The 288,358-nt window shown below is 45.2% G+C and overlaps 1 protein-coding gene across 3 annotated transcripts; it reads right to left on the bottom strand.

The window, feature by feature from the left end:
- Window positions 1-108,342: 108,342 nt before the first annotated feature.
- LRRK1 (leucine rich repeat kinase 1) lies at window positions 108,343-253,805 on the bottom strand. 3 transcript variants are annotated; one of them, XM_069766321.1, is made up of 34 exons: window positions 253,673-253,805; window positions 224,458-224,601; window positions 200,812-200,975; window positions 198,849-199,020; window positions 196,203-196,382; window positions 183,978-184,123; window positions 180,460-180,686; window positions 179,673-179,797; window positions 162,049-162,212; window positions 161,778-161,915; window positions 158,548-158,660; window positions 158,341-158,417; window positions 158,137-158,266; window positions 157,881-157,993; window positions 157,586-157,800; window positions 155,012-155,176; window positions 154,692-154,864; window positions 154,147-154,267; window positions 153,673-153,832; window positions 153,305-153,581; window positions 148,346-148,517; window positions 145,626-145,789; window positions 145,359-145,498; window positions 144,901-145,147; window positions 144,597-144,763; window positions 144,197-144,394; window positions 130,804-131,078; window positions 126,892-127,086; window positions 126,002-126,153; window positions 124,217-124,334; window positions 123,857-123,970; window positions 121,124-121,971; window positions 114,454-114,555; window positions 108,343-110,922 (listed from the first exon to the last, which is right to left on the bottom strand). In XM_069766321.1, exons 2-34 carry the CDS (start codon window positions 224,522-224,524, stop codon window positions 110,745-110,747), a joined length of 5,997 nt encoding a protein of 1,998 aa, XP_069622422.1. In that variant the 5' UTR covers window positions 224,525-224,601; window positions 253,673-253,805; the 3' UTR covers window positions 108,343-110,744. The 3 variants fall into 3 exon arrangements, with proteins under 3 accessions (XP_069622422.1, XP_069622423.1, XP_069622424.1); XM_069766322.1 differs by having other exon boundaries at window positions 183,987-184,123; XM_069766323.1 differs by having other exon boundaries at window positions 180,460-180,611; window positions 183,987-184,123.
- Window positions 253,806-288,358: the final 34,553 nt, after the last annotated feature.

Here is a 288,358-nt window from a genome sequence, read left to right as displayed (position 1 = left end):
GATTGATTTATTGATTTTTTCAGGTAGAATTCAGAACCCAAATAAAGCAAAAAAAAAAATAGGCTTTCTATGGCCCACTGAGTGAGTGATGATGCACACAGGAGTCAGGAGTGGCACACAAGCCCTGAGGCCAATATTTTTCTCCCACTGATTGATGTAGTGATTTTTTCAGGTAGATTTTGGAACCCGAATCAAGCAAAAAAATAAATAGGCTTTCTATGGCCCACTGACTGAGAGATGGCACACACAGGAGTCAGGAGTGGCACACAAGCCCTGAGGCCAATATTTTTCTCCCACTGATTGATGTAGTGATTTTTTCAGGTAGATTTTAGAACCCAAATCAAGCAAAAAAATAAATAGGCTTTCTATGGCCCACTGAGTGAGAGATGGCACAGACAGGGATGGCACTCTAGCAGAAATGCCAATCTTAATCTCCCACAAAAAAAAAAAAAGGAACCGTCCTTCAATTACTATCTCCCTGCAGTAATCTCAGCCAGGTATGGCAGGCAGCAATAAGGAGTGGACTGATGCACAAATTAAATAAAAAGTGTGGACAAACAAACAAGATAGCTGTGCAGAAAGGAGAAACAGGATTTTTGCTTTTAAAAAAGCAGTTGGTTTGCACAGCGGTGTACACACAGCAATGCAGCTATCAGGGAGCCTTCTAGGGCAGCCCAATGAGCTACAGCGCTGAGGAAAAAAAAAAAATGTAGCTTCCACTGTCCCTGCACACCGAAGGTGGTGTTGGACAGTGCAAATCGCTACAGCACAAGCGGTTTGGTGGTTAATGGACCCTGCCTAACGCTATCCCTGCTTCTGACGAAGCGGCAGCAACCTCTCCCTAAGCTCAGATCAGCAGCAGTAACATGGCGGTCGGCGGGAACGCCCCTTTATAGCCCCTGTGACGCCGCAGACAGCAAGCCAATCACTGCAATGCCCTTCTCTAAGATGGTGGGGACCAGGACCTATGTCATCACGCTGCCCACACTCTGTGTTTACCTTCATTGGCTGAGAAATGGCGCTTTTCGCGTCATTGAAACGCGACTTTGGCGCGAAAGTCGCGTACCGCATGGCCGACCCCGCACAGGGGTCGGATCGGGTTTAACATACATAGTAACATAGTTAGTAAGGCCGAAAAAAGACATTTGTCCATCCAGTTCAGCCTATATTCCATCATAATAAATCCCCAGATCTACGTCCTTCTACAGAACCTAATTGTATGATACAATATTGTTCTGCTCCAGGAAGACATCCAGGCCTCTCTTGAACCCCTCGACTGAGTTCGCCATCACCACCTCCTCAGGCAAGCAATTCCAGATTCTCACTGCCCTAACAGTAAAGAATCCTCTTCTATGTTGGTGGAAAAACCTTCTCTCCTCCAGACGCAAAGAATGCCCCCTTGTGCCCGTCACCTTCCTTGGTATAAACAGATCCTCAGCGAGATATTTGTATTGTCCCCTTATATACTTATACATGGTTATAAAATATACTTATAAAATGGTTATATATACTTATACATGGGTTTCATGAAACCCGACTTTGCCAAAAGTCGGCGACTTTTGAAAATGAACGACCCGTTTAGCTCAACCCTACTTACAAATACTCGGAGCGTGCTCGGGAAATCTCGAGTAACGAGTATATTCCCTCATCACTATTGCCTACCTAAGAATGAGATACACCAATATTCCTCTTATCTTTTTTATTAATAAAGCGGTTTCCAGCTGGCACATTAATAACAGATTTCTACGCCTCTAAAAAAAATCATGTCAGCGACCGATATTTCAATAGCAGGATGGGTAAATACACATCTCTATAATAAACATACAAAAGGTAGTATATATAATCAGGTCATCTTAGTAAAGTGGAACTTTCTGACCCACTTTTCGGGTGTGAGAATAGGTCCACATTATTACTCTAAAGACTCTGTAAAGGAAGCCTCCTCAGTAATTCCCATCAGTCATCCAGGAGGAAAAAACATAATGTCACCCTTCTCCCAACGCATTTTCTCTTATTGATTGATCAGGGGAAATCACTGGTGACAACAGTGGTTTCTCCTACCACTGCTTCAGCTATGTGCTCCTATAACACATTATGGTTAGGGAGTCCCTCCATGCTGCCCTATGCCTCAAGTGACTCCTCCATTTGGTGTGTGCTGTGCTGCATCTCATGGTAGCATCACGTACGGTGATTCCGACGTCCCATCCGGGTGGTGAAACACATGCCCCCGGCCGTGAGCAGCACGTGTCACTTCAGGAATACCTGCCTCCCAGCTCAAGATTCCCCTACTTGCAGAATCAGAATATGTTAATTTAAGGGGCATTAACTAACTAAGGAACGTATTTTCAAGCCCTGCCTTCTGTGGGACACTGGAGGCCTGAACAGTAATAATATAGACCTTAGTCCCTAAAAGGTCTCATACTCTACCTGCATAATCCTTCCTACAAACAAAGTGGTCCTCTTATCACAGTCCCCTCCTTTCGGCGGAACCTCAATCAGATCTATTCCCATGAACCCAATTACTGTGCTACAGCCTTCATGTTGGGAATTGGTGTGCCTAGCTATTGGTGTATCTGTTGTGGCAATGCCGAGCAGATGTTCCCCCACCCTCCTCATGTCTGTTTTAAGTAAAGGTCTCTCTTTTGTACCAACCACAGAATATTATCTTTTTGAACTTATAAAGGATCTACATCTGTTTGTACACTTTATAAGAGATGATAAAAAACATGTTCAGATCTAGGGATCCCCAGCGATTTATTACAAGATATAACATTGTTATATAATCTTAATGACCAAAATCCAAATGATAAAGGTGAGGATCCTCTTACAGATCTTAAAATAAAAGCCTCAAAATGCTACCACAACAAGGCAATTTGTGTTCCCTTGATGTCTTATTGAATCGGATCTCGAAGGACCTTATGGATCTGTGAAACACCAATAGGAGAACGGTACACAAGTTATTCAAAACAGAAATCAAATGCCTATGTAACCATGAGAATGACCACCAGATTACTATCAAACCATCCGGCAAATGTGGTAATGTGGTAGTCATGGATACTGCTGACTACCACCGCATGTGCTATACTGTTTTGGACGAAAAGACACTTATCAAATACTTCCCTCAAATCCAAAGGAATATTAGTCCAGTTTAAAAGCACTTGTTTATGAAGGTTTTGAATTACGAGATGTTGGTAAAAATGAACTGGCTTTCTTGCTACCACAGTATCATGTTATGACAATGTTTTATTGTTTACAGAAGATCCACAAGAGACTGGATCCACTTAAGGGAAGACCCTCTATGGGGTGGATAGCTTAACTCAAAACTTAAGGATATATGTTGACAAGGTATTGAGACCATTTATGATCTCCCTAAAGTTTTATGTGTGTGATTCAACTAATTAAGTAAAATTGAAGGGATAACATTGGATGATGACATGTTGCTTGCCATTGAGGCCTTGTATTCCTCCATTTCACATGATAAGGGCTTAAAAGCCATTGCATATTTCAACAAGAGTGGGAGTTGTCAATTTAATAGACACAATCATTTTGTAGTAAAAAAAAGCTTGAATTTTGTCTCACAAAGAATGTATTCCTATTCAACAGGAAGTACTTTAACCAGCTCAAGGGTGCCACAATTGTGAGCCCCTGTACTTCCACATATACTAGTCTACACCTTGGCTTGTGGGAAGAAACCCTGGTTTTTGGGGACACCCCTATTCCTGGTAGCGATAGGATTGCTTTGCGGATTTGCTACATAAACTAAATTTTCGTTCTATGCAAGGGTGATGTGACATGATATACTGAATGTTGAGTAGACTAAATGGTAATAACCTGGGCCTTCACTGAGTGTGCACATCATCTTTCCTTGCTGTCCTTTTTCCCATTTTCTACTCAATTTACATGTAAGGTGGTGTAATAATAATCTATAATAATCTTTATTTTTTATATAGCGCTAACATAATCCGCAGCGCTTTACAGGTTACACACATTATCTCTCCATTTATACTTACTTTTTCCGTGCCCACTCTCTCACTAATAACCTGGGCCTTCACTTCACATGCTAAACTGGTCCTGACATTTTACCAAATGTGGAACGGTATAAACGCCTCCCCCAAAAGAAATTCATGAATAGCTGGTTTTTGGTCATTCTGACTCACAAAAATCGGAATAAAAAGCGATCAAAAAATGTCATGTGCCCGAAAATGTCACCAATAAAAATGTCAACTTGTCCCGCAAAAAACAAGACCTCACAGGACTCTGTGGACTCAAATATGGAAAAATTATAGCTCTCAAAATGGGGTAACGCAAAACATATTTTTTGCAATAAAAAGCGTCTTTCAGTGTTTGACGGCTGCCAATCATAAAAATCCACTAAAAAAACCCGCTATAAAAGTAAATCAAACCCCCTTCATCACCCCCTTAGTTAGGGAAAAATTTAAAAAATGTATTTATTTCCATTTTCCCATTAGGGTTAGGGTTAGGGCTAGGGCTAGGGTTAGGGTTAGGGTTAGGGCTAGCGTTAGGGTTAGGGCTAGGGCTAGGGTTAAGGTTAGGGTTAGGGCTAGGGTTAGGGCTAGGGTTAGGGTTGGGGCTAGGGTTAAGGCTACAGTTAGGGTTGAGGCTAAAGGTAGGGTTAGGGTTGGGGCTAAAGTTAGGGTTAGGGTTTGGATTACATTTACGGTTGGGAATAGGGTTGGGATTAGCGTTAGGGGTGTGTCAGGGTTAGAGGTGTGGTTAGGGTTACCATTGGGATTAGGGTTAGGAGTGTGTTTGGATTGGGGTTTCAGTTATAATTGGGGGGTTTCCACTGTTTAGGCACATCAGGGGCTCTCCAAACGCGACATGGCGTCCGATCTCAATTCCAGCCAATTCTGCGTTGAAAAAGTAAAACAGTGCTCCTTCCCTTCCGAGCTCTCCCGTGTGACCAAACAGCGGTTTACCCCAACATATGGGGTATCAGCGTACTGAGGACAAATTGGACAACTTTTGGGGTCCAATTTCAACCAGTTACTCTTGGGAAAATACAAAACTGGGGGCTAAAAAATAATTTTGGGGGGAAATTTTTTTTTAATTTTCACTGTAGTGAAACACTTGGGGGTTCAAAGTTCTCACAACACATCTAGATAAGTTCCTTGGGTGGTCTAGTTTCCAATATGGGGTCACTTGTGGGGGGTTTCTACTGTTTAGGTACATTAGGGGCTCTGCAAACGCAATGTGATGCCTGCAGACCATTCCATCTAAGTCTGCATTCCAAATGGCGCTCCTTCCCTTCCGAGCCCTCCCATGCACCCAAACGGTGGTTCCCCCCCACATATGGGGTATCAGCGTACTCAGGACAAATTGGACATCTTTGGGGGTCCAATTCCTCCTGTTACCCTCGGGAAAATACAAAACTGGGGGCTAAAAAATAATTTTTGAGGGAAAATATTTTTGTTTTATTTTCAAGGCTCTGCGTTATAAAATGTAGTGAAACACTTGGGGGCTCAAAGTTCTCACAACACATCTAGATAAGTTCCTTGGGGGGGTCTAGTTTCCAATATGGGGTCACTTGTGGGGGGTTTCTACTGTTTAGGTACATTAGGGGCTCTGCAAACGCAATGTGACGCCTGCAGACAAATCCATCTAAGTCTGCATTCCAAATGATGCTCCTTCCCTTCCGAGCTCTGCCATGCGCTAAAACGGGGGTGCCTCCCCATATATCGGGTATCAGCGTACTCAGGACAAATTGGACAACAATATTTAGGGTCCAATTTCTCCTGTTACCCTTGGAAAAATACAAAACTGGGGGCTAAAAAATAATTTTTGTGGAAAAAAAATATTTTTTATTTGCACGGCTCTGCGTTATAAACTGTAGTGAAACACTTGGGGGTTCAAAGCTCTCACAACACATCTAGACGAGTTCCTTAGTGGGTCTACTTTCCAAAATGGTGTCACTTGTGGGGGGTTTCTACTGTTTAGGTACATTAGGGGCTCTGCAAACGCAATGTGACGCCTGCAGACCATTCCATTTAAGTCTGCATTCCAAATGGCGCTCCTTCCCTTCCGAGCCCTCCCATACGCTCAAACGGTGGTTTCCCCCCACATATGGGGTATCAGTGCACTCAGGACAAATTGGACAACATCTTTTGCGGTCCAATTTCTCCTGTTACCCTCGTGAAAATACAAAACTGGGGGCTAAAAAATAATTTTTGTTGTAAAAAATGTTGTTTTATTTTTACGGCTCTGCATTATAAACTTCTGTGAAGCCCTTGGTGGGTCAAAGTGCTCACCACACCTCTAGATAAGTTCCTTAGGGGGTCTAATTTCCAAAATGGTGTCACTTGTGGGAGGTTTCAATGTTTAGGCACATCAGTGGCTCTCCAAATGCAACATGGCGTCCCATCTCAATTAATGTCAATTTTGCATTGAAAAGTCAAACGGCGCTCCTTCCCTTCCGAGCTCTCCCATGCGTCCAAACAGTGGTTTACCCCCACATATGGGGTATCAGCGTACTCAGGACAAATAGTAGAACGAGTTTTGGAGTCCAATTTCTTCTCTTACCCTTGGGAAAATAAAAAATTGGGGGTGAAAATATAATTTTTGTGAAAAAAAATGATTTTTTATTTTTACAGTTCTGCATTATAAACTTCTGTGAAGCACTTGGTGGGTCAAAGTGCTCACCACACCTCTAGATAAGTTCCTTTGGGGGTCTACTTTCCAAAATGGTGTCACTTGTGGGGGGCTTCTGTTAGCAGCGGGTTAATCAGCGTGATGTCCACAACGAGCAACAGAGAATGTTCATTTATTAAGAACTAAGAATATCCAGCTTAAAACATGAGAACAGGATCAATCTGGTTTCTGAGAGAGAGAGAGATCTGCTGTGAGTCCTTCTGCTTCAGCTCCACACAAGAAATATGCTCACAGGGAAGGGGGAGGAGGAACATCCTGTCTGTAAATGAGGACTCCCTTTTTTTTTTTTTTTAACTTTGCTGACATGTGAACAATATGCATGCAGATATATAAATCCCATCATATTAAACAAACAATAGTTGTTGCAATACATACAGATCAATATGCATTAGGCCAACAGTTTCAATGTTTAGGCACATCAGTGGCTCTCCAAATGCAACATGGCGTCCCATCTCAATTAATGTCAATTTTGCATTGAAAAGTCAAACGGCGCTCCTTCCCTTCCGAGCTCTCCCATGCGCCCAAAGAGTGGTTTACCCCCACATATGGGGTATCAGCGTACTCAGGACAAATAGTACAACAACTTTTGGGGTCCAATTTCTTCTTTTACCCTTGGGAAAATAAAAAATTGGGGGCGAAAATATAATTTTTGTGAAAAATTATTTTTTATTTTTACGGTTCTGCATTATAAACTTCTGTGAAGCACTTGGTGGGTCAAAGTGCTCACCACACCTCTAGATAAGTTCCTTTGAGGGTCTACTTTGCAAAATGGTGTCACTTGTGGGGGGTTTCAATGTTTAGGCACATCAGTGGCTCTCCAAATGCAACATGGCGTCCTATCTCAATTCCTGTCAATTTTGCATTGAAAAGTCAAACGGCGCTCCTTCCCTTCCGAGCTCTCCCATGCGCCCAAACTGTGGTTAACCCCCACATATGGGGTATCGGCGTACTCAGGACAAATTGTACAACAACTTTTGGGGTCCATTTTCTCCTGTTACCCTTGGTAAAATAAAACAAATTGGAGCTGAGGTAAATTTTTTGTGAAAAAAAGTTAAATGTTCATTTTTATTTAAACATTCCAAAAATTCCTGTGAAACACCTGAAGGGTTAATAAACTTCTTGAATGTAGCTTTGAGCACCTTGAGAGGTGCAGTTTTTAGAATGGTGTCACACTTGGGTATTTTCTATCATATAGAACCCTCAAAGTGACTTCAAATGAGATGTGGTCCCTAAAAAAAATGGTGTAAAAATGAGAAATTGCTGGTCAACTTTTAACCCTTATAACTCCCTAACAAAAAAAAATTTGGTTCCAAAATTGTGCTGATGTAAAGTAGAAATGTGGGAAATGTTACTTATTAAGTATTTTGTGTGACATATCTCTGTGATTTAATTGCATAAAAATTCAAAGTTGAAAAATTGCGAAATTTTCAAACTTTTCGCCAAATTTCCGTTTTTATTCACAAATAAACACGGGTAATATCAAAGAAATGTTACCACTATCATGAAGTACGATATGTCACGAGAAAACAATGTCAGAGTCACCGGGATCCGTTGAAGCGTTCCAGAGTTATAACCTCATAAAGGGACAGTGGTCAGAATTGTAAAAATTGGCCAGGTCCATAACGTGCAAACCACCCTTGGGGGTAAAGGGGTTAAAATTTACAAAAATGAAAAAAAAAAATAAAGATTTTTTTTTGCCTAAAATACAAAGGAAATGTGCCATATTTATCCTTAGGTCTTTCAGAGATCATGTAAAGAGAATCTCTCAGCAGATTTTGCCGCTATAAGATGCGGCCACTGCCTTTCAGCGCTTATCTACATCATTCTATAATGCTGTAGAAAAGTTATATTATACTCAACCGGGGGGCAGTCCTGTGCAATCCAGTCCAATGTGTGTCGCAGGTCCGGGTCCGGCGCCTCCCATCTTCTTGCGACGACGCCCTCCTGCTTCTTCTTCGCTCCCCGCCATCGGCGCATCTGCGCAGGCGTTCTTCTCTGCCCTGTTGAGGGCAGAGTAAAGTACTGCTGTGTGCAGGCACTGGGAAAGGTCAGAGAGGCGCAGCGCCGGCGCACTGCTGTTCTTTACTCTGCCCTCAACAGGGCAGAGAAGTACGCAGGAGCGCCGATGCCAGGTAACAAAGAAGAAGCAGGAGGGCGGCGTTGCAAGAAGATGGGAGGCGCCGGACCTGCGACACCCACCAAACTGAAACGCCCCTTCCCCGGGTGAGTATAATATAACTAATCTTTCTTCACTTGCAGGTCGGACCGGGGGCTTATCTACAGCATTATAGAATACTGTAGATGAGCCCTGAAAGGCAGTGATCGCATCTTATAGCGGCAAAATCTGCTGACAGGTTCTTTAATTTGCATAACTGTTCACAATAACAGTAATTTTGACCAGGGGTGCCAAAACTTTTACATGCCACTGTGTAGAAGCTAAGAGGAATACTGGTGTATCTCAGTAATTTAGGTAGGCAACCTTGGTATCAATATTTGTAGGTATTTCATACCTGGTTGTGCATGGGCTGGTATGTTTTTGTGTCATTGTATGTGTCATCTGTGTTATGTTCATGTCCTTAATTGGACTATAGTTTTAATAATAAATCTCTTAAAATGAGTTTTTATATTTAATTGTCCCACTAATTGCTATATCATGTTTTGAGTGGGCGATTTCTTTATTGATTTATACCTGGCTAATTTCAGCTAATTAACAATGCCACCATTATATAAGGTAAGATGTATGAATCATTAACCGCCTTAGTCTTGTAGATAGTGAAGTTTGGAAATCATGGCTCTTGGCAAGTGAGCAATCAGTTTTACTATTCCATTTCATCAGTCCGACTGATATGGCAACCTCAAAGGTGACCAACACAGATTTATCTTTGAACATAACATGGAATGATATAGTGTAAACGATAACGACTTTATTTTAACCCCTTAAGGACCAGGGGTATTTTCGTTTTTGCGTTTCCATTTTTTGCTCCCCTTCTTCCCATGGCCATAACTTTTTTATTTTTCCGTCAATATGGCCATGTGAGGGCTTATTGTTTGCAGAACGAGTTGTCATTTCTAATGGTACCAGTGATTTTACCATATCATGTACTGAAAAACAGGAAAAAATCCAAATGCGGTGAAATTGCAAAAAATGTGCAATTTCACAATTGTTTTTTTGGAATGTTTTTATCATGTTCACTAAATGCTAAAACTGACCATGATTCTCCAGATCATTAGTTCACAGACACCAAACATGTTGTTAGGTGTAGAGTTCCCGCCTCTGCACAGGGGGAATCTCGAACCTTCTCTGCTGTGGTCTCCCATTCTTCTCCAGCTGCAGTGGAGTCTGCTCAGCGGAGACGTCGGTCCCAGCGTCTTGCTCAGTCTCACTCTGTGCATAGGGTTACTGCTGCTTTTCCAGCTTCTGCCATTGAGGCCAGTGCTGGGCAGCGGCGAGTAGACGCTTTTGGGACTAAGTCCTGCTTTTTCCCTTCTGAGCATGCCCGGAGTGAGATCTCCCGTTGGAGATCGAGGGTCACATGCTCAGATGCTGCAGCGGTTCCCATTTGTCCTCCAGGAAGGTCTTGAAGGTGCTAAACTTCTGTGGCAGCTTCCCATTGGTCCTTTATTGGAAGGTCCTGAACGTGCTGCAGCTATATAAGCTGTGCATGACCGCACGGCCATGCGCTAGTGTACATTTGTAAACGTGTGTGTGTTGTGAGTGAAAGTCGCTCTATAAAAAACCCTCCCTATTGGATGACTGTTCGCGGAAGGTGGATGATTGCTGTCTAGCGCCCGACTTACCCAACAGCACATTACACACCAATACAGCGTCTAGTTGCTGTGTCCGCCAGTGCGGCGCCGTGCGCTTTCACAGCGCTTTCCTGACCCAAACCTGGATGGTTAGTGGCGTCTGCCAGTGCGGCACCGCACACACTCTCGTGCATACTTTAGTTATTATTTTGGTTACGCTGACACCTCAGTTGCGGTGTCGACCGCAAGTTGTCTACACAGACTCAGATCCCAAGTCTTAGGACTGAGCTTGGAGACTCCTTGCTTGTGCACTTGTGTGCGGTACCGCGGCCCTGTGACTTAACAGGGTTCGCTTCCTTCACACAGGGTGAAATTAAAGGGACACTGTCACCTGAATTTGGAGGGAACAATCTTCAGCCATGGAGGCGGGGTTTTGGGGTTTTTGATTCACCCTTTCCTTACCCGCTGGCTGCAATATTGGATTGAAGTTCATTCTCTGTCCTCCATAGTACACGCCTGCGCTGTGCAAGATTGCCTTGTGCAGGCATATACTACGGAGGACAGAGAATGAACTTCAATCCAATATTGCAGCCAGCATGCAGCCAGCGGGTATGGAAAGGGTGAATCAAAAACCTCAAAACCCCGCCTCCATGGCTGAAGATTGTTCCCTCCAAATCCAGGTGACAGTGTCCCTTTAACCCGTGTGTGTATTCACATTGTACCGCCATATAGTCCGTCATTACTTGGCAGCAGGTTCCATCTCTGCACGGTGGACCCCGGGCTGCGAATGCACCTTATTCTACCTATCTTATTATTTGGTGCGTTTTGCTAGCCCTAACATATGTCTAGGTTCTTTTTTATTTAAGTGGTGAAAAAAAATTCCAAACTTTGTAAAAAAAAAAAAAAATGCTGTCATTTTCCGAGTCCTGTAGCATCTCCATTTTTCAGGATCTGGGGCAGGGTGGGGACTTATTTATTGCGCGCCGATCTGACGTTTTTAATGATACCATTTTGGTGTGTATACAATCTTTTGATCGATCGCCTGTTAGGCTATGTTCACACTATGCGGTTTTTACCGCGGAACCGCCGCGATTTTGCCGCTGCGGGTCCGCAGCAGTTTTCCATGCAGGGTACAGTACAATGTTACCCTATGGAAAACAAAAACCGCTGTGCCCACATTGCGGAAAATCCCGGAAAAAAACGCACGGAATTGCTGCGGAAAAAAAGAAGGAGCATGTCACTTCTTTGTGCGGAACTGCAGCGGTTCTGCACCCATAGACCTCATTGTGAGGGTCAAGCCCACAGTAAAACCCGCAGATGCAAAAATATCTGCGGGTTTTCTGCGGTTTTGGGTGTAGAAACCGCTGCAGCCGGAAGTGCGGGGAAGCGGGCGGAAGTGCGTGGGCGGAAGTGCGTGGGCAGAGTGTGGCTGTCACCATGGAGATGTGTATGTATATGTGTGTGTGTGCGTCTGTCTGTGTGTGTACGTCTGTCTGTGTGTGTCTGTGTGTGTGTCGATAGTGCCACCCAATTGTGCTAAGTCGCCATATGGGACTACTACTCCCATCCGGTATTAGGATGGGAGAGTTGTCCCTGTGTCCGGCGACTAAGCACAATAGTAAGTAACACAAAACACCTACACATACAATTCACGTAACATACATGATACACAGTACATATAACATAGAGTATATACTCACCAACAGCACATACTGGTACGTGAAGCTCTCGGTCCCCTAGGGAAAAATAAAAAAAAAATAAACCAAATCCATACTCCCTGTCTGCAGAATCCAATACAGAGTGTCCCACGCCGATCGCCTGTTCTCCGGCGATACACTGCCAGGAGCTAAGCTCCTAGCAGTATATCGCATACTATTCCGGAGTTAAATGGCGCCGGCTTCTCGGTTTACGGCAGTACAGCTGCGTGTGAACTTTCCCATGCAGCACTGCCGTACAGCGAGAGTACCGGGGTCAATGAACGCCGGTAAACTCGCTCGCGCATGCGCAGTAACACACCGACAGGAGCCGGAGCTCCTGTCAGTGTGTTGCTGAAGCCATGGAGAGCAGACACATCTCCGGATGTGTCTGTTCTCCATGGCAGATCGTCGTGGGACCCTCGTTGTGGGATTTCTGCGGACAGGGCCAGGGAGTATGAATTTGGTTTGTTTTTTTCTTTCTTTTGCAGGTCGAGGGTCTTCAGGATGGATTGAGCGTATAATAAAGGCTTTGTCAAAAAGTGTGTGTCATTATTTCATTAAAATATTTTTTCCTAGTGTCTGTGTTTTTTTTTTAACCCTGACGCCTCTCCATTATTAATGTGTGCGGCTGGCTATTGGGGGACATGTGTGCGGCTGGCTAGTGGGGGACATGTGTGTGGCAGGCTATTGTGGAACATGTGGGCGGTTGGCTATTGTGGGACATGTGTGTGGCAGGCTATTGTGGGACATGTGGGCGGCTGGCTATTGTGGGACATGTGTGCGGCTGGCTATTGTGGGACATGTGGGCGGCTGGTTATTGGGGGACGTGTGTGGGGCTGGCTATTGGGGGACATGTGTGCGGCTGGATATTGAGAGACGTGTGGGGCTGGCTATTGTAGGACATGTGTGGGGCTGGCTCTTGGGGGACATGTGTGCGGATGGCTATTGGGGGACGTGTGCAGCTGGCTATTGGGAGACATGTGTGCATTATTAACCGGGCTTAATGCCACCTTTTACAATAGCAAGGTGGCATTAACCCCTCATTACCATCCATCTGCAGAGAAAACTGCATTAAAAACCGTATTAAAAACCGCACTAAAAACCGCATCCAAAAACGCACCAAAAACCGCACCTGCGTTTTCTGCCAAGAGCTGCGGTTTTTAGTGCAGAAAAATCCGCAGAGAAATCTGCAACATGTGAACATGGCCTTATTATATTTTTTTACAATGTTGCAACAACCAAAAAAACTTAATTCTGGCATCTTTAGTTTTTTTTCATTACGTTGTTTACCGATTGTATTAAAGGGACTCTGTCACCTGAATTTGGGGGGAACAATCTTCAGCCATGGAGACGGGGTTTTCGGGTGTTTGATTCACCCTTTCCTTACCCGCTGGCTGCATGCTGGCTGCAATATTGGATTGAAGTTCATTCTCTGTCCTCCGTAGTATATGCCTGCACAAGGCAATCTTGCACAGCGCAGGCGTGTACTATGGAGGACAGAGAATGAACTTCAATCCAATATTGCAGCCAGCATGCAGCCAGCGGGTAAGGAAAGGGTGAATCAAAAACCCCAAAACCCCGCCTCCATGGCTGAAGATTGTTCCCTCCAAATTCAGGTGACAGTGTCCCTTTAATTCTTTTTCATATTGACCGATCGGGTGATTCTGAATGCGGCAATACCAAATATATGTATATTTGATTTTTTTTATAGTTTTATTTTGGGGGTGATTTGAACTTTTATATTTTTTATATTTTAAAAACATTTTTTTTTAACTTTTGGCATACTTCAGTAGTCTCCATGGGAGACTAGAAGCTGCCACTACCTGATCGCCTCTGCTACTTGCAGACGACGATCAGATCGCCTGCATGTAGCAGAATACCTCACTTGCTATGAGCGCCAACCACTGTGCAGTGCTCATAGCTATCTGGCTATGACAACTACAGGGGTCTCCTACTGACCCCGTGTTGTCATGCCAACCCATCGGCAACCCGCAATCATGTGACACGGGCGCCGATGGGAGGAAGTAATGATGCACTTCCTGCGCGTGCATGTTAAATTACGCTTTCAGAGTTTAACAGCGGCATTTAATGTTAACAGCCGAGGGTGAATCGCGATTCCACCCGCAGCTGTTCTGGGCACATGTCAACTGATCAGATCAGCTGTCATGTGCCGGAAAAGGTGCAAGCTCATCGTCGGAGCCCGAACCAAACGGGGGGAGGTGTCCACTGAGAAGTGTTCTGGCCATGGAAAAGGAGTACGGGCGTTCAGTGGGCTAAGCCCTGCTCCACGTGGGAGGGTCAATTTGCAACTAATTCACATGAATTTATATAAAAAGAGCATGTCAAAGAGGTAGAGCAAAGTTGGTCAGAGGTTCACGAATCTGAAATATGGTATCTAAAAATTGGAAATTTTTTATGTTCTGCAATGTAAAATTGCAAAGAATTTGAATATCCCACCATCTACAGCACATATCATCAAAAGATTCACAGATTCTGGAAATCAATGTGCACAAATAATAAGGCCGACTGTCAATATTGGATGCTCGTGATCTTCGTGGCCTCAGGCGGCAGTGTATTAAAAACAGGCATGATTTGATGCAAATCACTGCATGCATTCAGATACAGGAAAGATACAGTATATGTCTTGGTACCGTGTTATGGACATAACTGTTCATCACTCACATAATGGTAATTCTGCTTCACGTCACCTGTGTTATCTATGGCATTTTTCTGTGCTATGTTGTGCATAAATATGTGATTCTTCAGAATTCCTATTAGTCTATGCCTGATGAAGGGACCAGAGTAGTCTCGAAAGTTTGCAATTTGTTACCATCTTTTCAGTTAGCCATTAAAAGGTATCAACCACTGAGGACTCTCAATTCTAAATATTTTGCATGCATTCAGGAATACTTCCAGAGATCACTGTCTGTGAACATATTTTGTTTTGCAATCCACAAATGCAAATTAAAGCTCTATCGTGCAAAGAAGAAGCCACATATCAACACAATCCAGAAACGCTGCCGTCTTCTCTGGGCCAATGCTTATTTAAAATAATTTAAATTTTTCTAATGGCTAATATGACATTTTTTTCACAACAAACTAAGGTCAATTTTTTCCTGAGTGTGCCAATACCCGACATGTAATCAGGAAATATTTTTCAGGCCCAGTGCAAAGCTCAGAAGGCAAGAAGCGCCAGATTTTACTGTTACGGTTTGCAGATGCCATTACATAAAAACTGGGAGAGCCTATGTAAGGTGCTAGCAGGAACGTGGGATGCAGTGACGAGCAGGAGACAGAGCAAGAGTTAATGGGTTTTTTATATTTGGTTAACACAACAGTAATACTCCACACAGGGAGTATGAAGGTGAAAGTATGTTGAAAACACAAAAATGTTAATGATAACAGGGTAATAACGAAGTGTCAAATAACGAGTTAACTTATCAGTCTCTGGTTCCTGGACATAGAGGCTGGAAAATCCCACAATGGCACCGTAGGTAACATGAGAAGTCTCTGAGCCGGTCCTGAAGATAAGCAAACCACTGTCTCTGCATGGCTGCAAAGTATCCTGGCCTTCCTACACGTGGTCACGTGGTCTCTTGTTCCTGAAACGAGGTGCTGCCCACAGAGAGGTCTGAAGCACAGCAGGTGGTGTACAAAGTTCTGGAGTGTAGACCGCAGTAATACTACTACAAATCAGCATGCACCATAGGATCGGTACTGCTTTGCGTGTGTGGAGTTGCCAGCGGTACAGACTGGTTAGTACTATTGAGGTCTGAGGGTAGCGTGGAAATGTCCCCTTGTGGTGCACAGTCTGTATGAGCGGGGACCAGACTAAAATCAAGTGGCCCTGTCAGTTGGCATCGGTCAGGGGAGAGGGAGTCAACCTTCTCTTGTCGCACTCGCTGAGTACCCACCAAAAGCCTCGTTCTCGCACGCTCAGTCCCTTTTATGTCAGAACCACCCCCAACAGTCAGGTGCAAAGGTCTCCTCCGGTCAGAAAGTCTTTCCCCCAGAAACAATGGTGACAGCCCCGACAGTTGCGGCCCAGACACGCAAGAGAGACCACTAGCGCGGTCCATCTTCCTACATTCCCCCAGTCCTTTTGCTCACCATTCCACGCCCGAGAATTCTTGTGAAACGTGTGGCCGTCTGCCATTCTTTCGTACATTTTGCTGCCAAATGAAGTGTTCTTGATTGTAGCGATTGGGGGGTTTGCCATCTGTTGTTCATTCGGAGCGTCGTAAGTTGGAAGGAGTAGTGCAGTCCTCTTGAGTGACAGAATCCAGTTGTATGGGATGAAGCAATGATGTGTCTGTACTCTCTGGATCAGATCCTTTGGGGACCCCAGGTCTTTGGTCATCACTCTCCTCATCATCTTTTTCGACTAGTGTGGGAACTGGCTCGAGAGTCTCCGGTACCTCTTTTATTTGTACAGGATCTTTCGATAGGCAAGGCCGGAGTATATTCCGGTGAAATGTCCGAGTAGGAGTGTTCTCTTCTCCTTCAGGTTGAATCTCATACACAGGCCCTTCAGAGCTGACTCTTCACTTTACCCGGTACGGGTCCTTTTCCCACCGATTTCCAGTTTGTCTCAAAGATGCCTTTCTCAAACCAAGACACGGTCTCCGACCTGAAGATCTGTTGCCCGCAGCAAAGTTCTCTCAGCATGCTCTAACTCCCGAGGCCTGGTCTGTACCAACCGATGTAAAGTCTGCATGCGATGACGATGTTCACGAACCCAGGACACCTCCCGTCTGTGGGTAGTCCTCTTCTGGGTCCAATTCTAACTCAGTGATTCCCTTTCCAGCCCGGCCGAATGAGAGGGAATAGGGGGTATGACCCATGGTTTGGTGTACTCGATTGTTGTATATCCACATCAACTCTGATACATATTCAGGCCACCGGGCTTTCCTATCTTCTTCCAAAGTTCTCAACATCTGTATTAATGTCCAGTTGAACCATTAACAGGTGCCATTTCCCGAGGGTGGTACGGTGTAGTGCAGGGTTTGTCAATCCGGTACATAAGATGTAACTCTTCCCAAGAAATAGGCTCCCTGGTCAGAATGGATCTATTTCAGGCAGCAATAAAGTTGAATTCAATTTTTACAGATGGCATGGGCAGCGGACTCCGCAGTCTGATCCTGGGTTGGAGTCACAAGGGCAAATTTTGTGAAGTGATCTACCATCATTAAGCAATGTTCATAACCCTTATGGGCCGGCCCGATAGTCAGATAATTTATCATCAACAGTCCCAGGGGGGAAGACGTCACAATGGGCTGTATGGGGGTTCTCTGCACCGCCGGTTTAGCCAATTCACATGTCAGCATGTCCTACAAGTCTCCTCCACTACTGCCTTCAGTTGAGGATGGTAAATGAACCACTGTAACCACTGAAAAGTCTTCTCCTGACCAAAGTGTACTCCTTTTTCATGTGCTTCGATGGCAATTTCAGACAACAACATTGCTGGAACTTGCCAGGTAACACCTAACTCCGTCTGAAGTTACACTTTCCAATACAGCAATCTATTCTTCATCTGAAGTCGTTCCCACTGTCAAAGAATCCGCGGACTCTCTGTATTCCTCTCCGCCAAGCTGGGAAGTCTCTTTGATGTCACACACCATCTCAGCAGAGCAAGCTCACTATCTTCTTGCTGTAACTGGACCCACACATCCCAGGATCGGTCCAAGATGCCCCCCCTGGGTCAGAGTCTTCACCTAGTCCTGCAACGCCACAACCGTGCTGATGGGTCCCAGGAATCTGGGGATCTACTCAACTCACAGCTCTTCATCCCTATCTCGCTTGGGTTTAGTATGTCTTATCCTGGACAGGGCATCAGCACAAGTGTTCTCCGCTCCCCTTTTGTAAGCAATTTTGTACCGAAACTTCACCATTCTGGCCACTCATCATTGTTCCAAAGCTCCCAGCCTCGTATTTTCTAGGTGGGCCAACGGATTGTTGTCGGTGTGTACAAGTACTTCAGATACGGACAAATATTCTGTGAACCTCTCCGTCATAGCCCACACCAATGCCAGCAGCTCCAACTTAAAGGAGCTGTAATTGTCTGGATTACATTCGGAATTGTGAAGGCACCAACTTTCATAAGCGATCACCTTCTCTCTTCCATCCTGTATCTGTGACAACACAGCCCCAAGTCCCAGCAAACTCTCATCGGTGTGGAGAATAAATGGCTGAGAAAAGTCTGCATAGGCCAACACAGGAGTTTCCGTCAATCCCTTCTTCAAATCTTGAAAGGCTTCCTCCTGGTGTTCCTTTCAACAAATGTTCCAGTTCTTTGCACCTGAGGGCACTCCTTTCAATAGCTCCAGTAGCAGCCTAGCCCGGCGGGCAAAATTCTTCACAAAACGGTGGTGATACCCGGTCAGTCCCAGGAATGCTTGGACGTCCTTCACCGTCTCTTGAGTGGGCCAATCCTATATCACAGCGATCTTCTCTCTGGATGGTTTCACCTCTTCAGCAGAAACAACATGGCTCAAGAACTCAATCCGAGGTCTGAGCAAATGACATTTTTGAGGTTTCACCTTTAGACCATGCATCTGAAAGTGACTCAACACCTGCTCCAGTCGTCGTAGATGTTCCTCAAATGAAACAGCGTAGACTATAATGTCGTCTAAATAGATAAGCGTGGCTTTGAAGTTCAAATCATCCAAACACCTTTCCATGAGACGTTGAAAAGTTCCGGGGGCACTGACCAAGCCGAACGGCATTCGGTTGAATTCAAACAGGCCCATGGGTAAAATAAAGGCGGTCTTTGCTCAATCTTGTTCTGACATCAGCACCTGCCAATAGCTGTTGGTGGGGTCCCACGTAGAAAAAAAATTGGCTTTTCCTAGCGTGGACAGATACACCTCAATCCTGGGTAATGGGTAGGAACCTTTCACGGTTTAGACATTGAGTTTCCGGTAATCCACACAAAAACACGGAGTCCCGTCTTTCTTCCGCACAAGAACTATTGGAGCAGCCCATGGATTCTGGCTCTTTCTGATGACACCTTTCTGCAACATCTGACCTAACATATTCTTCACCTCTTGGTACAGCTGTGGTGGGATTTGCTGATAGGCTAGCATTCTCTTATGGGCGCTGTATTTTCAGTGGGTCTTTCGTGTGTGATGGCCATGGTGAAGCCAAAATCATCTTCATGATGAGCAAATACGTCCCTAATAGAGCTTCCACCTGCTGCACCTGTGCCTGAGTGAGATTGGTCAATTCGGACTGCATTTGCTCCAGAACAAGTTATCCATCCTCAATATGCTGGGGCTCTGGCATCGAAGAGGAGTTCACCATCACAGTCCAGGGGCTTCCTTGCTGTATCTTCACCTGCACAGCCTGAGCTGGTCTAATCTCTTCAGGCATGCCCACAATCCGGGCTACTTCACTTTTGGGAATGATTGTGATATCCTGGTCCTCTAAATTGACACAGCATATAGGAACAGTTCCATCACACACTATGGCTAGCATACGTGCCACCAAGAATCCTGAGGGAAGTTGTTCTGAAAAAGAAGGCTCAATTTGGATCTCAACTCCTTCCAATGGGATGTGTGCTCGGACGGGCAAAGTGAGTACTGTTTGTCCGGGTGGTAGAGTGAGTTTGGAACGATCACTTTTCCTAACACTTCCCCGTCACGGCAAGACTGCTGAGCCTGAGCTACACGAACTAACTGTTGGAATACTGTTGGGCAGCACGGTGGCGCAGTGGTTAGCACTGCAGCCTTTCAGCACTGGAGTCCTGGGTTCTAATCCCACCCAGGACAACATCTGCAAAGAGTTTGTATGTTCTCTCCGTGCTTGCGTGGGTTTCCTCCGGGTACTCCGGTTTCCTCCCACATTCCAAAGACATACTGATAGGATATTTAGATTGTGAGCCCCATCGGGGACAGTGATGATAATGTGTGCAAACTGTAAAGCGTTGCAGAATACGTTAGCGCTATATAAAAATAAAGATTATTATTAATACTCTTCTCTGAGGGGTACGTGGACTCCACTGCTTCAGAGTTTCGTTAGAGGGTTCATTGATGAGGAGAATTCCAAACTCCTTTAAAGGGACACTGTCACCTGAATTTGGAGGGAACAATCTTCAGCCAAGGAGGCGGGGTTTTTGGGTGTTTGATTCACCCTTTCCTTACCTGCTGGCTGCATGTTCATTGTCTGTCCTCCATAGTACATGCCTGCACAAGGCAAGATTGCTTTGTGCAGGCATGTACTACGGAGGACAGCGAATTAATTTCAATCCAATATTGCAGCCAGCATGCAGCCAGCGGGTAAGGAAAGGGTGAATCAAACACCCAAAAACCCCGCCTCCATGGCTGAAGATTGTTCCCTCCAAATTCAGGTGACAGTGTCCCTTTAAGACGTTCATTCCCAGGGTGACTGTGTGTCCACTACTCGCTTCTCCCTGGGTTAGCATCACACCTCTTCATCCCAGATCCTTTCCACAGATGGAAATCTGCATCAATACCACCCCAGCGACTGGGATGGGAAGTTGGTTGGCAGCCATCAACTTTATCACTGGGCCCCACTCGGGCCATCTAGCTGCAGGAAAATGTCACCGGAAGTACGTTTCTGGCATCGTTGTCACCTGAGAGCACATGTCCACCAGGCAATGCACTGCCAGACCATTAAATTCAGCCCAGACCAGAGGGCATGTCAACACTAGATTTGTGGGGCTTCCACTATTCCTCTGCATCTGGTCTGGCTCCGGGCGGCGTCCCCCTGGCTCGGAGTCTTCTAGTTTAACGGGCGACAGGGTGGTATTCTTCCCCAATGTGCACACTCCTGTGCTGTGTGTCCATTTTCACCACAATTAAAGCAAATGAGGGGTCTCTGTCGATGTAGCACTCTAGTATCACGGCGGGACTCTGGGCCTTCCCTGTCCCCTGGTGGTTTTGCGGCAACCTCGGTATTCTTTTTAAAGTCAGCCAATTCTCCCTTAATATTCAGAAGTTCTCTCCTCACCTCCCTGCTCCGTACCTTCCCCACCGGGACTGTCACCCCCTGCTCCTGTTCACGCGTGCGCGCTTCACTTCCTATCTCTGAAAAAGTCATACAAGGGTTTACCTGCACATGCTCCGGCAAAGCCTGTTTTGTCAGTGCGTCCTGCAAGCCCATCACTAAAAGATCTCGCAGCATTATGTCCGTAGGGCCTATACCAATGCCATCTTTCCTGACAATCTGTGTGTAACTCCTGTAGTGCGTTCATGTACTGAGTCACAGTCTCCCCCTCCCTCTGCATATGGCTAAAGAGACGTGTCCTCAGTTCCCCTACGTCTGTGGGATCTCCATGGGTCTCTTCTAAATTAAAGGTGACTCGCACCCTGGGTGTCCATAACATTACCGAGTCCCTGGCTTCTCCATCTAATGCCATGATAGCCACCTCAGCTTCCAATGCAGGGGTCATGGGATGCATTCTCACCATACCCCTTATGTGTTCAGTCCAGCTCCACAACATGGTGTTAGTAAACTTTGGTAAATTGTTCAACAATGCCCCCAGTGAGAAACTGGACTGAGGGCCACCCTCAACTGCTTGGTTTGCCGCCTCCATGCTGTTGGACTGCATCCTGCCTTCTACACCAAATGTAAGGTGCTAGCAGGAACTCAGGATGCAGTGACAAGCAGGAGACAGAACAAGAGTTAATGGGTTTTTTATATTTGGTTAACACAACAGTAATACTCCACGCAGGGAGTATGAAGGTGAAAGTATGTTGAAAATACAAAAATGTTAATAATAACCGGGTAATAACAAAGGGTTAAATAACGAGTTAACTTATCAGTCTCTGCTTCCTGGACGATGGAGGCTGGAAAATCCCACAATGGCACCGTAGGTGACGCGAGAAGTCTCTGAGCTGGTCCTGAAGATAAGTAATGCACTGTCTCTGCACGGAGGCAAATTATCCTGGCCTTCCTACACGTGGTGTCTTGGTCCTGGAATGAGGTGCTGCCCGCAGAGAGGTCTTAAGCACAGCAGGTGGTGTACAAAATCCGGAGTGTAGACCGCAGTATCACTACTACAATTAGCATGCACCGCAGGATTGGTACTGCGTTGCGTGTCTGGAGTTGTCAGCTGTACAAACCGGTTAATACTGTTGAAGTCTGAGGGTAGCATGGAAATGTCCCCTTGCGGTGCACAGTCTGTATGAGCAAGGACCGGACTCTAAACAAGCGGCCCTGTCAGTTGTCGTCGATCAGCGGAGAGGGAGTCAATCTTCTCTTGTAGCACATGCTGGGCACCCGCCAAAAGCCCCGTTATCGTGTGCTCAGTCCCTTTTATGTCAGAACCGCACCCAACAGTCAGGTGCAAAGGTCTCCTCCGGTCAGAAAGTCTTTCCCCCGGCAACAATGGTGACAGCCCCGACAGTTCTGGCCCAGACATGCAAGAGAGACCACTAGCTCGGTCCATCTTCCTACACCTATGAGGTGCTAGAACAAAAAAAAACCTCATAAGTGACCCCATTTTATGAACTATAGCTCTCAATGAATTCATCGAGGGGTGCAGTGATCATATTACCATCCACCTCTCGTGTCTCCCCTTTTCCTCATAGTCTGTAAGCTTGCGAGCAGGGCCCTCATTCCTCCTGGTATCTGTTTTGAACTGTATTTCTGTTATGCTGTAATGTCTATTGTCTGTACAAGTCCCCTCTATAATTTGTAAAGCGCTGCGGAATATGTTGGCGCTATATAAATAAAAAATATTATTATTATATTATTATTATTAACCCCCTATTGATCTAGGGGAGCAGTGATCCCATCAGCCTACCCCTGCTGCCACTAATAAGTGACAGCAGGAGAGGCTGATGGGGGTATTCATCAGCCACCACCTGCGCTATAAATAAATAAATGAAAAAAACGACATGGGTTCCCCTGTATTTTGTATAACCAGCCAGGCAAAACTCACAGCTGGGGGCTACAACCCTCAGCTGTCAATTTCAGCAAGGTTGGTTATCAAGAATAGAGGGGTCCCTACGCTGTTTTTTAAAATTATTTAAATAAATAATTTTAAAAAACAGCATGGGGGTCCCTCCCATTTTTGACAACCAGCCTTGCTAAAGCTCACAGCTGGGGGCTCATATTCTCAGGCTGGTAAGGCCATGGATATTGACCCCCCAGCCTAAAAAAAAGCAGCTCACAGCCGCCCAGAAAAGACACATCTATTAGATGCGCCAATTCTGTCGCTTTGCTCAGCTCTTCTTACCTGCCCTGTAGCGGTGGCAAGTGGGGTTCATATTTGTGGGGATGATGTCACCTTTGTATTGTCAGGTGACATCAAGCCCACGGCTTAGTAATGGAGAGACATCTAAAACACACCTATCCATTACTAATCCTATAGTTGTATTGTAAATAAATTTACAGCCAGAATAAAGTCTTTTATTAGAAATAAAACAAAACACATTTTTACTTTTGTATTTAAAAATAACAAACAGTTAGACTCACCTAACGCCTATTACACCGAAGCCCTCGTTCTCCTGTAATAAACTAAAAATAAAAACAAAAATATCCCTCACCTCTCCATCATTCTATCCTATGCCGTAATCTATGTCTGGGGGAAAAAACAGTTTTCAACCTGGATGGTGCCAAGATGCGAACGTGCTAGCGGAGATCTCACCGCATCTCACCGCAGCTCAGCCCCCGGCTGGGAACAGAGCCTCAGTGACAGGAGGTAACGTCACCACTGGTCACTGATGTTGTCCTCACAGCATCTCATTCACCAGTGGCTCTCAACCTGGAAAGCATCTTGGCACTGTCCAGGTTAAAAACAGTTTGGGATATTGTTGTTTTTTATTTTTGGTTTATAGGATAAACTTTAGGATTAGTAATGGATAGGTGTCTTATAGAAGCCTCTCCATTACTAAACCGTAGGCTTGATGTCACCTGACAATACAAAGGTGACTTCAACCCCACAAATATGAACCCCACTTGCCACCGCTACAGGGCAAGTGGGATGAGCCTGGCAAAGCATCAGAATTTGGCGCATCTAATAGATGTGCCTTTTCTGGGCGGCTGCTATTTTTAGGCTGGGGGGGATCAATATCCATGGCCCCTTACCAGCCTGAGTAGCTGTGAGTTTTAGCAAGGCTGCTTGTCAAAAATGGGGGGGGGGACGCCACGCTGTTTTTTTTAAATTATTTATTTTAATAATTTACAAAAACAGCATGGGGACCCCTCAATTCTTGATAACCAACCTTGCTGAAGCTGACAACTGAGGGTTGAAGCCCCCAGCTGTGAATTTTGCAAGGCTGGTTGTAGAAAATACAGGGGAACCCACGCTGTTTTTTTCATTTATTTATTTATAGCGCAGGCGGCGGCTGATGAATACTCACATCGGCCGCTCCTGCTGTCACTATTAGCAGTAGCAGGGGTAGGCTGACGGGAGTAATAGTCCCATCAGCCACCGCCTGCTGTCCCTTTTATATCTTAACACCGTAGTGATGGAGCCAAATTTTTAAAATCTGACCAGTGTCACTTTATGTGGTAACTCAACAACTCTTCCACAAAGATGTTATTTTATTTTGTTAGCATTTTATGAGGTTTAAAAATGTAGCAGCATTTTTTCAAGGAAATTTACAACATTTATTTTTTTAAGGAACTATCCATGTTTGAAGTGACTTTAGGGGTCTCATATATTGGGAAACCCCCAAACATAATACCATTTTAAAAACAGCACCCTTGACATATTGAAAAATGCTGTCAGGTAGTTTGTTAACCCTTCAGGTACTTTACAGGAATTAATGCAAAATGGTATGACAAATGAAAATGTGTATTTTTACCACCTAAATGTCGGTAACTTCTGAACAGGTTACAACAGCCGTCAGACTCTAAGGCCGCTATTTGGTCGTGAATTGCCATCGCAAACATCAGGACCACACAATCATGATCTCAGGGCACCAATTGGGATAACGAGGGAGCCCCCACACTCTGTTAACCATTTATAATGATGTAGTCACTATTGACAGCAGCACTAAGGGGTTAAACAGCTATGGATGGTGCAAACACTGATCGTGGCTGATACAGCAAAAATCAGCTATAATGTACAGCTGACAGCTGCTGGATTGTCACCTGTATGGGGAGGCTATTCTCTTATATCTCAGGTCAGCTAAAATACGTATTGGCTGTCATTTAATAAAACTCTCATCATTCTCCCCTGTTCGTACAGATCGCCGACAGAGCTGGGGAGAATGATGAGAGCCGTGTTCAGCACCCGGCGCCAGGGAACCGTGCTTACTGTAACGCTTCTTTCCTGGCGCCCGTCCGTGTGGTACTGATGCAGCACACGCATGCCAAACGTGTGCTGCAAGTATTACACACACACTGACATCTTCGGAAATATCAGGACGTGTGGAAGAGGCCTTATAGCAGGTTTTTATGTTTGGCTGCTGTCACACTAAAAGACGCTTTTTATTGCAAAAAATAGTTTTTGCATCACCACATTTTGAGAGCTATAATTTTTCCATACTTTGGCCCACAGAGTCAAGTGAGGTCTTGTTTTTTGTGGAACGAGTTGACGTTTTTATCGGTACCATTTTCAGGCATATGACATTTTTTTGATTGCTTTCTATTCAGATTTTTGGGAGGCAGAATGAACAAAACCAGCAGCCCCTGGAAGAAGCCCATGTGAAAACGCGAATTTAGGCAGCTTGTGTAGCACCACAGGGCAGCGATGGGTAAGAGCAATCATGAAGTGTGATTTTAGTGCTATCTTGGTCAGTGCTACATTTTTGTGTACTATAACTTCATTCTAAAATCACTATGTCTGAGCTGACTAAGTTGCACTGGTCTCCATGATACACTATTGTACTGTCAATTTACTCTATTTATGTGGACTATTGACCTCTAACCTAACATGTTACACCTGTGGTGTTACACCTGATATGTTCTCTTGTTGCACCTGTTTCACTGTTATTGAAGCTCTGTCATTGATAAGGGTATTATTGTTGTGAAATGCCTTTTATATATTGAACTAAATGAAAATACTTGTCTTTATCCCTTTGGTGGATTGTTTACTCCATTTTCGCATGGTTACAACAGGAGCTCTGTATATAGTGTAAGTGTACAGATAATACAGTAATCACCAGTGACATACACAGGAGCTCTGTATATAATGTCAGTGTGCACATAATACAGTGATCACTAATGACATTATACACAAGAGCTCTGTATATCGTATACAGTATATAGCGTACAGGTAATACAATGATCACCGGTGTATTAAACACAGGAGCTCTGTATATAGTGTCACTGAACAGATAAAATAGGGATCTCCAGTGACATTATACACAGGAGCTCTGTATATAGTGTCAGTGTACAGGTAATATAGGGATCACCGGTGACATTATGCACAGGAGCTCTGCATATAGTGTATAGTGTACAGGGCTCTCTGGTGACATTATGCGCAGGAGCTCTGTATATAGTGTCAGTGTACAGGTAATACAGTGATCACCGGTGAAATATTATACAGGAAGTTATCACCTAGTCTTTAGTAATAGTCATATTTCATGTTAGTCTAGCCCAATGTTATGCTCCAAGCATATTTCTTTCAGATGCACTCTTATCTGGTATTGCAGCTTAGAGCCATTTAAGTAAAATCCAAATGTTAGACTGCTTTATCTGATCCATTTACTTTTTTTCTTGATACAGAACGTACTGCCTTTGTGACTATGTGGGGATTTTAGAGGTACATTTATTTATTTATTTTAACATACAGTATACATATATATGACATATATCGCACCATTAATTCCACAGCGCTTTACAGACATCATCGTCACTGTCCCCGATGGGGCTCACAATCTAAATTCCCTATTAGTATATCTTTGGAGTGTGGAGGAAACCGGAGAACCCGAAGAAAACCAACGTAAACACAGGGAGAACATACAAACTCCTTGCAAACGTTGTCCTTGGTGGGATAGGGACCCAGGACCCCAGCGCTGCAAAGTAACAGTGCCAACTACTGAGTCACAGTGCTGCCCGTGGGGGTTAAAGTTTTCACTTGTGTGTGTAAGCGGTTGAAATGAATTTTTTTGTATGTGATTTGTGTGCTTACTTCCTTAGATCTTGTATGTGTATTTGGTTACTCCTTCATTCCCAGTACATATGACAAAGAGATCTTATCAGGTAATACATTTTTACATAAAACCTTCTAGTGAGAGTGGTGACCTCTTCTTTGTCCTGCCCAGCCCTGCCCTACCCTATAGACTTCAATTCATTCCACCTGTCATGATATTATGTGTCCGGGGTCCACTGCTTAATCTGCAAACCTGCAGATCCTCATTCTTGTACAGAACCCTTGTCATTGTGGTCATATCGAATCCTGTGCATTGCAAGGTGCTCCTGAGCAAAGTACACAGGACATTAGTAATAAAGAGTGATACATTGTCACCTATATCTACAGTTAGCAGGTTTGTCATAATTGCAGGTTTTATGGCTCTTGATTAGCTAAATCACATGATAGGGAGCCATGGGAATCAATGTAAATATTTCACACAGGTATAAGAAAGGATTAAAGCTACAGAATAAGTGTCAAAACTTCAACCTTTTTGATATTTGCCTTAGAAAGGATCGCCCCAGCAGGAAACATTTCCCCTGAATAGACTTCAATCAATGCAGCTGCTCTCATGTAAGGCACAACTAGGTTTACTCATCAAATAGACCTTCTATTGTAGGCAGGACCAAATTGTGTTCAGTATATATGTTTACTACACCACCCAGCCTCACACTATAATGATCAGTATTTATGGAAGTTAACACTGGGCGATAAAGAAGTAAAACTAGATAAATATTGATGTCGTTGAACTTTACTGTTATGAGAGTTTCTGCTTTCAAGTTAAAGGGTTTGTGCCAACCATGGAAATTATCCCCCAACGATCCTGAAACCGCATCTGAATGACGAAGAGTCAGATAGACAAATGGATGGCTGTCTGTGCACACTGACTCGGGACGGAGTACTATTTATAGGCATTGTGAGAATGACTTGTAGCCTAAAGTTTATGTGACTGCAGACTTGTGACTCCTCACATCGCACGCACTGCACACTGTGAGGATTCACCGGCGCTGATGCCAGGAGCAGGCATGCAATTTGCATAATTCCGGTCACATTCTGACTAGACTGTGTTCAGCTTTGCTTAATACACTTGCATTGAGTGAGGTTGCGTCTATTTAGTCGTCATGTGACCGGATGTATGAAAATCATATAATTGTGGTCAAGTGCCAGCATCTAAAAATCCTCACAATGTCGCATAGGGTAACCGCAGACTTGTAGCCTAAGGCCGGACTGCCTCTTTAACCTCTGCTCATGTTTTAATTTGTGTGTTTCATAAATCGGTCAAAACGTAGCTGTGATATACTTTGTGGATTTCTTACTGAGTGGGATTCCTTGGTTTTTGGACTTTTCATCCTGGTGATGGAGTGCTGCTGACCACTCCGGCTACCATCGAATAGTAGAGGTCTAGGACGGATGGAGATTGCATAGCTCGACCTCCACTCGGTTCACACATGGGATTTACAGAGTCGATTCTCGGGTACGGTGGGGGCCAAAAGCAATTAGGAATTTATCTCAAATCTTACAGATAGGAGATAAAGGATTTGTACCAAGTGTGAAAGTTATTAATGCTGTATGACTATATGAACTACTGTCTATTGTGTTTCAACTCCTACATAGCTAGTAATTTAGGGGATTATATACTAGACGATTACAATTTTATGTCTAACACACGCATCATGGTTGCCTGAATGAGACATAATAGACATTCTGGAGAAATACTCTTGATAGTGTTGAAAGTTGCAAGACTCTAGAATAATCAATTTCAGTTTTTCAAACACTGATGTCGTAATGCATGATTCATCCTTGGCAATTTCTTAATTAGAGGGTAATTAAGAAGGTTTTCTAACAATTATCATAGGATCGGTGAAAAATTGTTACCCACTTGGACCTCCATCAATTACTAGAACAAGGGTATTGAGCCCTGCACGGCCACAGTAAAGAGGAGTATGAATAGAGATGTGGTAAAGCATGCATCATGTTTACTGAATCATCTCTATAGGACTATTGGATCAGATGATCAGTATACACAATGCACTGTTCTCTGCTGTCCTGCGCTTACCGTATTTTTCGGACTATATGACACACTGGACCATAAGACGCACCCCAAATTTTCAGAAGGAAAATAGGGGAAAAAAAATTGTGTGTCAAATGGGGGTCCGTCTTACAGTCTAAATTCAGCTTACCAGGGAAGGGATCGGCACAGGTAGAGGAGTGGTCATAGGGGTCGTTTGGTGGTCCAGGCTGATGCGGTGGCCTTCAGGAAATCCCATCCCAGGCTGGTGCGTTGGCAGTGCTCTGTGTTGCAACGGTGCTGTACGGTGGTGGTGCTGTGTGGTAGCACTGCTCTGTCGGGCGACGGGGCTCTGTGCGGTGGCAGTGCAGTGCTCTATGCGGTGCTCTGTGCGGTGGCTATGCTCTATGGGGTGGCTGTGCTGTGGGGTGGTTGTGCTGTGCTCTGTGGGGCGGCAGGGCTTTGTGGGGCGGTGGGGCTGTGCTCTGTGGGGCAGTGGTGTTGGGGCTCTGTGCTGGGGCAGCAGCAGCTCTGTGCTGCGTGTGGGCTCTGCTGGCATTTTGCCAAAGCCCAGAAGCCCCCGCAGCTCCGTTGCTGCGATACGGAGGCCTCCAGAAAGATGGCTGCCAGTGGCCTCCGGAAAGATGGCCGCTGGGGGCGGTGCATGCTCAGATTCAGATCTCAGCAACGAGATCTCATCCCGAGATCTTGGGAGATGAGATCTCGTTGCCGAGATTTGAATATGAGCATGCATTGCCCTCGACAGCCATCTTTCCGGAGGCCACCACGTTGCAGCAATGGAGCTGCGGGGGCTTCAACGAAATGCTGGCGGAACCCCCATGCAGCACAGAGTCCCACTGCCACCATACCACAGAGCCCCGACACCACCGCACCACAGAGCACAGCTACAGCTGCACCAGCCTGGGAATGGAGGCTGCATCGGGACCGCCACCTCATTTGTAAGTATATTGCGACCATAAGACGCACCCCCATTTCCCCCCCAAATTTTTTGGGGAAAAAGTGCGTCTTATGGTCTGAAAAATACATTAACTCCAACTTCAAGAGATAATATTTAAGGCAGCAAGTGGCAGTATACACCTCTGATGGTGCAATTAAATCACTGCAGCCTTGAAAGGATTGTTTAGAAAAGGCCATTCAAAAATTTGGGGGAGATTCACAAGGAGTGGATTGCTGCTGGAGTCATTGCTTCAAGAGCCGCCACACACAGACATATCCAGGACATGAGCTACAAGTGTCGCATTCCTGGTGTCAAGCCACTCATGACCAATAGACAACACCAAAAGCGTCTTACCTGGGTCAAGGAGAAAAAGAACTGGACTGTTGCTCAGTGGTCCAAGGTGTTGCTTTCAGATGAAAGTAAATTTTGCATTTTTTTGGAAATCAAGGTCCTAGAGTCTGGAGAGGTACACAATCTAAGCTGCTTGAGGTCTAGTGTGATGTTTCCACAATCAGTGATGGTTTTGGGAGCCATGTCATCTGCCCGTGTAGGTCCACTGTGTTTTATCAAAACCAAAGTCAGCGCAGCCGTCTACCAGGAAATTTTAGAGCACTTCATGCTTCCCTCTGCCAACAAGCTTTTTGGAGATTGAAATTTCATTCTCCAGCAGGACTTGGCACCTGTCCACACTGCCAAAAGCACCAATACCAGGTTTAATAACAACTGTATCACTGTGCTTGATTAGCCAAACTCACCTGACCTTAACCCCATAGATAATCTATTGGGTATTGTTGAGATGAAGATGAAAAACACCAGACCCAACAATGTAGATGAACTGAAGGCTGCTATCAGAGCAACCGGGCCTCCATAACACCTCAGCTATGCCACAGGCTGATCGCCTCCATGCCATGCTGCATTGAGGCAGTAATTGATGCAATAAGGAACCTCAACCAAGTATAGAGTGCAGTTACTGAGCAAACATTTCAATTTCACTAGGCCAAGATTTCGGATTTTAAAATAATTTTTCAAGCTGGTGTTATAAAGTATTCTAATTTGCTGAGATAATGACTTTTGGGTTTTCATTGGCTGTAAGCCATAATTATCAACATTAACAGAAATAAACACTTGAAATCGATCACTCTGTTTGGAATGACTCTATATAATATCAGAGTTTCACTTTTTGTATTGAACAACTGAAATAAACTAACTTTTTGATGATATTCTAATTTTGTGAGAAACACCTGTATATATGTGCCACTGCGCTAACTGGATACACACTGATATACAGTCATCATCTCGCGAGACCGCAATGCACTCTTGGGACCGGAGCATCGCGGTAAACTCCTCGGCTGGATCCAGGGGGCCAACAGAGGGTGATTATATAACTATTTTTTTTATTTTAATTCTTTTTTTAACAGGGATATGGTGCCCACATTGCTATATACTACGTGGGCTGTGTTAGATACTGCGTGGGCTGTGTTATATACTACATCTCTGTGCTATATACTATGTGGGCTGTGCTATATACTACTTGGCTGTGGTATATATTATGTGGCTGGGTAATATACTACATCGCTGTGCTCTATACTACGTGGCCTATGCTCTATACTACATGGCCTGTGTTATATACTACGTCTCTGTGCTATATACTAAGTGGCTGTGCTATATATTACATGGCTGTGCAATATAATACGTGGCTGTGCAATATACTACGTGGCTGGGCAATATGCTACATCGCTGGGCAATATGCTACATCGCTGGGCAACATACTATGTGGCTGGGCAATATACTATGTGGCTGGGCAATATACTACGTGGCTGGGCAATATGCTACGTCGCTGGGCAATATACTACGTCGCTGGGCAATATACTACGTGTCTGTGGTATTTACTATGTGGGCTGTGTTATATACTGCATCTCTGTGTTATATACGTCTCTGTGCTATATACTACATGGCTGGGCAATATACTACGTGGCTGGGCAATATACTACATGTCTGTGGCGTCTGTGCTATATACTATGTGGCTGGGCAATATACAACGTGGCTGGGCAATATACTACGTGGCTGGGCAATATACTACATGGCTGGGCAACATACTACGTGGCTGTGCAATATACTACGTGGCTGTGCAATATACTACGTGGGCTGTGTTATATAATGCGTGGGCTGTGTTATATACTAAGTGGGCTGTGCTACTGTATATACTAAGTGGGCTGTGCTATATACGTCGTGGCTAGGCAATATACTACGTGGGCTGTGTTATACGCTACTTGGCTGTGCTATATTTCTCTGCTGTATCTGTGCATCATGAATCGTGGTATGTGTTAAAGAGGGGGGCCCACTGAGACTCTTTCACCCGGGGCCCTCAAAAACCTGGAGCCGACCCTGGCTTCACTGATTCGTCACGCCCGGCCGCGAACAATCAGCGACAGGCGCAGTCCGCCTGCGAATTGGTGCGGAATTTGAACCACGCTTCAAATTGGTCATGCCCGGTCGAATCCTGTGTATAAATTACATTATTCTGAAAACTTCATAAATAAACTACATACATATTCCAGAATACCTGATGCGTTAGAATCGGGCCACCATTTAGTGTATAAATATATGTGTGGTCAGTACAAAACACTGGCACATAACTTATGCCTTCCAAAGACCATACTAAGGACCAGTAGGCACCCTTTACGGGTGGAAGACAGGTGATTCCGGCAGCTAAATAGAAAAGGGTTCTTAACAGTTAGAGCCGTTAGAATGTGGAATGCCCTACCACAAACGGTAGTATTGGCAGACACTATAACAGTTTTAAAAAAAGGTCTGGATGATTTCCTCAATACACATAACATTGCGGGTTATAGCTAATTTAGAAAGGTTGAACTTGATGGGCCTAGGGCTTTTTTCAATCTGTGTAACTAAGTTAAAAGGGTTAAAAGTTGACCAGCAAGTTTTCATTTTTCCAACAAAATTTACAAAACCATTTTTTTAGGGACCACATCACGTCTGAAGTCACTTTGAGGGGACTATATGAGAGAAAATACCACAAATTTACATCATTCTAAAAACTGCACCCCTCAAGTTGCTCAAAACCACATTCAAGAAGTTTATGAACCCTTCATATGCTTCACAGCAATTAAAGTAATATGAAAGTGAACATTAAACCTTTCTTCATTAAAATGTCACTTTATACACCATTTTTTTAATTTTCACAAAGGCAACAGGATAAATTGGACCCCCAAAATGGTTGTGCAATTTCTTTGGAGTATGCTGATACCCCATATGTTGGAGAAAACCATTGTTTGGGTGCACAGCAGGGCTTGGGAGGGAAGGAGCACAGTTTGACTTTTTCAACGCTAAACTCGCTGGAGTTGAGAGCGGACACCATGTGTCGTTTGGAGAGCCTAAGCAGTGGAAACCCCCCCACAAGTGATCACATTTTGGAAACTAGACCCCTTAAGAAACTTATCTAGATGTGTGGTGAGCACCCCCAAGTTTTTCTCAAAAGTTTATAACAGAGCCATGAAAATAAAAATCAATTTTTTTCCACAAAAATTATCTTTTAGCCTAACACCTTGGCCTTTCTCAAAGCATTGTACGGCTAGAGGAATTGATCAGAGATGTTTTTGTTGTACCCCAATACACAGTCTGGTCTGGTGACCTATGTAGAGGTACCTTGTACAGTGCTTACAAATGTTTGACTAATCAATTTGCATAGTTTTTACTCCTCTGTTTTGCAAGTCAACAAGCTAGCTGGCCTGGACAATGTTTAATCAACATATCAGAAAACATCATTGTCCAATTATCCTGCATCTCTGTCATCCAGGATAACAGCACAATATGTTACAATAAACGTCAACTTAAAAGTCAATATTACAGGCTTATACAAACAAAAGATTGTGTTTTCTTAACAAACCAAATAAAAAATGCATATATCCAAAAGTCAACATATAGATAATCAATGACTCATGGCTTACTGAAAACAGGTAAATTTAGATAAAATTTACTGGTAAATTTAGATAAAATGCTGTTTTGTCACACCACCCTTCTCAGGGCAATAACAGTATTAGTGCTCAGTATGATGGCGCACACAAGCTGATCATGTATGCGGATGAATGGCACAATTACAAAAACAATGTACATGAATAAAGGCAACTGTTTGGAATCCACTCACTAGCAGTTATAGTGCACATAAATGAAACCATATGTCCATGGCATACTTCAGTGCACATACGGTGGTCCTGTGATGTGTGTATTGAACTAGATAGGATAGCTCAGGTGTAGATTGCGGTAAAAGCATTCAGGGAGTCCCGGACGGTGACTCACCTGCAGCTATGCAACACCACGTGCGGGAGCAGACGGCATGTGATGTCACACTGGTTCTCATGTATGGAGACCTAAAGGGGCCGTCCTTCGCCTTATGCGTTTCGAAGATAGACTAGTCTCCTTCGTCAGACTCTCTGCTGCCCAATGCACAAAGAGTATGTATCAGGCACTAACTTTATTGTTTTCAGCCAGGTATGTTTGACTCTGAAACTGTAGCAAGTAACTGCAGTGCTGCATCCTGATGGTGTCCTGTTCCAGGAGGGATGAAAGATGATGCAGGAAAGTGAGTGAAGCTCCAGCCTCCTGTGACATCTTGTTTGAGGATCCTCTCAAATGAAACGTCACAGTAAGTAAAGTAAAAAAAAAAAACATATTTAGTGATTAGCTAGATAGGGAGAAGTGTAGGGTATTATATAATAATGTCAATTCACAAAGTGGTAAGGGTATAAAGGTAGATTGTTAGAAAGGACATTTTAGATACCAGACCACCCCTTTAAAGGGACTATGTCAGCACAGAATAACTGTGGAAACCAGGTACAGATGCTCAGTTCATCCTTGGCATCGCCAAACATTGAAATACTTCTTCTCACTGCTTCTTTACCATCAAGGTCCAACCCCATTGATAGCTCTGGCTTAACCCCTTCCCGACAAGTGCCGTACATATACTGCTCTGCGGAAGGTGTGTTCCCGCAAAGAGCAGTTTATCTACAGCAGCACAATCGCGCGGCCTCACACTGAGACGAGACGAGCTGTGACGGCTGACACCCCGCAGCAATGCCCATGATCGGTTCTAGCAACGATCATGGACATTTAACCCCTCTGATTCTGCTGTTAGTAGTGACAGCAGCATAGAGAAGCATCGTGTAGGAGGGGGCTCCCTGCACGCTTCCATCAGGCCAACGTGATCGCATGATGGTCTCCATGGAGACCCCCGGCACCAAGATGGCCATGGGGTCCTTCTGGGTCATAGAGGGAAGGTGGCTTGCGAGGCCCTCCTGGGAGCAGGCGCCGGCATGCCTCCTTCCCTGCCTGTCAGATCCTGATCTGATACTCTGCAGTGCAGTGTCAGATCAGTGATCTGACATTATATAGTGATGTCCCATACAATGTAAAAAAGCTAAAGAAATAAATTACAAAGTGTAAATATATTTTTTTTAAATCACTAAATAAAGAAAAAAATATATATTTCCAATAAGTACATTTCTGTAAATTAAAAAAACAAACAAAAGTACACATATTTGGTATTGCCGCGTCCGTAACAACCTGCTCTATAAAACTGTCTCACTAGTTAACCCAATCAGTGCATACCGTAAAAAAAAAAAAAAAAAAAAAAAAAAAAAAGAGGCGAAAAACAATGCTTTAGGGCCCCTTTCCACTTGTGTGAGAAAAAAACGGTCCGATTTACGGACCGAAAAAACGGATGTAACGTCTGCGAGTGCCATGCGAGTGCCATGCGAGTGTCATGCGATTTTTTTATCGCAACATCCGTATGACATCCGTATTGCTGTCCGATTTTTACGCACGGGTCTCCTTTGAAAAGCCGGTAATTCAGCGCAGAGTACAGTAAAATCACAGTGACAGGTTAGATTAGAGTAGATATATACACATAGAATAGGTATATATACATATATATATGTCAGGGAGACACCTATATATATATATTTATATTTAATGCAGCGCTAGATAGCTTTAAAGCTGGTAATTCAATTACCGGCTTTTGCTTTCTCCTTCACAAACCCGACATGATATGAGACATGGTTTACATACAGTAAACCATCTCATATCACCATTTTTTTTGCATATTCCACACTACTAATGTTAGTAGTGTGTATATGCAAAATTTGGGCGTTCTAGCTATTATATTTAAGGGTTAAATGGCGGAAAAAATTGGCGTGGGCTCCCGCGCAATTTTCTCCGCCAGAGTAGTAAAGCCAATGACTGAGGGCAGATATTAATAGCCTGGAGAGGGTCCACGGTTATTGGCCCCCCCCCGGCTAAAAACACCTGCCCCCAGCCACCCCAGAAAAGGCACATCTGGAAGATGCGCCTATTCTGGCACTTGGCCACTCTCTTCCCATTCCCGTGTAGCGGTGGGATATGGGGTAATGAAGGGTTAATGCCACCTTGCAATTGTAAGGTGACATTAAGCCTAATTAATAATGGAGAGGCGTCAATTATGACACCTATCCATTATTAATCCAATTGAAAGAAAGGGTTAAATCCTTCTGAAGGGGTTAAAACATTTTGCAGCCAGGAGCTTTGCTAATGCAATGCTACTCCTCGCTGCAAAACCCCGGGGAATGAGTCTAAATATAGATCAATGAGCTATATTTAGCTTCATTTGCGGTGAGGCGCCCTCTGCTGGCTGTTCATAGATCGTGGGAACTTTCCTAGAAAGCCTGGGAGCTTTCAAGGAAAGTTCCCACGATCTATGAACAGCCAGCAGGATTTACATCGTTGGACTTTACAGATCTGTGGAAGGTAAGTATATTGTTGGTTTATTTTTTTTTTTTTGTCACAGAACGAGGGTCTTCACTGAGTGGATTGGGCGTTAAATAAAAAATTACAACAACCTTTATTTTTATTTCATTAAAATAATTTTTAATAATGTGTGTGTGTATTTTTTTAACCCTTTCTTTCAATTGGATTAATAATGGATAGGTGTCATAATTGACGCCTCTCCATTATTAATTAGGCTTAATGTCACCTTACAATTGCAAGGTGGCATTAACCCTTCATTGCCCCATATCCCACCGCTACACGGGAATGGGAAGAGAGTGCCCAAGTGCCAGAATAGGCGCATCTTCCAGATGTGCCATTTCTGGGGTGGCTGGGGGCAGGTGTTTTTAGCCAGGGGGGGGGCCAATAACCATGGACCCTCTCCAGGCTATTAATATCTGCCCTCAGTCACTGGCTTTACTACTCTGGCGGAGAAAATTGTGCGGGAGCCCACGCCAATTTTTTCCGCCATTTAACCCTTAAATATAATAGCTAGAACGCCCAAATTTTGCATATACACACTACTAACATTAGTAGTGTGGAATATGCAAAAAAAATGGTGATATGAGATGGTTTACTGTATGTAAACCATGTCTCATATCATGTCGGGTTTGTGAAGGAGAAAGCAAAAGCCGGTAATTGAATTACCAGCTTTAAAGCTACCTCACGCTGCATTAAATATAAATATATATATATAGGTGTCTCCCTGACATATATATATGTATATATACCTATTCTATGTGTATATATCTACTCTCATCTAACCTGTCAGTGTGATTTTACTGTACTCTGCGCTGAATTGCCGGCTTTTCTAAGGACACGGGTGCGTAAAAATCGGACAGCACTCGCATGGTGCGAGTGCTGTGCGTTTTTTTTCTCGCACCCATTGACTTGCATTGGCGAGTCTCGTCCGAGAATCTCAGCAATACGCAGCATGCTGCGATTTTTTTCTCAGCCGACACAGATTTTTCTCAGTCCGATTTCGGCTGGGAAAAAAATCGCAAATGGAGTGTCACATATTGATTAACATTGGTCCGAGTGCAATCCGATTTTTTATCGGATTGCACTCGTCCGTTTTCCTCACAAATGGAAAGGGGCCCTTATAGTGATGAGAGAATATACTCGTTACTCGAGATTTCTCGAGCACGCTCGGGGGTCCTCCGAGTATTTTTTAGTGCTCGGAGATTTAGTTTTTCTTGCCGCAGCTGAAAGATTTACATCTGCTAGCCAGCATAGTACATGTGGGGATTCCCTAGCAACCAGGCAACCCTCACTCGAGTAACGAGTATATTCGCTCATCACTAATGCTTTATCATCCCACCGAACAAAAAGTGCGGATCAAAAAGTGCGGATCATACCGCCGAACAAAAAAAGTGATAAAAAAGATGGATGTAAATAAAAATGGCACAGCTGAAAACGCCATCTTGTCCCGCAAAAAACAAACTGCCATACAGCTCCATCATCAGAAAAATAAAAAAAGTTATAGTTCTCAGAATAAAACGATGCAAAAATAATTATTTTTTTGTATAAAACAGTTTTTATTGTGTAAAAGTATCAAAACATACAAAAAAATTAAATGAGGTATCGCTGTAATTGTACTGACCCAAAGAATAAAGCTGTCTTACCAATTTTACTACACGTGGAATGGTATAAAAAAAAAGGAAAAAAAGCAATTCCTGAATTGTTGTTTTTTTGTTCATTCTGTCTCCCAAAAATCAGAATAGAAAGCGATCAAAAAATGTCATGTGCCCAAAAATGGTAGCCATAAAAACAGCAGCTCGTCCCGCAAAAAACAAGCCCTCACATGACTCGGTCAGTCGAAATAGAAAAATATTATAGCTCTCAAAGTATGGTGATGCACAAAAACTAGTTTTCGCAATATAAAGCGTCTCTTAGTGTGTGACAGCAGCCAAAAATAAAAACCCGATGTAAATCTGGTATCGCTGTAATCGCACCGACCCGAAGAGTAAATTCACCTAATCACTTATACCGCACGAGAAATGGCGTAAAAAATAAATAAAGCCAATTCTTCATCTGCTGTTGATTTTTTCATTCTGCCTCCCAAAGATTGCAGTAAGGCTTGGTGCACATTTATCCTGCGCTCTGCCCTGAGGGTTTACACCAGGGTGTCCTCGTCTCCGAAAATCTCTGAAATTTGTGATTTAGACAGAACCCATGGCAGAAAATTCCCTATAATGAGGCAGATGGAGTCACTGTGGACGTCATATGATCCATGATCCGGCGGTGTCCACCTTTTTAGGATTGCACAGTTTTGTGCACTTCTGAGGAGGACACTGCTGAACAGAGGCCAGACGGAGTCCAAAATAAATCTGCTGCCTCATTATAGTGAATGGATCCATCAGGGGTTTCATGTGTCATGTCACTCTGAGATTTAGATGGAAACGCAAAAGTAAGTGATTAGTGTAGAGTGCCAGATAAATGTGATCCCAAACGTTATGCAAAATGTTCCCAATAAAAGCTTCAACTCAATCCACAAAAAAAGCAAGTCCCCACTCAGGTCTGTTATGTCTTAACACAAATATAGTGGGCTTCCATGTTACTGGTAGCACAAAGGCTCTGGAAAAGCGAAATGGCTCCTTGCCCCCCCACCCCCAAAATTCAGCAAATTCTGCGCTCCCAAATCCCTCTACTCCTTTCTGAGCCTCTCATTGTGCCTAAACAACATTTAGCTCCCACATGTTTGGCATTTCTGTAATGATGAGAGCCGACTAATTTACAGGTTCGTGTCACCAGAAGCATGAGCTGGGAAAATGTACTGGTCACTACAACGGCAGTTTGCAATTTTTACTCAACAACATCCACTGCTACTTGTTTCTGGAAAACTCCCATGGAGTCAAAATCGTCACTACGTCTGTAGATATATTCCCAAAGGGTTATAATTTCCAAAATGGGGTCACTTGAGGGGGGTTTCCACTGTTTAGGCACATCAGGGGCTCTGCAAACGCGACATGGCAACCGCTAATTATGCCAGTAAATTTTTCATTCAAAAAGTCAAATGGCGCTCCTTCCCTTCCCAAACAGTAGTATTCCCCCACATATCAGGTATCTGTGTACTCAGGAGAAATTGCACAACAAATTGTATGGAGAAATTTCACCTGTTACCCTTATAAAAATGCAAAATATGAAGCTAAAAAAATATTTATTTTGGAAATTTTTTTTTTTTTTTAGATTCATGGCTTAACGTTAGAAACTTCTGCGATGCACTTGGGGGTTCAAGGTACTCAAAACACATCTAGATAAGTTTCCTGAGGGGTCTAGTTTACAAAATGGTGTCACTTGTTGGTGGTTTCCACTGTTTAGGCACATCGGGGGCTCTCCAAACGTAACATGGCAACCGCTAATTATTCCAGCACAATTTACATTAAAAAAGTGAAAAGGTGCTCCTTCCCTTCCGGGCCCAAACAGTAGATTTCCCCCACATCTGGGGTATTAGAATGCTCAGGAGAAATTGCACAACAAAATCTATGGCCCATTTTCTTTGTTACCCGTGCGAAAGTAAAATAAAAATACGTCTAAAGGGAAATTTTTGTGGAAGAAAACTAAATGTTTATTTTTTTCTTCCACGTTGCAAAAATTCCTGTGAAGCACCTGAAGGGTTAATAAACTTCTTGAATGTGGTTTTGAGTATCTTGAGGGGTGTAGTTTTTCGAATTGTGTCATTTTTGGGTATTTTGCGTCATATAGGCCCCTCAAAGTGACTTCAAATGTGATGTGGTCCCTGATTTTGTTGTAAAAATGAGAAATCGCTGGTCACCTTTTAACCCTTAGAACTTCCTAACAAAAAAAATATATATTTTTCCAAAATTGTGCTGATGTAAAGTAGACATGTGGGAAATGTTATTTATTCACTATTTTGTGCGATATGACTCTCTGATTTAAGGGCATACAAATTAAAAGTTTGAAAACTGCGAAATTTTCAACATTTTTGCCAAATTTCCTTTTTGTTAACAAATAAATGCAAGTCATATCAAAGAAATTGTACCGCTATCATAAAGTACAATATGTCACGAGAGAACATTCTCAGAATCACGAGGATCCTTTGAAGCGTTCTAGAGTTATGACCTCAAAGTGAAAGTGGTCAGAGTTGTAAAAATTGGCCCGGTCAGGAAGATAACAACAGGCTTCGGGGTGAATAGAGCCAAAGAAATGCGGAGATAGATGGAAACCAAGGAGATTGGAAGGTGTATTTAAATGTTTGGCCCCGCCATGATGCACCAAGCGCCTGTTCTTGGTTTGAACAGTCTTTCTGTGCTGACAGAGTCCCTTTAATTGTAAAAAAAAATGGCTCTCTGCAGCCACCACAAGGAAGAGCTCACTACATATAGATTGATACAGCTACCATTGAGCATTAGGTGCTGTATCCATCTTTAAACGTATAGAGTGGGCAGCTGCAGTTAAATTATGTGACTGCACAGAAGCAGTTATTATTATTATTATTATTATTATTATTATAGCCCCATTTATTCTATGGCGCTTTACATGTGAGGAGGGGTATACATAATTCAGTTCAGTTATTATAGCAATTGATTGATCTGCCTGTACGCAAGGTACAACACAAATCATGCAAATATGCCATAAGAACGTGTACAAATACCTTGTAAATGTTTTGTGTTCTCTTCTTCTGGTGGAATAAGGTAAAGCAATTTTCGGCTGACCATTACGGTGAATATATCGTCCCCGATAAGCATGCCATTGGTTTCCTGAAGGCCAGATTTAGCGTTTAGTAACTCCCTGTATTACTTATTGAAGGGCTATGATATAAAAATATGACTTCCATTAAATTAGTTGAGAAATATACGGTCAACTAGAAATGTAAGAATAAAGTTATGTAAATATTCCAATCTTTGATTGAAAAAGAAAACCCCGTCCCCCCGATCAGGTCATTTTGTTTAAGATCTCAGAAAATGATACCGTGGGTGCTCGGTCCTGATTTCTTGGCATCTGTTGGGTGCTCCATTTTCCAGAATAACGAAGTACATCTGGAATGACGGAAGGCATTTTACTGAAGATTGAATTACAGGTCTGAAACCAGTTGGTTTGTCCTCATAAAGCCTCCGGCAAAAAATCTTCCGTCTGACTCATATGTCGTATTGTATTAGGAGGTACTACATAGCACAGAAAAATCTGAAGACTGCGTGGACTTTTTGTCTAGGTTGTAACCTTTGTTTAAAACATTTTCATATATTTCTTGGTGGAATTTCTTGTAAAAACTAGTATGGCCACAGTACATGAATGAGAGTCATCGTACTGATACGGGCATGTGCATTGCCTAATGTGACCCCTCCGGTGGTAGTTCCCCGCCTCGGCATCAGCGGTAATGAATGTCATGTTACACTCCTTACTTTGAGGACCGGAGATTAATCGAATAAATTCACACATTTCTCTATAAAGAATATATACGGCAAAGATATTGATTATTGACTCCTATAATGTTTTAGTTAAGACAGCTGCGTTTCGAGAAAACATGGCTGAAATCTCGCAGCCAGGCTCAGATTAATGCTACCTATGGTCCGAAAAGTATAAATCTAACGGCACATGAGAACCTGTCAATCAGATTAACCCCTCTGACGTATTAGGAGAACGGTATCAGCCTCCATAGTGATGCATATAGGAAAACTACAAGGGGCATTTGCACTGCGCAACTATCGGGAACCAGTGGACTTTAGAACGCTTATTGCCTGATAATCAGGCGTGGTTAACAGGCTGCCGATCACACGAAGAATGAGCAAACGCTTGTTTATCAGGTGAACTGATACTTTGACATGGATAAAAGATCATCCTTTTCATCCCGTGTAAACACTATGTGTGATGCCAAGAAGAAGGACAGCCTATGTGCACAGAATGCTTTATTTCAGGGGTGTCAAACTGCATTCCTCGAGGGCTGCAAACAGGTCATGTTTTCAGGATTTCCTTGCACTGCACAGGTGATAATTTAATCACCTACACAAATAATGAGTTCGTGATTAAATTATCACCTGTGCAGTACAAGGAAATCCTGAAAACATGACCTGTTTGCAGCCCTCGAGGAATGCAGTTTGACACCCCTGCTTTATTTCATTGTTCATTCTGTGCACACCTGACCTGATTTGGGGTCCTGCCCTTCTAAATAGGCAATTAGATGACCGCCAAACTGCAAACATGTTGCCAATTGACAGTCGTTGAACATCACCGGTCGGCTGGTGTGAACTCCGATAAACTGCTGCTGCAATCTATGAAAAACGGTTTAATCACAAAGTGCCTGTACGTGGACAAGTCTGGGGGCACCGTCACTTAACCCACTTGTATATGGCCTCCAGCGGCATAACTGACACTTACTGTATAATGAATTGCAGATGGCAAAGTGAAAGGACAAAAGGACGGAGATATACTGAACTCTGGAGAGGGGAGAGAGGACAGTACAAAGACTGATAATGAATTGGTGATACAGAGAGAGGACCCAGCACATGGTCTTAAAATGAACTGAAGGGTGGGTGACAGTACACAGGACAGGGACTTCTAATGAATTGGGGAGGGAGATGAGAGGACACTATACAGGGACTTGTAATGAATTGGGGGTTAGACATAGGACATGGCTTTCTATCGAATTTTGGGGGTAGGGGAGTGTCATAGTGGCTAATTAATAATTTATTGGGCAGTGGAAAAGTAGTTAATTACAGTTCTAGTTAATGATGTGATCCATATCTGTATGCACAGACGCAGATGATTCTTTATTTACGAGAGAAATGTATATACATTCAGTGTAAGTGGCCAGCACAAGTTCGGTAGCAGCAGGTATAGTTTGATCCTTCGCTACACACAGACTTGTAGACAGATTTGAGCAGTTTTTGAAAGAGAATGATTGGGCTGGAAACAATAAAAATGACATAACTGCTGAGAGAGGCAATTCTCTGACATAGGTTTTTCTTTTATCCACATTTGTATTTTAATTTTAAAAAGTTTCCTTTTGAGGTGTAAGCTTGTTGGAAAAAATGTACTTTAATTTTAGAAATATCATGATATAAACTTACTGAAATCTATTCTTTTGGAAGTGGGAATGATCCAGCAACACAGATCTAAAGGTACATTACAAAGTTTTAAACCTCTTGCTAAAATTAGCAGAATCATAGAGACTTCGGAAATAAAATGGGTCATCGTTTATATTATTCCTGTCCGCCCAGCCGGGAGCAGACCTCAGAATACAGAGAGGACATGATGAGAAACCTTCTGTTTGAGCTGAAACTGTAGACGCACTGAAAAAGGACAGAAAACCCATTCATAGCAGAAATGATAAATGAGCATTGCCCTCTAGTGGTCAGTCACAGAGATTGATGGTCATTATTTTCTCATTGGTGATAAGCCAGCAGCCCTATGGCCAGTAAATGATGTCAAAGCCTGTGGTAAAGTGATGTCTGCTGACTGCAGTCCAAGCAAAGTTTCTGTTCCGTATTAACTATACTTCATCGGAAAATTGCCAAGTGACTGCTAAGCATCGGATTATCAGGCAGGCAATACAAGGATGCACGAAAGTTAGATACAAGACCGCTGCCTGCCTGTGGAGGCGACACTTAGCTGGAATTATGAAAAACCTCTACACAGAGCTGACATATCCTGCCTCCAATCCTGGGGGCATAAACATTACATCCCCACCCGGGCACCATAACCCCAGCGTCGGTCACACACTAAAGGTCAAACTGCATATTGTATCATTATACGACACAGGGGAACCGTACTTTTAAAGCCTCAGGATCCGGCAAACAGTCATTGTATCCGGTCAGTCCCACAGCAACATACTAGACATAACACTGGGGTAATCATAAAGGTAATTCAATATATCCAATGTGGGGGGGGCGAAAAAACACAAGGAAGAAATCAGCTACGTGTGGAGCCGCCACAGATACCTACTAGGTTTTCATTAAAGGTCGCCCGAATAACTCTCCTCGTAATCTGGCTTGGTTTAAGCAGCACCTCCAGCTAATATAGTAGAAAATAGAGCTATAAGCAGAGTGCCAAAAAATGGCACTGACATTCAAGGGAATGATGCTCTGAATTGAGGTGTACAAACCCGCTTCTTCCCCTGCCTTCTATAGATTTTTATTGCAACCTGCTGTTACTTTAAAATTGGTCTGTCACCAATATTCACAACACAAACTGTATATGTTATTAAATAGACATATTTCACCTGACGAGGCTGGTGTATTTACTTTGAATGTTCATCTCCGAAGAGCTGTATAATCCTGAAATGATATATAATATAGTTGAGCATTTTAGGAGTACAGCTACAGAATGAAACAGCTCAGTGTATCTAATATTCCCTCACCCCCAGCCAGACTGGCAGCTGAAGCTTGTACAGAGCAGTGTGAGATCTCAACGGGGAGGAAGGACACTGAGGAGCTCTCAATCAGGCCAGACATTTAGATTAAAGTTTCATAAAGGATTCAGATATGGATTTCTAAAGTAAAAATGGCAATTACTTTGTTATTTTCTTATCAGGTCAGAGATGTCGATTTAGAAATATATGCAGTTTATACCATGATATTTAGTGACAGATTCCCTTAGTATAAAATGCACTACATGCATAGCACTGAGGTTTTGAGCATTTTTGCAGTCAGTGTATTTTTTTCTGAAATAGCAGCATGTTATGGTATGACCTTTTCCTGTCTTCTATTCAGGACTAGAACATACGGGAAAAAGGCAGGAGCAATTGACACAAATTAAAAACACCATAAAAAAAGCCTGTCTTTTATCTCATATTTCTCATATAGAGGCCCTGTATACGGCCGGTTTCACACGTCAGTGGCTCCGGTACGTGAGGTGACAGTTTCCTCACGTACCGGAGCCACTGACACACGTAGACACATTCAAATCAATGCACCTGTGCAGATGTCATTGATTTTTTGCGGACCGTGTCTCCGTGTGCCAAACACGGAGACATTTCAGTGTTCGTGGGAGCGCACGGATTACATGGACCCATTAAAATCAATGAGTCCGTGTAAATCACGTACCGCACACGGACGTTGTCCATGTGCAGTCCGTGTGCCGTGCAGGAGACAGCGCTACAGTAAGCGCTGTCCCCCTCACATGGTGCTGAAGCCGCAGCGTTTGCTGCAGAGAAGATATGAATAATCCTGTTTTTTTGTTTCTCATGTTTAACATAAAGATCCTGGCTGCACCTTCTACTGTATGAGCGGTCACGTGGGGCCGCTCATTTACAGTAATGAATATGCGGCTCCACCCCTATGGGAGGTGGAGCCGCATATTCATGATTGTAATCAGCGGCCCCACGTGACCGCTCATACAGTAGAAGGTGCAGCCAGGACAGGAAGCAGCGCCAGCGAGGGAGCCGGCCGGGTGAGTATTTTAATAACAGCGGGCGGGCGCACAGGGGGTGTGAGGGGGGTGGGGACATGGATCTTTATGTTAAACATGAGAAACCCCCCAAAAAAAGGATTATTCATATCTTCTCTGCAGCAAACGCTGCTGCAGAGAAGATATGAATCGCGGCTTCAGCACCACGTGGGGGGGACAGCGCTTATCTCTAGCGCTGTCTCCTGCACGGTGTGTGTGGTACCCAGTCGGCACACGGGCGGCACACGTGTGCCGCTCGTGTGCCACACTGATGTGCCACAGAAATGCACGGCACACGGACACGGATAATTCCGGTACCGATTTTTCCGGTACCGGAATTATCTGGACATGTGGTACTGCCCTACAACCCAGTATTTTTTCATTTTCCTGTGACCAAACATGCAGCCATAACCACTGGTGTATGGCATGGAGAGATTTTAAGGCTTAGGCTGCTTGACACCCTGAAGTCACATGTAAACCACAGTATGGCTACATTCACATGACCATATCTTCGGTATGACCGTTGCCCATGAAGAAAGCTGACAGCATTCGGTCGGACCAGTGTGGTTCAATTAAGCTGTTCATTGTATTGTCCATGTGAAAAAATAAATCGCATCGTACACTAGTCCTCTCCTTATTTCGGATAAGATTCGTCTATTCTAATCTCTGGATGTGCAAAAAAAAAAAAAATTGGATTCTCATCAGGATTAACTGCATATAATCCAATTTCACAGACACATTTCTATTATTAGGCTAGGAAACTGTTTTTGGTGCTCTTAGCGTCACTTTATTGCAAGCAATCTGCAAAAATTTGAAGACTGAAATGGGAGGGAACAGTAAAAAAGTTCTGCCACGAACCACAAATTTTCCTACTCAGCATTAGGCTCGGGTCACAACAGCGTGGATTCTCCCATATAAGAGAATTGGGACGATTATACAAATCACACTCTTATCAGGGTGTGAGCACAGTGTGTTCCAGTTTTCTCAGAAGAGGAGAAGATGGGAAAAAAAAAATGTCGACATCTTCTCCATTCGGTCAGTCTGTGTAGCACACTCAGATGTCATCCCACTGCAGTCTGATGTTTTTCACAGACTCATTGACTTACATGGCAGAGTGCAATCCGAATATTGGATCAAACTTGGACATGGCTCAGTCCAAGGAAAAAAATCTGACATGTGCATTGTCCCTCAGCATAACATTGGTCAGAGTGCGATCTGAAGTTTTGTCAGATCGCACTCGGACCGAAAATAGGGTCATTTGCGCAAGACCTTAGTCTAGATGTTGTTGTCCAAAACATGACTACATTTTATTGCCAAGTGCATTCAACGTGGACATATGCCAAAAGAACACACTTTTTGCCAATGTATACAAGCTTAGACTGGCCCACAGGAGAACAGGAGAATCCTCCGGTGGGCCCCTCTGCACCAGCCTCGTATATGAGCACAATATAATTGAATCACTATGTGCAGGCAAAGGTGGCATCTTGTTCATGTAACAATCTACCCAGTTCATTGTTATATAAATTTGTGATAAAGGATAATGTCACATTTGCACGTAGCTGAAAAATGGGGCCCTGGAGTTGGTTACTGGTGGGCCCTTGGCTCCAAAGTCCAATACTGAGTGTACACCTTGGTAGAGCTCGATAGTGATGTGAACCGAAACTAAATTATCTGCAGTTATTCAAACCAAAATATTTAAAAACTGTATGAAACATTGTAAATGATGCCGCTAAAATAGTAAAATAAACAAAGAGCTAGCACTCGACTGTGAATGGGATGTGGACGGTGCAAGTGAAAGGAGTCGGGTGACCCCCAATGCTAGAAGGAAACGAATCACTGCACACGTCAAAATTAGTCAATTTTTGCTGAGGTGAAAGTTTATTCAGGTGCAACGAAAATGAAGGACGTAATAAGGCAACAATTCAAAGTTTCTGACGTTTCGGCCACGCAGTGGCCTTGATCACAGAGTGGTGCCTCGGTAGTAGTCCCAAATGAATAATATGGAGTATCGAGATCAATAAAGAATGCGGCCTGAGGTTCCCCAGATGGATGCCAGCAGGTGATAAAATAAATAGGTTTTGTGTGGTACAATGGTCCAGTGTAGATTTCAACTAGGATCCCAGGTTCAATAGAACTATATGGAGGGACGGTAGATGGCAGTGGCATTCAGCATAGATCTGTCCGTGTGGGAACAACCCACAGAATTAAATGGTACTTGTGCATACAAGGTGCCGTCTGCCCAGGGTCCCAGCCCAGCCGGTGTAATTTGTAAAAAGATGTCCGGATATTGGCCCTAAGAATGAACACTGGAATAATGTGGGTTCACATCCATTGGTGGTGCAGGGGTCCCGTCCGCCTGGAAGTACAGGTTAACGATGCCGACACGCAGTGTCCTGGCAGGGAGGCGGATGTCTGGCCTCCCTGCCAGGACACTGCGTGTCGGCATCCTTAACCTGTACTTCCAGGCGGACGGGACCCCTGCACCACCAATGGATGTGAACCCACATTATTCCAGTGTTCATTCTTAGGGCCAATATCCGGACATCTTTTTACAAATTACACCGGCTGGGCTGGGACCCTGGGCAGACGGCACCTTGTATGCACAAGTACCATTTAATTCTATGGGTTGTTCCCACACGGACAGATCTATGCTGAATGCCACTGCCATCTACCGTCCCTCCATATAGTTCTATTGAACCTGGGATCCTAGTTGAAATCTACACTGGACCATTGTACCACACAAAACCTATTTATTTTATCACCTGCTGGCATCCATCTGGGGAACCTCAGGCCGCATTCTTTATTGATCTCGATACTCCATATTATTCATTTGGGACTACTATCGAGGCACCACTCTGTGATCAAGGCCACTGTGTGGCCGAAACGTCAGAAACTTTGAATTGTTGCCTTATTACGTCCTTCATTTTCGTTGCACCTGAATAAACTTTCACCTCAGCAAAAATTGACTGATTTTGACGTGTGCAGTGATTCGTTTCCTTCTATGCCGCTAAAATAGGTCAATAATTTTTCATTGCCCCTTCTAAACATAATATTTGTTTGATTATTGCATTCTAACATCAGGTCCGGCCATACCTGCTGGTACCGAGTCTGTGGCATTAAATACAGCAAGAAGATGCACTTTTTTCAATAAATTTCTCATTTGCTTTTTCATCTAAATCGTAAAATTTTTATTAAAAAAATGAAATTTGGGTATTCACAGAATATTTGTAACTAATGTATACGCATTTCCTTTTCGTAGGTAGCCTGTTTTCTTTTTTGCAGGCTCCAGAATCCCTCGGGAATATTCTTAGGACTATTATCTTGGAAAGGGATTTTTCCCGTGTTCCAGGAAAGGATTAAAGAAAGTAACTTTTTCTAGGAAATGATTCATCGGCCTCAGTCCAGGGCTACAGTGGGAGGTGTGTGCAGGGACTGGCAATTACAGAATCAATGGGCCTTTGATGATGCAGGCCGGCAAGCAAACACTGCACAAAGTTATATGGAGTAAACTGTTACTGGGAGAATTGCTTACAGATTGCCTCCTGATTGGGGGCTGGTCTTCAGAGAAGATTAAAGCTCTTGGCATGGAGAAGGGACACTGAAGAAGTGGCGCCTGGAGTCATCCTCTGCAACACATGAAAGTGAAAATCACTGAGGGAAAAGTAACAAAGGATTCCCATGTCACAGGGTTGTGGGAGGATCTAGATCGTTAGGAGGAGATTTCAACATCTCACATTACCAATTTCATTTTTTTTTCCACTTCGGGTTTCCAAACTTAAAAACAAATTGTCCCTAGAATCCTAGAATACGTTTTAGCATAAAACTATTTATAAACATAAAAGCAAAAGTTTAGAAAATATGATAAAAATAAAACTCCGGAATCCTTCCCTTAATACGCTTTTTTTTTTTAATGATCTTACTCTTAGGGTATGTTCACACGTTCCCGATTTCCCTCCTTTTTTTTTTCAGGACTGAAACCGCAGCTCTTTGCAGAAAACGCAGGTCCTTTTTTTGGTGCTTTTTTGGTGTGTTTTTTGATGCGTTTTTTAATGCAGTTTTCTATGCAGAGTCTGTGTGTTTTCTAGGAAGTTTTTTAGGGTTAAAATGGCTGAAAATACCCTAACCCTACCCCTAACCTTATCCCTAACCCTACCCCTAACCCTACCCCTAACCCCAACCCTACCCCTAACCCTACCCCTAACCCTAACCTTAGTGGGAAAAAAAAATTCTTAATTTTTTTATTGTCCCTACCTATGGGGGTGACAAAGGGGGGGGGTGTCATTTACTATTTTTTTTATTTTGATCACTGAGATATAACCTATCTCAGTGATCAAAATGCACTTTGGAACGAATCTGCCGGCCGGCAGATTCGGCGGGCGCACTGCGCATGCGCCCGCCATTTTGCAAGATGGCGGCACCCAGGGAGAAGACGGCTGGACGGATACCGGGAGGCCGGGTAAGTATAAGGGGGGGGAGATTAGGGCACGGGGGGGCATCGGAGCACGGGGGGGGGCATCGGAGCACGGGGGAGGGGCATCGGAGCACGGGGGGGCATCGGAGCATAGGGGGGTGGGATCGGGGCAGCCACACTCCGCCCACGCACTTCCGCCCGCTTCCCCGCACTTCCTGCTGCAGCGGTTCGGCACCACAAACCGCAATAAAACCCGCAGATATATTTTTGATCTGCGGGTTTTACTGCGGGTTTGACCTCACAATGGAGGTCTATGGGTGCAGAACCGCTGCGGCTCCGAAAAAAGAAGTAACATGGTACTTCTTTTTTACCGCGGCTATTCAGCGCGGCTTTTTTTCCCGATTCCCGCATCATGTGCACAGTGGTTCCTGTTTTCCATAGGGTACATTGTACTGTACCCTGCATGGAAAACAGCTGCGGAACCGCAGCGGCAAAAACGCTGCGGTTCCGCAGGAAAAAACGCACTGTGTGAACATGGCCTAATAAAGAATTCTTCTAGAAGGGTGTTGTTAACCCATTCACCACCAGGCCAGTTTCGGTTTTAGTTTTTTGCTCCCCTTTTTCACCCAGAGCCATAACTTCTTTATTTTCCATCAATATGGCCATGTGAGGGCTTGTTTTTACGAGTACAAGTTGTACTTTTGAAGGGCTCCATTTATTTTACCATATAGCGTACTGTAAAGAAAATTCCAAGGGCGGTAAAATTGCCAAAAAAGTGTAATTCCACAATTTTGTTTTCTTTACCATGTTCGCTAGATACCAAACATGTATAGGTTTTTTTTTTTTTTAAATAATTTAAGTGGTGAAAAAAGAATCCAACGTTTGCTTTAAAAAAAAAAAGCGGCGCCATTTTCTAAGACTCGTATTTTTCTTGATCTGGGGCTGGGTGGGTGAGGGCTTACTTTTTGCACGCCGAGCTGACGTTTTTACTATTTTGTGGTAGATACGCCTGTTATTGCAATGTTGGGTCGACCACAAGTCTGTAAGTCTTGTGTTTTAAATTTTTTTCTTGTTACACCATTTACCAATCGGACTAATTCTTTTTATATTTTGATAGACCGGTAGTTTCTGAAAGCAGCAATACTAAATGTCTATTTTCTTTGTTTTATTTTGAATGCGGCAAAAGGGAGGTGATTTGAACTGTTATATTTTTTTTTACATTTTTAAAAACTTTTTTTTCTCCTTTTTATTTGTTTCAATAGTCTCCTTAGGATTCTTGAAGCTGCGATCTACTGATTGCTTATCCTACACATAGCAGGGCTACAGCCTCATACAGCCCTATGTGTAGCCAAAATGCTCATCTGCTATGAATGCCGGCCACGGGGTGATGCTCATAGCAGATAGGCGGTCTTCTGCAGAGCCCCACCATCATGTGACAGGGGCGCCGATGGGTGGGGTTTTTGACACGCAGAGTGCAGCATTCAGAGAACTGGTAGATCTCCAGCAGATAAAACAGATTTTTATCAAAACTGTATCAAGCAGCCCAGTGACACATCGCTGAAATCAGGATCTCTGCTCCTCCATCATGCTGCTTTTGGATTACATAGAATAATGCTGTTGACATATTCGCTTTATTTATTTTAATAGGATAGTTCTAAGTGAATCTAAGAAGCACTTGTGCCCTGTGGGCCGCAGATGAGACACCTATGTTTGAAACCCCTGATCCAGATGATAACCTGACATAACATGACCAAATTGGTTAGCACTGTTGCTTTGCAGCACTGGGGTCCTGGGTTCAAATCCCATCAAGGACAACATCTGCATGGAGTTTATATGTTCCCTCCGTGTTTGCGTGGGTTTCCTCCGGGTTCTCCGATTTCCTCCCTATACTCCAAAGACATACTGATAGGGAATCTAGATTGAGATCTAGATGATGTATGTAAAGTATATGATGGCGCTATATAAGCAACGCATAATAAATGAGAAATAAAGGCAAACACTGGAAACAAAGTAACGGCAAACTAAAACCAAAGGAAACATATTAAGAAATGAACTTAACAACTCTTTGACCTTCTTTTAATTGACTCAATTACAAACTCTCCAGCCAGAGAGTACAAACAGGATGGTTCAATCTGCCATGGTAGATGGTATTGTGAACAGAGTATGGCTACAGATGGGATGCATACGACCCGGGAGGCAGATTGTAAATCAAATAAGCAGGAGGAAGTGATTGACTAAACAAATTACATTCAGCACAGACTTGTGGAATCAAAGCAATCGTGCAGGTTACACAAGAAGGGTAAATTCACACGCAGCAGACGTGATGCAGAAATTCCTTACACAATCTGTTTTGTATGTGACTGTAAAGACTGGTACGCCGGTCGTTATTTGAAAATGGGATATGGCGCTGCTATGAATGACTATGACCACGATATGATACCAAACCAAATTCTCTTCATAAATTTGTGAAAAAAATAACAAGATTTTTACTTTTCAACAAAATATGGGCCACAACAGCCACAAAATACAAATTATGCAGCCTAAGAAATCCCAAGTGCCAGCTTCAAGGACAGGAGCAGGACTACCCCAAGGCTATGCCACTCCCTCCCTTATCCAGTACAGGGCCTATCCGGGGTCCTCTCAGGTATATAATCTCACACCCGCCTCCCGGACTTGTTATTCTGACATCTGGACACTAGATTTAATCAGCTTCCTAGGTCACCAAATTCTCTGATACAGGTGCAGGTGAAGATTCGGATCAGTCCAGTAGTATTTCATGGAGCTCTCCTATGGCATTCACGTTTATTAGAGTCTCGCTATACAGGAGCTCACACAGTCTCCATCAGTCTATCTGTAGTCTCAGTAACCGGAATGTTCTTTGAGATGCTGCGAATCCCATCTCACTCTCCCTAACTAACTAAACAGTTGGTGACTGGTCATACATCCCAGTTTACTCATGGAAGCCGCTCCCTCTGGTTCACACCGTCCAATTCGGATCACTTCAGGTTTTCAATCCTTCTGTGTCTCTCAGGCAGGATTTCTCCAAATTTTACCTCACGAGTTTCAGTCTCTACTCCTTCCTGTTTTCAGCGCTTTCTTCTCTTGTTCAATGGTGACCTCTATAGGCCGAACTACGCTATTGCAGCATCATTTGTTATAACAGAAAACATTAACATGCTACATGACCATACCCTGGTTAGGATAAGACTACCCATTAGGTGAGGTGGCTGTGCCTGTGCCAGCTCTCCCTATTCATTGCTGTGGGGGTAGAGAGTACAGATGAGAGTATTTGCTTGTTTATATTTAGAACTCATACAACAATGAATAGAGAGAAATTACGCCACTAACTCTTCACCGCCAAGCTGATCAGACAAGATCCAGTTTCTTAATATCATAAGTAGCTTTGGATAACTCTTTATCCGAATAGATATAAAAATTAAACAGCACAATATCCATCCACGGGTGCCCAGGCCTCCACAGCAATCTGTCTAGTTTGCCAACATCCAGCAAAATGAAAAAAAGAAAGAAGGCAGCACTCCTCAAGTAAAGTGAAAAAGTTTAGACCCACACGGCAGGCGATGTTTCGGCTCCTTATCCGAATAGCTATCGCACTTATCAAATAGCTGCCTTTGGAACCTGAATATCTGGAGAGCTCCCGATAATCAGCTGTTCGGCTCCGCAGCTGCATGTGTCGCGGCTGTGTGACAGTCACAACAAACAGGGTCTCCACACAGCCGTGATACATGCAGCTGTGGCGCCGAACACCTGATCAGCCGGCACGCTCCATGTATTCAGGTTAGCTATTCGGATAAGGAGTTATCCAAAGCTATTCGCTCATCATTACTTATGATATTAAAAAAGCTTGATCTTCGGATAAAACATGTGGCGCTATATAAATAAAATTATTATTAAAACATAAGACTTGTTTGATCAGCCATTATCCACAAACGGCAAAAACATAGAACAGTGGTGAACCTTCCCAGGAGTGGCCGGCTGATCAAAATTACCCCAAGAGCACAGCAAGAACTCATCCAAGAGGTCACAAAGGCCCTACAAAAACATCCAAAGAACTGCTAGCCTTTGGGAGAATACTCTTGACGGACGAGGCAAAAGTTGAACTTTTTGGAAGGCATATGTCTCATTACATCTGCCGTAGAAGTAACACAGAATTTCAGAAAAGAATCGTCATACCAACAGTAAAATATGGTAGTGGCAGTGTGATGGTCTGGGGCTGTTTTGCTGCTTCAGGACCTGGAAGACTTGCTGTGGTAAATGGAACCATGAATTCTGCTATCTTCCAAAAAATCCTGAAGGAGAATGTCCGGCCATCTGTTCGTGAAGCGCATTTGGGTTATGCAGCAGTACAGTGATCCAAAACACACCAGCAAGTCCACCTCTAAATTGCTTAACAACAAAAACAATTAAGACTTTGGAGTGGCCTATTCAAAGTCCTGACCTTAATCTGATTGAGAGCTGTGGCATGACCTTAAAAAGGCGGTTCATGCTCAGAAACCCTCCAATGTGGCTGAATTATAACAATTCTGCAAAGATGAGAGGGTCAAAATTCCTCCAGAGCGAGGAACTCATTGCCAGTTATTGCAAATGCTTGATTGCAGTTGTTGCTGCGAATCATGGCTCAACCAGTTATTAGGTTTAGGTAGCAATCACCTTTTCACACAGGGTACTGTAGGTTTGGATTTCCTTTTCACTTAATAATAAAGACCTTCATTTAAAAACAGCATTTTGTGTTTCCTTGCCTAACGCCATAGCATGCAAACATGAAATATATGAAATTTGAATTGCATTACTGCTCTAGAAAAATAGGAAAAAACGAAGATACTTAGTGCATAAATTGGTCAATTTATGTATGGCCAGCAGCCAACTACAAAGTGATCTGGGAACTTATCCTAATGTGTTTACTCTCTTGTGCTGATAGCCTACATTTATATGGGTAATCAGCCCAAGAGAGGAAACACATCAGGATAGGTTCCCAGCAAAGAATATCGCCTAGTAATTGGCTGCCTGGTAACACGAATTGGCCAATTTATGCGCTAAGTAGTTTCTAGTGATGAGCGAATATACTCGTTACTCGAGATTTCCCAAGCATGCTCGGGTGTCTTCCGAGTATTTTTTAGTGCTCGGAGATTTAGTTTTTCTTGCCGCAGCTGAATGATTTACATCTGTTAGCCAGCATAAGTGCATGTGGGGGTTGCTTCGTTGCTAGGGAATCCAGGGAAGCATCGCGCAGGGAGGGGGCTCCCTGCGTGCTTCCCTGAGACCCCCGCAGCAACGCGATGTGATCGCGTTGCTCCGGGGGTCTCTTACCTCCTCCCTGCAGCAAGTCCCGGATCCAAGATGGCCGCGGATCCGGGTCCTGCAGGGAGGGAGGTGGCTTACCAAGTGCCTGCTCAGAGCAGGCACTTGGTAACGCTGCAGCGCTGTTTGACAGATCGGTGATCTGTCAGAGTGATGTGCAAACTGGCAGATCACCGATCTGTATTGTCCCCCCCTGGGACAAAGTAAAAAAGTAAAAAAAAAATTTTGCAAGTGTGTAAAAAAAAAAAAAATCCTAAATAATGAAAAAAATATATATATATTATTCCCATAAATACATTTCTTTATCTAAATAAAAAAAAAAACAATAAAAGTACATATATTTAGTATCGCCGCGTCCGTAACGAACGACCCGACCTATAAAACTGGCCCACTAGTTAACCCCTTCAGTAAACACCGTAAGGAAAAAAAAAAAAAAAACGAGGCAAAAAACAACGCTTTATTATCATACCGCCGAACAAAGAGTGGAATAACACGCGATCAAAAAGACAGATATAAATAACCATGGTACCGCTGAAAGCGTCATCTTGTCCCGCAAAAAACGAGCCGCCATACAGCAACATCAGCAAAAAAATAAAAAGTTATAGTCCTGAGAATAAAGCGATGCAAAAATAATTATTTTTTCTATAAAATAGTTTTTATCGTATAAAAGCGCCAAAACATAAAAAAAATGATATAAATGAGATGTCGCTGTAATCGTACTGACCCGAAGAATAAAACTGCTTTATCAATTTTTCCAAACGCGGAACGGTATAAACGCCTCCCCCAAAAGAAATTCATGAATAGCTGGTTTTTGCTAATTCTGCCTCACAAAAATCGGAATAAAAAGCGATCAAAAAATGTCACGTGCCCTAAAGTGTTACCAATAAAAACGTCAACTCGTCCCGCAAAAAACAAGACCTCACATGACTCTGTGGACTCAAATATGGAAAAATTATAGCTCTCAAAATGTGGTAACGCAAAAAATATTTTTTGCAATAAAAAGCGTCTTTCAGTGAGTGACGGTTGCCAATCATAAAAATCCGCTAAAAAACCCGCCATAAAAGTAAATCAAACCCCCTTAGTTAGGGAAAAATAAAAAAAAATTTAAAAAATGTATTTATTTCCATTTTCCCATTAGGGTTAGGGCTAGGGCTAGGGTTAGGGCTAGGGTTAGGGTTAGGGCTAGGGTTAGGGCTAGGGTTAGGGCTAGGGTTATGGTTAGAGCTAGGGTTAGGGCTAGGGTTAAGGCTACAGTTAGGGTTAAGGCTACAGTTAGGGTTGGGGCTAAAGTTAGGGTTAGGGTTTGGATTACATTTGCGGTTGGGAATAGGGTTGGGATTAGGGTTAGGGGTGTGTCTGGGTTAGAGGTGTGGTTAGGGTTACCGTTGGAATTAGGGTTAGGGGTGTGTTTGGATTAGGGTTTCAGTTATATTTGGGGGGTTTCCACTGTTTAGACACATCAGGGGCTCTCCAAATGCGACATGGCATCCGATCTCAATTCCAGCCAATTCTGCGTTGAAAAAGTAAAACAGTGCTCCTTCCCTTCCGAGCTCTCCCGTGTGCCCGAACAGGAGTTTACCCCAACATATGGGGTATCAGCGTACTCAGGACATATTGGACAACAACTTTTGGGGTGCAATTTCTCCTGTTACCCTTGGGAAAATACAAAACTGGGGGCTAAAAAATAAGTTTTGTGGGAAAAAAAAGATTTTTTCATTTTCACGGCTCTGCGTTATAAACTGTAGTGAAACACTTGGGGGCTCAAAGTTCTCACAACACATCTAGATAAGTTCGTGGGGGGGGTCTAGTTTCCAATATGGGGTCACTTGTGGGGGGTTTCTACTGTTTAGGTACATTAGGGGCTCTGCAAACGCAATGTGACGCCTGCAGACCATTCCATCTAAGTCTGTATTTCAAATGGCGCTCCTTCCCTTCCGAGCCCTCCCATGCGCCCAAACGGTGGTTCCCCCCCACATATGGGGCATCAGCGCACTCAGGACAAATTGGACAACAAATTTTGGGGTCCAATTTCTCCTGTTACCCTCGAGAAAATACAAAACTGGGGGCTAAAAAATAATATTTGTGGGAAAAAATTTTTGTTTTATTTTTACGGCTCTGCGTTATAAACTTCTGTGAAGCTCTTGGTGGGTCAAAGTGCTCACCACACATCTAGATAAGTTCCTTAGGGGGTCTACTTTCCAAAATGGTGTCACTTGTGGGGGGTTTCAATATTTAGGCACATCAGTGGCTCTCCAAACGCAACATGGCGTCTCATCTCAATTCCTGTGAATTTTGCATTGAAAAGTCAAACGGCGCTCCTTCCCTTCTGAGCTCTCCCATGCACCCAAACAGTGGTTTACCCCCACATATGGGGTATCAGCGTACTCAGGACAAATTTTACAACAACTTTTTGGTTCCAATTTCTTCTCTTACCATTGGGAAAATAAAAAATTGGGGGCGAAAAGATCATTTTTTTTTCACAGAAATGGCGTCCCATCTCAATTCCAGTCAATTTTGCATTAAAAAGTCAAATGGCGCTCCTTCCCTTCCGAGCTCTGTCATGCGCCCAAACTGTGGTTTACCTCCACTTATGGGGTATCGGCGTACTCAGGACAAATTGTACAACAAGGTTTGGGGTCCATTTTCTCCTCTAACTCTTGGCAAAATAAAACAAATTGGAGCTGAAGTAAATTTTTTGTGAAAAAAAGTTAAATGTTAATTTTTATTTAAACATTCCAAAAATTCCTGTGAAACACCTGAAGGGTTAATAAACTTCTTTAATGTGGTTTTGAGAACCTTGAGGGGAGCAGTTTTTAGAATGGTGTCACACTTGGGTATTTTCTATCATATAGACCCCTCAAAATGACTTCAAATGAGATGTGGTCCCTAAAATAAAATGGTGTTGTAAAAATGAGAAATTGCTGGTCAACTTTTAACCCTTATAACTCCCTAACAAAAAAAAATGTTGGTTCCAAAATTGTGCTAATGTAAAGTAGACATGTGGGAAATGTTACTTATTAAGTATTTTGTGTGACATATCTCTGTGATTTAATTGCATAAAAATTCAAAGTTGGAAAATTGCGAAATTTTCAAAATTTTCGCCATGTTTCCGTTTTTTTCACAAATAAACGCAGGTAATATCAAAGAAATTTTACCACTATCATGAAGTACAATATGTCATGAGAAAACAATGTCAGAATCACCGGGATCCGTTGAAGCGTTCCAGAGTTATAACCTCATAAAGGGACAGTGGTCAGAATTGTAAAAATTGGCCCGGTCCATAACGTGCAAACCACCCTTGGGGGTAAAGGGGTTAAAGGGGATGTCTCATGAGAAGCTTTCTTTGCATAGTTATAGGAGATGTCATAAATGTCTGAATGCACTTTAGAAAAGGAGTGTCGGTGTGCTGCTGGGAAGAACGGTCAGCATTCAGATGCGTTTCCAGGGTGAACCGACCTCTTTCTCTGGAGAACCGCAATATAAAATTGTCTGAATGTAAATGTTTTATTTGGAGCCAATATTTTTTTTCAATTGGACTAGGGAAGATAAAACTTCCTACAAGTCTGCTGGGAGCCATATTTAGTTATTTATAAGTCAGCCCGCAAAGTGTGCATTTATGCAATTTTAATTTTTCATTGTCTAATTTTCCTACCCTACCCCTGGCATACATAAAAATATGACTGACAGTTTTGAAATCTAAAAGGAAAGATAATGTATGAATCTTGTGTAGATATTGCATTTGTCAGAAACAAATCCGTGGCTCCAAATTAAAGTTATAAATGGAGTTTACTGGACTGATAAATCAAGAAAACAGAAAGGTGCCTATGTGTGTCTGAATTCTCATGAGTAGTGTTGAGCATTCCGATACCGCAAGTATCGGGTATCGGCCGATATTTGCGGTATCGGAATTCCGATACCGAATTCCGATACTTCCCGCGTATCGGATACCGGAATCGGAAGTTCCCAGAATTCAAACTGAACGCAGCAGCCAATGAGGAATGAATGGAAGTGTGGGCACATCCTGTTTAGCATGGTGGGCATGTAAGTACTGGCAAGGCTGTGATTGGCTGCTGAAATGATGTCACTCTGCACTATAAAAAACGCTGCCGCCATTTTGCGCTCACTCTGCTGTGATTTCAGTTAGGGACAGGACGCTGTGTTCTAACTGAGGGCCAGTTGAGATAGCTAATTGCTTTATTTTCCTTTCCCAAGGCTAATTTAGCAAAACGCTGTGTGTTCTTCACTGTTCACCTTGCTCTTGCCTTGCAGCGCTGTTTTAACAGCGTTCTGCAAGGTCTCTGTGTGTGTGTGTGTGTGTGTGCAGCTCACTCTGTAGTCTGTGTGCAGCCATATACCCGGTTGTATTCAGCTCAGGGGGGGTTCACACTGCCTCACACAGTTGTCCTTTTTTGCTCATAGTGCAGCCTGCTGCACATTTTTTCTCAAATTTCCTATTAGTGTCTTTCCACCCGTCTCCAGCTAAATTGTGGAAAAACACTACATAGGATAACCTAGAGGGGGGTTTTTGGGCCTTGCAGCGCCGTTTACGGCTGTCTGCACGGTCTCCGTGTGAGCCCAGCTCGCCCTGTAGTCTGTGTGCAGCCATAGCCGGTTGGATTCAGCTCAGGGTTCGTTACTGCCTCATACCTTGAAAAAAATTTCCCTTTTTTTCAAATAGTGCAGCCTGTTTAAATTTAAAAAAAAAAATTTCCTATTAGTGTTTTTCCACCCGTCTACAGCTAAATTGTGGAAAAACACTACATAGGATAACCTAGAGGGGTTTTTTTGGGCCTTGCAGCGCCGTTTACGGCTGTCTGCACGGTCTCTGTGTGAGCGCAGCTCGCCCTGTAGTCTGTGTGCAGCCATAGCCGGTTGGATTCAGCTCAGGGTGCGTTACTGCCTCATACCTTGAAAAAAAATTTCCTTTTTTTCAAATAGTGCAGCCTGTTTAAAATTTTTTAAAAAAAATTCCTATTAGTGTTTTTCCACCCGTCTCCAGCTAAATTGTGGAAAAACACTACATAGGATAACCTAGAGGGTTTTTTTTGGGCCTTGCAGCGCCGTTTACGGCTGTCTGCACGGTCCCCGTGTGAGTTAAACTTGCTCTGTAGTCCGATCTGCAGAAAAAAAAAAAAAAGGAAAGTTCACCAAACAAAACTTAACACTTGTGTAGGTCACATTTGAAAAATAATAAAGTTTAGTCCACACTTTACAACATTAGTGTTTCTTACACCTGTTAGGAGGAGCATTTCAGGAATAAGCACACTAAGGCCTTAGTACTTTTCTGCTTATCTTTATCTGTCAACCAAGATGAAGAGGGCAGGGAGTAAGGCACGTGGGCGTGGGCGCGGAGCAGGGAGAGGAGCAGGGAGAGGACGTGGTGATTCTGTGCCTGCTGCGGGCGCCGGTGACTCGTCGTCACTCAGTTTCAGCAGGGAACAGTCCTTCATGCGCAGCTTTGTCGGAGAGCGCCGTGCACCGCTGCTGCGTGAAGACCAAATTGAAGCCGTTGTCGGGTGGATGGCAGCTAACGCCTCGGCATCGACTTCAGTTAGTGCCACATCCTCTCAGGCACAGAGCACTGGAGAGCAGCCATCTGTCTCTTCACCACCTTCCAAATTGGCCAGGCAGTCAGAGAGCCCAGGACAGGAGCCGTCTCTACTTCTGTTCTCTGAATCTCTTGGCTTGGAAACAGGGGGCCAGCCAAGCAGCATTGGAGAAATGGAAAAAGAGGCAGTGTGCAGTGATGCCCAACAGCTTTGTCTCTCTGACTCTGAAGAGGCGGGTGGGCCAGTGCCTCCGGTGACCACAGCGCAGTACGCATCTGATGATGAAACTCAGGTGCCGCTTTCTGGTGCGTACTGTGCTGCCGAGACTACCCAGGAGGAGCAGTTGGTGGCAGAGGGTAGTGGAGATGATGAGGTCGTTGACCCATTGTGGCGTGAGGAACAGGAAGGTGGTGGGAGCAGCTCTGAGGAAGAGATTCCCCTTACGGGTCAAAGAGGGAGAGGGAGGGGGAAGACTGCGGAGCCTGTAGCCTCCACTTTGGCACCCGTTAGGAGCCTGTCTCTTTCCAAAGCCAAAAAGGGCGCTCCCAAGACTTGCAGTGCCTGGTCCTTTTTTGACACAGTTGCAGATGACATTTGTTTTGTCAAATGCAAGCTGTGTCATCAGAAAGTAAAAAGAGGGAAAAATGTCAGCAACCTCAATACCACAAATATGTGGAAACATGTGCGGACCAGGCACGCGGTGGAGTTACAGAAACACACTGAAGATGTAGGCCAACCAACAGCGGCAGCTACCACCTCTTCAGCTCGTGTTGCCTCTTCCTCCAGCTCACGCACAGCTGGTTTGGCTTCCTCCCAGGATCGCCATGGAAGAACCTCTGGCACTGTTGTCCAGAGACCTTGTGTAATTCCACCCACAGCACCACCTTCCCAGTCATCCTCACACTCCCAGTCTACTCTACAGCCATCGGTAGTAGAGGCATGGGAGAAAAGGCGGGCATTCTCGGCCAACCACCCCCGAGCACAGGCTCTGAATGCAGGCATTGCCAAACTGTTGTCCCTGGAAATGCTCTCATTCAGGCTGGTGGAGACTGACAGCTTCCGTGACTTGATGGCATTGGCAGTCCCACAGTACAAGGTGCCCAGCCGCTTTTACTTCAGCAGGCAAGCTGTCCCTGCCCTGCACAGGCATGTTGAGGGAAACATAAAACATGCGCTACCGAACGCCGTCAGTAGCAAGGTCCACCTCACCACCGATGCGTGGACCAGTCAGCATGGACAGGGGCGATACGTTTCCCTCACTGCCCATTGGGTTAATGTTGTTGAGCCAGGTACAGATCGTGCGAGTGGCGCAGGACGTGTCCTGCCCACTCCAAGGATTGCAGGAATCCAGTCTGTATGCATTGACTCCTCCTCTTACACAAGTTCCTCAGAATCATCTCTGCAGGATCCGTCACAGTCCACCTCCACATGGACCCGTGAACGTTTACCTATGACCAACATGAGCACAGCCATGGCCAAACGTCAGCAGGCCGTCTTGAAACTAGTTTCATTGGGGAATCGAAGCCACACAGCGCAGGAGCTCTGGAATGCCATCAAGCAGGAGAGCGATGTGTGGTTACTGCCAGCGAATCTCCAGCCAGGCATGGTAGTGTGTGACAATGGCCGAAATCTGGTGGCAGCTTTGGCCCTTGGCAACCTCACTCACATCCCATGTCTGGCACATGTGCTCAATTTGGTTGTGCAGAGTTTTCTGAGGGACTATCCGGATCTTGATGCCCTGCTGCACAAGGTCCGCCTAGAGTGTGCTCACTTGCGGCGTTCCAGCTTGGCAAGATCCCGCATTGCTGCTCTGCAGCGCCGATTCCGCCTTCCGGAACACCGCATCATATGTGACCTACCTACCCGGTGGAATTCCACGTTACATATGTTGGAGCGGTTGTGGGAGCAGCAGCAAGCAGTTATGGAGTACCAGCTGCATCAGGCGCAAAGAAGTCGCAGTCAGCGCCGATCAGACTTCACAACCACAGAGTGGGCCACTATGAAGGACGTCTGCCAGGTTTTGCGTCCTTTTGATTATTCCACGCGGATGGCAAGTGCAGATGATGCACTAGTCAGCATGACTGTCCCCCTTATCTGCCTGCTTCAGCAAACTTTGCAAGGGTTAAGGGATGATGTTGTGGAAGAGGTGGAGGATGAGGAGTCACCTTTTCCATCAGCTTCTGGAGAGTCAGCGCCACGTGGTTCCTCACAAAGGGGTACGCAGGGGCCACTTTGTGAGGAGGATGAGGAGGAGTCAATGGAGGAGGAAGAGCTCCGTCCAGAGGAGGGAGCGACAATTGTCCAGTGGTCAGTGTGTACAGCGAGGGTGGGGTGATGACGAGCGGGCAGAGATCATGTCTCAAGCAGGGGACAGCGTTTCTGGGCCAGTTGGCAGTCTGCAGCACATGGTGGATTTCATGCTGCAGTGCCTGAGAAACCACCGCCGCATCGACCACATTCTCAACATGCCTGATTATTGGGTGTTCACCCTCCTCGATCCTCGCTACCGGGACACGTCCAAAACCTCATCCCAGCATTGACCCGGGAGCGTAAATTGCGGGAGTACCACGACACACTGGTGAATTCCATCATCTTCTCCAGTCCAACTGAGAGGAGTGCTGCTAGTGCTTTACAAAGCAGCTCAGTGCGTCGAGGCAGTGGGGGAGGCTCTTCCCAAAGAGGGAGCAGAAGCAGTGCCTCTGCCCAAGGCAAGCCCAGTATGGCACAACTCTGGCACACTTTTGTGTGCCCGCCCCAAATGTCTACACCATCACCGGCGGCTCCAGTCAGCAGGAGGCAACGGTTCCGTCAGATGGTGACAGACTACATGGCTTGCCCTCTTACTGTACTCCCAGACGGCTCTTCCCTGTTCAAGTTTTGGGTCTCTAAGCTGGATACATGGCCAGAGCTAAGCCAGTATGCATTGGAGGTGCTGGCTTGCCCTGCGGCTAGTGTCTTATCGGAACGTGTCTTTAGTGCCGCAGGTGGTGTACTAACAGACCATCGCATGCGACTATCCTCCGATAACGTTGACCGGCTTACTTTCCTGAAAATGAACCAGGCCTGGATCTCGCAGGAATTTGCCACTCCTCTGCCTGATTAAGTAATTGGGTGTCATCCAGGTCTCCTGATGTGTTCATCTTTCTACCACCTGAACTGCTATTCCTGGGCTCCAACACCGCCAGTTGCGGCTCAGAAGTGCAGGCTGCACAGTAAAAACATACGACCCAGTGTTATTGGGTTTCAGTAACATCTGCTGATCCCCAGCTGTGTAGCAGGCAATGTGTCCTGCGACCGCCACGCTGGCACAACAACCTAAATGTAAGGGAACCTGTCCCCCCCGGCGTTTGTTACTGAAAGAGCCATCTTGTGCAGCAGTAATGCTGCACAAGGAAAAGGTAGCTCTTTTATTTTAGCTCCTTGCACACGCAGAACTTAACACTTATAAAATGTGTTCACTGATACCGTTATACCGTCCCGGAGCTGGGACTTTCCTTCGTAATGTGACGCAGCACAGCCGTCATTCCTACCCCCTTGGTGCCATGCGCTGCCTCCTCAACGTTGTTTTAAGCTGTCACGGAGCCTGCGCTGTTCTGTTATCCCTTGGCCATGCCCTATTTGCGCTGCCTGTCTTCTGACATAATTTGGTGTCAGGCTGGCTGCGCCTGTGCGGCCGCGCTGCCCGAGATCCCGCCTCGCAGTGTCTTCTGATTGAATCACACTGCGGGCCTTGGATCCATGGGCATGCGCAGTGCATATCTTCCCCTCGGGCTCTCGCTCATCTCCCTCCGCCTTCTTTAGACTGTGCGCCATCAGCTGATCCCTAATAGCATGCCACGGCCGTGACACCGCACAGTCTGAAGAAGAGGGAAGGAGGGGAGTGAGAGTCGAGGATATGCACTGTGCATGCCCATGGATCCAAGGCCCGCAGTGGGATTACGTTAGACGACACTGCGAGGTGGGATCTGGAGCAGCGTGGACACACAGGCACTGACAGCTTGACACCAAATTATGTCAGAAGACAGGCAGCGCTAATTGGGCATGGCCAAGGGATAACAGAACAGCGCAGGCTCCGTGACAGCTTAAAACAACACTGAGGAGGCAGCGCACGGCACCAAGGGGATAGGAATGACAGCTGTGCTGTGTCCTATTACGAAGGAAATTCGCACCTCCGTGACGGTTTTACGGTATAAGGGGACACATTTTTAGTGTTTACTTCTGTGTTTGCAAGGAGCATAATTAAAAGAGCAACCTTTTCCTTTTGCATCCTTAGTGCTGCACAAGATGGCTTTTTCAGCTACAAACGTCTTGGGGGGGGGGGTTAAAGGTTCCCTTTCAACTTGCTCCAATCAGGCTTCGGCCTACACTCTGTTCCTCTGCTCCTCCTGCTGTCCCTGGGCTCTAACACCGCCAGTTGGTGCCTGGAAGTGCTGTCTGCACAGTCAACAGTCGCTCCTCTGTTATTGGGGTTCAGTAACGTCAGCTGATCCCCAGCTGTGTGTGCGGCAATACCTCCAATCTGCTCCTCCTGCTGTCCCTGGGCTCTAACACCGCCAGTTGGTGCCTGGAAGTGCTGTCTGCACAGTCAACAGTCGCTCCTCTGTTATTGGGGTTCAGTAACGTCAGCTGATCCCCAGCTGTGTATCCGGCAACGTGTCATGCGACCGCCACGCTGGCACAACTAAAATGTAAGGGGACCTGTCCCCCCCCCCCTAGGCGTTTGTTACTGAAAGAGCCACCTTGTGCAGCACTAATACTGCACAAGGAAAAGGTCGCTCTTGAAATTATGCTCCTTGCAAACGCTGAACTACACACTCATGTAATGTGTCCCCTCACACCGTCAAACTGTCCCTGAGGTGTGACTTTCCTTTCTAATGTGACGCAGCACAGCCGTCATTGCTACCCCCTTGGCACCATGCGCTGCCTCCTTAGCGTTGTTTGATTCCGTCCTGGACCCTGCGCTGTTATGTTATCCCTTGGCCATGCACAGTTTGCGCTGCCCGTCCTCTGACATCATTTGTTGTCGTCCTGGCTGCGCCTGTGCGTCCACGCTGCCCGAAATCCCACCTCGCAGTGTCGTCTAATGTGATCCCACAGTGGGCCTGGTATCCATGGCCATGCGCAGTGCATATACTAGCCTCTCACTCCCCTTCTTCACGCTTCTTCAGACTAGGCGGCGTCAGCTGATCCCTAATAGCATGCCACGGCCGTGACGCCGCACAGTCTGAAGAAGCAGGAAGGAGGTGAGTGAGAGGCGACGATATGCACTGCGCATGCCCATGGATCCCTGGCCCGCAGTGGGATTACATTAGATGACACTGCGAGGTTGGATCTCGGGCAGCTTGGACGCACAGGCACTGCCAGCCTGACACCTAAATGATGTCAGAAGACGGGCACCGCTAACTGTGCATGGCCAAGGGATAACATTACAGTGCGGGCTCCGTGACAGAACCAAACAACGTTGAGGAGGTGGCGCACGGCACCAAGGGGGTTGGAATGACGGCTGTGCTGTGTCACATTACAAAGGAAAGTCCCACTTCCGGGACAGTTTGACGGTGTGAGGGGACACATTATATGAGTGTGTACTTCAGCGTTTGCAAGGAGCATAATTTTCGGAGCCACCATTTTCCATGTGCAGTATTACTGCTGTACAAGATGGCTCTTTCAGCAACAAATGCCTGGGGGGGTGGGGGGTGTTAAAGGTTCCCTTTCAACTTGCTCCACTGCAGGCTTCGGCCTACACTCTGCTCCTCTTTGATTCCCTGGGTTTCAACACTGTCAGTTGCCACCTGGAAGTGTTGTCTACACAGAAAAAACACTAGCTGATGTGTCAGTGGGGTTCAGCACCGCCAGCTGTTCCCCTGCTGTGTAGTCGGCAACGTGTCCAGCACAAGCCACGCTGACACAACAGACCAAAAGCTGACACCAGTGCAGGCTTCGGCCTACACTCTGCTCCTCTCCTCCTCCTGCTGCCCCTGGGCTCAAACACCGCTAGTTTTTGCCCGGAAGTGCTAGCTGCACAGAGAAAAACACCAGCCAATGTGTTAGTGGGGTTCAGCACCGCCAGCTGTTCCCCTGCTGTGTAGCCGGCAACGTGACCTGCAAACGCCACGCAGGCACATGAACTGAAATTAAAGGGACCCTGCCACCCACCCCAAGGTGTTTCTATGTATAACAGCTACCTTGTACAGCAGTACTGCTGTATTTGTACAAGGTGGCTGACTTTTTCTCATTGCCAACGTGGAACTTAACACGTACAAAATGTGTCTCATTGAGACCATTCCACTGTCCCTGAGGTGTGACTTTCCTTTCTAATGGTACGCAGCACCACTCTTGGTAGCGCTGCCCATCTTCTGACATCATTGGTTGGCTGACTGTGCCTGTGCGTCCGCCCTGCCCGACACAACCCCCCTCGTTGTCTCATATATTTTGGCTGCGAGGGTGTGATTGATGGGCATGTGCAGTGCATATGTTCGCCTGTCTTAACTCATCTCCTTCCGCCTTCTTCAGACTGTGCGGCCTCATGGCCGTGGTAGGCGATAAGGGATCAGATGAGGCCGCCCAGTCTGAAGCAGGTGTAAGGACATGTGTGAGTGGCAAACATATTTACTGCACAAGGGCACGAATCCCAGCCACGCAGTGTGGTTTTTTGAAAACACACTGCGGGTCTGGGATTCATGGCCATTGCTAACCGCACCGGCCAACATGAAATGAGGTGAGAAGACAGGCAGCGCTCACAGCGCATGGCCAAGGGATCACAATAGCGCAGACTCCTGTACAGCAAATAACAACGCTCAGGAGGCTGCGCCCAGCACCAAGGCATTATTTATGTGCACCTGTGCTGCGTCTCCTTAAAAAGACAAGTCACGCCTCCAATACAGTTCTACTGTTCAATGGGCTAAATTGTGTACGTCTTTCATTCTGCGTGTGCAATGAGCAAAACTTAAAGAGCAACCTTTAACTTGTGTAGTTTTACTGCTGCACAAGGTGTGGCTCTTCAACATTGTAACACCTGAGGGTGGGTTAAAGGTTACCTTTGAAATTGGTTCAATTAGGCTTCGGCCTACACTCTGCTCCTCCTGCAGACCCTGGGCTCTAACTACGCCAGTTGGGGCCCGGAAGTGCTGGCTGCACAGAGAAAAACACCCACCATTGTGTCAGTGGGGTTCAGCACCGCCAGCTGTTCCCCTGCTGTGTAGCCGGCATCGTGTCCAGCACAAGCCACGCTGGCACAACCGACCAAAAGCTGCCACCAGTGCAGGCTTCGGCCTACACTCTGCTCCTCTCCTCCTCCTGCTGACCCTGGGCTCTAACACCGCCAGTTTTTGCCCGGACATGCTAGCTGCACAGAGAAAAACACCAGTCAGTGTGTCAGTGGGGTTCAGCACCGCCAGCTGTTCCCCTGCTGTGTAGCTGGCAACGTGTTCTGCAAACGCCATGCAGGCACCTGAACTGAAATTAAAGGGAACCAGCCCCCACCCCCAGGTGTTTCTATGTATAACAGCCACCTTGTACAGCAGTACTGCTGCATTTGTACAAGGTGGCTGACTTTTTCTCCTTGCCCACGTTTAAATAAACACGTACTAAATGTGTCTCATTGAGACCATTCCACTGTCCCTGAGGTGTGACTTTCCTTTCTAATGATACGCAGCACCACCCTTGGTAGCGCTGCCCGTCTTTTGACATCATTGGTTAGCTGGCTGCGCCTGTGCGTCTGCCCTGCTCGAAACAACGCCCCTCGGTGTCTTATTTTTTAGGACAGCGAGGGTGTGATTGATGGGCATGTGCAGTGCATATGTTTGCCTGTGTTCACTCATCTCCTTCCGCCTTCTTCAGACTGGTTGGCCTCATGGCCGCGGCATGCGATAACGGATCAGATGAGGCCGCCCAGTCTGAAGCAGGTGTAAGGACATGTGTGAGCGGCAAACATATTTACTGCACAAGGCCACGAATCCCAGCCACGCAGTGTGATTTTTAGAAAACACACTGTGGGTCTGGGATTCATGTCCATCGCTAACCACAACGGCCGACATGAAATGAGGTCAGAAGACAGGAAGCGCTCACAGCGCATGGCCAAGGGATAACAAGAGCGCAGACTCCTGTACAGCAAATAACAACGCTCAGGAAGCTGCGCCCAGCACCTAGGTGTAAATTTTGACACCTGTGCTGCGTCTCCTTAAAAAGACAAGTCACGCCTCCACTACTGTTTTACAGTATAATGGGCTAAATAGTGTACGTGTTTTATTCAGCGTGTGCAAGGAGCAAAAGTAATAGAGCAACCTTTTACTTGTGCAGCATATATGCTGCACAAGGTGTGGCTCTTGTACCTTGCAACACCTGAGGGGGGGTTAAAGGTTACCTTTGAAATTGGTTCAACTAGGCTTCGGCCTACACTCTGCTCCTCTCCTCCTCCTGCTGACCCTGGGCTATAACACCGCCAGTTGTAGCCTGGAAGTGCTAGCTGCACAGAGAAAAACACCCGTCAATGTGTTAGTTGGGTTCAGCACCGCCAGCTGTTCCCCTGCTGTGTAGCCGGCATCGTGTCCAGCACAAGCCACGCTGGCACAACTGACCAAAAGCTGACACCAGTGCAGGCTTCGGCCTACACTCTGCTCCTCTCCTCCTCCTGCTGCCCCTGGGCTCAAACACCGCTAGTTTTTGCCCGGAAGTGCTAGCTGCACAGAGAAAAACACCAGCCAATGTGTTAGTGGGGTTCAGCACCGCCAGCTGTTCCCCTGCTGCGTAGCCGGCAACGTGACCTGCAAACGCCACACAGGCACATGAACTGAAATTGAAGGGAGCCTGCCCCCCACCCCCAGGTGTTTCTATGTATAACAGTCACCTTGTACAGCAGTAATGCTGCATTTGTACAAGGTGGCTGACTTTTTCTACTTGCCCACGTGGAACTCAACACGTACAAAATGTGTCTCATTGAGACCATTCCACTGTCCCTGAGGTGTGACTTTCCTTTCTAATGATACGCAGCACCCCCCTTGGTAGCGCTTCCCATCTTTTGACATCATTGGTTGGCTTGTTGCGCCTGTGCGTCCGCCCTGCCTGAAACAATGCTCCTCGTTGTCTTACTTATTTTGACTGCGAGGGTGTGATTGATGGGCACGAGCAGTGCATATGTTCGCCTGTCTTAACTCATCTCCTTCCGCCTTCTTCAGACTGTCCGGCCTCATGGCCGCGGCAAGCGAGAAGGGATCAGCTGAGGCCGCCCAGTCTGATGCAGGTGTAAGGACATGAGTGACAGGCGAAAAAATTTACTGCGCAAGGCCACGAATCCCAGCCCCGTAGTGTGACTTAAAGAAAAGACACTGCGGGTCTGGGTTTCATGGCCATCGCTAACCGCACCGGCCAACATGAAATGAGGTCAGAAGACAGGCAGCGCTCACAGCGCATGGCCAAGGGATAACAAGAGCGCAGACTCCTGTACAGCAAATAACAACGCTCAGGAAGCTGCGCCCATGCACCAAGGTGTTATTTTGGACACCTGTGCTGCGTCTCCTTAAAAAGACAAGTCACGCCTCCACTACTGTTTGACAGTATAATGGGCTAAATAGTGTATGTGTTTTATTCAGCGTGTGCAAGGAGCAAAATAAATAGAGCAACCTTTTACTTGTGCAGCATTAATGCTGCACAAGGTGTGGCTCTTGTACCTTGCAACACCTGAGGGGGGGTTAAAGGTTACCTTTGAAATTGGTTCAACTAGGCTTCGGCCTACACTCTGCTCCTCTCCTCCTCCTGCTGACCCTGGGCTCTAACACCGCTAGTTTTTGCCCGGAAATGCGCGCTGCACAGAGAAAAACACCTGCCAATGTGTTAGTGGGGTTCAGCACCGCCAACTGTTCCCCTGCTGTGTATCCGGCATCGTGTCCAGCACAAGCCACGCTGGCACAACCGACCAAAAGCTGCCACCAGTGCAGGCTTCGGCCTACACTCTGCTCCTCTCCTCCTCCTGCTGCCCCTGGGCTCAAACACCGCTAGTTTTTGCCCGGAAATGCGCGCTGCACAGAGAAAAACACCAGAAAAAGTGTTAGTGGGGTTCAGCACCGCCAGCTGTTCCCCTGCTGTGTAGCCGGCAACGTATCCTGCAAACGCCACGCAGGCACATGAACTGAAATTGAAAGGAGCCTGCCCCCCACCCCCAGGTGTTTCTATGTATAACAGCCACCTTGTACAGCAGTACTGCTGCATTTGTACAAGGTGAAATATCCAAGGAGAACCAAGAGTCAAATACACTGCCGAGAATAATATGACCAATTAGAATAATATTTATTGAAAATTATACAAAATATATTAAAATTTGTACCACATATGTAATAACAAGTGATAAATCCGTGAGTACATAAATACAACAGATCCCAGATCGGACCACCATCAAAAATACAACATACAACCAATGTGCTTTGCTAATAAATGTAGCTCTGCTGACAGGCCATGGCATTTAGACTGCCCATTTGTAGTTCATATGTAAAGTACCAGTGGTATGTAACAGCCATCACAATGCCAAGCCGGTCAGACATAAATCAATAGTAATACACAATAGAGTAAGGTCCAAGGTTTTATTTACCCATAGTTGGTGTGGCAAGTCCCGTCCTGGTCTGCTGTGAGTTACCCCAACGCGCGTTTCGCGTCTGGTGATTACCGCTTCCTCAGGGGGCGTGGCCTAATTCGGATCTCCATCCGGTTTATATACAGGTCGTCGCCAATCAGGCGACGATAATGCCGTTTCTAGTGCGCATGCGTGAACCGCATCCCTGCGTTCCAGCCCTCATGCTCCGTCGGCTCCCCACTATCACGTGAGCGGGCTAGCGCTACGCCCACATCACGTGACAAGCAGTCGCCTTTGAACACGGGGCTGAAGATCAGGTGCGTATAAAGTGACTAGTGCCAATAAAAAGTGACAAGTGCTATCGTTCTCAGTGGTCGACCAAATAAGATAGCCGGCTACCACAATATAATAGGTCAAATTTTCTACTGGGGATACAGTCCGCCTAACCCCATGGGCTGAAGTCCCCTCCAAAATAGAAAAATGATACGGTTCACGTGCCATAAGGCACAGTGAATTATAGTGCCAGAACAGCCTAAATATGAAACAAAAAGTGAATGTGACATTATATAGTGAGCCATTACATAATGTGGAATTACATAACCTATATTAAAATCATCAATCCTATTGTCTATTCCGAAATACAGGGGCAACCCATGAATAGGAACAAGATAAATGTTTATATATCAGTAAATCACCCATATCTACTTATAACCACACCAACTGATTAGCTTATGTATCAGAACACACCAACAGAATCACTGTGTGTGCTCTGTGACACGTAACAAATATATCCTTTCATGACACTTTGTAGTCCTCAGTGTGTTCTATTTGAGAAGTTCATGTGGTTTCTTCAGGCATGGATAACCTCCTGTGCCACATCCATGTAGACGTCCCCAATCACGGAAGGCAATCGGAAAGAATCAGACTCACAATATTCTAAAATAAAACAATGACAGAGAAACAAATTAAAATCGATGGCTAATGGCAAAGGACAGAAAAGCATACCCGACATAATCTATAGGAAGGATGAAAAACCCTGGGTTTCATTAAGACCCATGGGAGCCATGGTGCCCAATAGGGTAATCCAACGGCACTCTCGCTGTGCCAGTACACGCTTAACATCACCTCCTCTTATGCCACAGACGATGTGATCTATACCTCGTGCTTGAAATGTTTTGGGACAACACCCATGAAATTGTCTAAAATGACGTGATATCGTCTTTAAAAGCGACACATCCGTCACTGTTTTTGCGGCCATAATGTCGCGTACGTGCTCACGTATGCGAGTTCCTAAACGTCGAGATGTTAAGCCCACATAAACTTTTGGACAACCGCACACCGCATAATAGACTACTTGAGTTGTATTGCAGTTGATATGATGGTTAATAGTATAAGTTCTATTACCGTCCACTGAATCAAAAGTAGTGGTCCGGCAGATATTTGGGCACGTAATGCAGTTTCCACACGGGAAACACCCTTTGGGTGGTCCCCCCGAGCCAAAGTCGTACATAGTTGTTTTTTTAGGGGCATAGTGGCTGGAGACCAGCAGATCTCTCAAATTTTTACTTTTTCTGGCAGTCAGCGTTAGAACAGTTACGCAAATACGATGACCTAGTGATCAAACCAGCAGACAAGGGGGGAAATGTGGTCCTGTGGCCCAACTCACTCTATGAAAAAGAGGCATTTAAACATCTCAGGGATAAAGAAACGTATAAAAAATTGGATTCCAATCCAACCAACACATTCTTCCATGAACATTCTTCCTGGGATACTGGGAGAGGGAGATTTTTGGCGGAGGGGGGCCGCAGGCCGTGGACCATGTGCAGTGCTGGCTGCGTTACATTGATGACCTGCTCATCATATGGCAGGGACCTGATGACGCGTTGCATGAATTTATGCAAGAATTAAACAATAATGCATATAACATCAAGCTGACGTATCAGACAAGCAGGACTGAGGTGGACTTTCTGGACATTAAAATTGAGGTTGATGAAAATCTGTATTTACAGACAGATGTCTTCAGAAAGTCCACCTCTGTAAATTCACTGCTACATGCGGACTCGGGGCACCCATATAGCACCATTAGGGCCATCCCTATTGGTCAGCACCTAAGAGTGAGGCGGATATGCTCTTCTACTGCTAAATTTGAAGCACAGGCAGCTGACCTCAGAAGTAGATTTCAAGCAAGGGGGTACAGTAATAGAAGTATTAGAAAGGGATATTTGAGAGCTAGACATGCACCACGGGATGAATTATTATGCTCAGGAGGAAGAAAACAAAAAAGGAATGAACAACATGATGTTATACGGTATATCACAACTTACAACAGTGAATGGTCTACAATGAGGGGCTGTCTCCAAAAACATTGGGATATCCTTAGGAGTGACCCAACGCTCTCTAAATGCCTTACTGATTACCCTGCAATGACTGCCAGAAAAAGTAAAAATTTGAGAGATCTGCTGGTCTCCAGCCACTATGCCCCTAAAAAAACAACTATGTACGACTTTGGCTCGGGGGGACCACCCAAAGGGTGTTTCCCGTGTGGAAACTGCATTACGTGCCCAAATATCTGCCGGACCACTACTTTTGATTCAGTGGACGGTAATAGAACTTATACTATTAACCATCATATCAACTGCAATACAACTCAAGTAGTCTATTATGCGGTGTGCGGTTGTCCAAAAGTTTATGTGGGCTTAACATCTCGACGTTTAGGAACTCGCATACGTGAGCACGTACGCGACATTATGGCCGCAAAAACAGTGACGGATGTGTCGCTTTTAAAGACGATACCACGTCATTTTAGACAATTTCATGGGTGTTGTCCCAAAACATTTCAAGCACGAGGTATAGATCACATCGTCTGTGGCATAAGAGGAGGTGATGTTAAGCGTGTACTGGCACAGCGAGAGTGCCGTTGGATTACCCTATTGGGCACCATGGCTCCCATGGGTCTTAATGAAACCCAGGGTTTTTCATCCTTCCTATAGATTATGTCGGGTATGCTTTTCTGTCCTTTGCCATTAGCCATCGATTTTAATTTGTTTCTCTGTCATTGTTTTATTTTAGAATATTGTGAGTCTGATTCTTTCCGATTGCCTTCCGTGATTGGGGACGTCTACATGGATGTGGCACAGGAGGTTATCCATGCCTGAAGAAACCACATGAACTTCTCAAATAGAACACACTGAGGACTACAAAGTGTCATGAAAGGATATATTTGTTACGTGTCACAGAGCACACACAGTGATTCTGTTGGTGTGTTCTGATACATAAGCTAATCAGTTGGTGTGGTTATAAGTAGATATGGGTGATTTACTGATATATAAACATTTATCTTGTTCCTATTCATGGGTTGCCCCTGTATTTCGGAATAGACAATAGGATTGATGATTTTAATATAGGTTATGTAATTCCACATTATGTAATGGCTCACTATATAATGTCACATTCACTTTTTGTTTCATATTTAGGCTGTTCTGGCACTATAATTCACTGTGCCTTATGGCACGTGAACCGTATCATTTTTCTATTTTGGAGGGGACTTCAGCCCATGGGGTTAGGCGGACTGTATCCCCAGTAGAAAATTTGACCTATTATATTGTGGTAGCCGGCTATCTTATTTGGTCGACCACTGAGAACGATAGCACTTGTCACTTTTTATTGGCACTAGTCACTTTATACGCACCTGATCTTCAGCCCCGTGTTCAAAGGCGACTGCTTGTCACGTGATGTGGGCGTAGCGCTAGCCCGCTCACGTGATAGTGGGGAGCCGACGGAGCATGAGGGCTGGAACGCAGGGATGCGGTTCACGCATGCGCACTAGAAACGGCATTATCGTCGCCTGATTGGCGACGACCTGTATATAAACCGGATGGAGATCCGAATTAGGCCACGCCCCCTGAGGAAGCGGTAATCACCAGACGCGAAACGCGCGTTGGGGTAACTCACAGCAGACCAGGACGGGACTTGCCACACCAACTATGGGTAAATAAAACCTTGGACCTTACTCTATTGTGCATTACTATTGATTTATGTCTGACCGGCTTGGCATTGTAACGGCTGTTACATACCACTGGTACTTTACATATGAACTACAAATGGGCAGTCTAAATGCCATGGCCTGTCAGCAGAGCTACATTTATTAGCAAAGCACATTGGTTGTATGTTGTATTTTTGATGGTGGTCCGATCTGGGATCTGTTGTATTTATGTACTCACGGATTTATCACTTGTTATTACATATGTGGTACAAATTTTAATATATTTTGTATAATTTTCAATAAATATTATTCTAATTGGTCATATTATTCTCGGCAGTGTATTTGACTCTTGGTTCTCCTTGGATATTTGATTATGATTTGAGTCGCCATCATTTATTTGGATAGATAATTTTTACTGATGTTCTGTTTATATATTTGTACAAGGTGGCTGACTTTTTCTCCTTGCCCACGTGGAACTCAACACGTACAAAATGTGTCTCATTAGAGACCATTACAATGTCCCTGAGGTGTGACTTTCCTTTTTAATGACACGCAGCCCCCCCATTGTTAGCGCTGCCCGTCTTCTGACACCATTGGTTGGCTGGCTGTGCCTGTGCGTCCGCCCTGCCCGACACAACGCCCCTCGTTGTCTCATATATTTTGACTGCGAGGGTGTGATTGATGGGCACGAGCAGTGCATATGTTCGCCTGTCTTCACTCCCTCCTTCCGCCTTCTTCAGACTGTGCGGCCTCATGGCCGTGGCAGGCGATAAGGGATCAGCTGAGGCCGCCCAGTCTGAAGCAGGTGTAAGGACATGTGTGAGCGGCGAACATATTTACTGCACAAGGCCACGAATCCCAGCACCGCAGTGTGACTTTATGAAAAGGCACTGTGGGTCTGGGATTTATGGCCATCGTTAACCGCACCGGCCAACATGAAATGAGGTCATAAGACGGCCTGCACTAACAGGGTATTGCCAAGGGATAACACAAGAGCGCAGTCTCCTGTACTGCAAATAACAACGGTAAGGAATCTGCGCCCAGCACCTAGGTGTAAATTTTGACACCTGTGCTGCGTCTTCTTCAAAAGAAAAGTCACGCCTCCACTACTGTTTGACAGTATAATGGGCTAAATAGTGTACGTGTTTTATTCAGCGTGTGCAAGGAGCAAAATTAAGAGAGCAACCTTTGACTTGTGCAGCATTAATGCTGCACAAGGTGTGGCTCTTGTACCTTGCAACACCTGAGGGGGGGTTAAAGGTTACCTTTGAAATTGGTTCAACTAGGCTTCGGCCTACACTCTGCTCCTCTCCTCCTCCTGCTGACCCTGGGCTCTAACACCGCTAGTTTTTGCCCTGAAGTGCTAGCTGCACAGAGAAAAACACCAGCCAATGTGTTAGTGGGGTTCAGCACCGCCAGCTGTTCCCCTGCTGTGTAGCCGGCATCGTGTCCAGCACAAGCCACGCTGGCACAACCGACCAAAAGCTGCCACCAGTGCAGGCTTCGGCCTACACTCTGCTCCTCTCCTCCTCCTGCTGCCCCTGGGCTCAAACACCGCTAGTTTTTGCCCTGAAGTGCTAGCTGCACAGAGAAAAACACCAGCCAATGTGTTAGTGGGGTTCAGCACCGCCAGCTGTTCCCCTGCTGTGTAGCCGGCATCGTGTCCAGCACAAGCCACGCTGGCACAACCGACCAAAAGCTGGCACCAGTGCAGGCTTCGGCCTACACTCTGCTCCTCTCCTCCTGCTGCTGCCCCTGGGCTCAAACACCGCTAGTTTTGGCCCGGAAGTGCTAGCTGCACAGAGAAAAACACCAGCCAATGTGTTAGTGGGGTTCAACAACGCCAGCTGTTCCCCTGCTGTGTAGTCGGCAACGTGACCTGCAAACGCCACGCAGGCACATTAACTGAAATTGAAGGAAGCCTGCCCCCCACCCCCAGGTGTTTCTATGTATAACAGCCACCTTGTACAGCAGTACTGCTGCATTTGTACAAGGTGGCTGACTTTTTCTACTTGCCCACGTGGAACTCAACACGTACAAAATGTGTCTCATTGAGACCATTCCACTGTCCCTGAGGTGTGACTTTCCTTTTTAATGATACGCAGCACCACCCTTGGTAGCGCTTCCCGTCTTTTGGCATCATTGGTTAGCTGGCTGCGCCTGTGCGTCCGCCCTGCTCCAAACAACGCCCCTCGGTTTCTTATTTATTTTGTCAGCGAGGGTGTGGTTTATGGGCACGAGCAGTGCATATGTTCGCCTGTCGTCACTCATCTCCTTCCGCCTTCTTCAGAATGTGCAGCCTCATGGCCGCGGCATGCGAGAAGGGATCAGCAGAGGCCGCCCAGTCTGAAGCAGGTGTAAGGACGTGTGTGAGCGGCCAAAATATTTACTGCTCAAGGCCACGAATCCCAGCACCGCAGTGTGACTTTATGAAAAGGCACTGTGGGTCTGGGATTTATGGCCATCGTTAACCGCATCGGCCAACATGAAATGAGGTCATAAGACGGGCAGCGCTAACAGGGCATTGCCAAGGGATAACAAGAGCGCAGACTCCTGTACAGCAAATAACGCTCAGGAAGCTGCGCCAAGCACCAAGGCGTTATTTGGGACACCTGTGCTGCGTCTCCTTAAAAAGCCAAGTCACGCATCCACTGCAGTTTGACTGTAGAATGGGCTAAATTGTGTACGTCTTTCATTCAGCGTGTGCAAGTAGACAAATTAATAGAGCAACCTTTCACTTGTGCAGCATTAATACTGCACAAGGTGTGTCTCTTGTACTTTGTAACACCTGAGGGGGGGTTAAAGGTTTCCTTTGAAATTGGTTCAACTAGGCTTCGGCCTACACTCTGCTCCTCTCCTCCTCCTCCATGCTTCACCACGGGCTCTAACATCGCTAGTTTTTGCCCGCAAGTGCTAGCTGCACAGAGAAAAACACCCGCCATTGTGTTAGTGGGGTTCAGCAACGCCAGCTGTTCCCCCACTGTGTAGCCGGCAAAGTGTCCTGCAAACGCAACGCAGACACAAAGCTGCCTCCAGTGCAGGCTTCGGCCTACACTCTGCTCCCCCTGCTTACCCTTTGCTCCAGCACCGCTAGTTGGGGCTCTAGGAAGACAATCTTTAATAGGCAACGCATCTGGGTTCCAGCACCGCCAGCTGGTTCTCGGCAGTGTTTTTGTCACGGGTACTCCCTCGTGCCCAGCCTGGTTCCAGCACCGTCAGCTGTTTCTGGGTTGTGTCAAGTTCACTGAGACGCCTATGCTTGCCCCGTCGTGTTGCGGTCGGGTTAGCCAACTCCAGGGTGCCTCCAGTTTAGGAGCTTCCTATGTGGGCTGCATGAATTGGTAGTAAAGGCTGGTTCTGTAGTGCCAGTAGGCCCAGCTCCCCCTGTAGGACTGTTGGGGTTCGGTAACTGCGGCTGCCTCGCGGCCTAGCTGTTCTCTCCTCTCCTGTGGGCCTTCGGGTCCACCACCTGGTTCCAGCACCGTCAGCTGGTTCCGGGCCGAGCCTTTGGCTTAGGTGCCTCCTCCTGGGTATCCGAGTTCCACCAACGCCTGGCGGTCCTCGGTAGTGCTTTTAAGCGCGGGCACCTACAGCTTAGTAACCGGGTTCCAGCACCGCCAGCTGGTTCTCGGCAGTGTTTTTGTCACAGGTACTCCCTCGTGCCAAACCTGGTTTCAGCACCGTCAGCTGTTTCCGGGTTGTGTCAAACTCGCTGAGACGCCTATGCTTGCCCGGTCGTGTTGCGGTCGGGTTAGCCAACTCCAGGGTGCCTCCAGTTTAGGAGCTTCCTATGTGGGCTGCATGAATTGGTAGTCAAGGCTGGTTCTGTAGTGCCAGTAGGCCCAGCTCCCTCTGTAGGACTGTTGGGGTTCGGTAACTGCGGCTGCCTCGCGGCCTAGCTGTTCTCTCCTCTCCTGTGGGCCTTCGGGTCCACCACCTGGTTCCAGCACCGTCAGCTGGTTCCGGGCCGAGCCTTTGGCTTAGGTGCCTCCTCCTGGGTATCCGAGTTCCGCCAATGCCTGGCGGTCCTCGGTAGTGCTTTTAACCCCTTTACCCCCAAGGGTGGTTTGCACGTTAATGACCGGGCCAATTTTTACAATTCTGACCACTGTCCCTTTATGAGGTTATAACTCTGGAACGCTTCAATGGATCCTGGTGATTCTGACATTGTTTTCTCATGACATATTGTACTTCATGACAATGGTAAAAATTATTTGATAGTACCTGCGTTTATTTGTGAAAAAAACGGAAATTTGGCGAAAATTATGAAAATTTTGCAATTTTCCAACTTTGAATTTTTATGCAATTAAATCACAGAGATATGTCACACAAAATACTTAATAAGTAACATTTCCCACATGTCTACTTTACATCAGCACAATTTTGGAACCAAAATTTTTTTTTGTTAGGGAGTTATAAGGGTTAAAAGTTGACCAGCAATTTCTCATTTCTACAACACCATTTTATTTTAGGGACCACATCTCATTTGAAGTCATTTTGAGGGGTCTATATGATAGAAAATACCCAAGTGTGACACCATTCTAAAAACTACACCCCTCAAGGTGCTCAAAACCATATTCAAGAAGTTTATTAACCCTTCTGGTGCTTCACAGGAATTTTTTGAATGTTTAAATAAAAATGAACATTTAACTTTTTTTCACAAAAAATTTAATTCAGTTCCAATTTGTTTTATTTTACCAAGGGTAACAGGAGAAAATGGACCCCAAACATTGTTGTACAATTTGTCCTGATTATGCCAATACCCCACATGTGGGGGTAAACCACTGTTTGGGCGCATGGCAGAGCTCAGAAGCGAAGGAGTGCCATTTGACTTTTCAATGCAAAATTGACTGGAATTGAGATGGGACGCCATGTTTCGTTTGGAGAGCCCCTGATGTGGCTAAACATTGAAACCCCCCACAAGTGACACCATTTTGGAAAGTAGACCCCCTAAGGAGCTTATCTAGAGGTGTGGTGAGCACTTTGACCCAACAAGTGCTTCACAGAAGTTTATAATGTAGAACCGTAAAAATAAAAAATCATATTTTTTCACAAAAATTATCTTTTCGCCCCCAATTTTTTATTTTCCCAAGGGTAAGAGAAGAAATTGGACCCCAAAAGTTGTTGTACAATTTGTCCTGAGTACGCTGATAGCCCATATGTGGGGGTAAACCACTGTTTGGGCGGATGGGAGAGCTCGGAAGGGAAGGAGCGCCGTTTGACTTTTCAATGCAAAATTGACAGGAATTGAGATGGGACGTCATGTTGCGTTTGAAGAGCCACTGATGTGCCTAAACATTGAAACCCCCCACAAGTGACACCATTTTGGAAAGTAGACCCCCTAAGGAACTTATCTAGAGGTGTGGTGAGCACTTTGACCCACCAAGTGCTTCACAGAAGTTTATAATGTAGAACCGTAAAAATAAAAAATCATATTTTTTCACAAAAATTATCTTTTTGCCCCCAATTTTTTATTTTCCCAAGGGTAAGAGAAGAAATTGGACCCCAAAAGTTGTTGTACAATTTGTCCTGAGTACGCTGATAGCCCATATGTGGGGGTAAACCACTGTTTGGGCGGATGGGAGAGCTCAGAAGGGAAGGAGCGCCGTTTGACTTTTCAATGCAAAATTGACAGGAATTGAGATGGGACGTCATGTTGCGTTTGAAGAGCCACTGATGTGCCTAAACATTGAAACCCCCCACAAGTGACACCATTTTGGAAAGTAGACCCCCTAAGGAACTTATCTAGAGGTGTGGTGAGCACTTTGACCCACCAAGTGCTTCACAGAAGTTTATAATGCAGAGCCGTAAAAATAAAAAAAAATTTTTCCCACAAAAATTATTTTTTTAGCCCCCAATTTTGTATTTTCCTGAGGGTAACAGGAGAAATTGGACCCCAAAATTTGTTGCCCAATTTGTCCTGAGTGCGATGATACACCATATGTGGGGGGAACCACTGTTTGGGCACATGGGAGGGCTCAGAAGGGAAGGAGTGCCATTTGAATGCAGACTTAGATGGAATGGTCTGCAGGTGTCACATTGCGTTTGCAGAGCCCCTAATGTACCTAAACAGTAGAAACCCCCCACAAGTGACACCATTTTGGAAAGTAGACCCCCTTAGGAACTTATCTAGATGTGTGCTGAGCGCTTTGACCCACCAAGGGCTTCACAGAAGTTTATAATGGAGAGCCGTAAAAATAAAACAAAAATTTTTTCCCACAAAAATTATTTTTTAGCCCCCAGTTTTGTATTTTCCCGAGGGTAACAGGAGAAATTCGACCCCACAATTTGTTGTCCAATTTGTCCTGAGTGCGCTGATACCCCATATGTGGGGGGAACCACTGTTTGGGCGCATGGGAGGGCTCGGAAGGGAAGGAGCTCCATTTGGAATGAGGACTTAGATGGAATGGTCTGCAGGTGTCACATTGCATTTGCAGAGCCCCTAATGTACCTAAACAGTAGAAACCTCCCACAAGTGACACCATTTTGGAAACTAGACCCCCTAAGGAACTCATCTGGATGTGTTGTGATAGCTTTGAACCCCCAAGTGTTTCACTACAGTTTGTAACGCAGAGCCGTGAAAATTAAAAAAAAAAATCTTTCCCCCCAAAATTATTTTTTAGCCCCCAGTTTTGTATTTTCCCGAGGGTAAGAGGAGAAATTCGACCCCAAAAGTTGTTGTCCAATTTGTCCTGAGTACGCTGATACCCCGTATGTTGGGGGAAACCACCGTTTGAGCGCATGGCAGAGCTCGGAAGGGAAGGAGCGCCATTTGGAATGCAGACTTAGATGGAATGGTCTGCAGACGTCACATTGCGTTTGCAGAACCCCTAATGTACCTAAACAGTAGAAACCCCCCACAAGTGACCCCATATTGGAAACTAGACCCCCCAGGGAACTAATCTAGATGTGTTGTGAGAACTTTGAACCCCCAAGTGTTTCACTACAGTTTATAACGCAGAGCCGTGAAAATAATAAATCTTTTTTTTTCCCACAAAAAATATGTTTTAGCCCCGAGTTTTGTATTTTCCCAAGGGTAGCAGGAGAAATTGGACCCCAAAAGTTGTTGTCCTATTTGTCCTGAGTACGCTGATACCCCATATGTTGGGGTAAACCCCTGTTTGGGCACACGGGAGAGCTCGGAAGGGAAGAAGCACAGTTTTACTTTTTCAACGCAGAATTGGCTGGAATTGAGATCGGACTCCATGTCGCGTTTGGAGAGCCCCTGATGTGCCTAAACAGTGGAAACCCCCCAATTATAACTGAAACCCTAATCCAAACACATCCCTAACCCTAATCCCAACAGTAACCCTAACCACACCTCTAACCCTGACACACCCCTAACCCTAATCCCAACCCTATTCCCAACCGTAAATGTAATCTAAACCCTAACTGTAACTTTAGCCCCAACCCAAAATGTAGCCCTAGCCCTAACCCTAGCCCTAACCCTAATCCTAACCCTAGCCCTAACCCTATCCCTAGCCCTAGCCCTAACCCTAGCCCTAACCCTAGCCCTAACCCTAACCCTAGCCCTAACCCTAGCCCTAACCCTAACCCTAGCCCTAGCCCTAACCCTAGCCCTAACTCTTACCCTAGCCCTAATGGGAAAATGGAAATAAATACATTTTTTAATTTTTCCCTAACTAAGGGGGTGATGAAGGGGGGTTTGATTTACTTTTATAGCGGGTTTTTTAGCGGATTTTTATGATTGGCAGCCATCACACACTGAAAGACGCTTTTTATTGCAAAAAATATTTTTTGCGTTACCACATTTTGAGAGCTATAATTTTTCTATATTTTGGTCCACAGAGTCATGTGAGGTCTTGTTTTTTGCGGGACGAGTTGATGTTTTTATTGGTAACATTTTCGGGCACGTGACATTTTTTGATCGCTTTTTATTCCGATTTTTGTGAGGCAGAATGACCAAAAACCAGCTATTCATGAATTTCTTTTGGGGGAGGCGTTTATACCGTTCCGCGTTTGGTAAAATTGATGAAGCAGTTTTATTCTTCGGGTCAGTACGATTACAGCGACACCTCATTTATATCATTTTTTTATGTTTTGGCGCTTTTATACGATAAAAACTATTTTATAGAAAAAATAATTATTTTTGCATCGCTTTATTCTCAGGACTATAACTTTTTTATTTTTTTGCTGATGATGCTGTATGGCGGCTAGTTTTTTGCGGGACAATATGACGCTTTCAGCGGTACCATGGTTAGTTATATCTGTCTTTTTGATCGCGTGTTATTCCACTTTTTGTTCGGCGGTATGATAATAAAGCGTTGTTTTTTGCCTCGTTTTTTTTTTTTTTTTCTTACGGTGTTTACTGAAGGGGTTAACTAGTGGGCCAGTTTTATAGGTCGGGCCGTTACAGACGCGGCGATACTAAATATGTGTACTTTTATTGTTTTTTTTTTTTTATTTAGATAAAGAAATGTATTTATGGGAATAATATTTTTTTTTTTTTTCATTATTTTGGAATATTTTTTTTTATTTTTTTTTACACATTTGAAATTTTTTTTTTTTACTTTTTTACTTTGTCCCAGGGGGGGACATCACAGATCAGTGATCTGACAGTTTGCACAGCACTCTGTCAGATCACTGATCTGACATGCAGCGCTGCAGCCTTCACAGTGCCTGCTCTGAGCAGGCTCTGCGAAGCCACCTCCCTCCCTGCAGGACCCGGATCCGCGGCCATCTTGGATCCGGGGCTGGAGGGAGCAGGGAGGGAGGTGAGACCCTCGCAGCAACGCGATCACATCGCGTTGCTGCGGGGGGCTCAGGGAAGCCCGCAGGGAGCCCCCTCCCTGCGCGGTGCTTCCCTGTACCGCCGGCACATCGCGATCATCTTTGATCCCGGTGTGCCGGGGGTTAATGTGCCGGGGGCGGTCCGTGACCGCTCCTGGCACATAGTGCCGGATGTCAGCTGCGATAAACAGCTGACACCCGGCCGCGATCGGCGGCGCTCCCCCCGTGAGCGCTGCCGATCGCATATGACGTACTATTGCGTCCTTGGGAAGTAAAGCCCACCCCACATGGACGCAATAGTACGTCTAATGGCAGAAAGGGGTTAAGCACGGGCACCTACAGCTTAGTAACCGGGTTCCAGCACCGTCAGCTGGTCCTCGGTCGTGCCATTGGCTCTTGCACACTGGGGCAACGCATCCGGGTTCCAGCACCGCCAGCTGGTTCTCGGCAGTGTTTTTGTCACAGGTACTCCCTCGTGCCAAACCTGGTTTCAGCACCGTCAGCTGTTTCCGGGTTGTGTCAAACTCGCTGAGACGCCTATGCTTGCCCGGTCGTGTTGCGGTCGGGTTAGCCAACTCCAGGGTGCCTCCAGTTTAGGAGCTTCCTATGTGGGCTGCATGAATTGGTAGTAAAGGCTGGTTCTGTAGTGCCAGTAGGCCCAGCTCCCCCTGTAGGACTGTTGGGGTTCGGTAACTGCGGCTGCCTCGCGGCCTAGCTGTTCTCTCCTCTCCTGTGGGCCTTCGGGTCCACCACCTGGTTCCAGCACCGTCAGCTGGTTCCGGGCCGAGCCTTTGGCTTAGGTGCCTCCTCCTGGGTATCCGAGTTCCGCCAACGCCTGGCGGTCCTCGGTAGTGCTTTTAAGCGCGGGCACCTACAGCTTAGTAACCGGGTTCCAGCACTGTCAGCTGGTCCTAGGTCGTGCCATTGGCTCTTGCACACTGGGGCAACGCATCCGGGTTCCAGCACCGCCAGCTGGTTCTCGGCAGTGTTTTTGTCACAGGTACTCCCTCGTGCCAAACCTGGTTTCAGCACCGTCAGCTGTTTCCGGGTTGTGTCAAACTCGCTGAGACGCCTATGCTTGCCCCGTCGTGTTGCAGTCGGGTTAGCCAACTCCAGGGTGCCTCCAGTTTAGGAGCTTCCTATGTGGGCTGCATGAATTGGTAGTAAAGGCTGGTTCTGTAGTGCCAGTAGGCCCAGCTCCCCCTGTAAGACTGTTGGGGTTCGGTAACTGCGGCTGCCTCGCGGCCTAGCTGTTCTCTCCTCTCCTGTGGGCCTTCGGGTCCACCACCTGGTTCCAGCACCGTCAGCTGGTTCCGGGCCGAGCCTTTGGCTTAGGTGCCTCCTCCTGGGTATCCGAGTTCCGCCAACGCCTGGCGGTCCTCGGTAGTGCTTTTAAGCGCGGGCACCTACAGCTTAGCAACCGGGTTCCAGCACCGTCAGCTGGTCCTCGGTCGTGCCATTGGCTCTTGCACACTGGGGCAACGCATCCGGGTTCCAGCACCGCCAGCTGGTTCTCGGCAGTGTTTTTGTCACAGGTACTCCCTCGTGCCAAACCTGGTTTCAGCACCGTCAGCTGTTTCCGGGTTGTGTCAAACTCGCTGAGAAGCCTATGCTTGCCCGGTCGTGTTGCGGTCGGGTTAGCCAACTCCAGGGTGCCTCCAGTTTAGGAGCTTCCTATGTGGGCTGCATGAATTGGTAGTAAAGGCTGGTTCTGTAGTGCCAGTATGCCCAGCTCCCCCTGTAGGACTGTTGGGGTTCGGTAACTGCGGCTGCCTCGCGGCCTAGCTGTTCTCTCCTCTCCTGTGGGCCTTCGGGTCCACCACCTGGTTCCAGCACCGTCAGCTGGTTCCGGGCCGAGCCTTTGGCTTAGGTGCCTCCTCCTGGGTATCCGAGTTCCGCCAACGCCTGGCGGTCCTCGGTAGTGCTTTTAAGCGCGGGCACCTACAGCTTAGTAACCGGGTTCCAGCACTGTCAGCTGGTCCTAGGTCGTGCCATTGGCTCTTGCACACTGGGGCAACGCATCCGGGTTCCAGCACCGCCAGCTGGCTCTCGGCAGTGTTTTTGTCACAGGTACTCCCTCGTGCCAAACCTGGTTTCAGCACCGTCAGCTGTTTCCGGGTTGTGTCAAACTCGCTGAGACGCCTATGCTTGCCCCGTCGTGTTGCAGTCGGGTTAGCCAACTCCAGGGTGCCTCCAGTTTAGGAGCTTCCTATGTGGGCTGCATGAATTGGTAGTAAAGGCTGGTTCTGTAGTGCCAGTAGGCCCAGCTCCCCCTGTAAGACTGTTGGGGTTCGGTAACTGCGGCTGCCTCACGGCCTAGCTGTTCTCTCCTCTCCTGTGGGCCTTCGGGTCCACCACCTGGTTCCAGCACCGTCAGCTGGTTCCGGGCCGAGCCTTTGGCTTAGGTGCCTCCTCCTGGGTATCCGAGTTCCGCCAACGCCTGGCGGTCCTCGGTAGTGCTTTTAAGCGCGGGCACCTACAGCTTAGCAACCGGGTTCCAGCACCGTCAGCTGGTCCTCAGTCGTGCCATTGGCTCTTGCACACTGGGGCAACGCATCCGGGTTCCAGCACCGCCAGCTGGTTCTCGGCAGTGTTTTTGTCACAGGTACTCCCTCGTGCCAAACCTGGTTTCAGCACCGTCAGCTGTTTCCGGGTTGTGTCAAACTCGCTGAGACGCCTATGCTTGCCCGGTCGTGTTGCGGTCGGGTTAGCCAACTCCAGGGTGCCTCCAGTTTAGGAGCTTCCTATGTGGGCTGCATGAATTGGTAGTAAAGGCTGGTTCTGTAGTGCCAGTATGCCCAGCTCCCCCTGTAGGACTGTTGGGGTTCGGTAACTGCGGCTGCCTCGCGGCCTAGCTGTTCTCTCCTCTCCTGTGGGCCTTCGGGTCCACCACCTGGTTCCAGCACCGTCAGCTGGTTCCGGGTCGAGCCTTTGGCTTAGGTGCCTCCTCCTGGGTATCCGAGTTCCGCCAACGCCTGGCGGTCCTCGGTAGTGCTTTTAAGCGCGGGCACCTACAGCTTAGTAACTGGGTTCCAGCACCGTCAGCTGGTCCTCGGTCGTGCCATTGGCTCTTGCACACTGGGGCAACGCATCCGGGTTCCAGCACCGCCAGCTGGTTCTCGGCAGTGTTTTTGTCACAGGTACTCCCTCGTGCCAAACCTGGTTTCAGCACCGTCAGCTGTTTCCGGGTTGTGTCAAACTCGCTGAGACTCCTATGCTTGCCCCGTCGTGTTGCGGTCGGGTTAGCCAACTCCAGGGTGCCTCCAGTTTAGGAGCTTCCTATGTGGGCTGCATGAATTGGTAGTCAAGGCTGGTTCTGTAGTGCCAGTAGGCCCAGCTCCCCCTGTAGGACTGTTGGGGTTCGGTAACTGCGGCTGCCTCGCGGCCTAGCTGTTCTCTCCTCTCCTGTGGGCCTTCGGGTCCACCACCTGGTTCCAGCACCGTCAGCTGGTTCTCGGCAGTGTCTTTTGCTCTTGTACCTTCTGCTCCCCATCCTGGTTCCAATACCGTCAGCTGGTTCCGGGCAGAGCCTTTGGCTTAGGTGCCTCCTTCTGGGTATCCAAGTTCCACCAACGTCAGGTGGTCCTTGGTAGTGCTTTCAGGCACGGGTACCTCCTGCTTAGTAACCGGGTTCCAGTAACGTCAGCTGGTCCTCGGTAGTTCCATTGGCTCTTGGACCTTCGGCTACCCATCCGGGTTCCAGTACCGTCAGCTGGTTCTCGGCAGTGTCTTTTGCTCTTGTACCTTCTGCTCCCCATCCTGGTTCCAGTACCGTCAGCTGGTTCCGGGCAGAGCCTTTGGCTTAGGTGCCTCCTTCTGTGTATCCGAGTTCCGCCAACGTCAGGCGGTCCTTGGTAGTGCTTTTTAGCACGGGTACCTCCTGCTTAGTAACCGGGTTCCAGTAACGTCAGCTGGTCCTCGGTAGTTCCATAGGCTCTTGAACCTTCGGGTAGCCATCCGAGTTCCAGTTCCATCAGCTGGTTCTTGGCATTTTCTCAGCCTTCTTGTACCTTCTGCTACATTTCCAAGTTGAAGACCCTAACGTCGACGACCAGAAAGACCACCCCGATGACGACGACGACGACGGCGGAGACGACGACACTGGAGACGACGACCCTGGAGACGACGACATGGAAGACCGAGAAGCAGAAGAACAAGAGGCTGCAGAACAAAGAGCAGAAGAACATTAAGCATAACACTTAATATCAGAGCAAAAGATATTATCTAAATTATATGCAGAAGAAGACTAAGCAGTGTATGGGGGTGAGTCCGTTCCTCCTCGTGGTGCCCCTGGATAAAGCCTGATGCTGCAGGCCAAACTGAACGCGAACAAATGTAACTTTTGTGACTGGCAGAACGGAAGGTGTAATCTTCCAACTTTTATAGATAACTACGGGAACGCCTGTCACAAATGAGAATATGATAAAGAAGTAGAATAGGAAGAATAATAACAGTTGAATAAAATGAATATGTAGAATAGGAAGAATAATAATAGTTGAATAAAATGAATATGAAGAATGTAATAATAAAAAAAAAAGGTAAAGGACGAAGAAGAAGATGAATAAGGTGAAGAAGAAGTTGATGTCAAAGATGCTGATGATGATGAAGATGAAAGTGTGGGAAAAGTAAAAAAAAAAAAGAAGGGGAAGGGCGTGGAATAGTGAAACATCAATATCTGACAGAATTAAAAAAAAATTTACATAGTCAATATCTTTGTCACTCCGAACGTCTTTAAGAAAAAAAAAAAACATGATATTCTATTTGATTGGGCTAAACCTCTATGACTTTAATGTCTCCGCCACCTCCCCAAATACATCCTGCATTATTCTTAGTTGTTTTCCTTCAAGTAGAATGAACCTACAAGGAAAGAAAGGGTTTATTTTAATTCCGATATTTTGGTCCCATTGACTTGCATTGGGATCGGGTATCGGTATCGGCGATATCCGATATTTTTTGAATATCGGCCGATCCTATCCGATACCGATACTTTCCGATATCGGAAGGTATCGCTCAACACTACTCATAAGACGTTGTCATCGCAGGTCAGAAGTGGTTGCTTTCCATTATCTTGCCCACCTCTGCAGCACAGTTATTATGCTGCCGATGTTTGCTGTGGGATTAGCAATGTTCCATGATTCCTCCCCCATCAGAGACATTGCCCCTATTCACAGCTGCCTGTGTGCCCCTATACTACAGTGCTGGAATTACTCATAGTTTCTACTGCTAACACACCGAGGCATAGATATGCTTAGACTGCATGTAATTCTGATTAATGAAGACATCTCAGCTACATTAGTGATTATAATCAACCTGCATTTAACCCCTACTGACCACCAATACGTATTTTTACTGACCCAAGATATAAGAGGATCCCGTCCCTCAATGGGCGAAAATACAGCAGCTGATGGCTTTAGACTATAGCGGACACCCTGTTGCATCAGCCACGATCGGTGTTGGCTCCGTCCATGGCCGCTTAACCCCTTAGCTGCTGCTGTCAACAATGACTATGGCATCTAGATGGTTAACAGAGGGTGGGGGTCCCTCTTTTACTCCATCGGCACCATGAGATCATGATTGTACTGTCCTGATAGTTACCACTGCAATTCACGGTAAAATAACGCCCTTAAGAGTCTGCCAGCAACATTTTACTGTCCTGCTAGTTTGCATTAATTCCTGAAATACACATGAAGAGTTAATAAACTATGTGACAGACTTTTTTTTAATATGAGCTGCACCGTTTGTTTTTTTTTTGTTTGTTTTTTTACAATAGACTCATTTTTAGGGGGGAGTTTCTAATGTACAAGTCCCCTAAAGTCACTTCAAACCTGAAAAAGTCCCTAAAACAAATACATTTTGTAAATTTCCTTGCGTTACATTATAGAGTGTCAGGAAAAAAAAAAATGGCGCCGGAAGGCGCAGGGGGTCGGGAGCAGGGGGACACCGTGCACATATTTGCACCCTGATTATGCTGTGGCACTTCATGCCACAGCAATTTGTTACTTATGCCATTCCTTTCCGCCCATTTTCTTCTTCGTCCTCCTGCTGCCGGAATCGGCGCCTGCGCAGTCCGCGCTTTCCGGCGCCATTTTCTTGAAGACACACTTCAGGTGTGTCTTCAAGAAAATGGCTCCGGAAAGCGCGGACTGCGCAGGCGCCGATTCCGGCAGCAGGAGGACGAAGAAAATGGGCGGAAAGGAATGGCGTAAGTAACAAATTGCTGTGGCATGAAGCTGTGGCACTTCATGCCACAGCAATTTGTTACTTACGCCACCTGATTCCTTTCCGCCGCCATTTTCTTGGTCCTGCTGCCGGAATTGGCACCTGCGCAGTCCGCGCTTTCCGGCGCCATTTTCTTGAAGACTGCAGTGTGTCTTCAAGAAAATGGCGCCGGAAAGCGCGGACTGCGCAGGCGCCGATTCCGTCAGCAGGAGGACCAAGAAAATGGCAGTGGAAAGGAATCAGGTGGCGCAAGTAACAAATTGCTGTGGCATGAGGCTGTGCCACAGCTATTTGTTACTTACGCCACCTGATACGGGGCATATACTATGGAGCATCTTATGGAGCAGCGTATGGAGCATATGGATGGGAGCAGCAAATTAAAGAACGGTGGAGCAGGATGGGAGCAGCACATGACAGAACGGGGGCGCAGGATGGGAGCAGCACATGACAGAATAGGGCAGCACATGACAGAACGGGGGTGCAGGATGGCAGCAGCATATGACAGAATGGGGGTGCAGGATGGAAGCAGCACATGACAGAACGGGGGCGCAGGATGGGAGCAGCACATGACAGAACGGGGGAGCAGCATATGACAGAACGGGGGCGCAGGATGGGAGCAGCACATGACAGAATGGGGTCGCAGGATGGGAGCAGCAAATGACAGAATGGAGGCGCAGGATGGGAGCAGCACATGACAGAACGGGGGCGCAGGATGGGAACAGCACATGACAGAATGGGGGCGCAGGATGGGAGCAGCACGTCAGAATGGGGGCACAGAATGGGTGCAGCACATGTCAGAATGGGGGCGAAGGATGGAAGCAGCACATGACAGAATGGGGGCGCAGGATGGGAACAGCACATGACAGAATGGAGGCACAGGATGGAGCAGCACATGTCAGAATGGGGGCGCAGGATGGGAACAGCACATGACAGAATGGGGGCGCAGGATGGGAGCAGCACATGACAGAATGGGGGCGCAGGATGGGTGCAGCACATGTCAGAATGGGGGCGCAGGATGGAAGCAGCACATGACAGAATGGGGGCGCAGGATGGGAACAGCACATGACAGAATGGAGGCACAGGATGGAGCAGCACATGTCAGAATGGGGGCGCAGGATGGGAACAGCACATGACAGAATGGGGCGCAGGATGGCAGCAGCACATGACAGAATGGGGGCGCAGGATGGGTGCAGCACATGTCAGAATGGGGGCGCAGGATGGAAGCAGCACATGACAGAATGGGGGCGCAGGATGGGAACAGCACATGACAGAATGGAGGCACAGGATGGAGCAGCACATGTCAGAATGGGGGCGCAGGATGGGTGCAGCACATGACAGGATGGGGGCGCAGGATGGAGCAGCACATGTCAGAATGGAGGCGCAGGATGGGTGCAGCACATGTCAGAATGGAGGCGCAGGATGGAGCAGCACATGTCAGAATGGAGGCGCAGGATGGGGGCAGCACATGACAGGATGGGGACGCAGGATGGAGCAGCACATGACAGGATGGGGACGCAGGATGGAGCAGCACATACAGTTAGGTCCATATATATTTGGACAAAGACAACATTTTTCTAATTTTGGTTATAGACATTACCACAATGAATTTTAAACAAAACAATTCAGATGCAGTTGAAGTTCAGACTTTCAGCTTTCATTTGAGAGTAGCCACATTAAAATTGTATGAAGGGTTAAGGAGTTTCAGCTCCATAACATGTGCCACCCTGTTTTTAAAGAGACCAAAAGTAATTGGACAATTGACTCCAAGGCTATTTCATGGACAGGTGTGGGCAATCCCTTCGTTATGTCATTCTCAATTAAGCAGATAAAAGGCCTGGAGTTGATTTTAGGTGTGGTTCTTGCATTTGGAAGGTTTTGCTGTGAAGTAAACATGCGGTCAAAGGGGCTCTCCATGCAGGTGAAACAAGCCATCCTTAAGCTGCAAAAACAGAAAAAAAAACATCCGAGAAATTGCTACAATATTAGGAGTGGCAAAATCTACAGTTTGGTACATCCTGAGAAAGAAAGAAAGCACTGGTGAACTCATTAATGCAAAAAGACCTGGGCGCCCACGGAAGACAACAGTGGTGGATGATCGCAGAATAATCTCCATAGTGAAGAGAAACCCCTTCACAACAGCCAACCAAGTGAACAACACTCTCCAGGAGGTAGGCGTATAAATATCCCAATCTACCATAAAGAGAAGACTGCATGACAGTAAATACAGAGGGTTCACTGCACGGTGCAAGCCACTCATAAGCATCAAGAATAGAAAGGCTAGACTGGACTTTGCTAAAAAACATCTAAAAATGCCAGCACAGTTCTGGAAGAATATTCTTTGGACAGATGAAACCAAGATCAACCTCTACCAGAATGATGGAAAGAGAAAAGTATGGCGAAGGCGTGGTACAGCTCTTGATCCAAAGCATACCACTTCATCTGTAAAACACAGCGTTGGCAGTGTGATGGCTTGGGCATGCATGGCTGCCAGTGGCACTGGGTCACTTGTGTTTATTGATGATGTGACACAGGACAGAAGCAGCCGAATGAATCCTGAGGTATTCAGAGCCATACTGCGTGCTCAGATCCAGCCAAATGCAGCCAAACTGATTGGTCGTCATTTCATACTACAGATGGACAATGACCCAAAACATAAAGCCAAAGCAACCCAGGAGTTTGTTAAAGCAAAGAAGTGGAATATTCTTGAATGGCCAAGTCAGTCACCTGATCTCAACCCAATTGAGCATGAATTTCACTTGTTAAAGACTAAACTTCAGACAGAAAGGCCCACAAACAAACAGCAACTGAAAACCACAGTAGTGAAGGCCTGGCAGAGCATCAAAAAGGAGGAAACACAGCGTCTGGTGATGTCCATGAGTTCAAGACTTCAGGCAGTCATTGCCAACAAAGGGTTTTCAACCAAGTACAAAAAATGAACATTTTAGTTAAAATTATTGAATCTGTCCAATTACTTTTGGTCCCTTTAAAAACAGGGTGGCACATGTTAAGGAGCTGAAACTCCTAAACCCTTCATCCAATTTTAATGTGGATACCCTCAAATGAAAGCTGAAAGACTGAACTTCAACTGTATCTGAATTGTTTTGTCTAAAATTCATTGTGGTAATATCTATAACCAAAATTAGAAAAATGTTGTCTCTGTCCAAATATATATGGACCTAACTGTACCAGGATGGAGACCATATACCAAGATAAATGCTCGCCACCCGGGCGTAGAACGGGTTCAATAGCTAGTACAGATATAAAGGAGTTTGCTTTATTCTCGGCTGTAGCACCCCTCCCGTCTATGGCTGGTGTTTGGTATAGTAGCTCAGCCCCATTCTCATAAATAGCTGTACCTGTTAGTTAATCTCATAAAACCCCTATAATCTAACAGTGGGATTAGTGCATCTCTAATACGTATGGCAGGATCTCTTGACTCCATCGGGTTAATAGGATGAAGAGACAGAAAAGTCTCACAGTAAGGCTGCCATCACACTGGCAGTATTTGGTCAGTATTTTACATCAGTGTTTGTAAGCCAAAACCAGGAGTGGAACAAATAGAGGAAAAGTATAATAGAAACATATGCACCACTTCTGCATTTATCTCCCATTCCTGGTTTTGGCTTACACATACCGATGTAAAATACTGACCAAATACTGCTAGTGTGACAGCAGCCTAAATATCCATACAGACAGGGCGCAGTGACCTACAGTCCTTCTGTTTATACAGATACTTTACACATCCGGGAAATCTCAGTCCAGAAGAAATTAATCAGCGAGCTGAGATAAGGCGGCAGTGGAAAGTTTGCGCTGCACGCCACGATACGCACTAATAGCAGAGGGCTCTTCTGAAGGGGTTTTTATAACAACATTGCAACTTTTAACATAATCCAGCAGTCTCAATTAAGAAGCCGTTCTCCCTCCCACGTTTCTTCTGGTTACATTAAAACAAAGGTCCAGACAGCTCTGATCACCCATCAGATCATCGAAACACGTCACAGCAGACAGCGAGCGCTTGCCAGAGATTCTTCATAGCTTGGGAATAAAATGACTCGACACAATATGAAATGATTCGATGCATAAATGCACAAAAAAAACGGAAACTACACAATGGTGGGATAGAGCTTTCCCCTCTTGCTCCACCAAGAGGACTTCATGTGTTGATGTGGAGACAGATAAGTTTCGGCTCAGACAACATGTAGAGGTTCCCATACACCTTACCTTAGACTTGTCTCAGTCTAAAGAGTGCTCAGCTGACAGGTATCTCTTCCATACCCCGATAAATGCATGCACGCTTGGTTCTGCTGAGCATGCATGTGTTTTCAGTGGGGAGTAAGGCTACTTTCACACTAGCGTTATCTGCAATCCGTCACAATGCGTCGTTTTGCAGAAAAAACGCATCCTGCAAAAGTGCTTGCAGGATGCGTTTTTTCCCCATAGACTTGTATTGACGACGCATTGCGACGGATTGCCACACGTCGGATCCGTCGTGCGATGGATGCGTCGTGCTTTGGCGGACCGTCGGGAGCAAAAAACGCTACATGTAACGTTTTTTGCTCCTGACGGACCACTTTTTCCGACCGCGCATGCGCGGCCAGAACTCCGCCCCCACCTCCCCGCACCTCACAATGGGGCAGCGGATGCGCCGGAGAAGTGCATCCGCTGCCTCCGTTGTGCAGTGTGTTAAACGCTAGCGTCGGAATCTCTGCCCGATGCATTGCGACGGGGAGATTCCGACGCTAGTGTGAAAGTAGCCTAAGACACCACAGGCAACAATTTAGTATCAGGAAAAACAATAGGATCCACAACACCTTTGGATCCTCGTTTCAAAAGTTGAAATTCACACATTTACATAAGATGGTTGCACGGTCCCCCCAAAATCGGAAGATTCGTCTGAGATTCTATTACAGAATCTGGATGGCTACTATCAAATATTGTAAGGAATGACATAATTCTCCACTGCTTTGCCGGCGAACAGAGGAGAATGAGGAGCGTTATATTACAGTCCAAACGACAGCAGGTGCAGACAAACCCCACAAATGTTACCCCACTTTCCACCGCTACAGGGCAAGTGGGAAGAGCCTGGCAAAGCACCAGAAAAGGCGCATCTAAGGCTACGTTCACATTAGCGTTGTGCGGTGAGTCGGGCGCAGCCGCGGCGACGCATGCGTCATGCGCCCCTATATTTAACATGGGGGGCGCATGGACATGCGTTGTCTTGCGTTTTGTGACGCATGCGTCATTTTGGCGCAACTGTCAGGGCGCAGAGGACGCTGCATGATGTAGTTTTTTCTGCGCCAAAAATCATGCAAAAAATGAACGCATGCGTCACAAAACGCTGTGTTGTACATGCGTTTTGCGTTGCCGACGCTGCGCCGCACAATGCAAATGTGAACGTAGCCTAATAGATGCGCCTTTTCTGGGCAGCTGCGGTCTGCTGTTTTTAGGCTGGGAGGCCTATATCAATGACCCCTTACCATTCTGAGAATAGCAGCCCCCAGCTGTGAGCTTTAGCAAGGCTGGCTGTCAAAAATGGGGGGGACCCCATGCCGTTTTTTAAAATTATTTATTTAAATAATTTAAAGAAAGCGTGGGGATTCCTCTATTCTTGACAACCAGTCTTGCAGAAGCTGACAGCTGGGGGTTGCAGTCCCCAGCTGTGAGTTTTACCTTGTTGGTTCAATAAAATAGGGGGGAACCCATGCTGGGGTTTTTATTAATTCCCGAACGCTTGCAGCACCTCCGCACCTACTGTCACTGTTTTTAGCGACAGCAGGTGTCGGATGATGGGGGTAACAGTCCCAAAAGCCACCACCTGCTGTCATTCGGACTTTAATATAACGCTCATCATTCTCCTCCCCTTGCCGAGCAAGTCGACTCTCCGGGATAGAAGTACCTTCCTGGGTCATGTCCATCAAAGCGCTGTATCAACTTCTTTCCGGCCACATGGGAGCGATCAGTATCGTCGTGACCTGATCTGACTGTATCTTCTGTATTGTCCTTGCTAGAATTGGGATCGGTGGAAAGGCATAGGCCAGGTTGAACCTCGAAGGGTGAGAAAAAGCGTGTATTCCTTGTGCTTTGTCCACGGGACTGAGGGAAAAGAACATCCTTACCTTCAAGTTCTGGCCATTGGCAAATAGATCCACATCCGGAATCCCCCATCTTGTCACTAGGGAAAGAAAGACTGCTTGGTCCAGGCACCACTCCACCGGATGGACGTCCCTTCTGCTGAGGAAGTCGGCCAATTGGCGGACCCCTTTAGATGAACTGCTGTGATGGACAAAAGATGTTTCTCTGCCCAGGAAAAAATTCTTGCAGCGATTGATTTCAAACTGGCGTATTTCGTGCCTCCCTGGTGTCGGAGGTAGGCCACTGTGGTCATATTGTCGGAATAGACACGTACATAACCTTGGACAAGGGTAAATGCGGCTTTAAACGCCTCCTCGACTGCCTTCAGTTATCTGAGGTTTGAGGAACTGGATCTGATGTCTGGGGCCCATAACCCCTGGAAGTGGGTTTTCTCTATCACAGCGCCCCAGGCTCTCTGACTGGCATCTGAAGTGAGTATCTTCAGGGGAAGCTGATCCCAGCTGACTCCCCACTGGAGGTTCTGGTAGTTTATCCACCATGAAAGAGAAGACTTCACATGACCGGGAAGTGTTGTGAATTCTGTGGCCAAGCTCCCTCCTGTGGTCGAGAGTGGTACTTCGGCTGGTTCTGTCTATGAGCTTCCTTTGGTGGATGAGAGTGGTACTGCGGCTTCTGAGTTTCCTTCCTCAGGTGATGAGGTTAAGTCGTTAGGTGCTGCTCTATTTAACTCCACCTGGTGCTTTGATCCTGGCCTCCAGTCAATGTTCTAGTATTGGTCTTGCTTCCTCCTGGATCGTTCCTGTGGCCTGTCTCTCCTGCATAAGCTAAGTTCTGCTTGTGTTACTTTTGTTTGCTATATTTTCTGTCCAGCTTGCTATATTGGTTTTTCTTGCTTGCTGGAAGCTCTGAGACGCAGAGGGAGCACCTCCGTACCGTTAGTCGGTGCAGAGGGTCTTTTTGCCCCTCTGCGTGGTTGTTTGTAGGTTTTTGTGTTGACCGCAAAGCTATCTTTCCTATCCTCGGTCTATTCAGTAAGTCGGGCCTCACTTTGCTAAATCTATTTCATCTCTGTGTTTGTATTTCATCTTTACTCACAGTCATTATATGTGGGGGGCTGCCTTTTCCTTTGGGGAATTTCTCTGAGGCAAGGTAGGCTTATTTTTCTATCTTCAGGGCTAGTTAGTTTCTCAGGCTGTGCCGAGTTGCATAGGGAACGTTAGGCGCAATCCACGGCTACCTCTAGTGTGGTGTGATAGGATTAGGGATTGCGGTCAGCAGAGTTCCCACGTCTCAGAGCTCGTCCTATGTTTTTGGAAATTGTCAGGTCACTTTGTGTGCTCTGAACTTCAAGGTCCATTGTGGTTCTGAATTACCTGTTCATAACAGTACTGGAGGCCCAAAGTACTAATGCTTCTCAATAGAGGGAAAAGAGAAGTTCTGAGACCATTTTTTTTTCTTTGCACTGTGTTCTGTCTTTCTTTTCCCCTTTACATCAGGGTGGTTCAGAACACAGGTGTGGACATGGACATTCTGGGTCTGTCCTCTTTGATGGATAATCTCACTATAAGTGTACAGAACATTCAAGATTTAGTGGTTCAGAATCCTATGTTAGAACCTAAAATTCCTATTCCTGAGTTGTTTTCTGGAGATAGAGCTAAGTTTTTGAATTTTAAAAATAATTGTAAACTATTTCTGGCTTTGAAACCCCGCTCCTCTGGTGACCCAGTTCAACAAGTTAGGATCATTATTTCTTTATTACGTGGTGACCCTCAAGACTGGGCATTTTCCCTTGCGCCAGGAGATCCTGCATTATGTAATATTGATGCGTTTTTTCTGGCGCTCGGATTGCTGTACGACGAACCTAATTCAGTGGATCAGGCAGAGAAAAATTTGCTGGCTCTGTGTCAGGGTCAGGATGAGATAGAGATTTATTGTCAGAAGTTTAGAAAGTGGTCCGTGCTCACTCAATGGAATGAATGTGCGCTGGCAGCTATTTTCAGAAAGGGTCTCTCTGAAGCCCTTAAGGATGTCATGGTGGGATTTCCTATGCCTGCTGGTCTGAATGAGTCTATGTCTTTGGCCATTCAGATCGGTCGACGCTTGCGTGAGCGTAAATCTGTGCACCATTTGGCGGTATTATCTGAGCATAAACCTGAGCCTATGCAGTGCGATAGGACTTTGACCAGAGCTGAAAGGCAAGAACACAGACGTCAGAATGGGCTGTGTTTCTCCTGTGGTGATTCCACTCATGCTATCTCCGATTGTCCTAAGCGCACTAAGCGGTTCGCTAGGTCCGCCACCATTGGTACGGTACAGTCGAAATTTCTTTTGTCCGTTACTTTGATCTGCTCTTTGTCTTCCTATTCTGTCATGGCATTTGTGGATTCAGGCGCTGCCCTGAATTTGATGGACTTGGAGTTTGCTAGGCGCTGTAGGTTTGTCTTGGAGCCCTTCCAGTGTCCTATTCCATTGAGAGGAATTGATGCTACGCCTTTGGCCAAGAATAAGCCTCAGTATTGGACCCAACTGACCATGTGCATGGCTCCTGCGCACCAGGAGGATATTCGCTTTCTGGTGTTGCATAATCTGCATGATGTGGTCGTGTTGGGGTTGCCATGGCTACAAGTCCATAACCCAGTATTAGATTGGAAATCTATGTCTGTGTCCAGCTGGGGTTGTCAGGGGGTACATGGTGATGTTCCATTTCTGTCTATCTCATCATCCACCCCTTCTGAGGTCCCAGAGTTCTTGTCTGATTACCGGGATGTATTCGATGAGCCCAAGTCCAATGCCCTACCTCCGCATAGGGATTGTGATTGTGCTATAGATTTGATTCCTGGTAGTAAGTTTCCTAAGGGTCGACTGTTTAATTTATCTGTACCTGAGCACGCCGCTATGCGGAGTTATGTGAAGGAGTCTTTGGAGAAGGGTCATATTCGCCAGTCATCATCGCCATTGGGAGCGGGGTTCTTTTTTGTGGCCAAGAAGGATGGTTCGCTGAGACCTTGTATTGATTACCGCCTTCTAAATAAAATTACGGTCAAATTTCAGTACCCCTTGCCGCTGCTGTCTGATTTGTTTGCTCGGATTAAGGGGGCTAGTTGGTTCACCAAGATAGATCTTCGTGGTGCGTATAATCTTGTGCGTATTAAACGGGGCGATGAATGGAAAACAGCATTTAATACGCCCGAAGGCCATTTTGAGTACCTGGTTATGCCATTCGGGCTTTCTAATGCTCCATCAGTGTTTCAGTCCTTTATGCATGACATCTTCCGAGAGTACCTGGATAAATTCCTGATTGTATACTTGGATGATATTTTGGTCTTCTCGGATGATTGGGAATCTCATGTGAAGCAGGTCAGAATGGTGTTCCAGGTCCTGCGTGCTAATTCTTTGTTTGTGAAGGGGTCAAAGTGTCTCTTTGGTGTTCAGAAGGTTTCATTTTTGGGGTTCATTTTTTCTCCTTCTACTATTGAGATGGACCCTGTTAAAGTTCAGGCCATTTATGATTGGACTCAGCCTACATCTCTGAAGAGTCTGCAGAAGTTCCTGGGCTTTGCAAATTTTTATCGTCACTTCATCGCTAATTTTTCTAGTATTGCTAAACCGTTGACTGATTTAACCAAGAAGGGTGCTGATGTGGTCAATTGGTCTTCTGCTGCTGTGGAAGCTTTTCAGGAGTTGAAGCGTCATTTTTCTTCTGCCCCTGTGTTGTGCCAACCAGATGTTTCGCTTCCGTTCCAGGTCGAGGTTGATGCTTCCGAAACTGGAGCAGGGGCTGTTTTGTCGCAGAGAAGTTCTGATTGCTCGGTGATGAAACCATGTGCCTTCTTTTCCAGGAAATTTTCGCCTGCTGAGCGAAATTATGATGTTGGCAATCGAGAGTTGCTAGCCATGAAGTGGGCATTCGAGGAGTGGCGTCATTGGCTTGAAGGAGCTAAGCATCGCGTGGTGGTCTTGACTGATCACAAGAACTTGACTTATCTCGAGTCTGCCAAACGGTTGAATCCTAGACAGGCTCGTTGGTCGCTGTTTTTCTCCCGTTTTGACTTTGTGGTTTCGTACCTTCCGGGCTCTAAAAATGTGAAGGCGGATGCCCTGCTAGGAGTTTTGTGCCCGATTCTCTGGGTTTGCCTGAGCCGGCGGGTATCCTCAAGGAAGGAGTAATTGTGTCTGCCATCTCCCCTGATTTGCGGCGGGTGCTGCAAAAATTTCAGGCTAATAAACCAGACCGTTGCCCAGCGGAGAAACTGTTTGTCCCTGATAGGTGGACGAGTAGAGTTATCTCTGAGGTTCTTTGTTCGGTGTTGGCTGGTCATCCTGGAATCTTTGGTACCAGAGATTTGGTGCCTAGATCCTTTTGGTGGCCGTCTCTGTCGCGGGATGTGCGTTCTTTTGTGCAGTCCTGTGGGATTTGTGCTCGGGCTAAGCCCTGCTGTTCTCGTGCCAGTGGGTTGCTTTTGCCCTTGCCGGTCCCGAAGAGGCCTTGGACACATATCTCTATGGATTTTATTTCGGATCTCCCAGTCTCTCAAAGAATGTCGGTCATTTGGGTGGTTTGTGATCGCTTCTCTAAGATGGTCCATTTGGTGCCCTTGTCTAAATTGCCTTCCTTCTCTGATTTGGTGCCATTGTTTTTCCAGCATGTGGTTCGTTTACATGGCATTCCAGAGAACATCGTTTCTGACAGAGGTTCCCAGTTTGTTTCGAGGTTTTGGCGAGCCTTTTGTGCTAGGATGGGCATTGATTTGTCTTTTTCCTCGGCTTTCCATCCTCAGACAAATGGCCAGACTGAACGAACCAATCAGACCTTGGAAACATATCTGAGATGTTTTGTTTCTGCTGATCATTATGATTGGGTGTCCTTTTTGCCTTTGGCTGAGTTCGCCCTTAATAAATCGGGCCAGCTCGGCTACTTTGGTTTCGCCGTTTTTCTGCAATTCTGGGTTCCACCCTCGTTTCTCTTCAGGGCAGGTTGAGTCTTCGGACTGTCCTGGTGTGGATACTGTGGTGGATAGGTTGCAGCAGATTTGGATTCATGTAGTGGACAATTTAACTTTTTCCCAGGAGAAGGCTCAACGTTTCGCTAACCGCAGGCGCTGTGTGGGTCCTCGACTTCGTGTTGGGGATTTGGTTTGGTTGTCATCTCGTTATATTCCTATGAAGGTTTCCTCTCCTAAATTTAAGCCTCGTTTCATTGGTCCATATAGGATTTCTGAGGTTCTTAATCCTATGTCTTTTCGTTTGACTCTTCCAGCTTCTTTTTCCATCCATAACGTGTTCCATAGGTCATTGTTGCGGAGATACGTGGCACCTGTGGTTCCATCTATTGATCCTCCTGCTCCGGTTTTGGTTGAAGGGGAATTGGAGTATATAGTGGAGAAGATTTTGGATTCTCGTGTTTCGAGACGGAAACTCCAGTATCTGGTTAAGTGGAAAGGTTATGGTCAGGAAGATAATTCCTGGGTCTTTGCCTCTGATGTCCATGCTGCCGATCTGGTTCGTGCCTTTCATGTGGCTCATCCTGGTCGGCCTGGGGGCTCTGGTGAGGGTTTGGTGACCCCTCATCAAGGTGGGGGGGGTACTGTTGTGAATTCTGTGGCCAAGCTCCCTCCTGTGGTCGAGAGTGGTACTTCGGCTGGTTCTGTCTATGAGCTTCCTTTGGTGGATGAGAGTGGTACTGCGACTTCTGAGTTTCCTTCCTCAGGTGATGAGGTTAAGTCGTTAGGTGCTGCTCTATTTAACTCCACCTGGTGCTTTGATCCTGGCCTCCAGTCAATGTTCTAGTATTGGTCTTGCTTCCTCCTGGATCGTTCCTGTGGCCTGTCTCTCCTGCATAAGCTAAGTTCTGCTTGTGTTACTTTTGTTTGCTATATTTTCTGTCCAGCTTGCTATATTGGTTTTTCTTGCTTGCTGGAAGCTCTGAGACGCAGAGGGAGCACCTCCGTACCGTTAGTCGGTGCGGAGGGTCTTTTTGCCCCTCTGCGTGGTTGTTTGTAGGTTTTTGTGTTGACCGCAAAGCTATCTTTCCTATCCTCGGTCTATTCAGTAAGTCGGGCCTCACTTTGCTAAATCTATTTCATCTCTGTGTTTGTATTTCATCTTTACTCACAGTTATTATATGTGGGGGGCTGCCTTTTCCTTTGGGGAATTTCTCTGAAGCAAGGTAGGCTTATTTTTCTATCTTCAGGGCTAGTTAGTTTCTCAGGCTGTGCCGAGTTGCATAGGGAGCGTTAGGCGCAATCCACGGCTACCTCTAGTGTGGTGTGTTAGGATTAGGGATTGCGGTCAGCAGAGTTCCCACGTCTCAGAGCTCGTCCTATGTTTTTGGAAATTGTCAGGTCACTTTGTGTGCTCTGTACTTCAAGGTCCATTGTGATTCTGAATTACCTGTTCATAACAGGGAAGGGGAACTCTCCTTGCCAGAGAATCTTGATGCTTTTTCCAAGACAAAAGAACATGGGTCTGGAGGACTCGTGTATGGGCTTGAGCCCAGGAAACTGCCTGGATACATGATGTCAGTGATCCCAGGATAGACATGGAGTCCCTCAGGGTAGGAGTCCTCTGAACTTGGAGATCCTCTGAAAAGATAGAGTTGACGATCTTTGGGTAAGAAGGATGCTCTTTTCCCTGAATCCAAGAGAATTCCCAGGAATTTCTTCCTTGATGAAGGATGAAGATCCAACTTCTCCAAATTTGGGAACCAGTCCAGGGATTCCAGGATCTCCAAGGATTTTGCCACATCTAGATTTAGACGAGGGATAGATGGTGCGACGACGAGAAAGTCATCTAGATATGGAATGATGCAAATCCCGATGACGAATGAAGATTACTGCTTCTGCCATAATCTTGGTAAATACCTACGGCGCTGATGAAATGCCGAACTGGAGGACATTGAATTGATAATGTCTGACCTGATGACCATAGGAAACTGCAAATCTGAGGAACTTCCAGTGATCTGGGTGGATTGGCACATGGCAATAGGCATCCTTCAGATCTATTGTAGCCATTACCCATTAATCCTGTCCAATGAGTGGGATTGCTGATTTGATCAACTCCATCTTGAATCGTCTGTATGTGATCACTTGATTCAGGGGTTTCAGATTGATGATGACTGTGCTTCCCTGAGGGTTTCTCAACTAGGAATAGGCGAGAATAGTTCCCTCTGCCTATCTCCTGTAAGGGTAAGCTCCAATGGCCCGATTTGCCTTTCCCTTTCCCTTTGAATTCCTTCTGGGAAGACTAATCTTGGGACAAAAAAAAACATTTTTTTTTAGGGTTTCTCTGCTCAGGGAGCGATTTCTTTTTATCCGTAGGTTTTTCTAAAATCTCATCGAGAGCTGGACCGAAAACATAGTGTCCCTGAAATGGAATAACGCAAAGCTTAGCCTTAGAGGTTACATCGCCACTCTCCATGACTTCAGCCACAGAGCTCTCCTAGCTGAGCTGGAGAGGACTGCGGACTTTGCTGCTACACGTACAGATTCCGCAGAAGCATCAGCCAGGAACCCTGTTGCTTTCTGAAGGAGGGGAAGAGAGTCAAGTATTTCCCTCCCTAGAAGTTCCTTGAATAAGGTGGTTTTCTAATGTACGGAGCCAGCGAAATGGAGATCTGGCAACACAGGTGGAAGCCACATTTGTCTTTAGCAAATTAGTGGAGTTGTCCCAGGATTTTCTTAGTAAGCTTTCGTTTTTACGATCCATGGGATCTTTGAGCTGAGACGAGTTCTCGAAAGGAAGAGACGTTTTCTTAGCCACTCTGGACACCTGCACATCCACTTTGGGAATTTCCTATAAGGAGCAATCTCTGTCTAGGGGGAAACGATTTTTTTTTAAAAATCTGATGGGACTCTAAGCCCTTTCTCAGGGAGGTACCATTCCTGAAGGATAAGGCTTTGGATGTTCTCGTGTATGGGAAAACCTGTTTAGGTTTCTCCCCCCCCCCCTCCAAAACATCTCATCCTGCACCGAGCATCTCACTTCCTTCTCCTCAACCCCCATTGTGCTTCTCACCATACTAATCAATTCCTCCATATCTTCAGAGGAAAAATAATATTTTTTTATTGTCAGACTTGGGGGTGTAAGTGGAACCCTAATTCTCCCAAATATCCTCCGAACCAGAGGTACGGACTTTGCCTGAGTCTGAATCAGATTCCACAGGTGCCATCTTCCTTTTTTTAGAAGGAAGGGGTTGTGGTACCAGGGCCTGGGAAAAGGTGAACATAGATTGAACCTCTTGCTTGATGAGGGATCTGATGCTGTCCAACAGGGAGGGCTGTTCGGCATGCAACACATCGTCAGTGCAGGGCTGGCAAAGCTTCTTATATGCTGAGGGTAGCCTGGTAGCACATGCACCATACTTGCGGCTGGGCACTCTATCCTTCTAAAGGTACCGTCACACTGAACGATATCGCTAGCGATCCGTGACGTTGCAGCGTCCTGGACAGCGATATCGTTGAGTTTGACAGGCAGCAGCGATCAGGATCCTGCTGTGCCATCGTTGGTCGGAGCAGAAAGTCCAGAACTTTATTTCGTCGCTGGATCTCCCGCAGACATCGCTGAATCGGCGTGTGTGACGCCGATTCAGCGATGTCTTCACTGGTAACCAGGGTAAACATCGGGTTACTAAGCGCAGGGCCGCGCTTAGTAACCCGATGTTTACCCTGGTTACCAGCGTAAACGTAAAAAAAACCAAACACTACATACTTACATTCCGGTGTCTGTCCCCTGGCGCTGTGCTTCTCTGCACGGTGTAAGCGCCGGCCGGAAAGCACAGCACAGCGGTGACGTCACCGCCGTGCTTTCCGGCTGGCGCTCACAGTCAGTGCAGAGAAGCACAGTGCCGGGGGACAGACACCGGAATGTAAGTATGTAGTGTTTTTTTTTTTTTTACGTTTACGCTGGTAACTAGGGTAAACATCGGGTTACTAAGCGCGGCCCTGCGCTTAGTAACCCGATGTTTACCCTGGTTACCCGGGGACTTCGGCATCGTTGGTCGCTGGAGAGCTGTCTGTGTGACAGCTCTCCAACGACCACACAACGACGCTGCAGCGATCGGGATCGTTGTCTAGATCGCTGCAGCGTCGCTAAATGTGACGGTACCTTTAGGGGCAGGGACATTGTCTCCCTAAGAGAGAGAAAGGTGGACTAAGTCACCCATAAGGCCATAGCTCGGATACCAAGGGACCTTCATCCACCCTTACAGTAGGAGGGTGGACGCTGGGTTCTGCAGAGGCAGAAAGGGAGGGTTTGTCGCCATCCATGGTCAGTATGTCAGTAGTCACAGAAGGACACAGACAATGGGCCTTACCTGGAGGCATCCTCCGACAAGGATTTATATACCCGAGGTCCCAGCGTTTGGTGTTTGTGCTCCTCCTCCCCCAGGTTAACAGGGGGGGACCCCGAAGGGAATGCCAGCAGCTCCAGAGTACACTGGGAGCGCATGGATTCCACTATGGAACGCACCAGGAAGTGAACCGGAAGCTCGGCTTAACGTCACTTCCAGTACGTGTGGACTCCGGAACCGGCCGACATGTGGAGTGCAGGACACCGGGGAGCTGCAAGAGGACCCCGGCTGCACATCACCGCCCCGCTTTACCCGCGAGGAGGTGCAGGAGAGGTCCCGAGTCGCATGGAGATCAAGGAGATGGGAGCAGCCCACGGAGGAGAGACCGGTGCCCCCAACCTCGGCTGCCTGGCATTGAGTAGGTAAGCTTAGGGCACTCCAGATCGCCGGCCACGGCAGCACCGTCAGAGAACCTGTTTATGCCCCAGCGGGGACAGGAAAAACACTGGTGGTTGCAGGAAAGGGAGGGGTATTTAACCTCTTTGTGCTTCCAGTCCCCCATAAGGACGGGGAGACCACCTCCGATGCTGCTGTCGTGGAAGGTGACTATAGAAAATGCATGTCAATTAGTTAGTTTTTCTCTGCTATCTTGCAAGTACCTTCTAGGAGAGGCGGCTATCCTGCAGGTCAATGTCTGACCCATTTATGAGCCAAGTGCACAGCAGAGTTTGGCAGTCTGAGAGAGACACCCTTGAGGAAACGTGGAGGACGTATTAATGCTCATAAAGAGGCCACGATGTCTCCTGGGGGTCAGACTTAAGGTACCGTCACACTAAGCGACGCTGCAGCGATACCGACAACGATCCGGATCGCTGCAGCGTCGCTGTTTGGTCGCTGGAGAGCTGTCACACAGACAGCTCTCCAGCGACCAACGATCCCGAGGTCCCCGGTAACCAGGGTAAACATCGGGTTACTAAGCGCAGGGCCGCGCTTAGTAACCCGATGTTTACCCTGGTTACCAGCGTTAAAGTAAAAAAAAAAACAACCGCTACATACTTACCTACTGCTGTCTGTCCTCGGCGCTCTGCTTCTCTGGTCTGGCTGTGAGCGCCGGGCAGCCGGAAAGCAGAGCGGTGACGTCACCGCTCTGCTTTCCGGCCGCTGTGCTCACAGCCAGACCAGAGAAGCAGAGCGCCGAGGACAGACAGCGGTAGGTAAGTATGTAGCGGTTGTTTTTTTTACTTTAACGCTGGTAACCAGGGTAAACATCGGGTTACTAAGCGCGGCCCTGCGCTTAGTAACCCAATGTTTACCCTGGTTACCAGCGAAGACATCGCTGAATCGGTGTCACACACGCCGATTCAGCGATGTCTGCGGTGAGTCCAGCGACGAAACAAAGTTCTGGACTTTCTTCCCCGACCAGCGACAGCACAGCAGGGGCCTGATCGCTGCTGCCTGTCACACTGGACGATATCGCTAGCGAGGACGCTGCAACGTCACGGATCGCTAGCGATATCGTCTAGTGTGACGGTACCTTTAGACAATTTGCTCTACACTGATGAGGGGCAAACACCGTGAAACAGGTCGTCTGCAGATGAGTTTCTGGCTTGCCATTCATCTTGTGTCATGTTGCAAGGCTCGTTAAATTGTCATTGTCATATAAGCTATTTACCTGCGAGATCATTTCTTTCGCTTTCTGACAGACCTAATTTTACACCCCTAAAAATATAAATCGGAAAGCTGAGAGATCAAATTCAAATGATGGTCTCCCCGATTTAATAATTTGGGATAATGAAGTGACTGCTCCTCTTTAAAAACAGTAGGTTTATCTTTTGCTGTAACAGACAAGTATCTCATCAGTGATGTTTCTTAAAAATGATACGGTAGCCATGTGTTGTCTTTTAGTTTTTAATATACATTAATATTTGTACAAAAAGGTTTAATGTAGTTACAAAACATCCTGTCCGTAAAAGAAACAATGGTGCATGATGTACTAGATGGCAGCGAGGCTCCGGGAATATCCTACGGGCTTCGGTCATATCCACCTGGATGGAATTCCTCTGCACCAGAAGTTTAGTGCACAAACATGGCCCTGGTCCAAGTGTTACCGTCTCCCACAAGACGAAAGAAAACTATAAGAAACAGCTGGATACAGCTGCACATTGCGCTACCCTGGGATCCCGCCGACCTTCTTGCCGAAAGTGCAGCGCTATCGTCACCAGGAGCTGCAGGTCTCCCACACATGACGAGGACGGAGTGAGGGCTGCTCACGTTTCTTGGGACGATGTTACTATATTGCACAAAATAAGGCAATGTGCTGTAATATACATGCAGTACATTTACACATGGCAAATCCAGTCTCTCCGATGTACAGACTTGCAATCCAGCTCAGCTAGTGCAAATAATAAATTACCGTCTTCAAAGCAGATCTGTCACTAGATTTAATGCATTCATTACATAGAAGTCTTAGACCTGATGAGACTGGTGTAATAACTTTGAAAACACAGAGAATGGCTGTTAAACAGGTAGTATCTGTGTGACTGCAGACTTATGAATTCCCCCAGGGCATGCACTGCGGGGATTAGCCGGTGACCACGCTCCATACACTTGCACTAGACGGGGCGCGGCCACGATCCATACACTTGCACTAGACGGGGAGCAGCCATGTTCCACACACTTGCACTAGACGGGGAGCGGCCATGTTCCACACACTTGCATTAGACGGGGCATGGCCAAGTTCCATACACTTGCACTAGACGGGGCGTGACCACGATCCATACACTTGCACTAGACGGGGCACGGCCAAGTTCCATACACTTGCACTAGACGGGGAGCGGCCATGTTTCACACACTTGCATTAGACGGGGCATGGCCAAGTTCCATACACTTGCACTAGACGGGGCGTGACCACGATCCATACACTTGCACTAGACGGGGCATGGCCAAGTTCCATACACTTGCACTAGACGGGGCGTGACCACGCTCCATACACTTGCACTAGAAGGGGCGTGACCACGATCCATACACTTGCACTAGAAGGGGCGCAGCCATGTTCCATACAAGTGTATGAAGCGATGCCGCGCCTACTGGCTGTGAGTATGGTCCTGGCTTAGAAACCAACGAATCCCCGCAGCGCACAATGTGCCCAATGGGGGGATTCATAAGTCTGCAGTCACACAGAGTGACTGCAGACTTATCAATTTGGACCAATAACACGTTTAAGTCCTGTTTGAAAGGTTTGCTGCCTAATATCAGGATAAGTGCACATAGTCTTTTTTTCAAGCCGATTTAGGCCATAATCACCTTGACAAAGCGCCACAAAAGCGTCCTCTAAAAGGACCATAATGCACAGCTATGTGAAAACGACATTGCTGTGCACATGTTCCGTCCTATGTCCCTTCTTTTAACCACTTCAGGGTTCGGAAACTGCCCGCTATCTACACTCCACATTATAGAGTAGAAAATGCCGGATCATAAGAATAACTGCACAACCAGCAGAAATGTGGTTTCAGCAAAACTTTTATCCTAGGTTCTGTCTGCTAAATGGCCACTGTGTGAATGTGCACCTACACACTGTCCTTATGCCAACATGTGTTCCAGGTCATTTCTTTGGTTTTGTTTCAGGAAAATGACCGCTGGGTTTTCCCTGAAATGGCTTCGCCTGGGAAAACTTGGCAGCTTCATCTGTGTCTGAAAACTGCCATGTGCACATAATCAAGGGGTTGGATTATAAAGCCATTCTGACTAGGAAATCCAAAGTAAGTACACCAGCCTCATCAGACCTTAAAGATCTTATTTATTAATGTTCGAAGTTCTTTTGTGAAATCAGGAGACAGATCTGCCTTAAGTCTACAAGACAGCATTAGTAAAGGCCATTGCAGTAAAGGCAAATTGTCCCAAAACTACTGAGACTTAGACTACCGGTCAGCCCATAATCGAGTGCTTTTCTTTCTACCTGAGATACAAGCGTCTCATGTCCAGGTCTGTATAGAGGACATTTTAGTGTTATCACTAAAAATAGCTGAGATGGTGAAATCTTTGGATGCTCGAATATCTGCAGCCACAGAGTGGTTTGACCACAGCTCTTCCCTGTGAACGGCCCTTGTTCTTTGCTTCACTCCCAGCAGGGCCAGGACACGTCCCTTGCATGCACCCCACGATCTGCAGGACATTTCGTTACCATGCTTCCTCTCTCCACAATGCACAGACTTCATTGAATATATCCTGATGGACGCAGGGAAGCTGCAGTGGGGCGCAAGGCTTGTGGGCAAAACAGAGTCTAATTTTTGGGTTCTGCTACCTCCTCTTCCTCATGCAGGTCTCCAGTCTCCTCAGTTCATCAGCTGAATGATAGAAAATGTCAAACTCTGCAGCCCCCCATCCCCTCCAGACAGACAGGATCCAGCCAAGAGCGTCACTCTGCAGGCAACAAACCACCGAGTCCTTGGATACAGCGGCGGCCTCCACACAGACCCTGAGAAGAGAACAACAGATGGATTACGGTGCAAAGTAACTAGCAAGGCTGCAAATCCATCAGCACACGGCAGACAAGATCCACTCAAGATGGACATATTCCACTGTGGATTCCACCGCAAAAGTATAGCAAATTCCACAGCAATATCTGCATGCGATGCACTCTTCCTACAGCTACACTGGAAAAGCCATGGAAAACATCTGCAACAAAACGAGCACAATGCAAACATGATGAACCACCAGATGACACATTTTCCCATGGAAAAAGTCTGCAGCGTGTGGGAGAAGTTTGTAAAAATGTCATCCATTTGCCACCTAATCTGAAAGCAGCATAATATAGAGACAGAGATCCTGATTCCGGCGATGTGTTACTTACTGGGCTGCTTGCTGTAGTTTTAATAAAATCACTGTTTTATCAGCGGGAGATTATCACTAGAGAACTTGTAAATCTGCTGCCATGTAGTATTCCATATTCATGAGCTCTGTGTAACCCCTCCTCCACCACTAATTGGTAGCTTTCTGCCTATGCACAGTGTACATAGAAAGCGGCCATTTTCTTGAAGCCGAGATGCAAACTCGGCTTTGGGAAAATGGCCGCTGCGATCTCCATCTGCGCACGCGCGGCATCCCGCGGCCATTTTCCTGAAGCCCTGTGCAGCAGAGCACTCCATCTGCGCACGCGCGGCCTCAGGAAGATGGCCGCCCCCACCGATGACAAGGGTAATAGCGCAGATTGCACGCTTTTTCTTCACCTGCGCGCAGTGGATTCGGCACTTGGACATGCGCACACCACTACGTCACCAACGGAAAGCTGGGGAAGAAACAGCGATGTCACCACGCCCACCTGACCTGACCAGCCTGATTGACAGGCGAAAACGGCAACTTTGGTAATGTATTTCGCAGCATAGGTGGGGAATCAGGGTACACTACATACACTATTGTAACGCACAGCGCAGGCCCTATTTAACAGTATTTTTATCTCAATCTGAAAAAACGGGGTGACAGGTTCCCTTTAAAGGAAGTAGACTCATGAAAACTATGGTACTGAATTACAATGAATCATATCCATGAAAACATATAATAAAATAAATCATCTATCAAAGCAGAAGAATACTCCCACATAGTGTGATGGTACTTCCTTTTAATTTGCCATTATTCCAAAGTGTTTCCTCCCTGGAATTGTTAAGGTTCATCAGTGGATTATGAAGGTAGCACTCTCTCACACGTTTAAGAGTTGTGATGGAGCACAATGCTGCTGACTCCGTCACTTAACCCAGCAGGCCACAGGTATCATTAGAAATAATGGTCTTGCAGAAAATCTTCCTTTCCTCCATCCAGGGTAATATTTATATATCCCATCTGGTTCATGGGGACGAGGACAACATGGGCCTGTGTGATTTCAAATGCCAGGGATGAATTTCAGCCCCAGTCCGTACCTGCTGGCAACACACTAGTAGATTCCACTGGAGTAGCAGAACGGCGTGTAATTGATCTTTGAGCAATGAATTGGGACTGATTAACCTTATAGGAGTTTGTAGCGCCTCACCTGATGATACAGTTACCTATCGGTTACGGGCAGTGTAAGGCTATGTGCACACGTTGCGGATAGGGGTGCAGAATTTTCCGCACAAAATCCGCATCTCCTGGCAGAAAACGCAGGTGCGGATTTGCCGCGGATTTTGTGCATTTTTTATGCGGATTTTCTGCGGGTTTTTACCCCTGCGGATTTCTATTATGGAAGGGGTCGGAAAAGCTGCAGTTCCGCACAAAAGAAGTAGCATGCTACTTTTGATCAGCAGCGGATTTCATGCGGATTTTTTCGTACCATATGCACAGCCTTTTTTTTTTCCAGTTGATTTACATTGTACTGTAAATCACAGTGTGGAACTGCAGCGTTTCTGCACAGAAAAATCCGCTGCGGATCTGCACTAAATCTGCAGCGTGTGCACAGCGCCTAAGGGCTCACTGTAAGACATCTTTTTCCATTTAGACTATAAATCGATCTGCATGCATCGATTTGTATTACTTTCCTGCTGCAATTAAATCTCTAGACTACTGTTTTAAAGCTACACCTTTCTAGGTGTTTGGTCACTAATTACCAGTCTTAGGACTCAATAGGGTTAGCCATCATTGAGCAGGGGAGCGACATTGTTTGCAATAGGGGCCAATCTCTATGGACAGATAGTGATACACCTAGGATTCCCTAAGGACAGACAGATCTAGTGCCACCTATTATCCCTCTGAGTCCCTGTGGCTTTTTTATCTTATTCTTGCGTTTTGGTCTAAAGGTACCTTCACACTCAGCGACGCTGCAGCGATACCGACAACGATGTCGATCGCTGCAGCGTTGCTGTTTGGTCGCAGAAAGCACAGCCTTCCGGCTGGCCGGCGCTCACAGCCAGTGCAGAGAAGCACAGCGCCGGGGACAGACAGCGGAAGGTAAGTATGTAGTGTTTTTTTTTTTTTACTTTTACGCTGGTAACCAGGGTAAACATCGGGTTACTAAGCGCGGCCCTGCGCTTAGTAACCCGATGTTTACCCTGGTTACCAGTGAAGACATCGCTGAATCGGCGTCACACACGTCGATCCAGCGATGTCTGCAGGGAGCCCAGCGACGAAATAAAGTGCTGGACTTTCTGCAGCGACCAACGACATCACAGCAGGATCCTGATCGCTGCTGCCTGTCAAACTGAACGATATCGCTAGCCAGGACGCTGCAACGTCACAGATCGCTAGCGATATCGTTCATTGTGACGGTACCTTAAGTGAAGATTTTAATGTACATCCAATAAGGGGATTTTTTCTTAGTTTTTTGTTATTCCTCTGTTTTGTACTCCATTCTTGATGATGAGTGAGCTTGAGTAAGATGCACCAAATTCTTCAAGAGTCTGGCGCATCACTGAGCTGCTGTACGATCTGCTGCTTTTGTGGCACAAGTTACGATTAATTTGTTGGCTGCGGTCACCCACGTCTTCTCTGGCCTATGATCCGCTCACTTCTCAAAAAGTTATCAAAAAGTTTCTGCCAAAAACTGTTTGATGAATGACGGCCATGATCTTTTTGGAAGCCTACAAGTTAGAGCTTTCTCTGTTCTTTGAAGATAAGGCAGCTAAGACTCTAAAAGAATCAATGATTACTTTTGTACCTGCGGGAAGAAAAAACTGGCTTATGTTAAACTGAACCCCTAATAATAGACCATCCGTCATGTCTGATTGTTTATCACGTTATCGGTCAAGTTAAAATAGAAACTAAAAGAAAAACTTATAGGGACAAAGCTGATCCCCAGATCGAGCGTCAGGAAGCGGCCTTGAAAGCAAGTTACTACTTTTCTTTAAATGGGAATGCATCACTTAGATTTTTTTTTTTTTAATCCTTGATCGTAATCCTGCCTGTGATCAGATGACTGCCCTTCCAAGAAGGACATTTTTATACAACAGGAAATTTAAAAAGATTGGTTTACAAAAAAAAACAACATAAAAAAACAAGTAGTAAACCATGGGATCCTTTTCTGCATACATGATAAGAAACGTACCCATCTTTTGTCAGTTCTCCAGATTGTAATACTGCGATGACGCGGCCTCTCTGTCCACCATGCTCCTTCTCCAGTCCTATAATGATAATGTCGCCTCCAAGTCTGAAAGAATGCAGAGCTAAACTTGTAGTAATTCTCAATATATATCAGTATATAAAACACATGAATACAAAAAGGCTCTTATCCCCAACACTAGAGAGACAGGTTCATATTTATAGGGAATCTGGCAGTGGGTTTTTGCTATGTAATCTAAAGACCGCAGGAGATAGGGGTTAAAACACAGATTTCAGCCATCTATTATCAAGCTCCCAATCATTGTTTTAGCACCAGGACCTTATCCTTGCTATAACTAGCTGGTGTGTGAGCCCTGGTCCTACACACACCCTTCCTGTGATAGGTAGCCTACTGTCTATAGACATTTGTACATACAGAGCCCGGAGGAGGGCGGGGCTAGCTTTCTCAGCTCTGCTTCATGCTAAATCTAAAAGCTCTGATTGTGCGAGAACGGCTGCACCCAGTAATCTTAGAGATACATCTTTGGATTCAGTTTCTCTTTGACTACATTATGCCGCTTTCAGATGAGGTAGCAAAAACCAGATGACTGATTCCCTTTAAGAGAGGCCATTCTGGTGAAACTTTAACCCTATAAACGAAAGATGTAGTAGACAGGACTGGATTTATACGCAGGCACAATAGGGGTAAGAGTAAAGGTAACCCTGGAGGAAATCAATTTGTTTGCACTTGCATGTCAAATATCAAAGCAACATGACTTAGGATGTAGCTTATTCTATGGGCCAAGTATAAGGTGGCAGACAATCTGTGCCTAGGTGAGTGGGCAAAGTCTAAAGAAGCAAAAGATCTGAGCCTCTGTGACAAGAGCTGAGGCGAACGTGGCAGAAAATCCATGTCGCTTTCCTATGAAAAGGTATTGCCTGTGGACTACTCTGAATGACTTTACCAATCTCGTAATTTGTGATGGAAGCATAATGTCAGGTGGCAAAATATCTGTGCCTATGTGAGGGAGCAGAATCTAAGGGTACCGTCACACAGTGGCACTTTTGTCGCTACGACGGTACGATTCGTGACGTTCCAGCGATATCCATACGATATCGCTGTGTCTGACACGCAGCAGCGATCAGGGATCCTGCTGAGAATCGTACGTCGTAGCAGATCGTTTGGAACATTCTTTCGTCGCTGAATCTCCCGCTGTGATCGCTAGATCGGTGTGTGTGACACCGATCTAGCGATGCGTTCGCTTGTAACCAGGGTAAACATTGGGTTACTAAGCGCAGCGCCGCGCTTAGTAACCCGATGTTTACCCTGGTTACCAGCGTAAATGTAAAAAAAAAAAAACACTACATACTTACATTCCGGTGTCCGTCAGGTCCCTTGCCGTCTGCTTCCCGCACTCACTGACTGCCGGCCGTAAAGTGAAAGCAGAGCACAGCGGTGACGTCACCGCTGTGCTTGCACTTTACGGCCGGCAGTCAGTGAGTGCGGGAAGCAGACGGCAAGGGACAGACACCGGAATGTAAGTATGTACTGTTTGTTTTTTTTTACGCTGGTAACCAGGGTAAACATCGGGTTACTAAGCGCGGTCCTGCGCTTAGTAACCCGATGTTTACCCTGGTTACCCGGGGACCTCGGCATCGTTGGTCGCTGGAGAGCTGTCTGTGTGACAGCTCTCCAGCGACCACACTACGACTTACCAACGATCACGGCCAGGTCGTATCGCTGGTCGTGATCGTTGGTAAATCGTATAGTGTGACGGTACCCTAAGAGTCAGAAAATTAGCACCTAAGTGATGGGAGTCGAATTTGAGGTGCCAGACAATTCGTACCTTTAGGCTTCTAATTTATAAATCCAGGACTGATCAAAGACTTTTCAGAAACAGTTTGTTATTTTGATCAATCTACATTTGAGAATGCCCAAAAATGGTTGCAATCATAAAGCTCTTGATTTTTTTCCTACCAACATACAGTACTCTTGAGCCACAGCAGGATGAGACACCCACTGAATCTGCAATCTCCTGTGCTAGACTCAAATTATGGCCATACATGGCAACTGGACTACATCATAAGGTTTCCGTCCTTCAACGCTCTTTTTGGGTTATTGTTGGTCTGTGGTTTAGATTAGTCATACGGGTCAAGATGTGTCACGACCTTGTTATAGGATTTTCTGTTTATGTTGGGAGGTTTGCTAGTGTAAGTGTGCGTCTGGGTATATGAATGCGTAATTTAGATTCCATCAGACTGAATAAAAGAATTGATGCCATTGTGAATATGGAAAAATTTGGCAGGAGAGATCGTACGAAAGCTGGTTATTGTCTTTATCATAACCTACAAAAATAAAACACAGTCAAGCAAATCTAAGTGCAGAATTGTGCTAGTGACGCCAACATTAAAAGCTGGTCAAATATCGAGACTTTCAAATGGACTGTTTCTGAATGACTTTCCATTGATGGTCAGACTTTGTCATTGACATTGTGGAAAAACCTTAAATCAGGACAAAGTGAGAAATAGATCTTTGCCACAATCTGCAGCCTCTTGTAGGCTTCCACTGATGAGATCCAGATCAGTCATTTTGCATGAATTACTGATCAACTACAGCTTCCGACAATGGACAAAAAAATTCTAATAATGTGTTACACTCGTTTGTCGTCATGAAATCGTGCCAAAAGAGGGATAAAATTGAAATAAATAGGTTTTTTTTGGCTGTCCAAATTCACTAGTGTAAGACAACTTTAATCTACACTTTCCGGAGGTCATTAATTTGCCAAGAAAAGACATGTTTTATTTCCAAATTGCTAGATAAAAGGCTAACCGATCACCCCATTCATATAAGAGGGCTCAGAGAAGGAGCTGAAGAGTTGTGCTTAAAGTCCATGGAGGGTACAAGCCCAACAGAGTAAAACGCACCATTTGGTCATGGATCAGGGTCCTGGATCATAGATAGGGTTCCAAGGAGGGAGACCACCCTCTATGACGGTCTCATATCTTTCAATTAATTCACTCGTATACATACGGTCACAAGTGTGTCATGTCAACCTGGGAGATTTGGGGGTAGAAGATCACTGCATATTGTGAATTGCAGATCTTGCATTTAGCCTGTGTATTTGGATCCCATATTAAATTAATTTGGATCCCATATTAAATTAATTTGGTTTCCTTTGGTGCTGGTCAGAAACATGCAGCTCCATTTCAGCTGCTTCTGATCTGGTCATTAACTCTTCCTATAATACCTGGCCAGACCTTCTCTGTCCTGCTGGTGAAATCTCCGCTTCCTTGCTCTTAGGAGACGCTGTGCTGAATAGGAGTTTGTTGCTGCTATTGGAGATTCGTCTTCCTGTGCTGTGTGCTAAAGCTAAGTAGTTGAAGTTTGTAGTGGTGGTGTTCTGTTGCAGTTGTACATGTGTGTTTATCTCCTGGTCCCATTTAGTTTATTCCTCTATCACTATCCTCCTCCTTATTGTTGGACAGTGCTTTTGTATGATAGAGGTTTTCTGTTATCCCTGTTTTGTCTGTGTCTGGTTTACCTTTCATTTCTGTCCCTTGCCTCATGGAGTGTGGGAGGGGAAAAAATAGGGTTTTTACAGGAGCATAGTAAGGTCGGAGACTCGGGCCTCTCTACCTTTAAGAGTACCCCGATGACAGGGATAGTTAGGGTCCCAGCTCCAGGGACAGTTTGAAGCCCCTCTTCCTTACTTTAGACCGTCACAATATGACACATGCATACATACACAGTGGAATGTAAAAGTTAGAGATGACACATTTCCTTTGTATTTTAGGCAGAAAAAAATATATAAATATATATTTTAATCTTTTACATTTAAAAAAATACAAAAAGGAAAAAGGTACAATGCAAAAGTTTGGGTACCCTGCATGGTTAAAGCTTAGTAGCAACCCATTTTGCAAGTATCACAGCTTAAATACTTTTTGTAGCCAGAAAAGAGTCTTTCAATTCTTGTTTGAGAGATTTTCATCCATTCTTCCTTGGAAAATTCTTCCAGTTCTGTGAAATTTCTGTGTCGTGTTGAATGCACTGCTATCTTGAGGTCTAGCGACACATTTTCAATGATGATCAGATCAGGGGACTGTTAGGGCCATTGTAAAACCTTCAGCTTGCGCCTTTTCAGGTAATCTATTGTGTTTTTGATCATTATCCATTTATAGAAGCCATCCTCTTTTCAAATTCAGCTTTTTACAGATGGTGTTAGGTTTGCGTAAAGAATTTGTTGAAACTTCATTGAATCCATTCTTCCCTCTACCCGTGAAATGTTGCCCGTGTCATTGGCTGCAACACAACTCCAAAGCACGATTGATACACCCCCATACTTAAGGGCTGGCAAGATGTTTTCTCCACACATACCTTTGATCATTGTGGCTAAAGAGTACTATTTTAACCTCATATCTCCACATGACTTGTTTCTAAAATGCAGAAGGCTTGTTTAAATGTTCTTTTGCATACTTCTGACTAAGAATTTTATGATGAGGACGCAGGAGAGGTTTTCTTCTGATGACTCTTCCATGAAGGCCATATTTGTGCAAGTGTCTCTGAAAGGTAGAACAATGTTACACAACTCCAGAGTCTGCTAAATATTTCTGAAGATCCTTTGCAGTCAAGCAGGGGCTCCAATTTGCCTCTCTAGCAATCCTACCAGAAGCTCGAACTGAAATGTTGCTTGGTCTTCCAGACCTTGACCTCCACTGTACCTGTTAACTGCCATTTCTTAATTACATTTCGAACTGAGGAAAAAGCAACTTGAAAACTCTTATCTTCTTACAGACTTCTCCTGCTTTGTGGAACTCCACCATTTTAATTTTCAGAGTGCTAGGCAATTGCTTAGAAGAACCCATGGCTGTTGTTTTTTGGCACAAGGTTAAAGGGGGCTGGATTTTTATAAAGATGGGCAAATTTGCATTATCTTTCGTAATGATGATTGTGAACAAGCCATATCCCTAACAGGCTAATTAAGGTCTGAAACCTTGGTCAACGTTATCTGAGCACACAAATCTCCAAGGGTGCCCAAACTTTTGCACTGGCAAATTTTCCCTTTTGTAATTTAAAAAAAAAAAAAAAAAAAAAAAAAAATGACAATACAAAGAAAATGTGTCACCTTTTAACTTTAGCTCTGTTAGAGATCATTTCATCTTCAACTTGCTTAGCTGTTCACAATAACAGTAATTTTGACCACCAAACCTTTACATGCCACTATAACACTAATCCAAGTACTGGGACATTTTTGTGCCAATTATGATGACTTGCCCCCATGGTGAAATATTATTTAAGCTGGCGGTGCATTTTACTTGAAATGTATTCCATTCCAGAATATCTCTAATCCTGAAAATTCTATAATCTAGTATTAGCCCAATTCTAAAATTATTGGATTAGACTCATATAACATGTAGCAAGGTGTGATTGACGGACAATGCTATTAGCTGGAGATTTTACTAAATTACTTCAGCTGGTATGAAGCCAAATGATGGCTCGATACCCTGTGCGTTAATAGTAAAATAGCTGGGATCGCTAACAAGGTCTGTGGTAAGCTTGTCACTGGGTTAAAAAAAAAAATAAAATGCAAGTTCAATTCCTTGACAACCTGTATTATATTCCAGAGCAAAAATCATGGTACTGCTGAGTAACTGGTGCAGAGAATCAGTTTTTCCCCACATCAGACTGCTGAAAACAGCCTGGTATAAAAGGTGACACTTCCCATATACTGCTCCAGCAGGGAGATTTCATCTCTGAAGCTAACAAAATAGTGAATACAGCTCTGGATTACTATGCAACGTATTTGCAACGATTTATGAAGATTTAAAGGGAATCTGTCAGTAGGATTAAGCCTCCTAAGCCGTCAACATGGGCTTATAGGTCATAGAAAGTTGAATAAAATGATAGCTTATTCTACAGATATCCACTTTTTCTTAATATGTAAATTAACTATTGAGACATACATAACAGACATAGATCTCCATGAAAATCTGCCTCCAGAGATTATTTTAGATGAAAGGAGGCGTTACCTGTATGGAAGATTCTGATCCACAATGGAAGATCAGAATGTGGCATGCATTGAGTTTAACAGAATGGACACAAGGGTCAGTGAAAAAAAATTGGTTTGAATAGTTGCATTAAATTGACTGATCAATATGAGCAATTTGATTCTCCCTGCCCTAGTTTAGTGTCCAGCCGAATCCTCCATGGCACCCTGTCGTCACTTCTGCGCCTAACATATTCAGTCCGGTATCCTTGGTGCCTATGGTGCTTACCAAGCCCTGCGGCATCACAATGGTACATGAGGCTTGGCCAAAAGGATTCATGTGATGACTTGCGGTCTAGTAAGAAGAAAACCGACCTAGAATGTTGGGCCGAGGATGCCAGAGGAAGACTGGCTGTCAAGGAAGACCAGACTGGAAACTGAACCAGGGCAGCTCAAATTGATTTTCTTACCTCTAGTCACTGACAATACTGCTGTGTAAATATACCCCAAGTCATAATTTCTATGAAATTCTATGAGGAGGACAGCAGCCCATGGTAAGCAATCAGGCTTTCATTTTCAATAATTTCTCTGAAAAATTAGAGCTTTATTCTGATGTAGATGGCGAACTGCTCCACTTTTCCTTTGCACTACCCTTGATCTATCTGTTATACAGTAATTACACTGCCACCTCACCTTGGGATCCAAAGCAAGTCTTTAACGGCAAGGATCCGCACTGCCTGGAAGCGTAGTTTCTCCTCTTCGGATGGAGGGGCTTTGCTTCCCCAGCTCTCACTAGGCATTCTGGGCCTTTGTTCACGAGCCAGCTCGGATTCCTCACTGTCGGTGGAGAACAAGACACTACTGTAGCTGACCGGTGTACTGGGAAGGCTGGAGGAAGACTTTGCTGCTCCTTGAGGCACGGAGGAAGAAGAAACTGATGATACTGAGCAATAGTCTGTTAGAGAGTCCTGGTGATTGATGAGCTGTGTCCCCCTATCTTGGCTGTAGAGAATACCCATATTTGCCTGGCACTGACTGTCACGATTCTCCCCTGGTAAGGCGATGGGGGCTAGCTCAGAAATCACCTTTACTGTGAACATATCTCTTAAAGGACTGCAGTCACCACAGAAGTATCGGGCACAGAACTGGTAACTAGCAGCATGATACATAACTAATGTGTTTGTCCTGTTGTCCAAGCACCAAACAGTCTCCTCTCCATTGCAGTCTGAACTAGATACCATGGATATAACAGATGACGGAGCAGCATAAGGTTCAAGCCGTTTAGTGATTTCCAACGACGTGCAATCCACTATTAGGATACCAGGCCCGTTGCTGTACCAGACCTCAGATCCTCCATTGGAGACCTCCATGGCTACTACTGGGTATGGATTTTGTCTGAGATCTTCATCTCCTATTTTGAACATGGTACGATTGGCTGTGCGAGAACAGATGTATGAGCAATCAGAGCTGGGAATCCCACCAGATACTGGAAATACGCAGATCAGGCTGTCTGCCAGGCCGGCAAATACTAAGGGGGAGCTCTGTCAAAGAAGAAAAAAAGATGTACAATAAACTGTGCTAAAACTGGCTACACGATGGATTGTTCAGATATATTCATGCTACAACCTGCCTGGCGTATTGTTCAGCCCATAGCTGTCTGTTTAGCCTTTGCTGGTTATTATTAGCATTTTTTGGGTGGTCCCCCATTTTAATAACCAGGAAAGGCCAAGTATACAGCTGTGAACTGATATTATTAGCCTGGGAATCTCCATCGGCATTACCCTCTTCCCACGCTATAAACATTAGCCCCCAGTCGTCGGCTGTCCCTCTGCTGGTTATGAAAATTACGCGGCAGCCCACGCCTTTTCAAAAAAAAAAATCATTAATTACATACATGTACAGTAAGTTGCACACACACTGTACTAATTATACATGTGACTGGCATCTTTCTATCTATTCTATGTGTATATATCTATTCTATTCTGACAGGTCACACTGATTTTACGGTACGTGTCAGATGAAATGCCGGGTTTTCAAGGACATTGGTGTGTACAAATTGGATGAAACTTGCATGGTCAGAATGCTGTGCGATTTTTTTTCCTGCACCCATTGACTTGCATTGGCGAGTCTCATCCGATATACGAGGATAATTATACTCTACAATATTTTTCTCAGTCCAAATTCAGCTGAGAAAAAAAAAAAGAAAATTGCAGATGAGCTGTGACTCAGATTAACATTGGTCAGAGTACAATCCGATTTTTTATCAGATTGCTCTCATCCGTTTTTCTCGCAGATGAGTATGAGGCCTAATAATCCCACATGTGTCACTACCGTCAGGTATCACGGTGAAAGCAGAGTTCTGACAGTTTGGTTACAGCCTATGTAGGTTCATTCTGTGAACGCAACTGCATAGGCTGCTGATAACGTGGGACATCGCTTTCACCCTTGGATTACCCTCTGACCTGGGGTGAGTGTATTGGGTTACCGTAATTTAAATGATTAAAAAAAAATGTGTGTTTTATTTCAAATAAAGTGTTTTATTGCTGTGTGTGTTTAACTCTTTACATATGGGTTTAGTAATGAGAGTGTCTGGCTGACACCTCTTCATTACTAAACCTAGGGCTTGGTGTCAGCCATAGCTGCTGACAACAACCCCTAATCTCAATACCAAGATGCGAGTTCACCAGGGCCTGGGCTAAGTGCCAGAATTGGCATGTCAAATATGAAGAACCATTTCTGGGGCAGCTGAGGGCTGATAATTTTTCATGTTAGAACAAGGAAATTATACCACAAAACTTTTTTTTTCTTCCTTTTTTCAAACATCTTTATTCAGCTCCTAAAAGTATTCATTGCTGTACAAAAACGCATAAGAACCGCATCAAACACATTGCATTTTTGCTGCCAACAAATTCCTAGAGATGCAGAAATGTTGCAGTAATTTCTGCATTCAAATATTCAACGTGTGCACATACCCCAAGGCTAAAAGTGTTATTTTTCCAAAGATATTTATGGCACCGGACATTTATAGCATTTTCATAGGATAAGTCAAAAAGTTCTGGTAGGGGTTCCCACATTTGGGACCGTCACCTGTCGGGATTAAAGGGGTCCACTTATCAGCTGCCATCAATTACACACAGAAATGTCACGGAAAGGTGGTTGTACAGGCTCTTGGATCTCTTTAGTCAAATCTCTAGGTCAGGAAAACATCAATGGCAGGATCTCATAGTCTCTCTATAGATGGGGGATCTCCACCTAGAAAACACTTATGGCATATCCTGTGAACATGCTACCAATGCCTTTAATGTGCAAATGACCTTAGAGAAGACCCAGTTTCTTCCTTTGCACCTGTTCCTCTCCAGTCTTTTCTGTATTGACATGGTAATCAATTTTATAACATGGTGCTAATATATTTGTTCAGGCACCTACTTTTACCACGGAAAGTGTCAGGAAGCAAGTCACAATCGCTGGGGTGTCAACTTCTTTCAAGGGAGCACTTAGAGGACACATGCCCTGAAGACTGTAAATTGATATTTTTTGGTCCTGCAAAATAATAAAATAAATAAATGGAAATTTAGAACATTTTCCAAGACTGGCAGCATAAAAATAGATTTGCTTGTTTTGTAGGAGTCAACAAAAACAAACTGATATTCCCTTTAGCCAATTCAAAATGGTTTTGTGTTTAATGAGACATTTTTCAAAAAATGTGTTTAACAAAAATTTGGGAACTGGTCATATGATATCTGCGTTGCGGAGCCAGTCTGCACTTTTTTGTTTTTTTCCCCTCACCTCAGTAGAAATCCACAAAGTATTCTGGATTTTCAGCTGACTGCACATCCTCAGGCCGGGGCAGCTCAGCCCCCGAACTTCCACCTGACCCTTCCCGATATCAACGACGGTGTAGTTCCTGCAGAAAAGAAGAGACAGTTTTGCGCCTTAATGAGAAATATCGAGAAGCAGCACAAGAACTATCGTATTAAAAGAATTTTAGCGTAGACGCTTGTAGCACAATGAAGCCTGATGCTTGGCCAAACTTTCTCATCTCCTATGATTTAAATTATTACCTATTTTCAGATCTCTGTTTGCTTAAGACAGAGGCCGCACAACAATCAACAGGTGGTTGACTCACCAATCATGAATTTTTATGGTGTTTAGCCATGTAATCTGTAACCTTTGCTATTCTGTCCTTTTCCCTCTTTGTTTGCGGTCACGGAATAGAAAGAAACATTCTTCAGGGCATGTTCAGAGAGCGAAAATCTAGCCAACCAAGACCTAAAATTGGCCAAACACTGTTGTCCTAAAGTTCTCTCCCAACATACCCCATACTCCGCTGAGAATGCCCGTGTTCTCGGTGAGAAAGAAACAGCCAGACTCAGTATCTTGCAAAAATTTTGTATGTCAGGATCGGTTTTCTTTATATTATCAATATATTTTTTATTTGATTTTCTTATATTTTTTGCAATGACAGAAAAATTATTGTGACTTGAGTGACCAATATGTAGTAATCAACGGTATATATATATATATATATATATATATATATATATATATATATATATACACACACATATACACACACACAATTGTCTAAGGGGTACTTCCATCTGTCTGTCCTTCTGTCACGGTTATTCATTCGCTGATTGGTCTCGGCAGCAGCCTGTCATGGCTGCCGCGACCAATCAGCGACGGCCACAGTCTGATTACTCACTCCCCTACTGCCCTGCACTCACTGCCCGGGACCGCTCCATTGCAAGCGGCAGCTTCCGTCCCATCCCAGGGCTGGTGTGCGACAAGGACCTGCCGTGACGTCACGGTCATGTGACCGCAACGTCATCATAGGTCCTGCTCACACCAGCCCTGGGACCGCAAGCTGACGCTTGCAATGGAGCGATCCCAGGAGCGTGGCGAGGAGTGGGAAAGGCGGCGGATGTTAAGTACAGCAGGACTTCAACGAGCTTTAGGTGAGTATATGTTTATTTTTTTTTTAAGTCTCTATACTACGTGGTTCTGTGCTGGGCAATATACTACGTGACTGGGCAATTTACTACTTGTGCAATATACTACGTGACTGGGCAATATACCGTACTACGTGGGCTGTGCTATATACTACGTGGCTGGGCAATATACTACGTGGACATGCATATTCTAGAATACCCGATGCGTTAGAATCGGGCCACCATCTGGTGTGTGTGTGTGTGTGTGTGTGTGTGTGTGTGTGTGTGTGTGTGTGTGTGTGTATGTATGTATGTATGTATATATATATATATAATTGTGTTTTGCTTGTTTCACATTAAAATTGCAACACCAAGAAGGAAAGGTTTGGAAAACTTCCATTTTTATCTTTTGCATACATGTGATTAGCATACATTTCCCAACTTCTTCTTGGTGTTGCAATCTCAATGTTGTGAAATGTGATGTGGTATGATGTATATGCACATACACACGCGTGCATGTTGCATATACATATGCACACATGCATATAATGGATACACAAATACACACATATTCCCTCAGCTCATTCAAGCTTTGAAGCGTAAGAATGGAGATATTTTAGGAGTTGTCTGTGTGTGGTACCTGGCTTGCCCGCTTCCTGCCCACAACACGATGGTATTGTCTTGCTCTCTGGATGCACAGAACGTCTCCTGCATTCCACACAACACATGATACTTGAACACTGAGAAACTCGGATCATTCATCCGTCGCACCACTGATGCAGCAAGAGGACGCTAGAAACAGGAAACATCCAGGTCAGGTATAGAATTATTATTTTATTATTATTATTATAGACGCAATGGTAAATATAAAAATACCTAGTTAGGTCTGGGCGTGAGATTAGCATTAAATTGTGCAGGATTAGAAGAAGACTATAGACATAGAATCATTAAACTAGCTACACATGTGGCATATAAATACTGAAATAGATGTGCAAAAAAATGACACAGCCAAACTACAGTTGTGGTCGCTTGGTCCTTTTTTTTTTACATATTGTCAATGGTCAATATGTTAGTTTGCCTGGTGGTGACTTATACTGTTCTTATAAAGTACAGATGAAATTACCAAAGGCTTGAAGGTGCCCATACACCTTATACAGGGGTCAGCCAAACACTTGTGCAGCTGGCATACATCTCTTCTGGCCGTGTGTGGGTATGGTGGGCTAATCTCCAGCAGATGGTGGCAACCCAAAGTGCAATAGTAGGTGAATACTAACATACTAGAAGCTGTGCTATTAGACATCACACATTACAATCCTTTCTAGGCTCATTACCCCAGAATTCAGAAAATAAGGCTTACAATATTGTCACTACACACATCTGAGGGAAGAGATCAATCTCAGCTTCTGTTAGCCTCGCATGATGTATAAGCTTAGATACACCAGCTACATTTATTTCCCAGTATTTAAAGGAGCTTTTGCACTGCCACGTCTGATACTGGCATTCAGATATACAAATGACATTTCCTCTCACCTTCTCTGGTTTTGTGTCCCAGCACTCCATCATCAGCTCTTGCAGCCTCGAGAACTGAACTTCCTCTGGGCGCCCCAAGACAGGACGGATGCCCTTAGATAACTTTTTGGAAATCTGGAGTTGATGCTGACCCAAAGAAGGTCGCTGGCCAGAGAGCAGCTCATACAGAACCATCCCATAGGAGAACATGTCCACCTTAACATAAGAATAAAAGTGAAAAAATAATATATGCACCATATATAAAGCACTAAAAATACAGCATTCAGTAATCCACAATACAAGCTATTAAACGGAGTGTGCACATGACGTCTTCTCGCATCGTTTTAGAAGCAGAAGACTTCAGGAGACCACCGGTGGTGGTTTTCCTGAAGCTTCCTTATGAACACCTTTATGGACATCTTTTGTGTTGGTAATTTTTTTTTCTGTGTCACTTCAAACATAAAATAGTGGCGGCTTCTAAGTGGAAGTTGACAGAAGAATAGTCAGGTGACGTCTTCTATCCGCTTCATGGCTTTCAAAGCCTAGAATGGTTACAAAAAAACAGAACATATGAACAGCAAGTGGGGTGTACGTTGCTGTGGATATGTTCATTCTTTTTAAGGGGTGTTTAGCGCTTTTTCAGTAGGGTTCCAGGCGGAATCAGCCTAAATAAGACGTTGTGTGCACATACCCTAAGGCTGGGGTTTATAATCAGAAGATTGGTCTATCTGTGGCCCCAGCTCAGGTGGCATCAATTCTAACCAATATTCCATCTTATCGTGCACTCACTTCTTACACAATGTTTAACTTTATCCAATGGGTAAAGCAATATATCGTCCTCCAGGGAGAAAACAAATGATTAGTTTAACATTTATTCGTTCATTACAAATCCAAATCAGTAAAATCCTACAAGTCTCACATTTACAAGACCACTAGGCTGGTGGATGTACAGAACACTATGCGTCTCCATTGCACAGGGACACTTGGCAATGCTTCCACTGGGGCATACCTTTTCCCAGGAGCATTGCCAAGCCTATAGTTCTCCTTGTACCAGTTTGGCGGGGTCACACAAGTAGACACAGTGCCCTCTTAGATCTATGACCTTCAATTAAAATTGAGGATAACATAATTTGATGGATGAAGACCTTTTGGTGGACTGTGGGCACCCGAGTGTTACTTTTATATGAGGAGGTTGTGCTGCAGAACTACCGCTCTAACGTGAAGACCTTTCGGTTTTCATGTTCATCATTAACATTTAGACTGCTGCTTTCTGGCAACATATGCAAAAGAAATAAATTGCATTAACCCATTTAAAAGGCTCCAAACTTCTGGACATGAGTGGTAATGTATAAATACAGACAATCATTTGTCGGCTATACCAGGGGTCCCCAACTCCAGTCCTCAAGGCCCACCAACAGGTCATGTTTTCAGGATTTCCTTTGCATTGCACAGGTGATGCAATTATTACCTGGGCAAGACTAAGGAAATCCTGAAAACATGACCTGTTGGTGGGCCTTGAGGACTGGAGTTGGGGACCCCTGGGCTATACGACTGCCTTTTTCAGAAGACTGTATTTTTCTTGCAAGTGGAAAAAAAAATATCAGATTTTTGGCCTGTGTGCTACTTTTTACCATCAGTGTTTTAGTAGTTTTTCTCATATACAAATACAGTACACTCGGTCCAAAAACCCTCACAGACTTGACCAATTCCATAAGCTATAAGTTGGTGCATCAAATACATGAACATACCGTATATAAAACATGGATGTCTGATTGAGGCCTTAGGCTGGGTTCAGACAAGCACATGAAAAATTGCATGATTTTCATTTAAAAAAAAAACAAAAAAAAACAATTTTAAGTAGGCGATACTAGTGCATGCTGCGGTTTCTTCGCATGGACAGTCGGCCTATGTGAATAACGGTCCTCTAATTCTTGTCTAGTAACATTGGTCAGTGTGCCATTTTAACATGGACAGCATATATAACGCTTGCTGGAACAAACCTATACACTGATACATTGTAACAATCATCAGCTGTGTGAGCCAGAATAGGTCAGAACGGGTTTGTAGATTCTGAAGAAAAATAATGAGATTGTTATGGAAAGCAAGCAGCGATCTTGAAAAGAGTAATTAAAACCTAAGGCATAATAAAGTTGCACGACTATACATATTATACAATATTTCTACACCTAGACTTGTGTTTCCGAAATGGACTAACATCCACTTTTGTGTTTTGTATCCAGGGAACTTTGAAATCCAGACTTGATGACACCGAGATGACTATTACTACTAAAAAAAATGATTATATAATGATGAAAAAAATAGTTTTCCAAGTTTTTGTTCCATTCGTTAACAAACGAGCACACGTGAGTATTTAGTCCATTCAAACACAAAGGCAAATGTATTTTCCATAAGGGCAGCTAATTAGTAGATACAAAGTAACTACTGTTCACTGGTCAGGGTGCATTAAAGAAGCAGGTCCTAAATGTCGCTATGTATTAAAGATCTACAAAGGGAAAGTGCTGACGTTGGAATTCCCTTACATCAAATGTCCTGGAATAGAATCTAATTGAACGTTATTGGAATGTTTGGTGCTGGAGGAAGACAAAGGGAGGTACAAGTGTGATAAAGTGGGGTAGACGCCTCTAATGAGACAATTAGGGACACAAAAGTGCCAGATTGTTCATTACATTACAGCCATGTCATCAGTGTCCATCATCATATCTAACTGCCAAGAAAATGGTTTTGCTTAAAGACTATTTTTGGTTTTAAAGTATAACTATGCTTTCAACATTTTTTTTTACATATTCTCAGCACTGCACAGTACTGCTGATTGGTGGGGGGTCCGGGTTCTGAGACCCCCATTTATTGATCAAAACACCGCTCCGAAGTGTGCAGTTCCTCCATGATCTGCCCACATACAGCTATGTACTGTATGAGCTCAGCGAGACGGATTGTATAGAACCAGAGACTTCCTATGTGAGCTGCTCATGCAGAAACTGCGCACTTCAGATCAGTGTTTTGATTGATCAGTGGAGGTCCCAGGACCCTGGACCCCACCCAACCGATAAGCAACACTATGCAGCGCTGGTAATATATATATAAACAATTACCTTTTAAAAGGAATCTGTCACCAGGTTTTTTTGTAGCCCATCTGAGATAATGTAGGGTCAGAAACCCTGATTTTAGTGATGTTTCACTTACTGAGCAGATTGCAGTCATTTTGATAAAATCACTGTTTTATCTGCTGGAGATTAGCAGTGCTCTAAATGCTGAGACGTGAATAACCTCGCCCACATCACTGATTGGCAGCTTTCTGCCCACACAGTGGGGGCGGCAGGGTTAGAAAGAGCTCCTGCAGCAGGTTTACTTGCCATCTAGTGATAAAATCACTGTTTTATCGGCAGAAGATTCTATAAACTACATTAAGCAGCCCAGTAAGTGACACATCGTTGGAATCAGGGTCTCTGTCTCTACATTATGGTGATAAAAAAAGTGGGAGAAGCCAGCGCTGCTTATGGTCAGAACGCAATACATTACACTATGGTGCTCTCAGAATATGTGTAAAACAAATATGGTGACAGAGTCTGTTTAAATTCCTAATGCTACTTACTGTATAAAATAAAAAGTTCTACAACATTCTAATAGATGTGAGGTTTCAATTCCTCACCATTTGCAAGATATTTATTTGTGGTCAATGATTGAGAATGTTCTGCTCAGCTGGGAAGTGGGTACAATGGTAAAGACAAGGCAATGCTCTGCACAGTAGCCGTCCTGTGTTCCCCGAATCTACCATAACTGGTGCGCATTTACTCAATTTCTTCATGACTTACAACCAACACGGAACACAGTAAATATATTATAAAGACAGATCATGTGAATTACGCATAGAATATATGTAAATCATGTGATATAGCACAGAGTCTTAGGACTGACCTTTTCGTCATAGACGACCCGAGGGCGGATTTCAGGCGCTTGGTATCCTGGTGTGCCCTCTACACCTAGGGCCCCTTCGTGGAATGAGAGACGCGAGATGCCATAGTCTGACAGTTTTATGTTCACAGTTTCTCGGACATCCAGGGACCAAACGAGGATGTTGTCCGATTTGAGGTCACAGAAAATGACGTTCTTCCTGTGTAGGTAGGAGAGACCGGAAGCGATCTGGTAGGACATGCGCTGTGTGAGCATGTGACCTAAAGGCATGAACGATCCTGCAACAATACAATAGATTTAATGCATTACTTTCCCAATACGGCACAATAGCACCAGTGCTCGGTGCTATACATACTGCCATGCATGAATCTAGTCTCACTCTGAGAACACAAGCCGGGCAGAGACTGACTGTTGTGGGGGGACAAACGTATAGGCTGAAATGAAATCTGCCTAATTTTAATAACATATTATTTATAATTATTTTAATATTAATTGCATCACTGAATATTGAACAGAATTGAAGTAAGCGGACATCCCCCTATATACCTTATGAGCCCACACACCCCCCTAAATACTGTAAGAGCCAACACATGCCCTCATTTATAAAGAGTATGGGAAACTCCTGTACACAGTGTGAGCACCTGCATAGCCTTTCTATATACAGTATGGGACCCCACATAGCCCCAATATACACATTATGAGCCCCCACATAGCCCCAATATACACATTATGAGCCCCCACAAAGCCTACCTTATACAGTACCCTCATATAGGCCCCTATATACAGAATGAGCCCCCACATAGCCTCCTACATACATGCAAACTCCCCATACACATATAGGAAAATAAAAACAAAACCACACAACACATACTCCCCTCGCTCCCATTCCCCCATAGCTCTGCACCTGTCTCCGATGCACTGACTGTCCCCACAGAAGACGCGATGAAGTGGCGTCATCGTGTCTGCTGGCTCAGTCACATGTGCTGATGGAGCTCCTTCTTCCACCAATGTATTCACCTCGGTCCCCATACCAAGAATGCAGACAGTGGTCACAGCGGCGAATGGATAGTGGGCAAGAGCATGGTGCGGTCCAAGGGCCACTGTTTCTGCCCTTCAGCTGGGTCGGTCCACAGGCCAAAACTCAAACAGCCAGAGGGCAGGATGTGTCCCGCATGCTGCACTTTGTCCAGCTCTGCTCCAGTACATTACAATATAATTATCGATACCCAAAGATCCAAGGAGAATCTACTGGATGTGTTCTCCAGTATCTTTCACCTCCAAAAACCACTGCTGAATGACATATCAAATTTATTTTACCTTTTCAATCATAACTGGCAAATGCCTATAGCCATATAATGCACGCACTTACTGAATGTAACCCTACACACAGACCTATTTCATTGGGACAGGATAAAAATCTAATATAGATGGGGACAATTCCTTTCCGGATAGCAGATGTTGTAATATTTTATCCATGGATCTTACAGGAGGCTTATTCCTAAATCTCCATTCTCATCATGATAAATAGTTAAACGTGCTTGTAGAAACAACCAACTTTTTTTTTTAAATGTTGCTTGCAACCAAGCCAGTACAAATGTATAGCACAAGTCATATCAGCACATATCTTGGTACATAGACCCAGAAAACTTAGTCATACAGTATATCCACGGACCGGTAATAAAACTCGAAAACTGTCTTGCTGCCAAAACCAATTCCATTTTAATTGTGTTTAAATTTTGAAACGAGGCGCGAACCAATGTAGAATTCTACCATTTATTATAATGAGGCAAGGCTATCTGTCCCGTGATGACATGGTGAGGTATGATGAGTTCCACATATCCCAGATCTTATCAAATTTTCCCATGCAACCCCTATTCTAGTATAATGTATGTTCATAAGGTATAACTGAATTCACCAGATCAATCCAGGCCCCAAGAGATGGGTGATTGTTTCCCATCCAGCGCAAAGCTATTATTTTCCTTGCCAGAAAAAGCGTTTCTCTGAAAAAGATTTGAACATGGTGCCCCCCTGGTCTCTTTTTCCAGCACCCCGAATAAACATATTAATGGGTTCAAAGGAACGGGGATATGTACAAGGGAGGTTAGTAACGATGTCACCTCACTCCAAAAGGACTTGAATAACTGGACATCCCCAGACCATATGTAAAAAATCTGCTTCCCCTATATGGCATCTCAGACATGAAGAGTTAGTCCAACCCATTTTAAACAGTCGTGACGGGGTTAAATATGATTGATGTATTATATATAGTTGGATCATCTTACTGTTGGCCGAAGGGGACACCCTAGATGGGGATTCAAGAATGGTCTCCCAGTCCTCACCTTGAAGATCAGGAACTAGGAGTTTCCATTTTTCCTTAACCAGCAATACTGCCGAGTCCGCACTTATGGACAGTATATGAGTGTAAACTGTGGATATAAGACCCCGGGCCCCTGTGATTTAAGGATCCCTATTAATGGAAGGGATGATATTATTAGCACGGCATTTACTGTGCGCATGTACGATTGTATTGCTGATCTGAGTTGCAGATAACGGAAGAATTGGGGCCTTGGGATATCATACTTAGTCTGTAACTGTTCGAAAGACATTAAGATGCCCTGCTCATACAAATTATTAATGAAAACACCGCAGGAGGACCAGAACTGAGTAGATGGGTGGTTCAGTAGCTCCAGCAAGTACATATCTACTATATAAATGTCTAAGGGTCACTTCTCTCTGCCTGCCTTTCTGTCTGTCACGGATATTCATTGGTCGCGGCCTCTGTCAGTCATGGAATCCAAGTCGCTGATTGGTCGTGGCAAAACGCTCATGACCATTGCCACGACCATTCGGCGATGTGCGCAGTCCGGCAGCAACATGGCCGCTCCTTCCTCCCCGCAGTCAGTGCCCGCTCCTTACTCCCCTCCAGTCAGCGCTCACACAGGGTTAATGGCAGCGCTAATGGACCGCGGTGTAACGCACTCCATTAATGCTGCTATTAACCCTGTGTGACCAACTTTTTTACTACTGAGGCTGCCTATGCAGCCTCAATAGTAAAAAGATCTAATATTAAAAATAATAAAAAAAATAAAAAATCATTATATACTCACCCTCCGCCGCCTTTCACGCTCCTCGCGACGCTCTGGTAACTGCTCCATGCAAGCGGCAGGTTCTGGTGGCAAGGATGGTATGCGACAAGGACCTGCCATGACGTCACGGTCATGTGACCGCAACCTCATCACAGGTCCTGCGCACCTGCGCAAGAAGGACCTGCCATGACATCACAGTCATGTGACCACGACTTAATCACAGGTCCTGCGCGAGAAGGACCTGCCATGACGTCACGGTCATTTGACCGCGACGTCATCACGGGTCCTGCGCTACGAACCCTGGGACCGGAAGCTGCCGAGTGCACCGCACCCAGGAGACATGACTACAAGGGCTCCCTCGGAAGGTGAGTATATGTTTATTTTTTATTTTTTAACCTGTGACATACGTGGCTGGGCAATATACTACGTGGCTGGGCAATATACTACATAGCTGGGCAATATACTGCGTGACTGGCCAATATACTACGTGGCTGGGCAGTATACTACGTGTCTGTGCTGTATACTACGTCACTGGGCAATATACTACGTGGCTGGGCAATATACTACGTGGCTGGGCAATACACTACGTGGCTGGGCAATACACTACGTGGCTGGGCAATACACTACGTGGCTGGGCAATATACTACGTGGGCTGTGCAATATACTACGTGGTTGGGCAATATACTACGTGGGCTGTGCAATATACTACGTGGACATGCATATTCTAGAATACCCGATGCGTTACAATCGGGCCACCATCTAGTTATTCCATAATGGCTTTTCGGCTATAATTCCTTCAAAATGAAGGGCCCTTTTCACCTGCTTCCAAACCAATCTCGCTAAGCGGAGAAGCGGAAATAATTTAGAGGTGTTGGGTCTATCAATTTCTAAAAAGCCCAACGGGCAATCAAGCTTCGCAGCGTGGGCCAGATGACTCTCCGAGTTTGGTAAATGACCCCCAGGCATCCACTTACCTACAGCCCTAAGTTGTTCGGCCAAATAATACAGGAAAAAGTCAGGTAGTGCCACTCCTCCCATTTGCTTGGATCTATGTAAAGTAGATAATTTAAGTTTAGGCCTGGCTTTCCCCCATATAAAAGATGAGTAACGAATTTAGATTTGAAAAAAAATGATCTGGGAACAGGAACTGCACTGTGCTGAAGGGAATAATTGAGCTTCGGAAGTAATATCATCCTGATCAGATTTATGCGACCAGAAACAGACAAGGGTAATTTACTCCACACTACAAATTTATGCTTGACTAGATCCAATTAAATTGTAGGTCAAATCTACTGTATTTGGGTAGAATTATCTCTAAATATTTAAAGTGGGACACCACTGGCAATAAGGATAGCTCTTTAAGATGATCTGCTGAAACATGGGAGAGAGGTATCAAGGCGGATTTGTCCCAATTTGTATACAATCCCGAGCATTTACTAAATCTATTTATGGTGGTGATCACATGCGGCAGTGTCGCCTCTACGTCATCCATGAATATTACCATATCATCGGCGTATAAGCCAATAACCTCCACGCGGTCTGCTATCTCAATACCTTTAATGGATGGAATGGATCTCATACGTATTGCTAGTGCTTCAATCGCAAGAGCAAAAAGGGCCGGTGAAAGGGGGCAACCCTGTCGGGTTCCCCTATTCAGGGAGAATGTCTCCGACATGGAGCTATTAATAATTATCCGGGCTTTAGGTTTCATATATATTGCATTGATCCATTTTTGAAATTTGGGGCCAAATCGGTATCTCTGTAAACATGCGGGCAGGAAGGGCCATTCAAGGGAGTCGAATGCCTTGGCCGCGTCCAGCGAGGCCAAAGCCCATCTATTCTCCAATACCAGTGAGCTATATTGGGCAACCGACTGGACCCTCCTAATATTAATGGACGTATTTTTAACTGGCATGGATCCGGTCTGGTCTGGGTGTATTATGTCTAGTATTACCGTATTTAACCTAGTGGCTAATATTTTAGTGAAAATTTTATAATCTACATTTACCAACGAGATAGGGTGATGTGATCCACATTCCAGGGGGTCCTTACCTTCCTTTTTTAAAACTCTAATAACGTAGGGAACTCGATGTCTGATAAATAGTCTAAACAACGAGGTCCCCCAGAAACAACCAACTTTGCTATTTACTTGTTATAAAAAATCCTCTCCATTTCTCAAGAATGAAGGGAAATTTAATTTCATAGTTTTCTACTCGGTGCCCATATTACATCTACTTGTGCAGTCTAACAAATGTAAGAAGGTGGATCCAGGCAACTACCGTCCGGTAAGCCTGACATCAGTAGTGTGCAAAGTTTTTAAGGGCATATGACCAGAAGATATATTGCAGAGAATAATACAACTGACAACCAGCATAGATTCATGTAGAATAAGTCCTGTCTAACTAACATGTTGGGTTTCTATGAGGAGGTGAGTGCAAACTTGGATATTGGTAATGCGGCTGGAGGGATCTGGACTTTGCAAAGGCATTTGATACTGTTCCACATAACAGGAACTGGGGGAAACTAAATGCAGATGGGTAAGGAATTGGCCAAATGACAGTAAACAGAGTCGTCATAAATGGCATGTTCTCTAAATGGGATATAGTCAGCAGTGGGGACATCAGGGATCTGTGTTAGGACCGATTATTTTTAACCTCTCTATTAATGGCCTTGTGGATAGGATTGAGAGTAAAGTGTCAGTCTTTGCTGACGACAACAAACTATGTAGGATAATAAAATCTGACCTTGACTGAATGAGATGATCGAATGGGCAAACACTTGGCAAATGAGGTTTAATGTAGATAAATGTTGAGTAATACACCAAGGATGAAGTAATCCTATTGCTGAAGTATACTCAGGACTACAGAAGAGGAGAAGGACTTGTAACCAGAAGACCCAAGTAAGTTGAGCAGCCGTACTCAAGCAGCAGCCACAAAAGCAAACAAGATTTTAGAATGTATAAATAGGGATTTTTGTGTACTCACCGTAAAATCCTTTTCTCCGAGCCAATCATTGCCGGACACAGGACCATGGGTCTTATGCTGCTGCCACTAGGAGGACACTAAGCTAACACAAAGAATAGCTCCTCCCCTGCAGTATACACCCTCCTGCTGGCTCTAAGTGAACCAGTTCAGTAACAAAGCAGTAGGAGCTTAACCAGGGCCAGCGTCAGTACCCGGGCAAGTGCCGGGGCCCTGGCGAGACAGGGGGGGCCCATTCAGGGCCGGTGTTAGGGGCAGGCAGCTGCCAGTGCCTAGGGCCCCGCTCCCACAGGGGCCCTCAGCTAGCGGCACATCACGCAGCTGCTAAGGGGCCCCTGTGAGGCAGGGAGGCCCGCCTATCACAAGCTCCAACTCCCCTGCTGCCGCTTTGAACTTTACCGGCATGTGCCGGTAAAGTTCAAAGCAAACAATGGAGTAGAGAGCGTCACCTGACGCTCCATCTCCCATCATTCCCCACTCTGCCTCTTACACTGTCACTGCGGGTGCGCAATGACGTCATCGCGCACTCGCTGTGTGTCAGGCATTGCAACAGCAGCCGCCGAGACCGGAGCAGGGAGGGAGCAGCGCGGCGCGGGAACTTTGAGAGGTGAGGAGTGTGTGTTTTTTTTTTTTTTTTTACTATAAGTGAGTACTGGACTATGGGGCAATTCTTGGGGGAAGGGGGGCTGTGCTGTATACCATGTCTGTGCTATATACTACACGGCTGTTCTATATAATACATGGCTGTTCTATATACTACATGGCTGTGCTATATACTACGTGGGCCGTATTATATACTACGTGGGCTGTTATGTCACTGTGCTATGTGGGCTGTGCTATATACTACATGGCTGTTGTATATACTACATGGGCTGTGTTATATAATATGTGGTTGTGTAATATACTATATTGGCTGTTATATGCTATGTGGGCTGTTCTATATACTACATGGGCTATGTTATATAAGTGGAAGTGCTGTATACTATATGGGATGTTATATGCTACGTGGACTGTGCTCTATACTACATGGCTGTGTTTTATGCTACGTGGCTGTGCTATATACTAGGTGGGCTGTGTTATATGCGATCATGAATCGTGGTATGTGTTAAAGCGGGGGCCCACTGAGACTCTTTAGCCCGGGGCCCTCAAAAACCTGGAGCCAGCCCTGAGCTTAACATTTAACAAGAATGAACTATGTCAAAACCAAGTCAACACAGAAAAACCAAAGCCAATAGGCTAACAGGGTGGGTGCTGTGTCCCCCAATGACTGGCTCAGAGAAAAGGATTTTACGGTGAGTACACAAAAATCCCCATTTCTCCTACGCCTCATTGGGGGACACAGGACAATGGGACGTCCTAAAGCAGTCCCTGGGTGGGAAACAATCAACTGCAATTGCTCCTTGTACCCACAAGTTACAGATGCGGCACTGCCGCCTGCAAAATTTGTCTGCCGACGGACGCATCTGCCGAGGCCTGAGCATGGACTTGGTAATGTATTGTAAACGTATGCATGCTGGACCAAGTCGTAACTCTGCAGACTTGTGCTGCCGATGCCTGGTGCCGGATGGCCCAAGATGCACCCACTGACCGAGTAGAATGAGCCTTAATCCCTGCTGGGACGGAGTGACCTCTAACTCGGTAGGACTCCTGGATAGCTGAACGAATCCACTCGGCTATCGTAGCATTGGAAGCAGCTAGACCTTTCCTTGGCCCTTCCGGGAGCACAAACAGGGCATCTGACCTGCGGAAAGACGCTGTCCTCGAGACGTATCTCCTAAGAGCTCTCACCAAGTCCAGTGTGTGAAGAGCCTTCTCGGTGCGATGTACTGGTGCCGGGCAAAGTGATGGCAAGACAATTTCCTCATTGAGGTGGAAAGATGAGACAACTTTCGGTAGAAAAGACGGGGATGTTCTCAAAACCACCTTATCTTGATGAAAAGTGAGGAAAGGAAATTGACAAGACAAAGCCGCCAGCTCTGAGACTCGTCAGATAGATGTGACCGCAACCAAGAAGGCAACTTTCCATGACAGAAAAGACAGGGAAACGTCTTGCAGAGATTCAAAAGGGGCCTCCTGCAAGACTCCGAGGACCAAATTAAGGTCCCATGGTTCCATCTGGCATCTTATAGGGCGGCACCACATGGGAGACTCCCTGAATGAACGTAATCTGTTGGCAAAGATTGTGAGCCTTCGCGGGCAGGGTCCTCTCTCCTCCTGTACCAGTTATGACTTGTATTGTTTAAGATTATTGTACTTGTTTTTATTATGTATACCCCTCCTTACATGTAAAGCGCCATGGAATAAATGGCGCTATAACAATAATAATAATAATAATAATAATAATAATAATTCTACGTTGGAACAGGACTGACAAGGCTGAAATCTGCCCTTTGAGAGACCTATGGGCGAGACCCAAGTCCAAACCTGACTGAGCGTCCTCGATCTTTGCACCATGAGAAGAAGGTCTTCCAAATGCGATGATAAATGCGCATAGACGTAGAAATGGTAGAAATGACTTTCTGAGAGAAGCCTGCCTGTGTTAGCACCCAGGACTCAACGGCCATGCCGTCAAACACGGGCTTTGGAGTTCTGGTGGTAAATGGGGCCCTGGCACAACAGGGTCTGTGCGATTCGGTAACTGCCAGGGGACATCGGCGACTAGTTGAACTAGTTTGGCGTGCCAGGCCCTGTGCGGCCAATCTGGCGCAATCAGGATTACTGGTATCCCCTCCGCTCTGATCTTCATGATGACTCTTGGCAGTAAAGGAAGCGGGGGAAATATGCACGGAAGCTGGAACTGATGCCACGAGTGAACGAGTGCATCTGCCCCGATGGCTACCGGATTGTGGGACCGAGCTATGAAGTCGGGAACCTTGGAATTTAGCCGTGAGGCCATCAGATCCACGTCCGGCGTTCCCCAACGACAGCAGATCTGGTGGAAGATCTCCGGATGGAGAGACCACTCTCCAGAGTCAAGACCTTGACGGTTGAGGAAATCTGCCTCCCAATTTTCCACTCCCGGGAAGTGAACCGCTGAGATCATTGAGCGGTTTTCCTCGGCCCAATGGAGAGTGTGGCCTACCTCGGTCATGGCTGCCTTGCTGTATGTTCCCCCCTGCCAGTTGATGTATGCCACTGCCGTGACATTGTCGGACTGAATCCTGATGGGACGACCCGCCAGGAAGGGATGGAATTGGAGTCGAGCCAGCCTGATTGCCCGTATTTCCAGGATATTGATGGGCAGGCGTGCTTCCTGAAGAGACCAGCAGCCCTGAGCAGTGTGATGGTGGAACACTGCTCCCCAGCCCAGAAGACTGGCATCTGTTGTCACAACTAGCCAATGTACAATGACTTCCCTAGATTCAGGGAGGACTTCAAAGTCCACCACTCGAGAGACTGTCTGACTCGCTGGGGAAGGAGAAAACGATGATCGAGAGAGAACAGGTTCCAGTCCCACACAGCCAGGAGAGCATGTTGTAAGGGGCGGAGGTGTAGTTGAGCAAATGCGACCGCCTCCATAGCTGCTACCATCCTGCCGAGGACTCTCATACTGAAACACAGAGAGTGAGTATGAGGTTGGGAGGGCTTCTGAGCTTCCCGCTGTAAGACAGATCTTTTCCGGGGGAAATACCAACCCTTGGGACGAGTCCAGTATCATTCCTAGAAAGGCAATTCGCTGAGCCGGTACTGGGGAAGATTTTTTGAAGTTTATCTTCCAACTCAGGTGAGAACTCTATTGTGATGGTCACGGCCTCCTTGCAGGTGCGGAAAGAGGGGCCTTTGATGAGGATATCGTCTAGATACGGTAACACCACCACACCTAGGCTATGAAGGATGGCCACGGCGGATGCCATGACCTTGGTGAATAACCTGGGAGCGGTGGCGAGGCTGAAGGGCAGAGCAGCAAATTGAAAGTGATTTTCCTGAACTGCGAAGCGAAGAAACCTTTGGTGAGAAGGTAAAATAGGAATGTGGAGGTACGCGTTCTGGATGTCTATAGACGCCAGGAACTCGCCCTTCTCCATGGAGGCGATGACAGAACGAAGCGATTCCATCCGGAACCGTCGCACCCTGACTAACTTGTTCAGCAGTTTTAGGTCGAGTATGGGCCGTACTGTACCGTCCTTCTTTGGAACAATGAACAGGTTTGAATAAAAACCTCTTTTAGAGAGCTTATGGCCTGGAGAAACTCTGATGCCTTTGCCCTGGGAGGAGAAAACAGGAAAAAACGATTTGGTGGAAGAGAGGAGAATTCTATCTTGTATCCGGAGGACACTAGGTTGCGGACCCATTCGTCGTGAATGACCGAGAGCCACGCGTCACTGAAGGAAAGCAGACGGCCGCCTACTTTGAGGGTGTCTTCCGGATACCGCAGGGAGTCATTGTGTGGGAGACCTGCCCGGTCTGGACCCCCTGGATCCTGACTGCCTAGGCCTGCCTCTCCAAGAAGGGGAAGGTATCTAAGAGATCTGAGGACCTCTATCCCTACGTTGTGCCCAGCCAAGTCCGGAAGATGTGGAAGTAGAGGACCAATTTGAGTTGAAGCGGGAAAAAAAAATAAAAAAAAATAAAAATAAAAAATCGGGACCAAGCCTGCTGCAGCTGGTTCCGAAAGGGCCGAAAGGGTCTCTGTTGTGGAAAAAAATTTACTCTTTCCTCCGGTGGCGTCGAAAATTAATTGGTCGAGCGTTTCGCCAAAAAGGCGACCGCTCTGATATGGAAGAGAAGTCAATGACTTTTTGGAAGCAGAATCGCCAGTCCCTGAGCCATAAGGACCTCCGGATGGTGATGGCATCTGCTGCTGCTTGCAAAGCACAGTTAGCAGCGTCCAAGGACGCGGTAGCTACAAAATCTCCAGCTCTGGCTATGTGCGTAGCGAGGTCTGCTACCTCAGGTGGGGGGATTTGGGGGGAGATCGGTATCCAGCACCGCTGCAGACAAGACCACAGCCCAGTTGGTCACAGCCTTAGCCACCCATGTAGCGGCAAAAGATGGGAAGAGTGCAGCTGCTGAGGCTTCAAAGGCTAAACGCGCCATATTGTCGATCTGACAGATTTAGTAGCGAGGCGTGATACCGGAGGATCTACTGGGGAGATTGCGACCAATCTTTTCTTAGATCCTGGGCAAAGGGATATTTTGATTCCATGGGCTTCTGCCCTGTGAATCGTTTATCAGGACGGATCCTGTGAGATTCAACGATTTCCTTAAATTCGGGATGAGTGGCGAACACTCTGTGAGCTCGCTTGGTCCTCTTAAAGGACACGGCATGATCCGTTTTAGATAAAGGTTCCTCCTCAAGTTTCAAAGCCTTATTTACTGACTCAGAGTCGAGAGTCTCCTGATCGTGAAATTCCTGATCTAGGGACGTGTCAGAATCGTCCTCTGAAACAGGTTCTCTACTAGCCCCAATGGAAGTGGAGCGAGAAATGGAGCTCTCAGAACCCAAAATCCGATGATGGTCTAGGGATATGGCATGAGTTCTTTTCCTGGAAGAGCGAGAGCTCCTTGGCAAGGTACGACCCCTAAAGTACGAGGGGTTTTGACGACCGAAAGCGTCATCCGTAAGAGTTCCCTAGTTAGAGGAGGGGTCTGGGAATGATTGTAACGCTTTTGCCAGGATGCCATAGACCGGGTAAGGGAGGTAGCCCACTCAGGGGGACCAGGCTCACTTGGTTCGCTATCAGTAACAGGTGGTTCCTGAACAGTCACCTTTTCACAAGCTGCGCACAATGCAGTATTGTGACCCCGGGGTAATGAGACCTTACAAGAGGTACATGCAGCGAAGAATACAGTGTGGGTTTTCCCAGACTTTTTGTGAGGCCTTGATTGAGACATAGTAGCCTTGAGGAGAGCGCTTACTAACAGGGGAAGGTTTAAGCTATGTTTCTGCAGCTTACCCAGGTCCTGTGTCTTGAGTCCCCAGGGGAGGTCCGCAATGTATGGTCCTGAAGGCTGTGATTAGAAAAGCTGGAGCAGCGCTGCAGCATCAGCGCTGTGGGTGTCCCAAGATGGCTGCCGATATCTGTGAGAGCGCTTCTCAAGGAACGAGAAGCGCTAGAAAAGATGGGTGGCGGTAATTGCCGGTGGGCGTGGCCAAAACCTCCAGCCTGTATGAAGGGGAAAAGCCGGGGGTTAAATTTTAAAACTTGCGGTTGCGGCCTGCGGCGCCGCGACCGCTATTAGTGCCATCACTCAGCCGCGCTCCTGCATAGCAATGCCGCACTGCGGACCACCCACGGATCCGGGCTTTATGCCCTGTTATAGGTGCGGGCCTTCCATACCCCGGGGACCAGGACCCCCCAGCGCCTCGGCCCCCGCAGTGTACTCACGGTAGATGCGGTGGGCCGGTGCTCAATCCATCGTTGCCATAGTCAGGGAGGGGGTGGAGAGCTTCTGCCGCCATGCGTCATCCGCTATATCAGTGGTGATGCAGTGGGGGGCTGCACGGACGCCATACATAATATGTCCGGATATGCACCTGGCTCCAGGAGAGGTAGATGGAGGGCTACTCCATGTGGTCGCCTGCTATGGAGGGGGGAGATCGGAACGCGAAGGAACCGTCGTCCGTAAGGTGAGCTCAGGGCTGGCATCCATCGTTGCAGGAAAGGATATGGGAGGGACGTTCTTTACCGTTAGAGCAGACAGACTATGGATTGCCCGACCACAAGAGGTAGTAATGACGGACAATATAGCAGCTTTTATACAAGGGCTGGATGATTTCTTCAATACACATAACATTGTGGGTTATAGTTAAATTAGTGACAAAATGTACAATTGGTGGAGAAAGGTTGAACTTGATGGACCTAGGTTTTTTTTTCAACCTATGTAACAGAAGTGGATAGTTTCCTATGCAAGTAACACAGTGTTTATAAGAGCTTTCCAATAGAGCTGGTATGCACTGCTCTGAAGCTGGTTGGATCACTGCATCTGGCCAACTTCAGTGCCCATGCACTCCTCTGATTTTGCAGAGGGAGACTGCAGAGTTTGGACTAATAGAGCAACGCTGCCGCTAGCCCAAACTGTCAGTCAAGCAGGAGTGCAACCCCCTGTAATCAGGAAGCCGGGGGATAAAGAAGCACTGAGCTCCTGAAGAATGACATTGAGAAAACCTGTTTAAAGTAATCATGGCCTACTGGGCATGGTTATGTAGAAGAGGACTAGCTGTCAGTCAACCTTTCTCTGAAAAAAAAAAAAGACTTGCAGACTGATAATGCATCACATACCCTGTAGTAAAGGTCAGTCACTAGAGCGAAGGCTTTTCTGATACAGTAACCTTATTTACACTACAGATGTGTTACAATTCTGATGAAGCGTAAAGTGGGACGTTACCTTGGCTATTTCCGGTTAGGACAGTGTTCAGACTGCCCAATGGAGCCAGCTCCAGGGCAAAGCACAGCGGGTGGATGCTGATGCCAATCAGGGACACTATGCAGGGGTGCTGCAGGGAGTGAAGCATGCTGGCCTCCTGACGAAATTCGGAGAAGTTTCTCATGGCGTCCATAGCCTGCAAGTGCTTGAACATTGTATCTGTGTGAGAAGGTACAGAAGGTGAGCTGAATGCGGACGACCACATCAGTTCCTCATTAGGAAACCGCCACGCACGGTTCAGTGAACTGAACAAACAAATGTAGCCAAACTTAGACAAGACAATTTTCACTCCTAGAAAAGAGCAGATTTTGGGAATTGATGTTTTAGGAATTAAGGGTTTATAAGAGTGGATATTACGTACCTCTGATGACCTCAGCGGATGTCCGAAGCTTCTTAATCTGAAACACCTTCAATGCCACTGGCTTGTGTTTGTATACGGCTTTGTAAATAATGGTCCCGCTTCCCCCTTGTCCCAGAATATTCGTGTTTTCTTCTGAGTACTCCAGACCCCCAATATCAAGAAACAGCCTAAAGTAGCACACAAACAGCACAAGCGTAAATGGCAGATAAGCAAACACCTGATACAAGAAGGCAAAAGCGGCCTATGACGCCATTCGTAGTCTATGTAATAATGCAAACTTACATTTTGAAATGTGCAGTTTTACCTGGATGGAAAATCTGTCATAAAAATCTCAGGGACAAGTTCCTGCAGGGGAGCAGGGTCCTCCGGGTGATTGGGGCACTCGAGATAGTCCTTGTCTACAGCAGCCAGCACGCAGTCCTCCATGTTGAAGTAATAAGGCTCTTTCACATCTTGTTCATCTTCTTGATGATGCGGTAGAGAAGCGCAGGAGTTGCAGGGAACATACTGCTCCATCAAAAGGCTCCCATCACTTTCTGTAGCAGTCAGGGCTGAAAAGCACAAGGAGGCTGTCAGCTGATGAAATATAAAACCGAGTCGTATGCCACTATATGCCCGGACGCCGCCATATGTTTAGGCTTCCATCTGAAATATACCTCCAAAAGACGCAAAAAAGACTAAAGGCAAACAAAACCCTCCTACATTTATACCATAAATGTACATTATAAATACATTTTTTCATTACTCAAAAAGAAAAATTACCTGGAAACCACTGATCAATCAAGGAGTTGACATGGTCTGTGATGAAGGCCATAGCGGAGAAATCTCTGACTTCTGACTGGCAAATAATCTTTATGCCTCCGCTCTTCTTCTTCTTCCAGTTGACATCAGAAGACTCAACGCTAAAGAGAATGGAAAACAGATATAGGAGACTGCTGACACTATTAAAACGATTTGTAATAACCTTTCGTCAGTACTGTTGACGGGATAAGTAATGATGCCTTCATTGTAGTCGTGGTTGCCCCCTACCTCAAGTAGCCACCCTCAAAAGTGACCATCAGCCCCTCCTGCCAGTAGATAGTCTGGTTCCGCTTGACCCGGAAGGTGCTACACCGGTTTCGCTGGGTGCCAGTGAAGCTGTACACTGCTGACTTCCGGTTGCGTGGCCTTATGTTTTTTTTGTTCTCAAACAGCTGGTAAAGGAAAAGTAAATGAAAATGTAAAGTATTCGGAGCCAATGAGATGACTGGACACAATCACACATTTTACTCTACTTCCATCTCTGAAGAGGACCTTTCACTCTATTTTTTTTAATTTAAGAACAGTACCTCCATTGCTGCTGCTTCGCTGATCTTGGAGCAGCTTTTTTTCTACTGCAGCCTTCAGTTTCAATGGGAAATTGTCCCTTCAACCAACTGGCCGTATCTGTAGAACTTATCTGTGGGTGCGGCCATGTTTTGATTGGCTAGCATCAGATGAAAAAATGCAAAATCCCAGAGAAGTTCTATTGTATACACCCAGTTGGTTGAAAGGGATATTTGCACCATTATTACGAGGAGGCTGTAACTATGTAACGGAGGGAAAAAGCAGAAAAACAACAGCTCTTTCACAGTCAGTGGAGCAGCAGTAATTGGAGGAGACCGTCAGATCAAATAAAAATCCAGAGTAAATTCCTCTTTACATATTCTTTTCTAGCTAGGATCCAGTTTCTCCAGCTCCTATTAGGAATTAATACACCAGTTAACAGTAAAGGTTGAAAGCAACAACTATCTAAAAGATCGGAATAAGCACTAATCGCAGGTCCATCACTTAGCTCCTGGGTGTGGTAGAGGGCACATAGCAACTCCATAATGAACAATCTATACATTTGGAGTCAAGGATCAGATCAAATCCTTAGGGCAGCACGGTGGCTCAGTGGTTAGCACTGCAGCCTTGCAGCGCTGGGGTCCTGGGCTCAAATCTCAAGGACAACATCTGCAATGAGTCTGTATTAGTGATGAGCGAGTATACTCGTTGCTCTAGATTTCCCGAGCATGCTCTGGTGGGTCTCCAAGTATTTGTAAGAGCTCGGGAGATTTAGTTTTTGTTGACACAGCTGCATGATTTACATCTGTTAGCCAGCATAAGTACATGTGGGGGTTGCCTGGTTGCTAGGGAATCCCCACATGTAATTAAGCTGGCTAAGGCCTCTTTCACACTTCCGTTTTTTGCAATCTGTCGCAATCCGTCGTTTTGTGCATCGTAGGATGCTTTTTTGCCCATAGACTTGTATTAGCGACGGATTGCCACACGTCGAGCCCGTCGTGCGCCGGATCCGTCGTGTTTTGGCGGACCGTCGTCACAAAAAAAGTTCAGTGTAACTTTTTTTGTACGTCGCGTCCGCCATTTTCGACTGCGCATGCGCGGCCGAAACTCCGCTCCCTCCTCCCCAGACTGCAGAATGGGCAGCCGATGCGTCGTAAATCTGCATCCGCTGCCCACGTCGTGCAGTAAATTCACAACGTCCGTCGGTACGTCGGCCTGACGCATTGCGACGGACCCGTACCGACGGAAGTGTGAAAGAGGCCTAACAGATGTAAATCATTCAGCTGCGGCAATGAAAACTAAATCTCCGAGCACTAAAAAATACTCGGAGGACACCTGAGCATGCTTGGGAAATCTCGAGTAACGAGTATAGTCGCTCATCACTAGTCTATGTTCTCCCTGTGTTTGTGTGGGTTTCCTCCGGGTGCTCCGGTTTCCTCCCAAACTCCAAAGACATACTTATAGGGAATCTAGATTGTGAGCCCCAATGGGGACAGTGATTATAATGTATGTAAAGCTCTGTGGAATTAATGGCGCTATATAAGTGAGTAAAAAAATAACAATAAAAATCTTGTTCTGTTAGCTCCAAGAAGCTTTCACAAACCTTGCCTAAAAAAAGCTTTTCTGATCCTTTATGAGTAAGTCCGGGTTAACGTGAGCATATTTTCAGTCTGTGCAAAATGCGTATGGACTAATATTTGTGAATGGGCTGATTCAGCTGAGTGTTTCTGTACGAGGACCAAGTGTCTGTCTGAAAAATAACACAGCTATCTAAAGGCCCACATACATGTTAGACAAAAGTGAGCCGAACCCACCAAAAACAGGTATAGAGGTCTTCAGACTTAGCCCCCTAACAGATGATGTCAGGGAAGAGAAGGATCCCGGTGGATCAGTCTGGACCAGAGTATGGCAGCAGCTCTCCTATAGAACACAGTGGCGCTCTGCCGAGCTGAGTGTTCTGTGTATGGCAGAGAGAAATAGCTGCTGGATGAACGATTTTTCATCCGACAGTTTTCTATTTCGTATGCAGGACTTAATGTGTACGGCCAGTTTAGGACATTGGAAAGTTAACAAGTTGTGACTACTTTTCTAAACAGATAGCCTTATTCTGCAATGTGAAATTACAGTCATAACTGTGTTCACATATCCAGTAGTGATCTGATAGAATGGATCCAGCTGCAATCCTTTGGATCCAGTAAGCAATACAAATGAAAGAAAGACGGATGGCTGATTAATGGACCCGTTTTACATAGACTTCAATGTTAAAAAAAAAACAGATGCAGCAGAGATTGGTTATTAAAAACGGACTAAAAAGGTTGTGTCTGCACAACTTTTTTGCCAACGGATTGGCTGCTGGATCCGTTCTAATGGATCACAACTGGACATGTGAACATGTCCTAAGAAATGTCTGACTGTTCATGGACTTTAGAAGACTGCATTTTTACCTGAAGATCCATCTCAGACAAACTGATCAACATTCGAGCAATGAATCTTTGCCAGAATCCTACGGGAACAAAACTCATCTTGAACACCCTCTGAACAGTGTTACCAGAGGGCTGCTGTAACGAGTGGATGTCCAGGCCTGGCTTGGCCGGCAGGAGGTGAGGTAAGAGGTAACTGTAGGATACAAAAATACTCGGACTAGAACATACATACACATATTCAACTAGAACTGATGGGTCGCAAAACAAACCTTAGAGAGAGTAGGTTACCAACAACTACTACTTGGATTAAGGAAATCATTTTATAAGTGCAGCCTGGTTTGTTCTAGTAAACCTAAGATTAAAGTTTGGATGGCTTTATTTCCCGCTTCATATACAGACTGCAATGGCTGAACCGACCACATGTCTTTTGACCTGAACGTACAGCCTCATACATGTCTATGATGTTGCAAGTTCTGGTCAGGAGACCCACGGTCAGGCTCAGGCCGGGTATTGTAATACTTATATGGAGAGCCCAGAAAATACAGTGGGTATAACCGACCTCTATTCCTTCCAACAAGTACAATAGCTTTCAACAATGTAAGGAACTAAATAAAAAATACCTTTCAATTAGTACCATAAAAAAAGGTAAGGCCAACATATATACATATAACAACCAAGACAATACGTACAGTGCTAGTGCTCAAGGTAACCAGTGCTCGTATAGAAATTTGGTTTGATCTCACCAATGCAGTTTTCTTTCTGTGCTAGGTGCACAATACAGGAGCAGGGGAGTAACAGTGATAGCAGGGGGGAGGTTGAAGCTACTCCTTTCGCCTAAAACTCCTTGTCGTGCCCCTGCATTGCGCCCACCCTTACAAGGGCAGTACTCAATTATAGCCTGTTCACAAGTTGCCCATAGAGATTATGTAGCCACCCAACGCATTTCCCCCTCCATTCAGGGGGTTCACAAGGGGGGTTTAGTATATGTGGATTCAAATTGAACTCTTGCAGTGGCAACTAGTACCAAACATGAGTCTGACAAGTTGTGTCAGTGCCCTACATGAGATTCAGTCCACTTACCTATCATGGCCGTTGTTATATTTATATGCTCAATGAATCCACCTCCCACTACAGCAGCGTCTAATGCATTTCCGGACTATGGAACGCAAGTCCACCTGCCTGTAATGCACGCCACGATGGTAATCATGTGACCGCGAACGCTGTCCATTCAGGTCTTTGGCTCGCATGTTGAGACGCATAGAGTTTTCACAGCGTCACTTCCGGTTTAAAGGTGGGCCACATGACTGCGATAACTCCTCCACATCTACTTGATGTTTGCCATTCGGGATGTACCTCAGACTTCCAAGGGATTTTCACCCTTTCAGCTACTGTATGGCAGGCATCCTCAGGGTCTGCTGAAAGTAGCCAAAGCAGGAACCTACACCTCATAAGAGTGTCAATGAGCACGTGGCCAACATGCAGGACCGAATTGCTGCAGTCACACCTATAGTAAAGGAGCATTTGGTGGATGCTCAGGCAGCGCAGAGCCACATATATAACAAAAAGGCCACTGTCCGCTCCTTTAACGTGGGTCATGGTTTGACGGAACCCCCCCCAGGCAGAGGAAGCGTACTAATCCATGAATGAGGCGCTGTGCAGATAGCCCGTCCTCATTAGCCCCAACTTCCAGAAAAGCTTCATCGTACAGACGGATGCCTCTATTGTGCGTCTACATGCGGTCCTGTCACAGGAGGTGAACGGAGGGGAACATCCAATCACCTACCTAAGTAGGAAACGCACCCCGGCTGAGAAAAATTATAGCATAGTGGAGAAAGCGTGCCTCGCCATTATGTGGGCCTTGGAGTCTCTACGCTACTATTTGCTTGGTCGACCGTTTCGTTTGGTGACAGATCATTCACCCTTGGTATGGATGAGGAATGCCAAGGAGAGGAATGCTCAGGTCAACCGATGGTTTCTTTCCCTGTTAAATTTTAATTTCACCGTTGAACACCGGGCAGGGAAATCGCAGGGAAATGTGGATGCCCTGTTACGTGCCCCCTGTATGATGACAAGTGTTCAAAGACACAAATTTGAACGGGGGGGAATTACATGAGACAGGGAGGGGGATCATATGCGGGTGTCGATATGTATCCTCCAAGATGCGGACGGAGTCAAATTAGACCTGCTGGAGTGCCTTGGGGTCACAGTAGGACGCCTGTGGGTCACAAGGAAAAATTAAAGTAAACATGGACCTGATCAAGCTATTTGGCCAAGGCGTTGTTCAGGAAAACTCGCTATGAGCTTTTATTTTTGAAACGGACTACAGGAAGGTAGCGGATCAGTCCGTTTCATCCAGGCTGGGTCTTGCAAGTGGCCCATGGCCACAGATTTCAGTTTAAAAAGAACCTGCAGCAAGGGTTTTGGTGGGTCAGTTTGGAGTTTGCAACTTGCGGAGCAGATGGCTCTTCAGAAGCTCCGTCTGTGTGAGTTAACACAGAGCCAGCCGAGCGAACTCCTGGCACCCCGCAACATGATACGGTGGTGCAGTCGCCCTCGGCAACCGGACTCCAACGGACTGTTTTGTCTCCTGGCTGCAATCCGGAGGATACCGTATGCTGTACACTATGTGAGTGTGGAAATTAAAACACGTTTGCTGTGAACTTTTCCTGTGGTCACTGTCTGTCACACTGAACCAACCCCGCTGCAGTACATGGCCTTACATTTTTCATCCAGAGCCATTTCAATTTTCCTCTTTTGGGCCTATGAACTGACATGCAGGTAGTTGCCCACTACCTGCCTCCTCTGCCCGTTGCCGATCTCAGCTGGCTGCTTCTCTTCCGCTCTGCTCTATTGACAGGACATGGTTGCCAATGTTATGCTGATTGATTCGTGGCTCCTCACTTCCTAACTGCGAAATGCTGGCTGTCAATCGGCGTAATGTTGGCAGTCATGCCCAGTTGACAGAGTTGCCTGGAAGAGGAGGAGCTGCTCTGTTGATGAGAAGCAGCAGAATCGCCAGCAGGAGTGGTCGGACAAGAAGTTAGCAACTACCTGCCTGCTAGTTCTTAGACCCATAGTAACAAAATAAAATAGTACCCTTTAAGTGGGATGATTTCCAAGCCTACAATTATAAGTGATAGTGGCTTCTTCTGGAGGAGATCCAATGTGCATACTACTCCCAGAAGGCATTACCTGTAATATTTCCTGGATCGATTTCAGAGAGAACCCGTATCTTTCAAGAGTATAAACAGCAAAGTACAAATAAACAGCGAGAAGCCATTCTTAACCAGGAATCATTTTAATAAAGTCGTTCCTTAAGAACCTGTGAAGTTGTGAAATGTGACATGTGTCCTTTGTTATCATCTCCACTCTTTTCCAAATTCAATAAAAGTTACAAGCAACATCACAAAATGCAGTTGCTTTGAGACAGGGATTAATCTTTTCCAGAACATGGAATTTCCACTGTCATTAAATGTCACTAATTTCAGTTGTAAATGACTTCCAGACTCCATGATAAAAGCTGAAACCTGCATTTCATCCAGAAGAAGTAAAAACATACAAATGATAGACTGCATTTAGAATAAGGGCAAATACCTCCTGCTGGACTCATTCTATAGTCTTCGCCCTTATAACCAGACGTCCTGCACAGATTTTCTTGTGGCAACTGATGATCGAGTTATATAAATTAAATAGGTCACCATGAAGTCGCCCAGTTTGTTTGCGCTGCCCTTATAATATGAGTGTAATATTCTCCATGTTACTTATGCTATGGGTTCAGGACGTCTTGTAAGCAAGTGTCCATAGCGCTAGAGCTGTATAAAAAGACATTTGTGACACCTTCATGGATACTAAGGACTCATATGGCGATACTGAAACCATACGAGTAACATATGGCAGTAACAGCTAATCTCCTTAGACCCGACATAAGAAGATCACAAAACCTAAATTTCATCTTTGCTGACAAGGAAAGTAATAGGTGTAGGATTTAAGGTCTTATCAAAAGTGGTGATGCTCGAGATTAAGTTCTAGCCATGAACTGGAGATTGGCGTTTCTGACAATCTTCTTGCAATTAGGTCTTTAATTCCTTTTTTGCCATAGGAAAAGGATATCATGTTGTGCACTGCCTGCCATAAAAATCACGTGACGATATACATGTAACGTATGCCATAGTCACACAAGTACAGGTCACAGTCCGAGCATGGACTGGCTGCAGGCCTCCTGTTCAAAACTTAGCCTGATAGACTTATATGGGTATGTCAAGTTTTGGGTCAGGTTATACATTTGTCAATTTCCGGACCCCCACAGCTTCTAAAATACAGCGTGAGAGTTTAATTGTGTATCCAGGGGAACGAAGTGTCCTGTTGAATCTTCGTTCAATCCCTTCACCGTTTGTTTAGGCGTACAGATAATTCATCATCTATTGTCTGCACCAAACCTCACAGCAGTGCCGAAAAACGGTGCATGGGCAAGTGTCTGCTCTCGTATGGCTAAAGTAATATTACAATATGTGCCGCGTAGGGTCATCAACTTCCCTATGTAACTGGCTTTATCATGCAAAAAAAAAAAGAAGTCAGTGTTAAAAAAAATATTACTGTCATTTTGCTCCTCCAGCTCCTGTGCAGACCAGCAAAATGAACATTACCAAGAAGAAAAAAGTGTGAATTCCAGATCAGACTACACAGGTTGTTTGTAGTCTGTTACCATGGAGATACATAGATTTGTAAGAACTGCATACTCAAAACGTTAGGAGATCTTTAATCCAGACCATCACAAAAGGTGCTTCATCTAAAATATAAGATGTATTGGGATAAGAAATATGTGGTTGTGAACATATACATAGCCTTCACGGGTGAGCACCATAATGTCAGAAAAGAAAGCTAACTATAATAATTAAAATTTCACAGATGTCCTGGTTATTACATTTTCACTTGCATGCAGAGCGCTCTAAAAAGACTATTTAGTCAATACAACAAGATTACCTATTGTTAGCCACTGGAAGGGCGATCTCAAACTTTGCCAGGAACTGGAAGTATTGTTCTTCTGACTGCTTGGTGAAGCCCGTGCCAACCAGCAGCATTCGCAGGTCCTCGGCTTTGATGACCCCATTTCTTGCCACAGATTTGGAGCTTTTAATGTTGATGATCCTCTCCAGACATTCCGAGAGCCAGACAGGATCCAGAAAATACAGATTCCGTAGCCCGTGGCTCGTGTCTGGAAAGTGAAGCAAGGTGCCAGTCTCTATAAGAAATCCGATTGCTGTAAGGAAAAGATGAAATGTGAGGCAGACGGCATAAAGTCCTTCCAGATCGTGATACCACTGAAATGTCTTACCAGCTGCTCTTCTTACCTGCTTGCATGTCCTCATAGTCTCTGATGTCATTCCCAGGACTCTGCTCTATGATCTGCTCGATCTGCTCATCCGTCAGATACTGAACCTCATCCTCATGGACTCTTATCTGCTGTTCCCTCAACACTGCTTCCTGCAGGTTCAGGTAGCTTTTGGGAATCTACGTTGAGAAAATAAAAAACAAAAAGAAATTTTAGGTGATATGCAGATCACACAACCACGAGGATCATTCTACAATAATGTAAGGTCCTAAACCGCTTCCCTGAGGCCAAATTCAGGGTTCTGTTTTTAATGTAGGAAGCTTATCAGTGTTTTTCATCCATAGACTATAACAGATCTGTATGGTGTTCTATGGGGCTATTCACTCATCCATGCTCTGTGGACAGAGTTTCTTCAACAATATAAACGAAAACGTCCATATTATATCTATGCAACGGATCAAACTCAGGTGCTAAAACTGATTCGCCAACTTACCAGCCTCCCAACCAGTTTCTGGGACCCAATAGTGCTGCCCACATCTTTCATATTACATGCAGCACAGAAAATAAGATGTCGTAAGCTTTCTAGGCCTTCCAGTGTCTTACAGGAAAGTTCCCTGGGGAAAAAAAGAAAGAAAAGTTACAAAACATTAAATGCAGTGATCAGAGAGAACAATATAACCAATAAAACAGGTAATGGGGCCAAAAGCTTTTTTCCATGTATAGATAACCATTATTAATAAAATATACATCACACAAGAACATTGTGTGATGAACATTTACCAATAGGGATGATCCCATATTAGTAGCTCAGAAGAAGAAAATGCATTTTATGGGGTTTTGCAAGGTCAATCAGGAAAATGTCTACCAATACCAATTCATGAATATTTTATTCAGCCCTGTAAGCCTAAACTAATAAACTATTAAAGCAGTGCGGTCAATTATAGTCCCTTCGGCTAAAAGATATAGATTAGAATCTAAAGGAGCGGAGATCGAATTAGCAGGGTCCACCAAGGATACAGAACAAGAAGTAATGCTCACTGCAAGTGCTTGATGGTAATATCTGGGAATCCCGTGGCTCGAGACCCAGAAGGAGAGCGGCAAAGAGCCAAAACATAGGCGCGAAGAGTGGCGATTCTCTCTAAACGGAACTTGGTTTCAATGAAGTCCAAATGTGTCCCAACTACTAGAACGACAGCATTTGGGGCTTTCGCCTAAAGGGAAAAAAAAAAAAAAAAACAGTATAATTTTATTCTCTTGCATTGATATGTGATTAAAATTAATAATATCCATCATAAAGTACAAAAATGGGCTGGAGTATAACTACCATCATCCTACCCTTTACAATACTTACTCCTCACCTCAATGTTTAGCAACCAGAACTGAAGATTAGAGACGGCTTCCTCCCCCAGAGCCAGGTTCCACACCACAATGTACAAGGCCTTGTCAGTAAAGAAGCATTGGTTCACTGCGGACATTGTAGAAGAACCTCCCATGTCCCAGACATGAAAGTGCACAGAATCAACCTACTTAAACAAGAAAAAGCCATAAAAGTAGGAATAAAGTAAATAGTACATCGCACCAGACTCTCCATCTGACGCGTCATGAGAACTTGGTCAAACAACATATTCTTGGTCTAAAAACTTAGATATACAGGAATTCCCATTGATACATTAATTAGCTATGCATATAATATGCGATAAACGGATGCTGGGATTACGATTGCTAGTGAAGTGGTAGCGTGGATGACAATTATTGTCAGTCCTATAGAAGTGAATGCACTACAGCTCCATTAACACAGGAGACTTCTGGACTGTTGTTCACGGCACCAAAACCGAAGGGCGATTGATCATCTATACTGTGGACCAGTGAGACATTTCCATATATTCTATGACTCCCTGACGAAGGCAAAAAGCCAAAACGTGCGTTGGGGAGGACGCCATCCAGGAGCCAGGGATCTGCAGTCTCATTGTGAGTGACTTATCTTACTGCTACTATTATTATATGGTCACAATTCCTATCTGGTTGCACTCCTTCACTTATCCTAGGCTGGTATTTTTACTTTAAAGCACTTTTTAACTTGTATTCCAACATGTTTTTCACTTCAGCACAATGGCCAGTTTACTGGTCTTACTTGCAATGATATGTTTTTATTGAGTAATTACATTTTTTTCACACTTCACACTCACTTTTGCACCAGGGCAGGGGGGCCATGACACTCACTTTGATTTTTTCAGTCGCATAACTTTCCATCTATGGATTTATGATCCCTATAGTTGTTATACTACTCTATACGCTGCTGTGCTTTACTCAGTCTGATTTATATTATATTGCTCTCCTGAGTGTGCATCCTTGTTTTCTATATACAGTTGGATTTGTACCATTTGGATACTGGCATTGTGGCCTAGAATTTTTTTACCTGTATTTATTTTCCCGCTTCATACTTTTTTTTTATAGTAATTATATATTTATAAAATAAAAAAATATTTCATATTGGACAGCTTGGTCTGTTTGTGGTGCTTTTTTTCTGTTTATGGTTTAATTTCCGACTGTCCTTGTATTCTTATATCGGTCCGGCTTCTTGGTAGTAGACACCATATATTTTTTTACTTAATATTCATTTGGCACAATTATTCCCTCACTACCACGTTAAGCACTCCTTGTTTTTCTTATTGATCTAGAATTATAGTACAAAGATTGAGCAGATGTATGAAGAGGCTCGTGCACCTGGTTTGAAGGATATTTCTTAGCGAGACCAAGGTAGAAATGACGGTGTTACATATACATCTCAAAATGAGCAGAACAGGTCGCACAAATTGTTTTAGGAATTCAAGAATCCTCATTAAAGAGTAATGACATGCAGCACTGTGTGCCGCCACAACATGCTTTACTAGGGTCATAGACCCCCTTTTATCTGCACCTCCCTTTATACCAGTGTTACCCAAACTCCAGGCCTTACTCGCCCCCCAACAGATCATGTTTTCAGGATTTCTTAGCATTGCACAGGTGATAGAACCTATGGGAATTTCCGATGCTGAGATAATTCCATCACCTGTACAATACTAAGGAAATCCTGAGAACATGATCTGTTGAGGGGCCATGAGTTGGGAAACACACCTTAATACCATCAATGGCACTTTTATTATACTGGATAAAGCCCCTCATACACAATAAGCAACAAGCTGGCTGACCACCATCTCTTCAGACTCCACAATACAGAGGGACCCTTCTGATGGACACTCAGATGTTCCTCCATGATTGAACCAGAGGAGTCTGGCACCAGCTTAATTCCAATCAGGAGAAGAATGTACTAGATCCATCTCTCCCACATCATCATCAGTAAGGGGGAGAGTCTGGATGCCCCCATACATATCAGACTATGGTCCAATCCAATGGATGGCTACAAGTTTGACCGGCCTTAAGAATAAGATAGTATTGGTCTATATGCCTCACTTTTCTTAACTTCTTTTGTCTTATATCAGCAATGAGAACAGGACAGTCATGAAAACCACCAGACAGGCAGAGATCCCACTGAGTAATGGATGTGGAATAGTAAAAACCAGACAGGAAAGTCTATAGGATTCATCATGAAGGTATGGAATTTCCCAGAGGGATGCCTAAGTTGTTATCCTGAAATTGTTATCATTAGCCGATGTGTAGACAGGATGGAAAATAGTACAGCAAAGCCAAAACAAGAGACAACAGCGTAGGTCAAGGCAGGCACCGAAGAGATGTGATGTCAGGCAGGCTAAGCAGAAGAAAACATGTATTTACAGAAATGGGACCCAAAGGAACCATTCAGAGACAGGAAAGGGCCTGTATAGACAGGAAAGGGCCTGTATAGACAGGAAAGGGCCTATATAGACAGGAAAGCCCAGTCTAAGATCAGCGATGTATGAAATCTCTTGGTCCCTCCTCTTAAGAAAAATGGTTACCTTTGCCTTAGTCCCCACAGGTTTCTGTAGCTCCCATCGGGTAGTACGTATAGTACTTTCTCCTTGCATCTGCTGGGACACTTTTCCAGTTTGTAGGACCTCAAAAAGGGTAGACTTTCCTTGGCGTGGTGGTCCAACAATGATCATCTTGACAAGGGGGCACCTCTCCGCTTTCCTCAGCTGAGCACGCAGATATGCCAAGATGGTCACCGGTCCTTCACATAAACAAGATGTGTAAGCAGACATACCGCCATGCATTGACATGGGGGTTACTAGTGGGTAATAAGTCATTTACCCTCTTTCCTGATCTCTGCAGGTAGGTTTGTGATGTTGAGGTCTTCAAGGTCCAGCTGCCATAAAGATGCCAGCTGACCAAGTTCTGGAGGAAGCTCCCGTATTCCCGGATTACTATATAACAAAATAAGGAGCAACTGTGATGGAGAGATATAATCTTTGGAAACAAATACGGAAGTATTGCCCAGCAGCTAGTCACTTTGGTCATAGCACCAAGGCTGGATCACTCGGGGTGCTACACCTCTTCGATCACTTACTTCCCCAGGTAGAGTTCTGTAAGGCTCTTCAGATGGCACACCGACATTGGGAAGGCATCTAGTTGATTATCGTTGAGGTACAACACTTCTAGAGACTCTCTCAGACATGAAGGCAACTCCACAGAAAAACCTGGAGCGCAAGAGCTCAACATCAGCACTTAGCGTATTTTACATATCACTTTGATCTTACGATTATGTGTGTACCTGAATCAGTCCCTGTTCGCGTTCTAGATCTGGTCGAGAAAAATGGCATCCGCCTTGTCCTGATCCCTTCCTCATTTCTGCAGAACCAGGGAATAAAGTTTCATATTACAAATATTACTGGCTATATAAAAGTAGATTAGTGGCGTTAACGAGAGAAGCCATACAATCACATAAATACTGTATCAGAACAATTCAGACCCGACCAACCTTCCCAACTGATTCTTGGATAAATCCAGGCACTTCAGATGCCTGCAGGTCCAGCTGTCAGGAGGCGGCAATGAACATAGTTGGTTTCCAGACAGCTTCAAGCACTGTAAAGCCTGGGGAATCAACAGCAGAAACGCAGATAAGCCTTTATGCAGGTTATAACTACTGTATAACCCCATCAGTTCTTTTTCAATAGACATACATAATGAAAAGACCCTGCATAAATCAGGCTTTAAAGAGTAACCCTCGTTTAATTGAGATTTTGATAATGACTGATCAATTCTGGCAGAGAAAGAAGCGAACCTCTCTGATAAGATATATTGCAAAGTTGCTTATTTTCATGTGTACTATCGATTAATTAAACAAAACTTGTAATGACAGTTACTCGGAGTTTCTTTTCCCAAACTATTGGCAAACTACATACTTAGATCACCCCCTTGTGGCCATAACAGTGTACTACAAATAAAAAAAAAAAACGACTACTGCATTATTATTACTGCATATTTTTCCTGAACTGCATTATGATGAGCAATACAGTAGAATAGATAGAATAGACAGACATACTGGTGGTCAATATTTAAGATATTGAATAACAAAATCTCAGCATTATGTGAATAAAACAATAGTAGCAAACATTTTTCATGTAGTTTTAAAAGAAAAAAAGCATCTTTGATAAACTGCCCTTAAATATTACTACCATTTTACTCATGGTGCCCAATGAAATTCGCAATTTACCATTTGTCGATTGTTAAATAAGAAATTTGAATTGAATCAGTGGAAGGGGATGTGTTTACTATGGCATCAGGTGTAACTAATATCGCTTATTTGGAACTTGAATCTTATTGTTTCAGCTTGCAATAGGTTTTGAAACTAGAGGGAAAGGTTTTCCATCTTTAATGCACACTATTCCTCATTGATTCTCTGCTTTGTCTATTTTGTTTGTTAAAATCTGATTATTTTCATTGTTAAAAATGTATAACGCGTAATAAAAATTACAGTTATAAAGGAAATTCACAATTTAAAGGGAATCAGTCAGTAGGTTCAATCCTACTAAGATGTAGGGTTTATATGTAAATGAGCTGTTCAGATCTATGGGCTGGACACTAATCTGCATGAGAATCTGCTTTTAGGGCTAAACTTAAATAAAATGAAGAGTTACCAGTGTGAGACATGTAACTAACAGAACAGAGGAACTGAACTATTTCCTGCAGCTCTCACAGCTCTGCTGTGACCCTGGCTACCTGCGAGATAGAAGCTGGGAGGAATCTGCAGATTTGTCAGGTATAATCACACACAGCTCTGCAGTGAGATCAGGAGAGCGGCCATCGCACAGCACACTGGTAAAAACCCTTATTTTTAAAATAATCTCTGGAGGCAGATTCTCAGAGAGATCAGTGTCCGACCCATGGCCCTGAGCAGCTTATTTACAAACTAGATGGTAGCCCGATTCTAACGCATCGGGTATTCTAGAATATGTATGTAGTTTATTTATGAAGATTTTAGAATAATACATTGAATACACATGATTAGGCCTGCCGGGCGTGACCAATTAGCGAAGCGTGGTTCAAATCCCTCCAATTCGCGGTCGGACTGCGCCTGTCGCTGATTATTCGCGGCCGGCCACGTAGTATATAGCACAGCCACGTAGCATATAACAGCCCACGTAGTAAATAGCACAGCCAAGTAGTATAGAACACAGCCCACGTACGCAGCCTAGAACACAGCCCACGTACGCAGCCTAGAACACAGCCCACGTACGCAGCCTAGAACACAGCCCACGTACGCAGCCTAGAACACAGCCCACGTACGCAGCGTAGAACACAGCCCACGTACGCAGCGTAGAACACAGCCCACGTACGCAGCGTAGAACACAGCCCACGTACGCAGCGTAGAACACAGCCCACGTACGCAGCGTAGAACACAGCCCACGTACGCAGCGTAGAACACAGCCCACGTACGCAGCGTAGAACACAGCCCACGTACGCAGCGTAGAACACAGCCCACGTAGCGTTGAACACAGCCCACGTAGCGTAGAACACAGCCCACGTAGCGTAGAACACAGCCCACGTAGCGTAGAACACAGCCCACGTAGCGTAGAACACAGCCCACGTAGCGTTGAACACAGCCCACGTAGCGTAGAACACAGCCCACGTAGCGTAGAACACAGCCCACGTAGCGTTGAACACAGCCCACGTAGCGTTGAACACAGCCCACGTAGCGTTGAACACAGCCCACGTAGCGTAGAACACAGCCCACGTAGTGTAGAACACAGCCCACGTAGTAAATAACAGCCCACAGTGTATAACACAGCCTACATAGTATATAGCACAGCCACGTAGTATATTGCCCAGCCACGTAGTATATTGCACAGCCCACGTAGTATATTGCACAGCCCACGTAGTATATAGCAATGTGGGCATCATATCCTTATTAAAAAAAAAAAAAGAATAAAAATAAAAAAAATAGTTATATACTCACCTTCCATTGGGCCCCAGATCCAGGCGAAGCGTTTACCGATGCTCCTTGCGCGCTCCGGTCCCAAGAGTGCATTGCGGTCTCGCGAGATGATGATGTAGTGGTCTCGCGAGACCGCTACGTCATCATCTCGCGAGACCGCAATGCATGGAGCGGTCACCAGGGTGTCGCGAGGAGCAGAAAAGGCCTGTTCTGGATCCGAGGAGCCGACGGAGGGTGAGTATATAACTATTTTTTATTTTATTATTTTTAACATTGGTCACACAGGGTTAATAGCAGCGTTAATGGAGTGGATACACCACGGCATAACGCGGTCCGTTAACGCTGCTATTAACCCTGTGTGAGCGTTGACTGGAGGGGAGTATGGAGCAGGCACTGACTGCGGGGAGTATGGAGCGGCCATTTTGCCGCCAGACTGTGCCCGTCGCTGATTGGTCGTGGCTGTTTTGGCCGCGACCAATCAGCGACTTGGGATTTCCGTAACAGACAGAAAGACGGAAGTGACCCTTAGACAATTATATAGTAGATAAGAAAAACATGGATTTCTCTGGAATAAGATATCGGATCATAGATATCAAAGTATCATATTATTCAGCTTCTTCTGACCTTCATTCCCATATACATGACTTAGAAGAGGGTTGATCCTACCGACAGATTCCCTTGAATAAATCTATATTAATTCACTTTTTGTATTATTAATTTTTTTTTTACAACTGTAACAAACCGGTGTCAAAACAAATGGCATGACCTGTTACCTCCACCTGGAACAGGTCCTTGGGTACATCCCTCAGGGAATTGTCTGAAAAGTCTACTTCTAGTAAGTGATTCCTCCAAAAGATAGTCAGGTTCTCTGGGATCAGTTCAATACAATTTCTAGAAGCTTTACAATATTTCTGAAAGACAGAAGAATATGGAAAGTGATTATATACAGAAATGATTATTATTCTGCAGAGAGATAACAGAGGGTCTCCCCAGTAGTACATATTATAACATATATGTCATGTATTGGCTTCTGGTCTCACTTACAAGAGGGCAGGCCCAGGGCTCCGGGAAGATTTTGAGCTTATTACCAGAAACATTTAGACTCTTCAAAGACTTCAAGCAGTGTAGGACGGAGGAAGGGAGCTCCGACAGCACGTTGTCACACACATCGAGATCATGTAGCCTCCGCAGACCAATCCAGTTGATTCCTGCAGTTGAAATATTACCCATAAACAATCCATGCACCGTAATACACAAAAATATTATATATATAGAATTGTAGAATATGTATTGTATGTATTGTAGAATTGTCTAAGGGTCACTTCCGTCTGTCTGTCTATCACGGATATTCATTGGTCACGGCCTCTGTCTGTCATGGAAATTCAAGTCGCTGATTGGTCGTGGTAAAACGCCCACGATCATTGCCACGACCAATCAGCGATGGCCATAGTCTGGCAGCGAAATGGCCGCTGCTTTACTGTCCTGCAGTCAGCGCTAAGTGCTCACACAGGGTTAATGCCAGTGTTAACGGACCGCGGTGTAATGCACTCCGTTAATGCAGCTATTAACCCTGTGTGACCAACTTTTTACTATTGATGCTGCGTATGCAGTATCAATAGTAAAAAGATCTAATGTTACAAATAATAATAATTAAAAAAAAAGGTTATTCTCACCCTCCGATGTGGCGCCCTGTCCTCGGCAGTGCAAGCGGCAGGTTCCGGTGCCAAGGATGAAATGCGAGAAGGACCTGACCATGACGTCACGGTCATGTGACCGCGACGTTATCACAGGTCCTGCGCTCATACGAACCCTGGGACCGGAAGCTGCCGCGTGCACCGCACACAGGCGCCAGGACTTCAAGGGGCCTTCAGAAGGTGAGTATATGTTTATTTTTTATTTTAAGTCTTTTTTAACTACGTATATAGTGCCCACATTGCTATATACTACTTTGTCTGTGTTACATACTGCGTGGGCTCTGTTATATACTACATCTCTGTGCCATATACTATGTAGCTGGGCAATATACAACGTGACTGTGCAATATAGAATGTAAGTCCGCAAGGATAGGGTCCTCTCCCCTCTGTACCAGTCTGTCACTGTAAACCTGTTTACTGTAAATGATATCTATAACCCTGTATGTAACCCCTTTCTCATGTACAGCACCATGGAATTAATGGTGCTATATAAATAAATAATAATAATAAATAATAAATATACAACGCGACTGTCCAATATACTACGTGGCTGTGCAATATACTATGTGTTCTGTGTTATATACTACGTTGACTGTGCAATATACTATGTGGCTCTGTTATCTACTACGTGGCTGTGAAATATACTACGTAGCTATGCAATATACTACATGCCTCTACAATATACTACGTGGCTATGGTACATACTACGTGGCTCTGCTATACACTACGTCGCTGACCAATATACTACATAGCTGTGCAAAACACTATGTGACTGTTATATACTACATGCCTGTGCAATATACTACGTGGCTCTACAATATACTACGTGGCTATGTTATATACTACGTGGCTCTGCTATATACTGCGTGGCTGACCAATATACTACGTACGCTGTGCTATATACTACGCAGCTATGTTAGATACTACGTCGACCATCTAAAATTATATATATATATATATATATATATATATATATATATATATATATATATATATATATATATATCTATCTATCTATCTGTGTGTGTGTGTGTGTGTGTGTGTGTGTGTGTGTATGTATGTGTGTGTATGTATGTGTGTGTATGTATGTGTGTGTGTATGTATGTCCGGGATTGGCATCTGAACCGTCACAGCTACAGCCACAAAATTTTGCACAGTCACACGTCTGGACCCCGAGAGCGTCATAGGCTATGTTGTGAAGTGAAATTTTAACCCCGCGCTTTCCAATTCACCAAACAATTTTGCCCCTATCTACATAATGGGGAAAAAGTGAAAGGAAAAAAGTGTTGGAGGCAAATTGACAGCTGGCAGATGTGAACAAGGGGGACTTAAAGAATGAGAGCGATGGCGCCAAAGAGTATATACCGTACAGTTGCTAAGGTGGGGCCCCGACATGGGATACTCACCACACACGGGGATATGAACATGCACACAAAATGCGCCACACACTACCACGTGCTTGAACACATATACCACCCTCAGCACACATTTCACATCACATACACCAACCTCGCCACATAAAAGTCGAAACACAAAAGTCGCCGCTCAAAACTCGCCGCGCGTAATACTCGCCACATGCAAAACTTACCACACGTGCAAAACTCACCTCATGGGAAAAATCGCCACACGCAAAACTTGCACCCGCGGAAAAATTGCCACATGCACAAAAGTTGCAACACATGCAAAAGTTGCCTCACACAAAACTTGCACATACTCAAAAGGCACCACACATAAAACTCGCCACGCGCAAAACTCGCCATGCGCAAAACTTGCTGCACACAACTTGCTACACTAACCTGTCACATGCAACTCGACACACAAAAAGTTGCTACACGCATGTCGCCACACGCAACTCAACACACACAACTTGACACACGAAACTCGCCCTAAATCACACACAAGTCTGGTATTATCCTTCAAAAATAAAAATCTGATCAATAAGCAGACAAACTACAAGAGCAACAAATGTACCATATAGGAAATACGCCAGCTGTCAGTCACATGACCTGTCTATTATGTGCATGTGAGAGCTAATATATACTGCCAGGGGGAGGGCTTCCTGTTGGCTGGGGATTTATCAGGCTGCCAATTTAGCTTACAAATACTGAGGTAAAAATACTGACCAAATAACGTGTGAACGAGGTCTAATACAGGAGGAGATGACATACAGATATATACTATATACAGGAGAGATGACACACAGGTATATACTATATAGAGGAGGAGATGACATACAGGTACATACTATATACAGGAGGAGATGACATACAGGTATATACTATATACACGAGCAGATGACCTACAGGTATATACTATATACAGGAGATGACATACAGGTATATGCTATATATAGGAGATGACATACAGGTATATACTATATACAGGAGATGACACACAGATATATACTATATACAGGAGGAGATGACACATATATACTATATACAGGGGAGATGGCACAGATATATACTATATACAGGAGGAGATGACATACAGGTATATACTATATATAGGAGGAGATGACATACAGGTATATACTATATACAGGGGAGATGACACACAGCAGGTATATACTATATACAGGGGAGATGACATACAGGTATATACTATATACAGGAGATGACATACAGGTGTATACTATATACTAGCTATTGAACCTGTTCTACGCCCAGGTGGCGAGTATTTATATTGGTATATGGTCTCCATCCTGGTATGTGCTGCTCCATCCTGCGTCCCCATCCTGTCATGTGCTGCTCCATCCTGCGTCCCCATCCTGTCATGTCCTGCTCCATCCTGCGTCCCCATCCTGTCATGTGCTGCTCCATCCTGCGTCCCCATCCTGTCATGTGCTGCTCCATCCTGCGTCCCCATACTGCCTCTGACCCGCTCGGCGCCGAGTGCTGGGGGGCCTGAGAAGGCGGGGACACCGGCGCGCTGTGGGGGTCAGGTGCCGGTATCGCCGCCAGCTCAGGCCCCCCAGCACTTACTATATTCACCTGTCCTCCGTTCCACCGCTGTGCGCATTAAGCGCGTCATCGCGCCCTCTGAACTGAAGGTCACAAGCCGAGGACCGGGAAGATGGCGGCGCACAGCGGTGGAACGGAGGACAGGTGAATATAGCTTATACTCACCCTCCTGGCGCGTCCCTGCTTCTCTGTTGGAGATCGCGGTGTGCGTTCAGTGTTAACGCATACCGCGATCTCCCGGGAGCGTCACTCTGAGGCCCAGACTGCGCCGGCGCTTGCGCAGTCTATAAAGGCTTCGGACAGAGTGACGCTCCCAGCGTTATATTATAGATAAGGGAGATGACAAACATGTATATACTGAGGTGAAAATAAGAGGTGTGAGGTGAAAATGAAAAGGTGTGAGTGCAAAATGAGAGGAGTGAGGGAAAATAGTGGAGTGATCGGAAAATGACAGATGTGAGGTCGAAATGACAAGTGTTAGGGGGGAATGAGAGGAGTGAGGGGGAAAATAAGAGGAGTGAGGGGAAAATGAGAGGTATGAGGGAGAAAATGAGAGATGTGAGAGGGAAAATGAAAGATGTGATGGGGAAAATGAGAGGCGTGATGGGAAAGTAAGAGAAGTGAGGTGCTATAACTAACCACAGATATTTACTATGCCCAGGCAACGCCGGGCTCTTCAGTTAATGTATGTATGTATGTATGTTAGCTAGTGTATGTATGTATGTTAGCTAGTGTATGTATGTATGCATGTATGTATGTTAGCTAGTGTATGTATGTATGTATGTTAGCTAGTGTATGTATGTATGTATGTTAGCTAGTGTATGTATGTATGTATGTTAGCTAGTGTATGTATGTATGTATGTTAGCTAGTGTATGTATGTATGTATGTATGTTAGCTAGTGTATGTATGTATGTTAGCTAGTGTATGTATGTATGTTAGCTAGTGTATGTATGTATGTTAGCTAGTGTATGTATGTATGTATGTATGTATGTATGTATGTATGTATGTATGTATGTATATATATATATATATATATATATATATATATATATATATATATATATATATATTTTACACACATACATACATACAGTGGGGCAAAAAAGTATTTAGTCAGTCAGCAATAGTGCAAGTTCCACCACTTAAAAAGATGAGAGGCGTCTGTAATTTACATCATAGGTAGACCTCAACTATGGGAGACAAACTGAGAAAAAAAAAACCAGAAAATCACATTGTCTGTTTTTTTAACATTTTATTTGCATATTATGATGGAAAATAAGTATTTGGTCAGAAACAAAATTTCATCTCAATACTTTGTAATATATCCTTTGTTGGCAATGACAGAGGTCAAACGTTTTCTGTAAGTCTTCACAAGGTTGCCACACACTGTTGTTGGTATGTTGGCCCATTCCTCCATGCAGATCTCCTCTAGAGCAGTGATGTTTTTGGCTTTTCGCTTGGCAACACGGACTTTCAACTCCCTCCAAAGGTTTTCTATAGGGTTGAGATCTGGAGACTGGCTAGGCCACTCCAGGACCTTGAAATGCTTCTTACGAAGCCACTCCTTCGTTGCCCTGGCGGTGTGCTTTGGATCATTGTCATGTTGAAAGACCCAGCCACGTTTCATCTTCAATGCCCTTGCTGATGGAAGGAGGTTTGCACTCAAAATCTCAGGATACATGGCCCCATTCATTCTTTCATGTACCCGGATCAGTCGTCCTGGCCCCTTTGCAGAGAAACAGCCCCAAAGCATGATGTTTCCACCACCATGCTTTACAGTAGGTATGGTGTTTGATGGATGCAACTCCGTATTCTTTTTCCTCCAAACACGACAAGTTGTGTTTCTACCAAACAGTTCCAGTTTGGTTTCATCAGACCATAGGACATTCTCCCAAAACTCCTCTGGATCATCCAAATGCTCTCTAGCAAACTTCAGACGGGCCCGGACATGTACTGGCTTAAGCAGTGGGACACGTCTGGCACTGCAGGATCTGAGTCCATGGTGGCGTAGTGTGTTACTTATGGTAGGCCTTGTTACATTGGTCCCAGCTCTCTGCAGTTCATTCACTAGGTCCCCCCCCCCCGTGGTTCTGGGATTTTTGCTCACCGTTCTTGTGATCATTCTGACCCCACGGGGTGGGATTTTGCGTGGAGTCCCAGATCGAGGGAGATTATCAGTGGTCTTGTATGTCTTCCATTTTCTAATTATTGCTCCCACTGTTGATTTCTTCACTCCAAGCTGGTTGGCTATTGCAGATTCAGTCTTCCCAGCCTGGTGCAGGGCTACAATTTTGTTTCTGGTGTCCTTTGACAGCTCTTTGGTCTTCACCATAGTGGAGTTTGGAGTCAGACTGTTTGAGGGTGTGCACAGGTGTCTTTTTATACTGATAACAAGTTTAAACAGGTGCCACTACAGGTAATGAGTGGAGGAAAGAGGAGACTCTTAAAGAAGAAGTTACAGGTCTGTGAGAGCCAGAAATCTTGATTGTTTGTTTCTGACCAAATACTTATTTTCCACCATAATATGCAAATAAAATGTTAAAAAAACAGACAATGTGATTTTCTGGATTTTTTTTTCTCAGTTTGTCTCCCATAGTTGAGGTCTACCTATGATGTAAATTACAGACGCCTCTCATCTTTTTAAGTGGTGGAACTCGCACTATTGCTGACTGACTAAATAATTTTTTGCCCCACTGTATGTACGTACGTACGTACGTACGTACGTACGTACGTACATATATACGTGTGTGTGTGTGTGTGTGTGTGTGTGTGTGTGTGTGTGTGTGTGTGTGTGTGTGTGTATATATATATATATATATATATAATGTACACAGCACAGACCAAAACCTTGGACACCCCTTCTCATTTAAAGATTTTTCTGTATTTTCGTGACGACTATAAAAATTGTACATTCACACTGAAGGCATCAAAACTATGAATTAACACATGTGGAATTGCATACTTAACATAGTATATTGCCCAGCCACGTAGTATATTGCACAGCTCGCGTAGTATATTGCACAGCCCGCGTAGTATATTGCACAGCCCGCGTAGTATATTGCACAGCCCGCGTAGTATATTGCACAGCCCGCGTAGTATATTGCACAGCCCGCGTAGTATATTACACAGCCCGCGTAGTATATTGCACAGCCCGCGTAGTATATTGCACAGCCCGCGTAGTATATTGCACAACCCGCGTAGTATATTGCACAGCCCGCGTAGTATATTGCACAGCCCGCGTAGTATATTGCACAACCCGCGTAGTATATTGCACAACCCGCGTAGTATATTGCACAGCCCACGTAGTATATAGCAATGTAGGCATCATATCCCTGTTAAAAAAAATAATTAAAATAAAAAATAGTTATGTACTCACCTTCGGTTTGCCCCTGGATCCAGGAAGCATTTCTTGACGCTCCTCGCGCGCTCCGGTATCTCGCGAGACCGCTACGTCATCATCTCACGAGATCGCAATGCATGGACCGGTTACCGAAGCGTCGCGAGGAGCGGGAAAGGTGCCGGAAGGTGAGTATATGATGATTTTTTATTTTTTTTATTATTTTTAACATTAGATCTTTTTACTATTGATGCTGCATAGGCATCATCAATAGTAAAAAAAAAGTTGGTCACACAGGGTTAATAGCAGCGTTAATGGAGTGCGTTACACCGCGGCAATAACGCGGTCCATTAGCGCTGCCATTAATCCTGTGTGAGCGCTGACTGGAGGGGAGTATGGATCGGGCACTGACTGAGGGGAGGAAGGAGCGGCCATGTTGCCGCCGGACTGTGCCCGTCGCTGATTGGTCGTGGCAATGGTCGTGGGCCATAGATATATAGATAGATAGATAGATAGATAGATAGATAGATAGATAGATAGATAGATAGATAGATAGATATACACACTAGATGGTGGCCCGATTCTAGCGAATCGGGTATTCTAGAATATGTATGTATGTATATAGCAGCCACATAGTATATAGCACAGACCACGTAGTATATAGGAGCCGTGTAGTATATAGCAGACAAATACTACGTGGCCTGTGCTATATACTATGTGACTGCTATATACATACATACATACATATTGTAGAATACCCGATGCGCTAATACAGGCCACGCAACATAACAGTGGCCACACAGTATATAACACAGCCCAAACAGTATATAACACAGCCCAAACAGTATATAACACAGCCCACGCAGTATATAGCAACCACGCAGTATATAACACAGGCGATGTAGTATATAACACAGGCCACGCAGTATATAACACTGGCCACGTAATATATAGCACAGTCCAAGCAGTACATAACACTGGCCATGTAATATATAGCACAGCCCACGCAGTACATAACACTGGCCACGTAATATATAGCACAGCCCACGCAGTACTTAACACAGCCCACAGAGTATGTAACACTGGCCAGGAAGTATATAGCAGCCACGCGGTATATAACACAGCCCACGTATATAGTAGTAGCATACTAGTATATAGCAGTGTGGGCACCATATCCCTGTTAAAAAAAAATTAAAAATTGTTCTATACTCACCCGCCGGGATCCAATCCAGCGAAGCGCGCGCGGCTGCCGCCATATTCCGTTCCCAGGATGCAATGCGAAATTACCCACATGACTTAGCGGTGTTGTGAGACCGCTAAGTCTTCTGGGTAATTTTGCAATGCATCTCTGGGAACGGAAGATGGCGGCAGCCGCGTGCGGCTCGGCGCACTATGGAGGGTGAGAATAGCAGGTTTTTTGGTTTTTTTATTATTTTTAACATTACATTTTTTTACTATTGATGCTGCATAGGCAGCATCAATAATAAAAAGTTGGGGACACACGGTTAATAGCAGCGATAACGGAGTGAGTTACCCGCGGCATAATGCGGTCCGTTACCGCTGGCATTAACCCTGTGTTCGTGGTGACCGGAGGGGAGTATGCGGGCGCCGGGCACTGACTGCAGGGGAGTAGGGAGGGACTAATCGGACTGTGCCCATCGCTGATTGGTCGTGGCAGCCACGACAGACATATATGTATTGCTGTTATAATTATATATTGCAATATAATTGCTGCTGGGGAAGGCTCCTTCAAATAAGAGACGTGGAGCAGTTTGCAAACGAAAAGTGGGCCAAAATTCCAGTTGAGAGGTGTACAAAGCTTGTTGATGGTTATAGGAAGTGATTGATTGCAGTTATTTATTTCAAAGGGTGCACAACCAAATATTAAGTTGAGGGTGCCAATAATTTGGTCTGGCCCATTTTGGGGGTTGTGTGTGAAATTATGTCCAACTAGATGGTTGCCCGATTCTAACGCATCGGGTATTCTAGAATATGTATGTCCACGTAGTATATTGCCCAGCCACGTAGTATATTGCCCAGCCACGTAGTATATTGCCCAGCCACGTAGTATATTGCCCAGTCACGTAGTATACAGCACAGACACGTAGTATATTGCTCAGCCACATAGTATATTGCTCAGCCATGTAGTATATTGCCCAGCTACGTAGTATATTGCCCAGTCACGTAGTATATTGCCCAGTCACGTAGTATATTGCTCAGCCACGTAGTATATTGCCCAGCTACGTAGTATATTGCCGAGTCACGTAGTATATTGCCAAGCCACGTAGTATATTGCCCAGCCACGTAGTATATTGCCCAGCCACGTAGTATATTGCTCAGCCACGTAGTATATTGCCAAGCCATGTAGTATATTGCCCAGTCACGTAGTATATTGCCCAGTCACGTAGTATATTGCCCAACCACTTAGTAGATTGCTCAGCCACGTAGTATATTGCCCAGTGACGTAGTATATTGCCCAATCACGTAGTATATTTCCTACAGCACAGAGCCACATAGTATATTGCACAGCCCATGTAGTATATTGCCCAGCCACGTATGACACAGGTTAAAAAAAATAAAAAATAAACACATATTCACCTTCCGCAGGCGCGTTGTAGCACTGTCGCCTCTGTGGGGTGCAGGCGGCATCTTCCGGTGCGAGGGTGTGCTTATGTCGCGGTCACATGACCGTGACGTCACGTCCTTGTTGTGCAGGACCTGCCGTGACGTCGCGGTCACATGACCGTGTGGCGGTCACATGACCGTGACGTCACGGCAGGTCCTTTTCGCGCATGCGCACAGGACTTGTGATGACGTCGCGGTCACATGACTGTGACGTCATGGCAGGTCCTTCTGCCAGACCATCCGTGCGACCAGAGCGTGCCGATTGCATCGCGAGGAGCGGGAAAGGCGGCGTAGGTGAGTATATAATAATTTTTTATTTTATTATTTTTAACATTCGATGTTTTTACTATTGACGCTGCATAGGCTGCATCAATAGTAAAAAAAATCGTGGTCACACAGAGTTAATAGCAGCGGTAACGGACTGGATTACACCGCGGTCCGTTACCGCTGCTATTAACCCTGTGTGAGGGCAGACCGGAGGGGAGTATGCGGGCGCCAGGCAGTGAGTGCGGGGAGTAAGGAGCGGCCATTTTCTTCCGGACTGTGCGCGTCGCTGATTGGTCGCGGCAGCCATGACAGGCAGCTGCCGAGACCAATCAGCAAACGAATAACCGTTACAGAAGGACAGACAGACAGACGAAAGTAACCCTTAGACAATTATGTATATAGATTTTACTTTTTTTTCCTCTGCTGTCTTTTGTGGAGAAATACTTTAATTTAAAAATCAAAGAGCTTAATTCATGGTCCTGGCTACAAATGAGCATTTACAAGCCTAAAACATATATCATTATTCCATAATATCCACAATAATGGGCAAGGGAGCAGATAGATAAACAGGAATATGCTCTTTAAAGGATTATTCTCATATTCGCTATTGGGCACAACTGCAAAATGCTTGTAAAATAAACAACAACAAAAAAAAAAAAACTTTGCAAATTATTTTTCATTAAAATTCCTCTCCATTCTCAACTAAGTGATTTTAATTGTTATTCTTTACTGGCATTTACCTACGTGACCAACCACTGATGCAGTCTAGCATTGGTGGCCAAACATGCACAGTGGTTAAAAGAATTTTGTCACAAGTTTTTGCCACCTAACCTGACAGAGATCCTGATACCAGCGATGTATCACTTACTGAGCTGCTTAATGTTGTTTGGATAAAATTACAGTTTTATCAGCAGGAGATTATCATTAGAGGATTAGTAAACCTGCTGCCTTTTAGTCATCTATATTCAAGAGCTCTGTATAACCCCGCCACCGCTACTGATTGGCAATGATCTGTCTATATACAGATTTTAGCAAAACTACAGCAAGAAGTCCAGTAAGTGACATCACTGGAATCAGTCTGTGCTCTACATCTTTCTGCTCTCAGTTGGGGTAGCAAAGGGGGATAGATTCTAGTTAAAAGCGGTTTCCAATATAGTTTCTACTCTGAAGCAGGTTGGAATAACTGGAGCTCAATGGTAGGTCCTAATCAGGTCTGCTTAGTGCCCCTGCGCGTCACCCATATTGCAGAGACAAAGCTGCCTCTACTTAAGGCACCAGGGAATATGCAGCTCAGGCTACTGGTGTGACTATTCAGCCAGATAAAAAAGGAGATTTTTGTGTACTAACCGTAAAATCTCTTTCTCTTAGCCTATAATTTGGGGACACAGGACCATGGGTGTTATGCTGCTATCCACTAGGAGGTGACACTATGCATAATCTGAAAAAGATTAACCGTGGCTCCTCCTCTGCAGTATACACCCCTAGACGGCGTCAGCCTTCTCCAGTTTTGTGCAAAAGCAGTAGGAGCATAACATGAATAACATAACCATGCATATGAGAAGGCAACTATGTACGAGCTCAAGAAAACAATATGAGAACTCAACAGTAACAACGGCCTGGAAGGGCAACAGGGTGGGAGCTGTGTCCCCCAATTAGAGGCTAAGAGAAAGAGATTTTACGGTGAGTACACAAAAATCTCTTTTACGCTGTCACCTCATTGGGGGACACAGGACCATGGTACGTCCCAAAGCAGTCCCTGGGTGGGAAGCAATGGACGAATATTGTGCAGACAGGCCCCTACACTTGGGGCACCGTCGCCTGCAGAACACATCTACCCAGGCTCGCGTCCGCTGAGGACTGGGTATGAACCCTGTAGTGTTTAGTAAACGTGTGTAGGCTAGTCCAATTTGCTGCCTTACACACTTGTTGTGCCGAAACCTGGTGCCGAATGGTCTAGGAGGCCCCTACCGCCCATGTAGAGTGTACCGTAATACCGGCTGGAAGAGGAGAATTCTTAAGGCGGTAGGCCTCTTGTATGGTGGATTTGATCCACCTGGCAAGGGTAGCTTTGGAAGCTGGCAGACCCTTGCGGCCGCCTTCCGGAAGAAGGAAAAGAGAATCAGACCTCCGGAAGGACGCAGTCCTAGACACATATATACGCAATGCCCTGACAAGGCGAAGCGTATGCAGAGCCTTCTCGACTCTTTGGACTGGGACCGGACAAAGGGATGGCAGTAAAATTTCCTCATTGAGGTGGAAGTTGGACAAAACCTTCTGAAGGAAGGATGGGACGTACAGAGAACTACCTTGTCCTGGTGAAAAACCAGGAAGGGCCGTCTGCAGGAGAGTGCTGTCGGTTCAGACACCCTGCGTAGAGAGGTGATTGCCACCAGGAAAACCACCTTCTGAAAGAGAAGGTGGAGTGGGACCTCCTTAAGGGGTTCGAAGGGTGGTTAGTGCAGTGCTGTCAGGACCAGGTTGAGGTCCCACGTTTCTAGTGGTCGTCTGTAGGGGGGCACCCTCGGGAAACCCCCTGAAGAAGAGTCCTTACTTGCGGCTTGGTAGCAGTGCGCCTTTGAAAAAACACCGAGAGGGCTGACACCTGGTTCTTAAGCGAGCCCAGGGACAGCCTGGCCTCCAGACCCGATTGGAGAAAACCAAGTAGTTTGGGGAGGGAATAAGGGAATGGGGTCTGGCCACGAGATTCGCACCAGGTAAAGAAAGCTTTCCAGGTACAGTAAGAATTCTTGGCAGAGGCTGGTTTCCGTGCCCTGATCATGGTCCTAATGACGTTCGGATAGAGCCCTGCCTGGGCTAGAACCCAGGTTTCAAGGGCTACGCCGTCAAATTGAGGGCCCCTGAGTTCTGGTGGTAGAATGGGCCTTGTGATAGAAGATCCGGGCGGTCGGGGAGGCGCCAGGGGGCGTCTGCTGTAAGTTGTACGATGTCGGCGTACCATGTACGTCTGGGCCAGTCTGGTGCGATTAGGATGGTTGGAACTCCCTCTTGCTTGATCTTCCTCACCACTCTGGATATCAGGGGGAGAGGTGGAAAAATGTACAGAAGCTGGTACTGGGTCCAGTCCTGAACCAGAGCGTCTGCTCCGAGCGACCGCGGATCGTGTGCTCTGGCCATGAAGTTGGAGACCTTGGCATTGAAGTGGGATGCCATTAGGTCCACATCTGGGGTCCCCAGCAATGGCAGATCTGGCGAAAAATTTCAGGATGGAGAGACCACTCTCCCGAGTCTATGCCTTGTCAGCTGAGGAAGTCTGCTTCCCAGTTGTCCACACCCGGAATGTGGACCGCCAAGAGAACCGACCCTGTGTCCTCCGCCCAGTGGAGGATGTGTGAGACTTCTCGCATCGCCTGGGTACTACGGGTCCCCCCTTGGTGATTCACATATGCCAAAGCCATGGCATTGTCCGACTGTATTCTGCTGTGAGAGGCTGCCAGTAAGTGATGGAAGGCCCTCAATGCCAGGAGAATGGCACGAATTTCCAGGATGTTGATGGGCATGGTCGCTTCCACTGGGGACCACTTGCCCTGTGGTGTAGGTGCACTGCACCCCAACCCATCAGGCTCGCATCGGTGGTCAGAACCTTCAATTGACCTGTGAGAAAGGATTTCCCCTTTGCTAGCGAGGTTGGCATGAGCCACCAGTGCAGGGACCTCCTGGTTGACGACGTTAGCCGGAACCCCCTGTCGAGAGAGAAAGGGTTCTTGTCCCAGGACTTGAGGATGGCTAGTTGGAGAGGCCTGAGGTGAAACTGGGCAAATGGGACCGCTTCTGTTGCTGCCCTCATCCTGCCGAGGACTCTCATGGCAAACCGGAGAGATCGAGGGGGTTTGCGGAGGAGGGTGGGAACTCCTAGGCGGAGAGCCAGTGCCTTGTCCTTGGGAAGGAGCACTAGACCCCTGGAGGTGTTGAATAGCATTCCCAGGAAGGTCAGAGACTGACTCGGGGTTGGTGATGACTTTTGTAGGTTGACTAACCAGCCCATGTGACTCATGTCGATTGTGATTGAGACGCTGAGCTCGCAGTCGTTGAAGGTGGGAGCCTTGATGAGTAGATCGTCCAAGTATGGAACGTCTACTATGCCTCTGGAGTGCAGGACGTCCATGGTGGCTGCCATGACTTTGGTAAACACTCTGGGAGCCGTGGCGAGTCCGAACGGCAGAGCCATGAACTGGTAGTGGTCCTGGTCGATTGCGAACATGAGAAATCTCTGATGGGCAGGTGCAATCGGTATATGCAGTATGTGTCTTGTATGTCTGTGGAGGCAAGATATTCTCCCTTCTCCATGGACGCAATGATGGACCGAAGGGACTCCATGCGGAAGTGACAAACCCGTACATATTTGTTGAGTTGTTTTAGGTCCAGTATAGGCCGCACACCGTGGGGATTGGTACTATGACTCCTGCTTGTTGGAAGGCACGAGCCTTGGCTGGTGGTTTTGGGGGGACAGAGAGGAAAAATCGGTCTGGTGGGTTGGAGGTGAACTCTATCTTGTATCCGGAAAACACTAGTTCCCTGACCCACCTGTCTTCTCTAATAGGCAGCCAGACTTGATGAAAGAGCAAAAGTCAGCCGCCTACGAGTGAGGTGTCTTCCGGAGTCTGTGAGTCATGATGAGGAGAAAGTCTGAGATTTTCCTCCTCTGGGCTTAGACTGGCCTGCTTTTGACTGCCAGGTCTTCTCCGACCTTTGCGTCGAACGTGAGTTGTCCCTTTGTGGGGTACGGTTACGATTTTGTGCTGGACGCGAGACAGACCAGCCCGAGGAGTTCCGAAAGGATCGGAATCGAGTTTGGTTACGCTTCTTGTAAGTGCGTTTAGGTTTCAGTTGGGGAAGAGAGGTACTCTTACCTCCGGTGGCGTTGGATATCATCGTGTCCAACTGTTCACCGAAAAGTCGCCCACTGAGGTAGGGGAGGTGCGTGAGGGACTTCTTTGAAGCTGCGTCTGCTTTCCATTCCCGAAGCCAGAGGATACGCCGAATTGTGATGGCATTTGATGCTATCCAGCTACACCCCTTGCTGAATCCAGAGCTGCATGAAGCATGTAATCTGCTACAAGTGCTATTTGAACCGCTTTGTCCGACAGCTCAGGAGCAGATGCTTGGAGGCCAGCTTGTAACTTTTTGGCCCAGGCCAGAATAGCTTTGGCAGCCCAAACTGAAGCGAACGCGGGAGCAAGGGATGCCCCTTCAGCCTCGAAAATTGAACGAGCCATGCGTTCTACCTGCCGGTCTGTGCTGCTAGTCAAGAGACTGGGGGGTCCACTTCGGGTGGGTCTGTCCATTCCTTGGTGTCCTTCTGCGGGAAGGGGTACCTCGCCTCCAGATATTTGCGATTAGCAAATTTTTTCTCAGGCTGTGAGAGCTGTTTTTTAAGGATCGCCTTAAACTCTGGGTGGTTAGAGAAAACCTTAGGCTGCTTCAGAGGTCCTTCAAAGGAAATCCTGTATTCTGGGGCCTCTGGTGGCGGATCAGAAATGTCCAGCACCCGTTGGATAGAAGAGATTAAGTCCCCAACTAGCGCTGTATTGCTAGGGGGGGTTTGGATCAGGGACCTCTCCGTTTCCTTGTCTGAGTCGGAGTCACAGATGCCTTCCGAATCCTGTGTATCACTGAGGCGTCCCCTGCTGGGTGAGCTGGGGAGGAGGCCTTCTCTGGTCGGGGATTGCGGAGATCTGCATTGTCTGCCCCTGGAAGGGGAAGGTCTAGATGACCTGGAACTACGGTTTCTCTCCCTAGAAAGGGATGACCGTATGCTATGGGATGACGCAGATGGACTTGACCTATGGGTCCGCTTGCGTCCTGACCTAGACGTGGATGTGCCAGGGTCGTCCTGTTCCTGAGTCAAGTTCTCCCTTTGCTGCGTAACGGTCATAGCCGAGGCATGACTCTGCAGAGCCTGAAGCAATGTGAAGGTTAGGGTTATCTATAGACTGCGTCATAGATTGCGACATCTGAGTGGCCCATTCCGGCGTGGCATTAGACACCATAGCATTGGCAGGGGCTTCTTGGGGCTCTGACACAGTAGTCTGGTTGCAGTCCTGGCAGTGCGGGTACGTGCTGCCACTGGGGAGAGCGGTCCTGCAGGCTGTGCAGAATAAATAATAGCAGTCCTGCCTGGTTCTCTTGGACCTTGAGCCCGGCATAGTGCACAGAGTGCAGAAGGGCTGGCTATGCAGAGGACCCTACAGGGGTAGCTATGCAGAGGAACCTATAGGGGAGCCTTATAGGGAATATGGATTCACAGCCGAGTAAAAAACCCAGTTGTGATCTTACCCCACCAGTTTGCCCCTAGATCCAAGATCCACAGTCCTGTGCCCCCCGGAGACTGGCTGGCCTGGTCCTGGGACCGGGAGATGCAGGGTTAATCCTAGTGCTGCAGCAGAAATGGCCGCCGAGGAGAAGAGGAAGGGGGAGAAGGGGGCGGAGAGCTGAGAAAAAGGGGGCGGAAGGCTTAGAAAAAGGCGGCAAAGCTGTGTAAAAACGCGCCCTTCCTCTCTCGATCCGCCCCCTCTATGACACTGTAGAGTGTCAAATTTGTCATCCGGGGGGCGGAGAGGGGGCGGCGGCTTCAGCTAGGCCGAAACCGTGGTCTAAATTAGATGTCTGATGCCCAGAAAGGCTCCAGGCCGGCGCGGAAGTCCAGGGGTTTGGTCGGATATGAACCGGACCCTTTCCCCCCCCCCAAATTTAAAGGCAGGATAGCGGTGGGGCTATAAGCGGAAGGGGGACCCGGTGAGGGGTCCCCCTGAGACAGTATACAGCTGGTGCTGCCGCAGAGACAGGGGCGCAGGGAGCCCTGTGTCTGTATGTGCCATGCCTGCCTGCACTCCCCCCGGCCCTGACAGGAGCCCGCAGCTGGGCTGGGGTCCCTGGATGCAGGCGCAGTGTGCTGGCCCATTGCTGGGAGCTGCAGAGTGCTGCCTGTACAGGCCCTACCTGAGGCATCTCAACCTAATGCCCCCAAAGGGGGATTAGGGAGGGTGCTGCTGTCACCATCAGGGGGCTTTATCCTTGCCTCGACCTCAACCCATAAACCAAAAAGGAATTGGGGAAGGAGGGGGGTCTCGACTTCGAACCAGCACCGAGGGACTGGGGAAGGAGCGACATGGGGAATAGCCATCTCGACTTCAACCGGGCACCCTGTAATAAGGGGCTGAGGAATTAGCCATGCCGGGAGTCTCGCAGGAGACCCACTTTTCTTCATCTGAAATCCCGTCGGTAACGGAGTAAAAAAAAAAAAAGTTTTAGGTGTGCCTCCTATGCGACACTAAGCAAAAACTGGAGAAGGCTGACGCCGTTCAGGGGTGTATACTGCAGAGGAGGAGCCACGGTTAATCTTTTTCAGATTATGCATAGTGTCGCCTCCTAGTGGACAGCAGCATAACACCCATGGTCCTGTGGTCCCCAATGAGGCGACAGAGTAATGTATATTAATCTGGAGTACACCGCCACTCAGCATGTAGGAAGCTGGAGAGCGGTGCACTCCTACAGAAGATGAGGCAACCCCTTTAAGAAAAGTTCCTCCACAGCTGTAGTGCATACAATACAGTTCTATATAATAAAATATGCAAATGCTCCAATGCTGAAGATCTTTTATGTAAAAAAATGCAGTGTTTTATACCAATCAAGGTTGTCAGGAGGGCTTACCATACAGAAGGGGGCACATTATCCCACGTAAATTTCTTGTATTAATGAAAGAGTATAAAAAATGCAATATTATCCAAGTGCATGCGATAAAGGTATAGATAGTAAGCCCGTACCATCATCTCTAAAGAGAGTCGCCAAGAAGTTCTTGGATGCACAGAGCTTCTGAAGACGAATCAGATGAAGAAACCCCGGGGGCAGACATGTCAGCTTGTTATTAGAGACATCAATTTCAAGTAACCTAGAGACAACATGGTAACACAAAACCCATTCTTAATTAAAATAAAGACACAAAACCTCAAGTTGGAAATCAATGGCCGTGGTGTTTATTTAGGTTGACATGAAATAAATTAATTGAATATTACCAATAAATATCTTAATAAATAAATACCAAGAATTTCATAAATTAATTAAATAACACCAATAAATAACTGAAACAATCCACCCAATAGTTGGGCGATTTTACCCTCAAATAAACAACCACGACAAGGAAAGGAACACAACAAAATAGGGAGGGCGGGCGGGATCTTCTCTCTTCATAAACGATATGAGGAAAACTGAGGTAAACCTGCCTATTTATAGACAAGATTTTTCCCGGTCTTTTACAGCTGACCAATGAGAAGGCATAAAAAGAGCGCCAACAAAAAAAACCAGAAATAACCAGCTCGTGTTACCACAGCTTTACTCATTACTCATTTAACCCTAAAAATTCATAACAGAAACCAACCAATATAACAGCAAAGTGATAATTAAACTAATAAATGGAAAATAAACTGTAGGGTCTGTGTTCCCATGAGACCTCCCCGCATACTTGGCTTCAGGGGAGGGCTTCCAGGAACATATAGATAAGTTCCCAAACCAATCACTAGATGTGTCATGTCCAGAATGTACCGGCATACACACCCTGAGCAGATGATTTCCTCCGAGCTTTGGACATTGGGGAGCTCACATAACTGGTTGTCACTTAGATCCAACTTCTGTAAGTTGAGAAGCCCCCAAGGAACGACCGATGGGAGGGAAGCCAAGCAATTAGAGGAGATATCCAGCTCTCGTATCTGGCAGGAAATGTCGATAAACCAATCAAGATCTACCCAGGGCAAGCGAAGACTGGACCACTTCACACAGACGCTCTGCAGAGAGACAACAGAGCACGTCTCCATTACTCGCATATGGGCAAGAGAAGAGCTATCAAACATTGCCTGCTTTAGATTTAGCACGGTTTTGAAAACGTATACAGGTCAACCTGTTCATGGACCCCTTAGGACCTCCTCTACAAGCTGGAAAGGGGAGCAGCTCACAAAGAACGGCTCTCGCAGGCCCGGAGCATCCATGTATTGCATGGTCAGGCAATCATTTCAAAAGAACCTAACATGATGCCAAAGTCGTGGGCAGCATGCATCGGCACTGGCTGTACGATCTCACCCATGTATGTGTTACTCTAAAACGTGTCAGCATATCAGAGAGAAACATACTTTAATGAGAACTCTGGACTGAGACCACAATGTAGGCTAGACTGGTCCTTGGCTTCTCGCCGCCCACTGCCAATGATTGACAAGTCTCAGCCTATACATGTAAGTAAGCAGAAACCTGTCAATCAAGGGCAGCGGCCGAGGAGATACCACTGGGGACCCGAATAGTCTACAGCGCAGTCTCGATCCCCAGTGGCCATAATATATCTATCGTATACCTTCTGCCATTAAAATCCTTCAGGTAGAACGTGCAGAAATCTAGACAGGTCGCTTCAGACATCCAGGCCTACGGTTCTCAGCATAGAAGCCTTTTCTATACCTATTGGGGAGCTTCAGACCATGTTCACATGTGGCTGCAATTTTTAATGCAGATTCTGCACCAAAAATCCATAATGCCTTACAATACAATGCAGACAATAGGGTGTATATAAGCTCATTCACAGAGAGCACAATTTATGGAAAGCTGCACCCTTGCAGAAAATTCTACAGGGTGTAACGTGCCCTTTATTTCCTGTAAATATCAGATATACATATATACATACACATAAGGGGCTGCAGCTGTCTCACACAGCAGATCTCTTTGTACAGATATACAGTCACAATAGGGATATTGATGGCGCCGATAATGGACACCAGGGGCTTTATTTCGGTTTATAATGAGGTCCATTATTACTGCCTGCGGGTCTCCATTTTTGTTCTTTGTAACAGACACATATTGCTACGACCTGGGGAATTTTTACAGCGTCTGGTGAAAAGGCAAATATTCACTGCAGTAAATGTGCACTGAGGGTAACCATTAAGGAAGTGAACTGACCGCACTGCCTGGGACTTTCCTTATTTCAGTGTAAAATTTCAGTTTTGACAGACTCAATTGTGTTTTATGTATTAGTTCTGTGAGGCCTCCGATAAAGGAGCTATGTATATAAAAGGTCCACTAACAACAAAAAAACACAGGATTCTCCGATTTTCTAAATTCTCAGACTTAAAGATTATTGATATGACCCCTGAATATTCTCTTTTGTGTTTTTAAAATCAGCCATAAGGTTCCCAATATGGGCCTTTTTATCTACTTCTAATTTTTATGGCCTTTTCCAAGAGGGGTTGGCACACAGGATCCTCTGGGGAGTGTCTTTAGGCCAATCTGCATTACCGCCCCCTTGGTAAAAAAAAAAAAACATAAGTTTGCAGTAAATAAAAAGGCCCATATCTCTGGAACCAAATGGCAGATTTAATAATAAAAAAAATTAATAGTCACTGGAGCAGTGGGAATAAAATAAGAGCAAACACAGAACACTTGACCTAGGGACAGGTCCTATGTGAAGCCCAACTAACCAGGCAGGTTTCAGCCTATGAGCGATTACCTACACATAAGTCGATCAAAGCTCAGACTGTATTGTAGACTGAGCTGTAAGATGTCTGTTCAGTCCCCATACATGGCGTCGCCAGCACTTCCCCTATTTACATAGAGCAATGTGCTGCCGACCCAGTTGATTTTTATGCAGACATACAGTCTGATCAGTTGAACAAGCAATTTGCTCATTCTTGGGCCAATTGGCTTTATGTCTACAGGGGCAGATGAACGCTTTGTCACCTCTTAACAGGTTCATTCACGTTTCCACTTGCATTTCACCTTAGGGATATGTCAGCAGCGAGTTATGACAGAAGCCACTATACTCTGCCAAGGCATAGGCATAAGTGACATACGTCAGCCATTCCCTCCCAATGTTAAAAAAAAAATTACTGTGTCCCTTGAGGAGTATGCTTTTCTTTACAGAGGAAATTGTATGCAAATCATATGGCACAGGGTGTGCCAAAAAGACATTTTTAGCATATGGTGGGTGCGTGGGAGTCTGGGGAGATCCAAACGAGAGAAAAAAATTACCGGTAAACCAAATATGAAATGTATACATGTACGGTATCTCAATTCGGGGCTGTGACGTTACTGTGTACAGAACGGAGATCTAGGGTTTCAATGCAACATCTGCACAGCTTTCCATGTTCTCCGTGTTTTGGCCATTTTTACAAGAAATGCTTCTTCCACTGTCACCTCCATAGAATAAAATAAAACTGCCCTAGCAATAGATTGATCGTGAATAATAGCATTATGTGGCGCTAACAGATGACAGGAGATAAATGAATACGCATAAGAAATTTAGGAAGGGATCTGTCACATATCAGACACTCATGAGGTATGGGGCATAATACACAGAAAAAGCATCACACAAAGCTTTCCACAGACACAGACAATGTGTCTAACTTAAAAGGAACCTCTTAATCTGCAGGTTAATAGTGTTCTGACACTGTGCCGCTTTGGTACCTAGAGCCCCGTTGCCGGGAGGAAATTAACTTTATCCCCCCCGTCAGTGTTAGGCTACCAGTCACAGAGGAAGTGCCGGCAATGTTTTAGTCACCGCTGTGTATACAGAGAGCAGCGGCAGTAACCTCGGCCCCCGCACTGACTGACAAGCCCGAATGATGAGCAAAGGTTCTGTCACTGCTCTGTAGCCGCTGCCCCATAACTGACTGACAGCTGACAACCGGCTCAAATGCTGAGGAACGTGTCAGTCAGTACCAGGGCGCAGTTACAGCCGCTGCTCTCTATACACAGAGCGGTGACAGACTGCACCCCTATGACTGGATGCCGAACACTGCTGGGGGTAATAAAGTTCATTTCCTCCCGGCAGCGGGGCTTTCAGAGCCGGCGCCACACAGTGCCCGAACACTATTAACCTGCAGATTAACCCTATATCTATAAGCTAATAGCATTATATTACATGACAGGTTCCTGTTAAGTGATGATCTACGTGCAGTATCTAATGTGAGAAATAATGGTAGACAATCAGGTTTTGGGGGGCTGTGAACACTATTTTAGTAACGGCATCCATATCGATTACAGTACAATACTAAGCAGTTAAATATGAAAACCCATCTTCTGACACCACAAAAACTCACTGATGCTACCTGGTTGTCGGGCACAGAGGGGTCACTATGGCTTCTCTTCCTCAGAAGTTTTTTGGTCAGTTCAGGGTTGTCCATCAATATGTACGAACAGAAACCAGCTCCATTCTGAAGTAAGAACTCTGCAATGTCTTCATGGCCTGGAACAGTCACCAAAATAAGAAAGCGATTACTGACAAGTCTTCCATCACACCAGCGAGCAGAGGCAAAAAGGGAAGAGTCGCGAGCATTCACAACAGACCTGCAGGAAGCGGGCTGTGCACGGCTCCTCATACATTTCCTCTGCCGATGATTAATACAGGTGCAAAGTGCGGATGGAAATGTCTACCATTACCTCGTATAAACCTGCTCAGTCCAGAGATCACTATGAGGCCGTCCACCTTTTCATGGATAGAAATACCCTTTATAAACTCTATAATAAGCTCTAAATAATGATTTTCAATGATTTTAGGAGAAACCCCCATCTGGTGGACCACTTTGTAATGTCGGATTCTCTTTATATATGTAATCTCTGAAATAAGTGCTGCAAAATATTGTGGCAAATTAGGCTATTTTCACACTAGCGTTTTTCGCAATCCATCGCAATCCGTCGTTTAGGGCAAAAAACGGATCCTGCAAATGTGCTCGCAGGATGCGTTTTTTGCCCATAAACTTGTATTAGCGACGGATCGCGACAGTGCCACACGTAGCGTCCGTCGTGCGACGGATCCGTCGTGTTTTGGCGGACTGTCAATACAAGTTCAATGTAACTTTTTTTTGTCCGTCTCGTCCGCCATTTTTGACCGCGCATGCGCGACCGAAACTCTGCCCCCTCCTCCTTGGACTTCAGAATGGGCAGCGGATGCGTCGAAAAACTGCATCCGCTGCCCACGTCGTGCAAAAATTTCACAACGTCCGTCGGTATGTCAGCCCGACGCATTTCGACGGACCCATATTGACGGAAGTGTGAAAGAGGCCTTAAAGGGAACCTGTCAGCAGTTTTGGCCGATATAACATAAGGCCATCACCTTTCAGGGCTTATATACAGCATTCTATAATGCTGTATATCTGACCTCAACCCCACCTGTAAGAGAAGAAAAATAACTTATTATTATTATACTCACCTGTGGGGCGGTCCGGTCCGAGGAGTTTTGCTGGTCTTGGTCCGGTGGCTCCCATCTTCTTATGATCGCCGCCCTCCTGCTTGCATCGCGCTCCTGCGGAGGCGTACTTCTCTGCCTTGTTGAGGGCAGAGCAAAGTACTGCAGTGCACAGGTGCCAGGGCTCTTTGACCTTTTCCACCTCCTGCGCACTGTAGTACTTTGCTCTGCCCTTAACAGGGCAGATAAGTACGCCTCTGCAGGAGAACGGTGCCAGGGAGCTTGTGTGGATGACGTAGGGAAGCGTCATCCACAAGAAGCAAGCAGGAGGACGGGGATCATAAGAAGATGGGAGGCACCAGACCAAGACCAGCTAAACACATCGGACTGGACCACCCCCCAGGTGAGTATAATAAAACTTATTTTTCATTTCTTCCAGGTCGAGTTGGGGGCTTACATACCACATTATAGAATGCTGTATATCAGCCCTGAAAGATGATGGCCGTATCTTATATCGGCCAAAACTGCTGACAGGTTCACTTTAAACCAGATCTATATGGAGGCATGTAACAAGGCTTTTGAACAAGGTTTTTGGAGTAATAAAGTAGTACATTTTACCATTACAGCATTGTTGTGATTTTGTCGGATTTTACAAAGCTTTTGGCACTTTAACCCCTTAATGACTGCCGATACGCCTTTTAACAGAGGCAGCTAAGGGGCCTTATGCCTCTGGCCTGGTTTTTTTTTTTTTTTTTTTTTAACGGTGCTGAGAAATAAGTGTAAAGCACCCCCCAGCATCGGAAAATCTCTGGGGTATTCGCTACTAGGGGTAGCTGAGACCCCGAAAACATGATTTGAATTGTTTTTTTGTTTACCGTACCCTGTCACGTGATCGCTGCTATTCTCTGAATAACGGCGATCACACACACACACACACACACACAAAAAAAAAAAGAGTCCAATTTTCCATTCATTTCTCTCTCCTCTGATATGATCTAAGATACCAGAGGAGAGAGAAATGGTGTCCCTCGAGCCACCCTCCTGCTCTGCCCCCTGGCCCTCCACGTCATCTTCCTGGAAGAAAATGACGGGTGCATGAGCAGTGTGCCCGCCAAGATCTACCGGCCGGTACCCGGCAACCATAGGAGCATTTTCCTATTGGTTCATTTTGATCACTGTGATAGGGTCTAGCACAGTGACCAAAATAAAAAAAATAGTAAATCAAGACCCCCTTTGTCACCACCTTAGTTAGATAAAAAATAATAAAATAAAATATAATTTTTTTTCCATTCTTTGCAGATAGGGTTCAGGTTGGGGTTGGGATTAGAGCTGTGTTGGGGTTAGGGTTATGGTTAGGACTAGAATTGGGATTAAGGATTAGGCTGAGTATAGGGCTGTGTTAGGGTTGGAGTTAGAATTGGGGGGTTTCCGCTGTTTAGGCACATCGGGGGTCCTGCTGTGAATTCTGTTGTCGGGCTCCCTCCTGTGGTCATGAATGGTACTTCGGCTGGTTCTGTCCATGGACTTTCTCTGGTGGCTGTGGGTGTTTCTGAGTTTCCTTCCACAGGTGACGAGGTTAATTCGTTAGCTGGCTCCTCTATTTAACTCCACTTAGATCTTTGCTCCATGCCACCTGTCAATGTTCCAGTATTGGTCTAGTTCACTCCTGGATCGTTCTTGTGACCTGTCTTCCCAGCAGAAGCTAAGTGACTGCTTGTTTTTCTCTGGTTTGCTATTTTTCTGTCCAGCTTGCTATTTGGATTGTTTTCTTGCTTGCTGGAAGCTCTGGGACGCAGAGGGAGCGCCTCCGCACCGTGAGTCGGTGCGGAGGGTCTTTTTGCGCCCTCTGCGTGGTCTTTTTGTAGGTTTTTGTGCTGACCGCAAAGCTACCTTTCCTATCCTCAGTCTGTTCAGTAAGTCGGGCCTCACTTTGCTTAATCTATTTCATCTCTGTGTTTGTATTTTCATCTTTACTCACAGTCATTATATGTGGGGTGCTGCCTTTTCCTTTGGGGAATTTCTCTGAGGCAAGGTAGGCTTTATTTTTCTATCTTTAGAGCTAGCTAGTTCCTTAGGCTGTGCCGAGTTGCATAGGGAGCGTTAGGAGCAATCCACGGCTATTTCTAGTGTGGTTGATAGGATTAGGGATTGCGGTCAGCAGAGTTCCCACGTCCCAGAGCTCGTCCTATATTATCAGTAACTATCAGGTCATTCCGTGTGCTCTTAACCTCCAGGTCCATTATTGTCCTGACCACTAGGTCATAACAGTACAGGTGGCCCAAAGTACTAATGCATCTCAATACAGGGATAAGAGAAGTTCTGAGACCATTTTTTTTTCTTTGCAGTGTGTTTTGTCTCTCTTTTCCCCTTTACATCTGGGTGGTTCAGAACACAGGTGTAGACATGGACATTCAAGGTCTGTCCTCTTTGATGGATAATCTCACTATAAGTGTACAAAACATTCAAGATTTTGTGGTTCAGAATCCGATGTCAGAGCCTAGGATTCCAATTCCTGATTTCTTTTTGGTGATAGATCTAAGTTCTTGAATTTCAAAAATAATTGTAAATTGTTTTTTGCCTTGAAACCTCGCTCCTCAGGTGACCCTGTTCAACAAGTAAAGATCATTATTTCTTTGTTACGTGGTGACCCTCAAGACTGGGCATTTTCTCTTGCGCCAGGAGATCCGGCATTGCGTGATGTTGATGCGTTTTTCCTGGCGCTTGGATTGCTTTATGACGAACCTAATTCAGTGGATCAGGCAGAGAAAATCTTGCTGGCTCTGTGTCAGGGTCAGAATGAAGCGGAGATATATTGTCAGAAGTTTAGAAAGTGGTCTGTGCTCACTCAGTGGAATGAATGTGCCCTGGCAGCAATCTTCAGAAAGGGTCTCTCTGAAGCCCTTAAGGATGTCATGGTGGGATTTCCCATGCCTGCTGGTCTGAATGAGTCTATGTCTTTGGCCATTCAGATCGATCGACACTTGCGTGAGCGTAAAGCTGTGCACCATTTGGCGGTACTATCTGAGCATGGGCCTGAGCCTATGCAATGTGATAGAACTTTGACCAGAGCTGAACGGCAAGAACACAGACGTCGGAATGGGCTATGTTTTTACTGTGGTGATTCCACTCATGCTATCTCCGATTGTCCTAAGCGCACTAAGCGGTTCGCTAGGTCTGACACCATTGGTACGGTACAGTCTAAATTTCTATTGTCCGTTACTCTGATTTGTTCTTTGTCATCCTATTCTGTTATGGCATTTGTGGATTCAGGCGCTGCCCTGAATTTGATGGACTTGGAGTATGCTAGGCGCTGTGGTTTTTTCTTGGAGCCCTTGCAGTATCCTATTCCATTGAGAGGAATTGATGCTACGCCTTTGGCCAAGAATAAGCCTCAGTACTGGACCCAATTGACCATGTGCATGGCTCCTGCACATCAGGAGGATATCCGCTTAATGGTGTTGCATAATCTGCATGATGTGGTCGTTTTGGGGTTGCCATGGCTACAGGTTCATAATCCAGTATTGGACTGGAAATCTATGTCTGTGTCCAGCTGGGGTTGCCAGGGGGTACATGGTGATGTTCCATTTTTGTCTATTTCGTCTTCCACTCCTTCTGAAGTTCCAGAGTTTTTGTCGGATTATCGGGATGTATTTGATGAGCCCAAACCCAGTGCCCTACCTCCTCATAGGGATTGCGATTGTGCAATTAAATTGATTCCTGGTAGTAAGTTTCCTAAGGGCCGATTGTTCAATTTATCTGTGCCAGAACACGCCGCTATGCGGAGTTATATAAAGGAATCCTTGGAGAAAGGCCATATTCGCCCGTCGTCATCACCGTTAGGAGCAGGGTTCTTTTTTGTGGCCAAGAAGGATGGTTCTTTGAGACCTTGTATTGATTACCGCCTTCTCAATAAAATTACAGTCAAATTTCAGTATCCTTTGCCGTTGCTGTCTGATTTGTTTGCTCGTATTAAAGGGGCTAGTTGGTTCACCAAGATAGATCTTCGAGGGGAGTATAATCTTGTGCGTATTAAACAAGGCGATGAATGGAAAACAACATTTAATACGCCCGAGGGCCATTTTGAGTACCTGGTTATGCCATTCGGGCTTTCCAATGCTCCATCAGTATTTCAGTCCTTTATGCATGACATCTTCCGAGAGTACCTGGATAAATTCCTGATTGTGTATTTGGATGATATTTTGGTCTTTTCGGATGATTGGGAGTCTCATGTGAAGCAGGTCAGAATGGTGTTCCAGGTCCTTCGTGCTAATTCCTTGTTTGTGAAGGGGTCAAAGTGTCTCTTTGGAGTTCAGAAGGTTTCATTTTTGGGGTTCATTTTTTCCCCTTCTACTATCGAGATGGACCCTGTTAAAGTTCAGGCCATTTACAATTGGACTCAGCCGACATCTGTGAAGAGCCTGCAAAAGTTCCTGGGCTTTGCTAATTTTTATCGGCGCTTCATCGCTAATTTTTCTAGTGTTGCTAAACCGTTGACTGATTTGACCAAGAAGGGTGCTGATGTGGTCAATTGGTCTTCTGCAGCTGTAGAGGCTTTTCAGGAGTTGAAGCGTCGTTTTTCTTCTGCCCCTGTGTTGTGCCAGCCAGATGTTTCGCTCCCGTTTCAGGTTGAGGTTGATGCTTCTGAGATTGGAGCTGGGGCTGTTTTGTCGCAAAGAAGTTCTGATGGCTCGGTGATGAAGCCATGTGCTTTCTTTTCTAGAAAGTTTTCGCCTGCTGAGCGCAATTATGATGTTGGTAATCGAGAGTTGGTGGCCATGAAGTGAGCATTCGAGGAGTGGCGTCATTGGCTTGAAGGAGCCAAGCATCGCGTGGTGGTCTTGACAGATCACAAGAATTTGACTTATCTTGAGTCTGCCAAATGGTTGAATCCGAGACAGGCTCGATGGTCGTTATTTTTCTCCCGTTTTGATTTTGTGGTTTCGTACCTTCCGGGCTCTAAGAATGTGACGGCTGATGCCCTGTCAAGGAGTTTTGTGCCTGACTCTTGGGGTTTTCCTGAGCCGGCGGGTATTCTCAAAGAGGGGGTAATTTTGTCTGCCATCTCCCCTGATTTGCGGCGGGTGCTGCAAAAATTTCAGGCTGATAGACCTGACAGTTGCCCAGCGGAGAAACTGTTTGTCCCTGATAGATGGACTAGTAGAGTTATCTCTGAGATTCATTGTTCAGTGTTGGCTGGGCATCCTGGAATCTTTGGTACCAGAGATTTGGTGGCTAGATCCTTTTGGTTGCCGTCTTTGTCACGGGATGTGCGTTCTTTTGTGCAGTCCTGTGGGACTTGTGCTCGGGCTAAGCCCTGCTGTTCTCGTGCCAGTGGGTTGTTTTTGCCCTTGCCGGTCCCGAAGAGGCCCTGGACGCATATTTCTATGGATTTTATTTCGGATCTCCCAGTCTCTCAAAAGATGTCGGTCATTTGGGTGGTTTGTGATCGCTTTTCTAAGATGGTCCATTTGGTACCTTTGTCTAAATTGCCTTCCTCCTCTGATTTGGTGCCATTATTTTTCCAGCATGTGGTTCGTTTACATGGTATCCCGGAGAACATCGTTTCTGACAGAGGTTCCCAGTTTTTCGAGGTTTTGGCGATCTTTTTGTGCTAGGATGGGCATTGATTTGTCTTTTTCCTCGGCTTTCCATCCTCAGACAAATGGCCAAACCGAACGAACTAATCAGACTTTGGAAACATATCTGAGATGCTTTGTTTCTGCTGATTAGGATGATTGGGTGTTCTTTTTGCCGTTGGCTGAGTTCGCCCTTAATAATCGGGCCAGCTTGGCTACTTTGGTTTCACCGTTTTTCTGCAATTCTGGTTTCCATCCGCGTTTCTCTTCAGGGCAGTTTGAGTCTTCGGACTGTCCTGGTGTAGATACTGTGGTGGATAGGTTGCAGCAGATTTGGACTCATGTGGTGGACAATTTGACATTGTCCCAGGAGAAGGCTCAACGTTTCGCTAACCGCCGGCGTTGTGTGGGTCCCCAACTTCGTGTTGGGGATTTGGTTTGGTTGTCGTCTCGTTATGTTCCTATGAAGGTTTCCTCTCCTAAGTTTAAGCCTCGTTTCATTGGTCCGTATAAGATTTCTGAGGTTATCAATCCTGTGTCATTTCGTTTGGCCCTTCCTGCTTCTTTTGCCATCCATAATGTGTTCCATAGGTCGTTGTTGCGGAGATACGTGGCGCCTGTGGTTCCATCCGTTGATCCTCCTGCCCCGGTGTTGGTTGAGGGGGAGTTGGAGTATGTGGTGGAGAAGATTTTGGATTCTCGTATTTCGAGACGGAAACTCCAGTACCTGGTCAAGTGGAAGGGTTATGGTCAGGAAGATAATTCCTGGGTTTTTGCCTCTGATGTTCATGCTGCCGATCTGGTTCGTGCCTTTCATTTGGCTCGTCCTGGTCGGCCTGGGGGCTCTGGTGAGGGTTCGGTGACCTCTCCTCAAGGGGGGGGTGGTACTGTTGTGAATTCTGTTGTCGGGCTCCCTCCTGTGGTCATGAATGGTACTTCGGCTGGTTCTGTCCATGGACTTTCTCTGGTGGCTGTGGGTGTTTCGGAGTTTCCTTCCACAGGTGACGAGGTTAATTCGTTAGCTGGCTCCTCTATTTAACTCCACTTAGATCTTTGCTTCATGCCACCTGTCAATGTTCCAGTATTGGTCTAGTTCACTCCTGGATCGTTCTTGTGACCTGTCTTCCCAGCAGAAGCTAAGTGACTGCTTGTTTTTCTCTGGTTTGCTATTTTTCTGTCCAGCTTGCTATTTGGATTGTTTTCTTGCTTGCTGGAAGCTCTGGGACGCAGAGGGAGCGCCTCCGCACCGTGAGTCGGTGCGGAGGGTCTTTTTGCGCCCTCTGCGTGGTCTTTTTGTAGGTTTTTGTGCTGACCGCAAAGCTACCTTTCCTATCCTCAGTCTGTTCAGTAAGTCGGGCCTCACTTTGCTTAATCTATTTCATCTCTGTGTTTGTATTTTCATCTTTACTCACAGTCATTATATGTGGGGGGCTGCCTTTTCCTTTGGGGAATTTCTCTGAGGCAAGGTAGGCTTTATTTTTCTATCTTTAGGGCTAGCTAGTTCCTTAGGCTGTGCCGAGTTGCATAGGGAGCGTTAGGAGCAATCCACGGCTATTTCTAGTGTGGTTGATAGGATTAGGGATTGCGGTCAGCAGAGTTCCCACGTCCCAGAGCTCGTCCTATATTATCAGTAACTATCAGGTCATTCCGTGTGCTCTTAACCTCCAGGTCCATTATTGTCCTGACCACCAGATCATAACAGGGTCCTAAAAAGCAACAAGGTGTCTGCCATAGATTTCAGCCATTTTCAAAAAGTCAAACAGTGCTCCTTCCCTTCTGAGCCTTGCCATGCGCCCAAAGTGGATTTCCCCCACATATGGGGTATCTGTGTATTCAGGACAAATAGCACAACAAATTTTGTAATCCATTTTCTCTTGATACCCTTGGTAAAATAAAAAAAAGTTGGGGTCTAAATTTATTTTTTTGTGAAGGAAAAAAAAAAAGTAAAATGTTATTTTTTTTCCTTCCACATTGCTTTAGTTCTCATGAAGCACCTGAAGGGTTAATAAACTTCTTGAATGTGGGTTTGCGCACCTTGAGGGCTGCAGTTTTTAGAATGGTGTCATTTTGGATATTTCTGTTATACAGACCCCCCAAACTCACTTCAAATGTGATGTGGTCCCTAGAAAAATGGCTTTGTAAATTTTATTGGAAAAATGAGAAATCGCTGGTCAACTTTTAACCCTTATAAACGTCCTAACAAAAAAATATATATATGTTTCCAAAATTGTGCTGATGTATAGTAGACATGTGGGAAATGTTATTTATTACCTATGTTGTGTGACATGACTCTGATTTAAGGGCCCAAAAATAAAAAGTTTGAAAATTGCAAAATTTTTGCCCAATTTCTGGTATTTTTATAAATAAACGCAAGTAATATCGAATAAATTTTACCACTAACATGAAGTACAATATGTCATGAGAAAAACAGTCTCAGAATCAGTGGGATATGTTGAAGCGTTCCTGAGCTATAACCTCAAAGTGACAGTGGTCAGAATTGTAAAAACTGGCTGTCACTAAGGGGTTAAAAAAAGGTGCGTGGTCAGGGATGCAAATAGGGTTTCAGCCAGATTTACGATTAGTGAACTTTATGGCATTACACTACACTAATGTTTCTGAACACAAGAGTAATACCATAATGTGCCAATTGTATCAATACATGGCAGGACTCTTGATACATTTGGGGCAAAAAATGACAACACAGTCACAAGGAAAAATGACTTTATAGGGAATGTGTCACCAGTTTTTTGCCACCTAATTTGAGAGTAGCATAAAGTAGGGGCAGAGAGCCTGATTCCACCGATGTGTCACTTACTGGGCTGCTTACTGTAGTTTTCATAAAATCACAGCTGGAGATCCAAGGGGTAACGTTTCTCCTTGCGGAGATTGACATGTCAAGCCTGACATGCCAAGGTGAGGAGACTTAAGCCGCAATGCTAGTCTGGGAAATATGCAAATTTTCTCGTCAGTCTCTGCAAGGAGAAACGTTACCCCTTGGAGCTCGGTCAGATGCCTTTCACCCAGCCAAACCAGATCTCACACTTTGCACTGATATGGGGCAGTACCCTGAAACACAGTGTCTGCAAATTTAGATTTTGGCTTTTATCTCAAGTCATGTGACAAGGCTCATTAGAGAGTCGATATTGACTGTTAGGATTGCTACTTCCTATAGGTGGCACTGAAGTTCTAGTCCTCTTCCTCTCTGAAGAAGCAATTTGCAACAGCAGGAGATTACTACTAAAGTACTATAACTTAGTCATCCATATTAATGAGCTCTGTATAGCCGCCCACACCACTGATTGGCAACTTCCTGTGTACACTGTGCATAGGCAATCAGTGGTGTGGGCGGGTTATACAGAGCTCAGCATTCAGAGAACTGGTAGATCACCAGCAGAGAAAATTTTTTGCAATCCTGCAGCAAGTAGCCCAATAGTAGACACCTTGCTGGAGTCACAGTCTAAGCTGCTACATCATGCTGAGGTTAGGTAAGTAATAGAAACCTGGTGACACATTGCCTTTAAAAAGTCCCTCGTAATAACTTCCTCCCACATTATCTACTGTACTCCATTCTTACTAGATAAACAGCTAATTTGTCTTCTAGTTGCCTTTGTTATCTTTACCCTATTGCAAAACTCTAAAGGTACCGTCATACTCAGCGACGCTGCAGCGATATAGACAACGAGCCGATCGCTGGAGCGTCGCTGTTTAGGTCGCTGTAGAGACGTCAAACAGCTCCAGAACGATGCAGGAGCGATCCAGTGACGTAACGGCGACTCACTTATCGTTCTCGCTGGTTGTTAGCTCCATGTAAAACATTGCAGGCATCGTTCCTTTTGCTGTCAAACATGACGATACACGCCGACCTGACGACCAAATAAAGTTCTGGGCTTCTAGCTCCGACCAGCGATGGCACAGCGGGATCCAGATCGCTGCTGCGTGTCAAACACAACGAGATAGCTATCCAGGACGCTGCAACGTCACAGATTGTTGTCGTTCTCGTTGTAAAGTTTCTGAGTGTGACGGTACCTTAAGGGCAGGTCACTCTTACATAGGATGGTTCTGTGGCAATCATATAAAACAGCCATCATCAGACTAATCTTTATTAGTAGGTCCTGGTCAATCTTCTCATCCAGGATTCACCTAAAACTTCTTTACCCAACATTCAGGACCACCCATCTGTCATCTTTAAACCCATCATCTGTGCTGACTAGTGATGAGCGAGTGTACTCGTTGCTCGGGCTTTCCCATGATCTCCGAGTATTTGTTATTGCTCGGAGATATAGTTTTCATCGCCTCAGTTGCATAATATATGACTTCCAGATACGCTGAATACATGTGAGGAATGCCTGTTTGTTAGGGAATTCCCTCATGTATTCAGCGTATCTGGAAGCCGTAAATCATGCAACTGAGGCGATGAAAACTGTTGTGAATTCCGCTCTTGGGCTCCCTCCGGTGGTTGTAAGTGGCACTTTTGTGAGTTCTGCTCTTGGGCTCCCTCTTGTGGTTTCAAGTGGTATGGCTGCTCCTTGGATTTAGCTGTCAGCAGCTGCTTCCTCTGATTGTCTTTTCTGTTCGGCTATTTATGCCTGGCTCTTTCCTTCAGCCAGTGCCACTTGTAAATGGTTCCTGGTTGGATTCACATCTCTTTGGATTTCCCTGTTATCCTGACCAGTTCAGCAAAGCTAAGTCCTTCCTTGCTCTTTTCTGTCCACAGATTGTTGACTTATCCGTTCTGTGCACTCAATGTTTGTCCAGCTTATCAGTATGGATTAATTTGGTGTTGCTGGAAGCTCTGGGAAACAGATTTACCCTCCACACCTTTAGTCAGGTGTGGAGATTTTTGTAAACTCTTTTGTAGTGCTTTATACTGACCGCACAGTATTCTATCCTGTCCTTTCTATCAAGCTAGACTGGCATCCTGTGCTCATCCTGGTTTCATTCTGTGTATGTCTTTTTCCCTCTCCTCTCACAGACATTAATTGTGGGGGGCTAATCTATCCTTTGGGGATTTTTTCTGAGGCAAGATAGCTTTCCGGTTTCTATCTTTAGGGGTAGTTAGCTCTTAGGCTGTGACGAGGTGCCTAGGGAGAGTTAGGAGCATCCCACGTCTACTTCTAGTGTTGTGTTGAGCTTAGGGACTGCGGTCAGTACAGATACCACTTCCTTCTGAGCTCGTTCCATGTTGCTCCTAAACCACCAGATCATAACAGAAAACTATATCTCCGAGCAATAACAAATCCTCGGAGATCACCCGAGCAACGAGTATACTCGCTCATCACTAGTGCTGATCTCCTCTGAAATTTATACCAAAGTGTTCTCCTGTGCTGCACCTCTTCTTCGGAATGCTCTTCCCCAGACTTGCCACCCATGTACAAATTTTTTTTAGGAGGGCTGTAAAAATCCTCCTCTTCTCCATGAATCCCGTCACAATACTTAGATAATAAACTACACAACCTTGTAGCTTTCTTTCTTTTTCTTAGATGCCTCCACTTTCTATTTGATATTAGCTTTCTTACTTTTGGGAGATGTTAGGATAGGAAGAGAAATCTGGATTTATACATTACCTGTCATACAGGTGGCATAAAGAGGTAATTTGCGGAGAACTGGAAACTCGTTATTTCTTGTTGCATAGCAATCTGGGTCGGCATGATAGGTGAGGATTAGGAGTTTCACTAGGCTGAGATGACCCTGCTCACAGCAAGACACCAGAAGCCAGTTCAAGAGAGGCTTATGACTGCATGCATCTGAAAGGCAACATCAGGTTACATTACAAGGTCACCATGTAGTAGCACATAATTGACATTTGTGGATTATTAAGTGAGCTTTATGGAAAGCAGCCATTTAAAAATGCCTACAGTTTCCTCAGTACAGTACCTCGGCAGACCTATGCGTCTCCATGGTAGCAGACTACAAACCATGTAGTCCCATCCTGCATCCAGACTCCCTTCCAGAAACCCTTTACTTCTTGCCAAGTTACTTAATGTAGGCAAGAAATATAGAAAAGTTGCAAGAGTGTACTAGGTTATGTTTCTACTTCTAGAAGCTACAAAATCATTCTGTTACCATGGCAATGCATAACTCTGTATAGGAGGATATTACTATTTGGCCTTTTGTGAAGTATATTTATTTTTCATAGCCTCTAATATGGGATGAGAAATGTAGACACTGGTGGTGGGAATGCCTAATGTCTCATGTGAAGCCATATTACAGAAATATATACCGCAGGCTGTGCCGAAAATATGTGATGATCTATTACAGATCACACCGAGAATCAGCGACTGAGCGCCCGTGGCCACGCAGAATATCAGACATTGCATTAATACTATGACCTAGATAAAAATGATGATGGCATCAAATACTGCTAAGGTGGCGAACGCATAAGTGACACCATATGGTTTCTTAGGTTAGAGATATACACACGTGGTCAAAATTGTTGGTCCCCCTTATTTAATGACAGAAAAACCCACAATGGTCACAGAAATAACTTGAATCTGACAAAAGTAATAATAAATAAATAAAACATCTATGAAAATGGACAAATGAAAGTCAGACATTGTTTTTCAACCATGTTTCCATAGAATTAAAAAATAAATAAATAAAACTCATGAAATAGGCCAGGACAGAAATGATGGTGCCCCTAACTTAATATTTTGTTGCACAACCTTTTGAGGCAATCACTGCAATCAAACGATTCCTGTAACTGTCAATGAGACTTCACCTCTCGACAGGTATTTTGGTGCACCCCTCAAGAGCAAAGTGCTCCAGTTGTCTCGTGTTTGACGGTTGCCTTTTCCAGACGGCATGTTTCAGCTCTTTCTAATGCTTAATAGGATTTAGGTCAGGGCTCATACACTTCAGAATAGTGCAATGTTTTCCTCTTAGCCATTCTTGGGTGTTTTTAGCTCTGTGTTTTTCTGGTCATTATCCTGTTGCAAGACCCATGACCTGAGACTGAGACCAAGCTTTCTGACACTGGACAGCACATTTCTCTCTAGAATCCCTTGATAGTCTTGAGATTTCATTGTACCCTGCACAGATTCTAGACACCTTGTGCCATATGCAGCAAAGCAGCCCCAGAACATAACAGAGCCTCCTCCATGTTTCACAGTAGGGACAGTGTTCTTTTCTTGATATGCTTCATTTTTCCGCCTGTGAACATAGAGCTGTGCCTCGCCAAAAAGTTCAATTTTTGTCTCATGTGTCCATAGGACATTCTCCAAGAAGCTTTGTGGCTTGTCAACATGTAGTTTGGCAAATTCCAGTCTGACTTTTTTATTATTTTTTTTCAACAATGGTCGTCTCCCATCAAGTCCACTTTGGATCATACAACGACGGATGGTGCGATCTGACAATGATGTTCCTTGAGCTTGAAGTTCATCTTTAATCTGTTTAGAAGTTTTTCTGGGCTCTTTTGTTACCAATGGTATTATCCGTCTCTTTGATTTCTCATCAATTTTCCTCCTGTGGCCACATCCAGGGAGGTTGGCTACAGTACCATGGATCTTAAATTTCTTAATATGTGCAGCTGTAGTCACCGGAATATCAAGCTGCTTGGAGATGGTCTTACAACTTTTAACTTTAACATGTTTGGCTATCATTTTCTTTCTAATCTCCTGAGACAACTCTTTCCTTCGCTTCCTCTGGTCCATGTTGAGTGTGATACACACCATGTCACCAGGCCCACTCACTGATTCCAAGAATGTAGACACCGGTGATGCTAGTTAGTGGACACACCTTGATTTAACATGTCCCTTTTGTCACATTATTTTCACGGGTACCATCATTTCTGTCCAGACCTATTTCATGAGTTTTTTTTGTTTTGTTTTTTTTTCAAATTCTGTGGAATCATGGTTGAAAAGCAATGTCTGACTTTCATTTGTTCATTTTCATAGATCTTTTATTTATTATTATGGCAGAGACTTATCGCATAAACTGCTGGAGCCAAGTACAGGTCCAACAGCTGATCAATTACTATAGTTCTGAAGATTTGTGATACAGCAGTGTAAAGAAAGCCGTAAGGCGGAAATAGTAATAGCTTTGTGGTATGTCGAGCTTTCACTTCCTGAACATCTGCTCAACCACCATTTTTCATTCATTCCCATCCCCCCCAACAAAAATCTAACAATTTGTAAATTGCATTAAATAATTCATTCAGCAATCTGTGGTCGGAATAATAAAACAGTCCTTAAATAATAATAATGTACTTGTACCTGGCAAGGAATCAAGTAATAGTATTACAGCTTCTCCGTGACCATAGTGAGCCGCCATAACAACTGGATTGTCGTCGCTGGGGTCAGTTGGTAAAACCACTTTGGCCTCATGGATCAGATACCGTACAGAGGGCACATCCCCATAAGCGGCTGCGATTCGTAGGAGCTGGAGCTGTGCAAGAAGAGAAAAATATTCACATTTAAAGGGGTTATCCCACGAAGTTTATTTTAAAAAGAAGCCGTCCCATCAAAGCTTTTATCCTCTTAATACATTGCAATCATCATATTATATAGAACTAGCACTGTGTACCTACAATTGATCATTTTCCCTTCTACCAAGTAAATTTTTCGGTTTTCCATAAGGTCAATGACATCACATGATTAACAACTGACTAGCTGAATCCTTCTAAGCTCTTAGTAGAAACAGGAGGACCATTTTCCCTGTATGAGTCATCACTGCAAAAGTTCTGGATGGGAGGAGGGAGAACCTGGATCAAGAGTTCAAGAGGGGAATGATTTCTGCAGGAAAAAGAGACTTCTTGTAGAAGTAGAGAAAAGAGAAGCATTCCCCGGTAGAAAGGCAAAATGAGCAATTGCATGTACACAGTGCTTCAGTATATCATATGAGAATTGGGAGGGCTTCATTAATCAATTAGTTTTGACATAAAGATAAGTTCCACAATTGGATATCTTAAAAAAAATGTTCATGTGCGGAGATAATCTTATAAATGTGCCTCTGCTGTGTACTGTGTAACGGCCGTGTCTGACCGTACAAGAACATGGTTTGATCATACCACATCTCCTGGGCAGGAGAGGAAACAAAAGATAGTGACTTCAGACATTGTAGACCAGAAATCCCTCTAAGTGACATTGCATACATCTTATTAGGTGTCAGAGCTCATGTATATAGGGGGGTTAGAGGCCTCATTCTGGTATTAAATTTTGGTAGCTAGTTTCCCATCATTTAGTGACTGCAGACCTCTGAGTCTCTACAGTTACAGACTACATACTGTGTAGATTAATCCTGAGGTCATATTCCTTTCTATTGGTTCAAAAGTTTGCTCAATACAAAAGTTGTAAATTTTAGTTTTTAACTTTCATTTTTTTGGAGCTTAAACTTTACATTTCCTACTTTAATTGCGTTTCATTTTTTTTTTTTTACAAATCATTTTTAATTTTCTAAAATTAAAAGTGCATTTCCACAGTTTTGTTTCACATGGATTGGATTTTGGCATGCATCCCATGCGTTGCATTTGAAATATACCTACTATGATTGCCTCGCTAGGGAAGAAATGGTTTAAAAAAAAAAAAATGGAGCTGGCGTCATTTGTTTAGACCCTTGGATGCCATGTTTGGTATAAACTGCAGCAACTAAGGGGGTAATCAACCAGAAGTGTTCTTTATGCCAATTATATAACTTATAGGGGTTGTCTCATCACAACATATTGCTGAGCTACCTATATGACTATTCATCATTATGAAGATCGTTGGTGGGTCCAACACCCGGCATCCCCCCAATCAACTGTTATTTGCTTCATTGCCACCGAATGTAATCACTTTGAATGGATCTTCGACGTGCGGCTCAATTCAATGCGTCACACCACTCACCTGCCAAGTCCAGCACCACCACACTAGTAGGCCCCACTAGTCTCAGTTTGTTTTGCTACATTGATCACGTGCCAAACAAACATTCCCGTGACCAATGTAGCCAATCACTGGCCTCAGAGGTGAAGCCCATTTGAATGGCACAAAACCGCTGTGACCAGTGATTGGTAGCAGCAGTCTCAATGATGTCCAGCAAATGATCACTGCAGTTAACTAAAATACCTGCTAAGTTGCAGCACTGTTATGGAAATTTTTTTATTTTTCTTTTATTACTTTTAGGAAATAAACATATTTTATACTCCGGACACCAGCTTTCAGTTTCAATGCAACGTTCACAAATACCGGTGACAATTTATACCTTTTCAGGCCGTGGAAGGTTTTCCTCACAGGCAGCTTTTACTAGGTCCTGTGCTTTGTCACTCTCCCCTTCAGAGTACGTAGCCTGGATCTCCGCGATCACTGGGCTCTGGGTCACCACTAGCTCCCCGGGAATGGACTGCTTGTTTCCCATACCTGTGGAGCCTGAGGAGAAAATAAAAATGGATCTAAATGGTTCAGTATCACGAAGGCTCAGCACGTGTTAACTCCTATTATAGTGTAATGTCCTAAAGGTACCTTCACACTGAACGATATCGCTAGCGATCCGTGATGTTGCAGCGTCCTGGCTAGCGATATCGTTGAGTTTGACCTGATCCTGCTGTGCCATCGTTGGTCGGAGCAGAAAGTCCAGAACTTTATTTCGTCGCTGGATCTCCCGCAGCCATCGCTGAATCGGCGTGTGTGACGCCGATTCAGCGATGTCTTCACTGTCTGGTAACCAGGGTAAACATCGGGTTACTAAGCGCAGGGCCGCGCTTGGTAACCCGATGTTTACCCTGGTTACCAGCGTAAACGAAAAAAAAAAAAACACTACATACTTACATTCCGGTGTCTGTCCCCTGGCGCTGTGCTTCTCTGCACTGTGTAAGCGCCGGCTGGAAAGCAGAGCACAGCGGTGACGTCACTGCTGTGCTTTCCGGCTGGTGCTCACAGTCAGTGCAGAGAAGCACAGCGCCGGGGGACAGACACCGGAATGTAAGTATGTATTTAGTGACGCTGCAGCGATCGGGATCGTTGTCTAGATCGCTGCAGCGTCACTAAATGTGATGGTACCTTAAGATTAGGACAAACATAGAGTTGTCCATCATCCACAATACAAGTCATTATACACTAGATGTGGCCTGCAGAGGTATAACCTTGTCTGATGGCCCCATAGGGAGATGAAAACTATAGAACTTGGACCATTACATCTAAACAACCTGGCCAGGGATACAGAGCATGGACTTTTATATGCACACAACCTGGTCAAGGTGCATATGCTGGAACATTTTATCTACAGAATGCAGTTAGATCATTGCCAGACCATTCTATTTACAGGATCTAGTCAACATGAAGATGTGGACTCTGGACCAATATCCACTCCTCAACATTTTCCGAGAAGGAAAAGTCATGGAATTATGGAAATCACAGGATGGATAGACAAGATTATGATATGGAAAGGATGGGAAAATGGAAACAAACGTTCAAAACACCATGATTTACTCAGCATCAAGTACGAGAGCCACAAGTAGCAATCCCGGCACTTACACGCCTTGGCTACCATCTGCACGGATTTTAATTGTTCTCTGAATAATGTGCAGGCACACTGAATGCACTTGTGCGCTGAGATCATCAAGATCTGCTGCTGGCAGCTCCCTTTACAGTTGCCGACCAATACTGTCCCAGATATGCTCAATGGGAGTCAAGTCTGAGGATGCACCAGGAGGGAATATGAAAATGTCCTAAAAGCCGTTTTTAAACATGACAACCCCAGGCTGCATAGTGCTCATACTACTGTGAGCAGCTTTCATGTCCTAAACGTGGTACCACGGCCTGCAGTGTCTTTGGACTTGTCTCCTATTGCTTGGCAATTCCAAAAGACGCTTCCAGCTGTGGATCTTGATGGTTTGCTTGCCCATTTTTCACACAACCATTAATAACCTCATTAACAGCATGCCAATGCACACGAGTGCGTATATTTCCGTGTATGGTGCTCATACTTAATACATCAACATTTTTTTTTTCATCATTTGCATTTCACGAACATGTTTTTCGCTCCTGTGAGAACCATAACTCCATGGCTTTTTCTTCGTGTTGTCAGGATACTGACACTAGACAATTATATGTACAGAACCCAGTCAAGATACGGACACTAGGCCATTATATGTACATAACTCGGACAGGATACTGACAGTAGGCCATTATATGTACAGAACCCAGTCAGGATACTGACATTAGGCCATTATATGTACAGAACCCGGTCACGGTCACTAGACTATTACACGTACAGAACCTGGTCAAGATACGGACAGTAGACCATTATATGTACAGAACCTGGACAGGATACTGACAATAGATCAGGGGTGTCAAACTGCATTCCTCGAGGGCTGCAAACAGGTCATGTTTTCAGGATTTCCTTGTACTGCACAGGTGATAATTTAATCACCAACTCATTATTTGTGTAGGTGATTAAATTATCACCTGTGCAGTACAAGGAAATCCTGAAAACATGACCTGTTTGCAGCCCTTGAGGAATTCAGTTTGACACCCCTGCACTAGATCTTTATGCATGCAGAACTCGGTCAAGATATGGACACTAGGCCATTATATGTACAGCATGCAGACACCATTATGTATACGGAACCCGGTCAGGATACTGACACTAGACCATTATGCGCACAGAAACCGGTCAGGGTATGGACAATAGACCATTGTATTTTTCCAAACCCGGTCAGGGTACGGACACTAGGCCACTGTATGCACAGAACCCGGTCAGGGTACGGACACTAGCCCATTATGTGAACAGGAAACCCAAGAAGAAACACATGGAGTACACGTCCCATATTTAGAAATGTAAAAATACGTTTTTATTTAACAATATTTAAAACCACAAAGTCATAACATATACAGAACATACAATAAGGGAGACTTGGGATAGCACTGAAAAAGTCAAAGCAACGGCAAACCCTCGTACACTGCTAATACAGTTTTACAATAAGAATGCTATTAAGTGCAAATTTTAAGGTGAAGATGCCAACACATCCGGAAGTCTACAGGTGAAGACCTACACCTCCCCAAGTGGGGTGCCGCTAATCAAAAAAACGGCCTATATCATACTTAAACCGGTTTAGTGGCTCTTACCCATACAGTCGGTCTACGGTCTACAGGGGTCACCGCCGCAGCCCCAACGCACGTTTCGCATCGGCTTCGTCAGGGGGCAGGGTGAAGCCGATGCGAAACGCGCGTTGGGGCTGCGGCGGTGACCCCTGTAGACCGTAGACCGACTGTATGGGTAAGAGCCACTAAACCGGTTTAAGTATGATATAGGCCGTTTTTTTGATTAGCGGCACTCCACTTGGATTGGAGGTGTAGGTCTTCACCTGTAGACTTCCGTATGTGTTGGCATCTTTACCTTAAAATTTGCACTTAATAGCATTCTTATTTTAAAACTGTATTAGCAGTGTACGAGGGTTTACCGTTGCTTTGATTTTTCAGTGCTATCCCAAGTCTCCCTTATTGTATGTTCTGTATATGTTATGACTTTGTGGTTTTAAATCTTGTTAAATAAAAATGTATTTTTACATTTCTAAATATGGGACGTGTACTCCATGTGTTTCTTCTTGGGTTTTCTATATGTTGTATTGGAGTGTCCTAGATATATCTGAAGGATTTCTAGCACGGGTACTTTCCCTAACATTATACTATTAGTATGTGTGTGAGATCCGTAACACTGCTGTCCATTGTGGGATGTCTTTATTACATTATGTGTACAGGACCCAGTTAGGATATGGACACTAGGCCATTATGTGTACAGAACCTAGTCAGGATATGAACAGACCAATATACGTTCAGAACCTGGTCAGGATACGGACACTAGACCATTATGTGTATAGAACCTAGCCTGGATACAGACATTAGGCCGTTGTATGTATAGAACCCGGTCAGGATACGAACAGACCATAATTTATATGTACAGAAACTGGTCAGGATGCATATGCCGGTCAAGATGCAGAAGAAGGATATTTATATGTAAAAAATGTGGTTAGGATGAGGATGCTGGACATTTGTCAGGTCATAATAAACTGATCAAGTTTTTAATTTACAATCTAATATATAATTGCCTAGAATACTACTTCCTGCAATTTGTGCCAACTTCCGTGGCTTTGTCCGGAGCTAATGTCCGGAGCTAATGTCCGGAGATTAATTGCCTAGATACTACTTCCTGCAATTTGTGCCAACTTCCGTGGCTTTGTCCGGAGCTAATGTCCGGAGCTAATGTGCGGAGCTAATGTCCGGAGCTAATGTCCGGAGATAAGTGACGTCAACAGTGTCCAGTGTCTGATTGGTTGCCGCCTGCTGCGAACGACCAATCAGAAACGTGCCGTACTGTGACACACTCCGCCCGCCATTTTGGTGTGATTTTTGAATTTTTACCTCACAGCAAGTTTCTACTGCGTGGAGGCGGGCCCAGTGACGTTGCTCTTCAAGCTCCTGCCGAATTTCGTCAAAAAAATGATAATACCATTTACCAAAACTATATATATTTAGTTGTGAAGTGGTTCAGTGACATTTTCACACCAATTTTGAACTTTTGTTTGGTGTTTTCTCCATATACTGCCTATTATTTTTGTTCTTTCTTACTATTATTTATTAATTGTATTATTCTTACATTTGAATAAATAAAGTATATATGGATTCTAGACTCCCGATTCTTTAGAATCGGGCTGCCATCTAGTTATTAATAATTATACAATTCTCAGGTAATATCGGACAGTACACACATAGTAGGTTACCAGCACTTTTCATTATTGACAGCGTGCATATAAAAGGCATTTTTGCCTTTCAGCTAATCTGTGAAATGACCATTAGTATACTTGCACACCGCCTACTGGGATCATCTGTGTGTTTTGGTTACTGTTCTTTGCCATCTGAGGGCATCACAGAATAGAAGGGTAGGCGTTAAGCTCTGCATATACAACTTTATTATTTTGGGGTAGAAAGCTCTGTAATTGCTCTGTAATTGCTACCTGGCCCTGTAGCATAAGACCATCCCTTTATCTGTGGAGGTGCAGAGGGTCTCATTTGGCCCAGTGCCTGAGGAGACAAACACTTGTCCAACACATAAAAAGGCAGTAAATATCCCATTATGATAATGGGGTGACTTGAAGCAGATGTGGCCAAGCAGGTTGAGGCGCCTCCTGTCTGCAGAGCTCCACTTTTTGTTAAGTTGCGCAGGCTGTGCGCACAAGACGTGGCAGCGATGTAAACAGATTTTGGAGAAAACAAGGTTTCTGACAGACGGAGTTTTCCTTAGTGCTCATTATACAAGATAAATATAGAAGCTAATAAGCCACAAGAATGTGAAACACGTCTTCTTATCGAACAAGAAAAAGGCAAACTGGAAAACACTGACAAGACAGATGAAAAAAAATGAAATTTGTTTCAGAAAGGATCATCCTTTTGAAGTTGCTAAACACTGAATTCATTAAAAGGGTCCTAGGACTTCAAGTTCTGGATGTGCAACGGCTGAAATGTCAGGGGAAAAAAAAAAGCTTTCTTCTAATTCTCCGGTTTACATAATGCTGACAGATTCTGACTATTGCTGCTTGTTAATTATTCAGAAAGTTTCGAGTCACCAAGACATCTGAGAGCACTCCTGAGGTTTACAGCAATAGCATGGCGGCTTCTACTAGCTCAAGGACATATTCTTAACTCTTTTCACACCCAAGAACAAAAAATGTGGAATTTTAAACAATACAAATAAACAAGGTACTTTTTTACAGCAATGAATAAACATAATTAATCCTTGAATGTTAATGTAACTTGAATTCCCAGTGATTGCCCAAGCTTAAATATCCAGAAAATATAAACCCTGCAAAAAACAAGTCCTACATGCATTTGGTTCAGATTGAGCATTCCCTAAGCAACAAAATAAATGGCACCTACGGTTACCCGTATGTTACCAAGGCCTGTGGCCGAATTACCACATCCGTGCTTCAGTGTGAGTGTGGACCTCAATGCACGGATCCGCCGAGGGTCTTCTGATCCGGTCTCAACAACCTCATAGATAGAGTTGAGCGAATTTGCTCGGATTCGGTCTCTGAATCTGAATTTGCCATATTCGTGCCATATTGGTACCCTATTCGTGACAAATTTATGTTTAATGATTGGTTCCGAACATATTCGGCAAGTTCTACTCCCATTGACTCTAATGACGTTCAGCTGTGCTCGACGAATATTGCAAAAACAATATTCGATGCAGATCGTAATCGGAACCGAATTTTGAAAAATTTGCTCAACTCTACAATAGACAGCCTCAATTTATAGATATCCTCAATTTATCTTAGGTGACCAGTCTATGGATCGAGGTCCATACTTGGACCGTGAAACACAGATCTGTGAATCCGACCTTAACGCTAATTGAACGCCACATTTTTTATCCACTAAACCTATGGATTATATTGTATTGAAATAAAAGCTGATCCACGATGAAACCAATGCAGCTTAAAGCAAGCATATCAGTCTGCACCCATAAAAGGGAAACAAAAAAAAGGTTTCTTCAAGGATAAGAATCTCACTAAACACTATAACCTGGTAATAATTCATACAAGGAAAATACGCACAATCACGCCAAGCGGAGACCAGTTTGCTGTGCGTTAGCATTTTTTATATCTGTGCAAAACAAACACTTTTCTCTCATGTGTCATTGGTTTTACCTCCGTGCTGCTTCCGTTTTTTTTCCTCATTCGTTTTTAAAAACTGAAGGCGGTAGAGTGTCTGACTTTTTATTTATCAACCGACTCTTAATAATGGATCATTTAAAAACGAATGAACCTCAAATGGAACTATGAAATAAAAAGGACGGAGTTTGATTCTGATCCATTTTTAATGGATATCCATAGATTTTAATGGCAGAGTCCGATCCGCAAAAAGGAAGAGAACAGGACATGCTTCGAGTCTCATGGATCAGAGACACAAGGATCAGTTTTTATAACGAATGTGCTTAGGTCCATGAAACTATGGGTTGGCGTGCTAACAGATAAAAAAAAAATGGAACGCACAGCAGAGGGCACACGCACAGCAGAGGGCACACGCACAGCAGAAGGCACACGCACAGCAGAAGGCACACGCACAGCAGAGGGCACACGCACAGCAGAAGGAACACGCACAGCAGAAGGAACACGCACAGCAGAGGGCACACGCACAGCAGAGGGCACACGCACAGCAGAGGGCACACGCACAGCAGAGGGCACATGGACACCAGAGGGCACACGCACAGCAGAGGGCACACGCACAGCAGAGGGCACACGCACAGCAGAAGTCACACGCACAGCAGAGGGCACATGGACACCAGAGGGCACACGCACACTACAGCCAATGTGTGATTGTAACCTTCATACTGGTGTTTGGCATTTCATTTTTCTGTTCCATTGTAACAAAAATCTGAACTTCTGTAATAAACGTCAGTCCGAACACACAAACTGTGCCTGACGGACACCATTAACTACACAGGGGATCTTTATGGTCTCCGTTTGGGCATCTGTCATTTTAATGGGGAAAAAGCTCAGCGTACTGCACTATTTCTTCCAGTAAAAGATTAATGAACTTGTGATGGAGGCTCTGAGGCGCGAGTCCACATACCCTTAGCCTTGTAACTATGGAGTCCCAGCAAGTGGTATAGTCAATAACAGGTAAAGAATAAAACAGATCTTGACCACAAGGATGGATTCCTGCACCAAACTGGTAAAAAGAAAAATACACGAGACGGGAAGCTGCACATCGTAGACATCAAACTTCATTTCTTGTACCACCTCCAGATCATCATAAAGTCTATGGATTTTATATACCCTCATCTTTAGGCTAAAAGAGAGAAGTCACGGCTATGGCACATACAAGGAAGATTACGAGGAGTGAAGTCAGGACACCTCCGCCGTCTCTGCGGCAATCCATGGGAAGAAGCGGAGTGCAGTTACACAGCGTTTATGCAGAAATCCTCTGCTTCTTCCACGAGAGCATGTGATGAATACCATGTAACACAGGTAGGACAGAAACAGAATAAAACAACTGACCTGTTCATCATTGGGAAGCATCAGCTGGATGCCATGAGCTGACTACATGAAAACGAGCATCCTCCACAATGCACCAGCATATTCCCAGTATGGATGGAAATGACCTTCCTGCAATGAAAGCATCTCTGGATACAAGGACCTTGTGTGGAGGCTCGCTCACCTCAGACAGACGGAGATAACAGAGAGGGAGGAGGGAGAGACGGCTTCGTCTGAAACCTTCCTGGCAATTTGCAATTCCCTGTCCCATTAGCGTAGTGTAACATAAGCTTCCGACTCTTCAGAGAGGTTTTAGCAAGAATAGATGTAAGGACAGTGCTGCGGGTACTGCTGAAATGGCATCTGCTGAAATGTAAAGATCTGATCCACGTTCACGATGTGCTGCGATTTTGACGCTGCGTATTTATGCAGAGTCAGAACCGCTGCATCCAGATGTTACAGCACAGTGGATGGGAATTCAAGAAATCGCATGTCCATTGTGCATCTATGTACCCCTGCAGATCACCCGCAGAAACAGACACACAACACGTAATTTTCTCTTGTGGGTATGGATGCGGATTTTCCCCATAGATTTGTATTAATTAGGAAAATCTGCATGTGTAAAAAACGTAAATGCATGTCCGCTAATTTGAATAAAAGGCGCAGAAATTCTGCAGCATCAAAACCGCAGCAGATCCTGAACACGGGAACGTACCCTAAAACTGTACCCCAATCAGGGCTGTGGAGTCGGAGTCGTGGAGTCAGTGCCCATTTTGGTGGAGTCGGAGTAGGTATAAAACGGACCGACTCCTAAAATATATAATGAATTGGATACAGTAGTTCAATGCAGTTTGTGGGGAATATTTTTTTCATAAGAACTTGGGAAAGTTATGAAATGTCCTATAAATGTCTGTCCTATCCCTCATCTAAAGGTACCTTCACACATAACGATATCGTTAACGATATCGTTGCTTTTTGTGACGTAGCAACGATATCGTTAACTAAATCGTTCTGTGTGACAGCAACCAACGATCAGGCCCCTGCTGGGAGATCGTTGGTCGCTGAGGAAAGTCCAGAACTTTATTTCGTCGCTGGACTCCCTGCAGACATCGCTGGATCGGCGTGTGTGACACCGATCCAGCAATGTCTTCACTGGTAACCAGGGTAAACATCGGGTTACTAAGCGCAGGGCCGCGCTTAGTATCCCGATGTTTACCCTGGTTACCAGCGTAAAAGTTAAAAAAAAAACACTACATACTTACCTTTAGCTGTCTGTCCCCGGCGCTCAGCTTCTCTGCACTCCTCCTGCTCTGGCTGTGAGCGTCGGTCAGCCGGAAAGCAGAGCGGTGACGTCACCGCTCTGCTTTCCGGCCGCTGTGCTCACAGCCAGTGCAGGAGGAGTGCAGAGAAGCTGAGCGCCGGGGACAGACAGCTGAAGGTAAGTATGTAGTGTTTGTTTTTTTTACTTTTACGCTGGTAACCAGGGTAAACATCGGGTTACTAAGCGCGGCCCTGCGCTTACTAACCCGATGTTTACGATGGTTACCCGGGGACCTCGGGATCGTTGGTCGCTGGAGAGCTGTCTGTGTGACAGCTCTCAAGCGACCAAACAGCGACGCTGCAGCGATCGACATCGTTGTCGGTATCGCTGCAGCATCGCTGAGTGTGAAGGTACCTTAAGGTCTAGACTTTTAGCTGAGATGAATCTGTGCTGCAGTATATGTTTGTGATAAGTAGTGAAGCTCCTCTGCTACAGATAAGGGGAAAAAACACACAGGGAAGGAAAGCTTACATTCAGTAAGTGAACAGAAAAGCAGGATTAAAGAAGGTAAGCACTTCCTAAAGCATATCTAAACTTTCAATAAACTGTGCATAAATCAATAGTCCAGTAAAAGTTATCTCTGTATGCTTGATGTTTTAGATTGTTTTTCCTCTTAGCTCATGTTTGGAGAAATTAGCTGCTCTGCTGACTTATATACACTATACATAGAATATAAGGGGAATAATGATTCCTGACATCTCAAGTTCGGAAAGACAGTAACAGGATCGATGAAGACATAAATATGTGTGTGTGTGTGTGTGTGTGTGTGTGTGTGTGTGTGTGTGTGTGTGTGTGTGTGTGTGTGTGTGTGTGTGTGTGTGTCCTCTTCATAGACTATGAAGAAATATTATGTGAAGCATTTAGTGAGCTGTACCCTGCTGAGTCAAGCCTTGACATTGAAAGTACAGAGTAAAGATATTTAAAGGGAACCTGTCACCCCCAAAACCAAAGATGAGCTAAGCCCACCGTCATCAGGGGCTTATCTACAGCATTCTGTAATGCTGTAGATAAGCCCCCGATGTATCCTGAAAGATGAGAAAAAGTGGTTAGATTATACTCACCCAGGGGCTGGCCCGCTGCGGTCTGGTCCGATGGGCGTCGTGGTCCGGTCCAGCGCCTCCTATCTTCATAGGATGACGTCTTCTTCTTGTCTTCACGCTGCAGCTCCTACGCAGGTGTACTTTGTCTGCCCTATTGAGGGCAGAGCAAAGCACTGCAGTGCACAGGTGCCGGGAAAGGTCAGAAAGGCCCGGCACCTGCGAACTGCAGTACTTTGCTCTGCTTTCAACAGGGCAGACAAAGTACGCCTGCGCCAGAGCCGCAGCGTGAAGACAAGAAGAGGACGTCATCGTAAGAAGATGGGAAGCCCCGGACCGCGATGCCCATCTGATCGGACCGCCCCTGGGTGAGTATAATCTAACCTCTTTTTCTCATCTTTCAGGATACATTGGGGGCTTATCTACAGTATTAAAGAATGCTGTAGATAAGCCCCTGATGCCGGTGGGCTTACCCCATATACGATTTTGGGGGTGACAGGTTCCCTTTAACAACACATTTTGCAAACTTTATACTTATCTCTCCTATTGATTTATGCAAAGATTGTTTTATTTCTATCCCAAACTATACAGAGCATGATTCCCTATTCTTGCAAGAATTACAATATACTTTTTTTTTTTTTTTACAGGACAAAATTTTGAGAGCGAATTTACAGAATTACAAAATGTCTAAGAAGCATCTTATGAAGTTAGCTGTATTTGAGCATTTTCACAGTGACTCAAGATAATAAACATTGTATGTCAGTGTATAAGTGACCCTGATGAAAACAAATGCTGTGATGCCAAAATGATGCATACTCAGGCAGTGGTAAAATGCTCCTTCAAGAGCTTCCAATCTAAAAAGACATTTATAACGCTGCCGCCCAGAAGTTTACAAAGCTGTGACTGAAAAAGATCACAGCAGCACCAAGAAACCAAAGACCAGCACTTCCTGTCAGGCAAAGGAGGAGGAAAGAGCGTCTCTAACGTCAGTTACAAGATATTTTGTTAGTGACAATGTTACTGTAACAAGGATAGCAGATATGTTTAAAAGACAACTCATCGAGCTTGTTGTGAAGGACAGTGTACCATTATCATTATTTGCACGATCAGCTTTTACAGCTCTTAATGGAGAAATAGCTCGCAAATTTGGTGTTTCTCTGGAAAGAGAAAGTATTAGAAAATTAGTGATTGAAGAAGCCCTTAACCAAAAGGAAGATTTTAAAAAGACTCAAGAGACTCTTTGCATTTCTTAAAATGGATGCCTGCACACGTCACAGAGTGAACTACCGTATATACTCGAGTATAAGCCGACCAGAGTATAAGCCGAGACCCCTAATTTTGCCACAAAAACTGGGAAAACTTAATGACTCGAGTATAAGCATAGGGTAGAAAATGCAGCAGCTACTGGTAAATTTCAAAAATAAAAATAGATACCAATAAAAGTAAAATTAATTGAGACATTAGTAGTTTAAGTGTTTTTGAATATTCATATTGAATCAGGAGCCCTATATAATGCTCCATACAGTTTATGATGGGCCCCATAAGATGCTCCATATTAAAATATGCCCCATATAATGCTGAACAAATGTTGATTATGACCCCATAAGATGCTCCATACAGACATTTGCCCCATATAATGCTGCACAAATGCTGATTATGGCCCCATAAGATGCTCCATAGAGATATTTGCCCCATATAATGCTGCACATGGCCCCATAGAGATATTTGCCCCATATAATGCTGCACATGGCCCCATAAAATGCTCCATACAGATATTTGCCCCATATAATGCTGCACATGGCCCCATAGAGACATTTGCCCCATATAATGCTGCACATGGCCCCATAAAAATATTTGCCCCATATAATGCTGCACATGGCCCCATACAGATATTTGCCCCATATAATGCTGCACATGGCCCCATAAGATGCTCCATACAGACATTTGCCCCATATGCTGTTGCTGCAATTAAAAAAAAAAAAAAAGACATACTCACCTCTGAAGCCCCCGGCACTTGCTATATTCACCGGTCCGCGTTCCACACACGGCCGCCACTGTGTCTTCCAAATCCTGTGCACTGACGCTCAGGCACACTAATCGCGTCACCGCGCCCTCTGACCTGAGCAACACTGCAGAGGACAGGGAAGACGCAGCTGCGGCCGTCGGTGGAACGGGGAACAGGTGAATATCGCGCACTGCGTTATACTCACCTGCTCCTGGCACGGTTACAGTAATGAATATGCGGCTCCACCCCTATGGGAGTGGAGTCCGGTCCATATTCATTACTGTAATGAGCGGTACCATGTAACCGCTCAATACAGGAAGAAGCTGCCAGCACCCGGAGAACCAGGGACGTGCAGGGACCGTGCCAGGAGCAGGTGGGTATGATTAGACAGCTGCCGCTCCCCCTTCCCCTGCCGACCCCTGGGTATGACTCGAGTATAAGCCGAGAGGGGCAATTTCAGCCTAAAAAAATGGGCTGAAATTCTCGGCTTATACTCAAGTACATACGGTATTTTGCTATCAACGTTCGATATGCTTGTGAAAACAAAAAAATTGTTACTAAGACACTGGCGTAAAAGATACTAAAGCTCATCACAGCAGCCAGTTTCTCCAGAGCTTAGTGGAAAAATTTCTGCAAGATTATGAACTCAAAAAAGAACAGTTTCTTGCTATTGTAACGGATAACGCTTCAAACATGATAAGTACAATTGAACTGATGAATGAGAATAATGAAGGTGAACAGCAGCTAGAAGAACATTTCACCTTCAGTATGTTGGAGATGGAAGGCCACAGTTCTGTTCCTATAACGGAGGAACAAACAGATATTACTACAGAAGAACAGCAAAATGATTCTTTACAATTAGACGATCTTGCTGAAGCTGCTTCACACCTCTTTCCTATTCATCACATGCGCTGTGTTGTGCACACGCTGCAGCTGGCAATAAGAGATAGTTTGCAAGAGTGACATGCTGGAACTCTGATTAGCAAAGTGAGAAAATTGGCTATTGCTGCCAGAACCCCTAAAATTGATTCCATCTTGAAGAAACGTGCTGGAAAAGGGGCAATAGTGGATCAAGCCACTTGGTGGGGCAGCACCTATTTAATGATTGAGCGATTGCTTGAGCTGAAACCCTACCTTGTAGATATGGACAACCCTCAGCTAACACTACATAAAGGTCAATGGACACAGGTGGCTGAATTGAAGGAATTGCTTCATCACCCATTTACAGTGACTAAAAATTTACAAGCTGAGGATTTACCTCCAGACATTTTTATAAAGGAGTGGAAGAACTTGTTTTGCCTGTCCCAAAGAGGAGGTTTAATCGCAGATGGCATTGCTGCTTCAATGAAACGGAGAGAGACACTGCTATTAGAAAATAAAATTCTTCTGGCAGCTGTTTTTGTGGACCCGAGTCATCGTATATTGCTGGATAATCAACAGCTTACTAAAGGAAAAGAAGCATTGACTGAGGTAGCAGTTAGGATGAGTGGGCTACAGGACGGCCAAGAGCAAGAGGACTCGGGCCCTGTCAGTGATGCTGCTGCTGTTCCTTCATCCTCATCAGATGAGTTTGATTTCCACAAGTATTTGGACGACACGGAGCAGGCAAAGCATTGACGCAGGGAAAAAGATTCCACTCCCATAGAAAACGGATTGACCATATTTCAGCAAAATTTTTTACTTGCTCTCAAAGAATTAGAAGAGTTCAATCGTTCATCAAAACTGACTGTGAACGAGGCAATTCCTTTATACCCTGAAATTGTTAGAGATGTTGCCCATGTGGTTACTGCTTTGCCCCCAACCCAAGCTAGTGTAGAGAGGTTGTTCTCTAGCCTTAAAATAATTAGGTCAGATTTGAGGTAATCTATAAAGGAGGATCTGATGGAGACGATATTATTTCTCAGAACAAATTCAAAGACTGCATAAATGCTATTCAGTAGGTTTTTGTTGAAAACTGTTTTTTCCCACTTACTGCAGAGTGTATAATAAATTGTAACTATGCAAAAAAAATTTTGTTCTAAAGTTGTATTCCAGTAAATATATTTTATGTTCTATCTAAATGGCTTGATTATTGTATCATTATAAAGATTAAAAGCCTGATGTTACCATTTTACTACAATAAATTTATCACTTAAACATGAGCCATGTATGAAGGATTCGGAGTCGTAGAGTTGGAATTGGTATCATGGGAATTGAGGAGTCGGAGGTTTGGCTTATCGACTCCACAGCCCTGACCCCAATGCTAGAGCCAGTCGGCAACAAGGGGCATTCATTATGTGTGGAGGTAAAGAGATTCGGGAAGCTAAATAGGAAAGGGTTCTTCACAGTTAGAGCAGTCAGACTGCAATGCCATCCCACAAGAAGTAGTCATGTAAAAACAGCTGGATGATTTCCCCAGTACACAACATTTTTGGGTATAAATGCCGTAATCTAGTGATACAAAATGTATAACTGGCGAGGAACGGTTGCACTTGATGGCCCATATATGACTATGTAACTACGTATGGCAAGAGGAGGTATCATTTATCTGCACAATTATTTTCCCCCCATCTTTTTCCATTAATACATACGTACGTAAGGCTACGTTCACATTAGCGTTGCGCGCCGGTATGGATTACATACGTTCTTTCTCCATAATTTCACTGTTACTTATTTGCATAGGAGAATTAGGATTTTCTCTACATTTCTCATAAGAATACAAGTCCTATGGATTTCTACAGATTTCAAATGTGCGCAAGACAAAGGCCCACGTCAGCCGTGTATTAGTACAGGTATAAATAGCGGTCTACTCAGTGATTGACAGTCTTCCAAGTATGAATGCGCATGCAGCGACAGCTGTCAATCACTAGTAGTACCGCCCACCGGACTGCTATGCATACAAACACCTGATATAAGAAAAGATATACTGAATCTGTTCCCACAAACCTTTATCTCATGCTGCTCAGCCTCTTCTCTTTATACTGTGCTCTCCACAGATCAGACTGCATGTACAATGGGACAGGTTCCCTAGATTCACATAAAGCACTCAGGCTAGCCTCAAGAAACTCAATGGGCAGCCAGGCCATCAGCCACATACAGGGACTATAAAAAAAGTCTTCAGAAATAGTTTTCCCATGATTCTTTGTATGATTTTTTGTTTTTTTACATACTTACAAAGTGAGTGAGATCCTTGAAGTCCCAGACACAAGCAGCTTATTTTGTCCTTGTAGATTTGCAGCAGAATCGAATCTGCAGCATGTCAATTCTTGAGTTTTTGTAGCAGATTGCACTCATACTAATGAATGGGAAAGATCCGCAACAAAAACAGATGCAAAGAATGTGGCAAAAATATGAACATGAATATTTTACGCAACATTTTTCCTTCCATCACATGAGAATTTGTGGAAGAATTTTCTGCTGCAAATCCTGATCGTGTGCACATACCCCGAAGGTATGTAGACATTTTCTATCCACTGTAGCCACTTACCTCCCAGAGCTGCCTATATAATGAACACAATGCCAATAAGCCCCCACGCCAGCTTCCAGGATCCAGATAAAGGCCACGTAACACAAAGATGTGGTGCTCTGAGGCCAAAGAGCCAGTGAGCTCACAGTCCTGTCTGTACACGGCTGCCATGCATACAGGCCATTCAGTAACACTAAACACCTCAACTTTCTCATGTTGGCATACATAAGTAAAGAAACAAAGAAGAATGATTTCTGACGTCCTCAAGTGCTGGTCTACTGTCAGCTCGGCCATACACGAATAATCACGCCTATCAGTGATCCGCCGTACAGAACCTTCAACACAAAGTCTTTCATTCACCTTCTAAAGTAAAACCAACAGAGAAACAAGTCTGTCAGTAATCACCTCCATGGAGCAGACCGCAAGCTCCAGGACGGAGACAGAAGTCATTTCTCACTACCGCTGGCAAACAAACAAATGTTTTCCATGCCAGGATGTGTTTCCGTCTCCATGACAGAAGCCCTCATGCTGGGCAGCACTGTGCCACTTATCGATAAATGAGAAATAATGAGGTAAGTGATTGTATCCTGCATCACGCTCCATCCGGGGACATTTCATTCCCCTCGCTCTCTGTGTACATGAACACCGTGATCCAAACATCATCCTCACAGAATGTTTTACCAACAGAACTGCCGTATCAATGAAGGTGTTGTCCATCATAATACATTTTCTGATTATTGTTCAGAACTTTGACAATGTGCTGGGAAAAGCATCTGTACCTTCATATTGCAGCCCCGTAAGACCCTCATCTAGAGGATACAAAGGATATGTCTCCTTCTGGAGACTCAGTATGTCTCTGTATCACACTCAGCCCAATGTCTCATTCACCCTGTGGGGGTGAAGGGCGCTTTCACATTGCCACTTGTAAGACCCGGCCTGGAGGGAGCGAACTGCCCCACTACCATCCTGTAGTTCACTCCAAAAACAAAAGCCAATGCCGGGTTTACTTAAACCTGCCTTGGGCAAATAGACCAAACTTACTTTTATTTTGCGCTGAAATCACAGCTATTTCTGTGACTGCAATGCATCCTGGGGGGACACATAGCGACCCTCGCATATAACACCGTTTATTGCCTCACAGTACTTTGTTCACGGGAAAATCACTTTTAGTTCTTCTTCTGACAAGTGCGAATTGTCTGACTCACTTGTTGGCCCGTGTAACTGCAATGACTATTAGTACATAGGGGGAATGAAGCATGGCTGGCATTGGAAACTTTTCTTTGTAAAGTCTTCTTCACATGTCCATTTTTTTTTTAAGGACTGCAAATACTGACAATGTAATAGGTGTAAGGTACGAATAACTGTTTATTTTTTAATAAATGTGTCAAACGGTGTTTTGTATTATTTAAAATAAAGGACTTTATTCTGGATGTGTCTTTTTTACAATATGACTATGGGGTTAGTAATGGATAGGGGCCTTATAGACGCCTCTCCATTACTAACCCCTGGGCTTGTGTCACCAGACAGTACAAAGGTGACATCAACTCCCCAACCCTATCACCCCATTTGCCCTGCCATAGGATAAGTGGGAAGAGCAAGGCTGATCGCCAGATTTGGAGCATCTTATGGATGCTCCCTTTCTGGGGCAGCTAAGCACTGATGTTGGTAGTCTGGGGGGGCAATATCTCTGACCCCTTCCCAGGCTATTAATATCAACCCACAGCTGTCAGTTTAGTCTTTGCTAGTTAGGGTTCTCCTGTAAATTCAATGTCATTTTTTTCTTGGTCCCCCCAAAATTCAACAGGAAAGGCTAAGCAAACAGCAGCGAGTTGTTGTTAATATCCTGGGTATCTTATAGGGTATTGTCCCTTGTCTAAAATTATTAACATCAGCCCCAAGTCCTGGGCATTCCCTCTGCTGGATATGAAAATTGTGCGGGAGCCCAAGCAATTTTATTTTTTTTTTTTATTTAAAGGGAACCGGTCACCCCCAAAATCGACGAAGAGCTAAGCCCACAGCATTAGGGGCTTATCTAAAGCATTCTGGAGTGCTACAGATAAGCTCCCGATGTATCCTGAAAGATAAGAATAAGAGGTTAGATTATACTCACCCAGGGGCGGTCCCGCTGCGGTGGGCGTCTCGGTCCGGTCTGGGGCCACCCATCTTCTTACGATGGTGTCCTCTTCTCGTCTTCACGCTGCGGCTCCGGCGCAGGCTCCGGTTGCAGAATGCTGTAGATAAGCCCCTGATGCTGGTGGGCTTAGCTCATTGTCGATTTTGGAGGTGACAGGTTCCCTTTAATTCTTTATTCAACACAGGAGCGACAGAGTGGGTGCTAAATATAACTCCCATCATTGTCTCCTGGTCGCACTGATCTCACCGTGAGCAGGAGACAATGAGAGCTGCTTTCAGAAGGCAATTCCTGGGATCAGCGTGAACTGTACCTCTTCTTCCCAGGCGCCGGTACACATCACACAGACATACAGATACCCAGATGTGAAATACGGACATACAGACCATGGACAGCACACAGACATCACATATGTACACGGATCATGGATCTCACCAGTACTGGTTTTTCCTGTACAGGAATCACCAGGACGAGTGAAGGAGGCTTAAATGGCAGGCAGCACCACAGAATATGTTCCTCAGGGTAAATATGCTCAAGTAACAATATCCTGGAATTTAAACCTGTAGAATAAATATTCCTCGTATTGTTTTACAAGGTTGGTCTGTTTGTTCAGAAAACAAAACTTGACATATTTTTCTGTCCCAGAGGATTATGGTAATGATGCCTTACAGCATCAAGTCCCCCACATTCATATACACATATATACAAATACACACACACACACACGACTGAATACAATGCCTTTATAAACATGAGTAAAATACATTTATAAAAAAAGAAAATCAATTTCACAAATCAGAAGAGCGCCCATAGCTACATCTCACAAGGGACCAAGTAACTGCCAGACACCAGACAATGAAATTCCTAATGTCTGATCTTTTTTTACCCCTCTATGTGTACGTGCCCATAATCAGGAATTACTGTGGTTCTGACGAAACGTATTTATGCAGCGTCAAACCCGCAGCGGGCAGATGTTACAGCAAAGCAGATGGGATTTCTAGAAATCCCATATCCACTATGCGTCCATGTGTGCCTGCGGATCACCTGCGGATACGGACATGCGGCGCGTCTTTCAGGACTGCAGTATGGGAATTTCTATTGCAGAGACGCCAGTTTCTGCAACAGAAATTTAATCAATAGAATGTATTGGATGCAATAAATCCGAACGGTTCAGTGACCACACATAGATTTACCTGCGTTCAACAGATCGCAGCATTTTGGACACAGCAAAAATATGCTGTGTTCAAATAGCTGCTCCTTCCTGATCGTGGGAACGTGGCCTAACATGATCTGTCAAGTTAAAGTCAGAAGGCCCCATATGCACTCATGATCAGTTGGTTGGCTGACTTTTCCCCGATGTGTATGAGGCATTTACACCTTATGTAAGACACAGAAGATTGCTATATCCAACTAAATCTCTCCAGTAAGTAGCGTTTTAGAATAAAATATAACTTTTAATGAAGCAAAATATAAAATACATAAAGTTCAAGGTGGCAGGACAAACAGAACAAAACAAAACAATATGGTACACACGAAAAAATGCTGGTCTGAATAAATAAGACCTGAGAGACCCGGAGTCCTTTCTCAAATATATGAAAATTACAATTGATGGTATCCTCCAATAACAATGTCTTCAATGCGAATATACAGATGTCCACCTGCTGTATTCATCGGAGGTAGGAAGGGAAATACTGGGGAATCCTGGGTTTAACCCACAATATGCGCAAACAAAAGGACTGAAATCAATACAGCAAGTTAAGTAGGACTAGCACAAGATGTGGCTTTTCTTATGTCCGACCTAAATCATTGCATCAGTTTAACAAGTTTGCGCACTGAGTATCAGATATTGCCAACATGGCTGACCACGCAATCAAACCTGCATGTGTATTTGAGAGAGGATTCAGGGTCTGCCAGGTATTGCTTACTCAGACCAACATTTTTTCATGTGTACCACATTGTTTTGCTTGTCCTGGCACCTTGCACTTTATGTGTTTTATACTTTGCACCTTGTGTTCAACTGCACAAGCAGAAAAGAGTTTCATGAAGCTCATGACGCACAGATCCTGTGCCGAAACACTCAGGACTGAGCAGTTGATAGGTGATTTTTCCACATCACACACATCAGTATTTCCCAGTATTGTGATCCGGCCTGGTCTATCAATCCATAGCCGAGCTTCCATTGCACCATAAGGCTATGTTCACATGTTGCGTTTTTTTTTCCTGCAGGCAAAGCCTGCTCTCTTGGCAGTAAAGAAGCTGCTTACAAAAATGAGGTTTTGCTGAGTTTTTGCACTTACTCATTGGGTGAAAAAGCACTGCAAAAACACTTAAAAAGACGCTGAAAGAAGTGACATGTTGCAGTTTTCAGAAACACAGCAGCTTTCCAATTCAGCCAGGAAAAAGAAAAAAAAACACAATGAGTGTGCGTGAGATTTCTGAAATCTAATAGGCTTTGGTGGTACTGTAGAAAATGCAGCTTAAAATTTGTATTAAAAAAAATCAAGAAAAAACGTAACTTGTGAACATAGCCTTAGGAGATGTGCAAACACGGAGGATATTGTGCAAGTGAAACTGCATTTTGTACAGTTCAAGATATGATCATATTGTGTTCGGGCCACACGTCAGTGGCTCCGTCGGGGCTTCCATCTACAGCGCTGAAAAACAGGATTCAGGTGGAAACCCCAATTGGGCCAATGACTTTAATGAAGCAGATGGAGCCACTTTGCACGCTTGACTGGCATACTTTCGGCAATGTCTGAGGGGCACACATGCAAGATCAACTGCACTTTTGTGCCAGTTTCAAGAAGGCAGAGACTGACGAAACAGAGAACAGAACACAAAGTGACTCATTAAAGTCAACAGCCACAATGGCAGTCTCAACCAAATCGCGTTTTTCAAGGCTTTAAAGCCCCAACAAAGCAACGGACATGTAGCCAAACACAATATGACCACAGTCTAAGTGTTCATGAACATGAGACTTTATTGTTTTACAGCACTTTGTTGTGACTCCAGTATGCAGATTCTACAGGTGAAACATTTATTTTACAGTCCGGCCCAAAGTTTGGACACACCTTCTCATTTAAAGATTTTTCTGTATTTTCATGACTATGAAAATTGTACATTCACACTGAAGGCATCAAAACTATGAATTAACACATGTGGAATTATATACCGTATATACTCGAGTATAAGCCAACCAGAGTATAAGCCGACCTCCCTAATTTTGCAACAAAAAACTGGGAAAACTTATTGACTCGAGTATAAGCCTAGGTTGGAAAATGCAGCAGCTACCGGTAAATGTCAAAAATATAAATAGATACCAATAAAAGTAAAATTAATTGAGACATCAGTAGGTTAAGTGTTTTTGAATATCCATATTGAATCAGGAGCCCCATATAATGCTCCATACAGTTCATGATGGGCCCCATAAGAAGCTCCATACAAAATATGCCCCATATAATGCTCCATAAAATTTATGATGGGCCCCATAAGATGCTCCATAATAAAATATGCCCCATATAATGCTGCACAAATGCTGATTATGGCCCCATAAGATGCTCCATATAACAATGTGCCACATGTAATGCTCCATGCAGCTCATTATGGCCCCATAGATGTTCCACATAACAATGTGCCACATATAATGCTCCATGCAGTTCATTATGGCCCAATAAGATGCTCCATATAACATTGTGCCACATATAATGCTGCTGCAATAAAAAAAATTAAAAAATTACATACTCACCTCTCATCGCTGCCCACTGCTCCTCAGCGTCCCGTCTCTCCGCAGTGACTGTTCAGGCAGAGGGCGGCGCACACACTAAGACGTCATCGCGCCCTCTGACCTGAACAGTCACTGCAGAGAACGCAGAAGACGGGGTGGCGGTGGAACGAAGAAAGGTGAATATGAAGTACTCACCTGCTCCAGGCACTGTCCCTGGCAGCTTCTCCCGGACAGATGGTCTCTGGGCGCGGCAGCTTCTTCCTCTGTTCAGTGGTCACTGGTACCGCTCATTACAGGAATGAATATGCGGCTCCACCCCTATGGGAGTGGAGTCCATATTCATTACTTTAATGAGCGGTACCAGGTGACCGCTGAACAGGGGAGGAAGCTGCCGGCGCCGGAGACTGCGTCAGGAGCAGGTGAGTATGTGACAGTCGTCGCTCCCCCTCACCCGCCGACCCCCCCGCCTTCCATAACTCGCGTATAAGCCGAGAGGGGCACTTTCAGCCCATTTTTGTGGGCTGAAAATCTCAGCTTATACTCCAGTATATATGGTACTTAACAAAAAAAGTGTGAAACAACTGAAATTCTGTCTTATATTCTAGGTTCTTCAAAGTAGCTACCTTTTGCTTTGATGACTGCTTTGCACACTCTTGGCATTCTCTTGATGAGCTTCAATGGTTTTCACTTCACAGGCGTGCCCTGTCAGGTTTAGTAAGTGGGATTTCTTGCCTTATAAATGGGGTTGGGACCATCAGTTGTGTTGTGCAGAAGTCTGGTGGATACACAGCTGATAGTCCTACTGAATAGATTGTTTGAATTTGTATTATGGCAAGAAAAAAGCAGCTAAGTAAAGAAAAACGAGTGGCCATCATTACTTTAAGAAATGAAGGTCAGTCAGTCCGAAAAATTGGGCAAACTTTGAAAGTGTCCCCAAGTGCAGTGGCAAAAACCATCAAGCACTACAAAGAAACTGGCTCACATGAGGACCGCCCCAGGAAAGGAAGACAAAGAGTCACCTCTGCTTCTGAGAATAAGTTTATCTGAGTCACCAGCCTCAGAAATCGCAGGTTAACAGCAGCTCAGATTAGAGACCAGGTCAATGCCACACAGAATTCTAGCAGCAGACAAATCTCTACAACAACTGTTAAGAGGAGACTTTGTGCAGCAGGCCTTCATGGTAAAATAGCTGCTAAGAAACCACTGCTAAGGACAGGCAACAAGCAGAATAGACTTGTTTGGGCTAAAGAACACAAGGAATGGACATTAGACCAGTGGAAATCTGTGCTTTGGTCTGATGAGTCCAAATTTGAGATCTTTGGTTCCAACCACTGTGTCTTTGTGCGAGGCAGAAAAGGTGAACAGATGGACTCTACATGCCTGGTTCCCACCGTGAAGCATGGAGGAGGTGGTGTGATGGTGTGGGGGTGCTTTGCTGGTGACACTGTTGGGGATTTATTCAAAATTGAAGGCATACTGAACCAGCATGGCTACCACAGCATCTTGCAGCGGCATGCTATTCCATCCAGTTTGCGTTTAGTTGAACCATCATTTATTTTTCACCAGGACAATGACCCCAAACACACCTCCAGGCTGTGTAAGGGCTATTTGACAAAGAAGGAGAGTGATGGGGTGCTACGCCAGATGACCTGGCCTCCACAGTCACCAGACCTGAGCCCAATCGAGATGGTTTGGGGTGAGCTGGTCCGCAGAGTGAAGGCAAAAGGGCCAACAAGTGCTAAGCATCTCTGGGAACTCCTTCAAGATTGTTGGAAGACCATTCCCGGTGACTACCTCTTGAGCTCATCAAGAGAATGCCAAGAGCAAAAGGTGGCTACTTTGAAGAACCTAGAATATAAGACATATTTTCAGTTGTTTCACACTTTTTTGTTAAGTATATAATTCCACATGTGTTAATTCATAGTTTTGATGCCTTCAGTGTGAATGTACAATTTTCATAGTCATGGAAATACATAAAAACCTTTATATGAGAAGGTGTGTCCAAAACTTTTGGTCTGTACTGTACATGCATCACGTGTAACATAAGGGAAAAATCACATTCAGTTTTGTTGTGGTTCTTGATATGTTTTTGATTACAAAGTACTCTAAAAAAGCTGCTCTGTCATTCGTCATCTCTTTTTACTGTTTGTCGGTCTCAAGTTTCACCTAAAAATGGGTAAAGCATTTAAAATAAAAAGAAAAAGGAGAGTGCAGTTACCATTGTGAGAATCCATGCTTCCACCTCGGCTTACAGCACATGCCTCCGCACCCACACACCAGTACATCTTCAGTCACCAGCTTGTAGGCGCTGGAAGGCTTCAATATCAAACCACTCAGAAACTTTCTTGCTAAAAATGTCCATCTGTCAGAAAAGAAGAGAATTTCTGTTAATAATATGCCCAAATTTATAAAAGTGGCACTTGTCCTTCTAGTTACCGCAGTCACAAACAAGAGCTAAAAAGTCTCAAAGGATCAAAAAAAACATGCAAAGATGGCAAAAAGTAAGACAAATGTAAGAGTAATGCATCATGGAGCAAATATGACGAGACATGTCTACTTCACAGGGAGGAACAGATCTAATTATTAGCAAGGAACGTGCTTAATGGCTATAGATTGCAGCTTCCAGGAGCACGCCAATCAATTATTCATGACCGTAGTTCTAGCTGGTTGGGAGCAGAGAAAAGCTGGTCACGTTCAAGGTTAAGTGCTCTATCACCTACATTTACCCTATTTAATAAGCAAACTCAGCCAATTCATATTTATCACAAAATCATTAAAAGGGGCAACCCGTCTCCGTTCACTTCCGCAGCGGTACAGCAAGAAATGTCCTATTCTGATAAAATGGGACCGGTACGCTTGCCGGCCGATAGGACGTCACTGACCCAGCTCACCTGTTCAAGTGGAAGTGAGCAGAAAAGGAAAACCCCTTTATTGTCAACCCCCCCCCCCCCCAAAAAAAGTGAACATCACCTTCCATAAAAGGCTGTATGATAGACTGAGTCTTTGACACAAAAAGGGTTTGACCCCTTCCCTGCACGGTCCTATACAGGAAAGTGCTGGATAGCGGTGGAACCGTCCTCAATCATGAGAACCCCAGTGAAAGTCCTGAAATGATTACCGCTGAGCCATCGGATATAATGCTGCAGGCGACAAACCATTCTGTAATGGACGCCCACTGCACTGCTAATCGTCTGGTAATAAATACTTAGGACGCCCATGTGTGTTAGATTAAAATCTACCAAAACTGTCTTTTTCAGTGCGATGGATGACCATCTAATGTGTATTGGGCATCGGGAAAGAAAAAGGTTTGGCCCCATTCGATTGCAATGTCCAATCCTTTTTTTTCATAAAAGATAAGTCCCCCCAGAAGGTCTCATAGCAGCTTACTTCTCTCTTCCCATTGAAAACATGGCGCACATCCTGAATATAACCATGCATATGTGTGTGGTTCGGGCGATCGCCTATGCCTAAACGCCAGCTGCCTGAAGTGTATATCCAAGAAAAAGAAAAAAGGACCTCCGCACAGCTGCAACAACTTAGATCGCCATGTCAGATAACCAGAAAATACAGAAGGTCCCTTCCGACAAACTCGGTGGTGCAGTGTCCAAAGAAAACAAGACGATAAATATCCAAATGCAGAAAAAGAGAGAGGAACGCACTCACCGATCAGGTAAAATCCAATCCTTTATTCAAGCATGGACAGTCTTAGCAGGGAGGGGAGTGGAGGATGACGGACGGCGGCCGTTTCGCGCTGACGAGCGCTTCTACGGGTCCGTAGAAGCGCTCGTCAGCGCGAAACGGCCGTCGTCCGTCATCCTCCACTCCCCTCCCTGCTAAGACTGTCCATGCTTGAATAAAGGATTGGATTTTACACGATCGGTGAGTGCGTTCCTCTCTCTTCTTCTGCATTTTGATGTCTGAAGTGTATGTGTACAATTACTCAGTTTTGAGTGTCCATGTACCCCATTACTTGTCAAATGCATACACACTCATTGAAGAAGGGGATAAGCCAGAACAAATGATCAGGCATGTTGAATACTAACATGTCCAATCCCTCACCCAACATGTGCTGCAGTTAGGACACCCTCAAACCCATTAAACGGTCAGCTAATCGCAGCAATTACCAGTTGATGTTCACCTACAGGCGAGTTCACACACACATGCTTTAGCTCTGTGCGAGTCAGAACATCACACAGACCAATGCAAGTCAAGGGCAAAACTCAGATGAACAACTTTCCATACAGACGTGAGGTTTGTGTGGGATAAATGTAGTGTGCAAAAAAAAAAAAAAAAAGAACAAAAGATATGGAGGACATGTGGCATTTGTTTTTTTATGGATCCATTCCGAAAAGAACACTGAGAAAACGGATATCAATAAGATGTCAAAAACAAAAATACAGACTACAAATGGCTATTTTCGGACATATGTAACACTCACAGATGAACCCCTTTTTTGGGACCCAAAAAGTTTTTTTTTTTTATATGCTCGTCTGAACTTGGCCAGATATATGGCCACCTTTACTTACTCCCTCATACAAGCAAATGCACAGCTCAGAGGAATCCGACTCCCTCAGTACTGCTTATATCTGCCGCACCCAAGCTGAGGCCAATTCTTTTCCCCACGCCAACATACACAAGTAGCTGTCTCGACATATTAGACTGTGGGCTGCTGAGGGTGTACGCTGCTGAGGGTGTACGCTGTGCTTTCCTTTAGTATTGTTAGTTGTGACAGAAGAGCACACATGGCGCCTCACCGCACACCCAGAAAGCAGCCATGCTTCCTCATACCTTGGTTTCAGATTCCACAATGAGGCAACGGGGCCGTTTAGTGAAGCACCCTTAGAATAGTAACTTTACACGTTATTTTTCTAATGTTATTGCTGAGCCACTAAGAAGGTTGACCTGTCTATCTAGATCCGTCAGAATTTTACACTTTGCTTTACAATGTATGAAACTCATGGTAGACATCTAGCACAAATACAAAGGATCTATTTCACGGGGAATGGCAGCCACTGCGGGGTTCTGCAGATCAGCTGCTATCGAAATGAATCTTGTGTACCTGGCAGCGACAGCTACACACTGAATGAAGCAGCGCAGGGCAGCACCGCTCAACATTCACATCTGGACACTGGAAGAGCTAGTAACAGCCGATGGGTGGGGTTGCCAGGAGTAGGACCCCCACTGATCTGGTATTCATGACTTTAAAGGGACACTGTCACCTGAATTTGGAGGGAACAATCTTCAGCCATGGAGGCGGGGTTTTTGGGTGTTTGATTCACCCTTTCCTTACCCGCTGGCTGCATGCTGGCTGCAATATTGGATTGAAGTTCATTCTCTGTCCTCCATAGTACACGCCTGCGCAAGGCAAGATTGCCTTGTGCAGGCATGTACTACGGAGGACAGAGAATGAACTTCAATCCAATATTGTAGCCAGCGGGTAAGGAAAGGGTAAATCAAAAACCCCAAAACCCCGCCTTCATGGCTGAAGATTGTTCCCTCCAAATTCAGGTGACAGTGTCCCTTTAATTAAAGGCTAGGCCATCAATGTTATATACCCCAATAACCCCCTTAAGCAATATACTCACAAGGGTCGTTGGACAGCAATATTTCAGTAATGACTAGTGATGAGCGAATATACTCGTTACTCGAGATTTCCCGAGCATGCTCGGGTTACCTCCGAGTATTTTTTAGTGCTTGGAGATTTAGTTTTCATCGCCGCAGCTGAATGATTTACAGCTACTAGCCAGCTTGATTACATGTGGGGATTCCCTAGCAACCAGGCAACCCCCACATGTACTTATGCTGGCCAAAAGCTGTAAATCATTCAGCTGAGGCGATGAAAACTAAATCTCCGAGCACTAAAAAATACTCGGGAGGACACCCAAGCATGCTCGGGAAAACCCAAGCAACGAGTACACTCGCTCAGCACTAGTAATGACATAACCTGTCATCTGAAAAATGCTTTTAACCTGCAGGTATGGGGTTAATCTACAGGTCAAAGGAACCTGTCAGGCTCCTTGTGCCCCCAGAACCATCAGCAGTTGGGTCTGTGTATATAATTCCCCTGCTAACAGTTCCTGTTCTACATGGTAACACAAAACCCAAAGAATACATTAAATAAAAACACATCACACAATATTGTGGAAGAATAATGGCCGTGGTGTTTATTTAGGGTAACCAAATAGTCTTTATAAATAATAAATTAATAGCTAACATAGCAATAAAGTAAACTTCAAATAATCCAATCCACCCAGAGACCTGGGTAATTTTCCCCTCAAATAAAACATGACAATAGGGAACAATAAATATTGGGGAAGGGAGGGTGGGATCCTTTCTTCTTAAAGGGAACCTGTCACCCCATTTTTTCAGATTGAGATAAAAATACTGTTAAATAGGGGCTGCGCTGTGTGTTACTATAGTGTATGTAGTGTACCCTGATTCCCCACCTATGCTGCGAAATACATTACCAAAGTCGCCGTTTTTGCCTGTCAATCAGGCTGGTCAGGTCAGGTGGGCGTGGTGACATCGCTGTTTCTTCCCCAGCTTTCCGTTGGTGGCGTAGTGGTTAGCGCATGTCCAAGTGCCAAATCCACTGCGTGCAGGTGAAGAAAAAGCGCGCGATCTGCGCTATTACCCTTGTCATCGGTGGGGGCGGCCATCTTCCTGAGGCCGCGCGTGCGCAGATGGAGTGCTCTGCTGCACGGGGCTTCAGGAAAATGGCCGCGGGATGCCGCGCGTGCGCAGATGGAGATCGCGGCGACCATTTTCCCAAAGCCGAGTTTGCATCTCGGCTTCAGGAAAATCGCCGCCGCGATCTCCATCTGCGCGGCCATTTTCCTGAAGCCCCGTGCAGCAGAGCACTCCATCTGCGCACGCGCGGCCTCAGGAAGATGGCCGCCCCCACCGATGACAAGGGTAATAGCGCAGATCGCGCGCTTTTTCTTCACCTGCACACAGTGGATTCGGCACTTGGACATGCGCTAACCACTACGCCACCAACGGAAAGCTGGGGAAGAAACAGCGATGTCACCATGCCCACCTGACCTGACCAGCCTGATTGACAGGCAAAAACGGCGACTTTGGTAATGTATTTCGCAGCATAGGTGGGGAATCAGGGTACACTACATACACTATTGTAACACACAGCGCAGGCCCTATTTAACAGTATTTTTATCTCAATCTGAAAAAATGGGGTGACAGGTTCCCTTTAAGAGATGAATGGCATAACTGGCCAAAAACAGGGCTTTTATAGATAAAATCTTTCCTTTTTTTTTATGAAGCAGCCAATCAAAATCCATAAAAATGCACCAAAAGCAACTAGTTACAACTGGAATAAATCTGCTAGTGACTCCACAGCTTACTGACCTTTTGATGCAGTACAAACACAAACACCATGGCAAATTGTTTAATTAGGGTCTGTGTTCCCATGAGACCCCCATCTATATTTATTTTTGGGGGAGGGCTACCATTACACATAAACAGCTCTTTAGAAAGAGTATTTCCAAAGTCCATTTATGATATGTAAGTGAGGGCTTTGACTAGTCAATAGGGAGTTAGTTGCCCCAGACTAGTCAGCCCACTTAGATGTTATCACGCCCCTGTGGGTGTGATAACATAACAAGCGCTGGCATCATCGCAAGTGCCATACTTACCTCACACATGCCCACGGCTTCTTGCCCTCGCATCATTGATCATCTGAAGTCCGGCGTACTCATCGTGGCATCAGAGAGATGCACTGCGCATGATCACAAGTCTCCTGCACTGCCGATCACGCGCAGTGCGCCTCTATAAAGCCGGGACACGTACACCCGTCCTCAGAGGATCAATAATGGGCGGTGAAAAAGCCTTGTGCATGCATGAGGCAAGTATAGTGCTAGCGATGACGCCGGCGCTTGTAAGTTATGTTATCATACCCACAGGGGCGTGATAACATCTAAGTGGGCCGACTAGTCTGGGGACACCAACTCCCCATCGACTAGTCAAAGATCTGTTTGTGTGTAACATAACACAGGGACTGTTTGCAGGGAAATTAGATCTGCAGACCCAACTGTTGGCGGTTCTGGGGGCACGGGGGACCAGACAGGTTTCCTTTATTAGCATTGTGAAAATGCCTGGTGCCAACAGAGTTCCAGTTTCAGTCACCGCTCTGTGTATAGACTATGGCGGCTGTAACCGCGTCTCCGGCACTGACTGACTGCAGCTCAGACCCATTACTTTCAGACTCTCCCTTCACTGAGATAGGATATGGTGGCGGCTACTGATAAGATGCTGTGTAAGGCTACTTTCACACATCAGGTTTTTGCCATCAGGCACAATCCGGCAAGTTTTGAAAAAAATGGATTTGCTTTTTTTTTTTCCCCCGATCTGTTTTTTTTTTTTCATAGAGTTGTATTAGCGCCGGATTGCGCCTGATGGCTACACATTTCATCCGTTTTTTGCCGGATGCCTCTAAAATTAGTTTTCTGGCAGCCGGAGAAAACATTCATAGGTATCGTTTTTTCTGTCCGGCGAAAAACGCCAAGCAATGGTTCCAGCAATAAACGGATGAAACGGACATTTGAAATGATGAATCCGGTCTCCGATTCTCCATACAATCATGCACAATCTCTCTCTCTCTCATCCATCACATCAGTTTGTCACTATTTGCGACGGATGCGCTTTTTCAAAACTTTGCTGGATTTTGCCTGAAAGTAGCCTAAGATGGAGGAGGCAGCATCTCTGTCTCTAGCTGCTCCCATCCTACACAGAATCTTATCAGCCGCTGCCATCTCCTCTCTCAGTGATGGGAAGGTCCTAACCGAATACAGATTTTACCTCAGAATTGAGAATTATGATAATGACTGATCAATTCTGGCAGAGAAAGAAGCAGATCTCTGATAAGATGTATTACAAGGTTGCTTATTTTTACGTGTACTATTGATTTACAAGATAAAAATTAAAACAACGGTTACTCTTTAACCGATAGTGTGGTATCTCTAATGCATGTTCCCTTCCGCCAGTATTATACTTACCAGCCGCCATCTTCAGATCTTACTGGTGCTGCGCCGATCCCAATCCGCCATCTTCTGGCAGCTCCCAACTGACCAGAAGTCAGAGGTAACGGTCACATGTCAGTGTCAGTCTATGGGACCCTCGTTCTGGCCTAATTCGGGCTCTCACAGACTTAGGCCGGCGTCACACTCAGCGTATAAAAATACGGTCCGTAATTTACGGCCGTAATACGCAGAAAAGTCCCCAAAATAGTGGTCCGTATGTCCTCCGTAGGCAGGGTGTGTCAGCGTATTTTGGGCATGGCATCCTCCGTATGTAATCCGTATTGCATCCGTACTGCGAGATTTTCTTGCAGGCTTGCAAAACCGACATACGGACATATAATGGATCCATGTTCTCAAAAAATCATAAAAACATATATACTGTCTATATATGTATGTCATTGAGATATATATATATATATATATATATATATATATATATATATATATATATATATATATATATATATATATATATATATATATATCTATCTATCTATCTATCTATCTATCTATATACTTCAGCGCGTTATAACAGAAAGCCGGTAATTCAATTGCCGGCTTTTGCTATCTCCTTCCGCCAGAGTAGTAAAGCCAGTGACTGAGGACAGATATTAATAGCCTGGAGAGGGTTTCCAGGAAAGTTCCCAGGCTCGAGTTCATATGAGGACATCCAGCAGAGGGCGCATCACCGCGAATGAAGGTAACTACAGGTCATTGACCTACATTACCTTCATTCCCCGGGGTTTTACAGGCAGGAGCACAGCTGCATTATAGCAGAGCTCCTGCCTGTAAAAATTTTTAACCTTTTCAGATGGATTTACATCGTGGGACGTTACAGATCATCGGAAGGTATGTATATTGTTGGTTTATTATGTTTCCTTTGTTACAGAGCGAGGGTCTTCAGGTGGATTGAGAGAACAATAAAATATTCAAACAAACGGTGTGTTTATTTCATTAAAATAATTTTTAATAATGTGAGTTTTTTTTTACCATTTCATGCTATTGGATTAATAATGGATAGGTGTCAGAATTGACGCCTCTCCATTATTAATTTGGCTTAATGTCACCTTACAATAGCAAGGTGACATTAACCCTTCATTACCCCATATCCCACCGCTACACGGGAATGGGAAGAGAGTGGCCAAGTGCCAGAATAGGCGCATCTTCCAGATGTGCCTTTTCTGGGGTGGCTGGGGGCAGATGTTTTTAGCCGGGGGGGGGGCCAAAAACCGTGGACCCTTTCCAGGCTATTAATATCTGCCCTCAGTCACTGGCTTTACTACTCTGGCGGAGAAAATTGCGCGGGAGCCCACGCCAATTTTTTCGGCCATTTAACCCTTAAATTTAATAGCTAGAGCGCCCAAATTTTGCACATACACACTACTAACATTAGTAGAGTGGAATATGCAAAAAAATGGGGATATGAGATGGTTTACTGTATGTAAACCATGTCTCATATGTCGGGTTTAGGAAGGAGATACCAAAATCGGCAATTGAATTACAAGCTTTAAAGCTATCTATCGCTGTATGAAATTATATATATATATATATACACACTAGCTGAAGAGCCCGGCGTTGCCTGGGCATAGTAAATATCTGTGGTTAGTTATAGCACCTCACTTCTCTTATTTTCCCATCATGCCTCTCATTTTCCCCCTCACACCTCATTTTCTCCCTCACTCCTCTCATTTTCTCCCTCACTCCTCTCATTCCCCCCTAACACTTGTCATTTCAACCTCACATCTGTCATTTTCTGATCACTCCACTATTTTTCCTCACTCCTCTCATTTTGCACTCACACCTTTTCATTTTCACCTCACACCTCTCATTTTCACCTTATATACATGTTTGTCATCTCCCTTATATATAGTATATATCTGTATGTCATCTCCTGTATATAGTATATACCTGTATGTCATCTCCCCTGTATATAGTATATACCTGCTGTGTGTCATCTCCCCTATATATAATATATACCTGAATGTCATCTCCTATATATAGTATATACCTGTGTGTCATCTCCCCTGTATATAGTATATATCTCTGTGTCATCTCCTCCTGTATATAGTATATACCTGCATGTCATCTTCTATATATAGCATATACCTGTATGTCATCTCCTACAGGTATATACTATATACAGGAGGTCATCTGCTCCTGTATATAGTATATACCTGTGTGTCATCTCCTCCTGTATATAGTATATACCTGTATGTCATCTCCTCCTGTATATATATGTACCTGTATGTCATCTCCTCTATATAGTATATAACTGTGTGTCATCTCCCCTGTATATAGTATATACCTGTGTGTCATCTCCTCCTGTATTAGACCTCGTTCACACGTTATTTGCTCAGTATGTAGATAGGGGCAAAATTGTTTGGTGAATTGGAATGCGCGGGGTTAAAATTTCGCCTCACAATATAGCCTATGACGCTCTCGGGGTCCAGACGTGTGACTGTGCAAAATTTTGTGGCTGTAGCTGCGACGGTGCAGATGCCAATCCCGGACATACACACACACACATTCAGCTTTATATAGTAGACTAGCTGAAGAGCCCGGCGTTGCCTGGGCATAGTAAATATCTGTGGTTAGTTATAGCACCTCACTTCTCTTATTTTCCCATCACGCCTCTCATTTTCCCAATCACATCTCTCATTTTCTCCCTCACACCTCTCATTTTCTCCCTCACTCCTCTCATTCCCCCCTAACACTTGTCATTTCGACCTCACATCTGTCATTTTCTGACCACTCCACTATTTTTCCTCACTCCTCTCATTTTGCACTCACACCTTTTCATTTTCACCTCACACCTCTCATTTTCAACTCATCACCTCAGTATGTACATGTTTGTCATCTCCCTTATATATAGTAGACATCTGTATGTCATCTCCTGTATATAGTATATACCTGTATGTCATCTCCCCTGTATATAGTATATACCTGCTGTGTGTCATCTCCCCTATACATAGTATATACCTGAATGTCATCTCCTTCTATATATAGTATATACCTGTATGTCATCTCCTCCTGTATATAGTATATACCTGTGTGTCATCTCCCCTCTATAAAGTATATATCTGTGTGTCATCTCCTCCTGTATATAGTATATACCTGCATGTCATCTTCTATATATACAGTAGAATATACCTGTATGTCATCTCCTCCTGTATATAGTATATACCTGTAGGTCATCTGCTCCTGTATATAGTATATACCTGTGTGTCATCTCCCCTCTATAAAGTATATATCTGTGTGTCATCTCCTCCTGTATATAGTATATACCTGCATGTCATCTTCTATATATACAGTAGAATATACCTGTATGTCATCTCCTCCTGTATATAGTATATACCTGTATGTCATCTCCTCCTGTATATAGTATATACCTGTGTGTCATCTCCCCTCTATAAAGTATATATCTGTGTGTCATCTCCTCCTGTATATAGTATATACCTGCATGTCATCTTCTATATATACAGTAGAATATACCTGTATGTCATCTCCTCCTGTATATAGTATATACCTGTATGTCATCTCCTCCTGTATATATGTACCTGTATGTCATCTCCTCCTCTACATAGTATATACCTGTGTGTCATCTCCCCTGTATATAGCATATATCTGTGTGTCATCTCCTCCGTTATTAGACCTCGTTCACACGTTATTTGCTCAGTATTTTTCCCTCAGTATTTGTAAGCTAAATTGGCAGCCTGATAAATCCCCAGCCAACAGGAAGCCCTCCCCCTGGCAGTATACATTAGCTCACATATACACATAATAGACAGGTCATGTGACTGACAGCTGCCGTATTTCCTATATGGTACATTTGTTGCAGTTAGTCTGCTCATTAATCAGATTTTTATTTTTGAAGGATAAAACCAGACTTGTGTGTGTTTTAGGGCGAGTTTCATTTGCCAAGTTGTGTGTGTTGAGTTGCGTATGGCGACATGCATGTAGCGACTTTTGTGAGAGGAGTTTTGTGTGGCAACATGCGTGTAGCAACTTTTTGTGTGTCGAGTTGCATATGACAGGTTAGTGTAGCAAGTTGTGTGCAGCAAGTTTTGCGCATGGCGAGTTTTGCGCGTGGTTAGTTTTATGTGTGGTGCCTTTTGAGTATGTGCAAGTTTTGTGTGAGGCAACTTTTGCATGTGTTGCAACTTTTGTGCATGTGGCAATTTTTCCGCGTGTGCAAGTTTTGCGTGTGGCGAATTTTCCATGAGGTGAGTTTTGCACTTGTGGCGAGTTTTGCAAGAGCCTAGTTTTTGCATGTGGCGAGTTCTGCGCGTGGCGAGTTTTGAGTAGCGACTTTTGTGTTTTGACTTTTATCTGGCGAGGTTGGTGTATTTGTGGTGAAATGTGTGCTGAGGGTAATATGTGTTCAAGCACGTGGTAGTGTGTGGCGCATTTTGTGTGTGTGTTCATATCCCCGTGTGTGGTGAGTATCCCATGTCGGGGCCCCACCTTAGCAACTGTATGGTATATACTCTTTGGCGCCATCGCTCTCATTCTTTAAGTCCCCCTTGTTCACATCTGGCAGCTGTCAATTTGCCTCCTACACTTTTCCTTTCATTTTTTCCCATTATGTAGATAGGGGCAAAATTGTTTGGTAAATTGGAAAGCGCGGGGTTAAAATTTCACCTCACAACATAGCCTATGACGCTCTTGGGGTCCAGACGTGTGACTGTGCAAAATTTTGTGGCTGTAGCTGCGACGGTGCAGATGCCAATCCCGGACATACATACACACACACACACACACATTCAGCTTTATATATATACTAGATGGCAGCCCGATTCTAAAGAATCGGGAGTCTAGAATCCATATATACTTTATTTATTCAAATGTAAGAATAATACAATTAATAAATAATAGTAAGAAAGAACAAAAATAATAGGCAGTATATGGAGAAAACACCAAACAAAAGTTCAAAATTGTTGTGAAAATGTCACTGAACCACTTCACAACTAAATATATATAGTTTTGGTAAATGGTATTATCATTTTTTTGACGAAATTCGGCAGGAGCTTGAAGAGCAACGCCACTGGGCCCGCCTCCACGCAGTAGAAACTTGCTGTGAGGTAAAAATTCAAAAATCACACCAAAATGGCGGGCGGAGTGTGTCACAGTACGGCACGTTTCTGATTGGTCGCCCGCAGCAGGCGGCAACCAATCAGACACTGTTGACGTCACTTATCTCCGGACATTAGCTCCGGACATTAGCTCCGGACATTAGCTCCGGACATTAGCTCCGGACATAGCCACGGAAGTTGGCACAAATTGCAGGAAGTAGTATTCTAGGCAATTATATATTAGATAGATTATATATATATATATATACACACACACACATACCTATTCTATGTGTACACATTTATTCTACCTATTCTATTGTAAGCTGTCAGTGTGATTTTACAGTACACCGCACTGAATTGCCGGCTTTTCTCTCTAACAGCGCTGCGTATTTCTCGCATGTCACACTGCTGGTCCGTGTGTAATCCGTATTTTTCTGGCCCCCATAGACTTTCATTGGCGGATTTTTTGCGCAATACGGTGACAAACGCAGCATGCTGCGATTTTCTACGGCCGTAGAAGACCGTATAATACGGATCAGTAAAATACGGCTGATAGGAGCAGGGGCATAGAGAAGCATTGTACCATATGCAATCCGTATTTTCAGCACCCCTTACGTCCGTAAAACACGGTAGTGTGACGCCGGCCTTAGACTGAGGAGAGACTTCCGGCTCATCAAGCAAACAATGGAGAGATCCAGCAGAGTGACCGACCGTGAAGAAAAGCAAAAGATGGTGGCTGGTGAGTATTTTACTTCGTGCAGGGAACTTACTTACATTAGTGATGCCAATCCAACAGTGAAATAAAAAAATTAAAGTACAAAAGCACGATAGGTGGTTTAGAAAGAATGATGCATGTAGTTAGGGCCAAAATCATTTTTGCACTTTGCTTTCATGATAAATCTTGCACCATTAGCTTTCTGTAACCAATTTGTTGCACTCTTGCTGGCTGCAGAGTGAGCTGAGAATCCCTCAGTAAGCCCCGTGTGCCAGTCTGATGGGGGTTTGAGACTCTCTTATCTGTCTTTTTCGGAGCTTCTCTCATTTGATTTATAACCATAGACAATATCAAAGTTTAATGTACTAAAATTCAAAGCAACTCCCCCCGAAAGTGATCTAAAATACAAAAACATCACAGAAAATAAAAAACAGCCAGATTTACCAACACCTCACACATAAATCTTCATCCCCTTTGTTGCACACTTTATGCCTTAAGGTACCTTCACACTAAACGATATCGCTAGCGATCCGTGACGTTGCAGCGTCCTGGCTAGCGATATCGTTCAGTTTGACACGCAGCAGCGATCAGAATCCTGCTGTGATGTCGTTGGTCGGGGCTAGAAGGCCAGAACTTTATTTCGTCGCTGGCTCTCCCACTGACATCGCTGAATCGGCGTGTGTGACACCGATTCAGCGATGTCTTCGCTGGTAACCAGGGTAAACATCGGGTTACCATCCTAAAAGTAAAAAAACCAAACACTTCATACTTACCTTCCGCTCTCTGTCCTCCGGCGCTGTGCTTTCCTGCACTGGCTGAGCGCCGGCCAGCCGGAAAGCACAGCGGAGACGTCACCGCTCTGCTTTCCGGCCGCTGTGCTCACAGCCAGTACAGAGAAGCAGAGCGCCGGGGACAGACAGCGGAAGGTAAGTATGAAGCGTTTGTTTTTTTTACTTTTAGGATGGTAACCAGGGTAAACATCGGGTTACTAAGTGCGGCCCTGCGCTTAGTAACCCGATGTTTACCCTGGTTACCGGCATCGTTGGTCGCTGGAGAGCTGTCTGTGTGACAGCTCTCCAGCGACCAAACAGCGACGCTGCAGCGATCCGGGTCGTTGTCTGGATCGCTGCAGCGTCGTTTAGTGTGAAGGTACCTTTAGGCCGGCGTCACACTGGCGTATTGCATCGGATGCGAGATCATCGGATGCGATATGCTAATGACACTCGGCTCCTGCTCGCAGCAGAGCAGGAGCCGAGTGTCATGCGTCTGCTCCGATTCTCTCGCACAGGGAGGATCGGAGCACAGCTGCAGAGGAGGTGGAGAAATGAATTTCTCCATCTCCTCCATTGCTGGGGTCCGCTTATAGCGCACATCACTCGGATGATATCTGAGTGGTGTGCGCTGTCTCACTCACACCCATAGGCTTATATGGGTGCGAGTGAGCCGAGAGTTTTCCTCGGTCCGAGACAATCGCAGCATGCTGCAATTGTCTCGGACCGAGGAAAACGGCTGACAAAACTAGGAGTTAGTCATACCGGTAACGGTATTTCCAGGAGTCCATCATGACAGCACCACAGGAGGTTGCTCTTCATATCCTTGATAGGGACAGGAACACAGAAGAGGTTAAATAGCCCCTCCCCACCTCCACCCCTCAGTGATTTTACAAAGTACCACATCAGGATGGATACAACACAATTTTATTGAACTTCCTCTCTATACATGTTCATATCACACCTTAGACAGTAGTTCAAGGGAGGGCAAATCATGGGTGCTGTCATGATGGACTCCTGGAAATACCGTTACTGGTATGACTAACTCCTAGTTTCCAGGTCGTCCCTCATGACAGCACCACAGGAGAAATACCAAATAACTCCTATTAGGGCGGGATTACGGCTTGGAGGACTTTTCTCCCAAAGCTAGTCTGTTGCTTTGAAAGAACGTCCAGCTTGTAGTGCTTGCAAACGGTATTTGAGCTAGACCAAGTTGCCGCCCGGCAAATTTGGTCCATGGATGCACCCGCACTCTCTGCCCATGAAGCAGATACTGCTCTCAGTGAGTGGGCTTTTAGGTGATCTGGAGGAGATTCACCGGCTGAAGTATACGCAGCGCAAATGGTAGATTTGATCCATCTGGCCAGAGTCGCTTTTGAGGCTTTTTTGCCTCTATTCTTCCCAGACATCTGGATAAAGAGGTTAGAGTCAATTCTCCAGCTGTCTGTAAGCTTTAGATACTGCAATACTGTTCTCTTAACATCCAGGGAATGAAGAGAACGCTCTTTTTCATTATTGTAATTCTGACAGAATGTAGGTAAAACTATTTCCTGGTTTCTGTGAAAGTCCGTCACAACTTTTGGAAGGAATGAGGGATCCAACTTTAAAACGATGCAATCTTCCTGTATCTTTAAGTATGGATCTGTTATGGACAGGGCTTGAATTTTGCCTATTCGTCTTGCTGACGTTATTGCGACAAGGAAAACAGTCTTGAATGTCACAGACTTTAGGTCTGCCTGATCAAGTGGCTCGTATGGAGCTTTTCGTAGCTCATTTAGTACCAAAGTGAGGTTCCATGAGGGTACTGAGCTTCGTATTGTTGGTCCAAGACGTTGTGTAGCTTTGATGTATCTCATTATCCAGGGATGATTCGCTAGTGGATAATCATAAAAGGCAGTTAAAGCTGAGATTTGTAACTTTAGCGTACTAGGTCTCAAGCCCATATCAAAACCTGTTTGGAGAAAATTTAGTATTTGAGGAATATCTGGTTGTTGGAGAACGGATATTGGAGTATTGGTCTGCGCACAATATTTCTTCCAAATTTTCTGGTATATAGCCGAGGTCACCGGCTTTCTACTTTTTTTCATGGTTGAGATAACTGACTCAGACAGTCCCTTTGATCTCAAGATCTCCCTTTCAAGATCCACGCTGAGAGTTGTAGCATCTTTAGATTTTGATGGACCAATGGTCCCTGTATTAGAAGATCCCGTCTCAGTGGTAGTAACACTGGGTCTTCCACCGCCATCCACTTCAGCAGAGGAAACCAGCTCCTCTTGGGTCAATATGGCACTATTAGGATTACTACGGCTAGACTTTCCTGAATTTTCCTCAAAACTCTGGGAATTAGGGCTAGTGGAGGGAACGCGTATGCAAGTTCCATGTCCCAATGTTGAGCCAAGGCATCTATGCCAGTTGGATTGTCTCTTGGATTTAACGAAAATAATTCTTTCGTTTTTGTATTGCCCCTTGAGGCGAATAAATCTATTTGTGGGGTGCCCCACTGTTGAATTAACTGAGTAAAGATTTCTTCGTTTAGAGACCATTCTGACGGCTGTACCTTCTCTCTGCTGAGAAAGTCCGCTATTTGGTTCTGTGAACCTTTTAGATGTACTGCTGTGATGGACTTCACGGTAACTTCCGCCCAGGAGAATATTTTTTCTGCTAGTGTTTGAAGTGGACGGTGCCTTGGTCCTCCCTGATGTAGGAGGAAAGCTACTGTGGTCGAGTTGTCTGAGAAGATTCGGATGTGGTGTCCCTGAATCTCGTGTTGGCACCTCTTTAGTGCTTCCCAGACCGCCCTGAGTTCCCTGTAATTGGAGGAACTGTCGCGTATCGATGGTGACCATGTCCCCTGAAGGTATCGACCTTCTATGTGGGCTCCCCAGCCCCTTGAGCTTGCATCGGTGGTTATGTTTATGCATGGAGACATTTTCCATGGTTTTCCTCTTTTGAGGTTTTTTATGTCGATCCACCATGAGAGGGACTGCTTTACCTCGCTGGGTAACCACATCCTGTTGTCTAATGAATCTTTTCTTCCGTTCCATACTGAAAGAACTTCCCTTTGAAGCGTTCTGGAGTGAAACTGGCTCCACTGTACACTGGGAATGCATGAGGTCATCAGACCTAGAATCCTCATAGCTTTCCTGATGGAAATGTATTTCCGTTTTTTTTATTGATTGAAGTTCTTTTTTTATTGACCGTTGTTTTTGGTCTGGTAGGAAGGAGTATTCTAGTTCGGAATTTAGTAGTACCCCTAGAAATATCTTCTGCGTCTCTGGTTCGAGACTCGATTTTTTTGCATTTATTACCCACCCCAGACGTTTCAGGAGTGACGTGGTAATTTCTAAGGATTCTTACATCTGTTGGGATGAATCTGCGATCAGCAACAGATCGTCCAGATATGGTGCGATGAGAACTTCCTTTTCTCTTAAGTAGGCCATGACCTCCGTCATGAGCTTCGTAATTATCCTTGGGGCAGAGGAGAGACCAAATGGTAATGCTTCTTACTGCTTTTAGCAGTATATCCGTATTTTCGGATGAGAACAAGTATTTCTTCCGTTCTTCCGGAAGCACAGTTAATGTATTGTCCTCTTCATCCGAGCCCGGATCGGAATAACCTGAGACCTCTCCTTCCTCGGAACTCACATCCATATCCCATCTAGGCCTTTTAGGCCGCGGAGATTGGGGTGGCACCATTGTAGACACCGTAGCTTGGACTTCGTCTCTAATCATAGATTTAATATTATCTAACAGCGAAGGCTGTTCGTCTTTAAGAAGTTTAGCGATGCATTTTTCGCATAATTTCTTTTTATAGCCCTCTGGGAGTTTGGTGGTGCACAATGGGCATCTAATACTCCTTTTTTTAGTAGTTGACCTCTCGGGAATGTCCTTATCTTGAAATGTAAAGGAGATCCCTGTAGGTACAGAACTAACGTTTTGTAATGCATCCCGTACCACGTACTACTCACATGGTCTGTGTGCGGCTCTAAGGATTGGACGTCTGGGCGAGTAGCACCTTCCATGTTACTGGGTCAAGTGTGCTGTCAGATGTCAGTCATTAAGTAGTCAATCTTACCCAGCTTCAAGACATCTGATTCGTCCTCCTTCCGAGCTCAGCTGCTGGCCTCCACGGTGATTTCAGGTTCCCAGCTGTACTGCGCATGCGTCATCTGGAACGCACACTGACCAGCCTGGGACCTGGATTCCGGCGCATAATCTTCAGACATTGCGCTCTGATCTCCCCCTGCAGCTCCCAGGCGCCCCGGAAACAATCGGCGCCGCCGACCCCCGGAATCCGGCCACGCCCCCCGGAAGTCGTCACCTCTGACTGGAGCGCCGGACCGGAAGTTAGGGGAGCGACGCCAGCACCGGCCGCACGTGGAGCCTGAGGGAGCGCCGGACACCGCCGCCGCAGCTGCTGCCTCCGCGCCCCCTTTGGTGAGGGGATGAGGCAGCGCATGGGAGCAGACAGCTCGACCTAGTCGCGGAGGGACCTCCATCGGTATCCTGCGACTTCAGGAGTCGCCAGACTCTCGCGGCCAGAGCCCCCTCCAGGAGGATGGGACCGCCCTCACGAGCTCCTGCTCTACCAAGACCTGACCTCGGATCAGGTAAAAAGAAAAATCTAATCTTCTGGAGATCTCTCTCCTGCATCTGTCCCTGATAGGGACAGGAAAAACACTGAGGGGTGGAGGTGGGGAGGGGCTATTTAACCTCTTCTGTGTTCCTGTCCCTATCAAGGATATGAAGAGCAACCTCCTGTGGTGCTGTCATGAGGGACGACCTGGAAAAGTCGGCTGCTGGGAGCTGCCCCATAACTTATCATTGGTCCGAGTGCAATGCGATTTTTTATCGCATTGCACTCGGCCGTTTAAAGCGCCAGTGTGACGCCAGCCTTAATCATGAGGGCTGCTGCATCCTGTAGTGCATTAGTACTGTGTCTTAGTGTTGGCAAGTACACCTGGCACCAGGAGAAAAAAATACAGCTGACTGGGTCCCCATAAAACCAGTAGCCTAAGGCTGCCGTCACACTAGCAGTATTTGGTCAGTATTTTACCTCAGTATTTGTAAGCCAAAACCAGGAGTGGAACAAATAGAGGAAAAGTATAATAGAAACATATGCACCACTTCTGCATTTATCACCCACTCCTGGTTTTGGCTACAAATACTGATGTAGAATACTGACCAAATACTGATAGTGTGACGGCAGCCTAAAAATGAGCAGGAGTCTGTTCTGGTCTGTGCCTCCTCTGTTCACCACCCACATACTCCGTTGTTTGTTACATTTACGCCTCACTAATGGAAACCATTTGCATGTTATACTGCAAGAGCTGCAACGCTTCGTGGTAAGAAAGTTGATGTAACCTCTGTTTTCTACGTTTTTCTTTGCCTGCATGAATCGATATGATCACGATTCATTCCTTCATTAAGGAAACACATGAATGGAGAAAACACCAAACAAAAGTTCAAAATTGTTGTGAAAATGTCACTGAACCACTTCACAACTAAATATATATAGTTTTGGTAAATGGTATTATCATTTTTTTGACGAAATTCGGCAGGAGCTTGAAGAGCAACGCCACTGGGCCCGCCTCCACGCAGTAGAAACTTGCTGTGAGGTAAAAATTCAAAAATCACACCAAAATGGCGGGCGGAGTGTGTCACAGTACGGCACGTTTCTGATTGGTCGCCCGCAGCAGGCGGCAACCAATCAGACACTGTTGACGTCACTTATCTCCGGACATTAGCTCCGGACATTAGCTCCGGACATTAGCTCCGGACATAGCCACGGAAGTTGGCACAAATTGCAGGAAGTAGTATTCTAGGCAATTATATATTAGATAGATTATATATATATATATACACACACACACATACCTATTCTATGTGTACACATTTATTCTACCTATTCTATTGTAAGCTGTCAGTGTGATTTTACAGTACACCGCACTGAATTGCCGGCTTTTCTCTCTAACAGCGCTGCGTATTTCTCGCATGTCACACTGCTGGTCCGTGTGTAATCCGTATTTTTCTGGCCCCCATAAAATGAATTTCTCCATCTCCTCCATTGCTGGGGTCCGCTTATAGCGCACATCACTCGGATGATATCTGAGTGGTGTGCGCTGTCTCACTCGCACCCATAGGCTTATATGGGTGCGAGTGAGCCGAGAGTTTTCCTCGGTCCGAGACAATCGCAGCATGCTGCAATTGTCTCGGACCGAGGAAAACGGCTGACAAAACTAGGAGTTAGTCATACCGGTAACGGTATTTCCAGGAGTCCATCATGACAGCACCACAGGAGGTTGCTCTTCATATCCTTGATAGGGACAGGAACACAGAAGAGGTTAAATAGCCCCTCCCCACCTCCACCCCTCAGTGATTTTACAAAGTACCACATCAGGATGGATACAACACAATTTTATTGAACTTCCTCTCTATACATGTTCATATCACACCTTAGACAGTAGTTCAAGGGAGGGCAAATCATGGGTGCTGTCATGATGGACTCCTGGAAATACCGTTACTGGTATGACTAACTCCTAGTTTCCAGGTCGTCCCTCATGACAGCACCACAGGAGAAATACCAAATAACTCCTATTAGGGCGGGATTACGGCTTGGAGGACTTTTCTCCCAAAGCTAGTCTGTTGCTTTGAAAGAACGTCCAGCTTGTAGTGCTTGCAAACGGTATTTGAGCTAGACCAAGTTGCCGCCCGGCAAATTTGGTCCATGGATGCACCCGCACTCTCTGCCCATGAAGCAGATACTGCTCTCAGTGAGTGGGCTTTTAGGTGATCTGGAGGAGATTCACCGGCTGAAGTATACGCAGCGCAAATGGTAGATTTGATCCATCTGGCCAGAGTCGCTTTTGAGGCTTTTTTGCCTCTATTCTTCCCAGACATCTGGATAAAGAGGTTAGAGTCAATTCTCCAGCTGTCTGTAAGCTTTAGATACTGCAATACTGTTCTCTTAACATCCAGGGAATGAAGAGAACGCTCTTTTTCATTATTGTAATTCTGACAGAATGTAGGTAAAACTATTTCCTGGTTTCTGTGAAAGTCCGTCACAACTTTTGGAAGGAATGAGGGATCCAACTTTAAAACGATGCAATCTTCCTGTATCTTTAAGTATGGATCTGTTATGGACAGGGCTTGAATTTTGCCTATTCGTCTTGCTGACGTTATTGCGACAAGGAAAACAGTCTTGAATGTCACAGACTTTAGGTCTGCCTGATCAAGTGGCTCGTATGGAGCTTTTCGTAGCTCATTTAGTACCAAAGTGAGGTTCCATGAGGGTACTGAGCTTCGTATTGTTGGTCCAAGACGTTGTGTAGCTTTGATGTATCTCATTATCCAGGGATGATTCGCTAGTGGATAATCATAAAAGGCAGTTAAAGCTGAGATTTGTAACTTTAGCGTACTAGGTCTCAAGCCCATATCAAAACCTGTTTGGAGAAAATTTAGTATTTGAGGAATATCTGGTTGTTGGAGAACGGATATTGGAGTATTGGTCTGCGCACAATATTTCTTCCAAATTTTCTGGTATATAGCCGAGGTCACCGGCTTTCTACTTTTTTTCATGGTTGAGATAACTGACTCAGACAGTCCCTTTGATCTCAAGATCTCCCTTTCAAGATCCACGCTGAGAGTTGTAGCATCTTTAGATTTTGATGGACCAATGGTCCCTGTATTAGAAGATCCCGTCTCAGTGGTAGTAACACTGGGTCTTCCACCGCCATCCACTTCAGCAGAGGAAACCAGCTCCTCTTGGGTCAATATGGCACTATTAGGATTACTACGGCTAGACTTTCCTGAATTTTCCTCAAAACTCTGGGAATTAGGGCTAGTGGAGGGAACGCGTATGCAAGTTCCATGTCCCAATGTTGAGCCAAGGCATCTATGCCAGTTGGATTGTCTCTTGGATTTAACGAAAATAATTCTTTCGTTTTTGTATTGCCCCTTGAGGCGAATAAATCTATTTGTGGGGTGCCCCACTGTTGAATTAACTGAGTAAAGATTTCTTCGTTTAGAGACCATTCTGACGGCTGTACCTTCTCTCTGCTGAGAAAGTCCGCTATTTGGTTCTGTGAACCTTTTAGATGTACTGCTGTGATGGACTTCACGGTAACTTCCGCCCAGGAGAATATTTTTTCTGCTAGTGTTTGAAGTGGACGGTGCCTTGGTCCTCCCTGATGTAGGAGGAAAGCTACTGTGGTCGAGTTGTCTGAGAAGATTCGGATGTGGTGTCCCTGAATCTCGTGTTGGCACCTCTTTAGTGCTTCCCAGACCGCCCTGAGTTCCCTGTAATTGGAGGAACTGTCGCGTATCGATGGTGACCATGTCCCCTGAAGGTATCGACCTTCTATGTGGGCTCCCCAGCCCCTTGAGCTTGCATCGGTGGTTATGTTTATGCATGGAGACATTTTCCATGGTTTTCCTCTTTTGAGGTTTTTTATGTCGATCCACCATGAGAGGGACTGCTTTACCTCGCTGGGTAACCACATCCTGTTGTCTAATGAATCTTTTCTTCCGTTCCATACTGAAAGAACTTCCCTTTGAAGCGTTCTGGAGTGAAACTGGCTCCACTGTACACTGGGAATGCATGAGGTCATCAGACCTAGAATCCTCATAGCTTTCCTGATGGAAATGTATTTCCGTTTTTTTTATTGATTGAAGTTCTTTTTTTATTGACCGTTGTTTTTGGTCTGGTAGGAAGGAGTATTCTAGTTCGGAATTTAGTAGTACCCCTAGAAATATCTTCTGCGTCTCTGGTTCGAGACTCGATTTTTTTGCATTTATTACCCACCCCAGACGTTTCAGGAGTGACGTGGTAATTTCTAAGGATTCTTACATCTGTTGGGATGAATCTGCGATCAGCAACAGATCGTCCAGATATGGTGCGATGAGAACTTCCTTTTCTCTTAAGTAGGCCATGACCTCCGTCATGAGCTTCGTAATTATCCTTGGGGCAGAGGAGAGACCAAATGGTAATGCTTCTTACTGCTTTTAGCAGTATATCCGTATTTTCGGATGAGAACAAGTATTTCTTCCGTTCTTCCGGAAGCACAGTTAATGTATTGTCCTCTTCATCCGAGCCCGGATCGGAATAACCTGAGACCTCTCCTTCCTCGGAACTCACATCCATATCCCATCTAGGCCTTTTAGGCCGCGGAGATTGGGGTGGCACCATTGTAGACACCGTAGCTTGGACTTCGTCTCTAATCATAGATTTAATATTATCTAACAGCGAAGGCTGTTCGTCTTTAAGAAGTTTAGCGATGCATTTTTCGCATAATTTCTTTTTATAGCCCTCTGGGAGTTTGGTGGTGCACAATGGGCATCTAATACTCCTTTTTTTAGTAGTTGACCTCTCGGGAATGTCCTTATCTTGAAATGTAAAGGAGATCCCTGTAGGTACAGAACTAACGTTTTGTAATGCATCCCGTACCACGTACTACTCACATGGTCTGTGTGCGGCTCTAAGGATTGGACGTCTGGGCGAGTAGCACCTTCCATGTTACTGGGTCAAGTGTGCTGTCAGATGTCAGTCATTAAGTAGTCAATCTTACCCAGCTTCAAGACATCTGATTCGTCCTCCTTCCGAGCTCAGCTGCTGGCCTCCACGGTGATTTCAGGTTCCCAGCTGTACTGCGCATGCATCATCTGGAACGCACACTGACCAGCCTGGGACCTGGATTCCGGCGCATAATCTTCAGACATTGCGCTCTGATCTCCCCCTGCAGCTCCCAGGCGCCCCGGAAACAATCGGCGCCGCCGACCCCCGGAATCCGGCCACGCCCCCCGGAAGTCGTCACCTCTGACTGGAGCGCCGGACCGGAAGTTAGGGGAGCGACGCCAGCACCGGCCGCACGTGGAGCCTGAGGGAGCGCCGGACACCGCCGCCGCAGCTGCTGCCTCCGCGCCCCCTTTGGTGAGGGGATGAGGCAGCGCATGGGAGCAGACAGCTCGACCTAGTCGCGGAGGGACCTCCATCGGTATCCTGCGACTTCAGGAGTCGCCAGACTCTCGCGGCCAGAGCCCCCTCCAGGAGGATGGGACCGCCCTCACGAGCTCCTGCTCTACCAAGACCTGACCTCGGATCAGGTAAAAAGAAAAATCTAATCTTCTGGAGATCTCTCTCCTGCATCTGTCCCTGATAGGGACAGGAAAAACACTGAGGGGTGGAGGTGGGGAGGGGCTATTTAACCTCTTCTGTGTTCCTGTCCCTATCAAGGATATGAAGAGCAACCTCCTGTGGTGCTGTCATGAGGGACGACCTGGAAAAGTCGGCTGCTGGGAGCTGCCCCATAACTTATCATTGGTCCGAGTGCAATGCGATTTTTTATCGCATTGCACTCGGCCGTTTAAAGCGCCAGTGTGACGCCAGCCTTAATCATGAGGGCTGCTGCATCCTGTAGTGCATTAGTACTGTGTCTTAGTGTTGGCAAGTACACCTGGCACCAGGAGAAAAAAATACAGCTGACTGGGTCCCCATAAAACCAGTAGCCTAAGGCTGCCGTCACACTAGCAGTATTTGGTCAGTATTTTACATCAGTATTTGTAAGCCAAAACCAGGAGTGGAACAAATAGAGGAAAAGTATAATAGAAACATATGCACCACTTCTGCATTTATCACCCACTCCTGGTTTTGGCTACAAATACTGATGTAGAATACTGACCAAATACTGATAGTGTGACGGCAGCCTAAAAATGAGCAGGAGTCTGTTCTGGTCTGTGCCTCCTCTGTTCACCACCCACATACTCCGTTGTTTGTTACATTTACGCCTCACTGATGGAAACCATTTGCATGTTATACTGCAAGAGCTGCAACGCTTCGTGGTAAGAAAGTTGATGTAACCTCTGTTTTCTACGTTTTTCTTTGCCTGCATGAATCGATATGATCACGATTCATTCCTTCATTAAGGAAACACATGAAAACATTATTGCACTTAATAGACAAACGCCCTGAACCTAAACTCCAGCAGGACGGTGAAAGCAGCAAAAAAGACCCCTGCTAAGCACAACACGAAGCATAGCAAAGAAGCAGATTTAGTAATACTAAAGGTTTATTACAAATTCTTATTTTATCGTTCAGGCCTCAATCAGACATCAGTGATTTTTCTTTGATGCAAAAAAAAAAAAAAAATTTTAATCAGTATTTTTGATCAGATTTTCTTCGGTTTTTCCCATAATAGTGAAAGAATATTTATGCTTGCTTAAAAATTATCATTCTCAGCAGCTTATCATCCTGTGTAATCAGGAGATGTGCTCCAGAGAACAATGGCAGCCTATGAGCATTGAATGGTTTGAGATCCTTCAGTGCAATCTGCCTGTGTAAACAATCTGGCTTTTTAATGACTGCCAATCGGCAAATATTTACTGATCAGCAGTCATTTAGTTCTGTCGGTCAGCCTGTGTAAACCGACTCATGCTGGTAGAAAGGAGTCAGTCCACCGAACATCCCAGCTTACTGCAGGAGGCTGCGTATCCACAGACCAGTCAAGGTGCCCGCTCCGACCCCTGCCCACTGCTGGAAGTACCTACTATGGCTGTGTGAGCATCACAAGTGAACCATGGAGCAATGGAAGAAGGCGGCCTGGTGTATTGGCTCATGTTGTTGTTTCTTATTATTAGGTGGGTGGGTGCAGTGTGATCCGCAGCGTATCAGCCATGCAGCTGATGTCTGAGGATACATTAAAAAAAAAAAAAAAATCAGCAATACTTGGATGTGTAAATGTAACCTGGTCTATATTTAAAAAAATATCCAAAAATGTTGCGAAAATATTAAGTCCCTGATTCATCATTTTTGCATCTTTTCTTTAGAGTAAAAGTTTGAATTTTAAGCATTTTTATTTTTGGACTTCATTCATTATGGCTTTTGTGCCATTTTACGTTAGATTTTTCAGTCCTCGTCATTTTGTAGTTTTGCTTCACAATGTGGCTTCCATCATGCAAATGTATTTGGGCTGATCCATCATTTCTCACCGATCAAAGTGTCGCTACATTGTTTCTCCCAACACTATGGTGGAATAAAAAGTCGATTTTGTTGCACAGCTGAAAACTAACATGGTAACATTGTAATGTTGTATGGAAACCCTTGTGCGACTTCTTCCTCTAATGCTACCTTACCACCATGAGAATTTACTGAGGTTTTGATGTTGCAGGTTTTCTGCACCTATTAACTAAATTTGGTTACTTGTTTGTTTTTTTATAGCTTTTTTTTTTTTTTGCACTGTGATATTTGTCTCTTTATTGGACATATTCATTTTTTACCTCTGAATTTTCTGCATTTTATACATTTCTATGGGGAAAAATCTGAACATAAAACTCAGCGTATCCACAAGAGAAATTGACATGTTGCAGATTTCAAGCCCACACTACAGGTCAGATTAAACAAGAGTAAAAAAGCTGCACAGTGGGCAGGAGATTTCTGTCCCATCCACTTTGCTAGAACTGGAACACGCTGTGTTTTTTGTTTTTTTGAGCAGCCTAAAAAGCTGGAAAAAATGTAAACAGCCCAAAAACAAGCATCCTTGACTTTGTGCCAATCCAGCACTGTGTACCGATGAGAAATTGTCACAAATATCCACCAGCGCACAAAGAAAATCACAGTGAATTGAGACCCATAAGAAAACTCCCCCCGGAGTACAAGCGTCCCCCTGAGGGCGAGAGACGACAACTTGAGTCTTATATACTCCTTCTCCTCCGGAAGTTTTAGTACCAGCTCTTCACCCATGAGGGTCCGCACTGTGCCCTTGGGGCAGCAATGTGTGACATAACACAGATCCATATTACGCCATCCAACTCGACACGGCACGTCTTATTTTCCACTCAGGTATCGTACACAATTAGGCTGCTGTCACTCTAGCAGTATTTGGTCAGTATTTTACATCAGTATTTGTAGCCAAAACCAGGAGTGGAACAAATAGAGGAAACTATAATAGAAACATCTGCACCACTTCTGCATTTATCACCCACTCCTGGTTTTGGCTACAAATACTGATGTAAAATACTGACCAAATACTGATAGTGTGACGGCAGCCTAAAGGTACCTTCACACTGAGCGACTTTAGAACGATAACGATAGCGATCCGTGACGTTGCAGCGTCCTGGCTAGCGATATTGTTGTGTTTGACACGCAGCAGCGATCAGGATCCTGCTGTGACATCGTTGGTCGGAGCTAGAAGGCCAGAACTTTATTTCGTCACTGGATCACCCGCTGAATCGGCGTGTGTGACGCCGATTCAGCGATGTCTTCACTGGTAACCAGGGTGAACATCGGGTTACTAAGCGCAGGGCCGCGCTTAGTAACCCGATGTTTACCCTGGTTACCAGTGTAAATGTAATAAAAAAAAACAAACACTACATACTTACATTCCGGTGTCTGTCGCGTCCCCTGGCGTTCTGCTTCCCTGCACTGTCAGTACCGGCCGTAAAGCAGAGCACAGCGGTGACGTCACCGCTCTGTTTTACGGCCAGCGCTTACACAGTGCAGGGAAGGTGACGGCGGGGGACGTGACAGACATCGGAATGTATGTAGTGTTTGGTTTTTTTTACATTTACAATGGTAACCAGGGTAAACATCGGGTTACTAAGCACGGCCCTGCTCTTAGTATCCCGATGTTTACCCTGGTTACCCGGGGACCTGGGCATCGTTGGTCGCTGGAGAACCGTCTGTGTGACAGCTCTCCAGCGACCACACAACAACGAAACAGCGACGCTGCAGCGATCGGGATCGTTGCCTATATCGCTGCAGCGTCGCTTAATGTGACGGTACCTTAAGAGTCATGCAGGGGGCAGTGCACTGGCATAAAAGGAGAGGGAGGGGCAGTGCATCGGCATAAAAGGAGGGGGGAGCGAACCCGCATAAAAGGAGGGGCAGCACACCCGCATAAAAGGAGGGGAGGGGGAGTGCACCCACATAAAAGGAGGGAAGGGGCAGTGCACCCGCATAAAAGGAGGGGGGAGCGCACCCGCATAAAAGGAGGGGGAGGGGCAGCGCACCCACATAAAAGGAGGGGGAAGCGAACTCCTATAAAAGGAGGGGAAGCGCACCCACATAAAAGGAGGGGCAGCGCACCCGGATAAAAGGAGGGGCAGCACACCCGCATAAAAGGAGGGGAGGGGCAGCGCACCTGCATAAAAGGAGGTGAAGTGCACCAGCATAAAAGTAGAGGGGGGGGGGGCAGTGCACCTGCATAAGAGGGGGGGAGGGGCAGCGCACCTGCATAAAAGGAGGGGGAGGGGCAGTGCACTGACATAATGGAAGGGGGAGTGGGGTGAATGCACTGGCTTGTGGAGGTGGCAGTATGCCGGCATGCGGAGATGGGAGTGAGGGGGGGCAGTGCACTGGCATGCAGAGGTGAGTGGGGGGCAGTGCACTGGCATGCAGAGGTGAGAGTGGGGGGGGGGCAGTGCACTGGCATGCGGAGGTGAGAGTGAGTAGGGGGCAGTGCACTGGCATGCAGAGGTGAGAGTGGGGGGGCAGTGCACTGGCATGCGGAGGTGAGTGAGTGGGGGGCAGTGCACTGGCATGCAGAGGTGAGTGGGGGGACAGTGCACTGGCATGCAGAGGTGAGAGTGGGGGGGGCAGTGCACTGGCATGCGGAGGTGAGTGAGTGGGGGGCAGTGCACTGGCATGCAGAGGTGAGTGGGGGGACAGTGCACTGGCATGCAGAGGTGAGAGTGAGTGGGGGGGCAGTGCACTGGCATGCGGAGGTGAGAGAGTGGGGGGGCAGTGCACTGGCATGCGGAGGTGAGAGTGAGTGGGACAGTGTACTGGCATGCAGAGATGAGTGGCGGGCAGTGCACTGGCATGTGGAGGTGAGAGTGAGTGGGGGGGCAGTGCACTGGCATGCAGAGGTGAGAGTGAGTGGGGGGGCAGTGCACTGGCATGCGGAGGTGAGTGAGTGGGAGGCAGTGCACTGGCATGCGGAGGTGAGAGTGAGTGGGACAGTGTACTGGCATGCAGAGATGAGTGGCGGGCAGTGCACTGGCATGTGGAGGTGAGAGTGAGTGGGGGGGCAGTGCACTGGCATGTGGAGGTGAGAGTGGGGGGGGCAGTACACCAGCATAAAGGTGGGGAGAAGTGCACTGGCATGCGGAGGTGAGAGTGGGGGGACAGTGCACTGGCATGCGGAGGTGAGAGTGAGTGGGGGGACAGTGCACTGGCATGCGGAGGTGAGAGTGAGTGGGACAGTGTACTGGCATGCAGAGATGAGTGGCGGGCAGTGCACTGGCATGTGGAGGTGAGAGTGAGTGGGGGGACAGTGCACTGGCATGCGGAGGTGAGAGTGAGTGGGACAGTGTACTGGCATGCAGAGATGAGTGGCGGGCAGTGCACTGGCATGTGGAGGTGAGAGTTAGTGGGGGGGCAGTGCACTGGCATGCGGAGGTGAGAGTGGGGGGGCAGTACACCAGCATAAAGGTGGGGAGAAGTGCACTGGCATGCGGAGGTGAGAGTGGGGGGACAGTGCACTGGCATGCAGAGATGAGTGGGGGGCAGTGCACTGGCATGTGGAGGTGAGTCGGGGGGCAGCACATCAACATAAAGGGGGGGGGGGGGGGGAGTGCGCTGCCATAAAGGAGGGGAGGGGGTCAGTGTGCTGGAATAAAGGATGGGGGGGGGGGGGGTAAAAGGGAGAGGGAGTGTGCTAACATAAAAAAAAAATGGGAGAGAGGGCACAGTCTTCTTTATTAGCCACTGTGTTCTCGGAAGTTCTGGAGCCACAGTCCGGCACGGTCCATGCGCCCTGCATCCGCCGGAGGTTCTCACCCCGTGTAACCCCAGAGGAGGCGGTGACCTGTCTGTGACCCCGCACTGTGTCTCCCGGGCACTGACCTGCCATTGCTGCTCCGCTCCGGCCTCTCGTCCACCCCGGGCTCCCCCGCAGCCGGTCGGGCACTCACTACTAGCGGCTATGTGGCCCCATTACCGCCGGGCACAGCTTCTTCTTACTTCCTCAATCCTTCTGGGAGGAGCGAGTGTCGCGATTTCCTAGAGATGAGGAGGCGGGAGCCGGAGAGTCCTCCCTGCCCGGCCGCCGGGGCTACACATCATGGAAGTCGCGACACTCGTGACAGCTGTGTCATGTACCAGGACAGGCGACACATAACGATCAGAGCAGACAGAGTAGCTCGGAGGATTTAGGTTTTCCAGCCGCTAATCGTCTTCTATGAAACCTGCGCCATAAATAATGTGTGCGGCCAATAGTCACTTAGTTTAATATTCATTAAGGATGTAAGATGCATTGTTTCTGCATGAATGACGCAACTTCTATGTTCATATGAAGATTTTTTCTGCATGAAAACCATAAGCTAATAGCTAGAAAGCTGCAGCTGACATTATTGATGTTTTATGCGTTTTTTGCTGCCTATTCGTTTCAATATCAATGTGGTTAAAGTGCTAAAAAATGACTGTACACCAGAGGTAAAAAAAAAAAAAAGTGTGAAAGATTTTAGAAATCTCATTCAGCTGTTACTGTAATGCTTTTTATGCAAAATGAAAAGCTGCTTTTTTTTTACAGTAACAGCAAAAGCGATGAGATTTTAGAAATCTTCTGCATACACTTAGTTTTTTTCCAGGGGTATGTTCCCACAATCAGTATAGGGCTCATACTCATTTGCAAGAAAAATGGACGAGTGCATTCCGTTTAAAAATTGGGTCTTATTCAATGATTCCCTACTCATTTTTTTTTCCGCTCAGATCAGACTAAGGGCTTGTTTCCATTTGTGAGAAACACGTCCGTGTCTCGCATGTGAAAACCAATCTCTGGCGCCAGCACTTGGGAGCGGAGCGTGCGGCTCCATGTGTTGGTATGCGGCCGCACGCTCCGCTCTGGAGTGCTGGCGCCAGAGCTTGGTTTTCACATGCGAGACTCGGACGTGTTTCTCGCAAATGGAAACAAGCCCTAACAACAACAAAAATTGCAGCCTGCTGTGATTGTCATCGTATATCGGACGATACTCACCAATAGTAAGAGTGGCGTCTTATAGACACCTCTCCATTATTAACCACTGGGCTTGATTGATGTGAGCTGCCGATGCAAAGCTGACATCGACCCCAATACTATTACCCCACTTGCCACAGGAACAGAGCAAGTGGGAAGAGCGAGGCTAAGGCCGGGGACACACACAACGTATAAAAAAACGGTCCGTTTTTGACGGAGGAGAATCGCAAAAATTTTTACAAAACAGTGATCCGAGTGCAGTGCGAGGATGCGATTTTCTCGCATCAAATGATCCGTGTGACATCCGTATGGCATCCGTACTGCGTGTTTTTATCGCAGGCTTGCAAAACCAACATACGCCAATACAAGGGATCCATGTGTCAAAAAAAAAAAAACATATATACTGTATATATATATATATATATATATATATATGTCAGTAGACACATATATGTATATATATTAATATTTCATCCAGCGCGATATAGCAGAAAGCGGTAATTCAATTGCTGGCTTCTGCTTTCTCCTTCCTAAAACCCGACATGATTTGAGACCTGGTTTACATACAGTAAACCATGTCTTCTCCCCATTTTTTTTGCAGATTCCACACTACTAATGTCAGTAGTGTGTCTATGCAAAATTTGGCCGTTCTAGCTATTAAATTAAGGGGTTAAATGGCGGAAAAAATTGGCGTGGGCTCCCGCACAATTTTCTCCGCCAGAGTAGTAAAGCCAGTGACTGAGGGCAGATATTAATAGCCTGGAGAGGGTCCACAGTTATTGGCCCCCCCCTGGCTAAAAACATCTGCCCCCAGCCACCCCAGAAAAGGCACATCTGGAAGATGCGCCTATTCTGGCACTTGGCCACTCTCTTCCCATTCCCGTGTAGCGGTGGGATATGGGGTAATGAAGGGTTAATGCCACCTTGCTATTGTAAGGTGACATTAAGCCTAATTAATAATGGAGAGGCGTCAATTATGACACCTATCCATTATTAATCCAATTGAATGAAAGGGTTAAATAAAAGACAAACACATTATTATAAATTATTTTAATGAAATAAAAACAATGGTTGTTGGAGTATTTTATTCTACGCCCAATCCAAAGCTCCCAGGCTTTCTAGGTAAGTTCTCACGATCTATGAACAGCCAGCAGAGGGCGCCTCACCGCAAATGAAGCTAAATATAGAGCATTGATCTATATTTAGCCTCATTCCCCGGGGTTTTGCAGCAAGGAGCAGCCTGCATTAGCGGAACTCCTTGCTGCAAAATGTTTTAACCCCTTCAGAAGGATTTACATCGTTGGACGTTACAGATCTGCGGAGGGTAAGGATATTGTTGGTTTATTATGTTTTTTCTTTCACAGAACGAGGGTCTTCAGTGACTGGATTGGGCGTAGAATAAAATACTCCAACAACCATTGTTTTTATTTCATTAAAATAATTTATAATAATGTGTTTGTCTTTTATTTAACCCTTTCATTCAATTGGATTAATAATGGATAGGTGTCATAATTGACGCCTCTCCATTATTAATTAGGCTTAATGTCACCTTACAATAGCAAGGTGGCATTAACCCTTCATTACCCCATATCCCACTGCTACACGGGAATGGGAAGAGAGTGGCCAAGTGCCAGAATAGGCGCATCTTCCAGATGTGCCTTTTCTGGGGTGGCTGCGGGCAGATGTTTTTAGTCAGGGGCGGGGGCCAATAACTGTGGACCCTCTCCAGGCTATTAATATCTGCCCTCAGTCACTGACTTTACTACTCTGGCGGAGAAAATTGTGCGGGAGCCCACGCCAATTTTTTCCGCCATTTAACCCCTTAATTTAATAGCTAGAACGGCCAAATTTTGCATAGACACACTACTGACATTAGTAGTGTGGAATATGCAAAAAAAATGGGGAGAAGACATGGTTTACTGTATGTAAACCAGGTCTCAAATCATGTCGGGTTTTAGGAAGGAGAAAGCAAAAGCCGGTAATTGAATTACCGGCTTTAAAGCTGTCTAGCGCTGGAAGAAATATTAATATATATATATATATATTGTGTCTCACTGACATATATACAGTGGGGCAAACAAGTATTTAGTCAGTCAGCAATAGTGCAAGTTCCACCACTTAAAAAGATGAGAGGCGTCTGTAATTTACATCATAGGTAGACCTCAACTATGGGAGACAAACTGAGAAAAAAAAATCCAGAAAATCACATTGTATTTTTTTTTAACATTTTATTTGCATATTATGGTGGAAAATAAGTATTTGGTCAGAAACAAACAATCAAGATTTCTGGCTCTCACAGACCTGTAACTTCTTCTTTAAGAGTCTCCTCTTTCCTCCACTCATTACCTGTAGTAATGGCACCTGTTTAAACTTGTTATCAGTATAAAAAGACACCTGTGCACACCCTCAAACAGTCTGACTCCAAACTCCACTATGGTGAAGACCAAAGAGCTGTCAAAGGACACCAGAAACAAAATTGTAGCCCTGCACCAGGCTGGGAAGACTGAATCTGCAATAGCCAACCAGCTAGGAGTGAAGAAATCAACAGTGGGAGCAATAATTAGAAAATGGAAGACATACAAGACCACTGATAATCTCCCTCGATCTGGGGCTCCACGCAAAACCCCACCCCGTGGGGTCAGAATGATCACAAGAACGGTGAGCAAAAATCCCAGAACTACGCGGGGGGACCTAGTGAATGAACTGCAGAGAGCTGGGACCAATGTAACAAGGCCTACCATAAGTAACACACTACGCCACCATGGACTCAGATCCTGTAGTGCCAGACATGTCCCACTGCTTAAGCCAGTACATGTCCGGGCCCGTCTGAAGTTTGCTAGAGAGCATTTGGATGATCCAGAGGAGTTTTGGGAGAATGTCCTATGATCTGATGAAACCAAACTGGAACTGTTTGGTAGAAACACAACTTGTCGTGTTTGGAGGAAAAAGAATACTGAGTTGCATCCATCAAACACCATACCTACTGTAAAGCATGGTGGTGGAAACATCATGCTTTGGGGCTGTTTCTCTGCAAAGGGGCCAGGACGACTGATCCGGGTACATGAAAGAATGAATGGGGCCATGTATCGTGAGATTTTGAGTGCAAACCTCCTTCCATCAGCAAGGGCATTGAAGATGAAACGTGGCTGGGTCTTTCAACATGACAATGATCCAAAGCACACCGCCAGGGCAACGAAGGAGTGGCTTCGTAAGAAGCATTTCAAGGTCCTGGAGTGGCCTAGCCAGTCTCCAGATCTCAACCCTATAGAAAACCTTTGGAGGGAGTTGAAAGTCCGTGTTGCCAAGCGAAAAGCCAAAAACATCACTGCTCTAGAGGAGATCTGCATGGAGGAATGGGCCAACATACCAACAACAGTGTGTGGCAACCTTGTGAAGACTTACAGAAAACGTTTGACCTCTGTCATTGCCAACAAAGGATATATTACAAAGTATTGAGATGAAATTTTGTTTCTGACCAAATACTTATTTTCCACCATAATATGCAAATAAAATGTTAAAAAAACAGACAATGTGATTTTCTGGATTTTTTTTTCTCAGTTTGTCTCCCATAGTTGAGGTCTACCTATGATGTAAATTACAGACGCCTCTCATCTTTTTAAGTGGTGGAACTTGCACTATTGCTGACTGACTAAATACTTTTTTGCCCCACTGTATATATATATATATATATATATATATATACCTATTCTATGTGTACACATTTATTCTATCTATTCTATTCTAAGCTGTCAGTGTGATTTTACTGTACACCGCACTGAATTGCCGGCTTTTCTCGCTAACACTGCTGCGTATTCCTCGCAAGTCACACTGCTGGTCCGTGTGTGATCCGTATTTTTGGGGCTTCCATAGACTTTCATTGGCGATTCTCGGCCGCGAAACGCTGATAATCGCAACATGCTGCGATTTCACTCGGATCCTGAATACGGCCGAGAAAATATCGGATGATGGGAGCTGCCCCATAGATTAACATTGGGACAAGTGCTATGCGATTTTTTATCGCATTGCACTCGTCCGTATTACGGTCTAGTGTGACCCCGGCCTAAGTGCCAGAATTGGCGCATGTTATGGTTGTGCATTTTCTGAGGTGGCTGAGAGCTGATGTTATTAGTCTGGAAGGAGGCCAATATCATGGTCCATTCCTAGCCTATTAATATCAGTCCACAGCTGTCTGCTTAGCCTTTGCTGGTTATTAATTATAGGAAGACCCTATGTCATTTTGTTGTGGGGGGTCCCCCATTTTAATCATCAGTAAAGGCTGAGTATACAGCTGTGAGTTGATGTTAATAGTTTGGGAAGCTCCATGTGTATTACCTCTTCCCAGGCTATAAACATCAGCCCCCAGATGTCCACTTTCCATCCCCACTTTAATAATAATAATCTTTATTTTTATATAGCGCTAACATATTCCGCAGCGCTTTACAGCTTGCACACATTATCGGCGCTGTCCCCGTTGGGGCTCACAATCTAAATTCCCTATCAGTATGTCTTTGGAATGTGGGAGGAAACCGGAGTACCCGGAGGAAATCCACGCAAACACGGAGAGAACATACAAACTCTTTGCAGATGTTGTCCTTGGTGGAGTTGAACCCAGGACTCCAGCGCTGCAAGGCTGCTGTGCTATCCACTCCGCCACTGTGATGCCTTTAAAAAAAAAAGTATTACGAAAATGTACAGTAAGCTACACACACAAAGCAATGATTACATATGTCATTCACATATTTCAATCTAATATATATATATAACACTGCAAAATGTAAATACACTACCATTCAAAAGTTTAGGGTCACTTAGAAATTTCCTTATTTTTGAAAGAAAAGCACATTTTTTTCCAATGAAGCTAACACTAAATGATTCAGAAATACACTCTATACATTGTTAATGTGGTAAATGACTATTCTAGTTGCAAACGTCTGGTTTGTAATGCAATATCTTCATAGGTGTATAAAGGCCCATTTCCAACAACCATCACTCAAGTGTTCTTATGGTACTTTGTGTTTGCTAACTGTGTAAGAAGGCTAATGGATGGTTAGAATACCCATGAATACCCTTGTGCAAGTATGCTAGCACAGCTGAAAACAGTTTGGCTGATAAGAGAACCTATAAACTTGACCTTCCTTTGAGCTAGTTGAGAATCTGGAGCTTTACATTTGTTCGTTCCATTAAACTCTCAAAATGGACAGAAAAAAAAAGAACTTTCATGTGAAACTCAACACTCTATACAGGCTATAACCAGAGAAGAAAGAGAAGTGGGAGGTCCTGCTTCACAACTGAGCAACAAGACAAGTATATTAGAGTCTGTAGTTTGAGAAATCGACGCCTCACAGGTCCTCAACTGGCAGCTCCATTAAATAGTACATGCAAAATGCCAGTGTCAACCTCTACAGTGAAGAGGCAACTCCGGGATGCTAGCCTTCAGGGCAGAGTGGCAAAGAAAAAGCCATATCTGAGACTGGCTAATAAAAGAAAAAGATTAATATGAGCAAAAGAACACAGACTTTGGACAGAGGATGATTGGAAAAAAAGTGCTATGGACAGACGAATCCAAGTTTGAGGTGTTTGGATCACACAGAAGAACCTTTATGAGATGCAGAACAACTGAAAAGATGCTGGAAGAGTGTCTGACGCCATCTGTCAAGCATGGTGGAGGTAAAGTGATGGTCTGGGGTTGCTTTGGTGCTGGTAAAGTGGGAGATTTGTGCAAGGTAAAAGGGATTTTGAATAAGGAAGGCTATCACTCCATTTTCCATCGCCATGCCATACCCTGTGGACAGTGCTTGATTGGAGCCAATTTCTTCCTATAACAGGACAATGACCCAAAGCACACCTCCAAATTATGGAAGAACGTGGCTGCTATATACTACGTGGCTGTGCTACATACTACGTGGCTGTGTTACGTGAGCTGTGCTATATACTATGTGGCTGCTATATACTACATGGCTGTCCTATATACTACATGGCTGTGCTATATACTATGTGGCTGTGCTATATACTACGTGGCTGTCTGTGTTATATACTACGTGGTTGTGTTATATACTGCGTGGCTGTGCTGTGCTATATACTACGTGACTGTGCTAAGCGCGATGTACATACATACATATTCTAGAATACCCGATGCGTTTGAATCGAGCCACCATCTAGTCATACATATCCTCCATCCCATAGTCCCGTGCCCATATACCCATCACAATCCTTCATCCCATGGTTCCTCCATCCCACTACCTCTTGAAGCTCATCAAGAGAATGCCAAGAGTGCAAAGCAGTCATCAAAGCAAAAAGGGGCTACTTTGAAGAACCTAGAATATAAGACATAATTTCAGTTGTTTCACACTTTTTTGTTAAGTATATAATTCACATGTGTTAATTCATAGTTTTGATGCCTTCAGTGTGAATTTACAATTTTCATAGTCATGAAAATACAGAAAAACCTTTAAATGAGAAGGTGTGTCCAAACTTTTGGGTCTGTACTGTATATAACCAAGAGAGGGATCTTGGTTATTGACCCCCCCCCCCCCCCCCGGCTATAAACATCTGCCCCCAGCCACCCCAGAAAAGGCACATCTGTAAGATGTGTCACATGACCCTCTTCCCATTGAAAAAAAGTTAGATCCAAAATGTCTGACTTCAAAATGGTCACCACCCATCTTGAAAAGTTTTCCCCCTCCCATGTACTAATGTGCACAAATAGGAATTTGATATCACCAACCATTCCCATTTTATTTAGGTGTATCCATATAAATGGCCCACCCTGTACAGTGGGTATGGAAAGTATTAAGACCCCTTTAAATTTTTCACTCTTTGTTTCATTGCAGCCATTTGGTAAATTCTAAAAAGTTAATTTTTTTTCTCATTAATGTTCACTCTCCATCCCATCTTGACTGAATAAAACCGAAATGTAGAAATTTTTGCAAATTAAATAAAAACTGAAATATCACATGGTCACATGCTCAGACACTCTTTAAGTCACATGCTGTTCATTTCCTTGTGATCCTCTTTGAGATGGTTCTACTCCTTCATTGGAGTCCAGCTGTGTTTAATTATACTGATACGACTTAATTTGGAAAGGCACACACCTGTCTATAAAAGACCTCACAGCTCACAGTGCATGTCAGATCAAATGAGAATCATGAGGTCAAAGGAACTGGCCAAAGAGCTCAGAGGCAGAATTTGTGGCAAGGCTCAGATCTGGCCAAGGATACAAAAGAATTTCTGCAGTACTCAAGGTTCCTAAGAGCACAGTGGCCTCCATAATTCTTAAATGGAAGAAGTTTGGAACCACCAGAAGTCTTCCTAGGCCTGGCCGTCCAGCCAAACTGAGCAGTCGTGGGAGAAGAGCCTTGGTGAGAGAGGTAAAGAAGAACCCCAAGATCACTGTGGCTGAGCTCCAGAGATGCAGTAGGGACTCCACCAGTCAGGCCTTTATGGCAGAGTGGCCTGACAGAAGCCTCTCCTCAGTACAAGACATATGAAAGCCTGCATAGAGTTTGCTAAAAGCACATGAAGGACTCCCACACTATGAGAAATAAGATTCTGTGGTCTGATGAGACAAAGATAGACCTTTTTGGTGATAATTATAAGCAGTATATGTGGATAAAACCAGGCACTGCTAATCATCTGCCCAATACAATCTCAACTGTGAAACATGGTGGTGGCAGCATCATACTATGGGAGTGTTTTTCAGCTGCAGGGACAGGACGACTTCTTGCCATTGAAGTAAACATAAATGCTGCCAAGTACAGAGATATCCTGGATGAAAACCTCTTCCAGAGTGCTCTGGACCTCAGACTTGGTTCATCTTCCAACAAGACAATGACCCTAAGCACACAGCTAAAATAACAAAGGAGGGGCTTCAGTACAACTCTGTGACCATTCATGACTGGCCCAGCCAGAGCCCTGACCTAAACCCAATTGAGCATCTCTGGAGAGACCTGAAAATGGCTGTCCACCAATGTTCACTATCCAACTTGACGAACCTGGAGAGGACCTGCAAGGAGGAATGGCAGTGGATCCCCAAATCCAGGTGTGAAAATCTTGTATCATTTCCAAGAAGACTCATGGCTGTACTAGCTCAAAAGGGTGCTTCTACTTGTGACGGGGTGTACGGCAGAGCAAGAAGGGACAACAGGCCGAGGGATGATTCAACAGATTTATTATCAAGAACGCTGGAACAACACATGCAGGTAGATCTACAGAGTCCACAATTAGTCCAATGGAACAGGTTCGGGGGCACCTCCCGATAATCCTTGTGACAGGTAACAAAGCAATAGTCCACAATTAGTCCAAGGGATCCCAAAACAATCTCACGAACGACGAGATATGTCCTCAGCTCAAGTCTCGCCACGTTCGCTTCCACAGTCCTAGATGGGCGTGGGGTCTTGCCTCAGCTAAGAATCCCCACTCCTTCTCCTTCAAGGATCAACTCACATCTGATCTCAAAATAAGAATGGATTGTCTGAGCTCCTGGGATCCGCCCATGAAGGGGGGTAGGGGTCACACCTTCTATTCAATGGTTGGGTCCACCAGAAGATTCTAGACTGGTGGGCTCCGCTTAATCTATGTAGTATGTACATTTGACTAGCCACCTGCTGTGAGGAAGAATGGCTATTCCTCCACTAGTGATGTTGACAAAGCTTAATTACATTAGAGCTTAGGGCTGCAAGTATTGGGGGAAGGAGACATTGTTACAGGTGAACTCCCAGCCAAGAAAATACATAAATTACAGCTAATAGAAACCAGAGAACAGTTACATACATCAAATGGCATATTATTCAAATACAGAACAGGGCAAAAGTACATATCATGACACTACTCAATACTGAGCAAAGGGTCTCAATACTTGTGACCATGCAATATTTCATTTTTGTCTTTCTTAATAAATTTGCAAAAATTACTACATTTCTGTTTTTTTCAGTCAAGAGGGGGTGCAAAGTGTACATTAATGAGAAAAAAATGAACTTTTTTGAATTTACCAAATGGCTGCAATGAAACAAAGAGTGAAAAATTTAAAGGGGTCAGAATACTTTCCGTACCCACTGTGTGTAGCCACATCCTGAGCCCCCATGTATCCCTATTATCCTGAGCCCCTATGCATCTTCCTCAACCTTTACCCCTATGTTCCCCCCCCCCATCCTGGGTATCTATGTATCCCCCCATCCTGGGCCTCTATGGTTACCGCCCTCATCCTGGGCCTTTATGTATCCCCCACATCATGGGCCTCTATGTATTCCTCCCATCCTGGGCCTCTATGTATCCCCACCATCCTGGACCTTTATGTAACCCCCCACCCCTCATCTTGGACCTCTGTGTATTTCCCCCCCATTCTGGGCCCCTATGTATCCCCCCATCCAGGGCCCCTATGTATTTCCCCTGGGCTTCTATCTATCCACTCCATCCTGGACATCTATCTATGCCCGCCATCCTAGGCCCCTATGCTGCACCATTCTGAGTCCACTATCCTGCCCATTCACAGTGCGAATAAAATAATCTTCTTACCTTCCTGCACTACCCATGTGTCCTATTGCGGCTTCTTATCTGGCAGCCATGTTAACGATCATCAGAGGCCATGCGCTGATGTTAGTGTGCGGCGCATAGCAGTGAGATTTATAGGCTGCTGGCGGCCATTTAACGTCACTGCTATATGCTGTGCACTGATGTCAGTGCCCGTCGAAAGAAATGGTCAAATATGGTTTATATGGCTGTTGAACAGCGCTATGATTACAATGGTGGCAGGTTGGAATGATGTCGATGCCTGAGCATTGGCCAGGTGCCCTGAGTTCCTTGAGGTAGCGTTACCCTATAACTTTTTAAATCAGCCCAATCTCCAACACTTGTACAGCAGCATGTCATATGGTGCCAGACTATAAGTCCCAGCAGATCATGTAAACTCATATCTAGCCTGTGCTATTGAAGGGCTTCACCACCTGTCAGCACTCTACCAGCCGCCAGCAGTAGAAATTAAAGGAGTACCAGTAGCATGTAATGGCCGAGGCAGCTGCCATGAGTCCCGTGGTGATAAGCTCCAGGGATACAGTGACATGAAGGAGCAGAGACACGAGCAACAAGAAGAGGAGCCATGTCCCAGGACAGAACCGCTTGACAGCAGTAGCCATGACTGCCGGGAGCAGCACAGGTGCAGAAGAACTCTGTGGTCCTGTGAGGTGCCGGCCGGCGGTGGTTTAACTGACATCAGCATTCGATGCACAGCAGTGACGTTCAATGACAGTGACACGCACGAGCTTTGATTGTACGGTGGACTTTAAAGGTCACTGCTATGCACTGCATGATGATGTCAGCGCATGATGCACTACAGTGACGTTCCCAGCGGCCATCTTGACTTGAGTAGTATGAAGCGCTCGCCCTCTGATAGGCCTGTGGTCGTTTTAACGACCACAGTTACTGGCTGGCCCCCACTACATCTGGCACGGGGGCCCACAAAGGACCCGAGGTCTACTTGAGGATTGTCTGGTGTCCCGGTGGGCCAGTGGGACACTGTCTCGAACCATTAAGTAGGGAATAGGGATTGGAACATGAACTGTCTCCCTATGTTCACTCTATGCTGTAATCCCTAGGCTGAATATCTGCCTAACAGCGGAGGCTGGCACCCTAAAACACAAAAAACGATAGATGGCGCCCCTGCTCCTCGGCGGCTCACCCTTCAAATCTCCTAGATACCCCTATGTTGGTGCTCCATCCATACAATCTTATATACCAACGCAGGGAAAAGGAGTAAAGTTTGCACAGCAGCCGAGGGTTAACAAAATATTTGGGTGTAATAAAAGAGTGAACAGACTAGCACTAATAAAGTGACATGTGCATAAAACGTATCTATCTATACTGTTCCCTGGTTCTTTGATTACCTGTCTAGCAGTGGGGGTTGGCACCCTAAGTGTCAGCGGAGATGGCGCCCCCACTCAACGTCGCCTGACCCTGTAGGTCCCTTACTACAAACAAATCCGATGCCGCAGCAAACTCACAAGAACAATAAATGTATCACAATTAGCTCGACAGGTACCATATATATGTTAGTTAGCAAGACGAGATCCCAAGCTGTGGGATATACCAGTGGAAGACACTCCTTTCTCCACTATTTCTGAGCCTATTAGTCAAACATCTCTTATTGCTCAGCCAAAACACCTCTTCTTATGCTCAATGATACCCATAGTAATCACATATTAAAAGGGACAATACCAAATATAGACCACGAGATCCCAACATGATGGCAGCATAGATAAAGAATACTTACCGTATGTTTCAGATGACATGAAAACCTCTACGCGTTTCTCCATTCCGGATCATTAGGAGGCTGGATAGTATGATACGAGTGAACATAGGGAGCACTATATCTGCACGGTGATTGATGTCTGTCTTTTTTAGATAAGGTGTTCTCAATAAAAGTTATATTTTATTGTATCTACCATATATGAGGGTTTTCTTTTTTTGCTTTTTCTTGACTCATTAAAACCCCAGATATATAATTTTCTATAAAACGTGAACTGTCCAAGTCTGTGGGAATTGTCAGGGACAAGAGATTACACAAGGTGCCTTTGTCTATGGGGGTAGTCATCTTAGGGCCATTTGGAGTGAATTTTTATGCAGGCTCCAATTTTCTGCAACACGTCTTTCCCTAACAAATTAGAGGGTACATCAGGGGAAACTAAAACCTGGGTCACAATTGAAATTGAATTAATACAAATTCAGTCAGATGGGCTGAGTCATTTGTAATTTAGTAGGTTGTGCCTCTACCCCTTCCCAAGTTACATATTCGGGGGACAGAATGTCCTCCGAGATGTGTTCCTGCATTAATACTGTACAAGATGCTTCAGTGTCTTTCATGAATGAAACAGTTTGTCAATCCCATGAAAATGGAGACAGTAGATTAAATGAGAATCTATTACAAGATCCGACCTGTATCTCGGAAGTAAAACGATCCATTGAAGGTTTTGTGTCGGAACATGCTGCTGACCTCACGTCTCCTTCAATAAAATGGGAGACCCTAAAGTGTGTTTTACGAGGTGTATTCATTTCACAAGGTGCCCGTCTCAAGAGGGATCGCATAGTAGAAATTGTTGATCTCTCTTCCCAAATTTACAAACTTGAAACAAAACATAAACAAGACCTCTCCCCGCTCACCCTATCGAGCTTATCCACAGCCAGACAAAAATTACTCACTATTGTAGACCAGAAATCCCGATGTATAAGAGAGAAAATAAAGAGTCGTTTCTATCACTTAACCCCTTCCCGACCCATGACGCCACGTAGGCGTCATGAAAGTCGGTGCCAATCCGACCCATGACGCCTATGTGGCGTCATGGAAAGATCGCGTCCCTGCAGATCGGGTGAAAGGGTTAACTCCCATTTCACCCGATCTGCAGGGACGGGGGAGTGGTAGTTTAGCCCAGGGGGGGTGGCTTCACCCCCTCGTGGCTACGATCGCTCTGATTGGCTGTTGAAAGTGAAACTGCCAATCAGAGCGATTTGTAATATTTCACCTATTATAACGGGTGAAATATTACAATCCAGCCATGACCGATGCTGAAATATCATCGGCCATGGCTGCAAATACTAATGTGCCCCCACCCCACCCCTCCGATCGCCCCCCCAGGCCCCCGATCTGGCCGATACACTGCTCCGGCTCCCCTCCGTCCAGTGCTCCGCTCCCCCCCGTGCTCTTGTCCGCTCCCCCCGTGCTCCAATCACCCCCCCGTGCTCCAATCACCCCCCCTGCACTCCGTTCCAGCCCCCCGTGCTCCGTTCCAGCCCCCCGTGCTCCGTTCCAGCCCCCCCGTGCTCCGTTCCACGCCTGCCGCGCTCCGATTCCCCCCCCCGTGCTCCGATCCCCCCCCCGTGGTCCCCCCCCCCACACCATCATACTTACCGATCCTGCCGGGGTCCCGTCCGTCTTCTCCCTGGGCGCCGCCATCTTCCAAAATGGCGGGCGCATGCGCAGTGCGCCCGCCGAATCTGCCGGCCGGCAGATTCGTTCCAAAGTGCATTTTGATCACTGAGATAGATTATATCTCAGTGATCAAAATAAAAAAAATAATAAATGACCCCCCCCCCTTTGTCACCCCCATAGGTAGGGACAATAAAAAAATAAAGAAATTTTTTTTTCCACTAATGTTAGAATAGGGTTAGGGTTAGGGGTAGGGGTAGGGTTAGGGGTAGGGTTAGGGGTAGGGCTAGGGTTAGGGTTAGGGCTAGGGTTAGGGCTAGGGTTAGGGTTTCGGTATGTGCACACGTATTCTGGTCCACTGCGGATTTTTCCGCTGCGGATTTGATAAATCCGCAGTGCTAAACCGCTGCGGATTTATGGCGGATTTACCGCGTTTTTTTTCTGTGCATTTCACTGCGGTTTTACAATTGCGATTTTCTATTGGAGCAGTTGTAAAACCGCTGCGGAATCCGCAGAAAGAAGTGACATGCTGCGGAATGTAAACCGGTGCGTTTCCGTGCAGTTTTTCCGCAGCATGTGTACAGCGATTTTTGTTTCCCGTAGGTTTACATTGAACTGTAAACTCATGGGAAACTGCTGCGGATCCGCAGCGTTTTCTGCAGCGTGTGCACATACCTTTAGAATTAGGCTATGTGCACACGGTGCGGATTTGGCTGCGGATTGGCCGCTGCGGATTCGCAGCAGTGTTCCATCAGGTTTACAGTACCATGTAAACATATGAAAAACCAAATCCGCTGTGCCCATGGTGCGGAAAATACCGCGCGGAAACGCTGCGTTGTATTTTCCGCAGCATGTCAATTCTTTGTGTGGATTCCGCAGCATTTTACACCTGTTCCTCAATAGGAATCCGCAGGTGAAATCCGCACAAAAAATGCTGGAAATCCGCGGTAAATCCGCAGGTAAAACGCAGTGTCTTTTACCCGTGGATTTTTCAAAAATGGTGCGGAAATATCTCACACGAATCCGCAACGTGGGCACATAGCCTTAGGGTTAGGGTTGGAATTAGGGTTGTGGTTAGGGTTGTGATTAGGGTTATGGCTACAGTTGGGATTAGGGTTAGGGGTGTGTTGGGGTTAGTGTTGGAGGTAGAATTGAGGGGTTTCCACTGTTTAGGCACATCAGGGGTCTCCAAACGCAACATGGCACCACCATTGATTCCAGCCAATCTCGTATTCAAAAAGTCAAATGGTGCTCCCTCACTTCCGAGCCCTGGCGTGTGCCCAAACAGTGGTTTACCCCCACATATGGGGTACCAGCATACTCAGGATAAACTGCGCAACAATTACTGGGGTCCAATTTCTCCTGTTACCCTTGTGAATCTAAAAAAATGCTTGCTAAAACATCATTTTTGAGGAAAGAAAAATGATTTTTTATTTTCACGGCTCTGCGTTGTAAACGTCTGTGAAGCACTTGGGGGTTCAAAGTGCTCACCTTACATCTAGATAAGTTCCTTGGGGGGTCTAGTTTCCAAAATGGGGTCACTTGTGGGGGGTTTCTACTGTTTAGGCACACCAGGGGCTCTGCAAACGCAATGTGACACCTGCAGACCATTCCATCAAAGTCTGCATTTCAAAAGTCACTACTTCCCTTCTGAGCCCCGACGTGTGCCCAAACAGTGGTTTAACCCCACACATGGGGTATCAGAGTACTCAGGAGAAACTGGACAACAACTCTTGGGGTCCAATTTCTCCTGTAACCCTTGGGAAAATAAAAAATTCTGGGCTAAATAATTATTTTTGAGGAAAGAAAACGTATTTATTATTTTCACGGCTCTGCATTATAAACTTCTATGAAGCACTTGGGGGTTCAAAGTGCTCACCACACATCTAGATAAGTTCCTTTCGGGGTCTAGTTTCCAAAATGGGGTCACTTGTGGGGGGTTTCTACTGTTTAGGCACATCAGGGGCTCTGCAAACGCAACGTGACGCCCGCAGAGCATTCCATCAAAGTCTGCATTTCAAAACGTCACTACTTCAATTCCGAGCCCCAGCATGTGCCCAAACAGTAGTTTACCCCCACATATGGGGTATCACTGTACTCAGGAGAAACTGGACAACAAATATTGGGGTCAAATTTCTCCTGTTACCCTTGGGAAAATTAAAAAATTCTGGGCTAAATAATTATTTTTGAGGAACGAAAACGTATTTATTATTTTCACGGCTCTGCATTATAAACTTCTATGAAGCACTTGGGGGTTCAAAGTGCTCACCACACATCTAGATAAGTTCCTTTCGGGGTCTAGTTTCCAAAATGGGGTCACTTGTGGGGGGTTTCTACTGTTAAGCCACATCAGGGGCTCTGCAAACGCAACGTGACGCCCACAGAGCATTCCGTCAAAGTCTGCATTTCAAAACGTCACTACTTCACTTCCGAGCCCCGGCATGTGCCCAAACAGTAGTTTACCCCCACATATGGGGTATCAGCGTACTCAGGAGAAACTGGACAACAACTTTTGGGGTCAAATTTCTCCTGTTACCCTTGGGAAAATAAAAAATTGCAGGCTAAAATATCATTTTTGAGAAAATAATTTTTTTTTTTAATTTTCATGGCTCTGCGTTATAAACTTCTGTGAAGCACTTGGGGGTTCAAAGTCCTCACAACACACATCTAGATTAGTTCCTTTGGGGGTCTAGTTTCCAAAATGGGGTCATTTCTGGGGGATCTCCAATGTTTAGGCACACAGGGGCTCTCCAAACGTGACATGGTGTCCGCTAATGATTGGAGCTAATTTTCCATTTAAAAAGCCAAATGGCGTGCCATCCCTTCCGAGCCCTGCCGTGCGCCCAAACAGTGGTTTACCCCCACATATGGGGTATCAGCGTACTCAGGACAAACTGGACAACAATATTTGGGGTCCAATTTCTCCTATTATCCTTGGCAAAATAGGAAATTCCAGGCTAAAAAATCATTTTTGAGGAAAGAAAAATTATTTTTTATTTTCATGGCTCTGCGTTATAAACTTCTGTGAAGCACCTGGGGGTTTAAAGTGCTCAATATGCATCTAGATAAGTTCCTTGGGGGGTCTAGTTTCCAAAATGGGGTCACTTGGGGAGCTCCAATGTTTAGGCACACAGGGGCTCTCCAAACGCGACATGGTGTCCGCTAACAATTGGAGCTAATTTTCCATTCAAAAAGTCAAATGGCGCCTTCCCTTCCGAGCCCTGCCGAGTGCCCAAACAGTGGTTTACCCCCACATATGAGGTATCGGCGTACTCGGGAGAAATTGCCCAACAAATTTTATGATCCATTTTATCCTACTGCTCATGTGAAAATGAAAAAATTGAGGCGAAAAGAATTTTTTTGTGAAAAAAAAGTACTTTTTCATTTTTACAGATCAATTTGTGAAGCACCTGAGGGTTTAAAGTGCTCACTAGGCATCTAAATAAGTTCCTTGGGGGGTCTAGTTTCCAAAATGGGGTCACTTGTGGGGGAGCGCCAATGTTTAGGCACACAGGAGCTATCCAAACGCGACATGGTGTCCGCTAACGATGGAAATAATTTTTCATTCAAAAAGTCAAATGGCGCTCCTTCCCTTCAGAGCCTTACCATGTGCCCAAACAGTGGTTTACCCCCACATGTGAGGTATTGGTGTACTCAGAAGAAATTGCCCAACACATTTTAGGATCCATTTTATCCTGTTGTCCATGTGAAAATGAAAAAATTGAGGCTAAAAGAATTTTTTTGTGAAAAAAAAGTACCTTTTCATTTTTACGGATCAATTTGTGAAGCACCTGGGGGTTCAAAGTGCTCACTATGCATCTAGATAAGTTCCTTGGGGCGTCTAGTTTCCAAAATGGGGTCACTTGTGGGGGAGCTCCAATTTTTAGGCACACGGGGGCTCTCCAAACGTGACATGGTGTCCGCTAAAGAGTGGAGCCAATTTTTGATTCAAAAAGTCAAATGGCGCTCCTTCCCTTCCAAGCCCTGCCGTGCGCCCAAACAGTGGTTTACCCCCATATATGAGGTATCAGCGTACTCAGGACAAATTGGACAACAACTTTCGTGGTTCAGTTTCTCCTTTTACCATTGGGAAAATAAAAAAATTGTTGCTAAAAGATAATTTTTGTGACTAAAAAGTTAAATGTTCATTTTTTCCTTCCATGTTGCTTCTGCTGCTGTGAAGCACCTGAAGGGTTAATAAACTTCTTGAATGTGGTTTTGAGTACCTTGAGGGGTGCAGTTTTTAGAATGGTGTCACTTTTGGGTATTTTCAGCCATATAGACCCCTCAAACTGACTTCAAATGTGAGGTGGTCCCTAAAAAAAATGGTTTTGTAAATTTCGTTGTAAAAATGAGAAATCGCTGGTCAAATTTTAACCCTTATAACTTCCTAACAAAAAAAAATTTTGTTTCCAAAATTGTGCTGATGTAAAGTAAACATGTGGGAAATGTTATTTATTAACTATTTTGTGTCACATATCTCTCTGGTTTAACAGAATAAAAATTCAAAATGTGAAAATTGCGAAATTTTCGCCAAATTTCCGTTTTTATCACAAATAAACGCAGAATTTATTGACCTAAATTTACCACTAACATGAAGCCCAATATGTCACGAAAAAACAATCTCAGAACTGCTAGGATCCGTTGAAGCGTTCCTGAGTTATTACCTCATAAAGGGACACTGGTCAGAATTGCAAAAAACGGCAAGGTCTTTAAGGTCAAAATAGGCTGGGTCATGAAGGGGTTAAGTAACAAAAGTGGCAAATTTTTAGCAAGAGCCTTACATCTACGAGGCCCACAAACATTCATCCCATTATTAAAAATGTTAAGGGTAAGAAAGTTTAGAGCACGCAGGATATACTCTCCGGCTTCTACGACTATTATAATTCCCTCTATAATATAAAGGGTCATTTCAAAGATTCTTCCCTCAAATTCACTTCAAGATAAAATCAAATCTTATATCCAGTCAAACAAATTACCTACTATTTCAGAGGAGTCCCTGGCAGATCTAGAGAATGATTTCTCATTTGAAGAGGTTTTCTCTGTGATTAAGGATCTGAAACCAGGCAAAAGCCCTGAACCCGATGGCTATACAGCTGGCTTTTATAAACAATTCTCGGATCTGCTGTGTCCTCTTAACCACATGTAATTTTGTAGCCTCAGGAGGGTCCTTTCCACCACAAGCTTTAGCTGCCCATATAACAGTCATCCCAAAGCTGGAGAAGGACCCTGAGCTGTGTAGCAGTTATCGTCCCATCTCACTTATTAATATAGATGTAAAAATTTACGCCAAAATGATCGCTAAAAGACTGAGCTGCCTCTTGCCCCATTTAATTAACCAGGACCAAGTCGGTTTCATACCAGGAAGAGAGGCGAGAGACAATACTATAAGATCTATTTCCCTGATTGACAGGGCTAATAGAGGTGGTGACCCCATGTGCATCTTTTCAATTGACGCCGAAAAGGCTTTTGATAGGGTGGGATGGGATTTCATGTACCGAACATTAGAGGGCATTGGGCTGAAAAAGAAAATGCTGAGAAGTATTATGGCTCTTTATGAATCCCCCTCTGCACCGATCAAAGTGAATGGATCTCTGTCAGATCCCCTACATATACGTATCGGCACAAGGCAGGGGTGTCCTCTTTCACCTTTATTATACGTATTAACCATGGAACACTTAGCCATTGTGATTCGCAATAACCCATCCATAAAGGGAATGGAGATCCAATCAGAAGAACACAAATTGGCCCTGTTCGCTGATGATGTGCTTGTGTACATTACCTCCCCTATAACCAGTATTCCCAATATCATATCTGTGCTGCGAAGATTTGGATCCTTGAGTAACTTTAAAATAAATTTGCATAAATCAGAAATGCTAAATATCTCGCTATCGCCCTCTTTGGTCTCTCATTTGAACTCCTCCTTTCCGTTTAGATGGCGGACGGACTCTCTTAGATATTTGGGCATTACATTAACTTCAAAAACATCACAATTATACGAGGCCAATTATAAAATAGCCCTTCGTAGAGAAGAGATGGATCTGGAAAAATGGAACAAATTACATTTATCCTGGCTTGGAAGGATTAATACCACATGGACTTATTACCACGCCGCCTTTTTTTTTTTCCAGACTATCCCAATGGTTCTTCCGCCCTCCTTCTTCTCCAGACTTAAAGGGCCACTGTCACCCCCTCCAGCCGTTATAAACTAAAAGAGCCACCTTGTGCAGCAGTAATGCTGCATTCTAACAAGGTGGCTCTTTTAGTTTTTGGTGCATGTATTCCCAAAATAAAGCGTTTTATTACTTCTCCAAAATACCTGTCTTTATCCAGGGAGGCAGGTCCTCTCCCCCCTGCTTGAAACGCCACACTGCCGTCACTCAAATATTCAGGGGCTCTGGGCGCCGCCCCCTCCACGCTGTTTTCGCTTGAAATCCAGCGCCTGTGCTGTCTACTACTGTGTGGGGCAGGCGCAGTGAGCTCTGGTCATCTGACGTTACAGCCAGGCTTGCAGACTGCGTGTGTACGGACAGTGCGGCCACCCACCTTGAGAATCCCAGCCCCGCAGTGTGTTATGCATTATGCACAGTGCGGGGCTGGGATTCATAGGCAGGGCGGCCGCACAGGCGCAGTCTGCATGTATCAGCATGCGTTCCAATGAGCGGAGGTCCAGAAGTGACCTTTACTCCAGGAAGCGGGGATGAGCGGTACATGCGCCAAACAGGCCAGGCAATTACTCTGCATCACTCCCGGTCTCACGATTCTGTTCATTTATTCCATTGGCGCTCGGGTATGATAAAAACTCTGCACTTACCCACCCCAGACACGCCCCCGGAAGAAGCTTGGTGCGAAACGCGCGTTGGGGTGAGGTGGAACGCTGTGCTGGCTGCAGGTAGATATTATTACAAGGTCTGGGTTCATATGCACTGGGATTTTCTGTATTTCAGGCATGCTTAGGCAGCTAGTGGTGTACTAGACAGTATGGGATTACTAAGTCACTACCTTGCATTTTATGCTATTTGAGTAATGTATACTACTCAGCCTTCCACCTTATGTTAGGGTGTTTGGGCATTTATGCATTTTCATAATTTTTCCAATAAAAGCTTTAATTTATTTAATTCTGGATCTCTTCGTTTCGACTGCCTTTCTGGTTTGACCAGTATCCACAGTATGTTTCCTACCACCCCAGATTTATGCTGGAGGTGTTGGACGGCGAGGGGATCATATTCACATATCTGGTGGTCTTGCCCACCCATCCACAATTTTTGGGAGGCTGTCTTCGACCTCCATAACAAACTATCCTTTCACAAGATTCAGCCTACAATGGAATTAGCTTTATTATCTATATGTGATCTTTCCATTGCCAAATTTAAGAGAGGCCTTCTTAGACATTTTCTAACAGCCGCACGGAACCTAATACCCCGTTATTGGAAACAATCAAAATCTCCCTCACGCTCCGAGCTTGTCTAGGAATTGAACCATATTTTCAGAATGGAGCAATTGATTGGTCAGGATACTGGAACCTTAGACAAAGTTCTAAACACATGGTCTCCTTGGATTATGTTTAGAGAGACTGCGGATTTGGTGACTTGGCTAGGCTAAATGACTAAATTTTCGAACTACGCATATTGAACTACGCATATTTGTATCCAAAATCTCAACGGTGGATTACCGAGCCTTAATAATAAGCATATCAGATACAGGTGGTAGTAGACAGGAAACCAGGAATCAAACTTTTCCCCTCCTTTCTCTCTCCCCTCTTCTTCTATCTTTCTTTCTCTATCTCTTTATAAACATAAATAAGGTTTAAACTATCTTAAGGTTTTTGTACTAACATAGATACTCTTGCTCCCGAATTGTATCCAATTCTATTTTCTATATACTGTACATGAGAATGGAATACTGGGAGTCTTTGATAACATTTATGAACCTTTGTCGCAATATTTATAGACCGTCCTTCCAACTTATAGGTAATATACCTTCAAGGTTGAATTATAGCGCACGGTTATTGATCCTAGATCGCCTTTTGAATAGTTAAGGGAATGGTATACTTCTCTCACATAGAAGACAAAAGGAATATTGCCACTCAGGTTTATTTTACAATTTAATATACGGTACTTTATTGTTCTAAAGTGTTTACAATGGAAAATATTATATCAATATGCATCTGTTTGTTTATGACCTGATGTGTAATGAATGATTATATACTACTTATATCAATAAAATGATTTACACAAAGTGGAGACAGTAAAGGTACCGTCACACTTAGCGACGCTGCAGCGATACCGACAACGATCCGGATCGCTGCAGCGTCGCTGTTTGGTCGCTGGAGAGCTGTCACACAGACAGCTCTCCAGCGACCAACGATCCCGAGGTCCCCGGTAACCAGGGTAAACATCGGGTAACTAAGCGCAGGGCCGCGCTTAGTAACCCGATGTTTACCCTGGTTACCAGCGTAAAAAAACAAACAGTACATACTTACATTCAGCTGTCTGTCCCTTGCCGTCTGGTTCCTGCACTGACTGCTGGCCGTAAAGTGAAAGTGAAAGCACAGCACAGCGGTGAGTCACACAGCGGTGACTCACCGCTGTGGCTGTGCTCTGCTTTCACTTTACGGCCAGCAGTCAGTGCAGGAACCAGACGGCAAGGGACAGACAGCTGAATGTAAGTATGTACTGTTTGTTTTTTTACGCTGGTAACCAGGGTAAACATCGGGTTACTAAGCGCGGCCCTGCGCTTAGTTACCCGATGTTTACCCTGGTTACCAGTGAAGACATCGCTGAATCGGTGTCACACACGCCGATTCAGCGATGTCTACGGGGAGTCCAGCGACGAAATAAAGTTCTGGACTTTCTTCCCCGACCAGCGATCTCCCAGCAGGGGCCTGATCGCTGCTGCCTGTCACACTGGACGATATCGCTAGCGAGGACGCTGCAACGTCACGGATTGCTAGCGATATCGTCTAGTGTGACAGTACCTTAAGTGTGGGTCACTGGGGGATGACAACGGGGCACAGAGAGACATCTGGATTGCCAGTTTCCTATGGGGGTTCAGGATTGTAGCTATTGATTTTGTAAGACATTTAAAAAAATATATATATTTTTGCCCACAAGACCAACATTCTACTTTGCTGCAGTCTCTTAATTCCTCCTTGGAGTTACTTCCCCGTCTCCCCCTCACTCTTCCCTTTTCTAGTCCGAATGAACTCTTTCTTTGAAATGCTTTCCAGTTCAGCACCCTGGTCTATTTCCTTCAGATCAATCCATTGCATATTGCGCCACTCCGGGGGACTAGTACATACTGCTGTCTAGATTATAGGTCTAAGGCCATTCACGAAGCACTGCAGCAAAAGTAAGATGTCATTCGAAAAAAAAAAAAGAAAAGAAAGTAGAGTATAATTGGTTCAAAGAAGTAAATTTTATTAATAGACCTTCCTATTTGTTTTCTGTTGACAGTATGAGCCTCTTCTGTGTATGGGTGAGATGACACCCTATAATCATGATGTAAAACTATGCGTATTTGGCTTGAGACATTTTATTTTATACTGCTTTCATGGCTCTCTTTACTCATATATCTATATATGTATGGTACAAATCTTTAAATACTCTTTGAATAAGCTATGGCTGTTATTTGTCTGTCTTTTCTGCAAATTAAAAAAAAAAGCTCAATTAGTAAAATTTACTGTTTGAACCATTTATACTCCACATTCTCCTTTTTTCGAATGTTTGCTTGGAGTGGTCTTTTCTTTTCTACAACTGTCATGGTGTATCTTTTCACAAGTAAATATGCAACTGGGTTTTTCCTTGTTAAAAGTAAGGGGTCATTGTAAAATCACTGAGACTAGATCATCCCATGTGGGAAGATACACCTTCTCAAGACCCTGGGGACACATTCTAAATGTTAGTTGGTCCGGGAGCTCGGCAACAAGAGTGATGAGCTCACCGGGGGACCAGGACCATGCCAGTGGTGAATCATGTACCAGGAGGTTAAAGGGAACCTGTCACCCCCCTGGTGTTTTAACTAAAAGAGCCACCTTGTGCAGCACTAATGCTGCATTCTGTGAAGGTGGCTCTTTTTGTGCTCTCTTCCAATGCTGCAATATTAATTTTTATAATTTTCGCGCCATACCTTTAGTCTGTCCAGGGGGCACGTCTTTTCCCCCGGCCACAACCGCCTCCCAGCCATCAGTCAGCCCCTCGGTGTGCCGGGCGCTGCCTCCTCTGTCTTCAGTAATGTACCCGGCGCCTGCACTGTGCTTTTCTTTTTCAGGCATGCGCCGTTTGCGCTGCCCTTCGACTTACGTCACCTGATGGAATTCATCTCGCGCCTGCGTGACCCGAGGCCCGAGATCCCGCCCCGCAGTGTGTTCTGATTTATTCACACTGTGGGGTGGGATCTCGGGCCTCGGGTACATGCAGGCGCAAGATGAATTCCATCAGGTGATGTGAGTTGAATGGCAGCGCAAACTGTGCATGCACGAAAAAGGAAAGCACAGTGCAGGCGGCAGGTACATTACTGAAGACAGAGGAGGCAGTGCGCGGATGAGCTGACTGATGGCTGGGAGGCAGTTGTGTCTGGGGGAGAAGACGTGCCCCCCGGACAGACTAAAGATATGGAGCGAAAATTATAAAAAGTAATATTACAGCGTTGGAAGGGAGCACAAAAAGAGGAGCCACCTTCACAGAATGCAGCATTAGTACTGCATAAGGTGGCTCTTTTAGTTAAAAACGCCAGGGGGGTGACAGGTTCCCTTTAATCTCTATCCTAGGAAGTAGATACATGACTCATGGTCTTCATGGGGAGCAGAGGCACCTTGGGCATCCATGGGCGTGGAGACCCACAGAATACCGTAGTTTATCTCCAGGGATTCTGTTGGCTTCAAAATCTGCAGTCTCATCCTATCGTTCCTGCATAAGGCAAGGGTGTCAAAAAGAATGCAGGTTTTACATCAAGTACAGAGGCTAGCGGAGTCTCTGCACTTTTATACTATCATAGGTTATATACACAGTTCTGTGTCTATTTTCTCTGCTTTATTTTCACTCCTTGAGACATGCTTTAACTACTTCTAACCACATCCTAACCAGCTGAAGTCTGTTATCTATCTTTCAGCCATCCTTTCCAATTGCAAATACACTTCTCCCAATCATTCTTAGTCTTGCTACTATATCACATGAAGGAACAAGGGTAGTAACTCTGAAGTTGCTTACTTCCTTGCAGTTTCCAGTCCTTGTTACTGCAACTTTAATGTCCATAGCTATCCAAATAACACAATGGGCTCATAGAGTCTTAACCACGGAAGGCTCTATTCTTCTCCCAGCATCAATTTGTTCACAAGAGAAGGATTTCAAATCCCAGAACCAGTAAACACCAAATCATAAATATCGAAGCGAGGCCAAAATTAAACAATTACAACCATGAAAAGGAAATGATCCCTAAAAATGAACTTTTATTTATTTGTCTAAAAGAATAAAGGCACAAGACCAACAGTACATATAATGACAAACAGCACTAGGGTATATTTAGTGGTGACCTGGAACACCAAAATATTTTCAGGAGGTAGATATGTAGACCTAACAGATCCCTACCTCTCCCTAAAGATTTCTCCCTTCCTGACAGCAGAGGCTGGCACCCTTATTTTTACTCTTGGACCCTTGTCCATAGTCCTGACGCATTTTCCCCTGTAATATCAGGGTTCATCAGGGGAGAGCATGTGAGATCTCAATCTGTCTCCATGCAGGCAGGCATTTTTGTAAGGCTTTCACCTTGGGCTAGGGTGCAATAGTGTGATTAGGGATACCGACAGTGAACGGGGGCGCCACGGAGTACAAATTAGGGTGCCAACCTCCACTGTCAGCAAGGGAGAAATCTTTAGGGAGGGGTAGAGATCTATTAGGTCTACATATCTATCTCCTGAAAATTTCAATGATCCCGGTCACCTCTTAATATACCCTAGTGCTGTTTGTCATTATATGTACTGTTGGTCATGTGCCTTTATGCTTTTAGATAAATCAATAGAAATCCCAGAACCACTATTCTCGCAAGAGGAGAATTTATAGGAAATATCAACATCAGGCAATCAGCCTTTGTACTCGTGCAGCTTTAATTCACAACAAATAACATTCCAAAAACTATATTATCAATAGTTAATGCAATTACTTCCACTTGTCAAAATGTCATGGGAGAATAAATTATTTTTTCTACAAAACCTTTATCAACCTCTTCTGATTCAAACTGATCATATCTAGCACAAAAGAGGAGGGATTACCTATATTAGAGCATAATGTATTGTTTTATCTACTCAAACAAGCTCAGTGTCTCTGCTGGCTGGCAGGCTGAATGCTCGCATCATGCCAGCCTGGCACCTAGATGTAGCAGAGCTAGACTCGTCAAGGAACAAATAGATTATCTTCTCACCGGAGATATGAGGAATATTGTTGTTTATTTTTTTACTCTTTAACAGAGGACATGGGCATTGGAGGATTAGGCATAAAGGTGAGTATAGCTTTGTTTTTTTTATTTTTAATTAAAAAAAGGTGTCAGTGTCTTTATTTCAATTAATGGACTTTATTCAGAGTGTTTTTTTATTTACAATATGACTATGAGGTAAGTAATGGAAATGTCTTATAGACGCCTCTCCATTACTAACCCGTGGGCTTGATGTCAGCTGCCACTACAAAGCTGACATCAATCCCAATAATATAACCCTGCTTTCCAATGCTCCAGGGGAAGTGGGAAGGGCAAGGCTAAGTGCTAGAATTGGCACATCTTAGGGATGCGCCATTTCCTGGGGTGACTGAGAGCTGATGTTTTTAGTCTGTGAGGGGGCCAATATCCATGGCCCCCTCCTAGCCTATTAATATCAGCCCACAGCTGTCTGCTTAGCCTTTTCTGCTTATTAATTTTAGGGTGGTCGTACATCATTTTTTTGGGGGTCCCCCATTTTAATTACCAGTAAAGGCTGTCCGTTTTCCCTCTGCTGGTTTACCCCTTCCCGACCTGTGACACAGCGTATGCGTCATGAAAGTCGGTGCCAAAATACAAAAACAAAGAAAAAAGACTCCACTATAAAATGCACACCACCCAACACAATATAACAAAATACAAATTTTATTGGCACAAAAATTAAAACACAATTAAAAGCACTATAGTGCTTGCAATCCTACATGGTACAAAATAGCTACAAAACATCCATATTACAGCCTGGGGCACAGATACAAACTTAATAATCTGTATACCATATATGATTTAGAAGTGCCCTGCCTAATGGCTCATGGGGAGTCCAAATACATGTAGACACTGATAGTCAGAACCATACAAGACTAAACAAAACGCCATAAGCAGATACAAACCAGCGTTTTGAAGCGAGCAGGCTGAGGGATGTCCGAGGATAAAACAAGCGCTTGGCTCCTCGACTTTAGAAGTTTTCATCCCCAACATACGAAATATGGAGTCCCGATTGGGCAATTTTTAAGATCAAGAAGAAACTGTACACGTGAGGAGGACTTCCGTTCTGAAGCTCGGACACTCACTTCCCGATTTAGGGATAGAAATTATCCTCAGAGATGTATATCCCAAGCATTCCAAAGGGCTAAGGCCCACACACAGGAGTCTCTTCTGGACAATAAGCATAAGGTACGAGATTATGTCCCAAAATTTATAACCAACTACAACACTCATTGGCCGCAAATAGGTAATATATTGCGGAAACATTGGGGCATATTAACTATGGACCTAAACACTTCTAATATTGTCGGAGAGCGGCCCCTTCTTGTGGCTAGAAGGGCACCCAATCTAAGAGACCTGTTGGTTAACAGCCACTATAAGCGGCAGACTACCAGACTCAATCGAGGGATTAGGCTTAGGGGTTCATTCCCGTGTGGGGATTGTAATATCTGTCCCCACATGGGCCCATGTAGAGATGGTTTTGACAATCCTATTGATGGTAAGCGGTTTCGTCTTAAGGGATATATTAATTGCAAGACTAGACATGTCATCTATGCCTTAGTTTGTCCATGCCAACTGGTCTATGTTGGCCAGACCTCCCAAGAACTGAGACGCAGGATACAGAAACATTTCTCCACCATTAATTTGGCCAGTAGTGATATTGGTAAAGGGAGGACTCTCACTCCGGTGGCGGCCCATTTTTTGGCACACCATTCGGGTAGTGTTTCCAACATACTGGTGGTGGGTCTGGAAAAGATTACTATTTCTGAGAGTGGGGGTTCTCCGAAGAAAAGGCTACTTCAGGCTGAATCACGCTGGATATTTAATTTGGGTTCTATCGCCCCCGCAGGTCTAAACGAAGAGCTTCTATTCACCGGGTTCTTGGGTTGAAGGAGCGACTATTCTTGGATGGACCATCTTATATACAGATTTCCTTGAAGCTAAATTTGGAGGGAAGAAAACAGGGTGGCTCTATATTCCATCTCTATATTCCATCTCTTTACCTACAAGGACTGCTGGAGGATGAGAGTATATCGTGGATATGGATTCCTACTGGTGGTCGTGCGATTTGGAGGGGATTTTTGCTACCCACAGGATGGACCTTATGACTGGTTATTTGAAGTTGTACCTATTTTCATCCATCTATTCTGATGCTATTTATTGGTGTTATTGGAATCTAAGGAGTGCATGTCTATATTGGCTTAGGGGATACATTGTGCTCCTTTTGGCCTTGGCTCATGGGGTTCCTTATAGTAATAGGGTTTTTTTTGTTTGTTTGTTTTTTTTCCCCCCTCCCCCTCCCCCTCCCCTTTTTGCATATTATATGCGTAATGTTGATATTATAATTGGGATTTATTGTAAGGGCTCTCTTTCTATGCGTATTATATGTGTAATATTGATATGGTATCTGTGTTGGGGTTTTAATAGGAGAACAAATAAATGACTTAATATGTATTAAACTTTATATAATAAAAGGATTGTCTAATATGGTTTGTTCTACTTCCTATTGCTTTTGTGGGGAATGGATATGATTGGTGGGACTGCTTGATCCCCGGGGACCATATATGTGTGCGTGTGTATTGGATGGTTTGAAATTGTGTGTGTTGTGAATGTATACACTGGACGGTTTTTCTCTCTCCACAGGCTTGGATACATGGCCTCTTATGGGTTTGAGCCCTGGATATTATGCATAGAAGGGGCAAACTAGTTTGCTCTTTTTTATGCATACCTTCTCACTGCATGCATATATGGCCTATTTTCCTACCTATTGATTATTGAGTTTTTGCTATTCCATCCATTTGTCATCTTTTGTACATATATGTGCATGCTTCTTCCCTCCCTCTCCCTTTTTTTTTTTTTTCTTTCTTCCCCTCCTTTCCCCCCCCTTCCTCCTTTCCTCCCTTCCTCCCTCCCTTTTTGGGATTCTATTTATATTAAGTTGGCTGGTTCATGTCTTTATGGCAGTAATATCTTCACCTTGGGTATTTCCCTTATCGTCCTATATGGATATCATGACATTACAGTGTCTGCGCCTGCAGCCTATTGGCTGCTTAGTATTTTGCTGCAGAGAATCCTGGACAGTGGTGAGTCATAGCCTCGCTCTCCAAGTCTGGTGTGAGCTGGTGCATCAGTCCAGTTTCCCTGATGATGTGTGGCTCCACACCGGTAGGCTATTCAATACTGATTGCATATGTATATATAATTTGCTATTGGCAGTGCTTTGTACTTCCCCTGACGAAGCCTCATTTGGGAGGCGATACGCGTGAGGCCAAGTGCTTGTTTTATCCTCGGACATCCCTCAGCCTGCTCGCTTCAAAACGCTGGTTTGTATCTGCTTATGGCGTTTTGTTTAGTCTTGTATGGTTCTGACTATCAGTGTCTACATGTATTTGGACTCCCCATGAGCCATTAGGCAGGGCACTTCTAAATCATATATGGTATACAGATTATTAAGTTTGTATCTGTGCCCCAGGCTGTAATATGGATGTTTTGTAGCTATTTTGTACCATGTAGGATTGCAAGCACTATAGTGCTTTTAATTGTGTTTTAATTTTTGTGCCAATAAAATTTGTATTTTGTTATATTGTGTTGGGTGGTGTGCATTTTATAGTGGAGTCTTTTTTCTTTGTTTTTGTATTTAGGTTTTTTCCACTACTTTGCACCCCCTATATATATATACCAGCTTTATGGCGGTGCACCAGTTGCTTTTTGTATAATATGAAAGTCGGTGCCAAGCTGACCTGTGACGCATATGCTTTGTCACAGAATGATCGCGTCCCTGCAGATCCGGTGAAAGGGTTAACTCCCATTTCACCCGATCTGCAGGGACAGGGGGAGTGGTAGTTTAGCCCAGGGGTAGTTCACCCCCCCCCCCCCCCCCCCGTGGCTACGATCGCTCTGATTGGCAGTTTCACTTTCAACAGCCAATCAGAGCGATTTGTAATATTTCACCTATTATAGCTGGTGAAATATTACAATCCAGCCATGGCCGATGCTGCAATATCATCGACCATGGCTGGAAACACTGATGTGCCCCCACCCCACCCCACCAATCGCCCCCCCCCCAAGCCACCTTTACACTGCTCCGCTCCCCTCCGTCCTCCTGTCCGCTCCCCCCCCGTGCTCTTGTCCGCTCACCCCCGTGCTCCAATCCCACCCCCGTGCTCCAACCACCCCCCCTGCAGTCCGATCCACCTCCCCTGCAGTCCGATCCACCCCCCGGTGCTCCAATCCACCCCCCCGTGCTCCGATCCACCCCCCGTGCTCCGATTTATCCCCACATGCTCCGATCCACCCCCCCCCCCGTGCTTCCCTTCCACCCCATCATACTTACCGAGCCTCCCGTGGTCCGTCCGTCTTCTTTCCTGGGCACCGCCATCTTCCAAAATGGCGGGCGCATACGCAGTACACCCGCCGAATCTGCCGGCCGGCAGATTCGTTTCAAGTGCATTTTGATCACTGCGATAAAACCTATCACAGTGAAAGATACTGAATGCCCCCCCCCCCCTCTGTCACCCCCATAGGTAGGGACAATAAGGTTGGGGTAAGAACTAGGGTTAGGGTTAGGGTTTCGGTATGTGTACACGTATTCTGGTCCTCTGCGGATTTTTCCGCTGCGGATTTGATAAATCCGCAGTGCTAAACCGCTGCGGATTTATGGCAGATTTACCGCGGTTTTTCTGCGCATTTCGCTGCGGTTTTACAACTGCGATTTTCTATTGGAACAGTTGTAAAACTGCTGCGGAATGCGCAGAAAGAAGCGACATGCTGAGGAATGTAAACTGCTGCGTTTCCGTGCAGTTTTTCTGCAGCATGTGTACAGCGATTTTTGTTTCCCATAGGTTTACATTGAACTGTAAACTAATGGGAAACTGCTGCGGATCCGCAGTGTTTTCCGCAGTGTGTGCACATACCTTTAGAATTAGGCTATGTGCACACGGTGCGGATTTGGCTGCGTATCCGCAGCGGATTGCCCACTGCGGATTCGCAGCAGTGTTCCATCAGGTTTACAGTTCCATGTAAACCTATGGAAAACCAAATCCGCTGTGCCCATGGTGCGGAAAATACCACGAGGAAACGCTGCATTGTATTTTCCGCAGCATGTCAATTCTTTGTGCGGATTCCGCAGTGTTTTACACCTGTTCCTCAATGGGAATCTGCAGGTGAAATCCGCACAAAAAACACTGGAAATCCACGGTAAATCCGCAGGTAAATCGCAGTGCCGGATTTTTAAAAAATGATGCTGAAAAATCTCACACGAATCCGCAACGTGGGCACATAGCCTTAGGGTTAGGGCTGGAATTAGGGTTGTGGTTAGGGTTAGGGGTGTGTTGAGGTTAGGGTTGTGGTTAGGGGTGTGTTGGGGTTAGGGTTGTGATTAGGGTTATGGCTACAGTTGGGATTAGGGTTAGGGGTGTGTAGGGGTTAGTGTTGGAGGTAGAATTGAGGGGTTTCCACTGTTTAGGCACATCAGGGGTCTCCAAACGCAACATGGCGCCACAATTGATTCCAGCCAATCTTGTATTCAAAAAGTCAAATGGTGCTCCCTCACTTCCGAGCCCCGAAGTGTGCCCAAACAGTGGTTTACCCCCACATATGGGGTACCAGCATACTCAGGACAAACTGCGCAACAATTACTGGGGTCCAATTTCTCCTGTTACCCTTGTGAAAATAAAAAAAATGCTTGCTAAAACATCATTTTTGAGGAAAGAAAAATGATTTTTTATTTTCACGGCTCTGCGTTGTAAACGTCTGTGAAGCACTTGGGGGTTCAAAGTGCTCACCACATATCTAGATAAGTTCCTTTCGGGGTCTAGTTTCTAAAATGGGGTCACTTGTGGGGGGTTTCTACTGTTTAGGCACACCAGGAGCTCTGCAAACGCAATGTGACACCCGCAGACCATTCCATCAAAGTCTGCATTTCAAAAGTCACTACTTCCCTTCTGAGCCCCGACGTGTGCCCAAACAGTGGTTTACCCCCACACATGGGGTATCAGCGTACTCAGGAGAAACTGGACAACAAATTTTGGGGTCCAATTTCTCCTGTAACCCTTGGGAAAATAACAAATTCTGGGCTAAACATTTATTTTTGAGGAAAGAAAACGTATTTATTATTTTCACGGCTCTGCGTTATAAACTTCTGTGAAGCACTTGGGGGTTCAAAGTGCTCACCACACATCTAGATAAGTTCCTTTCGGGGTCTAGTTTCCAAAATGGTGTCACTTGTGGGGGGTTTCTACTGTTTAGCCACATCAAGGGCTCTGCAAACGCAACGTGACGCCCGCAGAGCATTCCATCAAAGTCTGCATTTCAAAACGTCACTACTTCACTTCCGAGCCCCGGCATGTGCCCAAACAGTAGTTTAACCCCACATATGTGGTATCACCGTACTCAGGAGAAACTGGATAACATCTTTTGGGGTCAAATTTCTCCTGTTACCCTTGGGAAAATAAAAAATTGCAGGCTAAAAGATCATTTTTGAGAAAATAATTTTTATTTTATTTTCATGGCTCTGCGTTATAAACTTCTGTGAAGCACTTGGGGGTTCAAAGTCCTCACCACACATCTAGATTAGTTTCTTTGGGGGTCTAGTTTCCAAAATGGGGTCATTTGTGGGGGATCTCCAATGTTTAGGCACACAGGGGCTCTCCAAACGTGACATGGTGTCCGCTAATGATTGGAGCTAATTTTCCATTTAAAAAGCCAAATGGCATGCCTTCCCTTCCGAGCCCTGCCGTGCGCCCAAACAGTGGTTTACCCCCACATATGGGGTATCAGAGTACTCAGGACAAACTGGACAACAACATTTGGGGTCTAATTTCTCCTATTACCATTGGCAAAATAGGAAATTCCAAGCTAAAAAATCATTTTTGAGGAAAGAAAAGTTAATTTTTATTTTCATGGCTCTGCGTTATAAACTTCTGTGAAGCACCTGGGGGTTTAAAGTGCTCAATATGCATCTAGATAAGTTCCTTGGGGGGTCTAGTTTCCAAAATGGGGTCACTTGTGGGAGAGCTCCAACGTTTAGGCACACAGGGGATCTCCAAACGCGACATGGTGTCCGCTAACAATTGGAGCTAATTTCCCATTCAAAAAGTCAAATGGCGCGCCTTCCCTTCCGAGCCCTGTCGTGTGCCCAAACAGTAGTTTACCCCCACATATGAGGTATCGGCGTACTCGGGAGAAATTGCTCAACAAATTTTAGGATCCATTTTATCCTATTGCCCATGTGAAAATGAAAAAATTGAGGCGAAAATAATTTTTTTGTGAAAAAAAGTACTTTTTCATTTTTACAGATCAATTTGTGAAGCACCTGAGGGTTTAAAGTGCTCACTAGGCATCTAGATAAGTTCCTTGGGGGGTCTAGTTTCCAAAATGGGGTCACTTGTGGGGGGCTCCAATGGTTAGGCACACAGGGGCTCTCCAAACGCGACATGGTGTCCGCTAACGATGGAGATAATTTTTCATTCAAAAAGTCAAAGGGCGCTCCTTCCCTTCCGAGCCTTACCATGTGCCCAAACAGTGGTTTACCCCCACATGTGAGGCATCGGTGTACTCAGGAGAAATTGCCCAACAAATTTTATGATCCATTTTATCCTGTTGCCCATGTGAAAATGAAAAAAATGAGGCTAAAAGAATTTTTTTGTGAAAAAAAAGTACTTTTTCATTTTTACGGATCAATTTGTGAAGCACCTGGGGGTCCAAAGTGCTCACTATGCATCTAGATAAGTTCCTTGGGGTGTCTAGTTTCCAAAATGGGGTCACTTGTGGGGGAGCTCCAATTTTTAGGCACACGGGGGCTCTCCAAACGTGACATGGTGTCCACTAAAGAGTGGAGCCAATTTTTCATTCAAAAAGTCAAATGGCGCTCCTTCCCTTCCAAGCCCTGCCGTGCGCCAAAACAGTGGTTTACCCCCACATATGAGGTATCTGCGTACTCAGGACAAATTGGACAACAACTTTCGTGGTTCAGTTTCTCCTTTTACCATTGTGAAATAAAAAAAAATTGTTGCTAAAAGATAATTTTTGTGACTAAAAAGTTAAATGTTAATTTTTCCTTCCATGTTGCTTCTGCTGCTGTGAAGCACCTGAAGGGTTAATAAACTTCTTGGATGTGGTTTTGTGCACCTTGAGGGGTGCAGTTTTTAGAATGGTGTCACTTTTGGGTATTTTCAGCCATATAGACCCCGTAAACTGACTTCAAATGTGAGGTAGTCCCTAAAAA

Source organism: Ranitomeya imitator, chromosome 4 (genome assembly GCF_032444005.1).
Source record: "Ranitomeya imitator isolate aRanImi1 chromosome 4, aRanImi1.pri, whole genome shotgun sequence".
In the NCBI taxonomy this organism is placed as follows: Eukaryota; Metazoa; Chordata; class Amphibia; order Anura; family Dendrobatidae; genus Ranitomeya; species Ranitomeya imitator.
This window is presented reverse-complemented; position numbering and strand designations above follow the sequence as displayed.

What these genes read in the sequence shown, in the direction of transcription:
- LRRK1 (XM_069766321.1), bottom strand. Translation starts at nt 224,524, where the DNA reads ATGTACTGGTGTGTGGGTGCGGAGGCATGTGCTGTAAGCCGAGGTGGA. An exon ending in AAGCATGGATTCTCACAATG is followed by an intron (nt 200,976 to 224,457) that starts GTAACTGCACTC and finishes TTTTCTCCTCAG; the next exon opens with GCTCCACAGGTATGGGAAAC. An exon ending in CCGACAACCAGGTAGCATCA is followed by an intron (nt 180,687 to 183,977) that starts GTGAGTTTTTGT and finishes GTCTCTCTGCAG; the next exon opens with AGCGTCTGTGTGAAGTGGTC.